The 288358-nt window shown below is 39.8% G+C and overlaps 1 protein-coding gene and 2 pseudogenes across 1 annotated transcript; all 3 read left to right on the top strand.

Annotated features, from left to right (window-relative positions):
• The first annotated feature begins 68461 nt into the window (after positions 1–68461).
• SH3BGRL2 (SH3 domain binding glutamate rich protein like 2) lies at positions 68462–126887 on the top strand. Its single transcript, XM_047101961.1, has 4 exons — positions 68462–68753; positions 103532–103717; positions 120829–120909; positions 123862–126887. Exons 1-4 carry the CDS (start codon positions 68709–68711, stop codon positions 123871–123873), a joined length of 324 nt encoding a protein of 107 aa, XP_046957917.1. The 5' UTR covers positions 68462–68708; the 3' UTR covers positions 123874–126887.
• Positions 123890–157031, top strand: LOC124529137 (striatin-4-like; annotated as a pseudogene).
• A 623-nt stretch (positions 157032–157654) lies between these two features.
• LOC124529136 (parafibromin-like) lies at positions 157655–272676 on the top strand (annotated as a pseudogene).
• Positions 272677–288358: the final 15682 nt, after the last annotated feature.

The raw sequence follows: 288358 nt of genomic DNA, 5'->3' as shown, positions 1-288358 counted from the left end.
TGTGTGTTGGAGCCACATCTGGCTGGCTCTCTGCTGTCAGCACAGAGCCTGCTTCAGATCCTCTGTCCTCCTCTTTCTCTGCCCCTCCCCTGCTTGTGCCTGTGCGCTGGCGCTTGGGGGCGCTCTCTTTTTCTCTCTCAAAAATAATAAATAAAAACATTTAAAATGAAAAGAATGTTCAAACATATGCAAAAATAGACTAATACAATGACTCTCAATGTAGCTATCACCAAGTAAAAACAATTTTGGTGGCATAGACTTTGATTAGAATTACAAGTGCAGGGGGTATCTGTCTCTTTCACTCTATTATCTGGAATACCAACCACAGCCACAAACACACATATAAATGAATGATTTAATGAAGAAAGCTCAAATTAAAGAAAATAAAAAGATTTAGTCCAGAACGTTGTAACAGGAAAAAAGCACTAAGGGAACTGCTGGGAGAATATTATATTCTAACTGGTAGACCAATCTGATGCAAGAACTATTAAAATGAAAGCATAAAATAAAAGTAGCAATCCAACAATACACTCACACACCTACAAAAAGGTATACTGAATTTCCAGGGCACAGAATGAAAGAAGAAAAAAAATAAGTCAACATGTATCTATTTGGATCTGTGAAAGAAGGGCAAATCAAGAATGAGGGTTGATGGGTAGAATGAGTATATTGCAGATGCAAAAAGGAGGCAAACAGGCTGAAAGACACAGAAGCAGCTAGAGATGACTGAGATAAATAGAAGACAGGCACTCTGGAGGAAAAGAAAAAGGAAGAGCTCTGCCCAGTGAAAAAGCCTGGAAACAAAACGTTCTAGTAACCGCAAGTAAACCCAGTGCCCACATCTTGGTCTCTAATGTCATGCCCTGTTGAAAGGAACCAGGGCTTCCAAAAGGATTCGTGGATTTCAGGGCTGGCATGTGGCTACCATACTATGTAGTGTGGGATTAGTCTATTTCCCTTGTTTCCTGGGACGCAGGAAAGTTATGCAACTTTGCTAAAGTCACAGAGTTTAGAGGCAAAAATCAAAATCTACTTTAATGTTTTATATTTAGAATAATTCATATTCATATTTTATTTATTTATTTATTTATTTATTTAAAAAGAAATACAGTTTTAAATGAATCCTTTAAGTTCCATGGGAACAGGAATTTTTTTTCTGATCCACTAACACTTTCCCAGTGCCTAGAAAAGTGATGACCTAATATTAAGTGCTTATGAAATATTTGTTGAATGAATTAATGCAGGAACAAACAGTTACAAAATGTCATAATCATCAGCTATGTGATTATTTTAACCAGGCTGTAAGCTAGATAATGGTGGTGTTATGTTTTGCTCACCATTCTATCTTAAGTACCTAGAACTTGGTCTTATATCAATAGTTAAGTAATTTTTTGAAATATTTATGAACTATGATTTATTTGAACCACAAATTTAATTTTTTTAAGTTTATTTATTTTGAGAGAGAGAGAGAGAGAGCACAAGCAGGGAGGGGCAGAGAGAATCCCCAAGCAGGGGATTCTCGATGTGGGACTCCATCCACAACGATCATGACCTGAGCAGAAATCAAAGAGTCAGATGTTTAACCAACTGAGCCACCCAGGTGCCCACAAATTTGATTTTGATCAGAAATATCATGGTGTGGGAGAAAGAACACTAGACCAAGACAAGTAGTCTGGGTAAGGTTCTCCATTCTGCAGTTAATTGGCTGTGTAGCTTTGGATAACTTCTTTCAGTTCTCTGGGCAGTGCTAAAATGAAAGGTTAAACCATATTCCCAATCTCCAGTTCAGTTCTTTTTTTTTTCTTTCTTTCTTTGAGAGAGATAGACCAAGCAGAAGAGAGGCAGAGGAGGAAGAGAGAGAACCTTAAACAAACTCCACTCCCAGCACAGAGCCCCACTCAGGGCTCAATCTCACAACCATAAGATAATGACCTGAGTGGAAATCAAGAGTCAGGTGCTAAACCAACGGAGCTACCCAGGCACCCCTCTCTAATTCAGTTCTAATACTCTAAGATTAATCTTCCCACCCTTTTATCAAAAGAATTAATAATTTTGCAAGACTCTAGATGCAAAAGCTTAGTAACTCACTGATTTCCAAATGTATGGCATTCATCTGAAAACTCACTAGATAACATAGGTCATGAGGGAGTCAAGACATAAACTTGGGTTACAACTGTTCTGAGCAACAATTTCCAACATCTAGATCACAGAGGTAAAATGCTAAAAAGCAGACAGATGCTTTGGCAGTGGCATAAAAGAGATTTGGTGACAAAATATTCTGGCTCCTGTGGTTAAATGTGAAATGTACCTCAATGCAGATATTTCTTTCAATTCAGAGTGTTAGAATATGGAGAATGTCACTTAAGCACACAGTAGGATGAATGGACATCATTGCAGAAAGTTGAAGTAGGAAGAAGAAAATTAGCTGCTATCACGTGGGAGTGGAGAGGACTATTTCATGAGTACAAGTAAGATTTCCCCTAGAGATTCCATAATTAGTTGAAAGAAATTTAGACGGGGGAAAAGAGAGAGTTTTAGATTTCTCAAATTTGTCTATACCAATGAATCCCACTCAGTTAGGGACAATACCATTCCCCACCTCCCCAGAGTATTTGTAAATGTGTGTAGGCAGTTTTGTTTATCATAATGACTCTGGGGCCCTACAGGCATTCAGTATGTCGGGACCAGGGGTGGTAAGCTAATGCAATGCTCAGAAGAATCTCGTACAAGGAATTATTTTTCTGCCCCAAGTGCCAATAAATAGTGCCTCTATTGAGAAAACATGCCTTGTAATGATACCAAATAATATGATAAACTGTGAGGTTGTATTCTAATTCTCTTTCTTCTACAATATTTCAGATACTTGATAAATGACAAAACATCGACTACATTTAATGAACGTGAATTTTTTTTTAATAAAACAACATGAAACAAGTAGTAAAAGGCATAATTTGCGAAGTCAAGGAAAATACAAACTAATGTTGAACTAAAAAATTTAATATTTTATAATATACAGTGCATTATATATATATAACTTTAATGTTAATTTATTTTTGGGAGAGAGAGACAGAGTGTGAACAGGGGAGGGGCAGAGAATGAGGGAGTCACAGAATCCAAGTCAGGCTCCAGGCTCTGAGCTGTCAGCACACAGCCTGATGAGGAGCTTGAACTCATGAGCTGTGAGATCATGATCGGAGCCAAAATTGGACACTTAACTGAGCCACCCAGACCTCCCAGTGCAGTTTTATATTCTTAAAGTTTCTTCTGCCACACATAATGGCCATTGTAGGAGGCTTAATTATTATTGCATTCATGTTTTAAATAGAGAATTTTCTCTTTTCCAAATTCCAAGAGAATGAAGATTATGAGGAAATTCAGAGAATGAAGGACTTAAATTTATTACCTGTGTTCTCTGATTCTAGGGAAAATAACATATAAGTTGTTCCAAGAATAGAGTTCTCTTTCCTTTGTGGATGGGAAAAAGAAAGAGCAATTATCCTAACTGAATGTATTCCTCCCTTCCTAAGTAGGTTTAATATTATATCCTCCTGTTGTTGAAAATCCATTTCTTCCTTGTTCTCCTGCCAAGAAAAATTCCATTTCATTAATCTAAATGGGAATTTTCCAAATAAAAAAGGAGAAAAAGCTTATCCAGAAAAAGAGGAAGACGCTAAGCCAGAAGCAGCAGGAGACAGACGAAGAGAGCATTACGGGTCACATATCAAAGAGAGTCCACCTTCAACAGCATAAACTGCGGGCACACCATAATTTCTTCTATTATAATTACAAAAGTGGAAAGCATATTCTAGCCCTTCATACATAATGTATCATTCTATCACCCATCTTGAATATTAAAAGGATTCACTTCTGTGAAACTTGTGTATTTTTTGAGAACCCTTATAAATGATAATATAGTATACATTTTATCTTAAGTTAAATAACTTGAACAATGGAAGGTTCTTCTTTTCGAAAGAATTTGGAAAACAGGGAAGAAGAAAAGATGTCCTGAAAAGAATGCTAATTTAGAATCCAGATAGCTCGAGATCAAATCCCAGCCTTACTACTTGCTGTGCAGTTGGGCAAATTGCTTTGCTTTGATTACTTCATTTGTAGCCTCAGAAATTCACATTTTCTGATAAACCATCATGGCAGAATTAGCAAAAACACAAAATTTTCAAACTCAAGAAAAGTACAAATTAACATTGGATTTAAAAGTCTAAAAGTTAAGGGGTGCCTGACTGGCTCTGTCAGAGGGATGTGCGGCTCTGATCTCAGAGTCGTGAATTCAAGCCCCACGTTGGGTGTAGAGATTATTTAAAAATAAAATCTTTATTTTAAAAAAACCCTAAAAATTGAATAAAGTATAGTAAAGTTTTCTATTCTTAAGGTTTCTCCTTAAGGTAATTATCTTCTAAATCTTATTTACAAACGGAATGGTTTCTGCTTGAGCTCTTTTATTATACTTTCTGATATATAGCGACCGGAAACTAGTTGGCACTGTCGGGAAATCTCTTTAGTCAGATACACAGGCTTATAATACGTATTTTCTATCTTCCAAGGTACTCCAGGTGGCAGTTGTAAAAACTTTTTCACTAATATATAACATGGGTCAGCATTTTTTCAGCCTGCCATAGCAGTTTACTTATTGTCATTCCAGCCTTTACTCATAGTCTGCTCAACATTTTTCCAGCCTTTGCTAATGCTTTCCTTGTTACTATTCCTGTCTTTACTACCAGCCTTGGTCCACAGCTTCCTCAGCTTCCACTTGCTGCTACTGTCATATATTTTAGATATTTGTTTTGGCAACACCCCACTTCTAGACACAAATTTTTATATCAGTTCATTTTTGCTTATAACAAGCCACTCCAAAAAATAGTCCTTTGAAAACATAATTCTTTATTAGCTCACAGATCTGTAAATTGGTAATATTGGATAGATATATCTGGATGCTCATTTCTGAACAGGCTCTCCTGGATTCATTCATGTGTCTACACTCACCTGGTGTGTCATTGGGATCTAGTTGTTTATGAATGGCCTCACTCACATATATGGTCGATGGCTGAAGCAATGGGCAATTGAGCCACATGTCTCCAACATGGAGCAAGCTAGCCCATGTTTTAACATGGTTTCTGAGTTCCAAAAGCAGCAAGAGAAAGTAAGTTTTAATGTGTAATCACTTTTTAAGTCTCTGTGTCATGTTTGCCATTTTCTTTGGACAAACAAGTCACTTGGCCAAGTCAAAAGTCAGTGGTCAGTGTGGGACTTCTTATCCAAGGTCATGGGGATAAGGGAAGAAATTTTAAAAATAATCTATAACAGGGGCGCCTGGGTGGCTCATTCAGTTGAGCATCTGACTTCGGCTCAGGTCATGATCTTGCGGATCGTGAGTTCGAGCCCCAAGTCAGGCTCTGTGCTGACAGCTCAGAGCCTGGAGTCTGCTTTGGATTCTGTGTCTCCCTCTCTCTCTGCCTCTCCCCTGCTCATGCTCTGTCTGTCTCTCTCTTTCAAAAATAAATGAACATTTAAAAAACAAAAACAAATCTGTAACAGGTAGTGATACGTGAGTTCGGTTTTAAAGGACACTTAAGGTTTTACAGATAGACAGGTGGGAAGGAAATTCATTGCAAGAAGAGGGAAAATTATATTGAAAGCCATGGAGGAAAAAACATCATAATCTTTTCTGAAAATATGTGTTTCTATGCTTTCTTCATTTGGCCACCATTCAACCTTGCATATTTCAAGCTTCAATAAAAGACCCTAGATTATTTATTTAATGTTAAATTTTAATTCCAACCAAGAAAGCTTAAAACTCACAGAGAAAACAATAAAAAAATGCAATACGTAGAGCCGAACCGACTTGCCTACCAAACTTCAAATTGTCACCATTTTCTAAAATATAATAAAATTTCAAGTTAGCTCACTAACAACAAATAATGAGTAATTAATATTTCTTCCATTCAAAGACAAGTCAAAATTGGGAATGGTGATGGGCAGTGTGTGAAAACAAGAAGCAAACCAGGGAAATTCCTTGAAAAAAATAGACTGTTGGCTATGATGGATTATACAGCTAGAACTAGGTGGAAGGGGAACCAATGACTAAGTAAAGTTTATTAGTGATGGTCAGTTTTATGCAGAAAATGATTTAGCCAGTTATAATGCTTGCTCTTCCCTTCCTTCTTATTTTAACAACATCCTACTTACTTAGTATGACATTTATCCTGATTACTTCAATCTGTACTGTTCCTTCCTTTCTCTGAACTTACTCCGTAATAGCTCATGGTCAGAACTAAAGTTCGGCATTTTATTTTTTATCAATTCTTTCCACAATAAATTATAAATCCCTAGAAGATCTAAATCATATTTTACTCCATTTACATATTTTCTATAGTATCTAGAACAGGGCTGTGTACATTATAATTGCTTATGAATAAACACTTGTTCACTGATTTTATTGAAAGCTGAAATTTTCCCAAGATAGGCCTAATTCAAAAGTGAGCTAGCTGAGATAGAATACATATCTCCATTCATTGATCTCAGCTGGTTTCCTATAGGCTGTGATGTTCCATGTTTTTTAAACAAAATAAAATCTTGCTAATTAAATGTTTTAGGACTGATGCTACTGAGTTAAGGAATGATGCTCATTCCTTAATCTCTCCGCATTCCTTTGAAATGATTTAACACTAATTTGTGCAAACTCAGGCTATGTTATAGAAAAATCATAAGGAAAGAGAGTAAACCTGAAAAAAGTTTATTGAACTGTTTTTGTGAAATCTGATAAACTGATAGCAAAATTTATACAAAAGAGCAAAAGACCAAGAATAACCAAGGGGGAAAAAGGATAGCCAATATACTGTCAAAGAAAAAAATGTGCATCTGGGGATGGAGAGAATTTGTCCACCAGGTTTCCAGGATTATTTAAAGTTTCAGTAGTGTGTTACTGGGGCAGAGATAGACAAACATACCAATAAAACAAAAATTGGAATCTCAGAGGTAGACCCTCACATATATGAAAGAAGTCAGAGCTGCAATTTTAGAGAAGTGTGGAAGGAATGGACACCTTAATAATGCCTGGACAATCTTTTAGGGTTTTTTTAAGTTTATTTATTTATTTGTTTGTCTGTTTATTTATTTTTGAGAGAGAGAAAGTGTGAGTGTATGTGCATGAGTAGGGGAGGGACGGAGAGAGAAGGAGAGAGAGAATCTCAAGCAGGCTCCACTCTGTCAGTGCAGAGCCTAAAGCAGGGCTTGATCTCACAAACCGTGAGATCATCACCTGAGCCAAAATCAAGAGTCAGATATTTAACCAACTGAGCCACCCACGCACCCCTGGACAATCTTTTTCTATATGGACCACATCACAACAAAAAAATAAATTCCTGGTGAATTAAGTACATATAAAATTTTTAACTTTAAGTCTGTTAAAATGAGAACTACTGTTTATTGAAAGACACCGTTTTAAACATGTGAAAAGACAATACATAAGTCAGGGGAATGTATTTCCAACACATATTAGTTAGAACAAATTATTCATATTTATACATACATATATATGTATATATACATACACACACACACACACACACACACTCCAACACACACACACACACACACACACACACTCAAACTAATAGAAAAATGGGCAAAAAAGATGCCCATTTTATAGAAGAGGGAAAACCAATTATTAATAAATATATAAAGATGTCCAATTTAACTCATAATCAAGAAAAGGCTGAAATACTTTTACACCCAAAATATTGGCAAAAATTTTAAACCCTGAGCAATCAACGTGTTTGAGAAGATGAGGGACAACAGGAACTCTTCTATATGGCTAACGAGAGAGTCAATTTGTTAAACCCCCTTTAAGAAGAATTTGACATTATCTAGTAACGTTGAAGCTACATCTGCCTCTTACCCAGCAATTCAACCCTAAATATCTACCCTAATCTAAAGAAACTCTCATGTACATGCAAGAGGGTACAGGTACTAAAATATTCAACACAGCACTGTTTTTACCAGTAAAAAACTGGAGCCAACCCAAAGGACAATTGACAGGAGACTGTATAAGTAAATTGTGATAGATACATATGATGGGATATTTAGTATATAGCAGTGAAGACAAATGGGCTATAGTTTCTTGCACCTACATGAATGAAACATAATGCTAATGAAAAAGAAAGTGACGGAATACTTAGATTGCAGTTCCATTTGTATAAAATCCAAACGCATGCAAAACCGAACAAACATGTTATTTAGGGAGACATCATTTTTTTTAACAACAAAGAAAAACAAAGACAATAACCCATAATTCAAGATAATGGTTACCTTGGAAGCAAGGAGTGGAATAAGGTGAGAGGGATGGTGATGCAAGGCAGGGTTAGTTTTCATTCTTAAGCTGAGTGGTGGGCATGTTTATTTTTCTTATTTATACTATACATATGTGTAGTATATATTCTTTGCATATATGGAAATAATTCAAAAGGAATTTTTGGTTACCATGTAATAGGTGTTCAGCTAAATAACTGTGCTTCTGGTTGTATTCTGATTCTAAAGTGGATTTGTTTGCCTAGTCTGATGTGTACATACAATGGTCACTTTATGCATAATTTCTGCTTTGTATGTATGGTTCCAGTAACTATGTGAACAGAATTCACTCTTTATAGCTCTATCTTCCCCTAGAGAATTTATACCCAAACTCTACAGAGTAAGACTATCAATGGGAACATGCAGAAAGGGTAATTTTGCTGAAATTGAGGGTTGCAATTATTTGTATTAGTTCTGCATATGAATAAATTGGGAGATTTCTACTTTGCCCTATGCTGAGTAGTAATGGTCTATATGTCTACAATTTTAAAATAACATTTTCAAAAATAATTCCCTTCCTCCCTCCTTTTTTACAACTCTCCCCACACTAAGTATCTTTAGGAACATATGGTAGTTCCCAGAAAAAGCCAAATGAATATCTGAAACATTAATGCACTGTGCCGCTATCATCACAAGGATAAAGAAAACTGGGAATCCAGCAATCTCCTAACACAACCATTGTTGCCTGCCAGTTCTTATATCAAATAGAAATCATCACTTAGGGGAAGGATGGTTGCACAGTGACTAAGCAGACAGATGGCAGGTGTGAGTCAAAACACTCTGGGGTGCTAGCTCAAATCATTCTATATTACTCACTGCTGGAGAGAGGGAATCAAAAAACAAATCGCCCATTGGAGTAGGAGTAAAATGCTGAAAACTGATTAATAGACAGAAACATAAAAGGTGGGGGAGACAGTTTTAGGTGTTGTTTTGTAACTTCAATACCAAATCGGTTGATCTTTCTCTGCCTTTATCTGACTTAAGCCTTTCCCACCTTTCCTGGGTGACCAGCCCTGTGATGCACAAGGAGGTTATTGTTTCTCCACTTTACCGCTCTGCTTGGGCTGGGGTCACCTGTTACAAAGGTTAGCCGGCTGCATTCCTGGAGGGCAATGTTCCAAGGCCAGAGAGGAGATGTCAGCCACCACCTCGCCTGGCCAGCAGCCTGTGCTGGTTCACTGCCTTAGTGTTCTGTTCTTGGGAATGACCAAATACAATTTGTATGTGTTAGACACATGCTTAGAATAAAACAAAGGCTCAACCACTCTTTCTTATTTGCATAACTGTTTTCCATATTGCCGTCATAAAAGAGATTAGAGTTAATGAATATGAATGTAATTATAGAAAAGGGCCCTAGGTGGAGCCTCAGTACTGGAAGCAACAAATGGAAGAACAAATTGAAAATAAAATAAATCAAAGTCCTCCAAAAATACCAGAAGGAATTATAGCATTTTATAGTGTATGTTGCTGTTGTTGTTCTTCTAGCAGAGGAAACAGCTGAATACAGAAATATGTGTTCTGCTTAAGAATAATTCTCAAAAGAGCATGTTCCCTAATAAAGAATAAAAGCACATTAACGCCAGTGTTCTCTCTCTGTTGGGGTTTCTACAAGGCAATGATCGGGGGAGAAGTGTCCCTAACCCGCTAGCACATTCTCCTGAACATTTCTTTTTGCTCCTTATAGAATCACCATCACTAACTTATTTATTTTCACAGTAGGAAATCTCATAAGAGAAATAATCAGAATTACTTTAAATGATTTGCCTTTATTAGATTAAAAACAAAAAAACCATAAGATGTCAAAATTACTTTTTTCTGTTTTTTTAATCTTTGTCACCATTGCCAAAGAGTTAAGATAGACTTTTTAGCTTTTAAAACTTAATTTTAGTTTAAGGAATTTATGTAGCACCTAAACAGAAAAACCTATTTGTATTCATTGTCACATGCAAAGGTTATTAATGCAAAAGTGAGTTTTGCAAGATTTTGATGGATCTCCCCAAACAATATCAAATAAGTAGTAGAAAAGTGGGAAAAGCAAGAATTCCTGCCTACAATGCAGGAATTCTTAACCTGGGGTAGGAGTTCTTGTGTGGAATTCTTTGGGTCTGTGGATAGTATTCAGAGGATCTATACTGACCTCTCTTTATTTGGGAATCTCGGTACTTTGTTTATCATGATTTTTTTGTCTGAATTTTGAATTTTTTAAAGTGTTTATTCATTTATTTTGAGAGAGAGAGAGAGAGAAGAGGCGAGACAGAGAGAGAGAGAGAAAGAAAGAGAGAGAATCCCAAGCAGGTTCCACATGGTAGCACAGAACCTGACACTGAGCTCAATCTCACCAACCATGAGATCATGACCTGAGCCAAAATCGAGTCCGGTGCTTAACTGACTGAGACACTCAAGCGTCCCTTAATTTTGAATTTTTAAATATTGCTTTAAAATATCTTGATAGCTGATGTTTTTGGTGCTCAGAAGTGTGAATGTTTTGCTCACCTCATTCGAGTCCTGACCCTGATCTACAGACTATTATTGTTTTCACAAACTTCTAATTGAAACTTAGCATTTTCTTTAACTGTGAACTTGAGCAACAAACCATAATAGTGTAAACATTATCTGTGACTTTGATGCCACCACTTTCAAATTATGAATTATTACATCTGTGGTATGTATATCTTGTTATTCGATGCCTTAATAAAGAAGTAGACATTAATATGCCACAAATTCACTTACTTTAATAATCTGCAACTATATCTCAATAAAATGTGTTTCTTTTATAATCGTATGCAATTTGTTTTATTCATTTAAATACACTATCCTGGAAGAGGATCCACAACTTTACCAGACTCTCAAAGTGTCCATAGCACAAAAATGGTTAAAAACTTTGTATGAGATAACTATCTAGGTAGCTAATCTCTTGATCGATATCTCTGAATTGAGACCATTCATTAATTTAGGCAACCTATAACTCATATACACACATTCAGGCTCATATATATATATATATATATATATATATATGCAAATAAGAAATTTTTGGAATCAATGCATGCCTGAAATAAACCAAATCAGTTTACCTATACAGACATACTTTAAATGGTATGAGAACACGTAACAGTTTGATAAAAGTTCAAGTTCCTGGGTCCTACTTGAACTCAAATCTCTTGGGATCTTGGGCCTAGGAATTAAACTTTTATGCCAGCTTCCTTAAGATTCTGATTCAGATGGCTGTTGTCCTAAATGTGCTTCAAACTCCAATCCTTAAAGATTACTACAACAGGTTGTTAAAACCTCTTCTCAGTGAGACTTTCAAATCATTCAGAAAGCAGTATTTTTAAAATCTCCTTATATTTAGTACTGCTTTCTTCTTCTTTTTCCTTTCCTCCTGCCTTCCCTCCTTTCTACCTTCTCTCTCCTCCTCTCTTCATTTTAAAGAAACTGTTTTTTTTAATTATCAGATATTCCAGGTAATTTAAAGGGAGAATTTCGTGACAAAATTTGCTTATGTACACATCACCCAACTTAAGAAATTAAACCCTGCAAATAAAGTTTAATTCTGTCATTAACCTTCCTTATCATATGTTAGTCCTTCACCTTCAAGAAGTAATTAATATTCAGAATTGGTGTTTATCGTTCACATATGCATGCTTAAAATGATACTACACATATTTGTATCATTAAATAAGACATAATATTATATTGAATGCTTCTAAATTTATATAGTTGGTTATATACCACATGTGTCTTCTGCAGCTTGCTATTTTCTCAACATTGTGCTTGTGAGATTTATCCATAATGATACAAGTAGCTCTCTTTTTTTTTTAGATATACTTTTTCTTTTAAGATAGTCTTGTAGAAAAATTGCAGAGTACAGATAGCACCCATACATCATTCTCCCAATTTTCTTCAGTGTTAACATCCCACACAGCAGTGGTACTTTTGTCCAAATTGAGAAATTAACATTGGTACATTACAAATAACTAAATTCAGACTTTATTTGGATATCATCGGTTTTTCCATTAATACCCTTTTTCTGTTCCAAAATCTAATCTGGGAATGCATTTAGTATCCATTCATTTTTTTCCTACCATGTGATTATACTAAAATTTCTCCATCATTGTATTGACAGACATTTAGGTTGTTTCCAGTTTTCATTAATATATCTGATATCTTTGTGTACACATATGATGTTCTTGTGCACACACATGTAACATGTATGTTATACCTACATACAATTTCACAAATAAGCGGAAGTCCCCACTGTTCCAAATTCTTTCCAGCTTTTGGTATTGTCAGATGACATTTTTTACCAATTTTATGGATATAAAATAGCATCCATTTTTATTTTAATTTACATTTCCTAAGTTACTAATGAGATTGAGCATTTTTCATGTGTTTTCTATTTTGCAAAGTGCTTGTTCATATCCATTGCTTTTGAATTTTTTTGTATTGATTTGTAGACTTTTATATATATAGAGAGAGACACATACCCTATACTAAATCTTGGTTGACAATATGTATTTCAAATAACTTCTCTAGATAGTGGCCTGTCTTTACTCACTTTTAAATTAAAACAGGGTCTTCAGGTGCACATTAAATGTTAATGTGGTCTAATCGATTCATTGTCTTTTCTCTGAAGATTTGAATTTCTTTTTCTTGATAACACAATCTTTCCCGATCCTGAAAGCACAAAAATATTCTTCTATATTTTATTTTTTTATTTCTATTTTTGAACGAGAGAGACAGAGAATGAGCAGGGAGAAGGCAGACAGAAAGGGAGACACAGAATCTGAAGCAGGCTTCAGGCTCTCAGCTGTCAGCACAGAACATCAGGCAGGGCTCGAACCCATGAACCGTGAGATCATGACCTGAGCCGAAGTTGGCGTTCAACTGACTGAGCCACCCAGTCGCCTCTCCTGTATTTTCTTCTAAAAGTTTGAAAGGTTTGCCTTGTGTATTTTGGTCTTTACTCGACTTGATGTAGATTTTTGTGTATGGTGTGAGGTAGGAACCCGGTTTCACTTTTTACAGAGAGCTATCCATTATCGCAGCAGCATTTATTCAATGGCTTATCTTTCCCCACTGATCTGCAATGCCACCAATATTAAATATCAAGTTACTATATGTGTTTGGCTCTGTTTCTGGACTCTCTTCTTTCCATTGCTCTCTCTATGTTGTTTTGCTAATGCCATAGTATCTTAATTATCATATCTTTGTAAGTCTTAATATCTGGAAGAGCCCTCATTTTGTACTTTCTCTTCAAGAATGACTTGGCTATTCTTTGCCCTTTGATCTTCCATATCATTGGAAGGATTCTAATTAATTCTTTATTTTAGGATCAGCTTGTTAAGGTCCATAAACCAAAACAAAACAAGAAAAAACTTGGCATAATTCAACTGTGGTGAATTTGGAGTAAAATTGATATCTTTATGTTCTAAGTCTTTGTGTTCACACACATGACATATCAGTTTAGATTTATAATTTTCTTTCAAGAATGAGTGAAAAAAAGGCATTACTTCTGTAATTGTAAACTAGAGAATTAGCACCAACAGTTTCTCAATCTAAGAAATACTAAAAGATACAATCAGACAGAAAGTGATCCTAAATGGACTGTGTGAGAGGCAAGAAGGAATGGTGAGCAAAGGTATTAGCATAAATACAGGTAAATAATAACAATAATGTCTAATTTGTGAAAGGTAACCAGAATAAAGTCAAAATACTAAACATATAGTATGTGAGTTGATAAGTGGGTGATAGCAGCTAAATCATTCTAATGTCTTTATATTATCAGGAAGAATAATAAATATATTGATTATTTTAGACTTGAAGTAGGCATGTTAAATGGTAACAGTAATAATTATATTTTTAAAAAATTTTTAATATTTATTTTTGGGAAAGAGACAGAGAGCAAGCAGGGGAGGGGCAGAGAGAGGGAGACACAGAATATGAAGCAGGGTCCAGGCTCTGAGCTATCAGTATAGAGCCCGACACAGAGCTTGAACTCATGAACCATGAGATCATGACCTGAGCCAAAGTCAGACACTCAAACAACCGAGCTACCCAGGTGCTCCAGCAAGAGTAATAATTAAAAAAAAAAAAAAAGATATTGAGTATTATAACATTTCCAAAAAAATAGAGGGAGGGAAATAGAATAAGAAAAAGGAAGAAAAAAGAAGAAAAGGAGGAAACAAAAGATAAAAAAAGAAAAATAGCAAACATGAAATAAGATAGTAAAAAAAACCCAAATATATGACTAGTCAAACAAAAGTATTTTTAAAGTACTTACGTCTCTACTTAGAAAACAAAGCTTGTCAGGATGGATTTTTTTTTAATTCATCTATTTTTTGGTTTAAATTTTCTTATTTTCAATTTTTTTAATGTTTATTTTTGAGAGGGACAGAGTGTAAATGGGGGAGGGGTAGAGAGAGAGGGAGACACAGAATCTGAAACCGCTCTGTCTCTCTCTCTCTCTCTCAAAAAAAAAACAAAAACAAACAAAAAACAAAAAAACAAGTACATAAAAAAATGAAAAACAGGGCACAAAAACAGACACTCAGATCAATGGAACAGAATAGAGAACCCATAAGTAGACCCACAAGCGTATGGCCAACTAATCTTTGACAAAACAGGAAAGAATATCAAATGGAATAAAGACAGTCTCTTCAGCAAATGGTGCTGGAGAAACCGGACAGCGACCTGAAGAAAAATGAACCTGGACCACTTTCTTACAGCATATACAAAAATAAATTCAAGGTAGATGAAACACCTAAACATAAGACAGGCGAGGCCATCAAAATCCTAGATAAGAAAGCAGGCAACAACCTCTTTGACCTCGGCCACAGCAACTTCTTACTCAATATGTCTCCAGAAGCAAGGAAACAAAAGCAAAAATAAACTATTGGGACCTCATCAAAATAAAAAAGCTTCTGCACGGGAGAGGAAACAATCAGCAAAACTAAAAGGCAACTGATGGAATGGGAGAAGATATTTGCAAATGACATATCAGATAAAGGGTTAGTATTCAAAATCTGTAAGGAACTTATCAAACTCAACACCCAAAAAACAAATCATCCAGTGAAGAAATGGGCAAAAGACATGAAGAGACACTTCTCCAAAGAAGACATCCAGATGGCCAACTGACACATGAAAAAATACTCAACATCACTCATCATCAGGGAAATACAAATCAAAACCACAATGAGATACCACCTGACACCTGTCACAATGGCTAACGTTAACAACTCAGGCAACAACAGATGTTGGTGAGGATGCGGAGAAAGAGGATCTCTTTTGCATTGTTGGTGGGAATGCAAGCTGCTGCAGCCACTCTGGAAAACAGTATGGAGGCTCCTCAAAAAACTAAAAATAGAACTACCCTACGACCCAGCAATTGCACTACTAGGTATTTGCCTGAGGGATAGGATACAGGTGTGCTGTTTCAAAGGGGCACATGGACCCCAATGTTTATAGCAGTGCTATGAACAATAACCAAATATGGAAAGAGCCCAAATGTCCATCAATGGATGAATAGATAAAGAAGATGTGTTATATATATATACAATGGAGAATTAGTTGGCAATCAAGAAGAATGAAATCTTGCCATTTGCAACTACATGGATGGAACTGGAGGGTATTATGCTAAGCGAAATTAGTTAGAGAAAGACAAATATCATATGACTTCACTCACAAGAGGAATTTAAGATACAAAACAGATGAACATAAGGGAAGGAAAGCAAAACGAATATAAAAACAGGGAGGGGGACAAAACATAAGAGACTCTTAAATATAGAGAACAGAGGATTGCTGGAGGGGTTGTGGGGGGGGATAGGCTAAAAGGGTAAGAGGAATTAAGGAATCTACTCCTGAAATCATTGTTGCACTATATGCTAACTAACTTGGATGTAAATTAAACAATAAATAAATAAATAAATAAATAAATAAATAAAATAGGGGGAAAAAGGCAATAGGTCAAAAAGTATGTTACAGGAATACAGGGTAGTACAGAGAAGCAAATGATTCATATCATGAGAGTTTTTGATCTTGAAAAAATTTAACACTAAGTTATACATTAGCTGGAAGAAGAGCAGAATGAGAATAAATGAAGTAAGAGTGTGAGCAAATGTGTGAGGAAAGTGCATAAAACTGAATCTTGATGTTTTTATATCTTTTCAGCTCATATATAGATTTCTGGGTTTGATTGGAAGCATGTAAATGGTGGTAATAAATGAGTAAGTGAAAAAATTAAAAATAAAAAAATAAGTTTAAAGTGCAAATAGAATACACTCAAAAAGTAAACTAAAGACATAAACAAGAAAATAATTATAAGATATTAATAAAATAGAAAATATACAATAAATGGGAGTGAGAACATCAAAAGTTGGTTCTTTGAAAATGCTGATGAAATTGACAAACTTCTAGCAAGTTTAATCAAGAAAAATGAGAGGATTCAAAGTAAACACAATTAAAAATGAAAAAGGAAATAATACCAAATTTTGCAGATGTTGAACAGAAAATAAAAGGAAATTGTGAACTTTATATCAATAACTTGAAAATACAGCTTATCAAAACTGAAAAAATATAACTTACCAAAACTGATTCAAGTGTAAGTATATTAAGAAATAATCTCTAACCATGAAAGAAATTGAAGTGGTAATTCAAAATTTTTCCCAGAAAAAAATGTCAAGCCCCATAAAGTTGTCAGGTGACTTCTATCAAACAGCTAAGGACCATATTATTTCAACTTCATATAAACTCTTCTGCTCATGATAATGTGAATCCAGGTAAGTACTAAATTTTTAATATATTATGACCCTGAATCACCTGAAGATGAATGAGCTTTGGGGACATATGATCAAACTATAATAATAGTTAAAAATGTTTTTTAATGTTTATTTATTTTTGAGACAGAGATAGTGTGAGTGGATGAGGAGCAGAGAGAGAGGGAGACACAGAATCTGAAGCAGGCTCCAGGCTCCAAGCTGTTAGCACAGAGCCCAACACAGGGCTTGAACCCATGAACCGTGAGATCATGATCTGAGCCAAAGTTGGACATTTAACTGACTGAGCCACCCAGGTGCTCCTATAATAATAGTTTTTGAAAATGGGTGGTAGTGGCAAAGCTACACAAATAGATCAATGGAACAAAATATACACTTTTGAAACAGACACATTTAGGGAAACTTGATTTATGCTATAATAGGCATTGCAGGTAGGTGAGTAAATAAAAAACCAAGAAAATTTTCTTAGTCCTTTTTTTTTTTTTTTTTTTTTTTTAAGAAACTAGAGTCTGGGGTAAAGCTTAAGGGCTACTTCTTTACTGGGACATCTAATCCCAGGGCAACAAAAAGTGAAGAACAGTGAGGCTGGAAAGGAGGGTGAAACAAATACATTTCTGAGTCTCACAAAGAGACACAGCTGGGTGCTCACTGCTCAGTCATGCTGAACATTTGAAGACAGGCTGTTCAGAAACATCATGCTTCACAACAGTCTACCAGAGGGAGGATGAGAGGAGAATTAATCTGCTGGTTTTCACTTGTCTTCTATTCCTCACTGCTCAAAGTTTGTCTCAAAAAGCACTAACCCCACCACAATTCCAGGCTGTTATCACTCGGTCCCTTTGGTTCACCTATAGGACACTCATGCCAAGATCCCATGCCTTGTAGTGTTGGATTTTATCCAGAGGAGGCAGTGGCAGGAGGAGCCAGACACTCTATGAGTCCATCTGGGTTGGGCCTGGGTGCCAGATCCACTGGTACTCCCATGACAACAGACACGATGGGGCAATGCTGCAGCTGGCACGCAGGGGGGAAAGTTGAGACAAATGGCAGCACCGGTAGACGAGGCAACAGCTGCAGCAGCTGTAGAGTCACCAGGAGCTCACCAAGAGTAATCAGCTGAGGACTCTGGGCAAGGTGAATCTGAGTGAATTGGAGGAGTTGCATTAATTGTGTCCAAAACAACTGGCTATTAAAAAAAAATTGGATATTCACATAGAAAAATGAGATATCTGTTCCTACCTCACTCCTTTAAAAAAGTCAATTCCATGTGGAATAGAGATTTAACTGAATGGCAAGACAACTAAGGAGAATATAATTACCAGAAGAGGAAGATTTTTTTTAATTTTGTTATTAAAGAATTTGTTTAATGTTTATTTATTTTTGAGAGCAAGAGAAGCAGGAGCACAAGTGGGAGAGGGGCAGAGACAGAGGGAGACACAGAATCCAAAGCAGGCTCCAGGCTCTGAGCTGTCAGCACAGAGACCCATGCAGGGCTCAAAATCATGAACGTGAGATCATGACCTGAGCCAAAGTCAGATGCTTAACCAACTGGGCCACTCAGGTGCCCCTCTTTTTTTTTTTAAGTTTATTTATTTATTTTGAGACAGAGAGAACACACAAGCAGGGGAGAGGAGCAGAGAGAGGTAGAGAGAGAATCCCATGCAGTCTCCATGCTCAGTGCAGAGCCCAATGTGGGGCTCAATCCCAGGACCATGAGATCATGACCTGAGCCAAAATCAAGAGTTGGACACTTAACCAACTGAGCCATCTAGGTGCCCCAAGAAAGATTTCTTAGGTCTTCAAAAGTACAAACCATAAAGATTTAAAAATTTTATAACATTGAGGTTAAGGATCTAGTGTTCATCAAAAGACCTCACAACAAGAGGGTTATGAGACAAACCACAAATCTGGAGAAAATATTTCATTACTCACATAACTGATAAATATATTTAGGCTATATAAAAATTATTATACATCAGTAAGAAAAAGACAAGCAATCCAGTAGAAAAGGCCAAACAACATGAACAGTGTTTAACAGAAGAACACAAACGGTCTGTGAATATATTTTAAAATGATCAAACTTAACATGTAAAATCAATTAATGTAATGCATCATACAGTATGATAAGGGACAAAAACCATATGACCATCTCAATAGACACAGAAAAGGCAATTAACAAAATTCAACACTCTTCATGATATAAAAGCAATCAATGAACTAGAAATAGAAGGGAGATTCCTCAGTCTGATTAAGGGTATCTATGAAAAACTCACAGCTGCCATCATACTTTTTTTTTTATTTTAACTTGTTTTACTTTTTATTTTTTAAAATTTACATCCAAATTAGTTAGCATATAGTGCAACAATGATTTCAAGAGTAGATTCCTTAGTGCCCCTTACCCATTTAGCCCATCCCCCCTCCCACAACCCCTCCAGCAACCCTGTTTGCTCTCCATAATTATGAGTCTGTTTTGTCCCCCTCCCTGTTTTTATATTATTTTGGTTTCCCTTCCCTTATGTTCATCTGTTTTGTCTCTTAAAGTCCTCATATGAGTAAAGTCATATGATTTTTGTCTTCCTCTAATTTCACTTAGCATAATACCCTCCAGTTCTATCCATGTAGTTTCAAATGGCAAGATTTCATTCTTTTTGATTGTTGAGTAATACTCCACTGTATATATATACCACATCTTCTTTATTCATTCATCCATCAATGGACATTTGGGCTCTTTCCATACTTTGGCTATTGTTGATAGTGCTGCTATAAACATGGGGGTGCACTTGTCCCTTCGAAACAGCACACCTGTATCCCTTGGGTAAATGCCTAGAAGTGCAATTGCTGGGTTGTAGGGTAGTTCTATTTTTAGTTTTTTTGAGGAACCTCCATACTGTTTTTCACAGTGGCTGCACCAGCTTGCATTCCCACAGCTGCCATCATACTTAATGATGAAAGACTGGATGCTTTCCCCTTAAGATCAGAAAAATGAAAAAGATGTTGCTTTTGCCATTTCTATTCAACATTGCACTGGCTGTTTTAGCCAGGGCAATTAAGAAAGAAAAATAAACAAAAGGCATCCAGATTAGAAAAGAAGTAAAATTATCTCTACTTGCAGATGACATCATCTTTCTTCTGTAGAAAATCCTAAAGTGTCTGTTAAAAACCACTACACCAAAAAATAAGTTCAGCTAGGTTGCAGGACACAATACCTATACAATAACTATAAATACCTATAAATCAATTGTATTTCTACACAGTAGCAATGAACAAATCAAAAGTGAAATTAAAAAAAATCAATTTACAATAGAACCAAAAAGCACCACACACTTAAAAATAAATTTAACAGGGGCACTTGGGTGGCTCAGTCAGTTAAGTGTCTGACTTTGGCTCAGGTCAGGATCTTACGGTTCATGAATTCAAGAGCCACATCGGGCTCCATGCTGACGGCATGGAGCTTGCTTGAGATTCTCTCTCTATCCCTCTATCTCTCAAAATAAATAAACTATAAAAAATATAAAAAAAGAATGAACTTAACAGAAGTACAAAACTTATACTCTGAAAATTATAACATATTGTTGAAAGAAATTAAAGAAGACCTGAAATAAATGGAAAGACATTCAGTGTTCACAGTTTGGAAGACTTAATACTGTAAAGATGGCAATACTCTCCAAACTGATCTACACAAACAACGCAATCCCTATTAAAATCATACTTGGCTTCTTGGCAGAAATCAACACAATGAATTTAAAATTTACATGGAAATCTAAGGAACCCAGAATATACAAAACAATTTTGAAAAATAACAGATTTGGCTGGCTTATACTTCCCAATTACAAAATTTACAACAATGCTACAGTAATCAAGAAAATGTGGTACTAGTGTAACAAAAGACATAAAGATCATTAAAATAGAATTAGTTTTAACCCTCACATTTAGGGTCAATTGATTTTCAACAAGTATGCCAAGACAATTAAATGGGGAGAAAGAATAGTCTTTTCAAGAAATGGTGCTGGGACAACTGGATATCCACATGCAAAACAATGAAGTTAGACCCATAACTTACACGATATACAAAATTTAACCCAAAATTTATCAATCTAAATGTGAGAGCTAAAGCCATAAAACTCTAGAAGAAAGTACAGACAAAAATCTTTATGACTTGAACTAGTCAATGGATTCTTAGATATGATACCAAAAGCAAAAGCAACAATAAAAAAATGATAAAATAGACATTATTGAAATTGAAAATTTTCTGCTTCAGAGGACACTATCAAGAAAATAAAAAGATGGGGGAGGGGCCAAGATGGCAGAACAGAATAGAAGTTTTTTTTTGCATCTTTCATCCCTGAAATGCAGCCAGATCAACAGTAGACCATCTTGCACACCTAGAAAACTGATTTGAAGATTAACACAACAATCTGCACAACCTGAACCACAGAACTCGGCAGGTACACAGCATGGAGAGGTGAACTGGGGAGAGAGAAGCCGTGGAGGGCTGGGAGCTGTTTTTGCTTATGGAGAGAGAACAGAGCTGGGGGAGAGGGGGGAGCAAGTACAGGAAAAACACCCCCCCCCCCCGGAAAGCAGCTAGAGAGAAAAGGGAGAGTGGAAACAGCTGCAAGGGACTGGAAAAAAAAGGGAGAAAGGAGAAAGGAGAGGTTTTTAATTCCATTAAGACTCTATAAACAGTGGGAGCACAGATTCTGGAACTCTGCAGCTTGATAACTGGAGGAGTTCTGGTGGGAAGGGCAAATCCCCGGGAGCAGAGAGCAAGGTCCGAGGACCCCTTGGAGTTACATGGGCAGTGGTGGTTTCCCTGCTGGGAGGACATTTGGTAGAGGCTGGGCGGCCCTACCACAGGCAAAGGTCCTAGAGGACCTGGAAAACAACCACATTCGCTGGTATTGGAACAAAGACATTAAGGGTGAAGCCTGGCGCCAGATGTGTGTTGTGATTTACCATAATCCCTGAAACACTGCTGCTACAGGATCGTGTGAACTTTTTCTGGGATGGGCTGGCACCCAGCTGCAGTCTCTGGGCATCGGCAGCAGTGTGGTCTCCTAAACGTTCCTGGGGGCAGGCCAGCACCCAGCCATTGCTCAGCGAGATTCTCCCCCAGAAAATCTGAGTAGGTCAAAGCCGTAGTCCCTGAGAAGTGAAGGGTGGGTAATACAGCTGCATCTGAGATAAAACTCAGGAGGGAGGTGGCAGCCTGATGGCTTGGCCATGGATAGTGCAGAAGCAGGGAGTAGAAGCCAGGGACAAAGGAAAGGTGTGCCTGATTGCCTGTTTGGGAGAGCACAGAGCTCTGATAATAGAGACTGGGTAGCTGGGTGACACCATTTTCACCCCTACCACGCATGTGCATAGATGCCTACATGCACCACAGCAATCCACCCCAGTAAGCTAAGCAGTGCCATCTAGTGGAGAATGGAGCTGTTACACTAAGTCCCGCCAAACTGGGCCAAACTCGCTCTTCAGGAACAACACAAGTCGGCCTGACTGCTTAATTTACAGACTATAAAGTGCTTCATAGTTTTACTTCTAGGAGAAACCAGATGTAATTTCAATCGTACTTCATTCTGTTTGCTGGTCTATCTATTCAATTTTTTTAATTTTTCTTTTCTTATTCTTGAATACAAAAAGAAAAAAATTATTTTTATGTTCCATTTTTATTAAAAAGATTTTTCTTTAATTTTTTCTACTGTATTTTTTACTTTTTGTAATTTTTTAAAATTCACTTTCACTTTCATTATTTCATTTTATTCTATTTTATTGTATTCATTTTTTTCAAATTTTCAAACATTTTCCTTTTTTTTCTTTTCTTATCTTTCTCTTTTTTCTCTAATCTATCAATCTTCTTTCAACAACCAGACCAAAATACACCTAGGATCTAGCTTCATTTATTTGATTTTTTGTTGTGGTTTTAAATTTTTAAATTTTTATTGGTTTTACTTTATTAATTCCTTTTCCTCGTTCAAATGACAAAAGAATTCACCCCAAAAGAAAGAACAGGAAGAAATGACAGCCAGGGACTTAATCAAAACAGATGTCTGAACCAGAATTTAGAATCATGATAATAAGAATACTAGCTGGGGTTGAAAATAGATTAGAATCCATTTCTGCAGAGATATAAGAAGTGAAATCTAGTCAGAATGAAATAAAAAATGCTATAACTGAGCTGCAATCTCAAATAGATGCTACGGTGGCAAAGATGGATGAAGCAGAGCAGTGAATCAGTGATATAGAGGACAAACTAGGAGAATAATGAAGCAGGAAAAAAAAGAGGGAAACTAAGGCAAAAGAGTATGATATAAGAATTAGAGAACTGGGGCGCCTGGGTGGCGCAGTCGGTTAAGCGTCCGACTTCAGCCAGGTCACGATCTCGCGGTCCGTGAGTTCGAGCCCCGCGTCGGGCTCTGTGCTGACTGCTCAGAGCCTGGAGCCTGTTTCCGATTCTGTGTCTCCCTCTCTCTCTGCCCCTCCCCCGTTCATGCTCTGTCTCTCTCTGTCCCAAAAATAAAATAAAAAAACGTTGAAAAAAAATTTAAAAAAAAATAAAAAAAAAGAATTAGAGAACTTAGTGACTCATTAAAAAGGTATAACATCAGAATCATAGAAGTCCCAGAAGATGAAGAGAGAGAAACAGGGGTATAAGGGTTATATGAGCAAATCCTAGCAGAAAACTTCCCAACCTGGGAACAGACATCAAAATCCAGGAGCATAGAGAACTCTCATTAGATTAAACAAAAACCAACCATCAACAAGGCATATCATAGTCAAATTCACAAAATACTCAGGCAAGGAAAGAATGATGAAAGCAGCAAGGACAAAAAGTCCTTATCCTACAAGAGAAGACAGATCAGGTTCACAGCAGACTTATCCACAGAAACTCTGCAGGCCAGAAAGGAGTGGCAGGATATAATCAATGTGCTGAATCAGAAAAATATGCAGCTAAGAATTCCTTATCCACAAGCCTGTCATTCAAAATAGGAGAGATAAAAAGTTTCCCAGATAAACAAAAATTAAAGGAGTTTGTGACCACTAAACCAGCCCTGCAAGAAATTTAAGGGGGACTCTCTCAGAGGATAAAAGATGAAAAAAAAAAAAAAGACCAAAAGCAACAAAGACTAGAAAGGACCAGAGAACACCACCAGAAACTCCCAACTCTACAGGCAACACAATGGCAATAAATTCATATCTTTCAGTACTCATTCTAAACATCAATGGACTAAACGCTCCAATCAAAAGACATAGTGTATCAGAAAGGATAAGAAAACAAGATCCATCTCTATGCTGTTTACAAGAGACCCATTTTAGACCTAAAGACACCTTCATATTGAAATTAAATGGATGGAGAGCCATCAAACATGCTCATGGGCACCAAAAGAAAGCCGGAGTAGCCATACTTATCAGACAATCTAGATTTTTTTTAAATGTTTTATTTATTTTTGAGACAGAGATAGACAGAGAATGAGTACCAGAAGGTCACAGAGAGGGGGAGACACAGAATCTGAAGCAGACTATAGGCTCTGAACTGTCAGCATAGAGTCCAACACAGGGTTCGAACTCGTGAACCATGAGATCATGACCTGAGCCGAAGTCAGACATTTAAGTGACTAAGCCATGCAGACACCCCAGAAAATCAAGATTTTAAAATAAGGACTGTAACGAGAGATGAAGAAGGGTACTATATCATAACTAAGTGGTCTATCCACCAAGAAGATCTAAAAATTGTAAACATTTATGCTCCAAATATGGCACACCCAAATATATAAATCAATTAATCACAAACATAAGGAAACTCATTGATAATAATACCATAATAGTAGGGAACTTTAACACCCCACTTACAACAATGGACAAATCATGTAAACAGAAAATCAACGAGGGAACAATGGCTTTGAATGACACACTAGACTGGATGGACTTAACAGATATATTCAGAACATTTTGTACTAAAGCAGCAAAATGCACATTCTTCTCCAGTGCACATGGAACATTCTCCAGAGACACAAGTCAACCCTCAAAAAGTACAAAAAGATCAAGATCATACCTTGCATATATTCAGACCACAGCTCTATGAAACTCATAATTGACCACAAGAAAAAATTTGGAAAGCTAACAAATACTTGGAGACTAAAGAACACCCTACTAATGAATGAATGGGCTGACCAAGAAGTCAAAGAGGAAATTTAAAAGTACGTGAAAGCCAATGAAAATGATAACACCACAGCCCAAAACCTCTGGGACGCAGCTAAGGCAGTCATAAGAGGGAAGAATATAGCAATCCAGGCCTTCCTAAAGAAGGAAAAAGGTCTCAGATACACAACCTAACCTTACACCTAAAAGAGCTGGAAAAAGAACAGCAAATAAAACCCCAAACCAGTAGAATACAGGAAATAATAAAGATTAGAGCAGAAATCAATGCTATCAAAACCAAAAAAACAAAAAACAAAACAAAAAACAAAACAAAACAAAAAACAGTAGAACAGATCAATGAACCCAGGAGCTTGTTCTTTAAAAGAATTAACAAAATCTATAAACCTCTAGTCAGTTTGATCACAAGAAAAAGGAAAGGATCCAAATAAATAAAATCACAAATGAAAGAGGAGAGATTGCAACCAACACAGCAGAAGTACAAACAATAATAAGAGAATATTATGAGCAATTTTATGCCAACAAATTGGGCAATCTGGAAGAAATGGACAAATTCATAGAAACATATAAACTACCAAAACTGAAACAGGAAGAAATAGAAAATTTGAACAGACCCATAACCAGCAAAGAAATTGAATCAGTAATCAAAAATCTGCCAAAAAACAAGAGTCCAGGGCCAGATGGCTTTCCAGGGGGAATTCAACCAAACATTTGATGAAGAGTTAACACCTATTCTCTTGAAACTGTTCCCAAAAAAATAGAAATGGAAGAAAAACTTCCAAACTCATTCTAGGAGACCAGCACTACCTTGATTCCAAAGCCAGACAAAGACCCCACTAAAAAGAAGTACAGACCAATCTCCTAATGAACATGGGTACAAAAATTCTCAACAAGACACTAACCAACTGGATCCAACAATACATTAAAAGGATTATTCACCATGACCAAGTGGGATTTATTCCTGGAATGCAGGGCTGGTTTAATATCTGCAAATCAATCACTGTGATATATCACATTAATAAAAGAAAGAATAACAACCACATGATCCTCTCAATAGATGCAAACAAAGCATTTAACAAATTATAGCATCCTTTCTTGATAAAAACCCTCAAGAAAGTAGGGATAGAAGGAGCATACCTCAAAACCATAAAAGCTATATATGAAAGACCCACCACTAGTATCATCGTCAATGGGGAAAAACTGAGAGATTTCCCCCTAAGGTCAGGAACATGACAGGGATGTCCACTCTCACCACTGTTATTCAACATAGTATTGGAAGTCTTAGCCTCTGCAATCACACAACACAAATGAATGAAAGGCATCCAAATCAGCAAGGAGGAAGTCAAACTTTCACTCTTCATAGACCACACAATACTCTGTATGGAAAACCTGAAAGATTCTACCAAAAACTGCTAGAACTGATCCATGAATTCAGCAAAGTTGCAGGATATAAAATCACTGCACAGAAATTGGTTGTATTCCTATATACCAATAATGAAGCAACAGAAAGAGAAATCAAGGAATTGATCTCATTTATAATTGCACAAAAAACCCATAAAATATCTAGGAATAAACCCAACCAAAGAGGTGAAAAAGCTATACACTGAAAACTATAGAAAGCTAATGAGGAAATTGAAGAAGGCACAAAAAAAAAGGGAAAAAACTATAGAAAGCTAATGAGGATATTGAAGAAGGCACAAAAAAAAAAAGGGAAAAAATATTCCGTGCTCATGGGCTGGAAGAACAAATATTGTTAAAATGTTGACACTACCCAAAGCAATCTACATATTTAATGCAATCCCTATCAAAATAACACCAGCATTTTTCACAGAGCTAGAACAAACAATTCTAAAATTTGTATGGAACCAGAGAAGACCCCAAATAGCCAAAGCAATCCTGAAAAAGAAAACTGAAGCTGGAGGCATCACAATCCTGGACTTCAAGGTATGTTATAAAGCTGTAATCATGAAGAAAGTAAGGTACTGGCCCAAAAACAGACACTCAGATCAGTGGAACAGAATAGAGAACCCAGAAGTGGACCCACAAACATATGGCCAACTAATCTTTGACAAAACAGGAAAAAATATCCAATGGAATAAAGACAGTCTCTTCAGCAAATGGTGCTGGGGAAACTCGACAGCGACATGCAGAAGAATGAACCTGGACCACTTTCTTACACCATACACAAAAATAAACTCAAAATGGATGAAAGACCTAAACATAAGACAGGTGAAGCCATCAAAATCCTAGATGAGAAAGCAGGCAATAACCTCTTTGACCTCGGCCACAGCAACTGCTTACTCAACATGTCTCCGGAAGCAAGGGAAACAAAAGCAAAAATAAACTATTGGGACCTCATCAAAATAAAAAGCTTCTGCACAGCAGAGGAAACAATCAGCAAAACTAAAAGGCAACCTACAGAATGGGAGAAGATATTTGCAAATGATATATCAGATAAAGGGTTAGTATCCAAAATCTATAAAGACCTTATCAAACTCAACACCCAAAAAACAAATAGTCCAGTGAAGAAATGGGCAAGAGACATGAATAGACACTTCTCCAAAGAAGACATCCAGATGGCCAACCTACACATGGAAAAATGCTCAACATCATTCATCATTAGGGAAATACAAATCAAAACCACACCTGTCAGAATGGCTAACATTAACAACTCAGGCAACAACAGATGTTGGCGAGGATGTGGAGAAAGAGGATCTCTTTTTCACTGCTGGTAGGAATGCAAACTGGTACACCCACTCTGAAAAGCAGTATTGAGGCTCCTGAAAAAATTAAAAATAGAACTACTCTACGACCCAGCAATTGCACTACTAGGTATTTATCCAAGGGATACAGGTGTGCTGTTTTGAAGGGGCACATGGATCCCAATTTCTACAGCAGTGCTATAGACAATAGCCAAAGTATGGAAAGAGCCTAAACGTCCATCGATGGATTAATGGATAAAGAAGATGTGGTATATACACACACACACACACACACACACACACACACACACACACACACACAATGGAGTATTACTTGGCTATCAAAAAGAATGAAATCTTGCCATTTGCAACTACGTGGATTGAACTGGAAGGTATTATGCTAAGTGAAATTAGTCATTCAGAGAAAGACAAATATCATATGACTTCACTCACAAGAGGAATTTAAGATACAAAACTGATGAACATAAGGGAAGGGAAGCAAAACGAATATAAAAACAAGGAGGGAGACAAAACATAAGAGATTCTTAAATATAGAGAACAAACAGAGGGTTGCTGGATGGGTTGTGGGAGGGGGATAGGCTAAAAAGGTAAGGGGCATTAAGGACTCTACTCCTGAAATCATTGTTGCAGTATATGCTAACTTGGGTATAAATTTAAAACTAAAAACTAAAAATAAAAATAAATAAGAAAATGAAAATGAAAAGACACCCTAACAAATGGTAGAAGATTTTTGGTAATTCTATTATATAGTAAGGGACATTTTAAATAGAATATGTAACAAATTCTTACTATTCAATAATAAAAAGAGAAACCAATTTTTAAAATAGGCAAATGATCTGAATAAACATTTTTCCAAAGAAGACACATATACAAATGGTTTGTAAGCATATGAAGAGATGCTCAACATCACCAGCTATCAGGGAAATATAAATCAAAACCAAACTGAGATACCACTTGGCATACACTAGGATGACTACAATCAAGAGACAGATACTATATGGGTGAATATATGGAGAAACTGGAAACCTCCGACACTACTGATGGGAATGTAAAATGGCACAGCCACCATGGAACTGTAGCCACTGGCAGTTCCTCAAAAGGTTAACGATAAAATTAACCATATGAGCTAACAATTCCACTCCTAGTATATATGCAAGAGAAAGGAAAATATATATCCACATGAAAATTTGTACACAATGTTTATAAGTGGAAACAACTCTGGGAATACAAGCTAGTGCAGCCACTCTAGAAAACAGTATGGAGGTTCCTCAAAAAACTAAAAATAGAACTACCCTGCAACCCAGCAGTTGCACTACTAGGCATTTATCCATGGGATACAGGTGTGCTGTTTTGAAGGGACACATGCACCCCCATGTTTATAGCAGCACTATCAACAATAGCCAAAGTATGGAAAGAGCCCAAATGTCCATCGATGGATGAATGGATAAAGAAGATGTGGTGTGTGTGTGTGTGTGTGTGTGTGTGTATAAAGGAGTATTACTCAGTAATCAAAAAGAATGAAATCTTGCCATTTGCAACTACATGGATGGAACTAGAGGGTATTATGCTAAGCAAAATTAGTCAGAGAAAAACAAATATCATATAACTTCACTCATATGAGGACTTTAAGATACAAAACAGATGAACATAAGGGAAGGGAAACAAAAATAATATAAAAACAGGGAGGGGGACAAAACAGCAGAGATTCATAATTATGGAGAACAAACTGAGGGTTGCTGGAGGGGTGGTGGGAGGGGGGATGGGCTAAATGGGTAAGGGGCACGAAGGAATCTACCCCTGAAATCATTGTTTCACTATATGATAACTAATTTGGATGTAAATTAAAAAAAATAAAAAAGAAAACAAGTTTAAAAAAAAGTGGAAACGATGCATGTTGGATTTCTATACATCATTCAACTGATGAATGGATAATGTGTTGCATATCCACAGAACGGACTATTATTTGGCAATAAAAAGTAATGAAGTACTGATCATGGCACACTCTACAACATGGATGAAGCTTCGGGGCGCCTGGGTGGCTCAGTCGGTTAAGCGGCCGACTTCGGCTAAGGTCATGATCTCGCGGTCCGTGAGTTTGAGCCCCGCGTAGGGCTCTGTGCTGACAGCTCAGAGCCTGGAGCCTGTTTCAGATTCTGTGTCTCCCTCTCTCTGACCCTCCCCCGTTCATGCTCTGTCTCTCTCTGTCTCAAAAATAAATAAACGTTAAAAAAAATTAAAAAAAAAAACCGTGGATGAAGCTTAAAAGCATTGTGCTCAGTAGAAGAAGCTGCTCACAAAGAACCACATGTTACATGATTTCATTTATGGGAAATGTCCAGAGTAGATAAATCTATAGAGACAGAAAGTTACCAGGACTGATGGATTTGGGGTTGGGGCGGGGGAAGGGTGAGAAATGACTGCTAGTGTCTATAGGACTGCTCTGGGAGATGATGAAAATGTTCTGAAGTTGCTTGTGGTGATGGCCCTAGAACTCCGTAAATAAACAAAAAGGTTTTGAATTATACACTTTAAATAAGTGAATTGTAAGGTATATGAATTACATTTCAGTAGAGTTACAAAAAAAATAAAAAATGTTCAACCTCTTCAACATCAGATAGATGCAAATTAAACCACAATGATATATTATTTTATTCAAAACAAGTGGGGAAAATGTAAGTTTTGGAAAGTGTCAAGTGTTAGCATGGTCACAGAACAGTGAGAATTGTCATCTGCTACTTATGGGAGTGCAAATTAGAAGCACCACTTTGGAAAACACTTTGGCAATAACATGTACGTACCCTATGACCTAGCAAAGCCGCTCTTTTCACACAAACACCAGGAGACATGTGCAAGTATGTTTATAGCAGCTTCGGTCCTGAGAACAAAAGACTGGTGCGGCCCAAATGTGCGACTGTAGGGTGGATTCAACTGACCAGGACAGGGCAGGCAGTTTATCAATTGTCCCATGGGAACCGGCCACAGTGGAGGAGAGGACATTCTATACAAGGAAATTGGGTGCTACTAGGAATGGGAAATGGCCAAAAACCACAATCAACATCACAAAACAAATACTATCTACATGCCAGGGTTGTTTGGTTTTTTCCAGTTGGTTCAGAACCCCCAAGGAATGTGGGTGTGATCATATACCTCCCTCACACAACTGGAGAGCAACGCACCTTATTATTAGCCCAGCATGAATGTGGAATCCTAGAAGGAAATGATATGAGGGTTGAGAAAACAGGCGCTTGGCAACTAAATGTTTTCCCAGGTGCAAGATGGAACTCTGGGTGATGGACACTATTCCTAGCTATGCATAGAGGAAAAGTAACAGTAAGGAGAAGGCAAATCACTCTCCATTTGTCCCCTGGCTATATCCCCCCACCCCAGAAAATCAGGAACAGGAACTGAGGAAGCCAGTGGACCCTCCATTCCTTACTGGGTTCAAAACCTGCATTATCCAAGGCACCTGGGTGACTCGGTTGAAAGTCCGACTTTGGCTCAGATCATGATCTCACGGTTTGTGAGTTTGAACCCCACATGGGTCTCACACTTGGGGTCCTTTGTCTTCTCTCTCTGCCCCTCCCCAGCTCATGTGCTCTCTCCCCAAAATAAATAAAACATTAAAAAAAAACTGCATTATCCACATTACCCATTCCTTCACTCTCTACCCAGGGAGAAAACCAAACCTATCCTTGTTTTCATTCCTGCCCCCTCAAGCACAAAAGTAGATACTGTCTTGTTGCTGGGAAAAGTACTTCCTTCTTTCATCTGAAATGGGTTCCCCGCTTCTCTTGCCACTAATCATTTATTTTCTAAGTGTGACATTTTCCCATACTTGTCCTTTCTATTAATAAATCATCAGTTGTCATACCATCTTCCCAGGTGACACTGATGTCATTGATTTGCTCCCTCACCACTGCTTCTTCTTCTGGCCACAGATTATTAAAAGCATCACAAGAGTCCCTCCGAAGGCTCCCTCCCCCCTACCTCCGCCAGCTGTAAACAAATCTCAGTGTCAGCTGAAGGATTTCATGTCCTGAACTGCAAACCGGGATCAACTGCCAACACCATTTACCTAAGGTGGTAAAACCTGTGAATTATGTTTTTTAGACAGGATTTTTCTCTCTAGAAAAAGGCAGCAGGGCATCTTATAGGTCACAGAGGGAAGGAGTTTTAAGTGCGTCTGCAAGAACATATACATGTATATATACATTCTTGTGTGTATAGATATATAAAAAATATATATAAATATGATATATAAATAATGTAGTAATGTTCCAGCAATTCAAGTGGATTTTACCTTTCGAAAGTTTAACTATTTTCCTGATGAATATGATCAGTTTTATATGTAATGCTTACTTATTTTCACCTAATACCTTATAACTGAAGAGTAAAAAGGCCTTTTCAATTTAAAGTTTCTTTGGTTACTGTTCACATCATTATGTAATAGCCTTAACCATTCATAGCACACACTATTGTCTCCAGGAGGTTCTTGAAAAATCATTTTACTATAAAGTATCTTATATTTACTTTAACTATTATTATTATATGGTTCTTGCCTTCAAGAAATATTTGAGGTGGCTTATAATAAAAAACAAAAATAATATAACTATAATAGTAGAAAATAAAAGCCATGCAAAAGAAAGGAATCAACTATGCTCATTAGCAAATAAAGCTATACTGATTGAGCATTAACCTGAGCTTCCTTAGCAGCCAAAGTAAAAGGGGAAACAGAAACCATACCAACAATTTAAATTCAAAAACTGGGTTTGGTTTTGTTCTGCAATCAAATCTAAAAGGAGTTTATCAAATAGGAAATGTTCATTCATTGATTTGAAAATTATTTGTTTAATACTTACAAAGAAACAAATCCTGTATAACATACTGGGAATACAACGTTAAACATTTCAAAAATGGTCTCTGCCCTCACAGAGTTTAGAGTCTGTTGTGAGATACAGACAATAAACAACAAATCAAACAAATAAATATGTAAATCACAATTAAAGACACGTACAGAGACTAGGAAAATAACCAAATTTCAGGAAGGACTCCCTGAGGGGGTGACATTTAAAAAACAAAAAGAGATAAAATGTCATGTCTGCCTACAGATGTTTCAGGGAAGTTTAGAGTCCTGAAGTAATCCTACAAAAAAGTTGATTTTTGAGGTGCAGAAACTCAAAAATATCTGTCAGATATCCTGCTTAGCAATGTTACAGAGGGGAAATTGGAATACAGGCAGCAGATTTTTAATAAATGTACCTAAGAGTGAGGCCCTGGGGAAAGTGTCAAGCAAGACTTTTTTTTAAATTTTCTTTTGTTTAATTATTTATTTTTGAGAGAGAGAATGTGAGCAGGGGCCATGCAGACAGGACAGAGGATCCGAAGCAGGCTCCGTGCTGACAGAAGAGAGCCCAGTGTGGGGCTCGAACCTACAGACTGTGAGATCATGACCTGAGCCAAAGTCAGAACTTAACTGACTGAGCCACCCAGGTGCCCCATCAAGCAAGACTTTTAATGTGAGGGTGGAAGAGGTAGCAGAATCTGCCTTCAAGAGTCCTTAAGGATGCATGCTTACCTACTTGGGCTTATGGGATCCTGCCTAAATGCAAAGGTTTAAGAATGGCCTTATCTTGGGGCATCTGGGTGGCTCATTCAGTAATCATCTGACTCTTGATTTCGACTCAGGTCCTGATCTCACAGTTTGTGAGATGGAGCCCCATGTTAGTCAGCACGGAGCCTGCTTGGGATTCTGTCTCCCCGCCCCCCTCTCTGCCCCTCCCCCACTCGTGCTTGCTCTCTCAAAATAAATAAATAAACTTTTTTTTTAAAGAATGGCCTTAGTTTGGTAATCTGTAGCCATGTCATTGCTTTCTCTTCCATATCTCCTATTTAAGTAAAAGAAAGACAGGTAAGAAATGTTGTTTATGATAGAAACGTTATCGTATTTAAGGTTGAATGATTTAGAAACTGAAAAAAACAGGAGGAAGTTATATGAAACTTCTTTGTTCTTTTTTAGTCTGCTGAGAATGCAAGGAGAGAGGGGAGAAGGAGGAAGAAACAGGGCGAGAGACGAAGTGAGCATGAGTGCAAGAGAAAACCTCTGCTTTGAAAGGAATATGATGTTGAAAAAAGCTGACAGGCAGAAAACAAGTCAAAGTGTTGCTGCTGTGGTTACTGGACCGTCTGTGTTCTTGCCTACCAGACACCAAAGGGTGATAGAAGCTGGCAGCCAGCTAAATATTAAAATGGACCCAACAGGGACACCAGTTATTTTTGTCATTTTTTAAGAGAGTGATTCTAAATCAAACTGCAGCACCACACCACTGTTCTTAGGTCTCCTTCCACATGAAGCCCTCTAGGATGCCAGTACAATCCCCCTTGCGGGTATCAAGAAATATCGGAAGTACTGCAATGGCCCTGATTTTCAATCCTTGAGAGGCCGTTGTTTCTATTAAGCTTACAATTAGGCAATGGCTCAGCAGTTGAGGCATTTCTATGTTTTCAATTGCAATTGATTTACAAAGAAACCAAAGGTAGATTCAAACACAAGAACTATCCTCTACAAGGAAATGAGACTCTCTATTGACCAAAGAGCCAATATTCCTCCAATGTGGCACATGCAAAGAGTATACTCTCCCCAGCAAAGAAATGAATATTCTAAATCCGTCCCTCGCTAGAATTAGAGCTTTCTTGTGCAAGTTCAAGGGAACTGTGGCGAGAATTGTACTGCAGAAAAACCAGCCCTGAGTCACCCCACCTACCCATGGCCCACAGAATGATTTATGAGAAATGCCAGCCACAAATAAGCCACTTTTAACCAAGACAAGCTGAAATTGAGCAGGTCTTGGATTTTGCCAATTTCATCCCCAAATTGCTTTCCTTTCCAACTTCTTTATTTAAGTAAAAGAGAGACAAGTAAAAAATGCAGTTTTATGATGGAAACATTGTAATTCAGACTCATATTTAAGGTTTGAATAATTCAAAGACTGAAAAATCTCTAAAGAAGGCCAATCACTCCTGTGTATTTCTAGCCCTTAGTTCTTCCGCATAGATATCTTGCAGGTACCTCAAAATTCACACGTCCAAAGGTTAACTCAACTTTCCCACTTCTTATCACTTGTTCTATTTCCATATCCCAGTGAATATCCAAGAAAGTTCAAAGCTATTTTCAACTTTCCCAGCTCCAACTACGTTAGCCATGGGGCTTAGATGAATTAGTTCACTTATTGTGTCTGAGCCTGGGTTTTCCTCAGTTGCCAAATAGGTTCCTCTCTTCTCAAGTTAGCGATGAAGGTTAAATGAGAAAGTATGTGGAGAATGCTCAGAACACTGCCTGGCATAGTAAATGCTCAGGAAATGGTGGTGGTTCCATAATTATCCCTCACCGGATGACTTGAGGACTCCTAATCCATCTACCTGAGGATGGGAACTTCCCACTTTCTCCGTGCTTACTTTCTGCTCTCTTCAGGACCCCCACAGTGCACCACATATAATCATTTGTCTGTTGCAGTTTTCCTGTCCATGTGTCATCATTGCATGTTGGGTGTGTGGAGAGCACAAACTTACCTTTTGTTCACAAGTTTCCAGATGGAGAAAAGCACATCTGAGCAGCTGCACACAAGGGCATAGGGAAGTTATCCTTGTGCATTTGAATCTGAGACATTTGAGATGACTGAATCCCAAACTTGAAACAGGTGCCATAATGGGAGGAGCCAGGGGGTGGTAGTAATCAGTATCCTTTGCATGCAGAAGGAATGTGCATTGTTTTAGTTACATGGGGTGTAGTAATGGTTTGCAAAAATGGCTTGCGTCAGTATCTCCCATCCCACAAGCTTTTCACAATGTGGCTCTTCCACTTCTCTCCTGAAGAGGTGGAACCTATTTTCTCTTCTCTTGGATCTGTGCTGGCTTTGTGACTTGTTTTGACTGGTAAAATGTGGCAAAAGTAACACAGGTCTTACAGCTTTTGTTTAAAAGGTTTTCTAGTTCTCTCTTCACACTCTTCGAATGTTCCCCCTGAGAAGTCTGCTTTGAGACCAGCACACTGTAAGAAAGCTCAAGGTGGCTCTACAGAGAGCCTACATGTGGTAAGATCAAGGTGCTGTGGCCCACAGCCCCCAGCTGAGCCCACCCCCAGCCAATCTGCTGCATGGGTGCATTTCCACATGAATGATGCCAGGACAGATCAGCAGAACAGTCAATCAGGCAACCCACAGAATTGTGAGAAATAAATAAATTGTTGAACTACTAATCATATGAATGAATAACTTCATAATCTTGTTCCAGTCTTCTATTACAGTTTAATTTCCTACTCTCTGCCCTTGAAGTTGCATGAAGAATTCTCCAGACAAATATTAAGATCACAACTTCACAAACCACCTTGAATTCTTGATGTTGTGGTAAAGCTATAATATTCACAATTTTAAAATGTGGGAAATTAGTTCAATGAGTACCCCAGTTCAAGTGTTAAGTGCCAATATGAAATGTGTGGCACAGAAATTCAAGCAGCTGGACAAGCGTTATTACCCATTGATGGCTGTTGCAGCATTCAACACGTGAGAGTCAAAACGCAAGTTTTGTGAAGAGAACTTGGAACATGTGTGGTTATGATAGTCAGTTTGTTTAAACACATTCAAAAGAGAAATCATTCCAGCAGACTAAATCAGAAAATGAAAACAGTGTCTGCAAGCATGATGGCAGAGTTGGTCACTAGGAGGCAAATTTCATCTGGAAATAGAATCGTGGCGGACAATTTTTACCTCAGTTAGTTCTCCTGGACATAAGATTACCGTCTTAATCATATGAATCCCCAGTGGAAGAATCCAGAGGCTACTAATTTAAAATAACCAATAATGTAATGAAATTTTAAAGTGCTGTTGGATTCGTCATCCAAATTGGAAAACTGATGCCGAAGGCTACAAAGGGCCTTTCCAGGGGTCAGAAGTGGTCAGGGAGAGGGGCGGCTGCAGGAAACTCACACACCACCTGGTGTCCTTCTGATCCCAGTTGGGGATTGTGAGGCATCCTTCGGAGGAGTCTGCCCTGCTTACATCTCCGGACGTGCTTGAGGCCTTGGGACAATCCTTACACAAAATGTTTAGGTTTTAGGTGGTGGGGTGTGTATTTTGTTTTTCCTAATTCTTCCTAGTCATATACACATTTAGAGCTACCTTTGTATTCACAGGGCCCCGAAAACTTTTTTCCATGTTGGGCATTAGATACCCTTGCTGGAAGAGTTCAGACGTTTTTGCTCTCACAATTCTGGTTACATTGCATTTTCCCTACCATGCTGAGCACTGCTGCATGGCGATGACTGGAACTGTCACCGGTGTATCACAAAAACAGTCTGACCCTTAGTGCCTGGCTGGTTAGCAGACCCTTTAAAATTCTTTGTCCCCCCTTTTTTTCTTTTTTAGAGACAGAGAGAGACAGAGTGCGATCAGGGGAGAGGGGGCAGAATGAGAGAGAGAGAATCTTAAGCAGGCTCCATTCTCAGCATGGAGTGTGACATGGGGCTTGATCCCACGACCCTGGGATCATGACCTGAGCCAAAATCAAGGGTTGGACTTTAACCCACTAAGCCACCCAGGTGCTCCATTTTTCTTTTAATTCTTTTTTCTTTCTTTCTTTCTTTCTTTCTTTCTTTCTTTCTTTCTTTCTTTTTCTTGCAGAATTTTAGAAACCATTTGCTTTCTGGTTAAATTGTCACAGTTTATTATGGCAAGGAAATCACATTTTTGGCTTTTTAGATATCAGAAATCTATATTCCTCCTTCTTTTTACTAAATACTGTATTTTTTGTCATTTAAACTCAGGACAATTTCCTTATTCAGTTGATTTTATATAAATTAACAATTTTTATCATTTTTTAAATGTTATTTTTTGAGAGAGAAAGAGAGAGCGTGGGGTGGGGGACAGAGAGCAAGGGAGACACAGAATCCAAAGCAGGCTCCAGGCTCTGAACTGTCAGCACAGAACCCGATGTGGGGCTCGAACTCACAGACTGTGAGATCATGATCTGAGCTGAAGTCGGACACTTAACCAGTTTAGCCACCCAGGCGCCCCCTACAAGTTTTATCATTTATTCACACAATAAAATCTGGATGGAAAGTTCTGCCAGTAGTACACATTGTATGAGTAATGCTGCTGTCACCTACCACCACACTTTTTTTTTTTTTAAGAAAACTATTTTGGTTTTGGATGTTCATTATTTTCAAAATTAAACTTTGGGCTCCAGTACTGAGATAGACATAAATATTTTTTTCCTAGTTGTTTAAAAGGAAAACACACTTTGCTTCTTTATTGGACTACAGAGAGATAAACACCCCCTCTACAGTGTATATTTAGAATTTTTCAGACCTTTAAAAAGGACTTCACTGCTGACTTTACTACCAGAACTCCATCCACCGTTTCCCCCCCCCAGGACTCTTTTTATAAGAATGTAAATAACCTTGTTTCACAACACACCTTTTTGCACATAGGTCTTGATTGCTCCCAGCCTCATTGTGATCTCTGTTGATGATGTTTGGTTCAGCTGGTCTTAAAGCTTTCTGCAGCCTGGAGCTTCCTCTGCCCCGCCCCAACTCAGGCTGATTCCCTGTAGCTTCTGAATCACAGCAGGGGAACCGTAACCTTGCAAGAGAGCATGCGTAACTGAGAAAGCCTGCAGTCTGGTGAACCGATCCAGAGATGGAGCGCAGAGTACTGGAGTATTAGGGTCAGAATGCACAGCTGGACAAATAGCACATGCTGGGATCCCAATGCACACGGCAGAAGGCAGAGTTCCTGGCTCTACTTATCTCTTTTTCTCTTATTCCTCATCATTTCCCTCCCTTGTTTTTTTGAAAACTTTTTTTAATGTTTACTTATTTTTGAAAGAGAAAGAGAGACAGAGCACCAGCGGGGGAGGGGCAGAGAGCGAGGGAGACACAGAATCCGAAGAAAACTCCAGGCTTCACGCAGTCAGCACAGAGCCCAACGTGGGGCTCGAACTCACGAACCGTGAGATCATGACCTGAGCTGACATCAGATGTTCAATCGAGGGAGTCACCCAAGCGCCCCTCCCTCCCTCCCTTCTTTAAACCCACAGTCCTGTTGAGTACTTACCCCCCAGACCTGGCTATTCCAGCCTTTCTTCAATTCTTCCCTCAGAGCCTGGAGGTGCTCCTCTACTGCCTGAATCCTAAACCTACTACAGCTGTGCCAGCACAGAGGCACCGCAAACGTGGGTGATTCATCAATCACAAGAAAAGTAACGAGAGACTGGAAAAGGCTCCCTATGGCCTCCTAAGAGGCCAGTTTCCAACATCACCTGAATCAAGGTGTACCAGACTCATACCTTCAACATGTCTTGCTCTTCTAGTCTCTAGACTATCATCTGATTATTCCTGTATGAGAGACTTATTCTCCCCAGTCTAGATTGTGTTAGCTTCCTATAGGCCGGAAACACGTTTAACGTGTTTTGTTGCCCAAAGGTCTTGGCACATGGTAACTGTTTAAGAAGTTCTGACCTAATAGGATCCAGAGCCTCCTCCAAAAAATTATAATTCAAACCAAGGGCACTAACATAGTAACATGGGGCACTACGACAATGGTTTTATAAAGATTCTGACAGTGTCTTGCATAATCGAGCGTATTCAGTGGGAATATTCTGTCTACAACCTACAAAATCTCTCATCCAGCCCCAAATTCAACCTAGGAATCTGGCTTCCTATCTCAGCTATAGGAGCTGAGATCACCTATATCAGAGCCACCTGGAGTGCTTGCTGAAATTACAGATATCCTATCCACACCCCCACTCTCCTCAGCATTAATTTTGATTCATCAGATATGGATACAATTGGAAAATATGCATTTATTTTAAGTTGCCTAGGTGATTGTCTGATGCCTGGCAAGGTTTTGTTACACTACTCCCAGAGAATGCTGAAATGCAGAGCCCTGTGCTAAGACACTAATCTTCTACACCCTGCACAATTGCTGGGGAGATTGAGGGTGCAGCATTCCATGGTCCTAACACTCTGCTTCCTATTGGGGCTGGAACAGGGAGGGGTGGAGATTCAAGTTGATCATTTACACTAAACATACATTCAGTGTTGGTGCGAGAGATGGCTTCTTATTGGCAACCAATGGGATTTTCCCTTATGTGATAAGCTCCTTTGCAATTCAGGACTTTGTAAATTGGGATATATGTTTGAGTCTGGTGTGCTGATAGTAATGAGGTAGCACTGGCTGCCAAATGTAAGTTCTATAGGAGGAAAATGTATGTAAAGGGCGGAAAGTTTGCATTCTTTGAAGAATCTCTATTTGCCTACCAAGGACATTGCTTATACATACCCAGACAAGTTTGACTAGTTGGGAAGGAATGGCCATACCCGATACTGGCTTTGCTTCAAGAATGTGCCCTGCCTTTCCAGGTTCAGGGTTCCACCTGCAACACTCCTGCCTCCCATCACTGACAGACAGCTTTTCCAATAGAGGAGTCCCTTTCATTCCTCATTGCTTCCCAGCCCTCCAGCGTGGTTAAGTCAACAGAGCCATCTGAATTGGCACAATCCTTTTTTCTATGGCGATTATTAAAAATTTGTTCACACACGGTTGATCCAATAGCCATATTGATCCAGTCACCTAACTATGTTTCCATTAGTTTTCAGGATTCCAAAACATTGAATCAGTGATGTTTCAGCCTGTCTGCCTTTATAATAAAGTCAGTCTTATTTTCCACTAAGGCAGCAAATATGCCTGTGGACACAAAGTTAGAAGAGATTGGCTAGACTATTCTCATCCATTTATCCAAACAAAGAAGGCAAGCTATTCAAATCTCATTTCTCATGTATCCCAGTAGACGGAATTATTATTACATTTATGCACGTGGAAGGCACATCTTCAGTGTCAGATTGGAGAATTTTAGAAATGTCATTATGCCACCTGTTGCAGGTTAAGAGATATGCTGCCTGAGATAATGTCTGCCTTCCCATACATTGACTTTACATTTGCTTGTTCAAAGATTATGAGACATTTTGCTGACATTCTTATTCTGGAGCAAAGGAAGGCAGAATATTACCATTCTTTTTTTTTTTTTTTAATAGTGTTGAAAGATTCCAAAGAAGCAAATTGGGAGAGTGAAATACAAATTAGATGGAGGCTTCAAGTCCAAGATCGCTGTTAATTGGTTATATAACCTTGGATTGTCACTTAATTCATTGAGTTCACTTTTTTCAGTCATGCATTTTTTCATTCAACATACATTTCTTAAATTATATGTAAATATTATATGTAAATTATATGTAAATATGCATTCGTATGTAAATATTTATATGTAAATATGAAAGAGACTCACAAATAAAGTGCTTCAGGAGTTTATGCTTTCAGCTTAGAGAGACAGAGAAGATCTCATGACCTGGAAGCTAATGAAGAAGCTAAGCTCTGTATTGCCTTATGCATAGTAGAGGCACTCTTATCTTCATAAATGCGCCCACAGTTCACAAGCTGTGAACTTTATGAATATGGCCCTTTGTTACAGAAACAGATGTTTTTCATAATTCTTATTAACTGTGTTAAAAGAAATCATCCAGTGAGGATCTAATCAAAAGGCTTGGACTTAATTTTATGCAAGACAAATCATTCTGAAAGTAACTCAGAATGATATTTTTTTAATGTGTATTTATTTTTTAGAAAGAGAGAGAGAGAGAGAGCACATGTGCGAGGCAGTGGGGGAGGGGCATAGAGGGGGGACAGAGGATCCGAAGCAGGCTCTGAACTGACAGCAGCAAGCTTGATGTGGGGCTTGAACTCATGAACCATGAGATCATGACCTGAGCCAAAGTTGGAGGCTCAACCAACTGAGCCACCCAGGTGTCCCCAGAATGCTATTTTTTGATCTTCTCACTTAAGATCAAGCTGTGACTAATGCTTCAGCTCTGATCCCTCCCCTCTGGCTTCAGGGCAGGTTGAAAATTTTTCTCATTAATTGTTGTCATTCCCATGACTTAGATCTTATGTCTTGGGCACATGACCTTCTCTACAAGGTCTGACATGTCCTGCCTTCTAACAAGAGGCCTGACAGTGTTCAGGAATTTCATAGACACCTGTCATATTTCCCAGTTCAAGAAAAGAGTGGTGCCTGGCACACGAGCAGACACTCAATAGAGGTGTATTGTATGAATGGGCGACGAGTGAATGGATGGATACAACACCCTCTTCAAGCCCTGTCACACCTGTTTTCTTCACTCTTCAGGCCCCAGGCTTATCCTCTGCAGGAGTAGCTGCATGATTTCAGGCCCCGTCTTGCCTTCTACACAAAGTCTGACAGAAAAAGTCCTTGATCCGAGAGATAGGAGACCTGGTCATGAGAGGCACATAGTAAGCACTCAGATAAAAATTAAGTAACTGAATTGAGTCTGTTTACTAGTCTTTGATTTATAACTACGTGATGTGTGATTTTTTTTTTTTTTGCTAAAGTTTTAAACCTAGGTTTTCCCATATGAAAATAAAGGAGCTAGGGGAGTCTGGGTGACTCAGTCGGTTGTGCGTCAGACTTTGGCTCAATTCATGATCTCATGGTTCATGGGCTCAAGCCCTGTGTCAAGCTCTGTGCTGACAGCTCGGAGCCTGGAGCCTGCTTCAGATACTGTGTCTCCCTCTCTTTCTCTGTCCCTTTCCCACTTGTGCACGCTCTCTCTCTCTCTCTCTGAAAAGCAAATAAACATTCAAAAAATTAAAAAAAAGATAAAGGAGTTAGACTAAGTCACCTTGACTATCCTTTTCAGCTCTAAGAATCTACGATTTTATAATTTTATATCCTTGCTTTACCCACAGCTTGGATCCATAGCCTAATCCTCTTGTATGGAGCCTGAGAGCCTCTGAACTGATCCTTGAAAGCATGCTAGGTAACCCCTCTAAGTATCACTGTCCTCTGTAAAGTATTTATAAAGGTGAGCAACAATCCTAGGACTATTTTGTGGCTTAAATAAAATAAGAGATATGAGATGCCTGTAAATATTCCTGACACATAGAAGGTGCCCAACAAATGGTAGTTGTTGCTGTTTTGTTATCAAATAACAGCTTTTTTTCCTACTCTTTTAGCTAATAGAGCTTTGCTAAATCAATTGGCCTTAAATTAACTACAGTATATAATTCAAGTCTCTAGTTTTAAAATATTCAGTCATGGATTCGAGTGTTGGGCAAATTCAGTCTTTAATAATAGCTGAGCCAGTTACTAGCTGTGCAACCTCAGATTAGTCACTCAACCACTCAGAACCTTGGTCTTTTCATCTGTAAAATATGAATCATTTTGCCGCTTTTGCGGATTTTCTGGGAGGATTGTTTGTAAAGAATCTGGCATGAGCATGGCCCCCAAAATTCCGGCTGTCAGTAAGTCCGTGATGTTAAGCAAGGCTGGGCTCTGGATTTTTTATAACTTCACCATCCATGGAAGAGAACAGGTATGTGCAGTCGATTACAAGTTCCATTCTCCCAGGTGCAGCCTATGGTTCCTGCCAGCATTCCCCACGATTGTTTTGTTCCCCTAACCCCACTTTATCTAGGAACTTCCAGATTATCAAGGATCTGATAATAAGTGAGTGAAAAAAATGTAACTGGTTTCAACAATAAGGATAGTTCTACAACCTACTCTCTGTTTCAGTGCTGCTCAAGCACAATATCTAAGTAATCCAAACCACTGAATAATACAAAAATAATTTTGATTTGACTTTGAAATGAAGCTTGGGATGTTGCGGCAACAAACGTCCTCTCTAAGTTCTACCTAGGATAAAATCAATTCCCATTTCCTGAGCTCACATCAGCTGAAAGCAGGAAGAGGAGCTCAGAAACCTGCTTGGTTCCAGAGAAGCCCAACTTGCTCAATGTTCAATATTTGCTGCAGAACTCCTCTAGCAATCCACAAAACCCATAGAACCAAAAATTGCCTACTCATCAAGCTGGGAATGTGAGTGGATTCTATGAATTCAGTAGACATGAGCCAGTTCCACTCTCATGCATCTGTGTCCTTCCCAGCCATCTAAGGGCCTGGGGGCTGCCCACGAGGACATCCAACTGCTGACCCTACTCTCAGTGGCTTTGTCCAGGGGACCTCAGGCTGAGGAAAGACAGTCTTACTGAAACTTTTATTGCCTGAGTCTTTTTTTTATTTTTAATTTTTTTTAAGGTTTATTTATTTATTTGAGAGAGAGAGAGAGAAAGAGTGTGAGTAGGGGAGGTGCAGAGAGAGAGAGGGAGGCACAGAATCTGAAGCAGTCTCCAGGCTCATAGCTGTCAGTACAGAGCCTGATGCAGGGCTCGAACTCACCAACTGTGAGATCATGACATGAGCCAAAGTCGGATACCTAACCAACTGAGACACCCAGGCAAACCTATTACCTGAGTCTTATTGGGACTTTCATGACCTGAGGGGCAGGTGTGGAGATCCCTCTGGGGGACTCTATGAACCCCAAAGACAAATAGCACTCTGTTTAGACCACAGCTAATAAAAAATCAACCAGCCTGTCTTTTTCAGAATCAGAAATGAAAATAATCTGCAACCTAGGGAATGAAAGGGTGATATTCACTTAAGTGAGTGAAATAAACTAATTTTTGAACATTTTTTTCCAGTTTATAGTATACCATATTATAATCTATGGTTTCTGGAGACATTTTGGGAAAATAGTGTAGAGAAAGGGTTCTATTCTTTCTCAACACCTGATAACATTTGTACTTAGAGATAAGGCTCTCTGTAAATGTTGGAAACAGTAGATGAAATTTGGATCTCCTACCTGTCAGATAATTCACTGTTCAGAGGTAATAATAGATAGGACACTTCTCCATCTTTTGTGTTTTGCAAAAAAAAAAAAGTCACATTCATCTGGAGCCAGTGAAATAGGCACCAGAAAGACTGCTTTTCTGCTTTTTGTTCTGCCTTTAGAAAGACACAGATATGAGGGCAGGCAGTTTATTTAACCACCCTAACCTGCAGTTTTCAGCCGCAATATTGAGAAGGCGCTTACCAAATCCACAAGAGCTATTCACAAGACAAGGTATTGATACTCCATCTCTGACGGTTCCATCTTTGGTCTTCGTGGTTGTGTTGCGCATGCATTTGCATTTTTACCCATGTCTAGGCAATGCTGGGTGAACAGTGGGTACTGGGCAAACAAATGATGATGAAGAAACTGCACATTGATAATAATGTCCCTGGACACATGTGAAGTGTCTTATGGTTCACAAGGCAGCCCAAATATTTAATATGATTTGATACTTTCAGCAACTCTATGAAGTAGGTATTGTTATGCCCCTCTTGCAGATAAGGAAATCCAGAGAACTAAAAGACGAGGTCAAGGTGAAGGTGTCCAGCTCATTACCTGTCAAATGGCAGAAGCTCCATCCAAGTCTGGGTTGTTTCCAGGTTGACACAGAGCACATTTTAGCCCCTGTCTTCACACTCTAAGTCCTGACTCTTTCCTTGATGACAAAGCAACATTTTTAAATAAGAAAGTGAAAATATATCAGGGCTCCTTGGTGGCTCAGTCGGTTAAGTGCCTGACTTTGGCTCAGGTCATGATCTCACTGTTTGCGAATTTGAGCCCCATGTTGGGCTCTGTGCTGACAACTCAGAGCCCGGAGCCTGCTTCAGATTCTCTAACTCACTCTCTGTTCCTCCCCTGCTCGCATTCTATCTCTCTCTCTCTCTCTCTCTCTCTCTCTCAAAAATAAATAAACATTAAAAAAAAATTTTTTTTTAAATTGGAAGTGTATCATTTTCCTCATTTTGCCTTCTAACAGAAGCCATGTAATGTGTCTGGTTCCTCTAACTCTTTCACTAAGGTTAATGATAGAAAACACTAAAATGAAGAATATTTGTATTCAGGATCTCTAGACTTCCTTCTCAGTTCACTTGTTGCTTTTTGCCCAGTCTTCACACTTCCCTGTTCTCTTGTGCTGCTTCAGTGTCCTTTATTGCCCTCAGAGACATGTTGCTGTGGTTGTTCCAAGTGGGGACAGTAGAGCCACATGGCCTGGGTGATGGCACTGACACTTACTCGCTATGTGACCACGGCAAGTTCCTCAACTGAGACTTCTCACTTTCAAGTGTGGATAGCACTCACTTCATAATGTGACTGCAATTAAGTAAGAGTTCCCATAAGGAACCTAGCACAGTGCGTGGCTGTTAGAAAGTGCCCTGTAAGTCTTAGGTGCTACTGTGGTCACTCAGGAAAGCCATCTCATCAACTCTTCCTGAGTAAAGTGTGGTGTACTTTTTTGGGGAGTGTGGAGGGGGGTCCTAAGCTCTTTTACCTCTTTGTTCAATGCTGTGGTCCTCAAACTTTGGGACTAACCAGAATCACCTGAGAAGCTGTCCATCTTCTTATGCATCAGCAAGCCTGGGTAAGGCCAGGGCCACTGTCCCCAAACAGGCCTAAGAGGACCAGTGTTTAAAAACCACTAGTATAAAAGGCTCTAGAGGCAGAGACCATAGTTAGTTTCTAGTCACATGACTTGGGACCTGTCACTCAACTCTCCACACCACATCCAAAAACTAGGAATAGAAATCTGTCATGGGGTTATTGAAAGAAAAAAATAAAAAGTTTATAAATGTATCACAGTGGGATCTACTCAGTTGAGTGGTATATATGAAAGGCAACTTGGCGAAGTTCTAATCAATCCTCTTTGCTTTGAAAAATGAAAACAGACTTACGAGGCTAAATTAATAGGTGCTCAAAAAACACTCATTGAAAGCTGACCCAGACCTTAAACTTTAGAGCTGGGACTTGAACTTGTGTTCCCTGTGAATCAAACTCAGGACTTCAACAAAATTCACACTTCACTATAGAGCTCACTTCATATGTCACATTATTAGTGTGCAAACCTCTCACAATCTTTAGAAGGAATCATGATTAACACACATGCAGCACTAGATTGGTCATGGTGGAATTTTATGCATCAGGAGGGAAACACTACATAATTGTCCTATGATTTGGGAGAAGGAAGTGCTGTATTAACTTCTCTTCCTCTTCCTTTTCTTTTTGGCTCTTCCTTCTCCCTCGCATCCTTTGTCAGATACACGGTGTCAACCATGTTCAGCCAAAGGAGAGGCTGACTCTGAAGGCTCCAGAGAGCTCCCCCCACCCCTCACTGTGAAATTTTGAGCTAGATACTGTGTTACTCCAGAAACCTGGCACCTGTCATTGCACTATCATGAATAATTTCTTGAATTGAAGAAACGGGATAACTGCCTTGTCAGCACAACCTGAAGTTGCTGGCTGTTGGCATGAGTAATTCTTCCTAAAAAATACATTTTTTTTCTGCTCATTTCCACCCTTAAAGTTTCAAAGAAAAGTTGGAACTATTTTACACATCTTGAATTTTAGAGCCAGAATGAAGGGATATAAAGAGAAGAGTTTTCAATCTTTTCTGACCATGATCCATAGTAAGAAATATATTTACATATGACCCAGTACACACACACACACACACACACACACACACACACACACATTCTATCTAATATATATTCTATTTCATATTATTGTTTGTTATTTGTTCTATTTGATAGTTTGATGTTTGACTCACTAAATTAGTTTCTTGAGCCATTAGTAAGTTTTGAATTGAAGTTTTAAAAACATTTCCATAGAGGGGAGCCTGGGTGGCTCAGTTGGTTGGGCATCCAACTCGATTTCGGCTCAGTTCATGATCTCGCAGTTTGTGGGGTTGAGCCCTGCGTCAGGCTCTGCACTGACAGTGTGGAGCCTGCTTGAGATTCTCTCTCTTCCTCTCTCTGCCCCTCCCCTGCTCATGCTATCTCTCTCTCTCTCTCTCTCTCTCAACAAAATAAATAAACTAAAAAAAATACTGACATAGAAATTATAGTTCTACTTTTCCATGTTACATCAGAAAATGCAAAAAACCAGAAAGATGAAGTGACTTTTCCAAGGTCATGTAGCAAATACTTATATAGAACAGCAAATTCCAAGGCAAGGAGGACTGAAATAGGATATAGTTGAGGTAGGCAGAGATGGGGGAGTGAAGGTAGTGAGGTCAGTAACTCCAAAACACGAAGCTCTCTGTGTGCTAATACACATACACATGCTCACATGTACAAACTACAAGCTATGGAAGCCAGAGAACGATTCCAAATAGGCAGCTAACCAACAAAGTGTGTTTTCTTCATAAAGGATATAATGGGAGTGGAGAACAGGGGAGAAGCAATCTCTCCTTTTCTCAATGCCATATTTACTCTCCTCCTTTGCAGCAACATCTTCCAACTCTTGCACACATTCCCATCTGATGCAAGCATCTCATCCTTGGATTTCCTGTCTTCCCAGGATATCCCTAATTCCAACCTTGCTGATCTAAAAGCCTATCTGAATGATGCCTCTAACATCAGGATTCACAGGTCTATGCTTCCTTGTCTCTGATGACCTCCATCCTACCTTCATCACTTGAAACAAGGCTACGCCTTAGACCATGCATACTTAAGGATGGCAAGTGCTGGAGACTATTTTCTGGTCTTATTCTGTGAACCTGCCCATAGTCATTCCCCTCTCTACCCACCAACTCCCAATTCCAGCAAGTATATGTTAAATGCTACTATGTGCTAGAGAATGTATGAAGAGTGGAAGATACCCAGTTGTTTACAACATAGTCCTTGTGCTCAAGAAGATTTTGCCAAGGTGTCAAACAGACAAATAAGAATTCAATCCAGACTGATATGTGCTACGTGTTGGTGGTGGCACTAATAGCAGTAGTAACAGTAGTATCTTTTTGGTGCTTTCTATAACCAGACACCATTCTAACTACTTTGCAGGGATGAACTCAGCCCTCTTGACAAGTAAAGATAATTTAGCTGATAGATGTTGGATCCAGGATTCACAGCCAGACATTCTGGCTCCAGAAGTCTTGCCAATAACCACCCCATACCATCAAGGATAAAGACAGACACATGCTGCTATGAAAGTCCGTTAGGGGGTGCCTAATAGAGAGTATTTGGGAGAAGGTTACTCCTGGCATGAGTCTTGGGAAGTAATTCAGATTTAGCCAATTGGAGATGGTGGGTTGATTCAGGTAGAAAAGAGCTGAGTTGGAGGCAAAAAATGGTAAAGAACATTATGGGTATGATTATAAAGAAAAATGGTAAAGAATATCATGGGTATGTTGATGTTCCAACATAGATTCTGGTTGGAATCTAGAATGCATATTTGAGGATGGCAAGAGATAAGGTGGGGAAAATAGGAATTTGTTCATCTTTTTCCCTGGACACAATATTCAGGGCTCAAGAATGTTGTAAAATGCCATGGCCTCCTTGAAACCCTTCTTTATCCCTTACAACCAGAGATTATCCTTTTTTTAAACCCAAATAGCATTTTGTTTGCTATTATTCTGACAGCATTTGCATTGGGCCTCATACTGCAACCACCCTTGTCTTACCCTCTGCTGCAGCTTAGGCATCCCTCCCTCAAGAACAAAGCTTTGTACATAGCTGATACACATTTATTCACTTATCCGACTAGTTCCAGGAAGGATTCAGGAGTGCTTATGAGTACATATTTGGCACATTGTGTAGAAAAGGCTCTGATTTAAACAGACTAACCCTGAATCAGGTCTTTTGGTGGAAACAAAGTATGCATTTTGTGGGTCATGGAGGTCAGTGGCCCCAGGAGAGTAAAAGGGTAGTTTTAGGAAGCACTGGGACTATATAACCCAGGAGAGACACCAGCCAGTACACAGGGAGGGCTGAAAGCTACTTTCTGATTTGGTGGGACTCTGGGAATAGAAACAAAAAGAACCATAGATGTCGTAGACTCTGTGTCTAGAGTTCTTTCTTGTCTAGCAAGAAAGCACGACGCAGGATTAAAATGCAAGAGATGGCTAATGTCTGGGAGAGGACAAGAGTCCTGATTAAGGGTCCTTGCTCCATTTTCATTAGGATCAGAAGGCTTACAAGCATGGTGATGAACGTGTACAAAGGGACAATGATATGAACATTAACTCATGGACATGAGGGAAAGGACGTCTTGAAGATATCTGGGGTTAGGGGTTTGGGTTAATACAAAACAAAACTCTGGCACCAGGAGGCCAGGTAGAAGGTTGTTTACTGCAGACATGAGGCACCACCTCTGTTTACCTAAACTGATCTTGGGGACCAGAAAGACAGAGCAAGTAACCTCAGGGTCAACAAAGGCACCTTTCATTTGTTAATCAGCTCAGCTCTGGACAACTTCAAGCCAGCAGTCTATAGCCCTATTTACCTATTTACCTAATTTGGTCCTTCCTTCCTGTGAAAGCAGCTTTCTGCTATAGTACTAAATTGGGGGGCATTTTCACCCTGAATACCTAATCTTGCTTACCTCATATACCTTTGTATTGGGGACTTTGCCCCCCCCTCTATTCTGGGGGCCTTTGCCAGCACCTCTATCCAGGGGGCCTTTACCTCCCTTCTGTATCCTTATTTGCCTAATCTTGTTTACCCAAACTTGGGTGTGAGCATCCTATGGCTTTGTAATTCTTTACGCCTTGTTAACCCACTGGTGCAAGCTCAGGGAATTCCTAAGCTTATTCCCCACACACAGAAGTGGCCCAAAATGGCCTGAGAGGTTATTCCTTGGGAGGGGATTCTGCTCCAAGTAAGCCACTCCTGGGTCCCCTCTCAGGGCTCAGCCCATAGGCTGTTTCCATGAAGGACTGATGTAGGCATTTCCAGAGGCAGCTCTGAGGAGTCCTTATTAACATCTGCAGTGAACAGGGCCTCGGCACCAGCACTCTGACGCTCTTGCATTGGTTAGGGTCATTTCTCTGCTCCAGAGCCCATGAGGCCCCATGGTTGCTTTAAGTTTGGAAGCCCCACTGCAGGGATCACATGCTGCAGGAGTGAAAGCCAGGGGCTCAAAAGGAGCTTGGGTTTCAGCCAGTCAGCAGGCTACACTTTGACTGTACTCCCTGGCTGATGTGGATGGAAAAATAGCAGTTAGAGTCAGAATGAATAGACCCTTATTACCAAGTGACCTCTGTGAGACCACTTCTTTGCAGGTAACTTCACAGCCTGGTGCACTTTATGGGTTCATAAAAGTGCAGGCTTTAGAGTGAGACCCATATGCAAATATGGCTCTGTCACTTACTAGACAAATCCCTTCACCTCTCTGAGACTTGGCATCCTTGTCTGTGAAAGGGGAGGAGTAGCTCCTTCAAAGAGTTGCTGTGAAGATGGAGTATGATCGTGCCTGTAGAGTGCCTAATGCCGAACCTGATATTTATTTAACCCTCCACGGTTATGGTTATTTATCTTTCAGGAGCTGTTAGCTCCTCCTGTGTATATGAGTTGTAGCACACATTTAACTGTACCAATCTAAATGTCACATGACTTCTGTGTTTGTATTTTTATTAATATTTTGTATTTCTCCTTAAAAAAATCTGCTTTAAACCACCCCTGATTTCTTCGGGGTTTTAGCTTGTAAGAATGTCGGCTGAAATTACCTTCTTTTGTCCTGCTGGGGAGGCAGAAGGTCTTGGAGCAGCTGTGAAGGATGTTCCTTAGCATAATGACACAGCATGTCTCACATCAGATGGCCATCAGGTGGCCGGTGGAATACCCACAAGGAGAAGCAGGAGCTCATTTGCATTAGGATCCTGCACCCAGGCTTTCTCCTGAAAGCCCAGGTGAGCCAGCTGCTGAAGGGGGCAACCATGGGAAAACCTGGGGGAAGCAGAAAACTCCAGCATGGTGAAGAGCTGTAGGCAGGAGTAACAAGAACTAACATTTACAGGGATTCTTGGCTGTGTGGTAGTTCTGTGCTAGGCTCTTCATACACATTTTTCCCATTTCATTCTCATAATGACTATGTATGAGATGGCTTATTATCCTGTTAAGAGGATAGAGAGAGAAGATACATCTCAGCCGTGCTAAGTGACGTACCTGAGGTAACACAGGTGCTTTGTATGCCTGTCTTCCTGATTTCAGAGCACATTCTTTTCCTGGGAAAAACCACATAGCCTCAAGGAGGCTAGTTCTGAATCTGCTCCAACCACCATGTTCAGAGACCAGACGTCATCTTTCTATGGTTACATGAGGGGGGTGGACTGATGACCTCCATGGTCCTTTCCACCTCTCTCATGCTGTTGCTGTCACTTTGAGAAGCTCTGCTCAGTACAAATGCATGGAGTACCTATTTACTAAGTGCCAGATATTTTCTCTTACTCTATTTAGTTCACTTTTGAATTTTCAGCCAACTTTCTTTTTACGATTTTATTTTTAAGTAATCTCTATACCCAACGTGGGGCTCAAACTTATAACCCTGAGATCAAGAGTGGTATGCTCTACTGACTGAGCCAGCCAGGCAACCCTCAGCCAACTTTTGATTACGAAAAACACCAAAAACCTTGATTCAACAGTTACCAAAATGTTACCATATTTGATTCTTCCATGTCTTTCTCTGTATCTATCTTTATACCATCTATCTGAATTTTTGAAATTAAGTAGTGGTCATCTTGAGATTTCACCCCTAAATATTTAGCCTTGCATCTCCTAAGAATAAGGACATTTTCTTGCATAACCACAAACCATGATCATACTTAAGAAAATTAACAATAGTTCCCTATTTATACCTTAGATTAACAGCCAGTCCAGATTAAAATTTCCTTACCTCCAAAAGCTTTTATAGTTTTTGGGTTTTTTTTTTTTTTTTTTTTTGGAACCAAGATCCAATCAAGTTTCACTCATTGTATTTGGTTAAGCAAAGCAAACAAAAACAATCCCTTAAACTTTGGTATGTTTGTTTTATTTCATAACATTGATTTTAAGATGAGTCCAGACCAAAGTTTGGTGGAATAACCCATATTCTGGACTTGTCTGATTGTTTTCCTTGTGGTGTTATGTAACCCTCCTCCCCCATTTTTCCTGTAAACTAGAAGTTGGGTCTAAAGCCTGGATTGGAATTAGGCTAAACATTTTTAACCCAAATACTTCATAGGTGATTTGTATTTCATATCACTTCAATCAGGAGACACAGAATGCCAGGTCGTCCAACAATAGTGACACCAAAAACTGTCACTTGGCTAAAGTGACAGTCCACAGGTCCTTCCATTGCAAAGGTATGGGAATGCCTTGAAAATCTGTTTGACAAGCCATGGATATTATGTTCCACAACATCCTTGTACTTAAGGCATAAGCATCATTGATAGTTATTTAATTGTATATATTATTTAATTGATGGTTGCCACATGGTGATTTTCTAAATTATCATTTATTTTTCATTTATTTATAGGCATACCTTTGTAAACAAGAGCTTTTCTTTACCTATTAGAATGAATTATCATTCCTCTAAAAAGGCCGGGTAAGTGCCTCTTTTTTTTATTGCTGACTTTCAGAGTAAGGAATTGCTGCAAGTTGCTGTCAATGGTGGCAGATTAGTTTTTCCCTCTTCTTTGAGCAGTTCTGCGGATTTGCGACTTTTTATTTATTCAACTTTATAATCAGTTGCCGTCATTTTGGGTGCTCAAATTGCCTCAAACTTGGACAGAGGGAGCTCTTTCTTTTTTTTTTTTTTTCAATATATGAAATTTATTGTCAAATTGGTTTCCATACAACACCCAGTGCTCATCCCAAAAGGTGCCCTCCTCAATACCCATCACCCACCCTCCCCTCCCTCCCACCCCCCATCAACCCTCAGTTTGTTCTCAGTTTTTAACAGTCTCCTATGCTTTGGCTCTCTCCCACTCTAACCTCTTTTTTTTTTTTTTCCTTCCCCTCCCCCATGGGTTTCTGTTAAGTTTCTCAGGATCCACATAAGAGTGAAACCATATGGTATCTGTCTTTCTCTGTATGGCTTATTTCACTTAGCATCACACTCTCCAGTTCCATCCACGTTGCTACAAAGGGCCATATTTCATTCTTTCTCATTGCCACGTAGTATTCCATTGTGTATATAAACCACAATTTATCCATTCATCAGTTGATGGACATTTAGGCTCTTTCCACAATTTGGCTATTGTTGAGAGTGCTGCTATGAACATTGGGGTACAAGTGCCCCTATGCATCAGTACTCCTGTATCCCTTGGGTAAATTCCTAGCAGTGCTATTGCTGGGTCATAGGGTAGGTCTATTTTTAATTTTCTGAGGAACCTCCACACTGCTTTCCAGAGTGGTTGCACCAATTTGCATTCCCACCAACAGTGCAAGAGGGTTCCTGTTTCAGAGGGAGCTCTTTCAAGCTAGCTGGCTCCTGTGTCCTTTGAGATGTCCCCATCATTCTTTGAGCACTGCCCTGCACTATGGCACAAGAAAATGTTCTGGACTCCTCTTGTACTTTCCACGCTCCAGACCAAGAATCAGCCATTTCTCTAAGGAGCCCTGGAATCTTTTATTGGAGGAGAGCATTTAAAAACCAAGATTTCTCTACTTGGTGGGCTCATTGCCATTGGAGTGTCTTTGCTTCTAAACTGTTTCAATGGCTAAAGCTAAGAAATGTATTTATTTAAATATATCTATTTAATTCACATTGCTACTCCAATTCAAATTTAATATTACATGGTTTTTCTTAATTTTTTTGATTTTATAGTTGTACCTCTTTTCTCTTATATAGAAAATTTCAGTTACTAATAACCTATTTACTTATTTGCCATAGTCTATAATCTATATATAAAGTAGATTTAAAGTAGAAACACCAGAAAATTACTTGGTGAATTTTAGACATTTTTTGGAGGGGAATTTCTTTTTTGTCCTTAGAGTATATTCAATTACAGATAAACAGCAAGAGGTGTTCAAAAGCCACCTGAAAGAATTTCCTGTGTATGTCACTCATATGATATATAATTAATTTGTTTCAGTTTGATTTCAAATTTGGTTTGCTTTTATTTTTCTTTATAATTAAATTTTATTTTGGGGGTTCCTGAGTGGCTCAATCTGTTAAGCATCTGACTCTTGATCTCAGCTCAGGTCTTGATTTCAGGGTTGTGAATTCAAGCCCCATGCTGGGCTCCCCGCTGGCTATGAAGCCTACTTAAAAAAAAAAAAAAAAAATATATATATATATATATATATATGTTGTATGTAAGCCAATTTGACAATAAATTATATTAAAAATATTATATATTGTATAAATTATATATATATATTTAAACAGGTAAAACATGTTTGAGCACTTATATGGCTCAAATTAAAATTATATAAAACATAGAGAAATCACCTATATTCCTCCATATCCCTTTTACCTTGCCCCTTTCCTCCACACTGCCTGGCCTCTTTCGGTAACCAATTATTTTATTTCTGTTAGTCTGATATTTTATGTCTGGGTGTGTAATTTCCTCTCCCTTCTTATATAAAAGAAAGTAAATTATATTCACTGATCTGTGCTTTGTTTTTTCCTCCCTCACAATATTAACATGTATCCCGGAGAATCCATAGAAGTATGTAATGTCTTCCTCATTCTTTTTATGTTACTGCATGCTTTGTTCAGCAGTCCTATGCTGTTGTTGTTGCTATTTAGTCCAAAAACAAGCAGCTTAGTGTGTATTATCTTACTTGTGGCCCTTTTTGCCTTTGCTGTTTTTTTTTTTAATTTTTTTTCAACATTTTTATTTATTTTTGGGACACAGAGAGACAAAGCATGAACGGGGGAGGGGCAGAGAGAGAGGGAGACACAGAACGGGAAACAGGCTCCAGGCTCTGAGCCATCAGCCCAGAGCCCGACGCGGGGCTCGAACTCACGGACCGCGAGATCGTGACCTGGCTGAAGTCGGACGCTTAACCGACTGCGCCACCCAGGCGCCCCTTGCCTTTGTTTATACCCTTCCAGTCCTCATAGGCGTTTGAAGTTTTGACCTCTGCGAAGGCTTTCCAGCTGGGTGGAGGCAGGGAAGGCCAGGTACAGCAGATTCCCAGAAGATTCATCACCTCGATCCACTTGCTTTGCTGGAGATGAGGGTAAATAGGAACTGAACAGCTGCTATTTTCCCACAGATCCTGCCGCAGGCACCCTGGGCTTCATCCTGTTTAGATGGAGAGCTGGGGAGTGATGAATGAGGAAAAGGAGTGGCTTTAGCACAGTTTGGTTTTAACTTTCTCTTCTCTAGAAGGCACAAATGCCTCTAGGATCATCTCCCTCTTGTGCTAATTTAAAGGCAATTAAAAGCAAAGAAACACAGGATTTTACTAACATTCAGAAGTCATATCATTCAGTTGAAGAAACATTGTATTGCACAATGAAGCTGGAGCTCCCATTTTCAAAAATGAATGTTTCTGAGATCTCAGAACAGCCTCAAGTAGACAGCTTTATGCTGACTTTTCCCCCTGCTCATCTCCAAAGCTCATACCACATACATTTGCTAGTTTTCCTTTTCTACTCTGTATTATACTCATCAATCTCACAGGAATCAGGGTCTGCCTTTTTTTTTCTTTTTCTTTTCCTTCTTTCTTTCTTTCTTTTTTTTTTTTTTTTTTGGAATAAGAAACAAGCACTTTTCCTTGCTGGGTAATTCTTTTGCAAATGTATTCCTTGCAAGTTCACCTCTTAAGTTATTTGTCCTATTTCTGCCCTACTCTTTTAGAAAAAAAGGTGGGTAAACCAATTTGGTTAAATTAAAAAGGTTTTGCCTTTTCCTAAAATGATTTCCTTCTGGCCTGTATGAGTATGATATGACAAAAGGAAACCAATGCAATGAGGTGTGTTTATCTTTGAATACACCCATGCTAAGTGCATGACTATCCACTGGCCTGTGAGTTACTTATGCTTCAGCACATGCAGAATAAATTAACTTAGCTCTGAATACATCACCTATTAGTCTTTGGAGGATAACTGTCTCATAGGACTCACAAGAGTCCTGTGTGACGGCCAGCATTCTTTTTAGCCTTGAAGTCACAAGCAGGGTGAAGCAGTGATTATTTCCTGGTCTGAAAGGAAGGGGAGGGGATCATGAGAGAGAAAAGGAACATGTATGGGAAGAAGAGATGGAAGAGTAAACGTGAGAAAAAGGGAGGAAAGGGAGGGAAGAGAATGGAAGAAAGGGAGAAGAATGAGGGGATATTGCAGGGGAAGAATAGAAAGGGCCCAAATTATATCTTGTGGGGCACCTGGCCGGCTGAGTCGGAGGACTATGTGACTCTTGATCTCAGCGTTGTGAGTTCGGGCTCCACGTTGGGTATAGAGATTACTTAAAAAAACAATAAGATCTTAACAAACATAGGCTTGTGGAAAGAACTCTCCTCTGAGGGTTGAAAGTCATGTTTTCTAGTTCTATATCTTCTGCACACAGTGCCAGAGAATTTGAGGAATTTGGTTGAAAATCAAGCACCTTGGAAAATACGGTGCCTCTTTTTGTTAGTAACCAATACTTACGAGTGCTTACCATGTTCTGGGCACTTATTTAAAAGCACTAGAATGTATTATACTAAGCGAAATGAGTCCATCTGAGAAAGACAAATGTCATACGATTTCACTCATATGTGGAATTTAGCATATGGGAAGGGGGGGAAGAGAAGAAAGGGAGACTCTTAATGACAGAGAACAAACTGAGGGTTGATGGAGGGAGGTGGGTGAGATATGGGCTAGATGGGTGATGGGTACTAAGGAGGGCACTTGCTGTGATGAATAGTGGGTGTTGTATGTAAGTGAATCACTGAATTCTACTTCTGAAGCAAATTTGTTAACTACAATTTAAGTTAAAAAAGAAAAAAAAATCTTAAAAAAATAATAAAAGCACTTGGCATGGATTATGTCATTTAATCCCCACTGCAAGGCAAGGACTTAGGTTTTATCTCCATTTTACTGATGTGGAAACTGAGGCACGGATGCTAAATAATTTACTCAAGGTCACACTAAGCAAATGACTGTAGTAGTCACGTAGTCACTGCTTCATTCACCTCCCTCCCCCACCCAGTGCCTTCCTCGCTAGCAGAATCTCAGTAGTCTGGGTTGTGATATGCCTACCCTGCATCCTAGCCCCACTGGTTGAACGACAACAGACCTAAACCCATCTTGGCTCTCACATTCTCCTTACTGTTACACATTTTCCCAGCTTCCTTTGCAGGTGGCTATGCGATCAAGTTGTGACCAATGAGGTTTAAGAAGTCCACTAGGGGACTTCTGGGAAAGCTTTTCCTCTGTGATAAGAGGAAAGCATATTTTCTGTTTGCCTTCTTCTAACGACTTGATGAGGGTATGAAATGAAGATTCTATACTTGTGGCTGTAGCAGCCACCTGGCACCCACGAAGCAACAAACCCAAGGAAGAATGTCGTCATGCTAAGGATGGCAAAAGGAAAAGTGGGAAGTGTCGGGGACTTTGAGGACATTGTAGGATTGCTACAATAAACCTGGATTCAGCTACCTGCACTCTTCTCATTATGTGAAATAATCAAAGGTCACTATGGCTCCTGAAAATTTGTCAGGTTTGGCCAAACATGCAGCTGCATATATATCCACTGATACGGGAACAGAAGTACATTTCAGACACAGGACGCTTGTCTTTGTTTCAGGCTCATAGGTTGCTACTCAGTACTGCAGAGTTGTTTCTTCCAGCATCTTCCACCTTCAACCTTGACCCTGAGTATACAGTTGTTACTCTTAACCCAGGAACAAAGGCAAACTGTAACAAGTCGCAGGGAAATAGAAGCTGATGAGATTTTTAACTACCTAAAATATTAATCTACTAGCTAAAACAGAAACAATAAAGACACATACTGCAAGTAAACTTCAGATCCACTACAAAGATTCCTTTCAAAGGACCCATATCCCATGGGGATTCTCTGCATTGTTCTCACACAACCACTCACTCACTGACCTTTGTGCTTCTACCCAGGACTTTACTTTGGGCAAAAACATTTCACCCCACCCCCAACACACAGTTTTCTGAATCTTGATATTCTCCACATCCAGTAGAGTGCCTACTGCCTAGTAGGAACTTGATAAACGGTCATGGTATGGAATTAAAATTGCTTAATATCCCTCCTATTGAACAGCTATCAAAATCATAAGCTTTCAAAAATTATGAGGACATATTAATACTTTTCTGATCTTGACAGATGATTTCTTAATCACTATTAAATTTTAAAGATATGCAAATTGCTGAAGAGAGGAAGTTTAATAAGTTACTCATAGAGAGCAGGTGTTCAACAAATACATTGAATTGAATGGATTGGGCTTTTAAAAAGCTGTATGTTATTCTCTCTCTCTCCCTCTGACCCTCCCCCCCAATTTAAATAAACAAATAAGTAAGTAAAATTCTTTTTTTTTTTTGATGTTTATTTATTTTGAGAGAGAGAACACAAGATGGGGAGATGAGCAGAGAGAGAGCACGAGAGAATCCCAAGCAGGTTCCACACTGTCAACACAGAGCCTGATGCAGGGCTCGAGCCCATGAACCATGAGGCCATGACCTGAGCCCAAATCAAGAGTCGGATGCTTACCCGACTGAGCCACCCAGGCACCCCTAAAATTCTCTTTAAAAAAAGGGAGCACCTGGGTGGTTCAGCAAGTTAGGTGTCTGACACCTGATTTCAGCTCAAGTCATGATCTCACAGTTATCTCACGGTTGAGATTGAGTCCTGCAACCTGCTTGGGATTCTCTCTCTCTTTCCCTCTGCCTCTCCTCTGCTTTTTCTCTCTGTCTCTCTCTCTTTCTCAAATTAAAATAAATAAATAAATAAAACTCTCTTAAAAAGCTGTATGTTTTGGGGAAATGTAAACTGCGGTTAAAGTAAAATAAGACTTTTCCACTACACTGTTCTTGGGGCAAGAAAAATTTAATGAATTCTTCAAATATGTCTGGTTTACAACTAGGGGGCAAAGAAGGACTAGAATTCCATTATTAAGTGCTTCATTTTGTTATAAACTTAGTGATTATCTGGCCAGATCATGGCTTCTGGGTCTGGTGAGTTGGATTAATAGGGAAGTCTCGCTCCCTGACATCAGTGTTTTGTTTTTTTTTTTTAGATTTTTTTAAACGTTTAAATTTGAAAAGGAGAGAGAGAGAGAAGGAGGGAAAGAGAACAAGAGGGGGAGGGGTAGAGTGAGAGGGAGATGGAGGTTCTGAAGTGGGCTAAGTGCCTACAGCAGAGAGCCCAATGTCGGGCTTGAACTCACAAACTGTGAGATCATGGCCTGAGCCAAAGTCGGACGCTCAACCTACTGAGCCACCCAGGAGCCCCTCTGACATCACTGTTAAATGGAATTCCACTTAATGCAAAAATGACTTCCCTCTGGAAAGACTGTATTTAAACCTAAAGGCACTTACTGCAGTGGAGACTGAAGTAGAGTGCTTTCCACAATGAAAGTTGCCCCAAATGAATTGGAAAGGGATGGATGCAAAGAACTGAGGAAAAGAAGTGATAACCTAATGTTAAAGTGTTCTATATTTTTTTCTCATCCTTTGTTTTTTTTTTTTTTAAGGAAAGAGTCAAGAAATAAACATAAAGACCTCATTGTTCTTGTTGAAATCATTATGGTTCAAGGTACTAAAATATACTAAAAGCAAATGTTCACAATTTCCATTCAGTAAGCCCTTGAAAATCACAGGAAAAAATAATAAAAATAATTGTTACAACAATAATAACACTTTGTTTGTTTAACCTTAGTTTTCCATTTTCTTTAATTGTAGCTATATATAAACATTTTCTTATACTTCCTCCGTTGCAATTATTCTAAATGGCCTTTATGCCTAGCATAATAGGAAATTATACCGAACTGAAAACTCATTAGCAATGTATTCATGAGGAATCAAAATAATTTCAGATTCAACAATAACCTAAATGTAAATTTTTGTTTATTACAATATGGTAATCACTTATAAAGGCAGTGAACTAATAACCAAAACACTGTAGAGTACTGGAAGTTCTCCTAACTTGTGTTGCCTACAACTTTGTAAGTAATATCAACTTTTAATCTTTATTTTGTTATGGTGATATCATCTTCTGACCTGGAATGTAATCTTGGGGGGGGGGGAGAATTTTATATATCGCTGTCTCCAAAAATAGTTGATTAGGAGAGTCCTTCCAGATTAAGAAAATTTAAAAACCACCACAATCTAGTCATTTCCTTCAAGCATATTGTTCACGTTTCATCCTCCAGTTTAGCCATAATCTCTGTGAGGACAGGGACTGTGTTTGATTTACTGCTGAATTCCCAGCACTTAGCATAGCATCTGGCACATACTGAATGAATATAGCTGAAAGAAATCAACTGCACACAAGGTTTTTAGTCCTCCAAGCGGACCAGCAGATCTCAAAACCTCCTTGTTATAGTTCCAAGATGGTGGCTTATGCCATCCAATTTTCTTCCCGTATACCTTTTTTCAGTTTCTGGGGGGAATAAGGCATGGAAGAAATGAAAGTGTTTTCTCTTGTCAGAGAGGATAGGAAGCCCTCTGGGTTAGGTTGAATATGTACAGATTCAAAAATATGTCCTGAATATTGGTTTCAAGGCTTATTCCCTACTTTATGATTTCCCTTCATTTCTTAAACATGAGCGCTGAAAGTTCCATCCAGTTCAGGGACTATTAGCGTGTTCCTGTTAACTAAGCTTTTATTTTATTAAAAATAGAATGAGCCTGATGAAGCAACATAAAAGCATCAGATGAATTCTCTTATGGAATTCAAGCTGCCATTATTTGACTTCATTACTGCTTCATTTCACTGATATTCCTTTTATCTTAAGTATGGCCTTCTCTAAACTTCATTAACATCAAAAAGTTTTTGTTAAGTACTTTAACTGAACATGGCACTGTACAAAGACGCTTATACAAACCAGATCCTTGTTATTTAAAAAGTTAAACTCACAGACATGAAACAGAAATATTTATGAAATTTATGTGCTTTATGCAAATGAAGGCCATTCTCTGATTTACTTTATGTGATTAGTAGTAGCTAATACTCATTGAGTCCTAACTACATTTACGGCACTGTGTAAAAAAGCACCTTACACGCATCTTCTCCATAAAGCCCCCAACAACGAGGAAGGTGGGGTGTCCCAGGCTAAGTGAATTGCCTAAGGAAGGTCATACATCTGTGACATTAATTCAGGTCTGGCTCAGAGATCTGTCCCTTAACCACTCTGACCTACCCCTGCCCTCTAGCTTATAACCTCCTCTCCCACAAATCCTTCACCCATCAGCAGCCAAATGTGCCAACTCAGCTCTCAGAGGAACAACTGCCTGGAGCCGGGCAGGGATTTGTGACAGGCATGGTGTAGTGAGTGACTGGAGTGCCTCAAGTTAAATCCTTGGGGAGCTGGATAGTATTGGATTAAATGCTGTTAAAAACAGGACAGCTTTGACAGAACAGAATTATCAATCAGATTCAATTCCATTCTAAAAATACAATCTGGACAGTTGAGACTCCAGACTGTTTAGAAGAGCTCTTTAATCTGTAGATAAACCTTACTGAAGAATGTCCCTGATTCCCCTTCAAGTTTCTGTCCTTGCTTGTCCCCTCTCATCAGTCCCCAACTTCCAATTAGAAAAGACGATACCCTGGTTTCTATTGGCTCATCAGTCCTCAAGCTGCTGCAGTCTGGCTAATGCTTCCATTTTTCCACTGGCAGTGCTCTCGCAAAGGTCAGCAATAATAACAAATGATTATTATAGTAACACCTAGTGCTTCTTGTGGATTTATTGGGCACCAAACACTGGGCTCAAGGTTTTATTTACATTGGAGGGAGAAACCTGGAGAACAGGAGGATTGCACAGGTCTTGGGAAGATTTTGGCTTAGTTAACTCAGTTTTTTAAAAATTAACTTGACATGGAAATATCAGAATACTTCAGACAAAAATCCAGTTTTGAGATGTGCTGTGCTGTTTGCTACAATCCGTATGATGAATCTTTTGCACTTGGACCCTCCTCAGGCAAATTATTATTATTATTATCTTGATGTTTTTATTTTTGAGAGAGAGAGAGAGAGAGTTGGGGGAGAGGCAGAGAGAGAGGGAGACACAGAACCTGAAGCAGGCTCCAGGCTCCGAGCTGTCAGCACAGAGCCTGAGGCGGGGCTTGAACTCTTGAACTGTGACATCATGACCTGAGCCAAAGTCAGATGCTTCACCGATTGATTCCCCCAAGCGCCCCTCAGGCAAGTGATTTACTGTCCATACTTTACATGGATATTCTGGTTAGGATTTACAGTAGTCAGGAAAAGACCCCTCCACTTAAACTAGCTCAAGATAAAAGATGGAGGTTATAAAACAGCAATCCAAGGGCAGGAACTGTGGTACACCTGGATTCATGGAAGCTGAGACTAGAAGACAGTGGCCAGCTCTTCATTAGTGTTTCTACTTTTCATTCCACAGGGGCTCCATTCTCCTGTTACAGACCACCTTCCTCTTATTCTTCATTCTGTTCCCTCATTCCTTAACTTGCTCAAAGCTCCTTATCCCCACTCCACCCCCTTGCAGCATTCTCCTTTATGTTCCTACTACCAATTGCCTTAGTCTTTTGATTTTCCAACTGTAAATTCCTGGAAAATCCCCATTATGTATTTGCAAGCCTGGTCACATATGTCATAAATTACTTTCAAGCTGCAATATAGGTCACACTGAGGGAAGTACACAGATATGGTCCAAACATCAGTAACCAGGTAGAGTGGGAATACCCTTCAAACAGATACCATAGGCCATCATTTGGAGAATATCCTGAGCATAATTAACCTTCATAAAAATATTGAATAAAAGCCATTACTTATGCTTATTTTATAGACATGAAAATTGAAGCTTAGAGAGGTACAAAATAATTTGTCCAAGAAATTAAGTGGCAAAGCTGAAATGTGAACACAGGCTGCCCAGCTAACAAACTCAAAGCCTCTATTTTTATTTTCTTTCTTGACTTTCAGGCTGAGTAACATTCTTGCTATTCTCTACTTCCTTAAACTTAGAACTCTACTGTTAGGTTTACTGTATTCTTTCAGTTTTGTGTTTTTCTGATGGCTCCTCCACTCCCTTTAATTCCTTGTTCTCCTTCCAGTTCTTACATGTAGGAGTTCTCCAAAGGACTCTTCATGGCTCCTTCTTGTTTCTTTCTGTATGTGCTTTTTAGGCAAATTCATAGGTTTTTACAGATTTGAATACACTTAGACACTATGGTTTCCTCAACTGGGGTTCTTAGACACACATGTCCCCCACCCCACCCAAGAGACTTGTGGATAGAATTTAGGGAGTTCATGAACTTGAATGAGAAAAAAAATAACATCTTTATATTTTCACCAGACTCCAACAGAAATTTACTAATCCCTTCAATTATGAATGTATCAACAAACCACTGTAATAGCAGCAAACATCTGTGACTTTGTTACCAACAGAAATCATAGATATTTTAATATTTTCCAACTGTTGCAAATATCTTAAAATTTTATTTCTTCTCATTATACTTCAAAATCACAGTGGTTCACCTCACACCTATTAGAATGTTTAAAATAAAAAACACAAGAAACAACAAGTGTTGGTAAGGATGTGGAGAAAAAGGAACCCTTTTGCACTATTGGTGGGAATGCCACTGGTGTTTTCAAGCTGTGGAAAACACTATGAAGGTTCCTCAAAAAGTTAAAAATAGAACTACTCTATTGATCCAGTAATCACGCTCCTTGGTATTTACCCCCAAAATACAAAAACACTAATTCAAAGGCATGTGCAACCCTATGTTTATAGCAGTGTTATTTACAATAGCCAGGTATGGAAGCGGCCCAAGTGTCCATCGACAGATGAATTGATAAAGAAGATGTGGTATATACACACGATGGAATATTATTTAACCATAAAAAGAAAGAAATCTTGCCATTTGCAATGACATGGATGGAGCTAGAGAGTATAATGCTAAGTGAAATGTCAGAGAAAGACAAATACCATATGACTTCACTCATATATGAAATTTAAGAAATGAAACAAATGAGCCAGGGGAAAAAGAGGAAAGAGAGAAAGAGAAAAAGAGAGAGAGACAATCCAAGAAACAGACCCTTAACTATTGACAACAAACTGATGCTTACCAGAGGGGAGGTGGGTGGGGGAGATGGATGAAACAGGTGATGGGGATTAAGGAGTGCACTTGTTATGAGGAGCACTGGGTGATGTATGGAAGTGTTGAATCACTATATTGTACACCTGAAACTAATACAGCACCGTACGTTAAAACAAATTAAACTGAAATAAATTCAAAAAATAACAAAAATACCGCACTCCTTTATTTTGATAACTGTTTTTGCGATATCACTAATCCTGTCCCCTTTATTTTCTGTATTTAGAAACTTATTTTTTTTGACAAAGGGTTCATAGACTTTGCCAGACTACTAAAGGTTAAAAACTCCTGTTTTAAAACACTCTAGGCTGTTAACAAACCTTATTACGGTGATAATTTCACAATGTAAATGTATGTCAAATCATCACGTTGTACACCTTGAATTTACACAACATTATATGTCAATAAAGCGAAGAAAAAACCCACGCTAGCCAGATGTCCTATCATGACTTATAAACAGGTTCAAGTCTTAGGCAATGCAGAGGCAGCTTCCTTAAAGCCTAATGACCTACTCAGTTTTCTGAGTTCTGTCTTTAAGCTTTGGCTGCCTGCTTTATCTGCAGACTTTACTTGTCAGATGGGCACCTAATCCTCCCTGTGGTATGATACCCTTGTGTTGACCTTGGGCCTCTAGTTTATATCCCAGATTGCTTTCTACTCTCACTCATTCTTACATTTTGTTTACTAACTCCGGGTCTCAACTCCACACTAGCTGTGGTGGATCCCTGGACTGCTAACACTTTGTCCTGCATATAAACTTTTTCACCAGTGTGGAATAAACCAGAACTATTACCAGAGTAATCTTCTTGAAGTATAGCTCTGATCATATCCTTTCCTTCCTCTGAATGCTTACAAGTTCAGTATAAACTTCTCAGTGAGGGTAATTTTGATTGCCCAAAACTGAAACCTATTTGAGGTGGCTTAAGTAAGATGAGAAATATATGATATGGATACAGGGATATTATGCAGACATTATGAGTAGGGGTGTAGGAACAAGTTGAGCCATAAACAAGGACTGGCAAACTTTTTCTGTAAAGGGCCAAATAGTAAATGTATTAGGCTTTGCAGGCCATATGGTTTCTGTCACTGTGGCATAGGCAATATGAAAAGAAATGAGTTCCAATAAAACTTTATTTATAAAACACACAATTTGCCACACAGCTCATAATTTTAGGACCCCTGGACTAAAACATTATCAGGACTCGCTGAAACTCATTTCCATCACTATCCACAAGTCTGCTTTGTTCTCTTCCTACTGACTAGCTTCTTCAGCTTCTCTGGTTCCCATGTTAGAACGTGGCTTCTGAAAGCTGAGCTTCTGTGTCACAAGTTAAAGTTTAAGCTCTCTCTTTCTTTGCCGGTGCTAATTCCAAGTCCTTAGGGTAGGGATATTGTCTGGCCTGGTTTGGGGCCTAGACCAATTAGCTGTGGCCAGCGGTCTGGGTCTTGCTGTATGAACAGGGCTTTGGGAGCCACCCCTACGATGTCTTAGGTCAGAGCTGAGGGACAGGTTTCAGAAAAGAGCAAGGAGCTGGGAAGACAACCCAGTGAGAGCGTCTGTTGCATTCATTCAAACCTACATTTTCAACATTATCCCTACTAGACCTCTCCTATCCCTTTCTGAAGTACAACCAACTCCTTGTCGATCTCATAAATTCTGCATATTCTCACCCTGCATTCCCCCTATCTGCCAGTAGATATTCTTCTACTCGTCTTCAAAGTCTCTTCTAAAAAGCCACCCTTTCCTTTAAATCCACACAACAATCTATTGGTCTTGTTCTGCTGCTATTTCTGTACCTTTTTGTTTTGCAGACAATAGGTGCTCTGCTGGGGAAATGACTTATTTAACTTTTTATCCACTTTGGTACCTTTCAGAGAATAGCCTCTGAGTTCCTATTGGTTGAGTTTAACTATACCTTCAAAGCTGAATAATTCCAAACTAAAGAAAATGCTGACTTTCAAGAGTGGCAGTTATACAGGAAACATAGTATCTACTTTTAAGGAAATTATTTAAAAATTTAAAAGTATCCATTTCCAAATTTATGGTAGCTAAATTAAAGTACATATGCAGAGAGATATTAATTACAGCAAAACTTACATTGAATGTTATTATATACTAAGAAGAAATCAAGTCCCATTAGGATTGTATCATCTGTTAATGTACTAAATTAAAAAGGAATACTGTAGGGGCACCTGGGTGGCTCAGAGCTTTAAGCTCAGATTTCAGCTCAGGTCATGATCTTGTGGTCCCTGAGTTCCAGCCCCGTGTTGGGCTCTGTGCTGACAGCTCAGGGCCTGGAGCCTGCTTCAGATTCTGTCTCTCTCTCTCCGAACCTCCTTCGCTTGCACTCTCTCTCTCAAAAATAAATAAATATTAAAAAAAAATACTACAGAAATAACGTAAGAGAATAGGAAAGGTTATAAACTTGAAATATTAAAAACTGCTCTAAAACGCAAATGCTCCAAAATGATTAGTACTCGTGCAAGACATTTACCAAAGAGCCAGAGATCTCATCATCTGATTTCTTTCTTTCTAGAACTATTAATTAACATTGTTCCCAGAACTGTGCTAAAATCCCCTGCTGAAAGAATAAAGTAAATACAGTAACTGCAGGGAAAACTGGTTCACATCCACGAAACGGTTGCAAGGCTTGCGCTTTTCTGAAACAGAAAACACTTGTTAAATAACTATTCCTAAACTATTAGCAAACTACATAAAAGCTTTTTATTTAACACCATCCTCCTGGGAGACTGCGTTGGAATGTGCAGCGGGTCTGAAAACGGCACAGATTTGGCTCAATTGTAAATATTAGGTGCAAAGAGGCGAAGCCATTGTGCAGAGTAGGGGGTGGGGAGGGTGGGGTCCTGATTCCCAGTGTTGATAGAAGGACTCCAATTTCGCTTGGTATTCATTTTTCTACCACAATTACAGTTTTGCTAAGAAAAATAAAATATCAGTTGTGCTCTCATCAGGCTTCTAATTTGCAGTGCCTACAGAAAAAGAAAACGTCTCATTTAGCTAAAAGAATCACCTTTCCGCAATCTCCAGAGGCTCGGGGAAAACGGAGGAGCGCCCAGCCCCACCCCACCGCCCCCACCGCGGCCACCTCCTGAAAGCCCAGCCCGCTCCACCCGCCGCCGCAGGTCGTCTGGGCTTGCCCAGCGCGCTAGCCGCCCTAAGACCATGGGTCTCCGCGGCTCGAACCAGTCTGTCGGGCGGTTCTGCGTGGGGATGCTCCAAATCACTAAACCACAACACAGAACCCAAGCTTGGACTCTGAACCAAGCCCTTTTGCCTAGTTTTCTCTTTCCCCGTTTCGCCAGAATCCTCACCACCCCTCGTCACAGCCTCGTCACAGCCTCGCCCCAGCCTCGGGGTCCTCTGCAGCCACCTGCGCGTGTACGCTATTGTCACGCAGTAAGGAGGGGCTGCGAGGCGCTCAGCCCACCAGGCACTCCAGGGAGAGACCGAAACTACAACTCCCATCACGCCCCACAGCCTGTTCCCTCCTCCTCCTTCCCTCCCCCCTCCTCCCTCGGCCAGCGGCCGGGAGGCTCTGGGCTTTTATCTGCGGACCGGCGGGAGGGAGTCAGGTCCCCCGCGATCTTCCCCGACCCGAGCGATCTGCCCAGCGGCGGCGGCGGCGGCTCTTAGCCGGGTTTTGCCTCCGCGTCCCCGCCAGCCCCGAACCCGCGGGGGCAGACGGTCCGTCCGCGCGTGCGAGAGGATGGTGATCCGCGTGTTCATTGCCTCCTCCTCGGGTTTCGTGGCGGTGAGCACCGTGGGGACTGGCAGAGGGCGGGGGTCGGGTCTGGGGGCTCTTGGGCGCAGAGCGCGGGTCCTGCGGGAGGTGCGCGGCGCACTCCCCTGCGCGTCTCGGTGCGCTGCGCGTCCGGACGCGGGAGCCCGCGCCGGGCAGGTGATCCATCACACTTGCACAACAATGAAAAGGGCGGGGAGCAAAGGTGGGTGGGGGACCCCAGCTCGCCCACAGGCCCACTCAACTCGGCCTGAGAGGGAGACAGCGCAGCGGGGAAAATGGAGTCTGCGGGAAACCCCCACCTCCAGTCGTGTGATTTGGGAATTTGGGGAAGGGGTACTCTGAGAGCTTCGGGGGTCTCGCTTCCCTTCGTGTTAGTTCTTCCCGATGTGGGACCTTCGGCCTGGTTATATTTTATATAACCAGCTTTTATGTAGGCTGCTTGGTTTGCTAACCTAGCTCCTGAATGAAACAAGTTTAAGTAGTAATTGCTCTTCACCCTCCCTTCCTTTCCACCCAGTTCATTAGTTTAAACCTGAGCAAAGAGAACTGTAAACTAGGTTTGTCCTGTCGTGCCAGGGTTTTCTTACTTGTTTTGTCTTTTTTTTTTTTTCCTTAGGATGCTATGAATATTTTCTTTATGTAAATGTGTGTGCTTGGTTTCTTTCCCCTTGTAGTGCAGTGGTCAATTTCATCTTGAGGATGTATAAAGTGTAGTTTCTCTAATTATTTTAAGTTGTGTTTGGTCGATATTTTGGCTTTTTAATTTTTTTAGGAAGAAGTTTTTGGGAAGAAGAGAAAAATAGCTAGATGTCAGACTGTAAAGAAAAAATGCAGTAGTATACTTGATAGAGCTCACTGGGTAATAACACATGTAGCAGGATGTTTTACATGATTATTAAAACTTGGTTTCCTTAGTAAGAGTTAAGCTGTTACGAGGTTCCTTGGTGAGATATATAATCAAAAACATCAAAACTGCAATATTGGTTGCTTAAAATTTGGTCAGTTGTCTGCCCAGCAACAACCAGATTGTCCTAAAATTTGTTTCTGAAGCAGGTGGGATGGAGGATGGAATAAAATATTGTTTGTAAATCCTTATAAACGACGGAGACTTTTTATTTAAAAAGAAAGCAACACTGTAGTACCAAAAAAGACCCCTTTTCATTAGGAATAGATGGGAAACTCCAACTTATCTTTACATGCAGGCATGTGGTGGTCCCCATACTCCTGATAGTTTTGGTATTTCTAGTTATTTGTGGTTGCTTAGTCATTCCTGTCTTTTACAGATTTCTCTACTGAACTATACACTTCATGTGTTTGGAAACCCATATTGTTTTGTGCATAGATTTTGTTTTTCAAATGCACTTCTTCATAAGAATGCTATAGACTTTTTGGTTTCACCACCAACTAGCATGCTCAGTAATTGTTCCAGTAGCATTTTTTGATTATGGAAATGCTGATCTATAGTATTAAGAAGCCTACGTTAGTTTGGACAAGTCAAAGTCAAAACTTCAGGCAGTTACCTGGCTTAGCCTATCAGCAGGTAATATACAAGATAGCTCTGGAATTTTGCATCTCTGTTTCCTCAAATCCATTAACATTTATTGCCTGCCTGCTATGCCCTTTTTTAATTTTATATTTACTGTTATGTGTTTTGTCCATGAAGCTAGATTTAAGAGACCTAAGTTTTAATGCAGAATCTGGCTGGTGGTGTAAGCTTGGATAAGGTGCTTCATCTCTTCCTGAGTTAGAATGAAGGATGGTGATGAATTGCTCAGAATTACATTCTAGCTTTAAATGCTTCGACTTCATCAGTTGGGTAAATGTGGATAAACCCATGTAACAGTGTCTTTTATTTTAAATGCACTTTAAATGCCTCAAAGTGAGTTTATTCTTTTTGTTTTCCTTTTTTAAAATTTTAATGTATTGTCAAATTGGCTAACTGTGTAAAGCGTGCTCTTAGTTTTTGGGGTAGATTCCCGTGGTTCATCGCCGATGTACAACACCCAGTGCTCATCTCAACAAGTGCCCTCCTCAATGCCCGTCACCCATTTTCCCCTCCCCCCACCCCAAAGTGAGTCTGTTCTTTTCCTTTGGTGTTCTACTGGGATGTCTCAGGTCCCCTCACTGCCCCGCCTAGTAGTATGTGTTCTGACATGATTTGATTTGAGCTAGAAGACATAATCTGTTATATATACAGCCCATAAACAGTAATTCTCTATCTCAATGGACCTAACTTTTTTAGGTCTCAGACGATCCTTAGTCATTGAGTAATTCCCAATTATAATATCATCTCCTATATTAATACAGCTTTTTTGTAATTATGTAATATTTATACTTTTGGTGATGATAAGTTTATGCTTCTATGCAAGAATAATGATTTCTAAGAGATAATGAAATTGTTTAGGTTAACTGTTGGCCTGGGGAGGCTAATAGGGCTTATGGCATTAAGCTATATTAAGCTTTGATGGCATAGCCGTAATGTTTTCCTTCCAGCGGTGTTATGTTGACCATTGGCCCTGTTTATTTGGTGACCAACTGTGACTAGCAAGTGCATGGGAGAACAAATAATTTGACTTCCAAGTCAGTTTAGTTCTAGCTGAAGTTTATTAAACCACAAGGAAGGAATGTAACTAGAAGTTGACTTTGCTAAGTGGGTTCCTGTTATTTCCAAAAAGGTTCTCTGCCCCAATCAGCAATAGATTTAAACAATCTATTTAGAAAATATCCTCATCTTGTTCTGACTTCTCTGAATTCTCCAGCGTCAACGCGTAACAGTGGTATTTGTAATAATTAACACCAATGGGTGGTTGCCCTTTTATCCTCCCCAGCTCCAGGTAAAACATGCTTTTTCTAGGAAATAAAAGAGATGCCACATTATTATGCCATGAATACCTAAAAATCAGATTTCATATGCAGGTGATAACGTTGCTGTCATTCATATTGTTGTGAAGGGCATTTAATTAGTCCTAAGAAAACAGTATATTCTAAAAGTGCCATTTTAAAATTTAATTTATTCTGGTTGTGTACCCAAAAGGTGGGGGTGGGGGGGGGGGTCCTGGTAACTTTATTCAGGAAATACATTGATATGGCTTTTTAATTTAAAAATACTGGCATCAGTCAATTATTTTCATTCATTCATTCATTATTTTATTCATTCAACAAGTATTTTCTAAGGGTCTGCTACTTGCCTCTCTCTGTCCTTGGTCTTGTGGGCAATTGGAAGAGAATAGAGGATGTAGTCTTTGTCCTCAAGGAATTTAGGTGGGGACTGGGTGGGGAGATAGGATAGCTAAAACCACCAGTAATAAAGTACAGCCCAAGGACACTTGCCTCTTTCAGAACACATTATCAGAGATAGAAATAATATAGGGGCTGAGGGATACATTGCAGGATGTCAGATAAGGAGGAAATGTGCCAGAAATCATAAAATATGCATGTGGGAGCCTTAGGCAGATGGCAGGGAGAGGAATTGAGTTAGATTTGGAGCCAGGGAGAGAGTGCAGGGTCCACCTTGTTCAGGCTGGAAAGGGAGGAGCTTTTGGTAGAAGAAGGCAGACAGCAGATGTCCCTGTGGACTTCTTTTGAGGACAGGGTAGACTTTAAGTTCCTGCAGGAAGCCCTTGATAACAAACTCTGTAGTGCTGGGCATCTCAGAGACGTCTTCAGTATCTGCAGCTTGTGTGTTGTCCCACGTCTTTTGTCCCCAGGTAACAAGGGGCTCTCTGGCAAGGAGGGACCTCTGGTATGTGATTTTTAATTTTTTTTTTTAACATGTATTCATTTTTGAGACAGGGAGAGACAGAGCATGAATGGGGGGGGGGTCAGAGAGAGGGAGACACAAAATCTGAAACAGGCTCCAGGCTCTGAGCTGTCAGCACAGAGCCTGATGCGGGACTGGAACTCACGGGCTGCAAGATCATGACCTGAGCTGAAGTCGGCCGCTTAACCGACTGAGCCACCCAGGCGCCCCTGGTATGTGATTTAAAAAAAATCTTTACCCCTCTGCTTGTCTTGAGTAAAATGTCTCTAAAAAAGAAATAAAATCTTTCACTCTTCGTTAAAGTTTCTGGGCTCAGTTGTTAGAGCTGGAAGAAAACCTAAAGGAATTTTCTAGTGAAGTCCAACCACCTAAAATCACAGAGAAGGAAATTTGGGCTTGGAAATTCAGTGGCTTATCCTGAGGTCATTTGTGTCACTCAACGCAGATCCAAGGGTTAAACGGAAACTAGGTCTCCTGACTCCTGAATGTATTCATTCTTGTGTTCATTCAGCAATGCATTCATTGATGCATCCATTGACCCTTGAATTCATCAAATAATCATTGAAAACCTACCAAGTACCAGGCTCTGTGTAAGGTGCTGTTAGGTGCTAGGTGTATGTGAAGTCAGAAGAACAGACTTAAACTCTGGCCTCAGGGCCCAAGTCAATGCTCACTTTTCAGCCTCAGAGCCTTGGGATGCAAACCATTTAAACAAGGAGATTAATGCAGGCTTGGGCAGTGTTTCTGAGAAGCTGGGTGAAATGAACAGTATATGCATGGATGTTGGAGAGGGACCATCACTGGGAGCAAAAGATATAAAGAAATTGGAAACAAAGTTGGAAAATACAGCGCTTTGCCCAGGGCTGCCATTATATTTTCAAGTAGGATTGAGAGTGGCGGTGGGGAACACATAGAAACTATGCTCAGAGTTGTTTTGATCTTTGCAGCTGTAGAAGGCATACCCTTTGGTTTGTATGACTTAACAACTTTTAAGCATGCAGTAAGCAGTGAAGCACTGAATGTATTCAGTGAAGCTTTACTGTGAGGAGGCCCCGCAAAGGAGTTCCAAGCAGTTAAAGTCAGGATATGACCATGTAGAACAGCCTAAGACTGGGCAGTAATTCCTAAGTGATTCTAAGCCAGAAGAAGCTAGTGAGGGTAAGCCTGGGCTCATTAGCCTCTTTAACTCATTGAATCCTCAGAGTCACAGGGCAAGATAGTTATTTATTCTCATTTTACAGATGAAGAAGCTGAAGGTAAATGCCCTGATGAGATCATACACACAGTAGATGGTGGGATCCTGAGTTGAACTCCACCTGGCAGGTAGTTCTGAAGTTTCTAGAGCAGTTCTCCCGTGTGGGCACGGTGGCACCCTGGGGCAATGAGAGTACCAGGGATGCCTGACATCCTACAGTGGGCTGGATAGTCCCCCATAAGAACTGCCCATGCAGAATGCCAGGGGTATCCTTGATGAGAAAACAGTGCCAAAGAGCATTGGTGAGTGAGGGTGTGGAGTGAGGTTAGGGAGATGGGAGCATATGAGAAATGACCAGGAGAAGCAGGAATGAGTTGGGGGAGCAAGGACCAGGATGTGATTTAAGGGAAGGTCAGGCTGGGAAGGCAAGTGTGTTAATTTCCTAAGGGCTGCCATTAACAAAGTATCAAAATCAAGGATTTAAACAACAGAAATTTGTCTCCCAGTTCTGGAAGCTAGATCAGGGTATGGGCAGGGGTGCCTCCTTGTTAGGGCTGTGAGGGAAACTGCCCCATGCCTCTCTCCTAACTTCTCATGGTTTGCTGACAATCTCTGACATTCTTTGGCTTGTAGATGTATCTTTTTGGTATCTGCCTTCACATGGTCTCCGTGTGTGTGTGTGTGTGTGTGTGTGTGTGTGTGTGTGTGTCTGTCATGATGTACAACTTTCTCCTTTTTATAAGGACACGTTCATATTGAATAGAGCCTGCCCTAATGACTTCATCTTTATTGATCATTTGCAAAGGTACTGTTTCCAAATAAAGTTACATTCACAGGCACCGGTGGTTAGGATTTCAACATTTTTCAGGGAACACAATTCAACCCATAACAGCATGGAATATGAGTGTTGAAATAGACTAATTAATGGAATTTTCTCCCTTTAATTGGAAAGACTGAAGGCAAATTTCTTGAATCTTCATGTTAGCAGCTGGATGTGGAATTGTATGGAATTGTAGTCATGTGTAAGGTCTCTTGCTAAAAAGGGAGGTTTATCAATATCCCGGATGAAGACCTGACCTCAGGTTTTCTAGTACATTTTACTCTTTCTCAAATTTGATATGTTCCCATTCTACAATAATATTTTAAACTTGGAAATAGAAGTATAATCAAGGGCATGGACTCTTATGAAATTAGGGGCTTTTTATCCATTTGTATTGGAATACTTTCAGAAAACATTTCTATTTATTTGAGGAAATGAAATTTTGACAAATATTTATAATATGAAATTTGAGGTGGTTTCCATATTGTGGGAATTTAAGAACATTTGAGTCTTGTCTTTTGTGTGTTTTTCAGTTTTTTGGTCAAAAACAGAAAAGGAAAGGGGCACCTGTGTGCCTCAGTCAGTTAAGCATCTGACTTCAGCTCAGGTCATGATCTCTTGGTCTGTGGGTTCGAGCCCCATGTCTGGCTCTGTGCCAGCAGCCCAGAGCCTGGATCCTGCTTCAGACTCTGTGTCGCCCTCTTTCTGTACCCCTCCCCTGCAGGTGCTCTCTCTCTTTCTCTCAAAAATAAATAAATAATTAAAAAATAAAAAATAAAAAAACAGGAAAGGAAAACAACTGTAGTGGGGGGGAAAAGCCAGTTCCAAAGAAGCAGTGTGAGATACCAAATTAAGAAATATTTCTTCTTTAGATGTTTTTCATGTTTAATTTATAAAAATGTTGAAATGAATCATGTTCCCCCCCAGTACAGTTAGAAATGGGTGACAGAATAGAAAAGGTCTAGATTCTTAGTGAATGTTTCATTTTTCCCAAAATAGAAATTAGCATGACTATGGATCATTATATATGAAAGTTTAAAATACTTTGTTTTGAAATGCAGATTTAAAAAATGGGAGCAATAAATTATTGCTTTAATTGCTGAATGTCCATTTTTTTTAAAAAGTCACCCTCCAAACTCTAAACTTAAAAGGAGACCCAAATTTTCAGTAGGAGCTGCTTTAGTGGCTGCTACCTTGCTGCAGAGTGAGTTAGAAACGTGTTATTCTCATTTAAATTACATTCCTAGGTACATTATTTTTCTGTGATTAGCTTTGTTACACTGCTACAAAGAAAAAGGACCTAGCTTTCTAAATGAGAAATTTAGTGAAAACAACTTTTTTCCCTGTGAACTGGCAAACGCTTATTAATATTTGAGGGAGATTTTCCACTTCTAATCATATACAGTTGTCTTCTTTGGGTCCTCTTTTTAGTGGTAGTTTAAAAACATGTCATGGAACCTTTCTGTTGAGTGATTGTTTAGACCAGCAATGACCAGTACAGACTGTTGCCTGGCATGGAGGTGGCTAGGGCGGCTGCGAGAGGTGGCGCTTGGGGACTGGGAGCCTTGGAGCGGCTGTAACCCAGCTGTGTGGTCTGAGCCACTGCAGCTTCCCTTCTGTCCTCTTTCAAAAATAGGCTTATCTGAGTTTTATCTGCCAGCACGGACTAATTGCTTAGGAACTATGGCAACTAAAAGTTAGTGTTGTTCTTTCTTTCATGTTTGATTAATTTTTCCAGACTCTAAACAATCAGCCGACCTAGAAAAAGCACCTTCTGGGCTCCTGACTGCTTTGCTGTAGGACTCGAAGCTCTGCTAGATGCTTGCTGCCAGATAGGGGTCCCCCTACCAACAAGCCCAGGTCCTTTTAGGCTGGTGCAGCCCCTGGAAACTAGAACTGGGTCTGGTTCCCTTTGTTACCGTTGACAGCTTATTCATTCCTAAAAGGTACTGAACTCTTTTGGGCTGGGTCAGTGCCTGGAACAACCCCAAAGGGGGTTTCCTGGAACTGACCCCTGAAACTAGAAGGGCAGGGCGCGGTGTACATCAGGGTGTGTCTCTTGTTGTGGGACCCTTGTGGCTCTCTGCCAGCATTGCTTCAGCACTCCTGAAGCCGGAAATGGAATGTTGGCTGGGACTGAGGGCAGAGGGTTTTAGGTGCTTCAGGATGTGCTTCCATATCCTACCAGCGATGACTCAGATCTGGAATTGGATTTTTGTCATCTTGGACCTAGTGGCTTTGGGAGTGGAGGGCTGTGAAGAAGAGAGACCCAATTAAGTGACTTGCTGACAGATCAGTTCAATGGTGTTTGGTAAATGCAAATACAGTTAAAGTCAGCAGACCAATCCTGTATAAAAAACAAAACAAAGCAAAACAAAACAAAAAAAACCCCTAAAGCAACACAACCAATGTAGCTTTTGAGCTTTTTTTGAGTTTGTTTTCTTTTTGGAGTTACACAAGGAGTGGGAGTATGGTCTTCATTCATGGCATTCCTATGTGATTTGAAGCTTACTAGTTCTCTTCTTTCCTAATTATATTCGTTATGATAGTTCCTTGAATGGGAATTGGCCACTCCATCAGCCTGGGTCCCCAGCTGACAGAAGTTTTGGGTTGTGCTGACCTTTTATGGTAAATAAACTACTTACTAGTCAAAGTAACTATTTGGATTGAATATTTGCTGATTTATTTAATTCTGGAGTTAGTTAGCTAATATTCAAGCCAAGCACCTCCTTCTGCCCCATCCAAGGATTAGCTATCATTGGGAGTCAGTATAGTTTCATGGGTAAGGCAGGGCTTAATAAAAAAAAAAAAAAATTAATTAATATAATAAAATAAAAAAATTTTAAATTATAACCTTGGATCTTTAATCATCAAATAATTATATATAGTACATAGTACCTACTAAGCCAAGGATGCATGCTGCTATAATTTTAGAGTATTTACTTATTTTTGATTCTTATTTTTTTATTATTTTTAATTTACATCCAAGTTAGTTAACATATAGTATAATAATGATTTCAGGAATAGAATTTAATGATTCATCACTTACATATAACACCCAGTGCTCATCCCAACAAGTGTCCTCCTTAATGCCCCTTGCCCATTTAGCCCATCCCCCTACCCAACATGCCACCAACAACCCTCAATTTGTTCTCTGTCTTTAGTAAGAGTTTCTTATGGTTTGTCTCCCTCCCTGTTTTTATATTCTTTTTCTTCCCTTCCTTTATGTTCATGTGTTTTGTATCTTAAATTCCACATTTGAGTGAAATATTTGTCTTTCTCTGACTGGCTTATTTCACGTAGCATAATACATTCCAATTCCATCCACGTTGTTGCAAATGGCAAGATTTCATTCTTTTTAATCACTGGTAATATTCCATTGATATATATCACATCTTCTTTATCCATTCATTAGTCAGTAGACATTTGGGCTCTTTACGTACTTTGGCTATTGTCAATAGCACTGCTATAAACATTGGGGTGCATGTGCCTGCCCCTTTGAAATAGCACTCCTGTATCCCAGTAGTGCAATTGCTGGGTCGTAGGGCAGTTCTATTTTTAATTTTTTGAGGAACCTCCATACTGTTTTCCAGAGTGGCTCCACTAGTTTGCATTTCCATAATTTTAGAGTTTTTAGTAAATTTAAATATAAAAGAGTTATAATTTGAGGTCATTCCCCAAACAAATCACCCTATTAGAGTTCTTCTGTAATTTTTGAACATTTTATAGGTACATGGCAGGTTGTGCATAAGTCACTAGAACATATTTATTCATTGCCTACAGAGTGCTTACTACTGTGCAGTTGGTCACTATTTGCTGTACCTAATACATGAATATAGAGTCCTGGTTTGACTTAAGTCTTCCTATACTTAGCAAGTAGATCTTATCTCAACTGACAGCTTTGACTGATGGATGGTGGCTGCCTGGAGAGCTGGGAGAGGGGTTTTGGAGCTTTGTCTGGGATCAGCTGGAAAACAGTGTGATTGATTGTTGATGTCTGATCTGGCACCAGAGGAGGGAGGACCAGGGCTTATGCCACGTATTTGCCAGTGCTATCTTCGGCTCTTCCATGCATAACTGAATGGAGAGTGTTTTGAGTCTGTGAGTAAAAGGGAAAAGAAATATGAGACACCAAGTTGAATTGATGGATAGATAATATTCTCTGCAAACATCTCACCCCAAATCTAGGGGGAGGGTGGTAGAGAAGGGCCAGGATCTCTCCGTTTAATAAAAGTAAGTGAAGACAGTGATTATCATGACTGTGAAACTGAACACTGAATCTTGATGCTAGTGAAATGTTTGTGGGGAGCTTCCCTCTGTGGCAGATGGGCAGGTAGGTGGCGGTAAAAGAGGTGGGGGGGGTTTGTGAGAACAGTTGGTGGAGACAGAAAGGGAGAAAGACACTGGATAGGTGGACCCTTAGATATGCCTGTCCACCTTGCTGAGCCTTGGAGCACTGGAAGGTCAGGTGAACACGTTAGTGTTTACCTGTGCCCAGAATGTGGTAGGATTTTTCCTACAGGTAATTTAATCCTTATAATGGCCCTACAAACTGTGTTTACTATACCCATTTTTCAGCTGAGAATATTGAGGGCGATTAACATGCCTAGGATCCTTTGGTTCAGTGAATCCAGATTTGAACCCCTCCCTGTCATAAGAGTTTTTGTCCAGTACTTTTATCCCACATTACCCACAAGAAAAGCGCTTGCTTGGAGGCCACTGAGAACCTGTGCCTTGGACACCCAGAAACAGGCTAGGATAACGGTGCGTAAGCTCAAGCTAAAGAAAGGGGAAAGGGCAGGACTGCTAAGGAGCAGTTCCAGGGGTACCCACTCAGCTGTTGAGCAGGTAAATGTAGCCATAGTGTCCTCGGCACGTGAAAGCAATGGCTTTGCTTCTGCAGAGACTGATAAAAGCTATAAGGAATATAGGGGCGCCTGGGTGGCTCAGTCAGTTGGGCGTCTGACTTCGGCTCAGGTCATGATCTCACCGTCCATGGGTTCAAGCCCCACATTGGGCTCTGTGCAGACAGCTTGGAGCCTGGAACCTGCTTCGGATTCTGTGTCTCCCTCTCTCTCTGCCCCTCCCCCACTCAAGCTCTGTCTCTGTCTCTCTCAAAAATAAATAAATATTAAAAAAAAAGATATAAGGAATATGGTTGGAATGGAAAGCTAATATTTCATAATTAAAAAATTTTTTTGAATGTTTATTTTTGAGAGAGAGAGAGACAGAGCATGAGCGGGGGAGGGGTAGAGAGAGAGAGAAACACCAGAATCCGAAGCAGGCTCCAGGGTCTGAGCTGTTCAGCACAGAGCTCGACACGGAGCCCAAACTCACAAGCCGTGAGATCATGACCTGAGCCGATGTCAGACTCTCAATCGACTGAGCCACCCAGGCACCCCCATAATAATTTTAATAGTAACAAGAACAACAACTACCATTCACACCATGTGCAGGAAGTACTCAAGGCTTTATGTTTGTTAATTTGTATTCCTCAAAGTAACTTGGTATTGGTAGCCATTCATATTCATCCCCTAGCCCCCTTCACTCTCTCTAGTAGAATAGGAAACTGAAGCTCAGAAATTTCAAATAACTTGCCTTGTCATAGAATCCAGAAAGTCCAGACACTAGATTTGTGCCATCCATTTTCCTAATGGTCATGTCCCAGAGGAAGGAGTCAGAGGTTAAAGAGAAATTGGAACAGACAGTGCTCCGAAGACACAGTTGAATATTTCACTGAATGTCCTGAAACCAACTGCATGATTTACCTCAAATGCAGTTCTCTTGCTTTGTGTGATTGAGTTGAGCTGACTTGATGTGTTGAGCTGGAGGGAGCAGGATGGGTGGGAAGGTAATGGGCTGATGTGGGAGAAGGAAAGGTTGGCCGGGATGGGGTCGAGGGCAGAGATATTTAATCTCTTGGGACCTTTTGGGCAACATGAGATCTACTGGAACAAATGGTGGTGGTGCAAGTGTGTGCTCTCATTCTTTCTGCTTGGGATTCTCGGTTCTTGGGAGACATTTTCTCCACAGGCTGATCATTCCTTGTTTTCTTCCCTGTAAATAATTGGGTGGAAAGAATTTATCAGTATATTGCAGCCTACGGTCGGAGTTCAAGGCAAAGAGTGGGTAGAAAGCAGGAGGCCAAAGGCAGGGCTGTTGGTGGTTATAGGGGAGGGAAGGAGGGCCTGTGGGGATGCAGTCACCATGCATGGGAAGGCAGGAGGGGCCCACGGGAGTGGGAGTACATTCATACACCTCATCTGCCCAGTTTAATAATTCTAATCTTTGTGCTTTGCTTATTATCAGCCATCCCTCTTTCTAAGATCAGATTCTGTACATGCAGTTTACTGAGGGAACCTCATAAGCATAGTTGGTAGAAGAAATTTGTGTGATACAAGCAAGATGATAAGTGGTAAGAATGTGAATTTTAGAAGTAGAAAGACCTGGGTTCAGATAACGGCTCCTAAGTGGCAAAGTGGCTTAGCAGGTCTTTTAACTTCTCTGGATCTCAGTATCCCCACTTGTAAAGTTGTCGGAGCTTAATGACCAGGCAGCCGTTAATAATATTATGGATTTCATTTACATTTAAGTCTATAGTAATTCTCTGGTCTTTTGTGAGTCTTCAACTCTGAATAAGCTATTAAGATTTAATTAAGGAAAAAGATTATTGTTATAGTTAGACAATAGGTTCTGAGTTAGATGGAACACATCTGTAGGAAGACCTGAAACTGACATTGTTTATTAGGGTTAGTGTAGGCTAGAGGTCACAGTCTAGTTGCAGAGGCTAGAACCCCTTCTTTTTTGAGTTAACACAGTATTTTAAAGTGGTTTTGAGCCAAAGATTTTAAATACTGGGTGATGTCTTTCTTCCACATACACAATCTAGAATTCCTACTCTTCTTGAGACATCTGAAGATTTCTTCACCTATTGCCTCACTCCATCATGGCATGGATCCATCAAAGTTGCCCCTTCATCATGACGTGCCCTTGGGGTTCTCCACACCCCCTACCATTCTCCCTCTCCTCCCAACTCTGAGCCATTTGTTATTGAGCTTGTGCTGTTCTTTTGCCTGTAGTAGGAAGTATTTTTTGGCATGTATGTTTATCAAAAGTGGGAAACCACAAGATTATATTGAGAGGGTTATTTGTTTCATGAAGAATGGAAGTCAGTGAAAGGTTTTTGTTTTTGCTTTCTTTTTTTTTTTTCTTTTGTGGAAAAAAGGAAATAATAGTCCTAAATGGTTATTTGGTGCTTGTTGACTTTATTCCTTTATGTTGACTACCTGACTACTGTGGCATTTGAATGTTTGACTCTATGTAACCTAATTATTCCAGGAAGTAAAAAGTGTCTATTTCCTGTCTGTACTTGGTGATGACCTCTCAGTCACTCTAATCTCAGAACTGCTGCTTGAAGTCATTAATCTCTAGGACAGAACTTCCTGGAAAAGCTTAAAAATGAAGTTGATCACACCCTATGCCATGTTTTATCACCGGTGTCCCTGTTGACATTTAGGTCTAGGTAATTCTTTATTGTGGGGTCATCCTGTGCCTTGCAGACACAGAACAGCATGCCTGGTCTCTACCCGCTGGGTGCTAGGAGTATCCTCTATCTGCAGTTGTGACAATGAAAAATGTCTCCATGTATTCCCAAATATCTCCTGGGGGCAAAATCATACCTGGTTGAGAACCTCTGCTCTAATCTATAGTAGCAGAGAGGAAATGCTTACAAAGAGAAGACTCACATTGCTTTAAAACTAGAAGGAACTGAAGAGGTCATTTCATTCATCTTTCTCTTCTGATGTGGTATGAGCCATTAAATTACTTGTTCAAGTCTCCACTGCTTGTCCTAATATTTCTAGACCAGTGCAACATGGACCTAGAATACTGCACTGGGAGTTGGGAGACTGAATCTGGTTCTGGTGATGGCATGTTTGTTTGTTTGTTTGTTTGTTTTATATAGTTGTGTGTGTTTTTGTTTTTTGTTTTTTTGTTTTTGTGAGCTCTGTGTCCAACATGGAGCTTGAACTCACAACCCCGAGGTCAAGAATCACATGCTCTACCGACTGAGCCAGCCAGGTTTCTTTTTTTTTTTTTTCTTTTTTTTACCCCCCCCCCCCCCCAGTGATGCCATTTAATCAGCTTTGTGTTTTTAGACAAGAAACTTAGCTTCTCTGGGCTTCAGGTTTCTCATCAGGCTGTTATTGTTGTTTTTAATTGAGATATAATTCACATACCATAAAATTCACCCTTTTCAATTCTACGTTTCAGTGGGTTTTAGTATATTTCCTATGTTATCACCACTGTCTAATTCCAGAACCTTTCCTCACCCCAGAAAGAAACCCATGACCATTAGCAGTCACTCCATTCCTTCCTTCCCCCAGCCCCTGGCAGCTGCTAATCTCCTTTCTGTCTCTGTGGATTTTCTTATTATGGACATTTCATATAAATGGAATCTCACAATATGTTGCCTTTTATGCCTAGCTTCTTTCACTTAATGTTTTCAAAGTCCATGTATGTCATACTATGTATCAATACTTCATTTCCTTTTATGGCTGAATAATATTCCATTGTCTGAATATACCACATTTTGTTCATTCATTCATCAGTTGATGGACATTTGGGTTGTTTCCACTTTTGGCCTATTATGAATAATGCTGCTGTGAACATTTGTGTAATCATGTTTTTAATTCTGTTGGACATATACCTAGGAGAAGAATTGGTGGTTCATATGGTAACTCTATGTTTAACCTTGTGAGGAATTGCAAAGCTGTTTTCCCAAGTAGCTATTCATCTTGTATTCCTACTAGCAATGTATGAGGGTTCCAGTTTCTCTGCATCCTCACCGACACTTGTTATTGTCTGCATTTTTTATTATAACCATTTTAGTGGGTGTGTGGTGTTATCTCAGTGTGGTTTTGATTTGCATCTCTCTAATAACTAATGTTGATAGTTATTAAGAACTGGTTTAGATCCTTCTGTTGAAGAGCTCTTCTAGCTTTGAATTTTTAATTTTTTCTTGTATTCCACATATGAACCAATATGAATTATATGGAATTGAGCCTTTAAGGATATATATTTTAGAAATTAATTTGGTTAATCAGTTCCCATATATTTATGAGTACCTTATATTGCACAGTGTTTGATCATATTCAGGATGCAGAATGAGTATATGGCATGGTCCTTTCCCATCCCAGATAACAACTAATCTGACTGGGGAGATAAGATGGACATGGAAAACAGGGGCAACACAGAGTCATATGGAATATAATGCTGAAATTATCTATCTTGTAGGTAAGTCTCAAGGGCAGGTATATTTATTTGGATGAGGACAAAGAAAGTCATATCAGTGCTAGACAGAAAAATGGCATCTTCTTTTGAGCTGGGAAGGTGGCTGTTTTTAAGATTCTAGAAAATTTCACTTAAATAAAAAGAAATAAAATTCATTTATTTTTATTCACTAAAATAAAATTTCACTTAAATAAAGTGGAAAACTAAGTTTTTTTCCCCTAAAATATTTTGTATAAGCTTGTGAACTGGAATAGATGTTACCCTCTCTGTTCTTTTTTGTCAAAAGAGTGAATTTGATTTGTATATCTGTGCTGCCCTTTGTTTTAGACTAGATGACTCCTTTTCCACCTGTATGTATTTCCTATAGTGTGAGATCAAGACAAACGGAAGCACTGTACTTAATTCCACAGAACTGTTTTATTAGCAAGCTTGGTTTTAAGAAATAATTAACAGGGGTGAGATGATTAATAATTCACTTTTTGAATTCCTTTTCCATTAAAGGGGAGAAATAGGCTTCATCCTTTTAACAAGATTAAGTCTGTGTGTTAGGTGCAGAGAGCTTCTAAAAATCTTCTTGGCTCCTTTCAGCTTACAGCTTTAAGGCTTAGCTTTTTGGCCTGGTGTTTTGGGCCCTCTGTGATGTGATTCTCACCTACCTTTGCAGCATTTTCTCTCTCTGTTCCTTTGACTACTATATAAATACACTAGGCTTTTTTACCTTCTGCCTTCTGTGCCTTTTTTCATAACATTTGCTCTGCCTGTGCTCACCCTGCATTGTGACCAGATCCCCCTCCTTTCTTTGAAGCCCTCCCATTTCCCCGTGAAGTCTTCCCCTGGCCTCCCTTTCTCCTCCCTCCAGTTTGGCTGTAGAAGCAGCCCTCCACGGTGCAGCCTGTGGAACTGCTGTCCTGGGGCCTCAACACGTTCCCACCCTTGGTTAGAATTATCTTGTACCCAGGTTCTTTGAACTACAAGTTCTAAGTTCTTGGAGGTCAGGGCTGTTCTATTCATCTTTTTATACCTCAATGGTTTCCTATTAGAAAACTTGGCATGTAGCATTTATTGAATGAATGAAAAAGAAATATTGTTTCTGTAGCTTCTGCATCAAATATCAAGCTTATCAAGAGTTCAGGACCATGTGGGAGTGGGATTGGTATGGAACATGTACTTGGAAGTCTGCTTTGGAAAACAAAAGGCTGTGAGGGACAGGGTTTATAGGTTTCTCCCGCTCTCCCAAAGTAGAGCATTCCTATGAAATTTTTCATAAGCTGAAATGGCATACAGCGAAGAAGCAATTAATTAATTACCATTAAGTTATGTGAAAAAACTTTGAGTGTTCCCAAACCCTAAAAAGTAACCTCTCTTAGGCTTTTTTGATACCTTATGACACATCTTGCTAACAGATGCACAAAATAAATAGAGATTAAAGCACAGATGCTCACGGTTCAAAGCTGTGGCGGCCTGATGCTGAGCTGTTGAGTGTATGTAGTTCCGGGGAAGGAGCTTGGGGGTGCTGGTCTCGCTGCTGGGGTGCCTTCTGCTTCTGTAAAGGCTTCCTGCAAAACAACTGCTGAATGCTGTTTTCGCCTTTTGCCTTTTTCATAAAGGTGAAAATCGTCTTTGGATTCCTTTCAGTTAGTGAAAAGAGGTACTAATGTAGGTCTTTCATAGAAGTGAAGTGGCATAGTGTGAACTTTCAAAAACTGGGGATACCTGTATTTCACTGCTTCTTAAATATGTGGCATGAAGAATCGATGTTATTAGAGATAATTTTATTATAGTATTACTTCCCTTATGCACGTATCAGAATTCTAGAACCCCCATGTGGAATGAAGCTGGAGCCCTGGCAGGAAGCAGAGGGGCCTCTTCCACATACTCTGGGGCTGGGGCTGGGCTGTGGGCCCCGGGGTCTGCCCTTCAGAGCCTCACCTCAGACAAGTGAGTGACAGAGGCCACAGCAGTGTTCTCAGCTCCATTGAGGAGTCACCAAGGGAAGCTCTGAGAAGTGACAGCTGCCTCCTGGAGGCAGAACTGGAGAATTCCAGAAGCATAGTTGCAGGCTCTAGTTGGTATAGAGTAAAATAACACTTTTACACATAAGTGGGCCCTGAGAATGTCAGTGCACCACATCAAAGTACGAAAAATGGATTATAATGATGATTCTTCATCCAGAACAGATTAAATCAGGTTTGGCATGTTTTGCTTTGATGTATTCTGCTAAACAATGCAGGAACCCATGTGGTGCCTTTTAGAAAGATTTCTAAACTAAAAATAGTTTAAAATAAAGCCAAAATTAATTTGTGTTTGAAGGGATGAGCTTTCAATTATCCAGAAAACCACAGTCTCTAATTCCAGGAGAAAGTAGCTTATTTGCTCCTACCTCTGTCCCCTTGTTGCCCCCATCTTTTGCCTTCCATTTCCTTTCTCTCTACCTTCCCAAAGAATACCCACCTGGAGGCTCCTTCCCCCTATCATCCTAGGAGCCATTTAATTTATAGTCCTTTTTATTGTTTGTTATTTATTTTATTTTTTAAGTCTTTTTAAATTTGTTTTTTAATGTTTATCTGAGAGAGAACATGCGTGCGTGAACAAGTGGGGGAGGGGCAGAGAGAGAGGGAGACAGAGAGTCCGACACAGGCTCCAGGCTCTGAGCTGTCAGCACAGAGCCGGACGCAGGGCTCCAACTCACGAACTGTGAGATCATGACCTGAGCTGAAGTTGGACGCTGAACCGACTGAGCCACCCAGGCGCCCCGTGTATTCCTCCTTTTTAGATTTCTGATACTGGGCTTTTGTTCTGTGCATACGTATCCCTGAGCTTCATGGCCTTGCCCCCTACATTTCCCACATAGTACTGCCCTGGCTCTTTAGGCACCCCTCCATGACTGCCAGTTTTGTATGAAAGTTAGTTATTAACAAGCCCTATCTTCCTCCACCCCCCCCCCCATTAGACTATGCACTGCAGCAAATTAGAGACCTGGTTTTGTCACCTATATTCCTTTAGTTCCTAGGGCAGCCTAGCACATTGCAAGGTCTCCACAAGGTCTCATAAACATCTGTGAGTTAACAAAGACTCTTTTACCTTTTAAGGAGACTTTGGTTTTTCTTTTTTCTGGCTCTCTGTGGATGGCGCGCTCCTTCTCTGTTTCTCCCCCACCCCCCAAGATTCTCTTTCTCTCTTATTCTCCTTTGTTAATTTCACCACTTACTCTCTTGAGTCAAGATGGAATGGAGAATTACATGGCTGAAGATACAGAGAAATTTGAGGTGGAAACACCACAATTTGGAAGTACTCTTTAAGACTTCATCTTACCTGATGCAGGACTTAGGGTCATCTGTGGGAAAGGTGCATGCCTGTGGAGATCTGAGAAAGCTATAAGAGCTCCCAGTGGCAGTTGTGTGGGACTGAAACTGAATCAAATGTGTGGCTGAAGCTAGATGGTTGGAGTTTTTAGCAGAAATGGCACATAGCTTTCCTCGGTAGCCCAAAGAGGGAGGATTGAGCTGATGACATGGTCAACCCAACATAGGACAGGTGCACAGAATGTAGGTAAGAGCATCCAGACTTTCTCATAGAGGTATGAGTTTGTGCCTACAAAGGAAATGTGGACTAATTATATGATGCCGTATAAAATGTAATTGTGAAAACGATCTGGTGTCCCCCAAATTGCTTTTCAAACCTAAGTGGCAGTAGTTTCTTGATCATCTCTTAGGATCACTTTCTACACAATTGAGGATTAACTGATGTGGAAACAAGAATAACATATCCAAAAACACAGTGTGGGGGCACCTGGGTGGCTCAGTCGGTTAAGCGTCTGACTTCAGGTCATGATCTCGTGGTTCATGAGTTCGAGCCCCACCTTAGGCTCTGTGCTGACAGCTCAGAGCCTGGAGCCTGCTTCTGATTCTGTGTCTCCCTCTTTCTCTGCCCCTCCCCTACTTGTGCGTGCACGCTCTCTCTCTCTCTCTCTCTCTCAAAACTAAATAAAAACATTAAAAAAAACAACAACACAGTGTGTATGGAGTAGTATCTCCGGCCATCGATAACAGCATGGCTTTTGGCTGAAGGCCGGTGATTCTTGCCTGTGGAAAATACTGTCCTCAGCAGGATTTCCTCCTTACTACAGAGGATTTTGACTATTATAGCAAGTTTTGCTAGACTAGCTCTTCTATGTAGTATCCTCTAATTAATAGGAGGCACGTGTATGAGCAATTGTGTGTAATTTTTATAGATAGTCTTATAAAATAGTGGCATTCTGAATTCATATTTTATACTTGACTGACTTTTTTCTTTAAGGAACTAAACATGTAATCTTGATAGAGAATGTAAAAACAATAAAATCAAACCAACCACATCTTTCATTCCATTTGATAATGTTTTATTATGGCCTCACCTTGCTAAGTAATACAAGTTTTTTTTTTCTAATTTTTTAATGTGTATTTATTTTTGACAGACAGAGAAAGACAGCATGAGACAGGGAGGGGTAGAGAAAGAGAGGGAGATGCAGAATCCGAAGCAGGCTCCAGGCTTTGAACTGTCGCACAGACAGAGAGCCCAGTGTAGGGCTCAAACCCACAAACCGCGAGATCATGACCTGAGCCGAAGTCAGACGCTTAACCGACTGATCCACGCAGGAACCCCCACAATCTGTTTTGACAAGCGCTCCAGGTGATCTAGATGTACCTATGGGTCGAGAGCCATTGCTGCGGGGGGAGGGAGGAGGGGCATGAGGCCAGAGAGGTGGGCCTTGTGGGCCTGGGCATGGAAGTTTCCTTTCATCTCAAGGTTAATGGGAAGTTACTGAGAGGTTTTTAAACAGAGATATGAAACCATTAGGTTTATACTTTAATAAAAATACTAGCTTCTTTGTGAAAAGCGGTTTGGCTAAGGAAATCTGGCTACGAGAAGACACAGGAAGCTGTAGATGAGAGACGATGACTTGGTATGAGCTAGTAGGAGTGAAAATGGAGAAGTGTGGATGGGTTCAAGAAAAAATTTGAAAGAAGAAAGGCCATGACTTGATTAATTGCATCATCAGGGAGAATCAAAGATGAAGTCCAGGTTTCTGTGTTGGGCAGGTAAGTGGGTAGTGGTACCATCACTAAGATCTTCTGAATTTTCTGGTTTTCTGAAATGTGAGTAAATCTTAAGCACCCAGTCCTCCCCTTAGAATCTGTTCTTTCCCACAAGCCCCAGAGACAACATATCAGATGATATTTGAGTATATGCTATGTGGATAATTCTCTTGGGAGATGTGCTACACACAGCTAATACCGTAAGTGACATCAATATGTGTTAATATGTGTGTAGCTCTACAAAAAGTATAAAATGTCTGAGAAGGTAGAAAATAAAGATGTAAGCAAGGTGTTTGGACTCAGATGTGTGTAAAAGTCTTGCCAAACAAGGTAAACTTGCCTAATTTAGGGAAAAGAGATGGTAAGAGAAGAGATTACAGGCTGTATTCAGTTCTCAAAGGGTCTAGGGTGTGAGCTGAGGTTCTCTGGCTGGAAGGCATCATGTGTGATCCAGTATACTTCAAGATTCCAGGATTCTGAAGGTGAGAGGCCTGGAAATCTAAGAGTGTGACGCTGTGTAGCTGTCTTTCTACAGTGTTTATCAAGAGCCAATGAGGAATTCTAAAGTTCTGAAAAGACAGTGATATGTGCTTGAGAAGAACACTCTTGTCTGCCTTTAGAAGGGTAGGAGTGGGTAGGACAGTAAATTTCTGGGAGACTCCCATAATTTTACTGGCTGGCCAGCAGCAGAATAGGCCTTTAGAAATGGGGAGAAATAGGAAAGATAGGAGGAGGAGGAGAATTTGAAGGACTTAGCAGCTGAAGGAAAGAAGGGAGGTGATGACTTCATGGTTAGTAGGAAACTGGCTGTTGGAGCTCCTGATGGAGCAGTCATAGAGAGGGAGGGGGGCTGGGAAAGATACTGGTTTAGTTTCTTAACATGAACAAGTAATCGTGTGGGATTAAACATGTAAGCATGGTTTTGAAAAATGAAACGACTAAGCTTAAGGTGGCAGATTTTACAGACTTCATCTTTTAAATTTTCATTCAGTCCTAGTAGTGTCCTACTCAGCTATCTTTTAAAATTATGCCAAGAATTAGAAGCAAATAATGTCTCACCAGCCCATGATCCGGAATGTGAAAGGAGTTGACTAAGCTATTCTGAAAATATTTGTTCCCAGTCAGGAAATACGTACGGGTGACGTTTTCGTTAATGGTGGTTAGAGCCAAGTTCGTGGAAACAATTGTTCTGCCAGTGGCAGGGCAGTGGCAACCTCTCTCTCATCTGTTCTGAATTATTTCAACTCAAGGACAGTAGACCATACACTCTGACACCCTTCCTAAGTTTCAGTTAGGGAACTAAATGAAGTGATTGGATTTAATTTCACATAAACTTCTTGATCTTAATCTGTGATTCCAAAAGAGAGACAACTATGACTCACAATAAAAAGGTGTTTAAATTGACATTGACCACCAGTTTAAAAATAAATACACCGGTACTGACTTTAAGTCTGAGAGTATAGCGTGGGGACATCTGTCAATTCTTACCTTGGCTGATATCTCCTGTTCTCCCTGTCCACTTTGTCATTTTAACTTTCCCATTCCTCCTCTCAGTTCCTGTATGCAGCAGAGATGGGAAAATCAAAAAGGTTACTCTTGTGAGCACACAACAATGAATAGCATCTATTTGTGGAACTCTTTTCTGCTCACCACAAGCCCCTGTGCGAGGGTTTCCTCTGTGCTCATCCCTCTCAGTCCGCTGTAGCCTGCTGCCCAGGCAAGGATGGGCGCATGTGCATGAACATGAACCTGTGTGGAAAATAAACCCTCAAAGAGCATGTTCTACTGGTGAGAAAGCATGTTCATATTTAAAGGGAAACCCATTCTTACTAAAATGTACAATCCTAAAGAGTGGATCGTCCATTTGAATCAAGTTTTATAGTCTGGGTATTGACTTCCTGTAACTCACAGCTCACTTGCAAATGAGCTGAAGTAAGGCAGAGGCAGGCCTGGTACAGGCCTGACACCTCCTAGACCTTCAAAATATCCCTGAGGAATGAACACAAGTGAATCAAGGAACGAATGGAGAAAGAGAAGCCAGGTGGCTGTGGAGTTGTACTGGGTCCAGGTATCCCCAGTTGACTAGCAGAATATACTTGCTAAAGAACAGAATAGAGAATGAGGTTTGTGGCCCTAGAATAAAAGTCATAATAATAACTAAAACATGTACTGAGTTCTTTCAGTGGGTCGTGTACAACTCTGTGAGCATTATGCCATTTAATTTTCATCGCTATCCTCTGAGCTGAATTACGATCTGCATTTCACAGATGAGGAAACTAAGGCTTTGATAGAATAAGGAACTTGTCCAAGGTGATACCGATCCATCCATTTCTGTCTGTCCAGGACTAGCTCATGACTCAGTTAAGTGGCCCAAATGAGGATTAGGCCACTGCCCTTGGCATCTTTATCACAGTGTTCTAAGCATCATGAGCAAAGTCCCAGATGGACCAGGGCCCCTCACAGACCTCAGAGCCAAGCTTGCTTTGGCCGTACTTACCACCCACCTTCTTTATTCTTTACACTGTCCCATTTTTAGTGCTACCCAACTGAGCACAAGAGAGGCTCCCTTCATCTCGTTTAATAACAGAGTGTGTGGTTTTCATTTAGGTAGGTTATTTTTGTAGTGGACTTGTATAGGCAGTTCTCCTGTCAGGATGAGTCATCAACAAAGTGTTGTTTTGTTGATAGAAACAGGAAAGTTCAGGGAAAAGGGTGGATTGGTGGGTTGACTTTGTGACAACATTGTTTTTGTTCTGTTTTAGCCATCAAGTTTGAGGTGATGGTGGGACATTTAAGCATACATTTCCAGAAAGGCTCTGGAACTGGGGGATTGACCCTTGTGAAAGATGCCAATTTTGAAATGCAAGTTTTAGATATAGTTTAGATCTATATTTCTAAGTCTTACAGGTGATTTGAAGTCATGGAAGTATGTGATGTCTTCAAGGGCAAAAGGACTAGTATGAAGAAAAAACAGATTATAAAGGATATTGCCCAGATGTTAAGATTTCTCTCCCTTGCCTGATTCAATTGTATATGCTTATATTCCTGTCTTTTCTGAGTCTAGATTTAGCACCATGTCTTATTTATGTTAACCCATAGAAAATATATTAGCAGTATAGTGTGCTGCCATATTTACAGTGAAGCTCAGGTTAGATTTTTACAATTTCTTTATCAGTCTGGTAACTTTCAAGAGTCAGACGCTTAACCGACTGAGCCACCCAGGCGCCTCCCCCCGCCAACGGTTTTTTTTAAGTGAAGTAGTCCGTAAAGATTTTTGATCACATACCCCAATAATAATTTAAAAATTCTTTGAGGGGCACCTACGTGGCTCAGTCAGTTGAGTGTCTGACTTTGGCTCAGGTCACGATCTTACGGTTCGTGAGTTCAAGACCCACGTTGGGCTGTGTGCTGACAGCTCAGAGCCTGGAGCCTGCTTCGGAATCTGTGTGTTTCTCTGTCCCTCCCCCACTTGTGCTCGCTCCCTCTTGCTCTCTCCCTCTCAAAAGTAAACATTAAAAAAAATTTAAAAATTCTTTGAGTACATATCCCCATATGTGTGTATTTTAAATGCATGCTGTGTATATGCTCCTATGCCAATAAAAGATGTAAATCATAAAATGTCCACAAAATAGCAATAAATGTCATGGGCACAGTTCAAACAATATTATTAATTTTATTTTTTAATGATAAAAAATTATTTTTCTCCCATCAGAAACAGTTTTTCTTACTGAGAACAATGTGAGCTAACAATCAATACTACAATTTGCAAGTCTGCTGTAACAGTTGTCATTGTTGAAAAGGTAACTACCCAAAAATACATAGATGCAGATGGAGGACGAGCACCATTATAATTAAAGAACAGCGGTAATCATTTTTCTGATTCCATTCATCGGTCATGCAAAAGTTGTTAATTGTTTTTAAGTTTATTTATTTATTTTGAGAGAGAGAGAGAGAGCACAAACAGGGGAGGGGCAGAAAGAGAGAGGGAGAGAGGATCCCCAGCAGGCTCTGTGCTGATGCAGGGCTTGAACCCATGAACCATGAGATTGTGACCTGATCTGAAACTAAGAGTCAGATGTGTAACCGACAGAGCCACCCAGGTGCCCCAAGTTTTCTTCTTTAATTAAAAAAAAAATCCTTGGAACACACTTAAATTTCCAATGGTAGGATAATGTTCTAAACATTAAAGTACTTAATAGAATGTATGCACGCAATAAGATAACTATGGAGATTATAAAAACAAAATATTTGTAATAAAACTGAAACATCCTACCCCAAATGTGTATGTTATTATGGCAACTATATAAAGTATATTTCTTTTTTTTTTTTTTAATGTTTAGTTTTGAGAGAGAAAGAGGGCATGAGTGGAGGAAGGGCAGAGAGAGAGGGAGACACAGAATCCGAAGCAGGCTCCAGGCTCTGAGCTGTCAGCACAGGGCCCCACGTGGGGCTCGAACTCATGAGCTGTGAGATCACGACCTGAGGCGAAGTTGGACGCTCAACCGACTGAGCCACCCGGGCGCCCCTATGAAGTATATTTCTAAATGTTGTGTCCTTGGAAGGTACTATAAGAAATAATTACTTCAGGATGATGAGATTATGGTGGTTTTTTTTTTTAAATAAAAAAATACTTATATTGCAAAGATGACTTACAAAAACAGGAAAAAGAAACTAATGCAAATTGGTTAAGAAAACAGCACGGAAAATGTTGACTGATTCAAAAGCAAATATGTTAAAGGTATTTATTCAAACTCAGTAATGTTTCTGTGTTTAATATAAACACACTGAGTGCCTGTTGAGTAGCATGGATTGTGCTAATGGTACATAGGTGAAAAAGTACAAGTTTTTCCATCATTAAAATTTTATTGCCTTAAAATACAACATATAATACTGGTTGTTTCAAAAATTGTCCTGTGTTGCATAATCCATCTCTTTCTGACACTCTGATTCCTTAAAACTCCGGTTTCAATCTCTTGCTAGACAGCCTCTCGCACTGCTATCTTTGGCTTGGTAACCTGGTATTTGCTTTCTAGTAAGATAAACTGCAATAGACACCAGACACACAGTACTTTATGTGTAACTTCCTGTTTAGTTAAACAGTGTTAGAATGTTGACGGTTAGCAGATGGCTTATTGGGGTTTATTCTACATCCTGCCCTACTCCCCAACAATGAAACCTTAGCCGTGAGCGTTCTCGTTAGGAATGTGTTCACCTGCAGGTAAGGGAGAACATGGCCAATGAGATCTCAAAAGAACGGAAGTTTTCTCTGTTTGTAATTCTGGAGGCTGATTTGTTCAGGGCTTGTGTTTCTAGCATTCTCTTGGCCTTTTCCTGATGCTTACTGGCTCATGGCGGAAAAGCTGCCTGCACGTCTCTAGCCCTCACACTGAGGTTCCAAGCAGAAAGGAGGTGGAAGGGCAGGGACAAAGGGCCTAACACCTGAATCCATATGCTTGAGCAGGAGAGCAAAGCCTTGACCAGAAGCTTTACCCAGCAGACTTTGGCTCACACCTCAGGGGCTAGATCTGGGTCACAGAGCTGCCCAGCTACAAGAGTGGCTGGGGGGGCACCTGGGTGGCTCAGTCGGTTGAGTGTCCAACTTCGGCTCAGGCCATGATCTCGCGGTCCATGAGTTCGAGCCCCGCGTTGGGCTCTGTGCTGACAGCTCAGAGCTTGGAGCCTGTTTCAGATTCTGTGTCTCCCTCTGGAATTTGGCCTTCACAGAAAAGGGGTAACTGGTCCAGTGTCTGCCATAATACTTTCTGCCATTTGCATCCTCTTTATGACAGTAGAATGCCTAGTGAGTCCAACAGCGAACTGTTAAAGAATTTGCCATGAAATTATGTATCTTTGAGATACTCTGCTTAATTGCTAGAAGTAGCAAGGGTCTTCTTACAAGGGAAAGGTCATCAGTCCTTTTCTCCCTCCGTAGTGGAAAGGGGTTGTCTTAGAGCCCTCCCTCTACTTCCCCTTAGTCCAGTCTCTCCATTGTAAGTTGTGTTGTTCTAAGAAAATTTTTACTTTTTGGTTTTCTTCCTCTGCCTTCGACTTTTTCCATGTGAGATACATAAAAGGTCCTAATGAGTCCTACATCTGCTGTAAGTCAGAAAAAAGAAAAATGTGTATTTGAAGTGTGAAAGTAAGTGAAATAAAGAACTGTTACATTGAATACCTAAAACCTTTGAAAGTACCCAGAAGTCATTTCATGTTTTTGGCAGAGGGCCCCATCTAGGGCCACGAAAGAAAAGCTCGTGTGTTTGAATGAATGGAACAATTGAGCAAGTGCCTGCGATTGCTTAGCTCTTTTTGTATCTGATGCTCCCAATGAACCTATGCAAAAAGATACTGGGTCCATTTCACAGATTTGGCAACTAATGCTGAGAGAAGCTTTGTAATTTCTCCAAGGCTACCCAACAGATAGGGCCAGGATTAAAACCCAGACAGTCTAACTCAAAAATACACACTCCTCTCTCGCCCCCAGTTTTCCTTGCTGTCATCCGCCTGTACTTCAGTTGTCTTTAAACTTGATTTCCCACAATTAGTTGTCTTTAAACTTGATTTCCCACAATTGTGCACATTAAATCTCAATTAAAACAACTATCTTATTCAAATTGATTATTTCTCGTTATTGGCTAGTGACTCTCAAGGTCCCAAGGTGCAGCAACAGCTGTGTATACCCCAGAATTCAAACATGACCAGGCATGCCTAGAAGCATATGGAAGGATTCTTCTGGAAGGGCTACTTAATTACATAAATTGTCAGCCGTCTGGGAAAGAACTAATCCGACAAGAAGAGAGAGTGAAGGAGTGCAAGTTTACTTAAAAGTGCCACAGAGTAGGGGTAAATCTAACTGAAGCACAATGTAATTTATTTAGCCTGGCCGCAGATCCAGTCCCTAGGGATTCCTGGAGCCAGGAGGTTGTCAGTGAAAGAGCTACAAACATCTTCACTAAGATTTTCACGGGTCACTGAGTGTTCATGCCAGGTCAGCCAATTCAGCAGCACCAGCCCAGACAGTTTATCACCCAGGCGCCTGTGGGGGTAGGTTACCAAGGCGTGGGTGCAGGCTTTGGGGTCCTCAGCAGGCCCAGGATTTGGAGTTGAAAGGGTAAAGGTTCATTGTCTTTGTTTGGGCTGCTGTAACAAAATTGATTGGGTAGCTTACAAGCAACATAAACTTATTTCTTACAGTTCTGGAGGCTGGAAGTCCAAGATCAGGTTGCCAGCACAGTTGGGTTCTGGTGAAAGCCCTCTTCGGGTTGCAGACTGCGGATTCCTTGCTGTGTCCTCAATGGCAGAAAGTGGCAGGGATGTTCTCGGGTCTCTTTTATAAGGACACTAACCCCATTCATGAGGGTCCTGTCCTAGTAAACTAATCACCTTCCATAGCCCCCACCTTGTAATACTATCACCTTGGAGGTTAGGTTTCAACATACAAATTTTGAGGGGAACACATTCAGACCATTTATTGAAGCAGCTGGACCAAGATGGCTGCCTCGAAGCTTGCTTCAGAGCTGCTGGAGATACTGGGGGAAGTGGGTGGGGGTGATAGAATCCTGTCGTGGCAGTTGGAAGCAGAGTCAGGGAAATACTGACCTATTTGCTTAGTTCGCAATTGCCGTCAATTTGCAAATATATCAGCAGTTTAATTAAAACATTTGGGCCAAACAAAACACTACATTATGCACTTGCAATTTTTGAAATGAACTGACAACAGCATTTATTTAAACGTATAGTCCATACAACTTTCTTCTTCAATATCATTGTCAATGTTAAAGGAAAGCTTTTTCACATTCAGGGTCTATAGATTGTTCTGAATTATTTAGGCAATTTACAGTTACATGTAGCGTCCTAGAGACACTGCTTTTTAAAATCATACAGCTTTAGCATTAATTGAGAAATACTGGCATTTGATCTACATTCCTTTTTGGCTAAACTTCAGTTACATTTGTTCCTAAATTAAATTACCAACTCAGTTTGATCTCTTGAACATCACCTGGAAATCTTTGATGTCAGGGCTGGGGTGATAATTCTTTAATCATCCATTCAGTTAATATTTACTGAACGCCTCTTGCGTTACCAGTCTCTTGCTTACAGAAGTGACATTGTGGGGAGAGAGATGAGCATAAAATCAAGTACACAGATAAGTAAATAAAATTGTAATAGATTTAGACAATAAAACTTCAGGTAAGGTGGTTGGAGAGGACTCTCCAAGGAGGTGATATGTAAGGTAAACGATGAGAGAACCAACATTGCTGAGTCAGGATGAAGCCTTCCTGTCACGCCAGCCCTTCCATGTGTGAAGTTCCTGTGTATTAACAACTGTTTGGTGAGTGTTTGCTATATGCTAGACACCATCCTAGGCCCTGGAGGTACAGCAATGAACAAAACAGCAGACAACATCCCTCACCCTATGGAATTTATATTCTATTAGGGCAGGTAGAGAAGGAAATACTGAAAAGAAAGAAAACACTGAAAACACCACTAGTATACCAGATACTAAGTGCTATGGTGAAAAATGAAGCCTTGAAGGGAAGTAGGGAGTTGGAGAGGGGGTGTGTGTGTATGGAGTGCCACTGGTAAAAATGTAAAATCTGGTTGTCGGGGAAGGCCTCACTAAGGAATTAAACTTTGAGCCGGAAATGGAGATCTGTGGTCTAGCCCAGGGTTGGCACACTTTGTAAAGGACAGACTTTTTCTTTAGGCTTTGGGAACCATGAGGCCTCTGTCGCAGCACTCAACCCTGCCATTGTCAGGGCCAAAGCAGCCACAGTTAGTATGGAAATGAGTGGGTGTGGCTATCTTCAGATACAGGTTTATCTATGGACACTGAAATTTGCATTTAATGTATTTTTTACATGTCATGTGATACTGTTATTTTTATTTTCTTTTCAGCCACATTTAAAAGTATCCCATTTGGGGCCATGGTCCATACAAAACCTGTTGTGAGCTAGATTTAGCCCGTGGGCCATAGTTTGCCTTCCCATGATCTAGCCTAAGAGATTTTGAAGCACTTGTTCCCTTTAGTTGCTTTGGATGATGTGTAATGGTGTGTGTGTGTGAATAACATAATAAATCTAACTCTAATGCTTTTGTAGATATCTTCCTGTTTTGGGTCCAACGACTTCTTTTCTTTTTTCTTTTTTTTTTCCTGTGGTTGTTTTATGAAGAAAATAATGAAAATTCATGTTTATTCAGTGACAAATATTCATTTCACTTAAATTTATGTCTTACAGCATTTATTTCTAGGCTCTGCTAGGCAGTAATAGCTTTTATTTTCAATCCATCATACTATAGTATTTCTGAAGACATTTTAAGTAGCAGTTAAGAATTTCTTCAGGTAGCATTGTGTTTGAGTGCAGGCTATAGAAAAACTTTGATCGAGTGGCTTAAACAATTAAATGTTTATTTGTCTAATACAGAAAGGTTTAGAGTGGGCTGCGCAAGACTGGTGTGGCAGCTATAAAATATCAAGGACCCAAGCTCCTGTCTTTCTGCTTGACCATCCTTAGCATATGGCGTTTGTTTTCACATTTGCACAATGGTTTCTGCACCTCCAGGCACTACTTCTGCATTTCTGCAAGAGGAGAGAGGACAAATTGGGCTTTGTGGTTTTATTCATCAAGTAGAGCCTTCCCGAGAACATCTGCCTTCTGTCTCATTCTGTGTCATGACCCCTGGCTGCAGAGGAGTCTGGGTAAAACAAGTTTTTGTAGGAGAGCACATTGCTTTCCTAAACAATACCAGCCTTCTATTATTAACAACGAAAGGGAGATTGGGTCTCCTGGGTGGCTCAGTTGGTTAAGCGCCTACTTCTGCTCAGGTCACGATCTCACAGTTTGTGGGTTCGAGCCCCGCACTGGGCTCTGTGCTGACAGCTCAGGGCCTGGAGCCTGCTTCAGATTCTGTGTCTCCCTCTTTCTTTGCCCCTGCCACACTCGTGCTCTGTCTCTGTCTCTCAAAAAATAAATAAAAACGTTAAAAAAAAAAAAGAAAGGGAAATTGGCTACTGGGTAAAAACCTAGCATTATCTTCCATGGCTTCTAAGTGTGTTTAAAAAAAAAAAGAAAAAGAAAGAAACAACAACAAACACCCCCTGAGTTATAGGTACTTTGCACTCATAGCTAAATTGACATGGGTGAAGGCAGCTACTGTTGCCCCACAATTAACTTCTTTCCCATTTGCTCCTTAGATGGCTTTTGATATTGATTTAAGGTACATTTTGTTTCAGGATACTTGAAATGTGGGGAGGAAAAGCCCTTGGAGTCAAGGAAATGATGGTATATGTTATTGCTACTTGAACTCTGGGTTTATGCCAGCACATGCAGCATCCCTGCCACATGGGAAGCCTATTACCTGGGGTCCCACCCAGCAGTCCCATCTCTTCACCCAAGTCCCTGCCACCTGAGGTGGCCTGTCCCCCTGCCACGGACGCCTGGGCTCCCACAGTTCCAGGCCACGTTCACCTCCACAGATCTCAAAATAGCTCGTGGTATCTGCTCATGACTCTTCTTCCTTCCTCATGCTAATGCCACAGATATCCACTTGAAAACTTCCTTCCCTGGGTTAAATTTTGTCCTTTGTTTATTTCAGTGATTTGCTGTAGTATTGGTTAGTTTTCTATGGCCTTAGCTCTTTTTAAAAAAAAAAAAATGATTTTTCATCATCTGGCCTTTCTTAGAAGAAGTGTGAGTAAACATGAAGGCCCACGAGTAACAATGTGCTCTGAGTTGTGGGGCTTCCATGTCCTGTTGGAAAACCCAATTTATATAAAATACTACATCTCTATGGCTACATACTCCTGTTCCCTTCTATGTGAAGCTCTCTTTCTCTACGTAATTTTCTTGTATTTAATCTTTTGAATACTAACATATTCACACTGTGCAAAAAAGTTTAGTTTACACATGTAGAGAGCTAAGACTTTTGCTCCCATTTTTTTCTCCGTCCCCCCCAGTCCCTACTTTCCTAGCTCCCAGACAACTATTTCTGTTGGTTTTTTATATAACCTTCCAGAGCTTATTTTAACGTAAGTACAAATGTGTTCTTTTATTTTCTCTATTTTTAAAAAATGTTCCTAGTCTATGCACAGTTCTGTTCCTTGTGTTTTCACTTACTAATCTGTCTTGGAGATCTTTTCATAGCAGTGTTAAGAGTATGTACAGAACTCCTCCTTTTTTCTTTTTAAGTTGCATAGTATTAAAGTGATCTCTTTGAAGCCCAAACCTGGTGGTGCCTCCCCTGCTTTCCTCTTTTATTTTTTTTTTTTTTAATTTTTTTTTTTCAACGTTTATTTATTTTTGGGACAGAGAGAGACAGAGCATGAATGGGGGAGGGGCAGAGAGAGAGGGAGACACAGAACCGGAAACAGGCTCCAGGCTCTGAGCCATCAGCCCAGAGCCCGACGCGGGGCTCGAACTCACGGACCGCGAGATCGTGACCTGGCTGAAGTCGGACGCTTAACCGACTGCGCCACCCAGGCGCCCCCCTGCTTTCCTCTTTTAAAACAGAGATATAATTATTTACATTTTACTCCATATGCTGCTGTCAATTCTCACCTTTGTTAGTAACTGTCCTTTGCTTCTTGAGCAGTGTTAGTGTGTAATGATGCATTTTTTTTTTTTTTTTTTTTTTACTTTAGAGAGAGAGAAAGTGCAGGAGCCCATGTATGAGTCAGGGAGGGGCAGAAAGAGAGAGAGAGAGAGAGAGAGACAGAGAGAGAGAATCCTAAGGAGGCTCCATGTGCAGTGCAGAGCCCGACATGGGGCTCAATCCTGTGACCCTGCGATCCTGCCCTGAGCTGAAATCAAGAGCACGACGACGCTCCACTGCCTGAGCTGCACAGGAGCCCCTTGAATTTTTTTTTTTAACAGCAACCAATTTGTTTTCCGCCACCTCAATTTTTTGGAGATATAATTGACATATAATACTCTATAAGTATAAGGTATATAACATAATGATTCGATATTTGTATATATTGTGAAATGATTACCACAGTTTAATTAACACGTCTGTCACCTCCCATTGTTTGGATTTTAATATTCTGTGATACATCTTTCAGATATTGGCTGTAAGGAGGGAGGAGTGTTGAGACATGGACACTTTCATACATTGCTAATGGGAACATATTGACAAGGACTTGTTGAAAAGCAGGTTAGCATGGGTCCACCAGGAGCCTGAAAAACGTCTCTGCCCTTTGATCTGAGTTTCATTCATAGGGTTTTGTCCTAAAATAGTATTGAGAGATACTGTCAAAGATTTTTAAGTAAAGATGTTCACTACATGATATTTCTGGTGCTGAAAGTTACAAATATGCTAAATACCAATAATTGAATAGTAGTTGACTGAAAACATCTACATGATAGGTTGCTAGGCAGATATAAAAATTCATGCTTTTGAAAAAAAACAATGTTCATTTTGACAGAGAGTGAGTGTGTATGTGAGCTGGGGAGGGGTAGAAAGAGGGACAGAGAGTGTGCTCAGGGGCTCAATCCCAGGAACCGTGAGACATGACATGAGTTGAAATCAAGAGTTGGAGGCTTAACTGACTGAGCCACCTAAGTGCCCTTGAAAAATTTGTAATGACACGACAGTACACAGGGTACATTCTTGAATGAAAGGGGCAAGACCCAGCTCTTTTTATCGAGTGTGATCCTATGAAAGGAATGACCAGTGAGCAGTAGGGGATTATAGTTAAGCAATAAATGCTGTGTGTGTGTGTGTGTGTGTGTGTGTGTGTGTGTGTGTGTGTGTAGGGCTAGGGGGCTGGGATGTAGAGAAACTGTGTGTCTTTGATATAGCCTAGTATTAAGAGTATGTGAATTTTAGGGTATTCACCTTTCGAGGTAGATGTGGAGGTGGGGTGGATATTATGTGTACATACATCATATGGAAAACTAAGGTTTGACTGTGTCAGGTTCACTTTTGATCACTCATGAACATTTGAAATATGTTGGATATGTAAAGCTCTACCTATGGACATTAAATCCAAACCCTTTCCTCTAATTAATTTTTGATCCTTTCCTCTAATTAAATGTTGACAGTTTGCTTGTTTTACAATTTCTAGACTTTTAAAAATGCAAATACATTTGCTCTTATCATCAAAGGAGGTGGATCATGAAGGACATTGTGCTATGCTAAGAAATGTATGTATTCTTCCAAGGGCAATGCGGACTCATTAAAGAAGGATTTTAAATAGGAGAATGACATGATTATCTTGACAAGAATACGTACTAAGACCTCCATCAAAATAGGTGACCAGTTTTGACCTCAGCATCAACCTTGTTTATCTGCCTTGTAGGGTTGTAAGGGGAAACTAAGTAGTATGGATAATACTTTTTCTGCAAGCCAAAGTTTCGAAATAACATAACTACATTTCTGAAAATTGTGTATCAGGGGAAAAAAGTTAACTTTTTCAGAAATGAGAAATAGCTTGGTTCAAGAAACAAGATAATGTATCCATTTTGATTTATAACCATACGCTAGGTCTCTTGTTTTCTCATATCATCGAGGGTAAAGATACTCTATTTTGCTAGCTTTGTATTTCTGTCCATGCTAACTGTACAATCTTGTTACTCATTCATAGACTTCAACCCAGTGATCAGAATCTCTTTGCTCATGACCCACAACAAATTTCCATCTCAGAAGCACATGTCATTGAGGCTTTTGAGAGGAAGTTGGAGGAAATTGGTGGAGGCAATCAGTATGTGAAAGTTTGTTCTTCAAGCATTTCATTTTCTAGATGAGAAATCTAGAAATTTCTAGATTTGCCCTCTCAAAATGATTCTTTTCTTTGGCCCTTATAAAATTTACTTCACTACTTAGGTTGTGTTAAGTCTCTGTGTACATTTCCTAGAATCATTTAGAAAAAGCAGACGTGTGGTCTCCTGTTTTACATGCTGTGTTTAAGATATTGAATATTGTTGCCCCATCTGAATTATTTAATATGTACCCTGAAATAAAACCGATAAGATTTTGAAAACCTACAGATGTGTTTGCAGCTCTTCAGGAGCACACCTGACCCCTAGTGACTGAAGAAGGAAACATGAAGGTGAGAGGAACAAAGAGAGTTAAGGAATACAGAGTTCAAAGTCAGCTGATGCTTGTTGTTTACTCTCACCTTAGAAGTGGAGAACATTTTTCTCTTTTGAATTGATGAAAGGATGCTTTCATGACAGTGGCTACCGCTGTGGAATACCTGAAAGAGACTGCTGAGGGGAATAGAAATGTTGCTGCTCCCGGGAATCAGTGAAATGTCGACATCTCATATGGGCTCTCCCTGGTTTTCAAATGGTTTCTGCAGAGGGAGTTTTCATGACTGTAAATGTCAGCTTCTGTAACTGGGAGGGGCAGTGGTTGTGTACCTCTGAGAACGAAGTCCCTCACCTCATGCATAATCTGATCCTTCCAGGTGATCAGGGCTGTGCCCCAGTGTTCTGGGGAGTCTAGGTGAAGAAATCATTGTGTCAGGACTTGTCTAGACTTCTGCTGGATACCCAGTGAGTGGACGGTGCCTGGTGCCTGTGAAAATTGCCTCTTGGTTTTGCATTGGTGACCTCTGACCATGAGAAATCAAGTCTAGTTCAATTTGGAAATATCTGCATATTGTTTCAGATAAGCATTTCTCATTTGTCTGTCTTCTCTCTTTAGATAAAGAAGAAACAGCAGGATGTGGTTAGATTTCTGGAAGCCAACAAGATAGAGTTTGAGGAGGTGGATATCACAATGTCAGAAGAACAAAGACAATGGATGTACAAAAACATCCCCCCAGAAAAGAAGCCTGCTCAGGGCAATCCTCTGCCACCTCAGATATTTAATGGTGACCGATACTGTGGAGTAAGTAGCTGGATTGTTACCACACTATTTCTTTGCTTGATTGAAAACACGGTTAACCAGAGTGAAGTTGGGTTTTCTCAGTGAGGACTGTGCTTTCTTCACCCTGGGCCATTCAGGCCTACAGTCTAATAGAAGGGTATATGAGTCCAAGGTTGCAGACTGTGTGTGAATGTGAATACATACATGTCTTAGTGTTCCTGTCTGTTTGGGGAAAGTGGTAAAGTGGTGAGAAGGGAAGGGGTGTGTGTGTGTGTGTGTGTGTGTGTGTGTGTGTGTTTATTGTGCTCTAAATTTTAAAGCATGTAGATTTTTTAGGTTTATTTTTGAAAGAGAGAGACAGAGTGGCAGGGAAGGGGCAAAGAGAGAGGGAGAGAGAGGATCCCAAGCAGGCTTTGCACTGTCAATGCAGAGCCATATACAGGGCTCGAACTCTTAAACCGTGAGATCATGACTTGAGCCAAAATCAAGAGTCGCACGCTTAACTGACTGAGCCACCCAGGTGCCCCTTGAAGCATATTTCTTGATTAATACATTTTGGGAGCAGAGTGGACGGGATAATTATCCTTGAATCTTTATCCCTCTATGGTATAAAAAACTGTTAATAACTGATTATAAACCGGAGTTTCTTTTTTTTTTATGATAATGAGCCAGATGGATCATTATGAACATCAAAAATACATTATTAGGTGCCTTTTTCCTGTATGTAGCATATGAGAAGATGAAGTCACTTTTGTCTGATTATCTCTTTTCCTTCTCACTGGGTTAAGAAAAAAAGTTGAGAAATTTCTTTCTAATGAGTAGTTAAGGTTTGCCTTTTGTTATACTCTCAGTACATACGTAAGTATTTACTTTGGGACTTGTACTCCAGTTCTTTAAGGATGGCCTGGAGAAGGGGAAGGGCCAACAGTGCTGAGGTGCTTACGGTGAAATAAATAGCTGGGTTGTAGAAGAGTGGAGAAAAGGGACAATAGTGCTTATCATACCTTGAGATGAAACCATTCCCATGTACATAAGAGAGAAGGAGATAAAGATTGTGCACAGAGTTCCTACATTCATGTCAGAGGAGAATCCCAAACATGGCACTAGACTTAGATTTGAGTTCTAGTGCTTTATGTTGGCTTTGACACCTTTGAAAAGTCATTTTTCTCTTAAAGAATCAATTTTCTCATCTTTTTTTTTTTTTTTGAAATTTTAATTTGAGAGAGAGAGACTGAGTAGGTGAGGCGGCAGAGAAAGAGGGAGAGAGAGAATCCATGCTGTCAGCGCAGAGGCTGACGTGGGGCTCGATCCCACGAACCGTGAGATCATGACCTGAGCCAAAATTAAGAGTTGGATGCCCAACTGACTGAGCCACCCAGGAGTCCCTCAGTTTTCTCATCTTGAAGCAAAGGATGATAATATCTATTTTACTTCACATGATATTTGTGGCTATAAAATACTTTTTAAGTACATTATATAAGAATAAAGATTACTATTTTTATGGAATTTTTTAGTATTGTGATCTCATATTTTATTAGGGGAAGTATGTGGTAACTGAGGGTGCATCCCATTCATGATTACAAGACCTAGAAAATGTACTCTTGTACCTGCAAACCAGAATGAGGCATAGTTGAGAATGTGTGTGAACTGTACAGTTCAAAACAACGCAAAACTGTGAGTCAAATAGGGCTAGAAGGCTTAAAACAAAAATCTCACAGCTTTATTTTCCTCAGCCTTCGCAGGTGTGAGAATTCCTTTATTGTGGTCTTGTAGGTGAGTGGTAATTTGGCTCATTACAGAATTTTAGGTTGGAAAGAATTTTGGTGGTTTTGCATCATTATCATCTGGTTTCTAGTGCTGCAGTCGAGAAGTCTGGTGACATTTTTCTTGATCATTTGTATGTTTTTAAACACTTTTTTTTTTTTTCAACGTTTATTTATTTTTGGGACAGAGAGAGACAGAGCATGAACGGGGGAGGGGCAGAGAGAGAGGGAGACACAGAATCGGAAACAGGCTCCAGGCTCTGAGCCATCAGCCCAGAGCCCGACGCGGGGCTCAAACTCACGGAGCGCGAGATCGTGACCTGGCTGAAGTCGGATGCTTAACTGACTGCGCCACCCAGGCGCCCCCATTTGTATGTTTTTGCCAGTTTCTTCTATGCAGATTTTTAATCTCTTATCATATGTGTATCCTAAAATTTTATTATCTATTTTTCATTCACAGTGCTGAGTGCTCAGTAGGTCCTTCTCCAAGAACTACATGATTATTAAATGTTTTTGTAGCATTTTTTTTGAAAAAATTTCCCCTGCTTTTTCTCCTTGTTCTCTTTATCTGGAATACACATTAATTTAAATAGTGGACTTCTTACAGTGAATTTCTAATATATATATATTTTTTATTGTCCTCTTGTTTCTACTTCTGGGAGATTTCTTTAGCTTACCTCTGAATTTTTTCATTGAATTTTTATGTCATCTTTTTTTTTCCCCTTCCTTACATTCTGGTTTTCTCTTTTTAATAATGCACCTTTATGAGATGAATACCAGATCTTAGTGAGATATTAAATATGATTTCTTTGCGGTCTTCTCTTACCAGTACTGTCCCTGTCCTACTAATTCCCTTGTTTTCACTTTATTTTGGTCTTTTCTCTCAAGTGTGGTAGGCTTTCCTCAGATCTCTGGTGATCTTGGTCTTTTGTTTATTTAAGAGGTGAGGCACTAGAAAGCTAGTTAGAAGCTGCAGGTGTCCTTATATACCCATGTGGGCTTGTTTCTCCCTTCCCCCACTTCCCTGTAGGGATGACTGGGTAGCCTGTTAGCATTCTCATTGCAGATACTGATAATAAAATCTGTGGGTCTTTTCTCAGATGATAGATTAGCTTTTCCAGAGAATGGCCCTTCAGTCTCTTGCTTTGGGGATATCAGCCTGGCTACTGGAGTTCTGGACCTGTAGGTAAGACATTGGAGGCTCTCCCTCTCTGCCATGCACAGTTTCTCTTCATATCCCTGTTGAAACCCCACTGTCTTCCATTCTGGCGTTTCTAAGTTTGTTGCTTCCAGAAGCCATGTTTATTAAGGGTGCACCTTCTAGCTCCTTTGGGGGAGAGTGAGGCACCCTGGAATCTAACTGCTGCTTATGTAGACTTTCAAACCATCTCCCTGTTTTCTTGTCTTTGCCCACTCACCCCACCCTCACAGTAGCTGATGCCTCCAGCTCCTGATGTCTTTGGGGCCCTGCAGCTTGTGTCTTGTTGATGCTGCTTTGCAAACACTGAGGTTTGACCCATCTTCTGCTCTCTGATGCCCCTCACTGTCTCTCTCCCCACTTCCTGTGTATGTTGTGGTTCAGAGCTATAAGATGTCTCCTGTTTTATTTTTTAAAAATTGTGTTTCTGGTTTTTAAAAAAACTCTTGTTGATTTTTCAAGATAAAGGAAGAGACATCTTTGCTCTATCATTGTGAAAGTAGAAGTCTTGAGAGCCCTTTGGATAGAGGAATGTATGAATGAATAAAAGACTGTAGTGTGAAGTAAAGTTAATTGCTTAACCTTGCTTTCACTTCTCTACGACTTTCTAAATCTCTGTGTATCTTTGCTCTACAGAGTCTATGGAAATTTTTTCAGATAGACTGGGAGCCGACTAGAGGCTTACACATTGATTAAACTGTGCTGGATAAATGGCATCTTCTCTGCTTGAGCAATGTTAGTCCTATGGTGACAGTGACAGCAACGCCAGTCCACGCTCTGTCTTTATAGTCTGTTCTAGCAGGAGTTTTGAAGACAGTGTCTGCTCTTATCACGGTCAAGTAAATTCGACTTTGACAAAAGCAAAAGCATTAGAGAGCAACTAACCATGGTCACATTCATCCTACCCGCCCCTGTGCACCTTGCCTTACCCAGTGATAGTTTATGAGTGGTCTGATCTGGTTGGATAACTCGTGGAAACCTGCCGCATTGCAAGTGACAGGATCCAGTGAGCATGAAGATTCTCCTATTTCCTGGAATTGGCTGGAAATTTACTACTTTGTAGTATGTTAAACTGGGTGAGCTAGGCATATGAGACATAAACATTTGCTAAGCTACTTGGTAATCAGTGTAGGTAATTTCCTTTTCTCTGCCCTTTAGTATTTGAATATCTGTCTGTTGTAAGAATTCCCCACTGAATGGAAGCTCGTGGGCATGCCCAGTCAGTTCTTCCTACCCCAGAATTTGAACATTGAGGGTATAATGTAGAAACACAGGATCAGTTGGACAGGGGTCTTGGGGTCAGTGATAGCCATGGCTGGTGTGCTAATGGGGCCGACCCTGGGGTGTGGCCTGGGTGTGTTCTTGGCTACCCAGACATAGAAATTCTTCTTATAAACTGGTTCTCCAGCTTTAATGTGGGTTTAGAACTTCCCACTGTACTGCCATAAATTCTTTTCCTGTTAAGTTGCTAATGTCCATTTCGGTTGTTTGTGGTCAGGAATCCAAATTGCACAGACTGGTTGTTCTTGCTATTTTCTGGGAGTAGCCGTACCATGAGCAAGAGTCTTCTCTGGAAATGGGTAACCTAAAGGTAAACATCCTAGCACCTAGACTTTTCTGATGGGGTTTAGTGTCTGATTTGGATTTTGGAAAGTTCAGGTCCTCATGTCTAGGGTTTAAACTTTGTTCTCTCTCTGTGGAACTTGCCTGTGTGGAGTGCACCAGAAATGAAATACATACATCTGCACGGAAGGAAAATGTTTACTACCTGTTCATTTCTTTTCTTCCTTCCTATTCAGGAAAAAAAAAAGTTTTGGATTTTTAAAATATATTTTTATTTTATTTTTTATTAATAATGTTTATTGTGGAAAAACATATATTGTAATACTTAGTGTCTTACTTTTAGGTGTCCAGTTTAGTAGTGTTAAATATATTCATTGTTGTAAAACAGATATCCAGAACTTTTTCATTTGGCAGAACTGAAACTCTATACCCATTAAATAACTCCTGTTTGTCCCCTCCCCCCAAGACCTTGATAACAATCATTCTGCTTTCTATCTGTGAATTTGACTACATTAGGTACCTCACAGAAGTGAAATCATACAGGGGTGCCAGGATGGCTCAGTAGGTTAAGCATCCGACTTTGGCTCAGGTCATGATCTCGAGATTCATGACCTCAAGCCCCATGTTGGGCTCTGTGCTGACAGCTCAGAGACTGGAGCCTGCTTTTGATTCTGTGTCTCCCTCTCTCTCTGACCATCCTCCACTCATGCTTTGTCTCTTTCTCAAAAATAAACATTAAAAAAAAATTTTTTTATAATAAAAAAGAAGTGAAATCATGCAATATTTGTCCTTTTGTGACTAGTCACTTCACTTAGCATAATGTCTTCAAGGTTCATCCATGTTGTATGTCTTAGTCCATTAAGGCTGCTCTAACAAAAATTGGGTTATATATACAGATTGGGTATCTTGCAAATAAGAAATGTAGTCCTCATGGTTCTGGAAGCTGCAAGTCTAAGATCAGGGTGACAGAAGGGTTGGGTTCTGGCAAAGACACTCTTCCGGATTGTAGACTGCCAACTTCCTGCCAACTTCCTTCCATGGTGAAAGGGGACAAGGGAGCTCTTTTATAGGGCATTACTCCTATCCTTGAAGGCTCCACCCTCATGACCTGATCACCTCCTAAAGGCCTTTGGGCATGAAGATTTCAACATGTGAATTTCGGGGGAAGATACAAACATTTCTCCTATAGCATTGAAGCATGTGAGAAGATTTCAATTCTTTTTAAGTCTTCCATTGTGTGTATATTCCATATTTTTTTGTCCATTCATTTGTTGATGAATTGGGTTACTTCTGTCTCCTGGCTATTGTGAGTAGTACTGCTTTGAACATAGGTTTGGAAATAACTCCTTGACATTCTGCTTTCAGGTGTGTGTGTGTGTGTGTGTGTGTGTGTATAAAATGCAACAATCCCAATGTATATGTGTGTAGATATACACAATCTATATCCCAGTATATATGTGTGTACACATACACAATATATACGTGTATATATATGCATCATATGGTAGTTCTACTTTTAATTTTTTGAAGAACTATCATACTGTTTTCCCTAGTGGTTGTGCCATTTTACAGTCCCGTCAGCAGTGCACAAGGATTCTGACTTCTCTATATCCCCACCAATACTTGTTATTTTGTTTGTTTCGTCATGTTTTAGGTGTGAGGTGATACCTCATTGTGATTTTGGTTTGCATTTCTCTGATGATTAGTGATGTTGAGCATTTCATACACTTATTGCCCACTTGTATATCATTTTTGAAGAAATATTTATTCAGGTTCTTTGCCCATTTTTTAATTAGGCTATTTGATTTTTTGTTGTTGAGGGTTTTTTTTTTTAATGTTTATTTATTTTGAGAGAGCATGTGAAAATGCATATGCACTCACAGTGGAGGGGCAGAGAGAAGAGACAGAATACCAAGCAGTCTCCATGTTACAGCACGAAATGTGACATCCTGACCTGCGCCGAAATCCAGAGTTGGATGCTTAACTGATTGAGCCACCCAGGCACCCCAGTGGAAGAATATTTTTATAGAAAAATAACCATTTTGATCATTTTCCATGGGGCAACTTATAAGATTGTTTCTATTTTAAAACTATTGAATTACTCTTTTGGTACTTTTAGATGATACTTGTAAGATGTTAAATTTTGTACCTAAGCATTGGGTCTACTGCTAATCAAATAACGTTTACATTAAAGCTGTTGACTAGTTTGGTTAAGTAATGATTTACAGGCCAACTCTGACTGCCTTTCCTCATATTACCTTGGTTAATTGGAGCCTGAAAGTAGACTAGAGATGGGTTAGATTACTCTTAAGGAGTTTCAGAAAGGCTAAATGACCAGCAGTGGTTCCTTGTGGCATCTTTTTCTTTCCCGTGAAAGGAGACAAGGAGATGTGTTAGTGGCTTCTTACCATTGGTGGAAGCTTAAAAGAACCACAGAGCACCTAAATGTATGTAGTTGTATTGTTTCCAAATGCAATGTTATGTAAGACTTCTGAGAAGATTGTCTTGGGATAACATATTTTAAGTGTGTTTGGACATCTTTTTGAAGCATGCAGAACCAAGTCCCTTAATTGTCAGTTTTCAAATCCCTGATTCATACATATGATTATATTTTTTTAAATATTTGAATTTGAATATATTGAATTTGAACACACATATATGTCTATATCTGAATATATTGATTTTGAACACATGCACACACACACACACATCTCCACACATAAATATAAGAAATGACTTTCAGCAAAAGTCTCCTAAGAAGTTGTTGGAAAGAGATATTTAAAGAGATTTTCATATTGAGTTGGTTATCCAACGTTATTGTTTTTTCTTTTTTTCTTAGCACTAAAATGAGTATGGAAGTAGAGAAAATTGGGAAAATGAGAATAAGGAAGGGGGGACAATGAATACTGCCTTTTGAATACAACTGCAAACATTTGGTCAATGCAACTTCTCTTTTCTTACAAATTGATTAAAATTTTTAAAATCCTATTTTTGATCATACTATATATACCATTTTGTGCCCTGCTTTGTTCTCTAAAAAAAATAGTTTCCCTGTCATTGTAAGCATATATTTAGAGGTTACATATTATTCTCTGGGTTGGATAATTATAATTAACTTAATCATTCCCTCACTGTGGACTATTTAGTTGTTTCCAGTCACTTGAAATAATTGTTTGCAACTGGCAAGCTGTTCTGAAGAATGTTATTTTATAAAGTACATTCTCATTTAAGCTATTCTACTCTTTTTCCTTTCCTTAGAGTCACTTTTCTCTCTTCCCTTAGAGTCATCAAATAGCAAAAATATTTGGGGGTATACTATTATCAAGATGTAAAGGGTTATTATTGAACCCAGAAGCTGGGTTCAAAGTAAAGAAAAAGTCACTTGGTGAAATGAAAACTAGTAAAAGTCAAAACGAGATGATTATTATATGTATTGCTAGTAAAACCAAAGTTAAGTTTCTTAGGGGTGCCCAAGGTTCTAGAGTAAAGATTGCCTATCTGCCCAGAGCAACATTTGGCTTGAAGATTTTGAGTACTTTGCCAAAGCATATTTTTTAAAGAATGTTTATTTATTTTGAGAGAGAGTGTGTGTGTGAGCGAGCATGAGCAGGGGAGGTGCAGAGAGAGAGAGAGTGAGAGAGAGAATCCCAAGCAGGCTCTACACTGTCAGTGGCTCGAACTCACAAACTATGAGATTGACCTGAGCGGAAATCAAGAGTCAGATGTATAACCTACTGAGCCACCCGGGAACTTCCCAAAAGCATATTTTTTAATAGAAGAAACACTGATATATTATGGGGCAGGATGCTGGGTTTCCATGAATTTTAAGATGGAACAAGACTTCAAAGAATTTCGCTTTCATAGAAGCTGCCTCAAAATATATTCTCCAATATTCTAGATCAGGGATTGGCCCCCTGGTAAATATGTTAGGCTTTTCAGGCCACCAGTTCTATGCTGCATCTTCTTTTTTGGTTTGGTTGTCTTTGTTTTATTTTCTAACCATTTAAAAATGTCAAACCACACTCAGCACAGAAGCCCCTCCATAGTTTACCCCTGTTCTAGATGGTCCCTTCATAGTTCCTCCACCTCCTGGGGTTCTTTAGTGGTCACATTTGAGAAACACAGGATTAGCTGTTTTCCAAATCTCCTCCGTGAAAATCAAGTATATTATCTGGCAGGATGGATATATGGAGTGGAACATAGTGAGAATTTTGGCCTATGTGGAAGCCTGACTGGCAGTGACTTGTGTTACTAGAACTCTGCTTGGAATTAATAAGGAAAAGAAAAAAAAAAAAAAAAGCTAAAGTTTAAAATTTTCATTGTTATTCACAGGAGATTGTGCTCTGTTTCTAAAATATGGATGTTTTGGGGTGCCTGGGTGGCTCAGTCAGTTAAACGTCCAACTTTGGCTCAGGTCATGATCTTGCAGTTTGTGAGTTCAAGCCCCCATTGGGCTGTCTGCTGTTAGCACAGAGCCCGCTTCAGATCCTCTGTCTCCCTGTCTCTGTCTCTTCCCCGCACTCTCTGTCTCTTTCTCTCTCAAAAATAAACATTTAAAATGTGAATGCTATTTATGTAGGCTTAATGACTACATCATCTACATGATATTTAAGGGAAGGCCCTGAAAGTTACCCCAAACTCACTTTTCTTTGCCTCAATACCCACTTGGTTACTAAATCCTGTGACTTTTATTTCCTATCTAATTCTGCCCTATTTCTCTCTCAGAACTCAATTCAAATGGGCCTTCTTATTGAGATTTGTCTAATTAACTAGGGCTCTGGTTATCACTGCTCCTCCCCCAGGTCCAGCAAACCTGTGCCTCATTCCTATTATGACCTTTATGTCATAAATTTTTTTTTTTCATGTCTGTCCCCTCAGCCAGTCTCCAAGCTTCCTTGTGCTCACCTCAGCAGGCATGTCTATCTTAGTATCTTCATAGTGTTAGGAACCCAGAACATACTTACCAGAATTAGTCATGTGAATGGGTGAATGGCTGCACAGATGTTTTCAGCGGAGCAGGTAGCTAACCTGTTCTGTTCAGCCCCGCCTTGTCAGTTCTGAGCATTTGCATTCCCATTTTATTAATAAAAGTCAAAGGCAAATGTCTCAAAGGGAAGCTTATTGAACCTTCTTCTAAATTTTACAATGAAATTTATTTGGAAAATCACCTCAATTAGAAACTCACCTATCTCACAGGTAGAATTTTCTTAGGAACTTAATCTGAGGGGTGCCTGGGTGGCTCAGTCAGTTAAGTGTAAGGTCATGATCTCACAGTTCGTGAGTTTGAGCCCCATGTGGGGCTCTGTGCTGTCAGTGCAGAGCCTGCTTCTGATCCTCTGTTCCCCTCTTTCTCTGCCTCTCCCCTGCTATTTCTCTCTCTCTCTCTCTCTCTGTCTCTCTCTGTCTCTCTCTCTCAAAAATAAACAGTAAAAAAAAAAAAAAAGAAATTTAATCTGAATTTGAAGATCTCTATTCAAAGCCTTCTTTCTAAAAGATAACTTATCTAATCAAGGAGAATCTTCAAATGTTTTACTGTAAATAATCTTTTATGACATCCTCACAGATACTAGGAAAGGAAGAAGGTTGGGTGGTGGGGAAAGGGGTGATATAAATTCCTCTTTATCACTTGCTGATCAGCTGTATGCCCAGAAGCATAACAATTTAATTAGATATTCTTTGCGGTTTTATCTCTTTTATATAGCTGTAGTTTTTATTCTTCTGTCTATAAATGTTTAATCTCCCATTTTCACCTCACTGAGATGTTTGCCGCAGTATTCTACAGTGATGAATCCCTGGGACACGTCTTTCATGAAAATGATGGCTTGTGCTGTGAATATTGAAGACCTTCATCCAGACAGGTTGAGGCTGCCCCAGTTGCATGTTTAATAGGAGATCTTAAATAGTGTCCACATGGGCGGTTTTCTCTCTGTTAAAATGTTTCTCTTTCTGAGTGTATGCAGTTAGACTTAATGAAAAGAAAACAAAACTATTAAGACACCAAGGGCATGTTAATACTCTCAGTGTTACAACAGTAAAGAGGGTCAAAAGTGCAAAGACACTTTTTCCTCTGCCCTTTCTTTATATGCGCCCTCCCGTGATTCCCATGAGATATAGCCTCTCTTGTGAGGTTCTTCTTTGTAGTTCTCTGAGTTACCACCACTCTGTGTGAATACACATTGTACCTATATTCCTTGATGTAAAAATTAGACTGCATTTGTTTCCTTGAAAGATGAAGAGAAATTTGCATTCTTACAGCTTCTTCATTTCTCCCCCATGCAAAGATTATAGCAGCCACATTCTCCTCTGTGACCATAATAACTATTATAAAATATATAAACATACTTAATATTTATTTTGTTTTAAAGATATTAGTAACTCTATTGAGCTGTTTAGTTGTGTGAGCATAGAGGAGGGTATGTATCTACTTTACCAAATCCCTGTGGCTTAAAGGAGAATGACATAAATGTCAATAGCCAAGAGATTCTCTTAATTAATTTTAGCCTTTTCACTTAACTCCTCTGGGTATTTTTTTAAATGTTATTGCTGGTTCCTTTTCCTATGTTTAGTACAAAGTTTTTTCCCCATCCAGTTTCAGTTGGTGCCTGGGTAGATGTATCCTCTTGCCCTGCTATCTTGTACTAGTATGGTCAGAAATGTTAAACATCGGGGGCACCTGGTGGCTCAGTCGGTTGGGCGTCTGACTTCTGCTCAGGCCGTGATCTCTCAGTTCGTGGGTTTGAGCCCCTTGTCAGGCTCTGTGCTGACAGCTCAGAGCCTGGAGCCTGCTTTGGATTCTGTGTCTCCCTCTTTTTCTGTACCTTCCCTGCTTGCACTCTGTCTCTCTCAAAAATAAATAAACGTTAAAAAAAATTAAAAAGGAAATAAAAGAAATGTTAAACATGATTAGAAATTTAAAATCCTTGGGGCGCCTGGGTGGCTCAGTCAGTTGAGCGTCTGACTTCGGCTCAGGTCATGATCTCACAGCTCGTGAGTTCAAGCCCTGTGTTGGGCTCTGTGCTGACAGCTCAGAGCCTGGAGCCTGCTTCTGCGTCTCCCTGTCTCTCTGCCCCTAACCCACGCACATTCTGTCTCTGTCTCTCTCAAAAATAAATAAACATTAAAAAAAAAAAAAAGAAATTTAAAATCCTCTGCTTTGGGCTTACCCATATTTGGTGTTTGGCACAGAAATTGCTGAATGAAGCTGTTTCAGACAATACATCTTACATACTGTACCAGGATTGCAACTGTCAACTATTCTTTCCTTCTATGTCAAGATTTTATAAAATAGAACATAGCATTAATAGTCCTTACCCACTAAATCAAGACATTCTGCTCAGAGGCTACCCTCAGGCTTGAAACAAATTTTAGGAAGAATGAGCCCCTCTGCCCATTTTTAGCAGCAGCAGCAGTAATTCTTGTAGTCTTAAAAAAAAATTAAAAATTTTTTTTCTTCTTTTGGGTAAACCAGATTTGCTTTCGCTCATTTAGAACTGATTGCTGCCGTTTCCTTGTAGGCCTTGTATTGTTTTTATTCCCCACAGCCTCCTGTTTGGATATGCCCTTGGCATGTGGAAATAATATGAGTCTGTCACTTGTCATTGACTAAGCGTGGGAAGCAGTACAGCTTTACAGCGTGGCCGCTGTGGGTTTCCTCACTGTTCTCTTAGGGAACACTAAAAGGGCAAAGAACTTTAAGGTCTTTGTCTCAAATGCTTGTCTAGTCCATAATAGTCTAATCATGGTGTACGGGTAATGTACTTAAGTAAGCTCTGTGGAAGAATGAGACCATTGTGCATTTTACCTGTTGTAAATTTTATCGTGAGCTCATAAATTCTCTTAACATTGGTTTTTCCTGGAATGCAAACAGAAGTATAGGTAACAGAAACTCCCCCCGCCTTCCACTTCTTAACAGCTGTTTAGCTTGCCGTATTTTTCTTAAAATTGCAGCATTTAGATAGATGGTCTGTTAGTACCAGTGCTCAGTTATGTTGATAACATACCTATATAGTCCAGAAATTTCTCTTTTCATAGGCAGTTAGCACTAAAAACAACGTGAGTTTTTCATCTTTTGTCTTATGTGTGATAAAAATGTTCCAGCTTCTAAAACTGGGCGATTTTATCTTGAATATGCTTTGTATGTTTGTACCCTTTTCCAAAGATGATTTTAACTGATCATTATATTTTATAGTTATAGAAGGTTGATTGTGTAATTTGCAGGTGTATTTACAAACACTTTAGAGAAAGCATCTTTAACTATAAGGAATTCAGCAAGCCTATTTAGAAACTTTATATTGGGTTTTTAAAATACAATGCTTTTAACTTTGCAGTACAGAGTCTTAATATATTTTTTAAAAATAGAAGCCTGATAAGTGAAATGGATTTGATAAGAAAGTGGATCTTTCTCTTATATTGGGGAATGCCTAAGGGTATAAGAACTTACAACTTTAATAGGACATGATTTTAAAATTTCTAATACTATTTTACTCTTAAATTATTTCAGTCATACTGTTTAATGTATTGTCTCTGAAAGGAGGTATTAACAATTAAAAAATACTAGATTTTAAATTATCCATCACCTACTCTGCCTAAATATGACAAAAAAATAATTTATTAAACCTTTTACACTTTGAGATTCATCAGACTTTTAAATATCAGAAAACAAATTTACATAATTTTTAAAAACCCATAATAGAGTAGAAATAGGGTTTACTCAAATTATGTTACTCATATGAGATTACCTAAAACATGTAACATCAGTCATTAATTAGCAAACACAACTCATTCATCTGCTTAACCTGGTGTGTGTCAGGCACTGTCCCAACATTCACTCTAAAAATTACTTCCTTTCGGGGAGCCTGGGTGGCTCAGTCGGTTAAGCGTCCGTCTTCAGCTCAGGTCATGATCTCGCAGTTTGTGAGTTCAAGCCCCGGGTCAGGCTCTATGCTTCAGAGTCTGTGTCTCCTCCTCTCTCTGCCCCTCCCCTGCTCATGCTCTGGCTCTGTCTCTTAATAATAAATAAATGTTAATAAAATTTTTTTTTAAATAAAGAAAAATTACTTCCTTTCAATTATTCTGCTTTTATTTTATTTTTTTAAAAAAATTTTAAGTTTATTTATTTTTGAGAGAGAGACAGAGTGAGCAGGGGAGGGGCAGAGAGAGGGGCAGGGAGAGAGAGGGAATCCCAGGCAGGCTCCACACTGTCAGCATGGAGCCCAATGTGGGGCTTGAACTCACAAACCAAGAGATCATGACCTGAGCTGAGACAAATAGATGCTTAACTGACTGAGCTACCCAGGCACCCCTCAGTTTTTCTGCTTTTAAAGTTAATTACCAAATCTTATATTTGTGTCTTTGGAAGGAGTTAATTACCTTAATGACAATTTGTAAACTGTTGGGAGGATCCAATTCAATATTCAGGTAAGAAACCTGCTTGCCATCGTGATGTTAAAGGCAGAGAAAGGATGCACCAAACAGGATAATTTCTTGAACCCCGATCAGTGAAATGGTACTCAACTGTTCGAAAATACCATTGTTGCAAAGAATGCTTATAACATTTTTGGTTCATAGGATTTTGCAGAAGTTCTGCTAGACCTGTATTAACTGTGACGTGGTTTTTCTTACAAAAAATTGTAAAATTTTCTGTAAAATTCTATGAAATCTGTAATATCCTAGAGCCACTAGAAACTCTCATAACCTCCAACTGCCCCGTTGGTGTCTTCTTTACTTGATTGTCTGTCTCATATAGTTTCTCAAACTTAACATTTTGAAACTCCACTTCAACCTTACTCTTACATCTGGTTTCTCTCTGGTCTTTCCCATCAAGTTACAAAACTCAGAGCTGCTCCAAGTCTTAATTCTCCCTAGCTCTGTCCCCCAATTCCAGAGTCGAGTATGATCAATTCTTCCTCCTTCTGCTTGCTTCAGCAGCACATAAACGAAAAATTTTTCCTCCAGAATATAGAATATGTCTCCAGTCTGTCTGCATTTCTCTCTCTCTCTCTCTTCACCATCATTGGTCTGGTTCAGGCTGCCACCATCTTACCTGGATTACCACAGTACTCTTCTGACTTTTCCCCGTTTTCCTTCTTGCTGGCCTGTCTGAGCCATTCTCCACACAGTTAAAATCGCTATTTTCTTAATTTTTTTAAAATATTTATTTATTTTTGAGAGAGAGAGACAGGGTGAGAGCAGGGGAGGGGCAAAGAGAGAGGGAGACACAGAATCCAAAGCAGGCTCCAGGCTCTGAGCTGTCAGCACAGAGCCTAATGTGGGGCTCACACTCATGAACTGTGAGATCATGCCTGAGCCAAAGTTGGATGCTTAACCGACTGAGCCACCCAGGCACCCCAAATTCTCTATTTTCTTTCTTCCTTCCTTTCTTTCTTTCTTTCTTTCTTTCTTTCTTTCTTTCTTTCTTTCTTTCTTTCTTTCTCTTTCTTTCTTTCTTTCTTTCTTTCTTTCTTTCTTTCTTTCTTTCTAATGTTTATTTATTATTGAGAGACAGAGAGAGACAGAGCATGAGCATGGGAGGAGCAAAGACAGAGGGAGACACAGAGTCCGAAGCAGGCTTCAGGCTCTGAGCTGTCAGCACAGACCCCAACGCGGGGCTTGAACTCACAAACCGTGAGATCATGACCTGAGCTGAAGTCAGACGCTCAACTGACTGAGCCACCCATGCGCCCCTAAATTCTCTATTTTCTTAAAGGAAACTAGATCATTCTGCTCCCTTACTTGGAACCCACACGTGATTTCCTTTTATACTTAAGATAAAATTCAAAATCTTTTTCTTGGTTTTACATAGTCTGACCTGTGCTTATTCCTGTCAGACCTGCCAGCTTTGCTCTTCATCAGTGCTGTTCCCTGTCCTGAATCCCCTGTTCCAGTGCTTTACTTGGTCACCTCTACGTATCCTTCAGATTCAACTTAAAATGCCATTTTTTTTTTTAATTTTTTTTCAACGTTTATTTATTTTTGGGACAGAGAGAGACAGAGCATGAACGGGGGAAGGGCAGAGAGAGAGGGAGACACAGAATCGGAAACAGGCTCCAGGCTCTGAGCCATCAGCCCAGAGCCCGACGCGGGGCTCGAACTCACGGACCGCGAGATCGTGACCTGGCTGAAGTCGGACGCTTAACCGACTGCGCCACCCAGGCGCCCCTTAAAATGCCATTTTTGAAGTAGGTTTTTGCTGAGCCTCCCTCTTCAGATGGATTGCTCCTTCTTAGCATGTCAAGGAAGGCCTGTCTTTAGAGGTGAACTGTATTGGGCCAGATCCTAAATGGCAGAGGGAGCTACCACCTGAAGATCTTCAGAAGGAACATCGAGTGTAAGGCCCGAGGTTGAGATGATCATGAATGAAAATGAAGCTACCTTCAAAACCACATGAGACTCAACCTGCTAAAGCATTTGAACAAGAGAGCCTCTATACAGAGTGAAATAATTAAAAGATTGTTCACCACTGAGGCATCCTTTGCAAGAAGCAAATCTTTATTCTGTAAGTCATGGTCTCTCGTTTAGATTGCTAGACAGATTTCAGGAGTACTTGTGATGCCATTGGCTTGGCTCAGCAGTGGATTCATTAGGGCTTAGTGACTCTGGTATACAGGGTGCCCCATAGCTGGCTTCCTCTTGGCCAAGAAGCATCACAGAAGACAAAAAGCATCGATTTCAGTGTCAGGGAGAATTGGCTCCAAATCTCAGCTTTTTCACAGATTGCCTATCAAACTTGGGTACAATATTTCTTTGCTTTGAGCCAGCCTCCAACCTGGTGGTCTGTGGTGGGATTAAATGAAGTATTGATTGTAAGGCACCTGTTATACAGCAGATGGCTAAAAATGATTCTGATCATTGTCTGCTTGCAATATTTATCCTTAGGGTCAAGTTATCAAAGGGACTTTTACAGATTTTAAGACTGCTTTACACTAACTCAGAAACCATACAATAACACATATGCAAACTTTTGAAAAGAAACAATTCATGAACATATTGGTCAGAATTTCTTGATGGCTTCTCTTGTGAAAATAGAAAGATAAAAATGATTCCAGGTCTGAGGCAAAGATAAATGTTATAGAGAATCTGCTTTCCTTTAGTTTTTATTTGATCTTTTTATTCTCTCTGAAGACATAGTCTGAAAGAATGTGGCAGACTTCAAAAGCAGAATAGAAGCACTTGCATTGACACATGGAGACCTTTATGGCTTTGTGTTTACCCAGTGATTTTTTTTAAAGCCCTAGATAACAAAATATCAAGAATGGAATTGGGAGTCAGCCTTTCCTATTGATGCACTAGAGTAAAATCTTAGAGTGATTTTACACAAATGTTAGTTTGGCACATGAGAGAAAGGGAACATGTTCCGGTTTCCCTTGTGTTGTCAGTGTTTTACATTTCAGTCCTATCACAGGCCTTGCATTAACAACATGCTTACCTCATCATCATACTCAGAGAGATTTTTATGCTCAAGCAGAGCAAATCCAGTAGATTTATGTAGCTCTTCCCTGGCCTGGATGAAGCACTGGTACATTTTTTTTGTTTCCATAAAGAATTTTTCAAAAGCACCACATCCCAATAATTATTTGCTTTTGTTTGTTGTCTCTTCCTCTTTTTTCTAGGATTATGACAGTTTTTTTGAATCAAAGGAAAGCAACACAGTCTATTCGTTCTTAGGCCTGAAATCACGATTGGCATCAAAGGTAGGTAAAATCTTCTCTTGTTTTAAAATTCATCTCTCTTGAATTGTCCTTAGGGGTTGAGACTGAAGGTGTTAGGGGAATGCACGTGTAGTCTCCTAAAGTTGTAGGTTTCACTTTCTGAAATGCACATTAGGGACTGCCCAGTGTAAACACGCACGAAGAAGCCCAGGTTTTTTGTTTTTTTCCTCCAATTTTCAACTGTTGTTGTACATTAGAGTTTATTTTTGTTTATAATTTATTTTATTTATAATCTATACCCCTTTTTTCCAAGAAGAATTTAAGGGAGTAAGTGCTTTCTGTTTCAAAGTGCAGATTTACATTTTGTGAAACAACAGAATCAAAGCCATATTTTTAAGGTTTTCTGCACATTTAACTCATTTACACTGGAAAGGAGATGGTCTGTAATAACAAATGGTCAACTTGAAAAAAAAACGCTACAGTTCCTAAACTAATCAACATGTTTTTTAAAGCTACTTTATTATGTCCTGTGTCTTTTATGGAACATAAAAGGCTCAAGCTTTTCTAATGTTTAGACCAGAAGTTATTTATATGTATTATTACAACTTTGTGAAGCACAGAGATTCACTTTCAAAATAAGAAATAGCATTTCTTTATGAAATAAGATAATATTTTGATTATTCCCCCCTTTAAAAAATACTGGTTTTTTTTTCTGATCATGAAAGTAGCCTAGGTTCATTTAGAAAGATTAGGAAAATATACAAGTCTAGAGTAGAAAATAAAAATCACCCATTATTCCGTCACCCAGAGATCAGCATGTTAACTTTTTGTGTGTGTTTTTCCTTGCAATCTTTATATACAAAGCAGTTGAGGTTTTGACTGTATTTCAAGTGAGACTGAATTCTAAAATGTCTATTTTTAACACTGAATTGAAATGAGAGTGCATTACTGGGTACTTTGATGTCTGTAAGTAATAGGTCTTTTGAGGCTACCCAGGATTTGTACCCTTTCTAGAACACCTATGGAAGGAAAGCAGAGACCATGAATAATATAAATTATACACCAGCACCTGCAGTTCAGAGCCAATGTGAAATCTTGCTTTGTTTTTACATTAGTAAGTCCACAGATGGTTGTGGGTGGTTTCCATGCATATGTTTTAAACAGTGGCAAAACCCACACATGTAATATTTAAAGGTTCTTAAAACTATTTTTATAAAGATGGAACATTGGAATACTTGTTAGGAAAATTGTAGTATTTTTATAACATATCTCATCCAAAGATATTAAACAATCCAGATTTATCTTCAAAGAACTGGAAAAAACTGGGGTGGGAGTAATCTAATGGACACATAAATCTAGTGGACATTATTATCTATGCAAAAACCTTTAAAAAAAATACTGTGTGCTTGCCATCTTTGTTCTCATTTTTCCTGAAGATGTAAATTCCTTGGAGACTTGAGGGCTGACTTTTTTACTCTTTAAAAATATTTATTCCCTCATGAATTTCTCAGAAAGCCCATGATCTATAAAACATGCGTTTTCACATGACTTGTGGTCATAGTATTAAACTTGGTCTTGATGCCATTGACATTTACTTGATTTCAGTAGACCATTCCAAAGGCCCTGGGCAACTCCACCCATTCAGCCCACCTATTCAGGCCCCCTAATCAGTCCTATGAGCAGGAGCACATGGAAGTAGAGTACAAGTCCATGGTGCATTGTTTGTACCACCCTGTCTTGTGAATCGTTCAGGGCCTTAATGGTTAATAGCAACTCACACTTTATCTGCAGAGGGGAGAAAGAAAAATATCTTTAAGAGTAATTCAACCTTTTCCCCCTTCCTACTTATTTAAAAAAATTTTTTTTAATGTTTATTTATTTTTGACAGAGAGACAGAGACAGAGTGTGAGCAGGGGAGGGGCAGAGAGAGAGGGAGACACAGAATCCGAAGCAGGCTCCAGGCTCTGAGCTGTCAGCACAGAGCCCGACGTGGGGCTCGAACTCACGAGCTGCAAAATCATGATATGAGCCTAAGTCTGACACTTAAGCCACCCAGGTGCCCCCCTTTTTTTTTTCCTTGATAGTAGTACACACTCAGTCCACAATCCACACTCAAAGGCCTAGACAGAGCATTCACAGGTAGAATGTACTAAAAGGTGGAAGCCCTCTTTTCTCCTTTCCTTCCCTACCCTCTCTGCAGTATATGTACATAAACAATAGGGCTAGAAAGCCTGCCAAGGAACGTATAAAAACACCGTTAGCATCTGTGATTGCTCTTACACAGTGACAGAGAAGAGAGATGATAGGAAAAGAACATCACAACTTCTTAAGATGGTACCTAGGAGAAAAGGAGGCCATTTCACCAATAATTTTCAGGTAGAACACCATCAGGTTTCTTGTTTAAATAGACTCAAGGCAGAGCCTGGAGAAGTTTCTGCTTTGGGATCCCTGCTATTCAGGGGTGATCCTCAAAATATGTCATAACTACTAAATCCTGGGCACTGAGCAGCCCCAGCTCCCTAGAGCAGGTCTCAGAAGCCGCCTTATGCCAGGTGTCTGTGTTGTGGTTGAAACATGGAGCTGTCACGGGGGGAGGGCCAGAGGTGGCACTTGGGGAGTTGGGCGGCAGCATATTTTGGCCATGCTGGTGCTGTTCTTCAGCTATGGTCGCCCTCTGCAGGCCCCCTGAGTGGAGGACCCATGCACGCCCCACTCACCTGGGTACGAGTGGAACAGTGCCTCTGAGAGCAGTCTCGGCAGTCTCTGGAAACATGTGGCTTCTTTCCACTTTTATATGTGGGAGGTCGGTGGGATATCATAAATCTTTGCTGATCCTGAATCCTAGGATTTTCATTCCTCAATCACATGGGGGTGATTATTATGATTTCCAACATCGCCATTCCTGACATTTAAAATGTCATTGCCAGAGTTAATTTTCTTGTCAACCCAATGCAATAACTGACTTTTTTCTTTCTTTTTTTTTTTAATAAATAGACAGAATCTTAGAGAAGACAAGTGGAAGATGACGGAGATGCATTTTGGAGCACCCCCTGGTACTCAGCACACACCTGCTTACCTAATGCATCACTGTGACTAAAGCCACATGCATCATCAGTAACTTTGCTTGCCATGGAGAGGTGTTTTAGGAAGACATGGGTATAATGGGGGATTGCATGATTGCTTAAAACCAAATCAGGACTGTGGTGGGTTTTTTGTTATTTTCAGAATTGCCTGCAGCTGCCTCATTCACCTGGAGGTACTAGATTTTACCTGTTACAGGTGTGCTTCCTTAATGACTGAAAAATAAGTGGGTGGGACCACTGGAGAGAAAATGTTGAATCTGCCCCGGGCTGTATTTGATGCCAGTATTGTTCAGACTGGCCTCTCTTTAAGCTGCCTGGATTGTATCCTGGAAATTAGTTTGCCAGGCTATTAGAAATCTTTTGATCAGAAAGAAAGATTTGCTGGTTGACAAAGAGCTGAGAAATTTGCTGCAAAATCACAAATGTCACGATTCTGGTGCTTTGTAATAGCACCTATAGAAAAAGTTAGATGTTCTGGCCGCCTTTGGTGATGGACACTCTTATTTCCATAAATCCTCCAAATTCCTACAGATGTTTCCAAAAATCACTGCTGTAACTATGTGTGATCGGGACCAAGTTACAGGGATAAAAATAGTTGCTATTTTGTAAAAAGATAGGCTTCTTTATCTCTTGCAAGAGAAAAATTTCATTTAAATATATAAGACAGCTTAAAAGGTATATTTTAGAAGGTGTACAAATTAATTAGATAGTAAATTTATAGGGAAATTACCTGACTCCTATCTGAAGGGATTTTCAGCTCTAGCAACTTATTTATGCATAAATAGCATATTTTTAAATGCAGCTTCCCTAACTAATAGCTGCTTATTCTATTTTGTGAATGGATTATATTTTTTTGAGAAAAGGAAGATCTTGGTTGGATATATTTTGTGAACCCTTGATGAGGTTTACTAAAAGATACTAATATTGTGGTACAATTTAATTTTTTTCCTGTGTTGCTTTTCATTGAACCTCTAGCTTTGCTCACATATCTGACCAATGTACGGTCCCAGATTTTTCAGAGTAGTGTAGATACATGTTCTCATTCCATATATGGCTTCCAGTGGGCTTTCAGAGCAGTGTATATGAGAAGGAGGCTGTCAGAGAGTAGCTCTGAATTGTACTTGGCATGTAAAATCTCTACTCCCTTTGGAGTGGATGCTGAACATGTCTACTCCGTTAGGGCAGAGGCTGCTTTTCTCCATCCTTATCCCTGCTTACAGTCTTTAGAGTTTTTAATTGCCAAACATGAGCAGTCTTAAATAGGATAAATTCCAAGAGGGCTGCCTAAAATATCCTGCTGTTCTAAGCATCCCAATGCAGGACTTGTTGGTCAGATTCTGAGCAGGATGTAAGAAATTGAAAGAATAGAAGAAAGCCCTGTCACATGTGTTGTTTCATCCTCCAACTAACTAAATGTGGACTACTCTAAAGGACTTGTTGAATGCTAAAGCTGAAATCCCAGCCTGAGATTTGCAGCCCAGGACTACAACCAGAAGAAAAGCATGCCACAGATTTCTACTTGACTAGAACAAATACACGATCCACGATTTTCTCTCCAAGGAAAGCTGTTGTGAAATTATGGGTATTACTGTTTAGTTGGCATTATTAAATAAGTTCCAGGTCATATTCCGTTTGCTAAATCCCAGGGACTATCCAGGAAACTTTTTTTTCAACTGGATACTGTGTTTGAGTAAATGAGTCTTCTGATAAGACCTAGACTTTCATTTTCAGATATCAACAATTTTCAAAGTTTAATGCTACAGTGAGCTAACTTACATTAGTCTTCTCTTCCCAGTGAGTGCTAAAAACCAACTTGGTAAGATTGAGGGAAATTCTGGGGTTGTGGGGTCAACATGATATTTGCTAGACTAAGACAGCTACTCACGTTTGTTCATCTTAAAACTTTTGAATTACTGTGGTCACAGTAGGACCAGAATGGCTCTCCTGAACGGACTAGATGGATAGTAGTGCTAAATTGCTACCAGTTACACATTGTCTAACGCTCACCCCACCTTTTTTTTTTTTTCTTTTTTTTTTAATCAGCACAGAACTAGGAGAGACCAGTCCTGGCTGGTATTGTACTTGTTATGAGTGAGGTAAAAGCACACGGTATGGCATTTACCGCAATACTTGGGCTCTGCAGAGTAATGACGTATTGTCCTCTGGGACCACATTGTATTCAGAGAATATTGTTTCTTTACTTGTACTGTTTTACCAGCTAAATTCCAAACATGTAATGATTCTTGTTCCCTTCTTTAACTAACTGCCTTTAGATTTGAATATTCACAGTCTTGAAAACCTAGGAAAGAACTAGGTGGGAATATTGGAGACATAGATGTAGTATCAAAGGCATTTCAAGACAATTTTTATTTCCTGTAGTAGGCTTATTGGGACAAAGGAAATGTGCTGCTAAAAATAAAATGCCATTTTAAAATTAGATCAAATACAGAGTGCCATCCTGCTAGGTATATGCAGACCAAAAGAAAATTTAGTTGGGAAAATAAATTCTTCCAAATTCTGGTGTTCTATTAAAATCAAAGAGGATAAAAGGAAGATTTTTTTTTTTTTGTCTCTCAGGCTCTGATACACTTTAGATTTGTTTCTGTTTTATAGATTCCTTCAAACACCTAGATGTTTTTATATTACATGAATTTAATAATGAACTAAACTTATTTTTGTCCTCTGTTATTTAAAGGTACCAAAGCCTCTTTCTGTTTTTTTATTTTAATTTGATTTTGCTACATAGCATTTTGCTTTTTCTAGAAATGCTTTTCATTTAACAGCTTTTCTTAAGTGTCAGGGCCTACTTTGATCTGCATAATTATTGTTTTTAGATTTCAATGTGTATATGTTTGTCTCTAAAGGCATTGGTGAAATCTCAGATTTTCTATTCAGCATTAAAAAGGAATAAATTCCAGGAAACATGTATTCTGAAAATGGAGTGTTTATTCCCTACCATTTTTTTAATGTTTATTCATTTTTTGAGAGAGAGAGAGAGTGCGAGTGGGGGAAGGGCAGAGAGAGAGGGAGACACAGAAGCAGGCTCCAGGCTCTGAGCTGTCAGCACAGAGCCTGACGTGATGCAGAGCTTGAACTCATGAACCACGAGTTCATGACCTGAGCCAAAGTTGGACGCTCCACCGACTGAGCCACCCAGGCACCCCTTCCCTACCATTTCTTATACCTTTTCTAATTTTAGTTCTGTATTTGGTTGAAGACTTCCTGTTTAGTTGGGATGCTATATTTCTACCCCCATTTGTGAATCTCATACCTGAATGCTGTGGGTTACTTGGGAAAATGCAGATGGATCATCTGACCATTCGAGGAGACATTCATGTTTGTGGTCCTCTGTGTGTTTGTGTTGGGAGGTGATCACAGAATCATCTCCGACAGTGACCCAGGACAGCATTAAATCTCTTGCTCCCTTGGTTGGTTCCAACAGATGACTGTGGTTTCCTTAATACACTGAAGCTGGATTGGTGGATTTGTTCCCTTAATTGGGTGCAAAAAACCAAGTACAGTGTTGCTGCAACCCTTAAATAGCACGGCCCCCTCTGATACAGCCCTCTCTGAAAGCAGAAGAAAGCATTCTGAAGGCAGAGTCTGAGGCTGATCTCATCTCTGAGCTATTTCAAACCTTAAACACCAAGACAGAAGGAGGGTGAAGGAGAAGATAAAAGAGAACAGGCTGTCAGTTTGCAGGAAATGTGCTAAATTGTGAAAACAAATAAGCCAAAGTAATCACTGCCCACTTGTAGCCCACATTTCAGTTTCCCTGGTCTTTCTAGAAATGCAGGTCAGGTTAGTTTGGTCATTCTTTCAGTCAGCATTTGCTGAGCCCCTGGAATGTAATGGGCACTATCTGGGTGGCACTATCTGTCTCCATCCTGAAGGAGGAGAGAAACAGAGAAGCAAGAGCAGCAGTTACTACAAGTGGTGAATGATAGAGTCAAGGACAGTTTATGGCGCTCCAGATGACAGTTTGTCTTCTGAAACATTACGTGCAATTTTTTTTGTTTGTTAGAATGCTTTCCGGTTTAAAAATTGTTTCCTGCGATAGAATACACACACACACACACACACACACACACACACACACACACAAACATAAAGAGTAATAAAAAAACCCATGTGTGCCTGCCACCAGCTCATTGCCTCTCCTTTGAGGCACTGTGTGCTCTTCTCTGGCCCTATCCCATCCCTGTTTTGAGAGTGGGTCCCCTGTCCCGAGCTCTGTTGATCATAGCCTTTCTGTCCTTTATCATTTTACCTACATGTATATACCTTTAAATAATAATAAATGGCATTAAACTGTATTCTTCTGTCATTTGTATGTTCATTGCAATTGGGCATTATCATTTTGTAACAAGTATCCTGTTTATTTTCACTGCTATGTATTACTTCATTGTATGACTATATCAAAATTTTTCCCTTCTCCTGTTGCTGGATATTGAACTACATCTTTCTTTGAAAAAGAAAAAGGCAGTGGAGCATTCTTTTTTATGACTTCTGGTGCACATACCCAAGAGTGAATGTATTACCTTGAGTAGAATTGCTGTGTCGTACAATAAAGCACATTATCAACTCTAATAGATAAGGCCAAATTGTTTGCCAAGGTCATGGTACCAACTTACACTTTCACTGGTATCCTAGAATTTTCAGTATTCGAGATTATTGCCAGTGTTTGGGATCATCAGAATCAAATTTTTGACAAGCCGAAAAGTGTAAAATGGTATCTCATTGTGGTTTCATTTTGCACATATTTGATTACTAATAAGCTGAACATGTTTTATTATGGTAATTCCTAAGTAGGAATTTGGAAATTCTTCTTCATGTCTCTTACCCTTTTTCCTATTGTGTTCTGTTTTTAATTGTTTTTAAAAGTTCTTTATACTTACCTTTTATCAGTTAACACTTACTTAACTATTAAAGTAAAGAGAAACTATATTTAGAGTAGAAAAATCTTCTGAAGCTATTTACAGAAGTATGAAAAGCATGTGAAATTTTATTCTATTTGGAAAAAATAAAGCTAAATGTATATATTGTGTGTTCTGATTGTGTGCTAATTTTCAGCTTGTCAACATATTAGCCAAGAGAAGACATACCTTGGAAACCACTATTATGCTCTAGCAGGGTTCTTTCTCTGAAGCTATTTTAAGGCTCATCAATTCTAGTTATTTGGTAGGAAATTAATGTCATATTTGGTTTTCTGCTACAAGATTTTATCAAAAGGAAATCTTTATATAGACTGCATATTTATATATGCACAGTTCCTTGGTATACCAACATATAGAGACTTAACACTAGGCCAAAATGATGTTATACTTAAAAGGACATTAGAAAGGTTTATTTAAGTCACAGGAGATTGTTTTCGAACCTGTACTCATAATTAAATAATCCTTAAGCTGAATGAGATAGATCTGTATCCTGTGAATATAACCCAGTGTGTTGTCTGTATATCTTGTTTTTGTGTGTATAAACTGGTGGGTATTAAGAACAAGAAATTACAATGTAGTCTTGTCTTCTGAGGCTTCTGCTGACCAGTAGATAGCATTTTTAATAGACTAAGGACCTGGGCATACTAGAAGACTTAGTATGAAAAAAGGAATGTAAACTATCATATTTTTAGATTGATTACATTTTTAAATGATAATATTTTGGATATTTTGGGTTAAATTAAATATTAAAATTAATTTCACTTTTTCTTAAGGTGGCCACTATAAAATGTTCAATTACATGTATGGCTTGCATCATAGTTCTATTGGACAGTACTGTTCTGTACCAGCCTCTTTACCTGAATTTACAATAGAATTTACAAAATCTGCAAAATATCTCCTTCCTTCGTTTGTAAAATGAAAGAAAATGTGAACATCTTTTGGAATAGAATTTTCTAATCCTTCTGCCAAGAGAAATGTTTTTCTCATTTTGCTTTTTTGCCCTTCTAGCTTAAAGCACTTTTGTAGTGAAGAGGAGTAATCTGTGTGTGTTGTAATATGGGGGCATCTCTCTGTGTATCCAACCTCCGTTTATTGTCTTACAAAGTTGGTGTCTCATATTGAATTGGTTCACATCTGTGAACAAAGGCATGGTGGTTTGTGTGTGTGTGTGTTTTCTTTTTCTTAAGAGGGAATTTAATGAACCATACAGATGCATCTATAATCTGCAAAACAGTGATGAATATCAGTAGGATTTTATCCTAGTTTACCTAAAATGTTAACTGTCTGTATCTGTAAAACTCATTTGAGCTCATAAGAATATATGGATAATCTGCTTTTTGAAAGTTTCTTTCTGGGCTCATTGCCAAATGTTAAAACAGAATGGGAGTATTAAGGAAAAAGATCTGCCTTTCTTTGCCCAGGGTTTGAAACCATTTTCTTGTTTCTACTCTTAGCAAGATAATTTTTGGAGAAAACCTGTATTATTTGTTATTGAAATAATTGATGGTGACAGTTGTTAAGTAGGAGAATTTGCAAGTCAAGAGATGCCAACTGTGTTTCATGTAGCTGCTTTGTGTGTTGCCTTGGGGCTCATTATTTGTCATTCTCCTGAACTACTATACCTATGTAGGATTTATCCTTTGAGGATGGATGGAATAACTCCATAATTTGTCTGAGATGCATTATAGATGAACATTTTTCATGTTAATTTGACTTAGCTTATTGATGTTATTATCCCAAGTCTGTTAAATTGGGATAGTATTTTTCTCCATTATCAGTCCATTTCATTCCATGTACTGATCACATCACTAGGTTGAAATACAGATTCTGGGCTCTGGGACAGCCTATAACTAGATTCAAAGATGACTCTGAGATCAATAGCTGGGGCAAAAAGACCAGTAATTTGGCATTGATTCTGTTATCCTAGACCAGACTTACCGTTTTTTCTCTCCCTGCCTATCTTTAGTGGTAAACCACTCTTAAACAATCTGCTCCTGGCCACAGATACGGCCAACTGGTATGGGTAGCAGAAGTGATGACGACAGCAATATTTTTACTCCCCAGGAGGGACTCCAGCTGCAGCTTCCCTCACTGTACTATGCTACACACCTAGTAAGCGTTTATTATTATACTATGGCAATCATAAATGATAAACTGAATATTGACAGATTTCCCAGCCTCGTCATGAGGTGACTGGGCAAACAGAATTTTAACAGTTACATATGTGGCAGGTGAAATGACTACAGCATCCAGACTTGTGGGTGGTTGCTGAATGACAACTGGAAACTTGTTCCCTATCATTAACTCATTTGGGGACCAGGGTACCTCTGAGATGATTCCATAAGGACTCAGTCCTCTAGAACCCCAAAACGTAAACATCTACAGGGAGGGTGGACAGAGGTACTACTGGAATTAGATGGATATGCAGGCAAAATGACAAGTTGTGATAGCGGAATTTGGGTGGAAGTGGTATCTACCTAAAGAATTGGCTGTCTTCCTGAAAATGGGTAATTTTAGCAGAAAATAGATTTCAAATGTTGGTGAAGGTCTGTTTTTCCCCAATGTTTTCACCATTGCTGAAAACTGTTTATTGCATTCTCATTGCAAATAACCTTTTATTGGGTAATATTTTCGGTATAGTTCTAATTTACATTCTAATTTTTTGCTGATTGGAAGAGTACCCTTTGCATGATTTGTGTTGAACTAAGAGTCACCAAATAAGCTGTCCAGCCAAAGCCCAAGAATTCTGTGTGCTAGGAAGTCATTTTTTTGTTGTTGTTGTTTTAATTGGTATGTCAGCTTGTATCTTTCGCCTGGTAAACATCTGAGTTAGGAGAGAATAGCACTTTCCTGTTTCAGTGAGGGTATCTCACTGATATAACCACCAGTCACCAGTTAAGCCCAAATACGATGTTATAAAAACCAGATCCGTTGTCTCTAATCCTGTATTAAGACCAGTGTGTGAGTTTGATGAGACTCAGTGTTTACGTTTGCATGATGATGAAAGTGTGGTACTCTTTGTAACTCTTTGTAAATGTTCACTGTTTAGTATCTCGGAAGTTGCTTTTCTTGGTGTTTTTATTTATTTTTATTTTTATATTTATTTTTTTAATGTTTATTTTTCAGAGAGAGAGAAAGAGAGCATGAGTGGGGGAGGGGCAGAGAGAGGAGACAGAGGATCCAAAGCAGGCTCTGCACTGACCAGCAGAGTCTGATGCTGGGCTGGAACTCACGAACTGTGAGATCGTGACCTGAGCTGAAGTCGGACGCTTAACCCACTGAGCCATCCAGACGCCCCAGTGTTTTTTTACTGTATACCATTTGATTTGGGTCAGGTTTATTAAGAGAGAGGAATTATAAAAAGAGAGAGAGGAATTAGTGTATGTCCTTTATTAACTTGTATAAATAAATTTGTTATATAAAACCTGTCCTTTCAGTCAATTAAAATACATGGCTTATTAGTATGTGTTTTAGTCTATTTTAGTATGTGTTTAGTCTATTTGGTAATTAAAAACATGGCCATGAACTGAAGAGTCTAGTTTTCTTATTGTATCACTAGTAACTTCTATTCCTTGTGTCCTTTCTGCTGACAGTTACCAGTTGCTAAGTAAAATGTGTTTTATCAGTCCGTTACCAACCAGGAGATAAACACCACATGGTTATTTAAACAGTAAGTTAAATATAAAGAATCACCAAACAGTGATAAAGGAGTGACTATCAGATACAAGGAAAGCATATCGTACCCTGTGGCTTAGGGAGAATACCCAAGGAAGGACAAACTCGGAAGAGAAGCTGGGCCTCAGAGCTCCTTGGAGAAGTTATATTTGCAGCTCACTAGAGGGCACAGAGGTTCACTGGTTTCCCCAAGTCTACAGTCCCCACGCAACAGGAAGCTACCTCGAGTTATGGCCAGGCATGTGTGCTTGCAGAGGGAGTGGAGATGCCACTGCAGACAGAAGACCTGGAGCGTGTCCATGTCAGGGGGCTGCAGGGAGGTTATTGCCAGGCCAGAGCTCAGGGTCGATGTGGGGCCATGTGCTCTGGGGCCACGTGCCTTGAGTTAAGGCAGCACTATCAGACCCACACCAGTGACCCACTATGCAGCAACCGCACAGGAGAGCCGCCTTCCTCCTGTGGTGTCCCTCCCTCACCCTCCAACTGAGAAAGCTTCACGTCCTACTCGTGAGCGACACCTGCTTAAAGGAATTCTGTCCACTATTAGCATGTGGTGGAGGGTGAATTTGGAGGTAAGGCATGATAAGCTGATACCTGGCACGTATCATAGAAGAATTCTCGTAGTGCCTCCCCATCTGGAATTAGCCATGTTCAGTAAGAGCAAAAGGATTATCAGTGTTTTGTGAAGTTTAGGCAGTTTAAGTGAAAATTTGCATTACAAGCAATACTGATGGCTTGCTGTCAAGTATCCAAAACTTCATTGTGGGAAGTTGGCTACTCAGTTGTTAAGTAAGGTGCTGTCATGTCACAAATATAAATGTTACAGGAAGATGCAGATCTCAGGATGTAACCATGACTTCTAGTCATCCTTACTTTGTGGCTCTCAGTTTTATAAAGGTGCTGAAAATGAAATATTATTTAAAGAAAAAAGCATAAAGCTGAAATATGTGCTTAAACGTTCTAGAAAGGACTCTTGATGTAACCAGTTATCAGAGGATATGCACCAATCTGTGTTTAGAACATTGGTCTTAGCCTCGAAGTAGAATTTCTCTTTAATTCCTCAACAATAAATACCCAGAACCCAGTACTCCCCTAAAGCACATAGCTAGCTATTGGCTCTTTCTCTTTTTGCTTTTAATTTACTCCTGTGGCAAACAGAAAATTGAAAAACTTTTCTGGAAGGTCTGACCTATTCACTCACCCTAAAAGATCTCACTTCTAATGGGAGACAAGGCAGAAGGTTATTAGGAAATAGTACATGCCAGGTCCAATTAAATCCAATGGTTATGTACATTCCCAGACTCATTTCATGGTGGCTAGTGATTAAGCGGGTGGGTAGATGGAGAGATAGATGATCCTGCCAGATATCCTTCCTTTATTAACTTTTACGTGAGCTGGAAGTGAAAGAAAAATTAATTTTTCTGAGAAAGTAATTGGCTTCAAAAGACAGCTGGTCCAGGACACTGTTCCTCACCTGCATCTCCAGTCTTGCTACTGGAATGTTGGCTGGCCCCTGTTTTCTGTGTTGATTTTCTCATCAGTATTTGAGGGATTTGTGTGTCGAGACATATATACTAAATCAAGAATAATGAATAGGTATTCAGAGTACCAACACCGTTCTGGACTTGGCTGGGAATATAAAAGCAGCTTCCAGTGTGGCTCTGTCATATTAGGAGCTTACAGTGTTGATGTCATTGTATTGCCACCAAGCCCACCTGTAGAAAGAATTTCTGCAGCGATCAGGAGCCACACTAGAGAGACTCTAAACCCTTTTAATTATTGGGTTGTATGGTACAGAATTTACAAATGTCTGTAAATCATTAGTAACATTGGTCTTAGTTCTAGGAAGTAATTACACTCACCCCACAAACCCGATGTTGTCATTCATGAATACATATGCCAGAGAGGTTTGGGACTATTATTTTACAAAAGCATTAGTTAACAAAACATTCTAATCTCTCTAATAGGCAAATGGAAGGGTCACTGCTGGCTTGCAATAAAAACATACCAAAAACACACTTTTATTATAACTACCCATTTTTCCAATGTGATTGATGTTCTTTTATATACATACTTTTTTTTTTTTTTTAAATCCCTAACTAGCACAGCAAATTCAGTCACTAACATAACCTTTGGGTTGTTTCTCTGTTCAAGAAAAAACCCTGGCCTTCCTGGGCTCCTTATTAATTTTAGCCCTAAAGTCAGAAATCAATACGAATTGCTTTTAGAAGCCTGGCAGAAGTCTGCCAGTTTAGCAGTAACTAGATATAGCCCTTGAAATGAGCTAACTGCTGTTCAGTATTTTTCTTGGGGAGAGCAAGTGGGTGGATGATAAAAACAGCATGTTCTCTTGTCTTACAATAACGTTCATTATAGTCAAAGTTCTTTGCCTAACCGGTAGCTTCGGTTAGATTCAAAGCTTTCAGAAAATGCCTATATAAATATTAAATGCAAGATTTGGAAACCTCTCCTTTTCTTTGTGTGTGTGTGTGTGTGTGTGGTTTTTTTATATGTATACACATCCATCCATATATATCTCAGTGCAGACTTGTCTCAATTTTTAGTCCTACTAAATCTTAGCCTAAAGAAACAAGAGGCAAGAAGTATCTTTAGACAGAATGTTCTTTCCAGTGATTCGATTTAAGTCTTGGCCTAGCCTATGAACTGTGACCTCTAGCAGGCATCAAAAGTAAGCTGCAATCATTACAAAGTCAGGAACAAGAATTGTAGGGAGAGAGCCACAAATAGAATAGCAGAAGTGGTGGCAGTACCATGGCACAAATAAGGGCACATGAACAGAGGAGGTGATTCTGGCATAAGGAGGAAATGTGGGGGGCCCCTGGGTGGCTCAGTCGGTTAACCGTCTGACTTCAGCTCATGTAATGGTGTCGCGGTCCATGGGTTCGAGCCCCACATTGGGCTCTGTGCTGACAGCTGAGAGCCTGGAGCTTGCTTCAGATTCTGTGTCTCCCCCTCTCTCTGCCTCTCCCCTGCTCACATTCTGTCTCTCTCAAAAATAAAAAAAAAAAAAAAAAAAGAAAACACAGAACTGAACGGACAATTTCTGTAAAAGTCTGTCAAGACAGATAAATCTGGATTCTGGCAATATGGGGGGAAAAAAACTATAAAATCAGAAAGAAACAGTACTGGAGGGCAGGGTTTCAATCTTTCTGAACCCTTCTAAATTCTCCTTCCCAGAATTGTTATTTCAAATTTAAAATACCATACATTTACATTTATAAGTTGCAAAATTTCAGAATGGGGAAGAACCGAGTATTAGTGACTAGTGAACTTTCAGAGTATTTCCAGAACTCTAAATGCATCCACTCTTCCATGTGCTTTCTGCCTTCCACTCACTTTGAAAGTCAAATCAAGTCACAGGAGTCTCCAAAACTGTATGCAAATCTAAAGGAAGGGAAAACATTAAAACAATGTTGTACAAGAAAAACAATTTCTTTGTATGTTTATGGAACTGGGTGCACCTGTAATAAATATCCTGAGATTCAGACAAAATCCAGCATGTTCCAGTGCTGCTGTGGCAAATAGAGCAAAAGAATAAAATTAAAAAGTAGCCACATGTATCATTTATTCTCTTAGTTTGAATTCTGCACAGAAAACTAGAGCTAGAATGAAATATACATACATACACACAGACACAGACACACACACACACAGACACACACACACACACACATACACACACACACATACACACATGTTTTGTGGGTTTTTTCCCCTAGATCATCTTGAAAAACTACTACATGCTTAGTATGTATATATACAGGGCCAGGCACCTTTCAGCAGGACTTGGGTGGTGGCGACACCTAGAGGCCTCACAGCTGAGTACAAGTTACAGAGTAGACTTGAATTTTACCATAGTGAGAGTAGTCACCATAGTGGTTTACAAAGACCTGTGAGCTGGGTGTTATACATAGGGGATGAATCACTGGAATCTGCTCCTGAAATCATTGTTGTACTATATGCTAACTAACTTGGCTGTAAAAAAAAAAAAAAAAAAAAAAAAGACCTGTGAGGATAATGGTGAAAAGGAAATTTACCTTTTAAAAAGCCTTTTTCAGGGGCGCCTGGGTGGCGCAGTCGGTTAAGCGTCCGACTTCAGCCAGGTCACGATCTCGCGGTCCGGGAGTTCGAGCCCCGCGTCAGGCTCTGGGCTGATGGCTCAGAGCCTGGAGCCTGTTTCCGATTCTGTGTCTCCCTCTCTCTCTGCTCCTCCCCCGTTCATGCTCTGTCTCTCTCTGTCCCAAAAATAAATAAAAACGTTGAGAAAAAAAAAAAATTAAAAAGCCTTTTTCAGCATATGTTTACATATGTTAAATTGGAAATGAAGGCCTGGGGAAGGGGAAACTGCAATATTTTGGAAAGTTACCTAAGTGGGTCAGGAAACATGCTATCTCAAAGGAGGTAGGCATTCCTGCACCTTCAGGGCAGGCAGGGAGCATGGGGAGACCTGGGGAAGGGCAGAAGCGGATAACCAGAGGTGTTGTGTTTGAATTTACCTTATAGCAGTATTCATTGTCCAAGGGTTCTAGGGAATTTAAAAGTAAGTAAGCTATAGACCAAGTAAGATTTTGCATAGCACCAACCACAGGATCTTGCACCAATAGGTGGTAGAAAGTAATTAAGCATGACTTTGCATTTTGGTGGAGTGATATAGCAGGGAGCCCCTGACCCAGCTGGGCCAGCACAAGTCCTGGGTGTAAAAAGGACCCTTGGTTAGTTCCTAGGGGCCATTACCTGCAGCCTTCTCAGGGAGAAAGAGCAGATGGAAAGAATGCAAGGACAGAGAAGACCCTGAGGCACTTTCTAATTCATGCATTCTGTAAAAGAACATTAATAGAGCACCGTATTAGTTTCCTACTGCTGCTGTTACTGCAAATTACCCAAACTTAGTGTCTTAAAAGAGGACAAATGTACCTTGGGGTTTAGGAGGTCGGAAGTCCAAAATGGGTTATCATAGGCTAAAATCAAGCTGTTGGTAGGAGTGCATTCCTTTCTGTTGTTGGCTGTAGGCGAAAATCCATTTCCTTGCCTTTTCCAGCTTCTAGAAGCTGCCTGCATGCCTTAGCTCAGGGCTACATTACTTGGCCTCTGCTTTCACTTGACATCTCCTTTGATTCTGACCCTTCTTCCTTCTTAAAAGGATCCATGTGATTACATTGGGCCCACTCATAATAATCTAAAACAAATTCTCCATTTAATGATCAATAATTTCATTTGCAAATTCCCCTTTGCCAATATAAAGCAACGCATTCACAGGTTCAGGGGATTGGGACGTGGACATCTTTGAGAGGAGGAGGGCATTATTCTGCCTACCACAAGCATCTTCTAGGTGAACATGTGCCAGCCAGGTACAGGAGATATAAGGACCCCATCTCTAATGGGGTGGGGATGGGGGTTGCACAAATAAATCAGAGTTTTCAGCAGGACAAACAAGTGGTTATTGTAAGTAAGTCAATGAGAAGCTAGCTCAGCTGAGGTAATCAGTTCAGGCTTCCTAATCCAGGTGCCATTTGACCTAATTCTGAAAGGAAGATTTAGCTATGGGAGTGAGAAAGGGAGTTTTAAGCGAAGCAAATAGCATATGCAAAAGTATAGAAACGAAATAGCTCAGCAGTTTCCATGATTAATAAGATGTCGGTCTGTGCTGCTGGAAGCGGCAGGAGATGAGGCTGAACCTAATGGCTCAACCACATTATGAGAGATTCTTCTTCCTACGATAATACCTTTTCTGGGCTCTAAGAAAGAGGAGGTTGATCTTCTCTCACACAAACATTACTTCCCCGTGTCTGTGGTGTAGGAAATTATGTTCAACCCTGATCAAATAGCCAAATGTATTTTAATCTACCTTTTTATTAGCCACTACTAATGATAAAAGAAAAAGCTATAAAGCTAGAATGAAGATAAGCAATTGATAATCTGATGAAAATATTAAAAGACAATATCTAGAGTAAGATGTATAATATATTTTTCATAAGACTCTTAATATAGTTCTGTTCTCTCACAGCTGGCTTCATGAAAATTTTAGTGAGATTTTCATTAAGAAAAAAAGATTACCATGGTAAAGACCCAAAGGTGAATTGTTAAGAAATGTGAAACAAATGTGATGTTATTGAACCATTTCACACTAAAGAGCTTGTAAAACATGTATTTCCCTGCTATTATGGAAATTTTATTTGATTTTTATCTTTTGAATATTGACTAATCCCCAGCTGGTGCTTATTTCATTGGCCTACAAAAGAAATGAGAAATGTGGCTAGAAAACCGTGAGGGTCAGTGGATCAAGGTGGAATGAAGGTTTGGAGTGACTGTAGCATCATGGGTGTTTCCTGGCAATGTCAGGAATTATAGGTGTGATGGTAAACAGGGACCAGACTATCAGGGGCTATGGGATTTGGACACGAATGTAGAACTCTTGCTACTCAAAGTGTGATCCAAGGAGCAGCAGCAACACATGGAGCCTGCCGCACCCCAACCCCAGTCCAAATCCCATTTGAACAAACTCCTGCATGATTCAGAGCTACACTGCAGTTGGAGAAGCACTGCTGTAGATACTAGAAGGCACTGAAAGATTTAAAGCAAGAATGTCAAAGAGTCGTGTTTGCATTTTTAAAATCACAGAGTTGGCAGTGAGACGGGCTGTGGGGAAGGGTGATCTGGGGAGTAGAGGCGGAGACCAATTAGAAAGTTAATTCAGGGTTGATAAGGGCTAGAACCAGGGTCATGGCCATGGAGAGGCCTCATTAGCTGTTGAGGAGAGGAAGCGAAGGGTAACACCCACATTTTCTGGTTTTGTTGGTGGATGCAATTAACTGAAATAGGGAAAATAATGAGGCTGCTTTTGGACACTGGGTTTGAGGTGGTGAAACACCCAGGTGATTAAATTCACCATGGGACAGCACAGTAGCTGGGATGAGATGGCTCAGGAAGTCCTGGAGAACAGAAAATGAATGACCACCCAAAGAAATAGGAACAACAGTGGAAAACATTATATAGAAAGCTGAGAGGGAGAGTAGTCTCAAAGAAAGGTCAAACAAACACTAAAACACATCCTTTGGCTCTGACATTCTGGAAGTTTGGGGTGAGCTCTTTAAGTAATCTATATGCCAAAAAAATGTGGGCAAAAATAGCTGAAATTGAGAGATAGTAGAAATGGAATAGGACCAGTGAATGAGTATAGAGAGTTACTAAAGAAAAAAATCGTAAGTTGGGGCAAGTGGACTTGTAGCAGTAGGTATGATTTTAAGGACTCTTACGGGAGCAGGCAAGCCACTTGAAAAGGAGAATACTTCAGCAGAAATCTTATAAAAACCAATTGAAGCACAGGGAGCCCAAAAAGAAGAAATAAAATTGAGAAAATGGAGATCAGAGGTGTTAGAGGCTCTATGGAGATTTTTACAGAAGGAAAACAGAGAAGAAAGTTGGAAATAAGTGATGGAGACAGGGGTGACTATTTTAAACTGTGGTCAATGAAAGCATGTGCAATTTTGTGCTCTCTCATTAAGTGTATGGAGTTAAGCCTGTTTATTGTCTTGCATCACTAATAACTTCTCAGCTGGCCAGGTATGCTATACAACATTCTGGAAGCTCTCCATACGTGAGGCCCCCTATTGCTCTTCTGTATTTCACTCTAGGGGTAATTTTTTAGTGCACTAGAAGTGGGGTGGGTTTCATCAAGTTATTGTACTTTCTTAATGTTTCAAAGTCCATGAGCTACAGAGATGTTTTTTATCATGGTAATTTATTTAGTGTTGTCAAAAAATATATGCTTCTGGGGATCTGTTCTATTCAGGAATCAAAGCCCACAGGAAGACATGTACGTAGGTGAATGGCAGATCCTTACAGACACATGGGTGACTACTGTATGTAATTTTACCTTCTATTCAAGAATAGCTCACTAAAACTTGATTTTGAAACTACACTTTTGTTTCCATAATTTTCGTGGGTTTTTTTTTAGAAGTAATTAAATCTAAAAATGAGAGTAATTAAAGGAGTCTTTATTTTTACTCAATTATTACAACAATTTCCTCCTATAACCAAAACATCATAAATCTGAAAGATTTTTAATGTGCCGGTTCGTTTCAGTTGGTTCGGTCCAGTTGTTAGCTGTGCAGGAGGACCTCCCATACATGGTCTTCATTCGTTTAACACTATTTGTTTATGGTCATCTTCCCCAGTTTACATGTCTCCTTTCCACTTGCATAGTGTACATAATTGAATTCACTCTGTACTGAATCCAGATTCCATCATCTTTCCTTAAACCTATGTTTATCGTCACACCAGTGCTCCTCGTTGGGTAACCTGGTGTTTATTATCAGCGCATGTAACCAGTGCTTGTAGCCAACTATAGCCCAAGGATAACCTGGATGTGAAGCAAATAGGACCAGCCCATCTTGCTAAAGTCAAGCAGTGATAACAGAATACTGATTGAAGAACTGAAGTTAACATGTTAGGCATGGCTGGGTCTTGGGACTCCAGCCATGATGGTAGGGCTCTTTCTCTCCAACTCTCTGCTTGAGTCTGTGTCTGGCTTCATTTCACAGAGTGTCTTCCCTGGTGAAGGAGAAACAACTCTGGGTCCCCATAATGCTTACAACTAAAAACCATATGTCAAATATCAGGGAAGACCTTGGCCAGTCTGGGTCACATATCCACCCTACAGAACAGCCCATCAGAACCACGTGGAGTATGGAGAGATGGTTCCCCAAAAGAAAAGTTGGGGGCCTACTGCCACTTGTCAATAGCCATGCTGGTCAGATGAAAAAAACAGATGTCTGATATACCCCAAATAATGAGTGAAATTAGCCATTTGGAGATGTTCTGAAAAAGATCAGAAGCCACACAAATCAAGAAGCAATAACACCTTGTGAAGAGCAGTGATTTAAGGTAGACTTAGGGGATGTGACAGCGTGAAAGATCATAGCCTAAGTGATCACAACACGATACCAGAAGAAAAGAAAGAGACAAGTCCTCACAGAAAAAGAAAGACAAAGAGCAGAAATATCAGTGAGTCCCAAATAGGACCCTGGTAGGATGATACAAGTTATTGCTTAGCAAACACACTGAGTACCTAACTATATTCTAAGGCAGTAGCTCCCAAACTTTTTGACCATGTGCTACATTGAGAAATACATATCAACCCACAACCCCCCACACCATATAATTATAATAAAACTATATTAAACAATATTCACTCTTTCAATATACAGTGCTCCCTGACACTTTCCATTCAGTCTATTGCATATTTCTAAAATTCCTGTGCATTAGTTTGCCAGGGCTGCCATAACAAAGTATCACAGACTTGGTGGCTAGAACAGCAGAAATTTGTTTTCTCACAGCTCTGAAGGCTAAAAGTCTCAGATGGAGGCATCAGCAGGGCTGATTTCCTCTGAGGCCTTTCTCCTGGCTTGTAGATGACTATCTTCTCCCTGTGTCTTCACACGGTCTTTCCTCTGTATGTGTCTGTATCCAAATTTCCTCTTATAAGGACCCTGACCATATTGGGTTGGGACCAACCCTACTGGTCTCATACTAACTTAATTACCTCTTTAAAAGTCCTGACTCCAAATATAATCACATTGTGAGGTACTGGGGGTTAGGACTTTAGCAAATGAATTTTAGAGTACACAATTCAGCCCACAACATACAGATTTCTACCCAGTAACTTAGTTTCACAGCCCCATATTGGACTGTGTCATGCATTTTGTAAACACTATTCTAGGAGAAATAGAGACTACCTTCTGCCAAGTAATTCACTATCTAGCTCAAGGCTCAGTATGCTTTTTCTGTAAAAGGCCAGATAGTAAATATCTTAAGCTTTGCTGGTCACATATGGTCTCTGTTGTGTATTTCTTTGTTTTTCTTTATGACACTTTCATTCTTAGCTCAAAGGTTGTGCATAAACAGATTACAGATTTGATTTAGCCAGGGGACCAGCATTCTAGCTAACTGCCCACTTAGCAGGCATTTCCTTCAAGCCTCATAGAAGAGGACACTATATTGAGATAATCTAACTCCTCCATTCTGATTCTAATCAGAATGCAACCTCCGGAAATGATTTGGCTTTCCAAGGACATTGTCCAACTTCTAGGAAAAAATGTACAGATCAGAAGACACAATATTCTGTAATACTTAGCAGCTATTTCCAATTTCAAATCAATAAACTAACAATCCGATTGTCACATGTACGTGTATTTGTGTGTAATGTGTTTGTTTCAGTGAATCAGCTCAGCTCAGCATATGCTGAAAAACTTTAGTGTGGGGACTTGTACTATGAAAGCTAGATCTTAGAACATGGTCCCCACAGGCTGCTCCATCCTGAGTTCCCAGTCTAAGAAAGCATGGAGCATCCCTCTTCCCAGCAGTATCAGTTTTCTATGGGGTCAAGTGATTAAATGGGTGAAGTGACTGAATAGACAGACTGGCTGAAACCTGACAGAGGCATTGCGTTCTATGTGCCAAAAGAGAAAACGCCTGAGTTCCTACTCCATCCTACTCTTTTGTCCTTTTAGGAGTCATCTTACTTCTCTATCCATCTCTTTGCATGTAGACTGTCTACAAAAATGGCTACCAACACATTTTCTATCCCTCTACCTCCAGACCACTTGTCCTGTCAAGAGGTAGAATCTGTTTCCGCTGCCTTTACATCTGCGCTGGCCTAGTGACTTCCTGTGCCCAGCACAATGTGGGGGGAACAAGGCTGGACTGGCTCCAGGCATAGGCTCTATGAGGCCTGGAAATTTCTGCTTTGCTCTGATGGGATCTAGATACTATATAAAAGAAACTTAGGCTACAGTACTGAATAATGACAGAACACCTGGTGAGACCCAGCCAGCGCTCGGCTGAGATGTGGGACACTTAGTGAAGGCATCTTGGGTGTTCCTGGGTGTTCCAGCCCCAGCTGAGTACCCAGCTCATGCAGCCACCCCTGTAATCCCAAATGACACTGTGTGGACAGAACCTCCCAGCTGAGCCGATCCATCCCATAGAATCACTGGAAATAATAAATTGTTTATTACTAAATTATTAAGCAAATTGTCCTGCACTGGAAGACAGCAGAACGGAGGAAGGAATAACTCAGGAAATCTCTCTAGGTAATCCTGATACTACCTTGTCTCCGTTAAGAATAGTCTGAGCTAGCACGGCTCCAGTGGCACAATCAGTTAGTGTGTGGTACTTATAAGAATAGTTTGGGCTGCAACTACTAGATGAAGCCCTAGTTACAGTGGCTTAAACAACATGAAAGTTTATTTCTCTGTCATGTGAAAGGCTAGAGACACTAAAATAACTGGTCAGAAAATGCATAGAGTGCAACAACTTTTTCTACTTTGGTCAAGAACAGTAATGCTCTAACTTTATCTGCCCTCCCCCCAGTTGGCATTCTCAATTTCAGGTTACTAAAATGATGTTTACTCTTTCAGGGTTGGTCCCACACTAACTCTGAATAGAAGTACAAGTGGATGTTAGCTTAGAACACCTTAGGAGAAAGCTCTTCAGATTTAGGCTCAACTTCACTCAGGCTTGAAGAGAGACTGACTAATAAGTCTCTTTCTAGAGAACCAAGAGGGCTCTGGTTGGATCGTCCAATAATTGCAGAGGCAAATTTAGTCACAAGGGTTAAGCTTCAGGGCCTTTCATTTGCACACCCCTCTTTCAAGGCGATGGGTAGGAGCCATAGCAATGTGCTACCATATCATATATTTGTATAAAAATAACCATATGGCTGGCCAAGACTGCTGTCTCTTTCTCTTCTGACATACTCTCTGTCACTCTTTCTCTTGTGTCAAATTTATCAGGTGGGCAAGGGGCTAAAATATGGCTAAGGGGAAGCTGAATTGGGGATACATTTAGTTTGAGAAATATTTGTGTGGTTGGCAGTCACTTCTTTGTGTGGGGAAGTTACTGCTAGCCGGCTTGGTGTGGGATGGGCCCCGAAAACACTCCTACTTCCCACCGTGCTGATTCACTGCATCACAGCACAATGATGCAGGACCAGAGGTGGAATCATGCTATAAACATGTCCTACTGCAGATGCCATTGAATCAGATGGGCACAGAATCAAAAATTAACAAGGTTTGTGATATACAGAGCCATAAGCTACTCTGGAAAATTTTTCCTATCATCACTGTGTAACAGGGCATACAGAGGATTCAGTTCTCACTGATACCTTGCCAAAAAAGTTCTTTCTGTTCAGGAATGTAGGCAACAAATAGCACATATAGTTATAAAAGCAACACACACTTTTTTTCATTTTTTTGATGAGAATTATACAAAATAAAAGGTAATGGAATTCCTATGTTCGAAAGTACAAACCTAAGCAGATTAGTGAGGATATCTGTACATGAATTACATATTTTACTCATCCTGACATATCAGATGTAGTCTTAGCAATTTTGATACAGGCTGTCCTGACATAGTCTGGTGGTTCCAGACAAAATGACCCAAATAACTGAGTGTTATCAGTTCAAATAATATTTAAGATTGTCACTCACTGCATAAAAAAATTTGAAATGCCCTGAAATCCCACAGCACATATATGGAAGAAATTTGCTAGAAATTTTCTACAAATATATAGGCCGTTAACAATGGGTTGTATAGTTAGAAAAAGCTTTTCTAAACTATAATTTTTTTAAAGGTTCAAAGAATGATGCCAGAATAAAGAGTGAATTATTTCTAATTTTTCTACAGAAAGTTGAATTAAAAAAATAATTTTCATATAAAGAAGTGATCAAAGAACATACAACCAAAAATGTAGGAAAAGGTATTACAGGTGTTACACATTTAATGATAAGAAATATGCTTTTCTTTTGGATTTGGGAATGTTGGTATTAATTTTTTAAAATTTGTGTTTTATGTGGTATTTTCCCTTACTCGAAGCAATGTTTACTTTCAAACCTAATTTTGTATGAGCTCTTGGCTCCATAATATTTGATTCAGCCCCTGAACAGTAGAAGAAAATCTCAATTAGTTCAACTAAATAAAAATAACTTGTTCCCCCAAAAGAACAAAGCTTTATGTTAGGGTGTATAACTGTCATACTGATGCTCAAAGATGGCGCCTTCTGGGTTTACAGACACAGCTCTCCCAGAGCCGTAGGAGGGGAGGCTCCCAGGCTGTGCAGAAGGCCATCACACTGGCTGGCCAGATCACTACATTGTCCTATGCAGATCTAGAGTGTGTTCGGCAATTGTGCCACATGTGTTCAAAACACTTGTTACTTGAAAGGAAAGATGGTGCTCCTTTTTTCTTTTTTAGTTTTTCCTGGCCAAAGTGAGCATTAAATACGTTTTAGGTTAAAATTCCACCTACAAGTATATCTTCACCCCACAAACAGTGGACTTTACTGTCTTTACCTTCATTTTCCTGATTTTCTGCTTTAAAAGAGCATTTGTCTCAGAGTAATTCAATTTTAAGCAGAGAAGGGAGAGGCATTTAATTATCAAAAATAATCATTACCCAAAATAAGTTCTTTTCACTTGAATGTATATTCCCTGGACAGTATCTCAACTCCAAGTATGTTAGGTTAGTTAACAAAAAATGTTTTATGCATCACCCTCTAATTAAGGTTCAGGAAGTGGTGCTCCCAGTAGACGAGTAAAATATTCCTTTATTTTGACATTGCACCATTGTTGAATTTATGGAGTTGGATTAAGCACCAGAAAAACTATTCACCACTTATTAGTATTCACTGCAGGAACTGCCTTGAACTTCATGATTTTAAAATAACCTTTTAAATAAACTGGATATTTAAATGTGTTTTATTTTCATCAGAAAGATGCACAGATAATTTTTTCTGAGCTAGCAATTTGTGGTTTCTTTTGAAGTTTTGTTTTTTATTTATTTTTGGGAGAGTTTCCTAGAGTTTTTATAATCTAATTCTAATTGCCTAAGAATTACATCAAAATGTAGTGGGAAAAATTTAATCCAGAAGTTATTTTTTTTATGGAAAATGGAAGAGTTTTTACAAGAAACCAGTTGCATGGTTACATTTTATTTTTAAGTTTATCCATCCACCTTCCCTCACTTTTGGCAGAAATAAATCATGTGAAATTAGATAATTATACCCTTATTCTTTATAGAATTTAGTTTATTTAGTAGTGCAACCACTCTATTCTACAGAAGTTAGTCTAGGAACACGTTTCAATTTCAGTGCCATCAATTCCTGTTTATTCTTGTCACTCATGTAGTTGTGACTTAACTAACAACAGATTTAGATTTTTGGGATATCCATACTATATTGGATATGTGTAAATATAAAACCATGTAGTCTATGTCTTCTCACCGTCCACACTAAATTCACTTATACATAGAAACAATGAATTCTGTTTACCAAGAAATAGTGGTTTGAAGTGTTTGTTAACTTTTTGTTTTTTAACAAGACCCTTTCTCAAGTGTGCAAGGTCAATCTGGTAATGAGGTATGTTCAATTTCACATCTACAAGAAGCCATCTTAATCATGCAATAGTTTTTACTTATTTATTTTTTTTCCAGTCAGTTTATTCTCATGCAAACAATAAGTATGTTTATGTTCACTGTTGACAAGAACCTCCAGGTTAGATACACCTTGCCTTTCAGTTATTCATTCTAAGCCCATCTAATCTGCTCAGATCAGGGCTCACTGATGTGGCAGTAAAAGTCTTCTTCAATGCATCACCACTGGGAATCAGTGACTCCTAGTAAAAAAACATACACAATGCTACAGCTACCTGTAAAACTAACAAAATTGTTATTGTTCAGTTTATTAAAAATAATTTTATTTTATTGTAAGAGTCAAGATTTTTAGGGTTGGTCACCAATCAAAATTATAAAAATCTTGGTACTTACGGGCAATATAAAGATAGTAGCAACTGCCAGTAGCCATTTTAGTGCAGTCTCTGCAATGGAAGTCCTTTGGTTCCTTTTATCATCAGCACAGACAAGGGGTCATGGACTTTCATATGTGCACTGAGCATCCCTTATGATGGTATTCTCCAAGATCGGTGGCTCTGTTCATTGTTTCTCAGCATTATCAAGGGGGATATGCTCACTATTAGCTGCAGAGGTCACTGTTGTGACCACTAGTTCACTCTCATTGTTGCCACACTGAAATGGTCAAGAAAGAAGTTTGAAAAAAAAAAGATGGGGGCACCTGGGTGGCTCAGTCAGTTAAGCATCCAACTTCAGCTCAGGTCATGATCTCATAGTTAGTGAGTTTGAGCCCCACATAGGGCTCTGTGCTGACAGCTCACAGCCTGGAGCCTGCTTTGGATTCTGTGTTTCCCCCTCACTCTCTGCCCCTCCTCCACTCATGCTCTGTCTCTGTCTCTCTCTCTCAAAAAGAAATAAACATTAAAAAAGAAAAAAAAAAGATGGTAACTATGTGGTGTATTTTCAGCAGTGTCACCAATAGTAAAGACATTTTATTTGATTCACTATGGATCATTACACTTTTTCTACTGCCTTCTCTCCAGGAATTTGGAGAGAAGTTCTGGAAAGGCTGTGTCAGGAGATAATAACATTACTCAGGGCTCTACTCAAAATGTCTCTCTTCCCCCATTCAGGCTTTATAGCGTTAGCAAATGTTCTCTGAATCTCTCACCTCTTGAACGACTTTCTTTTTTTTATTCTGATTCTTTGTTCAGAAAAGCAAGGGACATCTGTGTTTCCTCAGTTGTTTAGGGCACTTTTTAAGGAGCCAGTTGTCTGCGCCAATGCTTATTGCCTTTTCAAAGATCTTTTCAAAGAAGTTCACCAGATCTTTGTGCAAATAAAGCCATTAGCTGTATGGCCAGCAGTTGGTTACTCCATAATGTGCCTAAATTCACAGAGCTGGTTGCACAATTTCCAACTTTATTCTTGGACTCTTGTTATATTTTGTCCTTGGAAGCTCTAGATGATGTGTCTGTTAGGATAATATCTTTCCTATCTTGTAAGGTCTAAGGTGTACACTTTTTCTTACTGCTCTTCTCTTTCTTACTGGAATGTCATCCAACTTGTCTGATTTCTTTGTGCTCACATAACTTTTTCCTGTGCTGTTGCTTTGACAAATACCAAATTCTTACCCCTTTTCTTTATACAAACACACTGTGTTTCTCATTGTCAATCTGGGAAACCCCTTATCCTGGCTTTCAAAAACCTCCCAGATCCCTGTCCTTTCCCTACTCTCTTTATCTCCAGCTTCTCATCATATTCACCTGCTTCGGCCTAGCTGATCTCTTCTCTTTTGGAGAAATCAAAAGAGGTCATCTTTCTCCCACCTAATGCCCAGCCATGGCTTATCCATTTCCCTATCTGGAAATCCCTTTCTTCCCTCCCCTCCCCCTCAGCCTTCAAGCTCCAACCCAATTCCTTCCTTCCTTCTTAGGGTGTCTTTCTTGACTTCTGATGATTTTAGCTCATCTCTTTCTGAATGGTTCTAAAACTTATTTCCAAAATTTCTCATTTGCCACATTTATAACCAATGATCCAATATCTTTCCTTATCTCCCCTAGGATATTATGTATTTTTTGGAGAATAAGGGCCAAAATTTAGGGTTCCCATCCTTACTCCACATTTACTTTAGCACAGGGTCTTCCTATAGGAGGCACTAAATAGGCATTTGTTGAACCATCTGGTGCTGGACTATTCTGTATCACAGATGGACACTTGCCTGATGGTGAACTGATCCTCAGAAAGGTTAGATGACTGATTGCCTTAGGTCGAACAGTTTTCTTTTTATCTGCCCAATTTCCTGCTATCATCAGCAATAAAAATGTAGCGGTTTATATTTGATGTAGAGGTTTTCTTCCTGTTAAGTAATTCTCTACTCCTCTCATTATCCCTAATTTTCTAAAACCTCTTTTGTTATGGTTCCCCATGAGGCAGCCATGTTTCAGTGAAACCCATTCCTGGCCTGAATGTTTTGTAATATCTGATATGTAGATCCCTTCTTTCACTATACTGATGATATAGTACAGGGATTGGCAAACTTTTTCTATAAAAAGCCAGAGCATAAATATTTTTAGCTTTGCAGACCATTTGGTATCTGTTGCAAACACTCAACTCTGCCATTGTAGCACAAGATCAGCAATAGACGATACGTAAATGAATGAGGTGGCTGTGTTCTAACAAAATTTTTCATGAATGCTGAAATTTGAATTAGATACAATTTTCATGTGTCATGTGTTCGTATTATTGTTTTGATTTTTTTTTTTAACAATCACTGAAAAGTGTACAAACCATTCTTAGCTGGTAGGCTTTACAAATACAGATGGTAGGCCAGAGTTGGCCTGCCAACTCCTGACACAGTATCGGTATATTAAAGTGCAACCTAGACATCATCAGCCAGGTTACTTTAATTAGAGGTAAAATTGACTTGAGCCTGGTTTCCTGGCCTATAGAATTTCAGATCTGTCCCTAAGGGTCCTGTCTGTTCTTGATGGACATATGATATCCTCTACTTCTTGTTCCTTCTTCCTTATGTCTGGTCTCTGTTGTATACCATGCTGACCTCCCTAGGAAATAAAGCCCCTTTGCTGAGCTCCTCAAAAATCTCCACCCACACAAGTCTTCATGAACAAAATAGACTTTACTGAAGGTTTTAGAGGAGGAGTTTGTCACAGAAATCTAAGTTATGCCAATGGAATTGGACATTGCAATTCTTAAAAGGTCATTCTATCCCTTTATCACTCCCCACTATCCCCAAATAAATACTATGTCTTTTTTCTTAAAGCCTTATGCTTTATAAAAAATACTTATTTTTGAGAGACAGAGAGAGTCTGCATAAGGGAGGGGGAGGGAGAAGAGGAGGGAAAGGGGAAGACAGAAGATCCAAAGTGCTGACAGAAGAGAGCTGGATGTGGAGCTCGAACTCACAAACAGTGAGATCATGACCTGAGCCCAAGCTGGATGCTTAATCGACTGAGGCACCTAGGTGCCCCATATCATGTCTTCTTTAAAGAGGACTGGTTCAACTTTTTACAAGAGCAGTATATTTTCTCCCCTTTCAAATTTTGGCCATTCATTCGTTCATTCATTCAACATGTATTTATTGAACGTGTACTACAGTGTTGTCTAAAGAAACTTTCTGCAACAATGGAAATGTTCTATATCTGCACTATTCAATACAGTGGCAACTAATCACACGTGACTACTGTGCTCTTGAAATGTGCCTAGTGAGACCAGGAACTGAATATGAAACTGTATTTTATTGAAATTAATTTAAATTTAAATAGTCATGAATGGCTAGTGCTACCATCTTGGATAGCACAGATCTAATATGTGCAGGCCACTTAGATACCCTAAGAGGTTCTACTAATACTCAGTTCCTAAAATTTAGCACATAGTTGGGACTGGGCCTTCACTGCCAGCATGCAGGATTTAATTAAAATGCTATGTTTTATCATAGCTGTCTTATAATCAATAATGTTTAAAGCTTTCGCTCTTCACTCATGTAATGTCACTGAAGATAGTCCCTGGCTTTCAAGGTTCTCCCCTATTTTCCACTTCAGTTGCACACAAATGCAAAGGTTCATTTCCCTCAAGGGCACATTCCTCACACAAAACACATCTTCAGCCATGTGTCCAAATGCTATATTGATTCCAGCTGTTTTTTTTTTTTTTTTTTTTTTTTTTACCAAGTACATAGACACAACAGCTGGTCTTTGTTTTTAATGCCTCTCCATTTAGGCTAAATATTTCATCCTAAATACTGTTTTAATATGTTAACATGGGAACGATCCATATGGAAACTATCCTATGGAAATACTGATGGTTTGTACAAAAGAGGATTAATCTAGCTAGATTAGGAAGGCTCAAAATAGTGCTGGAGCATTTCTCAGAAATGTAGATGGATACTTAATTTAATCACCAGAGATAAACAATCCCTTGGGCAATGAAGCCACACTTTTGGCATGGTCACAAAGATATAATTAACCTGTGCATTATAGCAAAGCTGGAGTCATAGTTATGAGGTCACTTGCAACATTCTGCCAGAGAGTATAATATTCAGATACATGTAGATCTTGAAGAAGCTTGGATCTACAGCCCCAAAGACTGAGTTAGTATTAGAATTCACTCTAAAAGTATGGCTCAAAATAAGACATAATCTAAGAGGGCTAGCATATTCAGGAGACCAGTTATATTTAGCCTTCCCTAGTTGTTTGAGTCACTTAGCAATTGGTAGGGCTCAAGATACAAGATATTGATAACTACTTTCCACATTAAAGGATAGAGTAGATATACAATACACAGTTAGGATGTTGTCTTATAATAAGCACCTGACAAATCTTAGTTCCCCTTTCCCCTACTTTGCTCCCTGGCCTTTGAGACTTTAGTTCTCAGGGAGGTGATTATCTAAAGGAGCCCTCTCCCAAGGCTGCTGTGACCAGAAATTTCACCTCCCTGGAGTAGAGGTGCCCTGGAGGGATTGTGAGACAGGACAGAGATGAGAAATGGCTCTAACCAAACTGTTTCAAACAACGTCACAAGCAATAGGAAATGGTATTCCTCTCTACCACAAGTATTATAAACCCAGAACACAAAAATTCTTATAGGAAAGGTTCTAGGAAACATGACCTTAAATTAAAAACCAAGCTCAAATAAAGCCTTAAAGAGCAATGGATAGTGTGGTAGAAAAAATACTGCCTGGTAATCAGGAGAACTGGGTTCTAGCTCCAACTCTGGATCCAAACTGAACACTTGGACACTGAGTCTTAATTTTCATTTATGAACAATGGGTCTTTAAGCAGGTGGTCTCAAGGCGGTATGACACTTTGTCATTCTATAATATTTCACTACAAGAATGGTTTTAGTAATAGCTTTATCAACCCTATTAACAAAACAGCTGTAGCCCTATCTTTAGCTGCATTTGAGGAAACAGTATCACTGGGATTCCTTGACTTTCACTGTGGTCTGAGTCCACAGTTAAATCAGGGCTGACTCATCTTTTACACATAATAGACACTAGGGTTCATAACACCTTCAGGGCTCATGAAAATGTTTTAAACTAAAATGTTTCAGCTTTAATTTCTTTTAAAATCAGAATAAAACATGAACAAAATAATGATGAATTATAATAATAACTTGTTTGATTTGTTTTTGGATTATAGTTTTCATACCAATTCTGTCATAAAATATAATTTTAATTTTTTTGTTTAAAAGAATTGAAAGGGCTCATGGTTGTAATGCAGCCCTGTCCATTATAGATTCTGATGTATAGGAATTTATAATACTTCCAAATAGGTAAAACTTAGGAAAGTCTATAAGGGCCTTTTCATTCTAGGTTCAGTAGTTGGTACTTAGTGGTGACACATAGAAATAAAGTTACAATTGAGAGTTAAACTAGTAAATCAACACAGTGAATGAGAACAATAATTTATAGAAGTTACTTAAAATGCAGGAAGCTTCCAGGAAGAGACAAGTTAGGATATCTGTGATAGTAATTATAACCATTATTGACCATTTATGATGTATCAGGTGTTGTAGTAAGTGCATTATATGCACTATTTCATTTATCCTCACAACAACCTTATAAGGTATTATTATGAACTCACTTTATGGAGGAATAAACAGGCTTACGGAGATTAAGTTAACTTGGTGAATGTCAGACATTTGGTAAATAGCAGAAATGGAATTGGAATATGGAGTTTGACTTGGGAGAACACAATAATGTTCCAACAAAAGCCTGTCACACTGTGAAAGCACACTCAACCCTCCACATACTAGCACAGCTCAGCACAGGTGGAGTGAGTCTACATGGATCATAGGGAAGCAGATCATACAAGGTAGACTCCAAGGGGATTAATCCTAAAGATGAAAGGTAAAACTTGAAGGCTAATCGAAGAAAATGTTATTTATTTCATGACCAAGTATTAGATAAAAAAATTCTTAGAACACAAACCAGAGGGATTCTGTCACTCTGCCTTTCAGCAAGATTCTCAGGTAGGAAATTGTTAATGGGATTTTTCACACACACACAAAAAAAAACAACTTTTGAAATTAAAAAAAAGTTAATAGATTACCTTCTACAAAGGTGTAGAAGTACAATTGGAGAACACATGTTTTCCTAAAATCTAAGTTTCCAATGGTTATAGATCAAGAGAATTAAAAAATTTGAAATTAGTTATAAGAAATATAATGGAATGGCCATTCCAACAGATTGAAAGGAATCCTAAAAGAGAGGGCCAGCAGATGAGGAGATATCAGGACTGAAGTAGAGAAGACCAAACCCAAAAGCTTCCTTTCGCCATGCTGCTAAGGGTTCTAGGGATTCCCAGTGAGATAACAGTGGAAATTAGTATAAATACCACAGAACATAGTGTTCATAGTTTGTAGTGAAGAACTATGTCCAAGCTAATTTAGAGTAATTTGTTTACAGTTCTTATTTAATATGGTCTTCATTAAGTTATTCTCAATTTCTTTTTTTTTTTTTTTTAACAATGCCTTTAATGATCATTACCATCTCTTCTTTTTTGGCAGGAAGAACGTAAGGGGGGGAGGGGCAGATAGAGGGAGACAGATGATCTGAAGCGGGCTCTGCCCTGACAGGCTGACAGCAACGAGCCGATGTGGGGCTTGAACTCACAAACTGCGAGATCATGATCTGAGCCGAAGTCAGATGCTCAACCAACTGGACCACCCAGGTTCCCCTCAGTTACTTCTTTTGTGGTCTTTATTAAGGGTTGGATTAATGGACTCCTCTAATTAATACTCTAGGAGTATTAATGTCTGTATCAGATTGACCTCACTCAGTTGGCATATTAACCATGCTGTCTATTTTCTGATAGTTTGACATCTTGGGACCTTGCTGACCCCAGAGGGAGATAATTCCTAGAGATAGCAAACAACTTGCCTGTGAGCAAACACTTCACATGCAAACCAGCCAATTTAGTGCCCACAGCCCTCAACCATACCTTTTACTGGGCTCTCACACTTGGGGCCACTATCCTCTGCCCTAATCACCCCACAGTCAAATAACAGACAACCAGGAACACCCCTCTATGCACCCCCTAGAGCCTGATAATTTTAAAACTTGTCAACCCTAAAGCTATTTATCCTGTTTCCTTTCCATGGAAATCACAACAAAGTCTACTCCCCACATTTTCCCCTTGACCCCTTCACCTTCTGACCAAATCTGGTGCCTCCCTACGTGGCCCCCCATGGCATGGTATGCCCCCTCCTCTTGGGAACTGTGAGTATACAAACTTTTTTCTATGGCACTTTTCCCCTGATCTTTTGGTTTTGCCATACCTGAATAATAACAAAATCTTTATTTTAAAATGATCGGTGATTATGTTTAAGAAGAGACCTTAGCCAGGTTTCTTCTTATCTGTGTTGGGATGCACATTACAAAGGAACTTATGAGTGTTTTCCCATACTGTCCATACTGTCCCATACTGTTAGAAGAAAAACATGTTTTTATGCAAATATTAATATTCTGGCCACTAGATAAAGAATTTCTGTAATAGGGTAAAATGGATGAAACAGAATTGTATCGAAGCCTCTTCTATAGCCATGAAAGAAAGAAAAGGAGAAGTGGGCCATGATTTGGGCATGATCCCCTCACTGCTAGTCAATGAGAGAATGCTTAAGAATGCATCACAGAGAAGGGAAGGTGTGAATGCACTCAATAAATTGAAGTCAGGAGTATTAGTTGGCACATAATAAGGGTAACAATATTTAAATACAAGGAATATGAATCACATTCATGGGCCAGATGGAGATCTGGAGAGTGGCGCAGGAATAAATTATATCTCACAGTGTGATGTGTTTCAGTTTACATAGTTTAGGAGACAAGGAGCCCCAAGCTAAATTGGAATACTCCACTGATCCTCCTTGCTCTGTGTCACAGAACCAGACCCCACTGCCCCTCAAGGGTCAATGGATCCAGAGAACAGCTTACTCACTTCTCTGCAAGTCAAGAGAAACCTGGAGAAGTAAAACCCTTCACCGTGAAACTGGATGGCAACAAGATATCAGGGCGGAGACGACCCTTCACCGTTTCTGTAGGGGCAACAGTGCCTCTGTTTCCTCATCTGCGGCATTGTAATGGAAATAGCACTCAGCTCGGAGGACTATTGTCAGTTGAGAGAGGTCTGTAGAGCACTGGGCACACAGCCTGGTCCATGTGGCTGTTCATTAAGAGTTAGCTAATGCCGACAGCAGGCGTGCGGGCGGTCCACGCCTCCGTGACTCAGCAGGGATTGGTCCCACTGTGGCGGCTGCCAGCTCCTGCCACTGGCTTGGCTCTGGCGCAGGCTGGTCTGATGGGGTGGCTCTGGCCTCCTGCCCCTGTCCTGGGGCCCAGCTGGTAAGGGAGGCGGAGGCGGAGGCAGCCCGGGCCCACCGCGGCGGCCAGAGACCCCTGTGCTTGCGCTGGATCCCGCCCTTTATGCAGCAAGAGTCCACGCGCTTGGAGCAGAGAAGGCCCGCTCGCACGTAGAAAGTGCCCCCTTGCAGACTCAGGTGACCTTCTTCCGGAGGAAGGGAAAGGACAAAGGAATGTCCAGACCTGGTGCAGTGGATCAAGACTTTAAATGTGCACTGAAGCAGGAGAGGCCAAATATGATGAAGTTCAGTGCAGACCTAAACCGCGGGGAGAAGAAACCAGAACTGTCAGAACAAGTGTCCAATGGCCCTTTGGAGTCAGTCGCACTGGAGAATGGCCCGCTGGTGCAGTAGGACGGTCAGCGCCTTCTCCGACAGTATTTGGAATAGGTGCGCTACACAGACATCATCCTGGACATGTGGTTCAGGCGAGTGCAGTCCCTACTGGGCCACTTGTTGGAGCTCAGCAGGGCCACGGAGTCCAGCGAAGGGGGCTGCAGGGCCACGCTGGCCCCTGGAGGGCTCCGTGGTGGCAACTTACTGATGGTGAAAGAGAAGCACGAATAGACCAAGAGGAATGTGACAGGCAAAGATGGCAAAGAGCGCTTGGGTGGCTGGGTGCTGGAGCAGATTCCCTTTCTGTAGAATTGTGAGGAGGAGGATGGGCATGAGGACCATGAGGAGGACCACAGCCATGAGGACAACCGTGAGCTGGACAGTGTGCAGCACAAGAAGCAGCACCTGAAGCTGCCCTCCAAAGCCTGATGAGGATGAGGATGAAGAGGAAGTATGACTCCCAGGATGCCGTCCATGAGTTCGATTTTCCGGGCTCAGGAGAGGATTGGGAGCTCTCTCCGGACCCTTAACAATGCACTGGAGAGGGACCCACCATGAGTCGGAAAACCAAGGAGCCCAGCTCCAGGGAATTTTGGCCAACCTTTGGGATGTGGATGGGGTGTCCCCCAAAGGAACTGGTTCGCCTCTTGGCACACCCCAGTCCCCAGCCACATGAAGACGTTTTCATCATGAATAGGATCAGGGGCAGGGAGGTAGCTTGGGGAACTTGGCGGATCTTACCGTCACCAATGACAATGACCTCAGCTGTGATCTCTCTGACAGCAAAGACGTCTTTAAGAGGATGTGGAACCCCAAAACACCACTTTTATGACCTGGAGGTTGGTAGTGTCTTCCTCATACTGGAATTGAGGAGAAGCAGCAGCCCAACCCAGATCAACCAGGTGGTGAGTCACTCAAAGCAACCCCTCATCATCATTGCCATGACAACAGAGACATCTGCTTTCTGGACAACCAGACAGGGCAATCTATGTACTCCATGGTCTCCCACTTGGACATGATCACTAGCCATGGACCCTAATGGCATATTTCTTTTTTTATTTTTTTAATGTTTATTTATTTTTGAGACAGAGAGAGACAGAGCATGAACGGGGGAGGGTCAGAGAGAGGGAGACACAGAATCTGAAACAGGCTCCAGGCTCTGAGCTGTCAGCACAGAGCCCGATGCGAGGCTTGAACTCATGGACCACGAGATCATGACCTGAGCCGAAGTTGGCCGCTTAACCGACTGAGCCACCCAGGCGCCCCTAATGGCATATTTCTGATGCTGGGAAGTCATAACCAATCGCTGTGGAGCCTGGACAACAAAACATGCGAGCAGGAGATCATGGCCTATCACAAGAAGCATGAGGAGGCTATCCAGTCTGTCACCAGCCACCCCAACAAGGCCTTCATTGACAGTGTGGACACTGACACCCCGGCCAAGATCTTCGTATAATGCCTACTTGGCCCAGCCCTGACTGCCATGCTGACTGGGGAGCAGGCCAGGCAGGTGGAACTAAGATGACTCCCAGCCTCAGTCTGGAGGCCCAGAGGCCCAGCCTCTTCCCACCTGCCTCAGAGCCTGGTGGTACTTCCCCCAGGAGACCATTCCCCATGGCCTACCCTTCCCCAAGCATCCTGGGGAGTGGCCTCCTTTGGGAATCACCCTCCAGAATGGCCTCTGGGAGTTTCCTCTCTGGGCCCTGGTGCCCAGTCCTGGTATCTGAGCTGCCTTCTTGGGCACAGCACAATTGGGGCTGGGTGTCCTTGGGGGTCAGCTTTTCCAAGATGCCAGAAGATGCCAGGTTCTCTCTTTAACCCCCAACTCCTCTTTTCCATCTCCTCAGACCTGGGTGGGAGCTGTGCTGTGAGGAGCCCCAGGCACCCCTGCTCTGGGTCTCCCCAGATGCCATGAAGCCAGTTGGATCCTGGACTGTACTCAGTGGGCGTACCAGGCCTGGTCCACCCAGGAAGCTTGCCCAGACCAAAACCCTCCCCTCAAGTTCCCTCAACACAGCTTTCTAGAAACTACCCAATGCCTCTAGGCCAGTAACTGCCTAGGGAGCAGGTGATGCCCTCACAGGAGATGCTCACCCCTACCTCCCCCAGGACTTCTCCACGGGCAACTCCCATGGGGCCAACAATGGGGAGAGATGGCTTTCTCTTGTCTCCTCCTAGGACATGGAGGGTGGAGAAGGGTCCCCCATAGCTCTTTATGAATAAATCTGTATAAATAAATAGGATTTTAATGTAGCCCACCTTCACCCATGTTGTTGTCACCCTAAATTCTTGGGCTCTCTTCCAGGTTTGTAAGCCCCATCCCCTCTGCCCTGGAGTTGGATGTGAAATTTGTCTCTATAAATCCATTGAAGAAAAAAAAAAGTTAGCTTTTGCTCTTATCTACATAACATTTTACAGATAAAGAAACTGAAGCTGTAAGAGAGACCACCAGAGGTTGACCAGGCTGAGCTGAAACCCAGATCTGATTGACCCCCAAATCCACACACTCAACACTATGCTGCTGCTTTTTTTTTTTTTTAATGTTTACTTATTTTTGAGAGAATGCAATTGGGGGAGGGGCAGAGAGAGGGGGACAGAGAATCCAAAGCAGGCTCTGCACTGACAGCAGTGAGCCCCATGTGAACTCAGGAACTGAAAGATCATGACCTAGGCAGAAGTTGGATGCTCAACCTACTGAGCCACCCAGGTGCCCCCTATGCTGCCGCTTCTTTTGCAGCAAAGGGCATTTTTGTGGGACTTCAGTGAGACTCTCATGATTTACCTTTATGACTGCCCCTTCCTTTGTTCTAATTCCAAGCTTGCTGTGCAGGCTTCTAATGCATTCCTGGGATCCTGGTGTGAGAAGGGGTGCTCTGGGTAGCAGAAATATGTGACCTGACTATTAAGCCCACGATTAATGAATTGACATTGTGCCTAATACATAAGGCACATTGTGCCTTTTTATCTTTTGTATCACTCAATCCTGAGAACTCTGGGAGCACTGGCAAAATTCAGTTCCTGACCCTGGCAAGCTGGTGCACAGACCTTAGCTGTGGTGACCATAACAAGGAATCTCCACATTATGCATTGCCCTTTGGCCTGCTCAGTCTTCCTACCTCATCCCTCTTGACCTGTCTCACACACCACAAAATTCTTCTGACAAGGCCCCGATTTATTTTTCTATCTGTCATCATATGACCTTAATGTGGGTCAGTGTTAATATTCTTCTTGACACTGACATAATTTCCCATCTCCACAGCTGTTTTCACTCCAATGAAGAGTTTTAAATGTGGTCATGATTCCAGATTTTTCACAATTTAGAATTCCTAGATAGCATTCATAGGAAAGGAAGGATTCATTTCTGAGTGTGGGGAAGTGGAAATAAGGAGAGACCTCTATGGAAATCCTTCAACTGCTGGGGAAGAAATGCTGGTATTAAGTCAATGAGATTTATTTGCTTTATTCCAAGTTTGTGAGAATACTGGGAATTCTTATCTATAATTGGTGGCATCACGATGACTGGTTTTCTGGTGACTCAAGTTCAGGAACTTTGCTGCGATGTGTTAGTAAAAGGAATACAGCAGGCCTCACCCAGGGCAGAAGCTTCTCTCTCAGATCATCCCAACATCTGAGACAGACCTTGGCCTTCCCCTGAGGCTCAGAGAAGCAAGACTGTTTGGATAAAACTGGTCTTAGTGCCTTTTTTCAGAGAAGGTTTTCTATCTTATTTTTGGAGTATGGAGGCAATCTTTACCAGTTGTTTCCAGCCAGTGGTAGACACGTATGTGAAAATCAGCAAAATCCTTCTGTGAGTAAATGAGGGGAAAAATGCTCACCCAATCTATTATAAAAGGTGATCATATATAGTTATGCCCCAATCTAAAAGAATTTAAAATCCAATCTTTTTTGCAGATAAATGGGGAAATTATTTTCACTTTCATAAGGTTAATTCTTCACAGGAAGATTCCTTTAAAGGCTGGACATTGGTTTATCTAAAATAACATGGAAAAAACCATACATAAGCACAACTTCTGATACATCTTCTTCCTTCTTCCCTGTAACTATGTTCCAGCCACATGACATGGTTTCTTGTTCTTAAATGCACCATGCCAGTTCATGCCTCTGTGCCTTTGCACAGGCTGATCCCTTCACCTGAAAAGTTCTCACACACATCTCACCTGTTGGAATTCTACTTGGATTTCTAGGCCCTTTCCAAGAATTAACACTCACACGGCACTTTTACTAGTTAGAATTGATCTTTCCTTCATGTCTTTCTACATCTTCTGTTTGTGTTCATTGTGAACACATTTTCTGCTTCCTAACAATAAGCCCCGAGTAAAAGGACTAGGGTTAGACTCTGTGTACATCCCACTGCTACGTGCCTAATAACTTGTCCTGCCTAGAATGTTTTCACATTTTTCCCCCTAGGTACCACTTATAGCAGAAGAGTATATGTCTTCAGACTGCTTTAAGATGGAATTTCTTTGAAGCTGTGATTTCTCTTAAAAATTCATGTAAATGTTACATTCAAATCTATCATGTAGTATTGGTAATTTTAATATAAAAATGTTTAAATTGACTCCCGCATAAAATTTAGACTCCAGAAACCATCTCACAGTTTATGCTTTATCCAGTTAGACCTTCTAGCACATGGCCCTTGGGATACACTTTTCTCAGTTGAAAAGAGTATTAAGTAGAAGCTTTAAAATGTTTATTGAATTGAATTAAACAAGTGAAATGTAATGTAAAATGAAGCATTTGTTCCAAATGCCGAATAATTGAGCAAATATTGTCAAGACAGAGGCTGCTTGTCATTATTAAGCTTAGAATAACATTTCAGAGAATTATTTAAAACAGCATAAGCTATCCAAAATGCATCATACTTACATTTGCTAATGCTCCCCACAACTCCCCCAGTTCTCATGTTCAACTTGTGAAGTGATTATATTAACCTGCTTGCAGCTAGTTGCTCTGAAAACCTTTGACAAATACAGAGCCCCACAAGAGGCAACTGCCCCCCCCATTTCCTTTTGGTAGATATTTTAGCCTATGATCTTCTGGACCCATGTTTCTTTTCATGCTTATGATAGAATCAAAGCTGAAAAAGCTTTATAAATAAGTGACACCTGGTCACTTATCTGCCTGCTGAAGAAGTATAATTCAGTTTTAAAGGACATGTCTAAAAAAGATTTCTAAAATAGCCTGGGAGAATACCAGATTACCTTAGGAAATAATTGCTGAATTTGAACACACAGTATAAATAAATAAAACACCCCTAACTCTTACCTTCTGCTGAAATAGCTACTCATGCTCAGGCATTTGAAGAAATCATTTCTTAAACAACATTCCTATGGCCCAAAATATGCTAAATGACTCCCAAAGTAAATATTTTTATGACAACATAATAATAATGAAATCCAGTGTCATATAAAATTCTCTGATTCTGTTGGGAAATGTGTTCATGCAAGAACCAGACGCTCTTCATCATAATCTCCAACTACAGTCAACATAATCATGGCAAAGGGCATTTTTTAACTGAACAAGGTTACCTGAGCACAGATGTGACCTATTCCCTTTGCATTCTTTACATATCTCAGCAAGATCCTTATTAATAACTGCTGAATGGAGAAGGGAAGTAGACCAGCACAAACAGCTACACGATGGAATTTTCTATCTCTGCAGTAGTGCCTCCCCCGACTACTCTTAGATTCCTCTTCTAATCTAGCATGATGTACGTGGGTCAAGTGTGGAACGAGTGCCTTTACATTTTCCTCTTCTTGAATATTTGCTTGTAGTTTTCCTTCCTTGCATGCTTACGAAACCAGCAGAGACGTGATCTTCTTAGTCTGGCTTTGACAGTGTAATAAAATGCCTGACGCCCATTGCTCCTTTCTTAACGCTTATCAGGCTGCCTTGTTCCTTGCATCAGGGCTCTCTGGAACAGCCATTCTATCATTTACGGCTTGGCTGTCTTTCTGGTGCTACCCTTATTCTAACTATTTTCTGTAGCACTTGGCTGAAATTGTATATATGCAGTAAAATCACTGAACTGAGGAAGATCTGCCTGCCTGTTTCTCCCGCAAGGCACACAGCATCCGCAGGAGCAACTCATCACAGATCCAGTGATATTTCAGTCACACTGCGACTGCACAGGCAGGTTTAATCAACTTCGCCACACACGTAATTCACAGTGGATCCCTTTTGTTTCACTTATCATCTGAACGAATGCACACAGGAAGCTCATTTAACCCCCCCCACATTTGTCATCAGCTGCTATATTAAATATTGATTTTATTTTCCCAGGTCAGGAATGATGAAATCAATATCTAACATGGCAAGTTTATATTTGCTCATACTTTTCATTTGGGTTCCCTGACAAATTTTAAAACATTTTACATTGCACAAATGTTTATAGATTTAAATGTCAGTAAAGGTTAAGAGTTAATTGCACATGAAACTGACTGCATTAAATTTAAAAGTGAGAGTGGTTATTATTAAACACATATGGGGGTATTATATTATTTTATTATTATGATACACTAACTCACTCATTAAATAATTTGTTCATTATTCATTTGATACATGTTAATGCAGCATTTGGTATTTTTCAGAGTGCTTGAAAGTAAAAAGTTAAGCATTGACATATAAAAGTGTTTTCAAACTATAAATCTTCATAGAAATATTATACCTGAAAGTCCTTTTTGTGTTTCGATTTATTCATTCATTCACAAAATGTTAGGCATTCACTGTGTACAGCCCAAGCCCTGTGGTAAGAAGTGTGAATTCACAGACAAATAAGAACAACACCCCCAGCCCCCACCACCCTTTCAGGAGCCCACAGTTTAGTGGGAAAGAAGCAGGCACAGAAGAGGACAGATTTGGTAAAGAAGTCATAGATGAGGTTCTCTCTGGTAGCCTCATGGGTAGTCTCCCCCAGGGCTCCACAGATGGGCAGAGGAGGTAGAAACCAGAGAGAAGAGAAATGTCAGCTCTGAAATGGCTTGAGGTATTTAGGAATGTTGAAAAATTATAGTGCCTGGAGCAGATAAGAAAAGTGACTTGAGAAATGGGAGGAGGAGCCAAGATGTGAAAGTCTATCTGTGGTGCCTCTGCTACACACTTTAGTCATGGGTCCAGTCGTGGGTCCATTACCATGTGGTAATGATACTATACTCCCAAACCATCTTATGGAACTGTGGTAAGAATTAGGTTAAATAATGTTATATAAATCATTTTTAAGACAGTGGAGCATGACACATAAAAGTATTATCATTAACATTATGATTATGATTATCATTTAAAAGCTGAGGTAAACCTTAAGTACTTGGCAACTAGTTCAGAAACAATCTTCTTTCCTAGAGCACCAGATAGTAATAGCTAATTTACAAACATATGGTAGAAATGTCTGTATTTAAACATCAATTCTTTGACTGAAAATTGACAAAAATCTCTCTAGGTGAATTGACTGAAAGTAAGTTGAAAATAAACAGCTCAAAGCCTCTGGTGTGAATGGTGCTAGATTTGTGCTGTGTGTTACCCATACAACCATACACTAGTGCCTTTGCCAACACAGGGGTTTGATAAGGATTAGAGAATAGTGGAAAATCAGTATTTGAAGAGGTTTGAGTCAAGCATTTTCCAGAGTTGAAAGACATGATTTACTGACCCAAGAGCACACTCAGAGTACTGAGCATGATAAAGATAAAAATACACACTTCCAGCTGTATCACTAATTGGCTGTGGACACGGACAGTGATACGTCAACTCTAGGTGCTCTGGTTTCCTTATATATACCACAAAATATTAACAATATTTTCTTCGTAAATTTGTTGTGAAGTACAAGTGAGTTCATATTTGTATTTAGCCCACTGGCACACAGCAAAAAATGGTAGCTATTATTAACAAGGAATGGCAACTAGTTGACAGCTTTTTTGCCACTGGCAGCAATGAGTGACAGAGAATAATATACTAATATCCTTAAAGTGCTAAAGAGGCAATAAGTATCAACCTAGAATTTTATTAAGCCTAGGTAAATTATTAACATTGAGATAAAAAGTCAAGATATTTTCAGACCCAAACTAAGAACGTGTACAGCCCATAAGCCCTCACCAGGGAATTATTAAAGGATATACTATGCAAAAAAGACATGAATTCATAAGGCCTGAGTTACAAGAAAGAAAATTTACCATACAAATGCATTAAGATAATTCTGAAATAGTTATTCAATAGACAGCATCTACTAATTTTTGTTGAAAAAATTAAAAATGCAAGTCAGATAAAAATAATAGGAGAAAGGAGTTGTCCAATGAATAGCTAAAGCATGCTAAGATATATATCTGAAATACACCAAGAGTTGGGCCCTGAGAGAAGGAGACCCCTTAATTCTCTGTGTGTACAAGTCACAGGCTGCCTCCACAAGCTGTGCACATGTAGACCAGACTCAGAGAAGCTTAGCAGAATATTTGAGAGCTAAACTATGATCTATAATTGCTGCCCTAGTCTCAGACTGACTCTTCAGTGTTCATGCACATAGGCTTTAAAAAACAAATATTGGGCCTACTATCCACAGACTGAGACAAAACTTGCCATCAGGTCCTATCTGGGTTGTTTACCTGCTAAAACAAACAAACAAAATCAACACTATCCAAAGGATTTTAACATGACCTAGATAGAGTCTCATAATATTCAAAATGTCCAGGATACACAGATGTCCTAGAAAATTATTCAACATGTAAAAAGCCAAGAAAACCAGAATAATTCTTAAGGGAAATAATAATCAACAGACACTAACCCCAAAAAGATAAAAAGGTGGGAATTATTAGAGAGTTAAAAACAGCTACTATAGCCACTGTGTACTGTGAAGTAAAGGTGAGCATTTTTGAAATAAATAGAAAAATGTAAATTATCAGCAGAGAAAGAAACAATAAAAAAGATGAAAATTTTAAAACTGAAAAATACAATATCTGAAGTAAAAAAAATTATTAAAGGACAGAACTGAGAGAAAAAACAAAAGATTTTAAAACACTTAACAAATCCTCACAAAATGTGTGAGACAATATCAAATGGTCTAATTTATTGCCAATGGAGTGACAGAAGGAAAGGAAAAAGAGATGGGTACAGAAAATATATGTGAAAAAAAATTGACTGGAAACTTCCCAAATCTGGTGAAAGACATAAATTTATATATTTAAGAAGTTCAGTGAACTCCAAACCAAATAAAACCACAGAAAACTGCACCTAACACATCATAATCAAATTGCTAAAAACCAAAGATGAAGAAAAATAATCTTGAAAGGAGCCAGAAAAAAATTACACATTCATAGAGAAACATTTATAGTTCATTTGGACTATTTGAATAATCCAAATGAACTATAGATTTTTCATTGAAAAATGCCAAAAAAATGCAACTATCAAACCAGAATTCTATACCCTGTGAAATATTTTTATAGTCAACAATATGATACACTTTCTTCTCAAGTGCATGTGAAACCTTCACCAAGATAGACCATATCTTTGGCCAAAAATAAGTAAATACATAAAAATAACAAATTGAAAATAATTGAAATCATACTAAATATGTACTCTGACCATAATGGAATTAAACTAGAAATCACTAATAAGAAGACACAGATAATCTCCAAATATTTGGAAATTAAGAAAAAAACACTTCTCAATAACACATGGATCAAAAAAGAAATCTCAAAGGAAGTTAGATAATATTTTGAACTGAATGCAAAGATACCATGTCAAACTTTTTGACTGCAACAAAAGTAACACATACAGAGAAATTTATAGCATTGAATCTTATATTAGAAGAGAAATTTCAAATCAATGCTCTATAATTTCTCCTGAAGAAACTAAAAAGAACAAATGCAAAGCATATATAAGGAAGGGATAATAAAGAGCAGAAATCTGTGATATTGAAAAGAGATAAAACAAAGAAAAAAAATCAATGCAGTGAAAAGCTAGGTTTTTAGAAAAAATGAATAAAATTGATAAGCCTCTAATATAAAGATTGCCAGTATAAAGAGAAGGATATATCTCTGCAGACCCTGGAGACATTAACAAAATAATAAAAGTTATGTCAACAACTTTATTCCCATAAATTCTATAACTTCAATGAAGCAGACCAATGGCTCAAAAGACACAAGCTACACAAACTTATTGAAGAAGAATAAGTAGCTGGAATGGCACCATATCTTTTGAACAGTTGGATTTGTCTTGCAAAGTTTCCAACAAAGAAAATTCCAGGTCCAAATTGTTTCACTGGAAAATTCTACCAAATATTAAAGAGGAAATTATACCAATTCTACAATTTGCTTCCAGAAAATAGAAGATACAGTTCCCAGCACATTTTACAAGGCCAGTGTTATCCTGATACCAAACCAGACAAAGACATTATAAGAACATAAGACTACAGAATGATATCTCTCATAACCAAGATGTAAAAAATCTTCAACAAAGTATTAGCAAATAAGATCCAGCATTATATAAAAAGGATGACTCATTATGACACAAAGCTGTTTCAACATCAGAAAATCAATCAATGTAATTAACTGTATTAACAAATGATTCATAAAAAAAATTCTCATAAAACTGGGAGTAAAGGGGGAACTTCAACCTGGTAAAGAGCATCTACAAAAAACCCTACAGCAAAATTATACTTAATGACATGAGACTGGACGCTTCCTCCCTAAGATCAGGAACAATGCAAGGATGTTTTTTCTCACCATATTTACTCGTAGTATCATCCTGTAAGTTTTAAACAGTGTAATAAAGCAAGAAACATAAAAGACATACAGATTGGAAAGGCAATAATAAAACTCTCTCTATACAAAGATAACAATTGTTTTGTGCAAAACTTCAAGGAATCTACAAAAGATATTTTAGAATGAACAAGTAAGTTTAACAATGTCATAGGATGCAAAGTTAATATAGAAAAATCAATTGTATTTCTATATACTAGTAATGAACAATAGAAAATCGAAATTACAGAAAACTGACCTTTACCAAAAAATAAAACACTAGGTATAAATCGAACAAAATATACACAGATTCTCTATGCTGAAAACTACAAGACACTAATAAATAAAATTAGAGTAGACCTAAGTAAATAGAGAGAGGTGTCATGTTCATGGAAGACTCAGTATTGTTAAGAAGTTAATGGGGCTCCTGGGTGGTTTAGTCAGTTACGCGTCCAACTTTGGCTGAAGTCATGATCTCGCGGTTCGAGATTTCAAGCCCTATGTTGGGCTCTGTGCTGTCAGCTCTGAGCCTGGAGCCTGCTTCGGATTCTGTGCTCTCTCTCTCTGCCTCTCTCCCACTCCCACTCTGTCTCTCAAAAATAAATAAACATTGGGGCGCCTGGGTGGCGCAGTCGGTTAAGCGTCCGACTTCAGCCAGGTCACGATCTCGCAGTCCGTGAGTTTGAGCCCCGCGTCAGGCTCTGGGCTGAGGGCTCAGAGCCTGGAGCCTGTTTCCGATTCTGTGTCTCCCTCTCTCTCTGCCCCTCCCCCGTTCATGCTCTGTCTCTGTCCCAAAAATAAAATAAAAATAAATAAACATTAAAAAAAAATTTTTTTTTAAAAAGAAGTTAGTTCTCTCCAAACTGATATATAGATTTAACAAAATCCTAAACAAAACTCTGACAGGAGTTTTTTAAGATAGAAAAAAATTTCTAAAATTTATATAGAATGGCAAAGAAACTAGAAAAGCCAAAACAATTTTGTCAAAGAAGAACAAAGTTGGAAGATGCATACTACCTGATTTCAAGGTTCCTATAAAGCTTCAATAATCAACACAGTATGATATTGGCAAGAGGATAGACCTGTAGATCCGTGGAACAGAATCGAGATGCCAGGTATAGACCCACTGAAATATAGTCAACTGATTTTTGGCAATGATGCAAAGGCAATTCAACAAAGAAAGAATAGTCATTCAGCCATATGCAAAAAAAAGAACCAGGACATTATACACATAATACAAAAAGTAACCCCAAATAGATTATAAACCTAATGTAAAATATGACACTATGAAACTTTTAGAAGAAATCATAGGAGAAAATCTTTGTGACCTTGAATCAGGGAAAGATATCTTAGATACACCCCCAAGAACATGACTACAAAAGAAAAAATCTTTAATCAGATCTCATCAAAACTTAAAAAACTTTTGCCCTCTGAAAGACAATGTTAAGAAACTGAAAATACAAGCCACAGACTGATAGAAAATGTTCATTAAGTGCACATATGACAAATAACTTGTATCCAGAATATATAAAAAAATCTTAAAATTTGACAAAAAGAAAACAAATAACCCAGTAAAAAATTGGCAAAAGATTTGAGTAGACACTTCACCAAAGGATAGATAGGCACCTGAAAAGATACTTTAACATCATTATTCTTTAGGGAATTCAAATTGAAAGAGATACCATTATACTTCTATTAAGGTGGCAAAAAACAAAACCAAAAAGAACCCCTAACAGTATCAAGTACTAGCAAAGAAAAGGAGAGAGTGGAATTGTCATATATTGATGGTGGGCATGCAAAATGGTACGGCCACTCTGTAAAATAATTTGGCAATTTCTTATAAAACTACACATGCAAGAGCCATTCAGCCCAGCTGAGTATTTTTTACCTAAGAAAATGAAACAAGTTCATACAAACACCTGTACACAAACATTGATAGTTTTATTCATAATCACCAACAACTGGAAACAACACATATCTTTCAGTTGAATGGATAACTGTTGATACTATTAATACGATTAATACAGTCAGTAAGATGGATGAACCTCAAATATATTATGCTAAGAGTCAACAAACTATTTGGTCTCTAGGTCAAATTCAGCCACATTTATTCATTTGTGTATTGTTTCTCTGTGTTACTATGGCAGATTTGAATAGTTGCAACAAAGACCATATGGCCCACAAAGCAAAAAATATTTACTATCTGGCCCTTACAGAAAATGCTTACCAATCCGTGTGCTAAGTGAAGGAAGATAGACCCAAAAGGTTACATGTAATATGGTTCCATTTATACAAAGTTCTGGAAAAGTCAAAATTATTGGGTTGGAGAACAGATCACTGATTCCCAGGGGTTGGGCCCAGTTACAGGGATTGACTATATAATAAGTCAGCATTTTTGGATGTGATGGAACTATTCTGTATCTTATTATGGTAGTTGTTACACAACTGTCTGCATTTGCTAAAGTTAACGTAACTGATATAACTGCACATCCAAAAAAAGAAAAAAAGCGAGTTTTCCTGTATGTAAACTAAAAACTAAATTTAAAAAAAAAGAGGCAAAAATAAGTGCTGTAAAAATGGCACATATATTAGTCTGGATTTTTTGGCTTCAAGTTGCAGGAACTCAAATGATTTTTAAGTAGAAAAGGAAAGAGATGATTCATTGCTCAGCTGGAAGAGCTACTTTGGTGAATGACAAACCCAGAGGCTGGCCTTCAGAAACCAGAGCTGAGAGATGAGACCCACAGATCATTGCAGCCAGGATTCTTTCTCTTGCCTTGCTCTCGGGTCTTACATTCTTGGTTTCTCTCTCCTATCGATCTCCTTGTGGCAGGAAACCTGTCCCTTGGCAGTCCCAATTTAGTAACTCAGAGAATGAGAGAACTTTTTCCCCCCTCTAAGTGTTTATTTATCAACTGCAGGGAAAGACGATGACCTTTGTGGCCATAGGCTCACACCTTGATCAATCACTGTAGCCAAGAAGGAAGAAGCACGAGGATAGCTAACCCCAGCTCTGTGGTCAAAGGACTAGGGTCTGTTTGGAGAAGAATGGGATTGGAAAGCTCTTTGGGCAGGCAAAATCCAGTTGCAGGCTTAACTATAAATTAATAAATCATTAATTAAATTATTAAGATTATTAATAAAATTAACACAATATCTAGCGAACATCTCTTTTCACAACTGTTTCCTTACACAAGGCAAACTTGGATTTGAAAGGAAGGTCAAAGGCATTAAAACAAGGTTTTGAGGCACTTCACCCATGAGGTCTGTAGGACTGGTAGCCTATCTTAATTAAGTGTGAAAATATTTATTTCAGGTCCCAGTGGATTTCACTGAAGTATTGATATTTCAAAAAAACGATAAAAGGGAAATAGCCTAATGCTGTTTGTGTAGCTCAAATTAAAAGACCTTATTATGTAAATCAAGCCCTATAGAATCACCTTTGTAATCAAGCTTTTTTCCTTTGAAGTACCAATCTTTAAACATTTTGGAATTCTTTTTAAAAAATCAAATCTAGATAGCCTCTCTTGTTAGAAGATAAAAGATGTTTAATTTTAAAGATTTTCCCAGGAAGCCATTAATCAGCTTTATCATTAATTAATGATGATTGAACTCAGTTTACTAATTTTCCTGCCCCTGTGTCAGTGAATTAGAACCATTCTCTTTAAATAGAAGACAGATATTCAAAAGTGTTAATTTTTCTATTTTCTTGCAGTGAATGTTATAAAGAAATCATAAAACAAGGTATAAATCCTCTTCCAAAGCAAGACACATAAGCTTCGTTATCTCATCTTTCTCTTTCCCATTCTGCAATATTACTGCAAGGGCTCCACCTGAAGGGGTTAGCTTGCACAGAGTAGACCACAAACACGCTGATCGCAAGTGCCTAAATTACCAACCTTATCAGGAGGGAAAGAAAAACAAAAGCTGGCTTCCATTTGCCCAGCCTTCTGGCTCATCGACCAAGAAACACAGCCTCGGCTGCTCATTTGCGGTCTTGCATTGATGACTTCTTCCCAGGAGGGAACCACAAAGAGAATCATTCACCCTCAAATTCTCATACTTCCCAGCCTGGGGAAGCAGAAACAGATGAAGAAATTGGAATATGACTTGCCTGAGAGCAACTCTGAACAATTTCAGAGAGGATTTATGTCATGTACTCTCAAGTTTTTAAACCTAATTTAATAAGTATACGTCTTCTTTGCAGAATAACACTGTGCATATCAGAACCGTTTTTATCTTTTCCAACTGGAAACGGAAACAAAGTTTCCCATTACTGGCAAATCCTGTCAGTATTACAACAGCTGTGTAGAAGTTAATCCCCATCTTATTTTTTTCTCCTGTACAATAAAGTTATATTATCACATATTTTAAATTTCTCTACTAGTCTATTTTGAAGCTACAAGTTTAAGGGATGTAGAATATTTAAAGTTAAAGCTGAAAACTTTAAAAAATGTTATTAGGAAAAGTCATTTTGTATTCACAGTAAGCAATGCCAATCTGGTATGATCATGTTTAATAGAAGTGATTCAAGAACTGGTTCTAAAATGTGTGGCCATTGTGAGGGGGTGATCAAAATCCTTTTTCTTTTTCAGAATTGAAGACAAAGGCCAATTCTGAGAACAAACGCTATTAAGTACCTCCACATTCTAGTTCAAGGAATAATTAGAGGTGTATCTAAGGGTTCACTGATTGACTTTACTGATACAAAATCTCCATTTAACCTTGGCCTCCGGATTGAGGTGAGATGAGTTGGCCCAGAGGGAAGTGGGAGAGGCTGGGCGGAAGGCAAGTTTGTGAGGAGAGGCTGAGGAGGAGGGGGCTCAAGCAGTGGTGTACCTGGAGGCCCACCTAGGGTATTTGACACCCAGAATGAATAGTTCACGCCCCCCTCCTCGCTATCACAAAATTATTTCAGTAATCATCATAAACTGGAATTAGTAATAATAACAGAAAGGAGATGTAAACAATGAAAGACGCTTTATTGATTTTTGTAAATATAATCATGCCAGTAAAAAATAATAAAAAAATTAACAAAAATATTGCAAAAAAAGGGAAAAGTAATGGGTTAATATATTTTTAATTATAATAATGCATTTTTTTCAAAAAGGGAAAAATTTATTCCTTCATGTTGATCTGGCACAGTAAAGAATAACATTACAGTTTCTGTTTTCAAACCTTAATTTTGTCGAAACAGATCTTCACATATTCATGATTGTTGACCTATCTTCCCTCATGGTTGGATGAAGAACTACTTTTTTGTTGATTTTAATTTCAAAAGCTTTTTTCACATGAAACAATACATATACAAATAGCAGTGAAAGGTCTTAAGCATAAGGATAAGTTCAGTAGAGATTCATAAAAATCCCATTTCACAATAAATTTCCAGCAATTGCAATACTAAATAAACATGTCATTGTTTCTTTGGGATCTATTCTAGCAGCTTTATTTTTTTTTTTTAAACGTTTTTTATTTATTTTTGGGACAGAGCGAGACAGAGCATGAACGGGGGAGGGGCAGAGAGAGAGGGAGACACAGAATCGGAAACAGGCTCCAGGCTCTGGGCCATCAGCCCAGAGCCCGACGCGGGGCTCGAACCCACGGACCGTGAGATCGTGACCTGGCTGAAGTCGGACGCTTAACCGACTGCGCCACCCAGGCGCCCCTCTAGCAGCTTTTAAATGTCTCCAATCAAAAAAAATTTCACTTGTCTTTACTGGTAAATTCAACAAGAATTTATATCATATTCCATAAAACTTACGAAGTTTTCCATCTGCAAAAATCAGGGACATTATTTTATCCCTTGCTCTACAGCAAATGTCCGGGTCTTGGAAAGAATAATGAAGTGGTTCAATCCCAGCCTCTTTATATCTCCTGGCAATGTAAGATCAACATGTTTTGTTATTTCTCCTGATATTCTTTAAAATTTGACTTTTTTCTAGGTAAATATCCATATATTTTTGTGTTTGTTATTGGGAGAAAAACCTTTTTCTCTACCAGCTTAGGTCTGAATGGTCAGAAATTAATTGACAATAGACAGATGAATAGGACAAAAATGTATTGTGCTCTACAGAGACATCTAGGGATAAAGATTTACCTACCAGCTTAATAAGGGGAGGGGGACTGAGAGCTTTAAAGAGTGGAAGGTTCTGATGAGGGCTGTTTACACAATGTTTTGGACTATTCCAAAGGACAATTCCAAAAGCAACTGTGCCAAACGAGAGTTGCCTCTGTGACAAATGATTCTCATAAAGCTCTGCTTTAGTCAGATAAGGGAAATTCAGTTAAGATTTCTTTCTGCATCTCTGTAGCTCAGATGTTTTCACTTCAGTAACATTTGGGTAGGTCTTTGGTCCTTTCAGTGTTATGTGGCATAACACAGCCTTCTTCAGAATTTCTGTGTGCTGACCTTCAAGCAACAATTTTAAAGCCTGCTATTTCCCTGTACATTGTTCAAGGCTGATTTTGGCTGCTTACAAATATTTTGGAGTCCGATTAACCTCATCTAAAACTTCACAACCAGAAAAAAGATAACTCAAGGAAGAAAAATGGCATGCAACACAAATATATTTTAAACTAATCCTCTTGGGTCCACATTTTCTTTTGGATTACATGGTACTTTGAGGATTGAAATGAACTTTCAAACTCCTTTTGATTGTGTAGCTCCATGATGAATATGCCATCTAATCTGGAATATCTTTTCACTGTTATACACACATTCTGCTCTGTTTTCAATCAGTGAGGTGAGAATTTAATGAATGAATACTTTTTTTTTTTTTCAAAGCTCCAAAAGATTCACACATAAAGCACTCATTTCAAAAGAAGTGAACTCTAAAGAGTTTCAAGGAGTGCTTTACACAAGACATACATAAGGATCGGGAGTAATTTCTTTGATTGGTGCCTGACATCACTGTGAGTATGTGTCATAGTTTCAGCTTTGTCGTATCATCGACTATGACAGATTGACCATGATGATGCCCATCTGTCACCATTTAGTTGTTTCAGCAACGCTTCTGTGGGCTCAGCAACAGTGTTCCAGAAATAGCAAAGAAGCCCAAGAATTATTCCTTTATTTAAACTTTATCATCTTCAGTATGGATGTATCTGACCACTTTACACATTTGATCAGTGTGTGAAACATGGGGACTGCTAGCAAAATTAATTCCTAAGTATTGTGGTTTTTACATATCTGCTTCTACTGAAAGGTACAACTGATTGAATGCTTTGTTTTCCTGATTCATTCTTTTTTTTTTTTTTTAATTTTTTTTTCAACGTTTTTTTTTATTTATTTTTGGGACAGAGAGAGACAGAGCATGAATGGGGGAGGGGCAGAGAGAGAGGGAGACACAGAATGGGAAACAGGCTCCAGGCTCCGAGCCATCAGCCCAGAGCCTGACGCGGGGCTCGAACTCACGGACTGCGAGATCGTGACCTGGCTGAAGTCGGACGCTTAACCGACTGCGCCACCCAGGCGCCCCTGATTCATTCTTTACTTAACAATTTAAAAGGGAATTTATTTCAATTCTGTCAAGATAGTATTCAAACTCAGTAAATTATTGCACGTACCCACTAAGATGTGCACATACCAACAGCTACATCACACCTCACACTTTGCAGTTTCACTGTTTTACATTTTAAGAAAACAAAAACTCCAAGTGGCAGCATGGAGTAACAGAGTTGAAGTTCTCCAATTCTATTTCCTTCCCTTTACAGTCTCTGTGCTATCATTATTCAACTTTGAGTCACTGGTTAAAAGTAGGAATGTGGAGTAGCATAGTGGTTGTCTCTAAATTGAACCATTACAACCTTATTCCCAAAAGGAATGCATGTTACAAAATCCCTGTGTGTTGGCAGCTAGCTGACCAGTGGAGAGTTCTCCCAATTAACTTCCATATAGAATAAATATTTATTAAAGGATAAGCAATAAAAATGTATCAATTTGAAGTATGCATGTGCATGCGCACACACACACACACACACACACACACACACCAGTAATTGTTTAGAATTTATACAAACAAGAGATATTTACAAGGAGAAATATTTTATCATTGATATTATTTAGAATTGCCAGTGTGAGGTGATGATAAAAAGCATACTGACTTACAGTTGGTTTTATTATTGCTTTCAAATTCTCTATGGTTAATGTATTCTTTATTTCCTGCACTGGAGGTGACCCCTCCCACGATTTTATTCTTGGAACAGCATTGGTCTCTAAAGATTCTCTAGCCAAGAGAATCATTTTAAAGTCCTGTAGTCTTACTTAAAAAGGCAGAACTGGTTTGTTGTTTCCTGTTTGCGTGTTGGCTTGACCAACATGCTTTGGTGTTTCCAAATGCGAGAAAGAAAGTTGCCATAGTGGCATGCCTGCTGGAGAAAGGACAGGACTGTCCCCATACTTTCAGGTGTGTGCCTGTGACTGAGGCCTCAGAGTTGGGTTATGGTGTCTAGGGAAGTTGTTTGGAATAAGTCTAGATAATGCAACTATATTAGCAAAAGAATAGGAAGAGCAACCTCACTACCATGGACAAAGGGCTGCCCCCTTGTAGCAAAAAAAGGAAACCAACTAGCTCATGTAGCATCATAAGGATGGAACAGCTTTCCCATGCCCTCCCATCTAAGCCTTTGGAGCCTCAAGCTGGTCTATGCTAGGTAATGGGGGTGAGAAGGGGGAGGGGTGGAAAGAGGCTTTTAAATTGAACAGAAGATTGAAATTTTAAGTGGGGAAGGATTAACTTTTAACAAAGAAAATGACCCTGTCTTAATAACCAAGAATGCTTGACAAGTTATGGAATCAGTCTAAGATGTCTTTGAGGGAGTCTATTACCTACTGGGAAAAGTATATGCAAGCAAGCCAGATGTCAATAGAGCTGAATTAGTAGAAGTTTTTCAGAAAAAATTTTTTGTACTTGGATAAGATTCCTCACTGGGCCATTTAATAACAATTATATTCTGTTGTGCTGACACACTTCTGTCCCTTTGCCACTGCTTGGTGCGAACCTAGAGAATGTTTTCCTGACTGGGTTCCTGTTCTAACTGTCTTTTGTTTCTAGGACATGGCCCATGACTCTCTTTCAGAGATTTGCTCTGCTCCCTTTGACATTAACTTTCAAGCTTTGAGTTTATCCCCACATCACCTAAGGTTTCAAGAATCCCAGTGGAGAACCATTTAGTTCAGGAGCTGTTTCCAAAGATATGTGCATGGGTCCAACAGGCACAAAAATCTCTCAAAAAGTAGCCAGAAGCTATTGCATGAATCATGGCAATTCATCCTTCTTCAAATAACATGATTTCCCCTTTTTGTTTTCCAAATTTCTGTTATATTCTGTTTCTTTTTCTTATTTGTTCTGCTCTGTATTTCCCAGAGGAGTGCCCCATAATTTTCTTGTGAACTGGATAATTATAAAGTCTAAATGAGTTCTTTTCATGTGAACATCTCCTAAATTGTTAACATACTCAAGTTTCTCATTTGAATAATGGCTAGAAATTGTTAAATTTGAGTTATGTATGCATAAAGTATTCCATCATTGGAGCACTGGAAAATCTTTTGAGGCTATTGATTGTATTGGGCTAAGAAGTTGTTTTTCTTGTATGTGTTTACAGAAAAAAAAAAAAAGAACTATGCTATTTCAAAGTGTTTTATCTTTGGGCTTATTTCTCTCTAAATGTGTAGCTGTTGAGCACTGTATCTTTTGTGGCAAAGATTGTAAGGCTATTCTAAAAGAGATGTTAGGCAAATTTTATCACAGCCATTATTAGTTTGGAAGACTTTGAAAATTATTTTTTAGATACTTATGACAATGTACTTGCTCCAATTAGGAATGATAGAGGAGGATCCAAGGAAGGCAGAGTTTGTCATTCCTCATTTGGCATAAGGGCTTTTAAGGCTTGGGTGTGTATGTATTTCTCAGTTGAAATGCCCATCTGAGTTCCCCTCCTGGATTCCGTCAAGGATCATATTTCCCTAATGGTCAGACCTCTGTAAAACTAGATCACAAAATACGCTCTTTAGGAATGAGACTCCTCTCACAAATAAGAGACAAGGTGACTGTCTACAGGATAAGACTTAAGATAGATTGGGCCAATCGAGCTTTTGGCACCTTTTCATAAGTTTAGGGAATGACACAATTTCTAGGAAATATATTATCTATATCTTCTAGATCTGCAAATATAATGATGATTGTCTCGTGCTTGTAAAGTCCTTCATAGTTTACATCATATTTTCATGTCTTAACATTTATTCGTCTTCACAGTAATCCTTTGAAGTAGGTATTATTATCCTTACTTTATGAGATACTCATTTAGTTTCCTAATATGGTATCCCTCAAAATCTTATCCTAGGTCAGTCAGTGCTTTTCTGATCATCCACAACAACTTTGGCTTTACTTCTGGTGGATAGATCTCTCCCTGAGAAGCTTTAGGACAACCTCCTGGAATACTCCTCAGCCCCAGCACACAGAAACCTCAGCATGGCTGATGGTATTGCTACAGTGACCATATTGGCATATGAAAAGGGAGATTTTGTCCCCAAAAGTTCCACGATCTCCCATATGATCCACTGTGACATTTAGGTAGTCAACCATTTTAAAGTTGATAAACTTAAAAAAGTTCAAAGTATAAACCATTAAGAGGTAGAGTAAGTTTCACATCTTCTTTCAACTTGATCCCAGTTAAAAGAAGCCAATATCCTCTTCTACTCACTCATGGTTATATCCTTCTTCCAGATGCCCTGTATAGTCCAGATTGTGATTCTTCTGACTCATCATACTGATCCTCAGCTGAAGTCAAGTTCCCCAAGTCCCAAGAAAAATGGGGACCTTTTCTGTTTTGGCATTAGGGCTCCCGCTAAGGCCGTTGGGGTAACTATTCTCTTATAGGTCATCTGGTCTCTGACTTAGCACCTGTGAATCTGTCCAGGGAAATACCCAGAACTGACAGCCTCTGTAGGTTGTCACTCTGCCTATTTCTAGCCTTCAGTGGCTAGACTCTTAAAATGTCAGGCAGCCTTTTTTGTGAGGCTAAGAATTCCATCTTGTTTACCTTTGTATTTCTAGTAGTGAAATTTCTAGCAGTGCCTGGCACCTACTAGAAGTTCTATCAGTATTTACTAAATGAATGAATGAGAAATCTGTATGTTCTCATTTTATGGAGGGAAACTATTACAATGAGTCTTGAGTGAATTGTTAAAACATGTGGTTGTTAGTGAATGAACCAGGACTTGAAATCTGATTTCTTTATTTTGATTCTAATGTGTTTCCTCTGACTTCTCATTCCATTGTGTTGGTGGTCCTTAAGGTCATCTTCTCTGTTCCTATTCAGTGCATTTCCAGATGGCATATTTCCTTCACTTTTCCTAAACCCTTTGAGCTACACGTCTTCTTCTGTGTAACCTCTCAGCCTCCTATCCCCTAAAACCTGTAACTTTTATAAAAGTTCATCATAATGCATGACATCAGTACAGTCCCATTTCACCTGGGCAATATAGTGTGTCAAACGGGAAAAATCGTTTAACCCACACAAGCTGCCATGGTATGTTTGTATCCCTTGCCACATGAACAGGATAAATTTTACATCTCTAAACTATTTATTCATTACAAAATAACAACTTTAGTAAAATTTCAAACACTTTTGAAAGGGCATAAAATGAAAAGTAAAAATCCTACTTCCCTCCATTGATTCCCAGTGTTCCTTTCTTTGTCTCATGTGTATCTCTAGGAAGCTATCTTGCAAAAACAAGCATAGGCATGTACCTTTTCAACAAGAGAAACAAGGGGAATTCACACTCAAAAGTGATGTTGAGTGAAGAGAACAATCTTCAGAGTGATAGAGGAATAAGAAAGCAAGTTGATGGGGTGCCTGGGTGGCGCAGTCGGCTAAGCGTCCTACTTCAGCCAGGTCACGATCTCGCGGTCCGGGAGTTCGAGCCCCGCGTCGGGCTCTGGGCTGATGGCTCAGAGCCTGGAGCCTGTTTCCGATTCTGTGTCTCCCTCTCTCTCTCTGCCCCTCCCCCGTTCATGCTCTGTCTCTCTCTGTCCCAAAAATAAATAAACGTTGAAAAAAAAATTAAAAAAAAAAAAAAAAGAAAGCAAGTTGATGAGGTCATAACATTTAGGCAAATTTAAAAGGTCACAAAAAATAATAATACTGAATTCATGTTACCTATGTATGCATGAAAAAGTATAAAAATAAATTAATCAGATACACACTAAATTCATGTAATTCCCAAGAGATGAATAAGGTTCAAGGGATAAAGGATGAAAGACAAAGGGAATTTGGAATTTTTTTACGTACAGACACATTGAAGGAAATATGACCAATGTTACGAATTACCAGTTTCAGGGATATGTTCATGGGTGAAATTTATTCTTTGTACATTACTTATTTTTTTAATGTTTATTTATTTTGAGAGAGAAAGCACACAAGCACAGGTGGGGTAGAGAGAGAGGGAGAATGAGAGAGAAGCCCAAGCAAGCTCCACACTGTCTGCTCAGAGTCTAATGGGGATTTGATCTTATGAACCGTGAGATCATAACCTGAGCCAAAATCAAGAGTCAGACATTTAACTGAGCCACCCAGGTGCCATTACTTATTTTTAAATACATTTCAAAAAAGATTTTTTTTTTTTTTTTAAATTTTTTTTTTTCGACGTTTATTTATTTTTTGGGGACACAGAGAGACAGAGCATGAACGGGGGAGGGGCAGAGAGAGAGGGAGACACAGAATCGGAAACAGGCTCCAGGCTCCGAGCCATCAGCCCAGAGCCCGACGCGGGGCTCGAACTCACGGACCGCGAGATCGTGACCTGGCTGAAGTCGGACGCCCAACCGACTGCGCCACCCAGGCGCCCCTCAAAAAAGATTTTAAAGCAAAGTAGATTCATTCTATACATTCTGCTCTGCACTGTACTTTTTTCCCCCCCATTTAACCATATATCTTGGAGAGTTTTAATCATTTTAGCATATATAAATCAACCTGAGTTTTAACTATATGCATATCATTGGACCATATACTTAAGAATGATTAAAGTAGGGAGTGCCTGGGTGGCTCAGTTGGTTAACCATCTGACTTCCGCTCAGGTCATGATCTTGCAATTTGTGGATTGGAGCCCTGTGGTGGGTTCTATGCTGATAGAACTGGGGACTGCTTTGGGTTCTGTGTCTCCCTCTCTCTCTGCCCCTCCCTGACTTGTGCTCTGTCTCTGTCTCTCTGTCTCTCTCAAAAAAAAAAAAAATGATTAAAATGGGAAATTTATGTTATGTATATTTTACCTCAATTTTTTAAATCCCAAAAAAATGGTTTCATGGCATTTCTTTCTTTTTTTAATATTTATTTATTTTTGAGAGAGAGAGAGAGAGCACGTGCATAAGTGGGGGAGGGGAAGAGAGAGAGAGGGAGACACAGAATCTGAAGCAGGCTCCAGGTTTTGAGCTGTCAGCACAGAGCCTGACACAGGGCTCAAACCCACAAACCGTGAGATCATGACCTGAGCCAAAGTTGGACATTTAACCAACTGACCCACCCAGGTGCTCTGCATGGTATTTCTTTATATTTTGATCATTTTACCATTTTTCTATGGATGGACATTTATGTTGTTAGCAGGTTTTTTTTTTTTTTTTTTTTGCTGTTACAAATACTGCTGTAATGAATCTAAACATACGTTTATATGTTACTACATGCATCTGACTGAGGATAGAGATAATTTTCTAAAATGGCTTTGGCTCACTATGGAATTTTGATATGAATTTTAAATGACCAGTCCTAGCTAATATGAATTTTAGATGACATTCATTTATCATTATAGAATTTAGCCAAGGTATTTCATTCATGTACATTATTTATACTTTGGGGCAAAACTGTCATTCTTTAATATTTTTAAATTTAAATTCTGGTTGTTATCATGATTTTGGTTAAAATTCCACTATCAGAATTATTATTATTTTTTTTTAGTGTTGGGGTAAATCTCCAGTTGTTTATACCTTACCGTGATGGAATTTATCAGCTCCTTTTCTAAGATTTATTAATAAATAAACTTGAAAACAGAAGACATTATAGACCTACAGAGAAAAAGTCCCCAAAAGAAGAAGCTGGGGCCCCCAAAGGTAAACTTAACTCCTACAAAATTTTGTGTAATGCAGACACAAATATTTCGGAAGTGTTTAGTATATTGACACCAACCTGTCACTCCACTATCAAAGGATATTTTTTTTTTTTTAAAGTTTTTCAACGTTTATTTATTTTTGGGACAGAGAGAGACAGAGCATGAACGGGGGAGGGGCAGAGAGAGAGGGAGACACAGAATCGGAAACAGGCTCCAGGCTCTGAGCCATCAGCCCAGAGCCTGACGCGGGGCTCGAACCCACGGACCGCGAGATCGTGACCTGGCTGAAGTCGGACGCTTAACCGACTGCGCCACCCAGGCGCCCCTCAAAGGATATTTTTAAATGATAACAGTGAAGACTGTGAAGTCAGAGTCAGCTGAATATAGATCTTTGAGAATTCAGGTTGTTCCTAAAATTGCCCTATACATTTTTGTTCTAATTTCCACCCCCTACCCCGACCCAGGCTTTCTCATTAGAGGCATTACATTAAATATTTCTATTCACTCTCACTTTTAGGCTTTCACATTTCAAAGATATTGTAAATTATGGGAATAAATATTTGCCTGTACATCTGGGTGGATACACATTGTATCCAATCATGTGGCCAATCATGTGGCAATGCCCATAAAGGAAGCACATGATTGATATTGCAACTGCACAGATTTCTCTCTCTATAGATAGATAGATGATAGCTAGCTAGCTCTCTCCCTGGAGGAAGAAGCACTGACCAGCATTTCCCCCCACTCCCATTTATAGTCATTTTAAAATTGTTTTAAAAATATGGTGAGGAGAGGGAGTTGTATGCATTTTTAAGCAGAGGGGAATGGAAACCAACCGACAAACAAATAAACAAAAACATCCATTTCTGAGAGGTTTCAATCTTGATTTGGGGGACTCTGATCTTAACGTCAGCGTGCCGAATTGTTCCAATTTTCCCGTGAAGGGACCCAGCCTTCCCGTCCCGACCAAAGAAATTGCAGTCTACTTTTTAAATTTATGCTTTTGTTTTCGTCTGAGTCATTGGGAGTCTACAAATTCTGTCATGTGGCTGTGCTCAGTGGCCCTAATAGTCGTGATGGAAGCTGTGTGTCAGCGCTGATGAAGGAAAATGGAAAAAGAATAGAACACGTTAATACTCTTCGGTGGAGGGGTGGGGTGGCGTTCTCTTGCTATTTGGAGGTAGATGTAAGCTTGGGATCAAAAACACAGATATGATTCAATTATGTGAAAGTCGTGTTATTTTTGCATCACACGTCACTTCAAGGATTTGCATGCTACTGTCACTAGGCTATCGAAAAAATAGCTTTAAATTCAGGCTCTGATATTTTTAAAAGTACAAGAAGACAAATTTTAGTCTGCAGCGAAGAACTGCTTTTTAGAAAAACTGGATCTATGTGCTACTTGCATGTAGATAACTCACCCTGCATGCAGGTATGTATACATCCGTGTATAATTTTAAATGACAGGCACCAATTTAATGCAGAAGCCAGGGCTCATTAGTTCCCTGAGAAGGATTGATTCTCCATAGCCGGAATGGCGCATACAGCAACTAGATAATTTGTAATGAATTGAATTTTCCTTCAGCGTACCTAATTAGTGACTCTTTCTTTTGCTACTTTAAAGGATATAGACATTTAAATAGATAAACGTTTGGAAGTCTGTTAAAATGCCAGAAAGGTATTAAGCCTTCATGTGCATGGGCTCTGTGCAAACAAAAACAAAAACAAAAACAAAAAAAACAAAACCATGAGAAAAGCACTTCATTCTGGAAAAATTAAGTTGTCAGGGTTTTGCTTTAAGAGCGTCATACATTTCTGGCTATTTGCAGAATTACTTGGCAAATTTTACGTGAGGTACGTCAGCCTTCAACCACGTCTTCTCGTTCCCTCTTGATCGGCTACCTGGATGACTGGCTCCTCAGCGCCCCTTGAGGTAAAGCGTAGGAATCCCTGGAAGGCATTTCTCTCCTCAGAGGTTTGCACGCAGAGAGGTTTGCTTTTCTCTACAGTGACATGTAGACAGGACCAGTCCAAAGAGAGACACGGGATCATGTTTTGGGAAGTAGACTGATGGGCCTTAAATAAGTTTCTCTATTCATAAATGTGTTGCACCCATGGACCCAAGACCTGAAATTGTAATTTCTGGCAGCCCTGAAAATGAATGCTGTAGTAATTCAGACTTCTATCTCAGATTTTCTTGGAATTATCGATTGTTTCAAAACCCCACATGGCATAGATTAGACATGTAAAAAAATGATGTAGTAATTTTAATTACATTAATCTTGAGGTAAATTATAACTCTGTCCTGTTTCTTATCATCAAAAGCACCATATGTATTGAATTGTGCCAAACATTAAGAAATAATAAGTCCCTTCCCGGGGAATGTAGAGGAAGTCAAGAAAATAGAGATAATTCAGTGGTGGTGTGATGGTGTTTATGAATAGAGAAAAGCTCAGCGTCTATTCTCTCAGAGAATAATGCATCCCAACACATATTATCGTGTCGGATGGAGATTAAATGCTGTGGCCAAGGATGAGGAGATGGAGGCTTCTTCACTGAGTGGCTACAGAAGAGACTTGTTTTTCCACCTTCAAATGATTTGGATCAGTAGGTAGCAAGTCTAGCAGCGCTGGGATAGAATAGGAATTGATCACCTTTGAAGTCAAGATATTTAAGAAAAGAAATTTTACATTCTGAACCGAGATGGCACTGACTTTGTCTCTAAATCTTTGGGTGCCATTTCGACCAAAAAAAAAAAAAAGAGTTAGCCTTCACATATACAACATATAAGGTTGGTTCATAGCCTATAAATTAGAACAGCAACAAGAAATATACACATATACAACACATAAGGTTGGTTCATATACAACATATACAACATATAAGGTTGTATACATACATATACACATATACAACATATAAGGTTGGTTCATAGCCTATAAATTAGAACAGCAACAAGAAATGCATAGTCCTTACTTAAGAGAGTGGAGTTCCACGTTCGTTTAGTAGTTTCATTGAAAAACATTTTTCTTGCTTTCTTTTTTAGATATTTTATATGTCACAGTCTGTGTTTTCAAATATGCAAGACTTAAAGGACATATATAGTTATTGTTGATAGAACTAATCATTAAGCGATGCAGGATTCCAACAAACGTAAGTTCTTGAAAGAATGAAACACTCGAAGCCAATAGAGAGAAATCAGTACAGATAAAAGTGGAACTGACCAAGCAGACTGACCCGGTACACACTTTCCCAGCCTCCCTTTATGAGAATAGGACAGCTGTCCCAAAACATTTGAAGGGTTCTCATGTGGAAGAGTCAGAGCAGATCAGTGTTTTTCAAACTTTTTTTCATAACCACCTCCCTTTTTTTCATAACCGCCTTTTTAAAGATTTTTATACTAACTGCTTCACCCTCACCATGAAATCTTTGTACCACATATACACGATGCATGTGTTTATGTACTCTATGTATTTCTGTGCTTGATACATAAAAAGAACAAGACTTCTTTTGCTGTCTCTCCCTAAGAACTACTTTTCCTCTCCTTGGAGGCCATATGACCCCCACTGAGAGGTAGGGATAGGCTGAGGTGATTAGAGTCACTCTCTCAAGGAAAAGCAAATCCAGACTTAGAAAGCAGAGGTTATTCCTAAGAATTGTTGCAAAGGGGAGAAGGGAACTGATTTCTAGGGGCACAGGCCTCAGGTAAAATTCAACATCATCTGTCCCTCAGAGGGACAGGTTTTTAGCTCAAGGTTAAGTTGCTAAGAGCCAGAATTTTCTGAAGGTGAATCGGCTGATGTTCCTGGACACTGGGTTTGTTCAAACAACTACTGACTGACCCCTCAACCTGTATGCTATAAATCATGTGTCACAAGGTGTAGACAGACTGAAAGGCCCATTTAAATCTGGGTTTCTGTGATAACTATAAAGCACAAGACACTGAAAATATAGCCATTCCCTTTGGAAACTACCTCGGGCATTAGCTCACAAATAGATTTCCTCACCAAGTTTAATCTCAAATATGAGCTGCAGCACTGTGTTTGAACTTCTAATTCCCCATGCCCTGTAAGGTCTGATTCTGTCCATAAGTTCAGAGGAGGAAGCAGATAATTCACATCCAAAGCATCTAGGAACCCTAAATGCCAAGGGAGAAAACAGAGTTAAAACATAAACAGGTAAGCTGAGTCCTACAGTGAGGAGGTGTGGGAGTCTCTGTAAAGCTGGGGTAGGCCCAGGAATCTGAAGGAGGGAGGAAAGAGGAGCTACAGATGAGTTAAGAGCCAATGGCTGGTTGGTGGGGAAGTTGTGGACACCTGCCTACAACATTGTCTCCCAAAGGAGCCATCCTAGGTGGACCAGAGGGCTCACAGGGCAGGACTGGAAGGTGTACATTGATACCCCTCAAATAGCTCTCGCTCCATGCCTCTGGGGAATGCACTTAATTTACCTTCCTGGGTCTCTATGTCTTATGTGCCAAATGCCCTAGAAAGGACCAAACAGACTTAAGGTCCCTTTCTGGTTTGAAAGTGCTAAAGTTTTGGATTCTCTCTAATCCGCTTCATTTCTTTCAGATTCATATTATCATAGAACATCAGCTATTGTTGATTTTTAAGAAAAGCCTCACGTATACAATATAATTTACATGCTCCATTTCTTAACTTCTTTTGTGAAGTGTTTTTCTACTTGGATTACCCAAAATTTTGAAATATTGTAGTTTTTTTTTTTTAACTTTTCTTGATCAAAAAAAAAAATCTTATGGGCTACACAGATTCTGTTTTGCAATTTAATTATGTTTGGATCTAATGTCAGTAAAATAGTTAAATATTGAACACAGAAATTTAATTTTTGTCACTAAGTAAATTTAAACATGTTCTATTTAGTTTCCAAAGAAAGAAGTCATGAAGAAAATACCTCCTGTATTCTCATAAAGGTGTTGAATTTTAATTAAATATAGAGTTTGGCTTCATATCATGCATAAAGGAATAAAAGCACATTGTAGAAAATTAAAGGAGCAATTTAGAAAAAAAAAATCTCGCTTGAAGTATTTTACTTAAAATCTTCAGCTCTGAGCTAAATAACCGCTTAATTTCTTTAGATAACCAAAGAACACTTAAATAGAAATTAAGAAAATTGGTCTTAGGAGTTTGCAGTTTGAGGAACGCATTAAACAGATTTTATTGACATTCTCTTGAGTATACACAGGCTATTTTAAATCTTATACCTTAACTAGTTAATCCAACAGTTAGGTCCCTATTATTTTCCAGGCGAGGCGCTAAGCATACAACAGTGAGAGTACAGCTGGTCTCTGCTCTCAAGGCCTTAAATTCTCTTCTGTTCCAAGGAGGCAACAGGGCAAGGGGTTCACCTGGTTGGTTGTACAGTCTGATTACCTGGGTCCAACTTCAGTTCCACCTTTTACTGGTGCAAAATGTTAGGCAAGCTGTTAATTCCTTCACAGTTTTAATTCTCTCATCTGCAAAAGTGGGGTCACCATAGAACTTCAAAAGAACTTTCTAGCTAAAATATTTAGAACAATGTTTAGAGTATGTTAAATATTCAAAACACGTGGGGCACCTGGGTGGCTCAGTTGGCTGAGCACCTGACCTCAGCTCGGGTCATGATCTCACAGTTCATGGGTTCAAGGCCTGTGTCAGGGCTCAGTGCTGACAGCTCATGGCCTGCTTTGGATTCTGTGTCTCTCCCTCTCTCCCTTCCCCTCCCCTGCTCATGCTCTCTCTCTTTCTCTCGAAAATAAATAAACATTTTTAAATATTAAATATTAAATATTTAGAACATGCGTGTGATGATCTTTTTGATGCAGTAACTTGGTTAGGCTACGGCCCATTATTCAACCAAACACTCATCTAGGTGTTATAATGAAGGTATTCTGTATGTGATTAAAGCTACAATCAGTTGACTCTAAAGAAGAGAGAAAATCCTACAGCATCTGAATGGGCCTGATTCAGTCCGTTGAAAGCCTTCAACTCTGGGCTGAGACTCCCCTGCAACAAGAAGAAATCCTGCATATGGACAGCAGTTTCAGCCTGTGCAGGGGAGTTCCAGGCTGCCCTGTGGGTGAGCACTTTTAGAAGAAGAGACATCTCCCTTATACAAGAGAGGGAGAGCGCTTATTTCCTCTTTTTCTCTCCTCTGTGTGAGCAAGCAGGGAGAGAGCTCTCACTAGAACCCTGATCCTGCCCCGCGTCAGGCTCGGAGCTGATGGCTCGGAGCCTGGACCCTGTTTCCGATTCTGTGTCTCCCTCTCTCTCTGCACCTCCCCCGTTCATGCTCTGTCTCTCTCTGTCCCAAAAATAAATAAAAAAAAAAAAAACCATTGAAAAAAAAATTAAAAAAGGGGCGCCTGGGTGGCGCAGTCGGTTAAGCGTCCGACTTCAGCCAGGTCACGATCTCGCGGTCTGTGAGTTTGAGCCCCGCGTCAGGCTCAGAGCTGATGGCTCGGAGCCTGGACCCTGTTTCCGATTCTGTGTCTCCCTCTCTCTCTGCACCTCCCCCGTTCATGCTCTGTCTCTCTCTGTCCCAAAAAAAAAAAAAAAAAAAAAAAAAACATTGAGAACCCTGATCCTGGACTTCTCAGCCTTCAGAACCGTGAGAAATAAAGGTTTCTTATTTCAGCCACCAGTCTCTGATATTCCTGTGTAGCAGCCCGACCTAACAAAGCCAGCAGGCCTCAGATTCTACCCTGGGACCCCAAAATGCCCTTCTTTCTTGTCCTCCTCGAGGGCTACTTATTCAGTTATTTGTTCCATGACCTACTCAGCATGCATCCAATGAGCTCTTTTGTTTTCTATTGCTTACATTTATTAGATTGGGTTTTCTATTCCTTACGGCTGAAGAACTCTAATTGATACTTTGGGATTTTGCCCTGAGGTCTTTCCTCATTGCACGCAGACAACCCGTCAATTCCCATGGCCTCAGCCACTCCTGTATGTCCTGTACGCCTCCTGTGTGTCTTCAGCCTGGAGCTCCCTCATGAACTCCCCACCTGCATGGATGATTACCTAACTGCTTCTCTTGGATGGCTCCCAGGAACCCAGAACCCAACACATCCCAAGTGAACTTGGAGACTTTCTCCCCTAATCTACTCCCTCCGCTCCTCTACTCTCTACTTCAGTGATTGACACCATCCACTCAGTCACTCAAACCCCACCTCCTCCTCTCCCCCGTCGTCACCAGACTAGCATTTGCCTGATTCTGTTGATTTCTCCTCTTACTACCTCTTTTATGCATTTACTTCTCCCTGCCTCCAGCCCGCTCATAGCCTGGTCCACTACGGTAGCCTCCCCACTTTCCCCCATTCTCACATTCCTCTCCCTCCCTATCCACTTTTGCCAACCCATACACCTGAGACTTATTCCTAAAGCAATATCTGATCAGTTCTCTCTCCTGTTTAAAATCCTTCTTCCCTATGGCCTAGGTAAAAAGGAGACTCTGCATGGCAAACAAAGCCTCCCAGGTCTTACCTCTGCCTGATTACCCCATCCCTCTTTCCCCACTGTAATCCCCTAGACTTTAATCTCCTGGATCAAATTGCACTTTACTTAAAATGTCACCCTACTCTCCCTGTTCCTCCAGTCCATCTGTGCTTCTGCCAATCCCTTTGCCTGGAGTGCCCTCCCCCACCTGTCCCCAGCCATCTGCCTGGTAAACACCTACCCATCTCTTTTTTCCAAAGACCATCATGCTTTTCCTATTACAAAAATAGCAAAAAAAGTTGTTGCAAAAAAATTCAAAATGTACAGAGAAGTGTAATAAAGAAATAAAGATCACCTAAACCCACCACCCAGAAACAAACCTAGAACCGGGTGAGCAAATTCTCCCATCCTAGCTTTGCAGCAAAGCCATGGCAGGTGAGTAGACTGCCCTGGGAGAGGGACAGGGACCAGCCTTCCGGAGCAGGACCTGCATGGGAGGGGGCAGGGAAAGTGAGTCACAGAATGACTTCAGGTAAGGATCAGGTAATCTGGACCCTCACTCCTCTCACCCCACTTTTAACCTTTAGCTACTGCACACCTGTGAGTATTTATATTCTAATCGATATCCTTCTCTACCATTTTCTCTGTAAACACACTCATGCCACATATTCCCTCTCTTAACAAAATGCTGTTTGATAACCTGTTTCAAAAAATAACCATTTTAAGGTGTAGGGGAGGAGCCAAGATGGCAGAACAGCATGGAAGGTTTTTGTGTGTCTTGCATCCATGAAATACAGCCAGACCAACACTAAACCATCCTACACACCTAGAAAACTGGAGGATTAACACAACAATCTGCACAACCTGAACCACAGAATTCAGCAGGTACATGGCGCGGACAACTGAACTTGAGGAGCAAGAAGCCGCAAAAGGTAGGGAACCGCTTTTGTGGGCAGAGAGAGGATGGAGACTGGGGAGGAGGAGAGAATACAGGAAAAGCACCTCTCCCCAAAAGCAGCTGGAGAGAAAGTGGAAAATTGGAAACAGCAGCAGGGACTAAACTAAAAAGGGAGAAAGGAGAAAAGAGAGGGTTTAAATTCCATGAAGACTGTAAACAAGGGAAGTGCAAAGGCTGCAACTCCGCAGCTCCATACCTGGTGGTGCTCTGGTGGGAAAGGTGAATCCCCAGGAACAGATTGGGGTCCGGGACGTTCTCGGGCCACACGGGGAAAAGCGGTTTCACTGCTGGAGGGGCTTTGGTAGAGACTGTTGAAGCCACCTGGTCCCAGCAGACCCCGGAAGGTGGCCACATTCGCTGGTGCTGGGGCAAGGTCCTTGAGGGTGAAGCCTGGTGCCAGATGTGTGTTGTGATTTTCCATGGTCCCTGAAACGCTGCTGCTACACTATCTCACGAACTTTTTCTGGGGCGGGCTGGCACTTGGCCACAGTCTCAGGGCACCGGCAGTAGCAGGGTCCAGCAGGCATTCCTGGGTGCAGCCGGCATTCGGCCATTGCTCAGCGAGACCCTCCTGCAGGGGGGCGGAACGGGTCAAAGCCGCAGTCCTTCAGAAGTAAGGGGCCAGGGAAAACAGCCGCATCTAAGACAAAACTCAGGAGAGAGGTACTGCCTGGGGCCTGGTCACGGAGAGTGACAAAGCGGGGAGTGAACGAGAGTGAAGACAGAGGACAGGTGCGCGATTGCTGATCTGGGAGAACAGATTGGGTAGGTGGCGCCATTTTTTACCACTCCCGCACATGCACTTACGCACCTACAAGCGCTGCAACAATCCACCCCAGTTGGCTTGCGGTGCCATCTAGTGGAGAACGGAGCCATTACACTGAGCCCCGCCCAGCTGGGCCAACCTTGCTCTTCCACAAGTCTCACCACCTGCTTAGTTTATGGACTATAAAGAACTACATAGACTGACTTCTAGGGGAAAACGAAATAATTTCAGCCCTACTTCAATCTGTTAGCAGGTTCATCTATTCAATTTTCTTTCTTTTTTTTTTCTTTTTCTCTTTTACAATTCTTTTTCTTGAATACAGAAAGGGAAAAAATTCATTTTTATTTTCAATTTTTCTTAAAAATATTTTCTTTAATTTTCATTACTATATTTTTTACTTTTGTGTAAATTTTTTCAAATTCTATTTTACTTCCATCATTTTATTTTAGTCTACTTCAGTGTATTCACCTTTTCAAATTTTCAATTTCCTTTTTTTCTTTCTTTTTCCTTTTTTCTGTTTTCTTTTCTTTTTCTTGAATGCAGAAAGAGAAAAACTTCATTTTTACTTTCAATTTCTATTAAAAATATTTTTAATTTTTATTACTATATTTTTTGCTTTTTGGAAACTTTTTCAAAATCTATTTTACTTCCATCATTTTATTTTAGTCTACTACAGTGTATTCACTTTTTCAAATTTTCAAACGATTTCTTTTTTTTCTCTTTTTTCTTTTTTATCTTTTTTAATCTGTTTTGTTTCTTTTCTTTTTTCTTAAATACAGAAAAAGAAAAAATTCATATTTATTTCTAATTTTTATTAAAAATATTTATCTTTAATTTTTTCTACTATATTCTTTACTTTTGTATATATTTTTTCAAATTCTATTTTACCCCCATCATCTCACTTTAGTCTACTTCAGTGTATTCATATTTTTCAAATTCTCAAACGATTTTCTTTCTTTTTTTATTCTTCCTCCCCCGCTATTTTTTCTCTAATCTGTCAAACCACTTTCAACACCCAGACCAAAACACACCTAGGATCTAGCATCATCTATTTAATTTGTGTTTTTAATTTTTTATTTTAATATTTTTTTAATTTTAATTTTTTATTTCAATTTTTCTACCTAATTAATTCCTTTTTTCCCTTCAAAATGACAAAATGAAGAAATTCACCCCAAAAGAAAGAGCACAAAGAAACGACAGCCAGGGATTTAACCAACACAGTTACAACCAAGATGTCTGAACCACAATTTTGAATCACGATAATAAGAATACTAGCTGGAGTTGAAAATAGATTGGAGTCCTTTCTACAGAGATAAAAGCAGTAAAAAAAGAGCCAGGATGAAATAAAAAATGCTATAACTGAACTGCAATCACGGATGGATGCAGAGACGTCCATCCTTGCAGCAGCAGCAAGAATGGATGAGGCAGAACAGAGAATCAGCAATATAGAGGACAAACTTACAGAGAATAATGAAGCAGAAAAAAAGAGGGAGATGAAGGCAAAAGAGTATGACTTAAGAATTAGAGAAATAAGTGACTCATTAAAAAGGAACAACATCAAAATCATAGGGGTCCCAGAAGAGGAAGAGAGAGAAATAGGGGTAGAAGGGTTATGTGAGCAAATCATAGTGGAAAACTTTCCTAACCTGGGGAAAGACACATCAAAATCCAGGAAGCACAGAGGACCCCCAGTAGATTCAACAAAAACCGACCATCAACGAGGCATATCATAATCATATCACAAAATACTCAGGCAAGGAGAGAATCATGAAAGGAGCAAGGGAAAAAAGTCCCTAATCTACAAGGGAAGACAGATCAGGTTTGCAGAAACTATCTGCAGAAACTTGGCAGACCAGAAAGGATACATTCAGTGTGCTGAATCAGAAAAATATGCAGCCAGGGTGCCTGCGTGGCTCAGTCAGTTGGGCGTCCGACATCGGCTCAGGTTATGATCTCATGGTCCATGAGTTTGAGCCCCACATCGGGCTCTGTGCTGACAGCTCGGAGCCTGGAGCCTGTTTCAGATTCTGTGTCTCCCTCTCCCTGACCCTCCCCCGTTCATGCTCTGTCTCTCTCTGTCTCAAAAATAAATAAACGTTAAACAAAAAAAAGAAAAATATGCAGCCAAGAATTCTCTATCCAGCAAGGCTGTCATTCAAAATAGAAGGAGAAGTAAAAAAGTTTCCCAGACAAACAAAAATTAAAGGAGTTTGTGACCACTAAACCAGCCCTGCCAAGAAATTTTAAGGGGGACTTTCTGAGGGGAGAAAGATGGAAAAAAATATATATATATAAATACCAAAAGCAACAAAAATTAGAAAGGACCAGAGAACACCACCAGAAACTCCAACTCTACAAGCATCATAATGGCAATAAATTCATATCTTTTAGTACTCCAAACGTCAATGGACTCAATGCTCCAATCAAAAGACATAGGGTAACAGAATGGATAGGAAAACAAGATCCATCTGTATGCTGTTTAGAAGAGACCCACTTTAGACCTAAAGACACCTTCAGATTGAAAATAAGGGGATGGAGAACCATCTATCATGCTAATGGTCAACAGAAGAAAGCCAGAGTAGCCATACTTACATCAGACAATCTAGGGCATTATATCATAATCAAGGGGTCTATCCACCAAGAAGGCCTAACAATTGTAAACATTTATGCACCAAATGTGGGAGAACCCAAATATATCAATCAATTAATCACAAACATAAACTCATTGATAGAAATACCATAATAGTAGGAGACTTCAACACCCCACTCACAACAATGGACAGATCATCTAATCAAAAAATCAACAAGGAAACAATGGCTTTGAAGGACACACTGGACCAGATGGACTTAACAGACATATTCAGAACATTTCATCCTAAAGCAGACCAATACACATTCTTCTCCAGTGCACATGGAACATTCTCCAGAACAGACCATGTACTGGGACACAAATCAGCCCTAAGTAAGTACAAAAAGATCAAGATCATACCGTGCATATTTTCAGACCACAACACTATGAAACTCGAAATCAACCACAAGAAAAAATTTGGAAAGGTAACAAATACTTGGAGAATACTGAAGGACATCCTACTAAAGAATGAATGGGCTAACCAAGCAGTTAAAGAGGAAATTAAAAAGTATATGGAAGTCAAATGAAAATGATAACACCACAATCCAACACCTCTGGGACACAGCAAAGGCAGTCATAAGAGGAAAGTATATAGGAATCCAAGCCTTCCTAAAGAAGGAAGAAAGATCTCAGATACACAACCTAACCTTACGCCTTAAAGAACTGGAAAAAGAACAGCAAATAAAACACAAAACCAGCAGAAGGCAGGAAATAATAAAGATTAGAGCAGAAATTAATGCTATGGAAACCAAAAATAACAAAAAACAAACAAACAAACAAACAAAAACAGTAGAACAGATCAATGAAACCAGAAGCTGGTTCTTTGAAAGAATTAACAAAATTGATAAACCACCAGCCAGTTTGATCAAGAAGAAAAAGGAAAAGACCCAAATAAATAAAATCAAGAATGAAAGAGGAGAGATCACAACCAACACAACAGAAACAAAAACAATAATAAGAGAATATTATAAGCAATTATCTGCCAATAAAATGGGTAATCTGGAGGAAATGGACAAATTCCTAGAAACATATACACTACCAAAACTGAAACAGGAAGAAATAGAAAATTTGAACAGACCCATAACCAGTAAGAAAATCAAATTAGTAATCAAAAATCTGCCAAAAAACAAGAGTCCAGGGCCAGATGGCTTTCCAGGAGAATTCTACCAAACATTTAAGGAAGAGTTAACACCTATTCTCTTGAAACTGTTCCAAAAAATAAAAATGAAAGGAAAACTTCCAAACTCTTTCTATAAAGCCAGCATTACCTTAACTCCAAAACCAGACAGAGACCACACTAAAAAGGAGAACTATAGACCAATTTCCCTGATGAACATGGATGCAAAAATCCTCAAAAAGATATTAGCCAACCAGATCCAACAATACATTAAAAAAATTATTCACCACGACCAAGTGGGATTTATACCTGGGATGCAGGGCTGGTTCACTATCCGCAAAACAATTAACGTGATTCATCACATCAATAAAAGAAAGGACAAGAACCATATAATCCTCTCAATAGATGCAGATAAAGCATTTGACAGAATACAGGAACATACCTCAAGATCATAAAAGCCATATATGAACAACCCAACACTTATATCATCCTCAATGGGGAAAAACTGAGAGCTTTCCCACTAAGGTCAGGAACAAGACAGGGATGTCCATTCTTGCCACTGTTATTCAACATAGTATTGGAAGCTTTAGCCTCTGCAATCAGACAACACAAAGAAATACAAGGCGGGGCGCCTGGGTGGCGCAGTCGGTTAAGCGTCCGACTTCAGCCAGGTCACGATCTCGCGGTCCGTGAGTTCGAGCCCCGCGTCGGGCTCTGGGCTGATGGCTCGGAGCCTGGAGCCTGTTTCCGATTCTGCGTCTCCCTCTCTCTGCCCCTCCCCCGTTCATGCTCTGTCTCTCTCTGTCCCAAAAATAAATAAACGTTGAAAAAAAAAATTAAAAAAAAAAAAAAAAGAAATACAAGGCATCCAAATCGGCCAGGAGGATGTCAAACTTTCACTCTTCGCAGATGACATGATACTCTATACGGGAAACCCACAAGATTCCACCAAAAAACTGCTAGAATTGATTCATGAATTCAGCAAAGTTGCAGGATATAAAATCAACATACAGAAATCGGTTGCATTCCTATACACCAACAATGAAGTGACAGAAAGAGAAATCAAGGAATTGATCCCATTTACAGTTGCACCAAAAACCATAAAATACCTAGGAATAAATCTAACCAAAGAGGTGAAAAATCTATACACTGAAAACTATAGAAAGCTTATGAAAGAAATTGAAGAAGACACAAAAGAATCGAAAAAGATTCCATGCTCCTGTATAGGAGGAGCAAATATTATTAAAATGTCGATACTACCCAAAGCAATCTACATATTCAATGCAGATGCAATCTGCATATTCAATGTAGATGCAATCCCTATCAAAGTAACACCAGCATTCTTCACAGAGCTAGAACAAATAACCCTAAAATTTGTATGGAACCAGAAAAGACCCCGAATAGCCAAAGCAATCTTGAAAAAGAAAACCAAAGCAGGAGGCATCACAATCCCAGACTTCAAGCTATACTACAAAGCTGTAATCATCAAGACAGTATGGTACTGGCATAAGAACAGACACTCAGATCAATGGAACAGAATAGAGAACCCAGAAATGGACCCACAAACGAATGGCCAACTAATCTTTGACAAAACAGGAAAGAATATCCGATGGAATAAAGACAGTCTCTTCAGCAAGTGGTGCTGGGAAAACTGAACAGTGACCATGCAGAAGAAGGAACCTGGACTACTTTCTTACACCGTACACAAAAATAAACTCAAAATGATGAAAGACCTCATTGTAAGACAGGAAGCCATCAAAATCCTTGAGGAGAAAGCAGGCAAAAACCTCTTTGATCTTGACCGCAGCAACTTCTTAACAGTCTCTGGAGGCAAGAGAAACAAAAGCAAAAATGAACTACTGGGACCTCATCAAAATAAAAAGCTTCTGCACAGTGAATGAAACAATCAGCAAAACTAAAAGGCAACCAACAGAATGGGAGAAGATATTTGCAAATGACATATCAAAGGGTTAGTATCCAAAATCTGTAAAGAACTTATCAAACTCAACACCCAAAAAACAAATCATCCAGTGAAGAAATGGGCAAAAGACATGAATAGACACTTCTCCAAGGAAGACATCTGGATGGCCAACCAACACATGAAGAAATGCTCAACATCACTCATCATCAGGGAAATACAAATCAAAACCACAATGAGATACACCTGACACTTGTCAGAATGGCTAACATTAACAACCCAGGCAACAACAGATGTTGGCGAGGATGCAGAGAAAGAGGATCTCTTTTGCATTTTTGGTGGGAATGCAAGCTGGTGCAGCCACTCTGGAAAACAGTATGGAGGTTCCTCAAAAAACTAAAAATAGAACTACCATACGACCCAGCAATTGCACTACTAGGCATTTATCCAAGGGATACAGGTGTGCTGTTTCGAAGGGACAAGTGCACCCCCATATTTATAGCAGTACTATGAACAATAGCCAAAGTATGGAAAGAGCCCAAATGTCCATCAATGGATGAATGAATAAAGAAGATGTGGTATATATATACAATGGAGTATTACTCAGCAATCAAAAAGAATGAAATCTTGCCATTTGCAACTACATGGATGGAACTGGAGGGTATTATGCTAAGTGAAATTAGTCAGAGAAAGACAAAAATCATATGACTTCACTCATATGAGGACGTTAAGAGACAAAACAGATGAACATAATGGAAGGAAACAAAAATAATATAAAAACAGGGAGGGGGACAAAACTTAAGGGACTCATAAGTATGGAGAACAAACTGAGGGTTACTGGAGGGGTTGTGGAAGAGGGGATGGGCTAAATGGGTAAGGGGCATTAAGGAATCTACTCCTGAAATCATTGTTTCACTATATGATAACTAATTTGGATGTAAATTTTAAAAAAATTTAAAAAAAATAACCATTTTAAGTAGGTTCCAATTTTTCACTTGCTTCATAAAACTCCACTGTAGTGGATAGACTTGTACACATTCTTTTGAACATTTGTTTATTTAATTAATTTAAATTTTCAGAAGTGACATTTCTGGTTGAAGGGCAGATATGTGCTCATTTAAAATTAAAAATTTTTAAATTTGTTTCCACACTGTCCTTCACAATGATCAAAGCAATCTTTATTCTCTCCTCAGTGTATGAGAGTTCTTATTTTATCCTAGCTTATCATTAGTTGGTATCAACATTCTTTTTAATCTTCACTAATCCAATAGGTTAAAAAAAGATCTCTCATGTTCTTTTTAATGGAAATATGTTTTAAGATTATAAAAGTAATGCTACTCGTTACTGTAAAAAACACCAAACCATACAGGCTGTTATCAGTTGAATTGTGTTGTCCCTCTAAAATCTACATTAAAATCCTAACTACTGGAATCTGTGAATGTGATATTATTTGAAGATAGGGGATCTCTGCAGATATAATCAGTTAATATGAAGTCATAATGGAGTAGGGTGGGCCCTAAATCCAGAGGCTGGTGTCTTTACAAAGAGAGAATAATCTACAGACACAGACACAAACAGGGCAGAAGGCCAAGTGAAGACCGTGGTAGATACTGAAATGATGCACCTATAAGCCAAGGAATGCTGAAGATTGCCAGCAACCACCAGAAGTCAAGAAAGGAACCTCCCCGAGAGCCTGAAGACTGAGCTTGGCTCTTCTTGATTTCAGACTTCTAACCTCCAGAACTGTAAGATGATAAATTTTAAATCACCCATTGGTGGAAGCCACCCAGTTTATGGTATGCTGTTAAGGCAGCCCTGGAAATGAATACAAAGGCCTCAAGGAATAACCACATTGACAGTGTGACAACTATTTCAAGAAGTTCCCTGAATCTTGTTCAAGATCAGCCTAGGTACTGACCCCTCCAGGAAACATTTCCTGAACATACTAGGTAGAATTTACCTCTATGGGTCCACTGGACACAGTGTGGCCTTTGTAACTAAAACCATGCCACATGAATGTGTATGTATATCTGCCTTCCTATGCTAGGCTTCTTGAAAGAAAACACTATATATTTTTTTCATCAGTGTGTCTTCAACATTTAAAATACAACCTGCCATGCAGCTGGCACCCAATAGTTGTTTCAATATTTGAACGATCAAAGGCCAAATGGCCACCATGTCATGCAGCATATAAGCTTTGGAATCAGGCCAACTTGAGGTTGACTTTCAGCTCTTTGTTATAAGTGACCTTGGGCACTTCTCTGTGCATCACTTCCTTCCTTGACCTCAGCTTTACCTTTCTACCTTCAAAAGCTCTACTCCAGCCACCCTGGCCCTGATGAACATGACAAGCATCCTTGTGCCACACAAACCTTGGCTCTTGCTGTTCCCTCTGCCTGGAACACTCTGGCCCCAGAATCTGTGTGCACTGTTCCTGCTTCTCCTTCAGCCTTATCAGGGAGCCTCTCTCCCTCTACAAAATAGCAACATTCCCACACTGGCACCCTGCTTTTTCTTTTTCCTCCATAGCACTTCTCAGCATCTGTTGCACTCTGTGTTTATTTGTTTATTTTCTAGCTGTCCCTCCACCCCTATTATAGTGCAAGCCAGTTGAGGACAAATGCTTCACCTGTCTCCTAATGGCAGGACCTAGAACATGCTTAACATATAGTATCACTCATAAGCTTGTTAAATTAATAAATCCATTTCTGTATCAAGGATAATTATGACTACCACAGGGGAAACTTTTAATAACTCTCAGACACCCCAGGAAACCTTGGAAGATTAGGCAATATTGATGAATAAGAGCTCATGAGATGGAGAAGGGAAGATAAATATTCTAGACATAGTGATGAACAGGAGCAAAGGGGCAGAGTCACAGTAACCATGGCAAGCTGGGGGGAACATGGTAGGTTGGTACAGCTGAGATGTGGGCTGCAGGGAGTGGAGTAACTAGAAATGAGGTGAGAAAGTAGAGCCAGATTGTCAATAGCTGTGGGTGCCTTGCCACCTTCTGCCAGGAAGGAATTGAAGAAGGATTTTTAAGCAATGAAATTGTGGGATTCTTCTATATAGATACCTCTTGCAGCAGGTAGATAAACATAGTGAAATAAGATTGGACACGTGGAGATGATTCGAGAGGTTTGAGCGTAATCAAGACGGACTCAAGGAAATTTGGATGAGCCCACTTACTTTGCAAATAGGGAGAAAGGTTCTGATTTCAAAAGCATTTTGTGGATAGAAGCCAGTCGTCTTGATGAGCAACTGAATATGGATGGCAGTTTCTAGTTTGGAAGGGTAGTTGGATAGTGAAGCCAAAGCTAATGAGTAAGGGAATCTAGAGAAAGAAGTTTACAGGGGTGGGAGTGAGGAATAAACTGAAAAATGGTACTGTATTAGGTATTGCAGGAGCCAAGGGAAGAATTTTAATGGAGAGAGTGATCAAAACTGCCAAACCAGTAGAGGTCAGGTAAGAGAGAACTGAAAAGAAACCAGAGACTGATGTTATCCAAGTGCTAGATGGTTTTAGGGACAGGAGGATGGGGCACAGTAGTAAGGGCAGAGTCCAGACTACAGTAAGTGAATGGCAAGGAGGGGGTGTAGATAATTCATGTAGATTGCATTTTGAAGTTTCAGCTTTAAAGTATAAAAGAGGGCAGTACTACTTCATACCTGTAGGGTGGCTATTATTGAAAAAAAAAAAAAAGAAAATAGCAAGTGTTGTCATGGATGTGGACAAATGGAAGCCCTTGTGAGCTCCTGGTGGGAATGCTAAACAGCGCAGCCACTGCAGAAAAGAGTATGACAGGTCCCTAAAAAATTAAACGTAGATTTATCATGTTTCTAACTCTATGATTTCCATTTTTGAGTATACACCTTAAAGAATTGACCTTGGTGCCTTGAACAGATATTTGTACACCCATGTTCATAGCAGCATTTTTCATAATAATCAAAAGGTAGAAACAATCCAAATGTCCAGCAATGGATGATCAAATGTGGTATCTACATGAAACGGAGGTTTTGTTCAGCCTTAAAAAGGGATGAAATTTAAAAACATGCTACACATGAATCAATCTTGAAGACATTATGCTAAGTGAAATAATCCAGTCATAAAAGAAAAAACTGCATGATTCCATTCACACGAGGTACCTAGAGTAGTCAAGTTCATAGAGACAAAATGTAGAATGGAGGTTGCCAGGGCCTGGGAGGAGGAAGGACTGGGGAGTTAGTGTTTAATGGGTACTGAGTTTCAGTTTGGGAGGATAAAAAGTTTTGGAGCTGGATGGTGGTGATGGTCGCACAACAGTGTGAACGTACTTAATGCCATGGAACTCTACTTAAACATGGTTAGATAGTAAATTTTATGTTATGTATATTTTACCATATATATATTTTTTTTAATTTTTTTTTTCAACGTTTATTTATTTTTGGGACAGAGAGAGACAGAGCATGAACGGGGGAGGGGCAGAGAGAGAGGGAGACACAGAATCGGAAACAGGCTCCAGGCTCCGAGCCATCAGCCCAGAGCCTGACGCGGGGCTCGAACCCACGGACCGTGAGATCGTGACCTGGCTGAAGTCGGACGCTTAACCGACTGCGCGACCCAGGCGCCCCTACCATATATATTTTTTAAAGAAGACCAGACAGTTTTAAGTGGTAGCCATCTGAGTCTGGTTTTTTCCCTCTTTTTTTAGAGTGGAGGGAATTGGCTTATGTTCCTGGTAGGCGGGATGGGAGGAACTGGTGGAAAGGAGAAACTGCAGATTGAGAGAAAGATGGAACTATAAATTATTCCATTTGTTACCAGAGCAACTGGTACAAAATGTCACTGCTCCTTCAATATTCAAAATGGCTGAAGTCTCCATTTGGCTACTGCCTTTCTTCCTTTCCAGGTTCTCCCCTTTCCTCCTGCACCTCCAGTGATCAAACTAAACTCTCTAGGGGTTACTCAAACTTGGGGTTACCAAGCCTGGGTACAGTGGCAGGAAGCAAAGGGAACAAAGGAGCAGCCAGCTGTCTGCAGGGCCATCCTGGGCTCTGTGGCTGTTGCTGTTGTGGCCACAAGGTGGCACTGATTCTCCGGCGGCCAACGCTATCCCTGACCTTGGGGGGTGGGGCGGAAGTGGGGCTGGGTAGGAGCAGCACACTCCTGGGAGGCTGCTGGTAGGTTCCACCTCTGCCCCCACTCTTGTGCAGCCGCCACTGTAGGAAGAAAGGATGTCTGAAGATCTGGGTCCTGCTTCTTCTTTTCTCTGGAGGCTCTCCTGACTCGCTGCATTCAGGGAGTCTCTCTCTCAGACTTGCGCCATTGTGGTTGAGCAGCCTGCTCTCAGCAATCCTACTATGAAACCTCCAGGCTTGTGCTTGCCCCCAGGAGCACTTCCCAATCCTAGCGGGGTTCAGGGAGCCTATCTCAGTCGCATAAACTCTGAGCCCCATAGCGCTGCCCCCTTCTTATTTAGAGCTTTACTTCCTAACCCCAGAGTACAGGAAATCCTCCCTCCACCCCCCCTTTTTTTTTTTTTTTTCAGTTCTACTCACAGAGGGAAGGTGTTTTTTCAGGGTGCCAACTCCAGTTTGTCAGAACGTTGACTGCGCAAGCCCTTCCCTAAAAAATTTGGAGGGCAGAAGATAGTCTGGATAGAAGGGTCAAACTTTGAAAGAAGGAAGGACACATAGCTCTCCTTCTGAGAAAAGAGATAAGGAAGTTAGGTGGGCAAGAGAAAGGGAATTGAGGAGACCTGGGACCAGTTTCCCTCCATATTTTCATTATGAAATGGACATAGATGTCATGTCCAAAAATGAGGAGGAGAATAGTAAGAATGAGGCACATTTGCAGAAAAGGAAAACTGCAGAGGGAGAGGCCAGTTGGCTGAGTCTTGCACAAGGGCCCGTGTGATCTTGGAAACCAATTTGTTCACTCATTTACATAGATAAGAACTACTTATTGAACATCTATTGTGATACTGTTTCAAGAGGTGGGGATATATTAGTGAACAAAGTAGAAAATACTCTCTGTCCTTGGGAAATATTCTTAGTTGGGAGGGGTACTAAAAATAAAGAGTGAACATAATTCATTAATAAGTGGAAAGGAAAGGTGATGTGTGTTATGAAAATAATAGATCAAGGTAAGGGACATCAGATGTTGGGGAGGTGGTGAGGGAGTTATGACTTAAAATTCAAAATCAGATGTTCAGGAAGTCCTCATTGTTTTCACAGACCTGAAGGAGGTGATGGAGTTTGCCATATTGCTACTTGGGATGGGGTGTGGGTTGGGGGCGGTGCTGGAGCATGGGTGGCAAGCAGTCCAGCAGAGAGAGCAGCCAGTTAACTGCCTGGCATGTTACTGTCACTCCTAGGGAATATGGGATGCTTCAGTAAGAAAAGAGAGAAAAGATGAGATGGTTGGGCAGGGTAGTATAGTGCAGGGGTGAAGAGGGGTAATGTGGGAAGAAATTGAAGGAAATTGATGTGTGAGTCAAGGAACTGATGATAGGGAGTGATCCTGTGTTCCAAGTACACAAGGAGGGCAGAAGGAACCAGGAGGTCTTGACAAGAGGGAAAGGAAGCTTAGTAGAAGTTGTCAGAGTGGGAAAGGGGAGAGGATTCAGTGGATATGCAATAGGTACCTGGGTTAGAATTTGAGATGCCATTAGTGGAATAGTTCAAAGTGACGACAAAGTCAAGAGTGTGCCCTTGGGGGCACCTGGGTGGTTTAGTCAGTTAAACATCTGGGACTCTTGGTTTCCACGCAGGTCATGATCTCACTGTTTGTGAGTTCGAGCCCCACATTGGGCTCTGAGCTGACAGCACGGAGTCTACTTGGGATTCTTTCTCTCTCCCTCTCTCTCTGACCCTCCCCTGCTCTCTCTCTCTCTTTCAAAATAAATAAATAAACTTAAAAAAAAAAAGAGTGTGCCCTTGGGAGTGAATTTCTAAAGATGGCCTGATGTGGGCTGACACACGGTGCATGCCCAAGCAAATCACAACTACCACTGCATTCTTCTGAAAGGAGTTTCAGATTATATTGAATAGTACAGGAAATTTCTCTCAAGCTTTACCAACAAATGCACAATAGAATTTAGCATGCTCCCTAAAGCAGTTGGGAATGCATGATGCCTGACGACCAATATTATAGAATAAATAAAATTATACTCACAAATGGTAGGGACCTTAAATTCACCACCAATCTATCCATTTCTCTTAATAATAGGTGGATTATTTTGTTCTCTCCTAAAAGGATGATGCCTGTCTATATTTATGTAAATCTTGGTGAGAGGCTATGTGGAGGTGTTGAAGTCACAGAGAAGTGTAGCAGAAGGTTTGTGAGCTAGCAACTTCCATTTCTCTTTTGCCAACTCCTGACTCTAAGGAAGGAAGTATTGCTGGGAGGGGCAAGGTGGAGTAGAGAAATCTCAATCCAGAACTGTGTATAGGGAGGCCTGGGTCTAGTTTTCTTTACCTGGGAATGGTTTCCCTATTGCTATTCCCTTATCTTTCACCACTAAATATGCTGGCACGTCCTCTGCTATTTTGTGAAAAAAGTTGATCTTTGGAGGCTGATGATACATGAGTATAAAAGAATGTGGCTGGGTGGAAGGGAAATGCAGAACAGTGATGACTCATGCATTCATTTGCTACTTCAACAAATATGTATTAAATGACTGCTAGTAATGTGGAGACATGTTGCAGATGGGGTGGGGGGAACACATCACTGAACAAAACAAAGGTCCTGCTTTTTGAGACTTATGTTCTATTAAAAGAAGATAGAAAATACATAAAGGTAGTAGGCTGTAGGGGTTGAATTAGAGGAATCTGGGGGCTGATCAAGGAAAAAGATGACTGTGAGCAAGGCAGTAACATACAACAAGCTCTACTGGGTGGCACTTAGACGGGTTTGCATGAGAAGGAGGTTCCTCACAGTGTGAGACCATCCAGAGATTTGTGGTGAGGGGAGTAGTACCCAGATGGAAAGGAGGGCAAAGGAAGCTCCAGGGATGGAGTGGGGGTTGGGAGGTGGGCAGGGTGGAGGGAACAGGAGTTTAGGGGGTTTATGTGGCTGGGTGATATCGTTCAGCAGCATGGCGAAAAGTCTCTGGGTCAGAGAGCTCTGAAGGGCCTTCTAACTACAGTCCCCTATCTTATTGATGAGTAACAAATTTTAGGTACAGTTTTAAGGGGTATACAAAGCAAGCATGCTCTAAATGAATGGAAATCTGCATGACTGGGCTATTTTTTCAATAATTGGATGTATACAAATTTGAGTTTGGTTCATGCAGGTTTTTGAGCTAATGGGACTCAGCCTGCAGTGAAGATACTGTGTAGACAACGTAGAGGCTAACACACAGAGAACATCTTTCGCTCATTTATAAATGTATGTGCTAAGGAGAAAAATAGGGCAAGGTAAGGAGACATAGTGTCACAGGGGAAGGATTATATTCTAGACAAGTTGTCAGAGAAGACCTTTGTGGTAAGGGGACATCTGCACAGAGACATGCGAGAAGTAAGCGATTGAGTGTGCCATGTGGAGACCTGGGGCAGGAAAGTTTTGGTAGTTTTGTTTGGTTCTGAGGAACAACTTAGAGTCCAGTGAGACTGGAGCAGAATAAGCAAGGAAGACAGTGGTGGGAGATGAAACCACAGTACTTAGGCCACACACAGGAAGGATTTTGTTCTGCGGCAGATGGGAGCCCACTGGACATAGGGGCAATGTGATCTCATTCGCATTTTAAATATGCTCTGATATTCCACAGAAACACACGTTATCCAGGAAAGGAATGGCAACAGCTTGGACCAGGTACTGGATACTGGGGAAGGCCGTGAGACACCAAACTCTGGAATTTAAAACCTAGAACTCATAGATGTTGATAAACTGAGTGTGAGGTATGAGAAGGAGAAAAAAAGGAGTCAAGAATGACCAATATCTTTGGCCCATGAAGTTGTCCTGCACTTGCCATATTTAAATGCTAGACAACATGGTGTCTGAAATAAGCATTTTACACATTTAGGTCTCCGCGGAGCTGTTAGTGGAGACAGCACAGTATGGACAGGAGCAGAGGCCATGGAAGCGGATGGCAGGCAACTGAATGCTGGCTTCCCCACGTAATAGATTATGTGACCCTGGGCACATTTCTTAACTATTCCCACATCTGTAAAATGGACATGGTAATAGAACTCTTATTGAGATGCTGTAAATATGAACATATATAATGGGGAGAAAGTACCTAGTGCCTGATACATGCCAAATGCCCAGAAGGTGTACCTATATTTATTACTAGCAGTGTTCAGGTAAGAACTTCAGAGATAGGAATGCTTACCACTGGGCAACAGAGAGAGGGACAATTTCAAGTGAAGTGAAGGATATTCTTTTGGTTTGCAACTATTCTTGAGGAAACATTCTTCATCATCAGACTGGCTACACCATTTGCAGGGCCCAGTGCAAAATGAAAATGCAAGGACTCCTGTTACAAAAGTGTGAGTTTCAAGACGGTGGTCACCGAGCATTACACCAAGCAAAGGGCCCTTCAGAGCCAAGCTGTCGCACACCCATGAAGCCAGCCCTGTTCATCAGAGAGTCCTTCAACTCTATTTTCCTCTAAGTATTGCCAAAGGCCTCTCAGTGTCTGTGGACCACCAGTTCTGAGTCAAACTAAATGCGATTGGTGGCACAATTCAATTGTGCACTAGAATCACAACAGCCCATCCCACCAAGCTGTTCTGTCTCACAAGCCTTTCTCTCTGACTCCTATAACCATTTTTAAAAGTGCCTTGCTTTTCTGTATGCTCTTGAATAAAACTAGAGCCTTCCAAATATATATGCCGAGCTAATAAAAAGATAAAAATAAGTAAATAAAACTGTCATTGCCTTGAAAAAATAATCCTGAGTGTATACTATAGTTACACATGTCCTACCATTTGGATAGTACCTTATACACTTGAAAATGCTTCCATGAACGGTGGTCCTGGAAGATTAATGATATTTCAGATGACACAGCAGGGCAAAATGTTTACATTATTTTCTCAAAGTCACTGTTAGTGGAATTACTACCATTGGACACCTGCTCACCCACTTCTTGTCCTGCATTTTTTAACCAATTTACAAAGTCAGTAGAATCTAGAAATGATCTTGGTCTCCCAACTTGGGTTCATGTGAAAGATATTAATTTAAGATTTATCTTTCTTTTAAATAAAGAAGAGTTGAAAGCTGATCTTAGTTTTCTTTCTAATGTGAAATGCAATTCCATAATATCAAGCATTTTGTGTATTTTTATGCCTTTGCAGTGTCTTGTTTGAAATATGAGTACCTTGACAGATTGGCCTAGGTTGCTCTTTCTTTCTTCCTTCCTTTCTGCTTTCCTCCCTTCCTCCCTTCCTTTTCTCTTTCTTTCTTTCTTTCTTTCTTTCTTTCTTTCTTTCTTATTTCTTTTTTTTATTAAAAAAATTTTTTTAATGTTTGTTTATTTTTGAGAGACAGAGTGTGAGCAGGGGAGGGGCAGAGAGAGAGGGAGACACAGAATCCAAAGCAGGCTCCAGGCTCTGAGCTGTCAGCACAGAGCCCAACTTGAACTCATGAATTGTGAGATCATGACCTGAGCTGAAGCTGAAGTCAGACGGTTAACCAAATTAGCTACCCAGGTGTCCCTCCTTTCCTTTCCTTCCTTCCTTCCTTCCTTCCTTCCTTCCTTCCTTCCTTCCTTCCTTCTTTCCTTTTTCTTTCTTCTTTCTTTCTTTCTTCTTTCTTTCTTTCTTCTTTCTTACTCTCTCTCTTTCTCCCTTTCTCTTTCTTTCTTTCTTTCTTTCTTTCTTTCTTTCTTTCTTTCTTTTCTTCCTGCTTTCCCTTCTTCCTTCTTCCCTTCCTTCCTTCTTTCCTTCCTCCCTCCCTTCCTTTCCTCCTTCCTACCTTCCTTACTTCTTTCCTTCATCCCTCCCTTCCCTTCCTTTGTTTCTTCCTTTTTTAATTTTTATTTATTTATTTTTTTAAGAATGCTTAGGGGGCACCTGGGTGGCTCAGTCAGTTAAGTGTCTGACTCTTGGTTTCTGCTCAGGTCATGATCTCATGGTTCATGAGTTGGAGCCCTACGTTGGGCTCTGTGCTGACAGCATGGAGCCTGCTTTGAATTCTCTCTCTCTCTCTCTCTCTCTTTCTCTCTCTCTCAAAATAAATAAATAAACTTAAAAAAAAGAATGCCTAGAATATGCTTTGTATATACATGTCTTCAGCCAGTCGCTTTGTGTACACAGCCACGGTTCTTAACTGGGGATAATTTTCCTAACAGGGGACATTTAGTGATGCCTGGAGACATTTTGGTTGTCACATTGGGGTATGCTACTGGAAACTAGTGTACTCCCAATTAGAATAATCTTTAGAGTGGTGGGGGGATATATTTTAGCTGCCCAAAACTTAATGGGTTAAAGCAATAAACATCTGTTATCTCACCAGTTCTGTGAGTTAGGAATCTGGGTGCAGCTTAATTGGGTCTTCTAGCTCAGGATCTCTCCAAAGACTACAATTAAGGGGTTGAGTTGGGGCACAGATTTCAAGGCTCAATCAGGGGAAAATTCACTCCCTGCTGGAAACAGGTCTCCAGTCCTCTCTGATTGTTGATCAGGGACATCAGTCTAGCACACAATCAAGCTTACACATTTGAGGGCATAAAAACAGAAGTGCAGATTACTGGGTCCATTTTAGAGACTGCTCACCCCAGGACACAATTTAGCAGTATGCGTCAAAAGCATTAAAAAAATATGCATTTTGTTGGCACATCAGTTCTAATTCTCAGATTTATCTTAAGGAAATAATCAAATGAGTGCACAAAGATATGAATGCAAGAATGTTTTTTATGGAATAGCATTTAATAGAATAAAATGGGAACAACTGTTTAAATAAGTTATGTTATAACTACACGACAGAATAGCACGCAGCAGTTAAAAGTTATGTAGATGCATGCATAGTAACATGGAAAGAAGTTGTTGAACTATTACTGAGTTTAAAAATCAAATTGGAAATAACCTTTAAAATGCAGACTTTTTATAAAATGTTAAATATATACACAGGAAAAAATCTGGAAAGACAGACTCTAACATTTGACAGTTATTATTTCTTTGAAATGATAGGAATACACTTTAGAATTTTTTCTTTAGTCTGCTTAATTCAAATGATTTACATTTTCTCCAGTGAAGGTATAGTATTTTATAGCAAAAATGAGCCAATATTTATAATAAGTAATGAAACCAACTTTGCTTGCTAACTGTCCTACTGTACATTTAGACTCTGTCTTAGTCCATTTGGGCTTCCATAACAAAAATACCATAGACTGGGTGACTTAAACAACACACATGTATTTCTTGAAGTTCTGGAGCATGTGAAGTCCAAGATCAAGGTGCTGGCAGATTTAGTGTCAGATCAGAACTTGCTCTTTGGTTCAGAGACAATAGCTTCACCCTGTGTCCTCACTTGGTAGAACAGAGCAGGGGAGCTCTCTGGGGTCTCTTTTCCTAATCCCATTCATGAGAGCTTCACCCTCACGACCTAATCACCTTCCAAAGGTCCCTTCTACTAACAACTATTGCATTGGGGATTAGGTTTCAACATATGAATTTCAGGGGGACTCAACCATTCGCGATTCAGTCCTGCTCATGCTCTCAGCACACTAGACAATCCCCCCTCCCTGACTGTCAGCCCCCACTATCCTGAGGCCCTGCCCAGACATCTGAACATAGCAGGAAACTCCAAGAATCAGACCCAGATCATTCTTCCTTTCTCTGGGAAAGGTTCTGCACAAACCTCTTCCAGAGCCTTCCTCACAGCCGTGGCTGCCCCACCCCACATCCTTGGGGAGGGAGGTTGTCACTGTTTTCCAGGTATAGATGAATGGCACCATGACGCATGTTGCTAACAACCATGGAAGGCCATAGTTGGAGACATGGACTGCCATACTCCAGATTCTTCCTCGGACTCCTCAGATTTTTGTGTGATGTTGACACTTTCTTGTCTGTGAAAGAGAGATAGCAGTAATTTTTCACTTTTTAACACTCCTTTGAAATTTAAAACACATCATTTGTGTCTTTGGAGCACAAAGCTCTTATTTTCCATTAACAAATGAGAAGTAAAAGAAATTACATTAAGCTGTGCTGTCAAGTCTTCATTTCGACGAGATTATTTCTACTGAAACATTTAATTGGGCATGGTTTATGCATTGACAATAACCAGTATATTCATTCCCCAGTGAACTGGGAATCAACTCCCTCTGTTTGAAGGAATCGTTTATATGTATGTTACAGGTTCATTAAGTAAAACAAGTGACACCCATAGCTGCACAATATTACCAAAATAGTTTGCAGAATGCATTTTGATTCCTTTATTGCCTGATGTTGTAATTAAATTCATGTGCTATAAAGCAATACAGAAAACTGTTCCATTCCTTTTTGAATGAAATACATTCCTTTCAGTTTTAGAAATTAAAACTGGAAAATGCCTATATTTAAGGGAAAGTGCTTTCAGAACTAATCCCAAGGAGGAGAATTCTTAATATGGCAAATCGTTAGAAATGTGAGTTATTTCCTACCAGGCCTTTCTTAAGCTCCAGCCCCCAACCCTTTTATCTGATTCTGAAACTGCCTCAGACATAATTGGGTTTCCTAAGACCTGTTTCTCTCACTGGACACAATTGTGAACAAAGAGGACTGAACTGGGAAAATAATTAAATTTAATGAGAGAGACACTGGGGGAGTGTGAGTGGTTTCCTCTGTTTTCTTTGATCTAAAATAATGAATGTTCATGTAGCAAATAGAGCAGAAAGATTACAAACATCTCGTCCTAAACAGGGGTGGCACTTTTATGCAATCTAATGAAATCTCCTTCAACAAAACCATGTTCACAACTGGGTTTGTTCAACCATGACGGAACATCCTGGAGCTCTGTATTTTTAATCTCCGTTTGTACCAACAAAATTGTACAAAATATGCTCTGTTCAAGGTACACAAAAGTTGTGTCCAGTCATTTCTATCCCTTCAGGTTTTGGATGTAGAATTTTCTCCTTTAGTTGTTTAGGACCTTATTTAATTTAATTTAATTTAATTTAATTTAATTTAATTTAATTTAATTTTTTCACCCTTTGTACAAAGACTGTCTTAGCTGCACTTCCTTCTGACACATGGCAGCACTGTGAGCTTGCTCAACTAAAGACAATTCCGTGTTTGTCACTGAACCCCAGCACCTCTCACAGGGCTGTTGCACAGGTTTTAGTAAACTTTGTTGAAATGAATGAATATATCACTGGTAAGTCCACCACTGAAATGTAGCCACTGTTTACATTTTGCTTTCTATCTTTCCAGTCTTTTATAAACAAATATTTGTTTGTACTTTTGGAGAGAGTTTATTCAAGACTGACAAACGAACTCTGGCATCTTAGTGGCTCAAACTTTTCTTTCTTGATAAAGGAAAATGCTGCTGTAGGCTGGGTGACTCTCCAGGACGTTGTCCTCCAACCAGTGGCTCAGGGACCCAGGATGCTTCTTTTCTGTGGCCCTGTCACTTCAGCACATAGCTTCCATGTTTACTGTCAAAGGAGAAGAGAAAGACGGAGGAGGAAGACTGACTTTTAACTGCCTTGGCCTAGATATCACACACTTCCCCCTGCTCCATTATCCATGGCCTTCTTGGCCACCTGGCCTCCACCTAACTGTCAGGGAGGCTGGAAATGTAGGCCATCAGTGCTGAACATTCTGAGAGTGAATGTGCCTTTGCCATGTAATTTCCCAAAGTACTCCATCATATGGCTGTGCCATAAGTATTTTTAACGAATTCTTTATTGCTGGACATTATGGCAATTTTCAGTTTTTATATGTTGTAAATAATGCTGAAGGGGAAAGAAGAACCCCAACAGTTTATGCACATTTCTGGTTGCTTCAGGATAATTTTCTGGAAATAAATTACCTTTCCAAAGGAGGCCTCTTGACTTTTGCAGTAGTGATTGTCAACCTGGGAAGATTTGCCATCCTTTCCTCCCCATCCCCCAAGGGATATTTGGCAATGGATGGAAACATTTTTGTTGTCACAACTTGGGATAGGTTGGGGGGTAGGTGCTACTGACATCTAGTGAGAAGAGGCCAGAGATGTTGCTAAGCACACTACAATGTGCAGGACAACCTTCATGATGAATAATTCCCCAGCCTAAAATGTCAGTATGGCTGAGGTTGAGAAACTGGTTTTAAGTTACAAACATGCCCTAAATGAATATGCAAACTTTAGTAGCGTATGTGTATTTTATACCTCCTCATAGTGTTAATCCTTAATATTTTTATGGTACTTTTCAGCTTATAAGGGGCTTTCATACACTGTGTCTCATTTTTCTACTTACCAATGTCATAAAGGTGGACCAGAGAAAATAATCTTTGGTTAGCACTACTCTGGCCTGAGAACACTGAATTGAGCACTTAAGGGACTTCTCTCTGCTCCCATAGTAAGATCTAAAGCCAGTTTTCTGACTCTGAGTTCAGTATGTATCATGCAATAACTAGAAGCTTCTCCCTGAGCTAGTAGGTTCCTTCCCTATATGCATCAGTGAGGTGAGGGTAGCCTTGGTTAGAGAGAGAGACCCCCATCCCCAGGTAGAGAGTCAGGTTTGGGAACTGGATCAAAGGAAATAAATGAGCAATAGAGACAGGAGGAGAAAGCCTACCTTATTTTAAAATATTGCCTGGGGACAACTGTGTCCTTAAAAACTGGGTTCAGAGAATGTTTTGAATTCCAGAAGATAGCATTTCCTTACAAGCCACTGAGGAAGAAGAAAGAGGTAGAGGTGTGTTTGAAATGTGCCCCCTCACGTAAAACCTGATTAACAAATGACTGTCTGGCTACAGTTTCCCAGACTGTTGGCATGTCTGCTGACTTTAAGGAGAGGTAGCTGAGATTTGGGGTTGAGGTAGGAATGCAGCACAGAGGAAGTTGAATGGTTCTGGCCCTTCATCCATTAGTGAGTGGCACCTGGAACTCTTTTACAAATACTTCCTGAAACCATATTTCATTAAACAAAGCCTCTTACAACAATTGGATTGGAAATTAATGCTCAAATAGTCCCTTATGTCCTTTCTAGTTCTGTAAGCATTGGTAGGGTCTTTCTGAACTTGCTAGCAGTAACTAAAAAATCCAATCATTTCACTGACCTAGAAACTCATTTTCATCCTAACCTAAATGAAATCTAACCAAATGGTGCCTTTTATGAATGACTGCTTATACTTTTAATCCCAAGGGGAAACTGCATTTCAGATGTACATTTTTTTGTAAACATGGATTAGATTTATTATTCCAGTTTTTTATTGTTTTATTTAATTTTCAGGTTAAAAAAAGTATGTAATAATATTTGGGGGCAACTTGAGTATTTATTTTTATCTTTGCATTCTCTTTATGGCAAGCTATCTTTTTTTTCCAGTTTATTTATTTTGAGAGAAATAGTGGAGGAGGAGGAGCAGAGAGAGAGGGAAAGAGAGGGAATCCTAAGCAGGCTGTGCTCTATCAGCATGCAGCCCGATGTGGGGCTTCGTCTCATGAACCCATGAGATCATGACCTGAGCCTATATCAAGAGTTGGACGCTTAACCAACTGAGCCACCCAGGGGCCCTCTTTATGGCAAGCCATCTTGATTTTCCACACAAAGCAGTAATGCATTCTTTTAAACAATTCTTTTTAAAATAAAGTTAAGTAAAACAGGGTCAATTGGAAGAAAAATATTTAATAATAAGTGTAGATGGCACATAGATGTCATGAAAATTTGTGAGGTTGTAGTTTGAATGAATGATGTCTGAGAAGAAGTGATTTAGTCACCATCATAGAGCCCATGTTTCGGGTCTTGGAAGCTGGATGTATACCTTTCACTGTCAAGGTGACAGAAAGTGGTTCTGCATCCTGGCTGCACATTAGAACTACCCAGGGAACTTCTAAAAAATGGTGATATGCCTAGACACTCCCTCAGACCAATTAAGTTGTAATTTCTGGGTGTGGGTCCCAAGAATGAGTATTGTTTAAAGCTCCCTTTGTACTATGTAGCTAGAATTAGGGACCACTTATACAAGATCTCCTCCCTTCTCTTCATGATGATTTCCAAGATGAACTTTTGAAACCTACATTCTAAGTATACAGCTTAGCTAATAGATGAGGGAGAGTAAATTCAGTTTTTAGCCATTTGATTTTGAGAACTATACTCAGTTTTGACATCGGGCCCTGGGCCACCCAAACCCCCAACCCCCAACACTGACAGCCTGCTCAGGCCAAGCTATCCCCCCCACCCAATGAGGATGACCTCCTTAGCCCACTGGGCTCCGTAATCTTGGCTACAGGCTGTGTAACAAAGGACCACAGCAGTAACAAAAACAAGCTTCCTTTTATCGAGTCCTTACTATATACTATCCTTTGCTACAATACATCAATGACTATTATTGTACATAGACAACATTTTGCACATATGAAAGTATATGTCCGTAAGACAAAAACCTACATATATAACTTCCTTATAAAAGTGGAATTCACATGTACATTCTTTCACTTTTTATTTGGAAACAAGCTCAGAAAAGTTGCAAGAACAGTTCAAGGAATTTCTTGAGCCATAGGGTAGTTGCTGACATCACTCCTCTGCTCCCAAACACTTTATTATGTATTTTCTACAAACAATGACATTCTCTTATGTGACTGCAATATAACCATCAAAATCAGGAAGTTAGCACTGATACATTATTCATCCTAGGTTCCATTCAAATTTCACCAATTTTCCCAAATGTCCTTCATAGCAAAAGGATTCAGTCTAGAATCATAGGTTGCATTTAGTTTTCTCAGTTTTCTTTCCTCTGGAAGAGTTCCTCAAACTTTCCTTGACCCTCATGACCTTAGTGCTTTTGAATATTACAGGTTGGTTATTTTTTTTTTAATTTTTTTTAATGTTTATTTATTTTTGAGAGAGACGGAGACAGAATGTGAGTGGGTTAGGGGCAGAGAGAGAGGGAGACACAGAAGCAGAAGCAGGCTCCAGGCTCTGGGCTGTCAGCACAGAGGCCGATGCGGGGCTCGAACTCACGAGCTGTGAGATCATGACCTGAGCCGAAGTCGGACGCTCAACCGACTGAGCCACCCAGGCGCCCCTAAAAAAATTTTTTTAATGTTTATTTATTTTTGAGACACAAAGAGAGACAAAGCACAAGTGGAGAAGGGGCAGAGAGAGACACCAAAGCTGAACTAGGCTCCAGGCTCTGAGCTGTCAGCACAGAGTCCAATTTGGGGCTCAAACTCACAAACCATGAGATCATGACCTGGGCCGATGTCTGAGGCTTAACCGACTGAGCCACGCAGGCACCCCTGTTATGGGTCAATTATTAGCAGAATGTCTGTCAGTTGAGATTAGTCTGATGTTCCCTTAAGATTAGATTCAGGTGTGCACCTTTATGGCCTCATGGAAGTTTTGCTGCAGTGTTACCTTTTCATGCTACCAGGTGCTGCATCATGTCAGTTTGTGCTATGCCTGGTGTTGCGAATTTTGCTTCATTAAGGAGATGTTGACCAGCCCTCTAAAGCGACTCTTTGTCCTTGTAATTAATAAGTGTTTTGTGGGAAGCTGTTTTGAAAGCATGTATTTATCCCATTCCTCTTCAAACTTTCAATTCATTCATTCATGCATCTATATGATCATGAACTCACAGATTTCTAGTTATTCAATGGGTTATAATCCATCTGTGTCACTACTTATTTTGATATTAAAATTATTTCAGACTTGATCAGTGAGAACCCACCCCACCCCCCAAGCGGGCATTGTATTTCATATATCATTCTTTGATCACCTCCTTGTTTTCTTGCATAGCAAGATGTTCGGGCTCAGCCTTTGCCTTCTCTGGTCCCAGCCATGGTATCATCCATTTATCCAAGGACATTTGGATTTTTTTCATACAGACAAGTATTTACAAATGAAATCTAGGCACCAGATTTATGTATCTTATTGTAACTTAACCTGTATTTAAAGAAAAACAGGGCCCCTGGGTGGCTCAGTTTGCTGGGCATCCAGTTTCAGCTCGGGTCATGATCTCACGGTTTGTGGGTTTGGGCCTCACATCGGGCTCTGTGCTGACGGCTCGGAGCCTGGATCCTGCTTTGGATTCTGTGGTCTCCCTCTCTCTCCGCCCTTCCCCTGCTCATGCTTTGTCTCTCTCAAATATAAATAAACATTAAAAAAAAAAAGTACTTCTACAAAAGAATTAAAACTCATATTCTCACTAAAACTCAAAATTATGATTCCATTAGCATTCCTTTAAAATTTTTTTTAATGTTTATTTATTTTTGAGAGAGAGAGACAGAGCGGGGGAGGGGCAGAGAGAGATGGAGACACAGAATCTGAAGCAGGCTCCAGGCTCTGAGCTGTCAGCACTGAGCCCCAAGTGGGGCTCAAACACTGACCTGAGCCAAAGTGTGCCACTCAACTGACTGAGCCATCCACGTGCCCCTCCATTAGCATTCTTAATCTTTAATAGTAAACATCAAACTTTGTAAAAGACTGAAATTTCCTCAGTTATGTAATAGCATATTTGCCTCTGTTTAATAACTAAATTGAGATCCAGAAACATGTTGGTAAAGATTTAATTGAAAGGAATAGCAAATTTTAATGTCTAATGGGACAAGAAAAATAGCACATCAACAGTCTGTTTTGACTAGAAGAGTTGTCAAATCAATGACTAATTGTACTTATGTCACTTTATCTGGGGAAAAAAATGAATTTAGAAAGGAAAAAGGCCTCATCATATGATAATAATGGAAGGCCCAGGTCATTTGATTTGTGTCAAGGTTTTGGAGAAAGTCAGAGTGCCACAGCATGACCTTGATCTCACAGGAGCTCCCAGCCCACATTTCCTTCTAATTGGCAGTGGTCTTTATCGTGCATTGACAGTTCATTAGAAGCACCATTGTTCACAATAAAGCCCTTCGTACACAAGGCACCTAATGGGAATTGTATTCCATTTGCACTTACCCAGTAAGCAGCACTAAAATATCTATTTACATTTCCCATTAGATGGCCCATGGCCAGATCAGAGCAGGCTGATGCAATTACTAGGCCACTATTTTCCTCTTTCAGTGTGCAGTGGAGGTAGACATGTGAATTTTAACAACCTCTAGAAATGAAACATAATATATCCTAAAAAATTATGCCACTTATATTTAGTTAACAGAGCCTTAAGAAAAAACAAAACAAAACAATGATAGCTTAAGTTTTGTATAATTTCTTAGATTTCGTCAGGTAACCAGAAATTGTCCAAGACTTTCCATTTTGAGAACCAAGAGGGCATTCTTCAGTCATAATCCTGCAATTCAGAGCTCAATGTATGCCTGGGATTTTACAAATATTCACTTGGTGCACTCCATGGGAAGAGGGCATTCCAAAGGTTAAATTCATTTTGCCAGCTACACTTATGAGAATGAGGACCATCATCACAGCAACATCTCACTTATCCAGCATTACTGGGCAGAACAAGGTTTTCTCTGTGAATACATTTCTGGGATAACAGAGCTTTCAAGATAATTGAGGTGATTTAATTTTAAATATCTTTGCTAATATTTTTTTTTCTAAGTGTCATCATTCAAGGGATTCTAGAACCAGAAAGTAGAATAAAGATTATCCTGTTTAAAGTTCTTATTTTTCAAGTGAGGAAGCTAAGACATAGTAAGGTTAAGAAATATGCCCAAGGTCCCACAGTGTCCTGTCTGGAGCAAATTGAAGTAGGAGGGGCATTACCAGCTTTCATCAAGTAGGTTATAGCTTCATCCACCATGATGCAAGAAGTAGGGTTGCAGGGGTCATGAGGTTAATGATGGGAGGGGTCATTAGGCGGCACCATCAAGACTCAAGGGAGTAAGGGAGAGATAGAGTTGGAAAACAGCGGCATTTATTGGAGAATTTCTGCTTATCTTTGAGGCCTCTGTTTGAATGTTACCTCTTTGTGAAATCATACATGTGTGGCCTAAAAGAGGATGCAATGGTGAACTAAATATTTGTGTGCTGAGTACATCCAGCATTGTCTGACATATGATAGTTACAAAAGATAGGTTAGTGGAGTAGTTCAATAAATGCATGAGTGAATGATAAATGAAAAATGAACACAAACTGTGTCATGATTTAGGGTCATGGACAACAGGGGACTAGCTGAGGATGGATAGGCCTTCAGGATGACCTCTTCCTTTGTCACCCAGGTTTCCTGAACCTTTCTGGGTGCTTTGACTTGTCTTATGTCTTACTCTCAGCTTAAACTCTCAGAAAGCTAAGCTTATTAAATCACTAATCATAATACCTGGAATAAGCAACAACAGGATTCATTGATTCCCAGGGGGAAAAAATTATTGATTACCAAATATTTATTGAGGGCCTACCATGTACCTGATGCTGTTAGAGAGTCTGTGAATCCAACAAAGTTTTCACCCTTGTGGATCTTACATTAGAGCAAGGACCAGACAATAAATAGATGGGTGTATAATAATCTATAAGCTAGTGATGAGAAAGATTAAGACAAAGCAAGGTAAGGGGCTTAAGAGACAGGGACGGACTAACATTTTAGACAGCCCAGAGAAGAATGTTTCTCAGAGCAAGTGACTTTTAAGCAGAAATCTGTTTTGTCCCTTGTATGTCAGACCTGTAGCTTCTGAGAATGTCAGTGCCACAGTAGACATGACGGGGTCAGGTGATTGGTTGGATCACCTGATGAGTGGGAATGAAGAACACTCCATTCAGAAAGCTTTGTCTTCCTCTTCCCCATTATCTCAGCTTTGAAAAGAATAGCATGTCCTGGCTCATGAACTTCAGTTTACATGACTTCGTTGGAATTTTTATTAACCAACAAACAACTTCCAATTCTATCCTATCCATTAAGCAATGAATTTTAAATTGAAAGAGAAGAGTTTCAGAGGCCAGTTTCACATCACTGCTTTAATTTCTTGTTTGTCAAATTGTATAGATTTCCAATGCTACAGAAAGGGAGGGCAATTGGGCAAAGGAACACAGGGACTCCTGTGATTCCCTCTAGGCCTTTAAATGAATGTTTTCACTGGCACATAATAAACTGCTTTTCTTTACCTACACAATAGATGGAAATGAGAAATTAAGATTCTGAGTGTTGCTGCCCCATCCTCTGTCCTCCGGCTCCCCCCGCCTCACCCCTGTCTGTATACTCTGTATACTTCTCTGAAAGGCAACTATGTCTAAGGTAAAAACTATTTTATGTGCCAGACCAAAAAAAAAAAATGCAATTTAAAATATCTGGAATTATTTCAGAAGCAGAAGTCCCTTGAATGAATTTAGACTTGTCTCTGTGTTTTTAGCATCAACCCAGTAATTCAATAAGGTAAATTAAGGAATCAGTAATGTAATTGATGTGTTTTATCACTTACGTTTTGAAATTAAGTGTGCAGAAGTGCTAAGAGTAGATGTTAGAGCTCCTTCCTGAAGGAAGTCACATGATCTTCTCTACCTCCCACAAATGCTCCTTTTTATATCCAACAGCCATTTGTTTGCTCTTAACAGCAAATAGCACACTCCATCCTCCAAATGGCCACCTGCTCAAGTCTAGTGTTTAATAAAGACTAAAAAGCTATAGTAGCCAGTGAAAATGCAAAGGCCTTCATGAGGCTGACGGATTGGGATTGTCTCAGAAAAACCATCACCAGAGTGTCAATTTCTTAAGTGGATTAGATGAGGTTGAAGGCTGTATTAGAGGCTTCTCCTATTCTGGAAAAATCTGAATCATTACAATGTCTCCTATGATAAAGTTTTCTATATAGACCCTTGAAAGGAAATGAAGCACTTATTCACTGCAATGCACCAGGCATCAGCCAAAATTCTTCACCTGGCAGTTCACTGCCCAAGATCCACTTTACAAGATGCTGAAGAGTCTAGTCCCTCCCAGATGTCAGTGTCAGGTTCTGGGACAAGATGTTTGAAAGTCACCTGAGATGTGAGGGACCTGTCCTCTATTTTCATTGTCCATCCCTTGTGTTTTTTTCTTTTAGGCTGAAGAAAATGTGTTTAAAGTGTGGACCCCAACAAGTCTGTGCTGGGGCTGTCCATGGGAGGGACACCTGCTTGAGAGGAAAGGTGGGGGGGGGGATGGGAACAGAGGCAAGAAGGCAGTGGTCCTCAGATTTTATTGTGTATCAGAATCACCTGGAGGTCCCACCTCCCAGTTCTGATTCAGTGGGTCTCTAGGTGGGGGTGGTGGGGAGGTGAGAATTTTCATGTCTAACAGATTTCCAGAAGATGCTGATGCTGCTGGTCTGGGACCACCCTTGGAGAACCACAGCCATACAGCATCCTTTCAGAACCCCTTCGGAGGAGGCTGGTGGTTAGCTGGGTATAGCACCCTGGTGTCGGTTTCTCCACCCCCTTGGGTATCACGTATTCTAATTCTCACCCTGCACTGGCTGGCTCTCTCACCACCTGCTGTCCTCAATACAGTCATTATTATCTCTAGGCCTCAGCTTCCTCCTGCCCCTGTCGGAACACCTTTCCTTCTCTTTCCCATCTCTTCACCTTCCTCCCATTCTCTAAAGCTCGTATCATATGCCACTTTCCACAAAGACAACCCTAACCAGCTCATGTCCTCATTTTTCTCTCCTTTTCTACCATGAGTAAGGCATTGTGTCAAGCGTTTTACTTGTATTAACCCATGAGGTACCCCTTTCACAAGTGGGGAGAACTGAAGAACAGAGAGAGTGAACAACTTGTTTAAAGTAACACACACAAGTAGTACTTGCTGGGGCCAGGATTCATGCCTGGCTGCCTCACTACCCAGCTTGTTGTGAGGGACCTTTAGGCACCTCATGAAAATCACTCAGCATAGCACCTGGCCTGCAGCATCGTGAGCATTCTGTAAGTGGCAGCCACAGTCCCAGAGGGTGGGGCTGATTCCCAAGTGGTCGCTGATGGGCAGAGCGGACATACAGCCTGGCTTTCCTCATGATCATTTTATCTCAGCCAATGCCTTTTGCATTGTTCTGAGCCCACAGAGGTGATGCTCACAGACCAGGCATGCAGAGTTGCTTTACAAATAGTCAGTTGTCTTTGCACCGTGCTATTCACCGTCCATTATTCTTCTCTTGGATGGTGGCCCGTATCTGATGGCTGGGATAGAGTTGTGAGGGTGTCCCATGCTCACTAAACAATCTTTATGCTGTAAGGTTCATTGCTCATTTGGCCTCTTAATAACCCTGGACTTAGCACAGCAGGGCATGGCAACATAAACCAATTGCCAGATGTGAAAACAGAAAATAAAATATTATGCAAAGATACATATTCATGACCATTTTCATAGCAGTATCTTTATTTTTTTATAACAGTATCTTTAAAAATTAAACTAATAATGGCAACGCAAAGCATAGATAATCCTTATGAAAATATTTGCTTTGAAAACTCTACAATATGGCAGTTATTGTCTTGCTGTTCTTTTGCTCAAAAGCAAATCTTTTTTTTTTCTTTTGGCTGATCTCTTAATTCCCCCCAAAGGAACATGTTAGTCAGTGCCCAAGAGCCTAGAGCATTATTTAGATAGCGTGCTCTCTTTTAGGGTAAGAAGCCCTAACATTTGTGGTTCAAAGAATGATACACACAGTCTATCACATATCAAAATTTCAAATATACTGTGTAGTCGTGCTTGTCAATACACTAATTTTTCTGTACAGGGAATCCACTTACCTAATTCAGGCTTTCCACTCATTAAGCACTGCAGTATATGTTTCCATGTACTCCTGTCTTCTTCATGTAAAAGATAGAAAATAATCTCATGAGCAAAAAGCACTTAACCTGAAACCATGTAGAACCCACCTCACTCTGCGTCACCTTGCTGTCACGGTGAGTACCAACATGCTGATGTAAACGAATGGGCTTTGCTGAGGGGGGTGGCATTGGCCGCACAGGCCGTGTGCTCAGCTCCACTTGGCCGGGTACATGGACACCGGTATAAGCGATGCCGAGTCACCGTGTGAGCAACATTAGCAGCATGGCACCTCTCAAGAGAACAGGTAGAAAGGCAGGAGGTAGTTTGCCCCCAGTCCTGGGACAGGGCAGCAGAGAAATCATGCTGGCTGCAGCAATCCAGACCTGGGTAGAAGGTACTGATTCAAGCAGATTTTTTTTTTTTAAGTTTATTTATTTTGAGTTAGAGAGAGAGCAGGACAGAGAATCCGAAGCGTGATCTGTGTTGACAACAGAGAGCCCGACGCGGGGCTCAAACTTATGAACTGTGAGATCATGACCTGAGCTGAAGTCAGACACTTAACTGACTGAGCCACCCAGGCTACCCCTGAGCAGAAGTTCTTGCTCAAAGGCACAGTGAGGTGTGTGTTACAAAGGCCGAGCCCTGAGAACCAGGGCTCCAGTCTGAGAACTGGCTGAGGGGCAGTCAAAGTTGTTGCTTGCAGGACCATGTTTTTGGCGTCATTTACTAAGTAGAATATCATAAGCAGCCTTTGAACCTAGCCTACCACAATCCACACACACATACACGGATGGTCCTTTTTCAGTGACCTATGCTAATGTGTGAGAGGAATGGGGAAAATAATGAGTAATTGACCCCCAACTTCATTTCTTTTAACTCTCTCCCTGTCATCTCCACACTCATTTTACCAGACTTCCAGCACAGTCATGACCTTGTGGATATATCCATATCAGCTTTTCTGGGCCTCTCACTTCCCGATGCTTTTTTGTGTTGGCAGGAAATGCAAGAACATAGGACGTTCCTTCCTGCACTGAAGGGATTGCAGATTTCTCTCTGGAGGCTTCCTGGAGGCTGGGACCCTAACTGAGCCTTTCTCTTAACCAAAGCATCAGGCTTCCTCCAGAAACACCACAGTCTTTGGTGCATAATACAAAGGCTTTTGTCTTCCTGCATGTAGTTTCTGGTCAATTAGCTGTTCTTTCTCCCACATCCCAGGCTCATCTTAGAAAAGCAGGTTAGCTCTAAATGTGATGATCATGAGGAGGAAAGTGTGTAGGTGTGAACGCCTGTGTAAATTTAGAAGCATTGCTACTTTCCCCCAAGCTATTTCTTCCTTCTTAAATCAAGAGGAGAAAGTTTGCTAATTTCTTAGTTGAAATTGCTTCTGTCATTTTACTATGTACTTAAGGCTGCTGCAAGCAAATGTGTAGCCTTTTCACTGAATTGTATCAGCTTTTAGCGCTGCAGATTTCAGAAAGCTGCTCCAGATCTCAAGCTTCTAAAGAAAGTGCCAGTGAGATGGATGCTGCTATATCTGGCTCTAGCGTCATACCCCAGGCGCCTGATACCCCAATTAACTGAATATCAAAAGCTTTTTGCCAGAGTTCTCATGTCCTTGGTATAATTTAAAGACAGTTGTTCATCAATTGCTCTTTGCTTTTGTTTTGATTTTACTTCCTATTAATGTATGGGTGGGGATGGCTCGGTGGTCTGTTGACAACTTAGCTTCATTGTGATACATATGCCCTCTTTCCCAACTCTCCTCTGTGTCTCCGCGGAAAACCAGGAACCTCATTCCCCAGAAGTTCTCTCCCTGTGTTCCTCCAGTTTGGATTTGGCCAGTGAGAGGCACCCCCATGAGACAACCAAGGCAGTAAAGATGGAGAAGCCAGTTTCCTTTGGTGCCAGCTACAGGCAGGAAGTGCCTCAGATCCTTGGTGTCTGGGGAATGTGTGTGTGTGTGTATGTGGGGGGGCTCCTGAGAAACATTTGCCAGGGGCAGCTTAATCACTTCAGCAGACCGAATTTCCCTTGAGATCCCTGCACTCCCAGATGTCCCCAGAGCCTCTGCCCCTTGCCTACCTACCTACCCTTACCTACCTAGCCCTTCTAATGGTGTGTAAGCCTTAACTCCTTTCTCATGTCTCAGTGAAAAACCTAGTGTGGTTTCTGTTTTCCTGATTGAACCCTGACTGATACAGAGGCCAAGGGTTCATTTTCTCATGAAGATCTGTCCTTATAATACAAACATGTGGGAATTCAAGTGTTTCTTGAATGCCCATCACGTACATCTCAGTGTCTTAAATACTGAGGACACATACCAAAGATGAAGTCTTCACCTTCCAATAGTTCCAGATAAAAGAGGGATATAGTGATGGCATTCCATGCATACGTGAAAATGTGTGTGTAAGCACAATAACTAAAAGTGTGTGCCAAGGGAAGATTTGGTCAGGGGATCTGTTGGAAGCATGGAAATTACGTGAGTTTGTCTTTCTTTCCAAAATCTTCTGCCAGAAATGCTCAGTGGATGTCCTTCCCAGACAAGTGCTGTCCTCCCTGACCGCATTCCTGAGCTGCTGTGACAGACCATTCTGCCAGGGGCAGTGCCACGGCACACTGTCACTGTGTGCCTGGGGCACTGGGGGAGGGAGGCCTGTGAACACAGAAATGCGGTGTTTAAGTTTCTGCTGCTTCCTGCACATTCGCAAGGGGCTCTTGGGAAGAATTTGAGGGTAAAAATAATGGCCATGAATAGTTCCATAAAAAGGGCATCTGTCAGAAACTTCTGAGCTTGAAGAGACAGAAGAGGCTGGCTAAAACTACCAGGAATGGAATGTATGCACAGAGGTGGTAACGGACCCACCAAGTTCCTCCCACAGCCTGCTCTGCTCTTCTCAGCATCCATTTCCAGGATATCTTCCTCGTGGAAGTAAGATGGCTGAAGTCTTCCCACGTGAGACATCTAGAAATGAAGCATCATTGGGTGGCAAAAAGGGAGCAGGCTTCTGGTGTATGTTTTCTTAGGAACAAGACAACTTTCCCCAAAGTCCATTCAACACACCATTCCTCTTACATGTCCCTCTAGCCACAGGTGGGTCACAAGCCCACTCTGAAACCTATCATTGGAAAGAGAATTGGACCAGACAAACTGGCTTAGTTCAATCCAGATTTAACCCTCGGCCTGGGGATAGGTCCCCACCTTTGTGTCACATTGGTGTCACTGGGGCTTTGGCAATAAGAAATAAGTTGCTGTTTCCAGAAAGGAGTCAAGAGGGTAACCAGTTATTGCAAAAGGAAGCCAGGAGAAACCCTAAGATTGGCCAGGAGTCCATGTCGTTCATGACAACTACAGACCTCTGAGGAGTTTCTGTAGGACTCAAACCTTGTTTTGCACCACCACATTCAACTGTACTTGGATTCCATTGTACTTCATATACATTTGCATTCAGCTATTTCAGGAATTCCACTTTCAATCCTGATTGTAATGAGAGGAATACCTATTTACCACGATAAAGTCGCCGTCAGAAGAGAAGCTCAACAAGGTACAGAGGTCACAGAGGTAGAAGTCCATCTTCAGTAACCTCCACAAGTTGGCTTTGGTGCATTTTCCACTTATACCTCCTTATCCAGGTGCCAGCTGGGAGGATGGGGATGAATGGAAGTGGAAGGAGTCCCTAGGTGGACCTGCTGGAGTGATTTCATCCTCTCACAGATTTCTTGAACATTCTAGAGTGAGGCTGGAACTAGGTGTTCACCATTACTGTGGTTGAAGCAAGCTAAGCCCAGTGGGTAAGAGTGTTTTAGATTTCAAAATAGAGGGACAACCAGAAAATATTCCTACCATTAATATTGTGCATACAGAGACCTTTCCATATAATGAGACAATGGCAGTCCTGGCAGACCTGGAGATGACCTGGTCCCGTTTTACTAGATGCTATTAGATGTTCTGTAAAAGCAGTGGTTCACAGTTAATTGCATTATGGAGGGAAACCTGGCTGGCTCAGTCAGTAGAGCATGCGACTCTTTATCTTGGGGTCATGAGTTCAAGTTACATGTAGCTTAAAGTTTAATTAAAATTATATGTGTGTGTGTGTGTGTGTGTGTGTGTGTGTGTGTATAGTGGCTATCCAAAAGGGACATTATATTCAGTGTTTCCCAAACATACTTGATCACAGAATACAAACTGGAATATATGACACTTATGTGCGGAAACCCCTGTGGGAACTGCTGCGCAGGCTTTTTATTTTGCAGATAAATCAAGAGGACCTGCCAGCTGTGGGCACTTGTCTAAAGTCACCCTATTAGCCAGACCCCTCAGGAAACAGAATAATCAAAAGAGTTTAAAATAAAAAACATAAAGTAATGGATTGAATGTGGGCAGAATTAGGGAAGCCAACAGATGTGGTGAGACACCCAGGGACTAAGAGCAGCAAGAAACCATTGCCACCCCAACTCTGAAGGGAAGGAATTTTAGGAAGGAATCCCTAAGAGCTGGGGCCACCGCAGAGGGGTTGCCTGTCAAAACGGCCATGTAGCAGGGATGAGACATAAATGCATGCCCTCAACCTCGCTCTCCTCCTACACTCCCACTGGCCAAGCCCGTCTGGAAGCCAGAGGGCCAGGAGACTTTATGCAGTCTGTAGAAGTCAGCCTCCAGGCACAGAGCTGAGCAGAGAAGAGCCGATGATATATCTACGTGACATGAGAGGAATAACCAACACAATCACACAGCTAGGTTTTTCATTGTTTTCATTTTTAAAAATGTTAACCTCAAAAAATAAATAAATAAATAAATAAATAAATAAATAAATAAATAAAAATGTTAACCTCATATATTTCATAAACTTAGTTGAGTTTGCTTAATACAATTTAATGCAATAGGATATGTCAGTTATATCTCAATGGAAGTGGGGACAATTTAATGCAATGTAAACCAGAACAAAGGTAAAACTGAAAATATAAAGCAGGGGTTCTCAAATTGCAGCTTGGGGATCTCTGGGGATCCCCAAGACCCTTTTAGTTCCACAAGGTCAAGTTGTAATAATACTCTGATGTTATTTAGCTTTTTGTTCTCAGTCTCTCACAAGTGAACAGTGGGGTTTTCCAGAGGCTTCCTAATGAGCGATGATGTCATTGCTCTGGTAGCTTCATGGAATGTGTGCTTGTGTATTCTCATGTTTAAAAATTGCTCCATTTTAATTTCAATTATAGTAGATGATAAACATTACTCACATAAAAAAAATTGCTTTGAGGCCTTTGGTAATTTGGGATGAAAGGGGTCCTAAAAATGAAATGTTCGAGAATTGCTGAAGTAGAGGTAGCAAAGGGACCGTGTGTGTCCGGGTACTTGAAAGGAACTATTCCTAAGGTTAATCACCGAATATGCTCTCAGGTTCTCTGGTGGCAAAGCCTGTAGGAGACAAGAGTTACATATAAGTCATCTCTCGAGCCTGGGGTGTGACTCGATACATTTTCTAGCAACAAAGTGCAAGAAGATTTTGTATATAGTCCATGTACAAAGATAAACGTATGTAAATAGTGATAGGAGGAATACCGGGTAATAAAAACAACGAAATATTTTTATTACAAGGGTGTATTAGTTTTCTATTGCTGCATAACAAATTACCTCACTCTTAGCAGCCTCAAACAACACCCATTTATTATCTCACACCTTCTGTGAGTCAGGGATCGGGGCGTGGCCTAACGAGGTTTTCTGCTCGGAGCCTCACAAAGGCTGGAATCAGTGTCGGCTGGGCTGTATTCTCATCTGGAGACCCAGTTAGGAAAGGATGTGCTTCTAAGCTCCTGCAGGGTGTTGGCGGAATTCACTTCCTGATGGCTGTAGAATTCATAGCTTCTTGCCTCATCAAAGCAAACAATGGAGAGACGCTACTTCAAGTCTCTAACTTGAGAGAAGACCCAAAGGGTTTGCTTGATTAAGCCAGGCCCACCCAGGAGAACTTCACTTTTGTTTAACTTTTAAAGTCCACTAATAACACTACATGTTAGTTATACTGGAATTAAAATAAAAAATAAAAACAAAAATAAATAAAAAATAAAGTCAACTGATGACCTTAAGTCAACCTTAATTATATCTGCAAAATCCCTTTACCTTTGCCATATAAAATAGTATAATCACGAGAGTGATATCCAACACTTTCGCCATATCCTATTGAGTAGAAGCATATCACAGGTTTCACCTATGCTCATGATAAGGGAGTTAACCACTCATGAGTGGTTATCCTATGGTGTGTCCGCCATGGGTGAGGAACAGATCATAAGTGTTTTAATAATCGGATACCTGGGAGTTACTCAAGGGTTAGTCAAGGCCTGACCCCTGAGCAAAGACCTTGGGAAAAATATCTTTTCCAGCAAGATCCCACATATATGAGCAGACTTTGAAGCAAAACACTGGGATGAAAATTCGGAATCACAATGATATAGAAGCAGCACACCCATGGGCACCTGGGTGACTCAATTGGTAAAGTGTCCAACTCTTGATTTTGGCTCAAGTGGTGATCTCACAGTTGTGAGATTGAGCCCCACATTGGGCTCCGCACTGACAACACGGAGCCTGCTTGGGATTCTCTCTCTGCCCCTCCCTTGCATGCTCTCTCTCTAAATAAATAAATAAATAAATAAACATTAAAAAAAGAAGCATCACTTCCCCAGGTGAATGAAACAGTAACAAAGAAGATGATATAAAAGATGATGACTCAGAATCAAAATAAAGCTGTACCAGCATCCTACAATTCTGCTACTCTAGTCTAATCATCATTGGCTAATACAAACCACACTGTGAAAGCTAACTAGAATCAAGGAGCCTTTGAAGGGCAAGGAGATGTGTATGTGTATGTGTTTTTCAATCCCTAATATATTTTTGAATTCGTTAGACAATTTCGTTATTTTCCAAAACTCTCTTCCTGGAAATTGTTGAGAGAAAAAGCTGACATGATTTTTAAAGGAATAGCCTACAGATGGGATGAACTATTAAAGAAATTTTATTTTTTTTAATGTTTATTTAGTTTTGAGACAGAGAGAGACAGAGCATGAACGGGGGAGGGTCAGAGAGAGAGGGAGACACAGAATCCGAAACAGGCTCCAGGCTCTGAGCTGTCAGCACAGAGCCCAACGCAGGGCTCGAACTCACGGACCGTGAGATCATGACCTGAGCCGAAGTCGGACGCTTAACCGACTGAGCCAACCAGGCACCCCTAAAGAAATTTTCTAGAAATAGACTCGCCTGTGACTTGGGGGGTGATACAGACAAAAGGATGAGGCTACCCTTTATGCCTGTGATGCAGAAACAAAACCTGTAGAATTCAGGGAGCTAGTCCATCAAGAAGGGGAAGGTCACCATTTGTGATGATGTAACTTCTCAAGGCTCCCCATGCTCTGTACAGTCTGCTCAAAAATCTTGACTGAAGATGATGGTGAAGATGAAGAGGCGAACCTTCTGAAAGCATCAAAATCCTAAACCTTATCATTGTCTTAGCTAATATCTTGTTACTAACCAGGGCCATCTGAGATGTTATGCAGGACTGGCCCCCAGAAGGGGAAGGAGAGGAGAGAGCGCTGGGGAGGGTACTGCTGGGCAAGCCTCCTTGGAAGGAAGGCAGAGAGCTTCTGAGGCAGACTGTACCCAATTTAAATGTTTCCCAGAGTGGTTGTTCATTTTTGTTCTAAATAATTCGCTGATGGCAAAGTGGATATTTTCTCAACAGTGTTCAAGAAATAGAAAGCACAAAATTCTGTCTGATTTCCAATATATCCTGTACTTTAAATCAGTCCGGATGCATTTGTATTCTCTTTCTCCTCCACTTTTTCTGGTATGGCTTAAATGTAATCAAGCAAATCAGTACATAGGTACTTACCAGATATTAACAGAGCCATTTATTAACAAGCTCAGTTATAAGATGAAACCAAACTCTGGCAAAGATTTTAAAGCCTGTAATAAAATCTATTAATGACAATAGTCATTGTTTAGAATCTGAATTCATAGGCACAATATCATGATACCTTGAAAGAAATTTACGGTAATTAGTTATTTTTAAAATTAAGAAAATGTAAAAAATGCAATAGTAAGTGGGAATATGGCACAATTTTGTAAAAGAACAAATCAAAACTTAAGAATAAAACAAAAGATGGGGAGCCTAAGTGGTTCAGTCAGTTAAGTGTTGGACTCTTGGTTTCAGCTCAGGTCATGATCTCACAGTTCGTGAGTTTGAGCCCCACATCGGGCTCTGTACTGACAGTGCAGAGACTGATTGGGATTCTTTCTCTCCCTCTCTCTGCCCCTCCACCACTCGGGCTGTCTCTGTCTCTCTCAAAATAAATAAATTTTAAAAAAGAATAAAATAAAAGAATAAATAGAATGATGTTTTTCTAGCATATCTATAGAGTTGAAGATAATCTGTTAATCTGTATTTGCATCCATGCCTATCAAAAATTTCTAACAACTACTCTAAGGTTGGTTACCTTAGTGATTTTTCCCTCTCTCCACTTAAATGTGTTTTTTCAAAACAGCAGCTACGGGGCTAAAGTTAGGTGAATTAGTTATAATAAGGCAGCTGCAGAAATTAAATTATTCTGCCTCCACCCCTAGAGCTGTGATTTAAAAGGATGAAAGCTTAATTTTTCCATCAACAAAGTCAGGTTCATCCAAGCTGCTCTTCGGAGTGCCATATGCATTTAAAAATTACATGTTTAAATTAATCAGAAGAAAATGGAATTTAAACCCCTCATCACAATAACGTGGATGGCTTGTAAATTTATGGAGCATTTTCACCATAGAAAACATACCTAGCAGTCTTCAGGCAAACAGAGCAGGATAGATGTAAAATACCCACTGTGTGAGTGTAAAGCAAAATGGTCTCTAATAAATTAGCACAAATAGCAGCTGAACTGTCCTCACCGTGGCTTATCTGTTCAACCTACCAAGGAAAGAAAGTTAGCATTAATTGGTACCCTCAACGCTCTCTCAAAGGAACAGGCACTTAGAGCAATTAAGTCAGATGTGGAAAAACAGCCCTGCATTGCAAGCTGACAGCAGGACTCGGGCACAATATACATAATGAGCGGCTGAGGATTTTAATGGATGGAGGCTTGGAGACTAATGGACAATTAATGTAAAACAGATGACTTCCCTCGGAGATGACAGTCTTTTGAAAGGCGCTTCACCTGCTGCTCAAACAAATGCTGCTAAAATGAAATGATAAAAGGAACACAGTCTTATTTAGCTAGGCTACAGGGCGAGACTGCGTGTCCCTGCTTTGTCCTTGAATATTCTCAAAAACCAGGTCAGGAATTTAACAGTTCCTGCAGCTGGCAGTGCGACCCCCTCCCACCGCCTTGCGACAGCCAGGGTGGCCAGAGATTGCCGGCTGTGTTTTCCGCAGAGCTGCCCCAGAGAAAAAAGACAGGGCACATAATAATGTTAACAGCCTCGCTTTGAAAATGACAACAAACCACCCCAACACAAGAATTGCAGTAAACACATATTGCAGCATCTCTCAGAAATTTTCAAACAGGGTTTCCTCTCAGCTAAGCCATTTTAATTGTGCTTACTGAAGTCAGATAGCCAGGGTCCTTCGAGTTTGAGCTTTGTAACCATAGATGGCATCCTCCTGATAAGCCGCCAGGGACCGAAAGCATATACTTAAATCAATCGTTTGGAAAAAGAAATCCATTTCCTATAGAAATAATGCTGCGATGATATTTAAATGCCCATGTCATCCCCTGCAAAGTCTATTTAACCCAGAAGGAGGCTTAACACACATCACCTGCGCCCTGGGTCGCAGGGAGAAGAAAGTGGGTGTTTTTCCCTCTTTCTTAGCAGGAAATGGGATTGGGCTGAGCTATAATTTTGAGATACAGGCTAATCCTTGACAATTTTCTATCTTCTAACATCCCTTCTCTGTGCTCACCCCCTCAAGAAATCAGTGCCTTTATGTAACATAAGCCACCAGGCATATCACCCCAATCTTCACTCCAAATGTACCTATTTTAAGCATAATCCTCCTCTGCTTTTTCTTCCATTTGCTGAGGACAGTATATCTCAACTGGAAGTTAGAGGAGAGCCATATGTGTGGACTAATTTATACCCCTGCATGAAGGCCCGAACACTAACAAGTCTTTGTTAAAAAAAGAAAATAGCAGCACCTGGGTGGCTCAGTGGGTTAAGCGTCTGACTTTGGCTCAGGTCATGATCTTGCAGCTTGTGGGTTTGAGCCCTGTGCTGGGCTCTGTGCTGACAGCTCAGGGCCTGGAACCTGCTTCAGATTCTGTGTGTGTGTGTGTGTGTGTGTGTGTGTGTGTGTGTCTGCCCCTCCCCCATTCATGCTCTGTCTCTCCTTCAAAAATAAATAAAAATTAAAAAAAATTTTTTTTTAGCGAAAACAAATAGCTTCTAATACTCCCTGTATCTCTAATTGGCAGAATTTCCGTGAGGAAAGTGCTCAGGTAGCTGAGCACTTCCCTTGCTAAATATCTAATTTAAAAGTATCTCCATGGGCAGGAGAAATGTGCAAGGCTATTTGTTAGGACAGTGAAAAGCAGAAACCACATGAAAGTCGACAAGAAAATGCCCAAGGGGTAGCATACTCCCAGGGTGTAATAACGTTATACAGGACCTGTGCATGTCCACTTGAAAACTAGACAAAGTCATTCTTTGCTCACAGCCTGGCTGGATTTCAGCCGCCAGGTGTTAGGCAGGGCAAGAATCACACAGCTGTGCCAAGAAGGTCCCTCCCCCCACCCCCAAGTGACCATAGAGTTCAAACCATAGCAGGGTCTGAACTTGGTTTGAAGCCTCAAATACTTAACATGTGGATTATCTTGTTGCAAGTCAGAAATCCGTGTGGTGGGTGTGGCATTTTCTCAAAGTTGGGATGGCAAGAAATAACTATTCTCTTCAAATCAAATTCAATCTGTGCCAAAGCATTGGCAAGAAATTCAGTTATTTGTGTCCTCTCCTCTCAGGGTTAACATAAAAATCTGGAAGGTCTATTTGATGCCCAGAAAATTAGTCTCTCTGTGTTCCACGTGGTTCATATCGTCACTGTCCAAGGTCCATCTGAGGAGTGAACTTGCATGGTTCTTGGCCAAGCAGCTTTCCTTCAAGCCCCATTGTCACCTGAGCTCAGCCCAGCCCCGGGGCCTGGGTAAAGACTGGCCCTGATCCTCTAGAAGTTCAAGATCTACAGACTTCCATGTTTTTCCTGGGCTTTGGGAATGTCCTTTCCCTCCATTTCAAGAGCTTCCTTGTTCCCTCAACAGACACATTTGCCATCCCTTCCCCACAATTTGACACACTCCCTGGCATGACCTTCTCAATAAGCTCAGGCTTCTGAAACAGAAGGGACAGATATCCTAAAGATAGACTTAGGATTTGAAATGCCAGTCCCTGAACTCTGCCCCAGACTTGCTGCATTAGAAACCCTGGGAGCAGGGCTCAGCATGCTGTATAGTAAGCATTACTGGGGCCTTAAAGCAGCTTGGGCTTTCTGCTTAGACCCCCAGCAATCACCCAGAGGCAAAAGATCTTCAGGTCTTGGCTACCTCCTTTAAATAGGGAGGAAAAAAAGAGAGGTAAAACCAAAACAGCTCTTATTCTTTCCGTGCTTCTACAACAGTAAAATAACAACAACAACAAAAATACCCCTTTTATAAGGCACTGTGTAAAGCACAGACTGGATTTACAAAGAATGAAGGAAACCTGAAAACTTATTGGATCCACACCTCTCCAACAAATCCTCACCACACCTTCCAGGTTTAAAAATTCAGGAGGCTTTATCCTGAGGAAAAAAAAAAAAAAAGAGCATGCTGAGAAATAAAGGTCAAGTGTTCAGACTAGGCTGTTCCACATCTCCATGGAATGTAGAAACGTGTGAGCAGCCTCAGAATTTCAATTGGGTCTCCTTTGCAAGGATTTTTATACTAACCAAGGTGGGGCCAGCATATAACTTCCTGTAGTAAAGAATTCCATATTAAAGAATACAATACCCTACCCCAATATTTTATACCAGACAAATGGTAACTTTTATCACATCATCTTATTTCAACTTTGTTATAAGGTTTGATTGAAAGTAGAGAGTCATTCTCATTCGTAAGCCCAATTAAATCACTATTTCCTGATTCATCCTCAGGCTGCCCCAGATACTTCCAACACATTTCAGACCTGAAATTTTCTGAACTGCTTCTTCTTTTCCAAGTCACTTTAAGAACCTAGCATTAAAACATAATTACATGACTGAAAATACTTTTGAAGCCTGCTCAGTGAGACTTTTTTTTAACAGTGAGGTTTCCGAATTGCATGCCTCAGAGGACAATTTTCTGAGCTGTGTATAACTCCAGAGCATCTCCCTGAGCCCATTAATCACCTTACAAAATTACATGAACTCTTCCAGCCCTCTTGGGGTAGCAACGATTTAGCAATAAATGAATGGATTATGCTTCATACAGTCATATTTTAAAACAAGCGTATATTAACAACCAAGACTGTTGGAGCATTTTTTTTGGCTTCCGAGATTATAGTCACAGTTTTTACTATGAAACACAAGATTTACTTTTTATAGAATTAAAAAAAAAAAAAAGGTAAAAGCCAAATGGAGAATTGGTCTCTGAGTTTTACTTGAGGAAATTCAGGCCAGAGATCAATTCAGTCCTTGATCAAGGTCACACAGTCGGCTTTCCGTGAAGCAGGAATTGGACGCACGCTTTCCTCCAACTGCCAATCCTCATTTCAGCCAATTCTTAATTTTCCACTAACCAAAAAGCCAGCCCATTACTTTCCAGCACACGACTGCCACCTAGTGGTGATAATGGTCATTGCTGCTTATGCTTATAGACTCAAAAGCCAGGAAGGAGATAGAGTAAGAATTAATTCCCCTTTAAAATTTATTGAGTCGACTGTTCTGTTATTTATGTTTTATTTACGTTATCTTAGTTAACGGTTTTAATACTATGAAATAGGCATTTTTATCCATGAAGAAACGAGGCTCAGATCAAGAAATTTACACAAGTTCACAAAGCCTTGCTCCCAAGAGCTTCATCACATTATTCTTCCTTGGGGCTATAACTTCCCTCCTGTAACTCTGACCCGCGCAAGGCTGGCTTCTCTTAGCTCTTAGCAGTCCTCTTTGACCTGTGCTATTATTTCCTGGACTGCAATGATTGGTTCAGGGAGAGCCAATAAGACCCACTGACACTGTTGGTGGAACAGGAGAGGGAGACGCAAATGCCATTTTCCACTCACACAGGCTAGTATTAAAACCAGTGGGAAGCTGGAAGCTAGCTGCCCATGCTGTCTGCCAGGTGGAGCTGAGAATCAAGTCACCGCAGTGCAGGAAAAACTAAGAGATAAGGAGAAACTGAACCCCGTGACATCCCTTATGCCCCTAATTCCAGCTGTGTTTAAAATGCTCTACAGCTGGGATTTCAGTGCTGAGAGCCAATAAATGCCTCGGTAAGGGTTAAGTCAGTCTGAGGTTGGTTTTTGGTATCTTGTGCTGAAAAGTCTGGGTTTGTTCTTTCTCAGTTTCTTCTCTTTTCCTACTTTCAACAGTCAACAAATCAATATTTGTATTGTCCCTATGCTTACAAGGCATGGGTCTGTATCCCAATACTTGTCACTCTACTCTTGCTGGTACAGTACTTAAATAAGTGTAATTTGGAATTAGTTAAGCATAATTTTTAAATGACGTTTCCCAAAAATTTAAAGTACAAAATTCCTTGGAAATCTTTTATTTTTCATCCTAAATATTAGCTTCTCAAGAGCAACCAGGAAGTCTGCGATCTAAAGTAATTAGTTCTTTCATTAAAGCAGGAGCTGAATAGAGCTTTGGGGCTTGTGAGGGAGTCTCACCATCTGTGCAGGATTTCTGTGTCATGATGGCTTAAAGAAGTGTAGGGTTTTTGTCAGAAAAAACATATTCCCATGAGAATATCATTCATTTATTTCAGGTAAGGTCAAGACGTATAAATGCCTTGGGAAAAGTAGCCCTACAAATCAATATTTTTTTAAATGTTGGCAATTTATTTTTGGATGATAGGAGAAATTAACTCCTTTTCTTATAATTATACATCTCATTTATTAAAATCACATATCCCATTCTTAATAATTATAATCTCTTTATTAATGTTCAGATAAGAAGTGTATTACATGTAATTTTCTAAATCAGAGTACTTCTTGGGAGGTGAATTGTTTACAATTTCAGTGGTAAACAACTTGATCCCAAATGACAATACCGTGTGTATAATTTGTTTTCCCAATGTTACTGACTGTCAATTTTGGGGACTGTTTGCTGATTAGTTTGAAGGCTGGTGGCCTGGCTGATGGCTGCCCTAAGCAATGTTTAAACGCTTACCACGGAACTATCCAACGAATATGTTTTGGCTGCAGCAAGGGGAGTTTTTGTGTTTTGCTCTTTACTAATTGAGGCCACTGTATCAATGGGAGATATACATTTTGCAAGTCATATACGGAGCTATGAATAAACACTGGAGTTAAGTGCTACTATTTTTACTGAGTCATTTTAGTGATATTTTAAAACTCTTTTTAAAATAGTTGACCAAGACAGCTCCAGATTGCTGGCTCCTCCCCTCCCCACACCTTCCCTGGTTTTCACACTCTTCTCTAAGGAGTTTCAAGAACAACTAGAAGAGAAAGTCAAGTAGGGGTCAATCTACATCACCACCACTCATTCCCACCCTCAGCTCTATTCAACCAGAGCAACTTTGCTCTGAGGTTTGTTGTTGTTGTTGTTTGTTTTTTGTTTTGTTTTGTTTATGTATTGGGACTTCTTGATTTTCTTTCACTCATGTAACCACTGTCTCTTGAAAACCCAACTATCTTTCAAGCATTATGCTAAGGTATTGTGATATTCCCCAAACAAGAAAGTCAAACTACCCTACCTTTATGTTCTAGTGGAGAACAGACAATACACAAATACACAACAGACTAAAAATAATACTAGCAGAATTGAGTATAATAAAGAGAATAAAGTGGTAGTATGATAAAGGGCCACCAAAGGGGTCAGGCATCATTACAAAAGGTGGTGAGGACATACCTTACTGAGAAAGTGATATTTGAGTGATACATTTGAGCCATTAGAAGATTTTAAACAGAGGTTTGATATGATCTAATTTTTAAAAAGTTGTTTTTGTGTGTTTGGTGAAAGGAGGCAAGAGAGAGTAACAAGAGGGCCAATGGGAGGCAACTGGGATCATTCCAGCGAGCTATCATTTGGGTGGGATTAAGATAGTATAACACTGGCCATTAAGAAAGCAGAGAGAAATAGACACACTGGGCATTTTATGGAGGCTGACAGAACTTGCTGTTGGTTTACATATGATAGATGAAATAAAGAAAGAAATGAAGGACAACTCCTAGTTGGTTGTTTATTTATTTATTTTTTTTTTTTAACAATTGGATAAATGGTGATGCCTTTCACTAAGATAGGAAAGTCAGAGAAGAGAAACAAGTGTGACTTGAGAATGTAGAAATAAAGTTTTGTTTTGGATAGTTCTGATTTATAATGCCTCTTAGATACTCAAGCTGAGTTGTAAAGTAAGCAGTTTTATATGCAGTCAGAAGCTCAGACAGGAGGCCCTAGAGACCTAATTTTGAGAGTCAAAGATATAAAGCATGGGGGTGAAAGAGTTTGCCAGGAAGGGGACCCAAGACAATGTTCTAGCACTCAAGCAATTAAAATTTGAGCAGAAGGGGAAAGAGCAAGATCGAGAGAAAGCCTGAAAAAGGCAGTGGATTTTGCTGCAAAACAAACTCCCACATCCCCCCAAAAGACAAAAGAAATCTGCGGCAATTGCAATGCATATTCCCAGAATTAAGCTGCAGGGACACTTCAAAATTCCTGATTGGGCAGAAGCAGGAAATCTTGGCCAGTGATTCAGGAAGGAAAGTAGGAAAATTTAATGAATTCCGCTGCTTTAAAAAGTCCAAAAATTTTATAATATGTAATTTAGGGAGAACAATCCCATTCCTTAAATGCTTTACTCCAGGTAGTGGGAGGATGCCCTAATCTTGGGTGCCACAGTTAGGACTCTATTGTTATATTCACATGTTTTTTGCTCCCAAAGGATTCCCCAATACTTGGGTGGCTAGATAAGAAGGAGCCATTTTCAACTACTCTTCAAAACCGACCCTCTTCCATGCCAAACTGGAATTTCTATATTGAACATAGATTACCCATCCAGAAGACCGTACAGTGAGTTCCCCTTCAAGAGTCCCTGTTGGGGCGCCTGAGTGGTTTCGTCAGTTAAGTGTCCGACTTCAGCTCAGGTCATGATCTCGTGGTTCGTGGGTTCAAGCCCCGTGTTGGGCTCTGTGCTGACAGCCCAGAGTCTGGAGCCTGCTTCAGATTCTGTGTCTCCCTCTCTCTGTCCCTCCCCCACTCGTGCTCTGCCTCTCTCTCTCAACAATAAATAAATATTCAAAAAAAATTTTTAAGCTACATTTTTATCATTTAACATCTCAAATAACTAACATTTCTTTAAACTTCCCAAAGCCTGAGTGAAATGCAACAAGTTATAGTCAGGTCTCCATTCTTCCAATAATGAACGGCAACGTGAACAAGCCTGTGCAGATAATACAGAAGCTTTTTTTGGCTTGGAAATACAATGCAGTTTTCATGCAGAAAATATATCTTTCCAATGCTGAATGTCAAATGAGCCTGTCTTCCTGGTGTACCTTCCCTCTGGCAGTGGGAAGAGGCTATCTGGTTTCCAAGTGACACGGGAATGCTGGGAATAACTTGCAAAGTAGATAACCTTCTTAGCATATATCATAAATCATGCTATACATTGAAAGGAATGAAGAATAAGCAAATATCTTTAGAGAAAACGGTCTAGACCCATTGGTGTGAAGAAAAATACATGCATCCAGTTACATAATATCTCAGTACCCAGAGCACACCCAGCAGCAAACTGCCTTCAGCAGTTGTATGACTGATGTAAATAGGCTAAACAATGTTATTTTTTTAAAATTTTTTTTTAACGTTTATTTATTTTTGAGACAGACAGAGACAGAGCATGAACGGGGAAGGGGCAGAGAGAGAGGGAGACACAGAATCGGAAGCAGGCTCCAGGCTCTGAGCCATCAGCTCAGAGCCCGACGTGGGGGCTCGAACTCACGGACTGCGAGATCGTGACCTGAGCTGAAGTCGGAGGCTTAACCGACTGAGCCACCCAGGCGTCCCTAAACAATGTTATTTTTAATGGTGTATATTTTGTCATCTGTTTGGAACTCAGAGGTGAGCCTCATGTAGAGCACTCAAAAGAATTCATTGTGAATACTAAGCTCTTGTTTTTATATTAATCATTAAATCCATTAATTTGTAATGGATATTTAGTATTAATCTCTTAAACTATATACTTTAAGATGCTCTGGGTTCATTTTGAAGTTTTTAGAGTAAAAATTTTTAAAAACTGGGCTAATTTTCTCTTGCTCTTTATATATATATATATATATATATATATATATATATATAAAACCCAACTCATCTACGAGTTGTAAACCCATCAATTGTTGGCTATTTACTTTTATTTTTCTGCTACCGTTTGTTCCTATATGTGCTCTCTGTTTTTGTTTGAGTTGGTGGTCTCCAGGTGTTGTACTGGTTTTCCCCCTCAGGGCTAGTTAAGCCTGAGGGACATCCCAGAGAAAACTGACTCAACAAGCCTCTCCTACTCTATGGGGTTGCAGAAGGTATATGATTGGCTACCCTCATAGCCTCTGAAGACAGGTGTATTGTGAAACTTTAAGGTGACCTTGGCAGTAGCCAGCATCAACTGGAAGTGGGATCATCAGGGCAGAGAACACAGAACTGGTCGCGCAACTTCAGGCTGTGACCAGAGACCTAAACTACCTCTAACATGGCTCTTTTCTTTCTTCCACAGTTGCAGGCTTTATCTAAGATCAAGGATCAAGGGCAAAAGACTAGGTATTACTGGACTCGATCAATTCTTTCCCCTATATTCATTTTCTACCTTTTTTGGAAAAGGTGATTGTCTTCTAGAACTCTTTCCGTGAGTGAATAGCCATAGAAATGAGTCTCCCAGTTGGCAGTTCCAGGGCTGACCGTGTGGGATCTATTGGTTGGGTGACAAACATCAGCCTGTGTCCTGATGTCTAGGGTGCTAGACAGAGGAGAGGAGACTCATGCATTCTTTAACCAGCCCAGTTCCTCCCTGTATCCAGCCTTTGACTGCTGAATAATCTGGAATGGGGCACCTGGCTGGCTCAGTCAGTAGGATATCTGACTTGATCTCAGGGTTGTGAGTTCGAGCCCCACATTGGGTACAGAGGTTACTTGAAAATAAAATCCTTAAGTAAAATAAACAATCTGGAGATAAGGTGAATGATTTCCCTGGGGAACTGAGAGAAGTAGTACTTACAATACCAGCGAGGCAGAAGACAACTGGTCAGTAAGGTGCCGTAAATGTTCAGCTTTGCTTGGAAAAACTTTTACAAACTTATATAAATGTCCACATGGACCTAAGTTTCTTCTAAGTTAAAGGTTGACCTCTAAAGTTTTTTTTTTCTTTCTTTTCATTTTATTTTTAAATTTTCTGGTGCTTTCTATGTTCTTCATGTTTAATTATGAGTCTTTAGAATTACTCTTAAAATAAAATCTGTTCAGATTTCAAATACTGGCACAATAATGCCACTTGCTTCATTAAGTCTTGGGCATTTTAACCTCACAGCAAATCTGGTAGAAAACCACTGCGTTTACTACAACGACATGCAGTCTCTGCTGAGGTGACAAATGATACCTTTTTATATTTGAAGAGCCATTGATCACACAGGTCCTAGCAAAAGGGAAAAGGGAAAAAGTCATGGTTACTTTTGAAGGAATGAAGTAATGGTGTAAAAGACTGCTCAAGGAAAGAAATATATTTTATAATGTGGGGTTACTGCAGGGTTTTGTTGAATGCCAGGAGCTTCAGAACTGGCAAACCATGTTTACTTCTTCCTAAAACATGCTCTGGGAAAAAGATAGACATTTTGTGGGAAAGCTGCAGGCCAGTTTGATTAACTTTCTTTTCTGGGACAAAGGCTACCATTTAATGCAGAATCCTCAGGAGCTTACCCAAAATTGAGTGATTCAGGCAGTAATATTTATTCCATTTGAATTCCATTTGACTTTATTGATTCCTTCATCTGGGAAATAAACAATCAAGAAGAAACAGGGGGCAGTTGTAGAGGCAGTAACCCGGGTCTTCCAGGTCTTGGCTGGAAATCATAGGAAGGGATATGGTCTAAATTGCTCCCATTTGTAAATGTTTCTAGACCATTTCTTATGTGAAAAATTACTTATCTTCTAACTCCTTACTCTGTCTTTCATTAAGCTACAACAGCCTGGTGGCTAGCAATAAAGAAAATTGTACTAAACAATTGGGACAAAAAATTTTCCCAGGAGACTAGCTAAATGAAAATATGTTGGGCTTTGTAACCAACATGAGCTGAGAATGGTGTTATTATCTGAGAGGTGGTCTCGTGGACTATGCAGACCTCGGATGCCAGCACTTGCTGGGAACCCAGAGCTGTAGGGAAGACGGCTGTGATTAATGATTCCTAGCACCCCAGGTATATGGAACAAGAAGTTCACTTGCATTTCCGTTTACAAAACAAAATACATCTGGCAATAAATAATGCCTTCCACCTTGATTTTTTTCCCAGGCTAATCCGATTCATTAATCAAACTAAGCCATTATTCTAAATCCCAAGGCTTAATATGCTAGAAAAAAAAGTTCCCCGTTAACAGTGAGGGAGGATTGATTTGTGATTGGGGTGCGGAAAAGAAAGATGGTCTTTTGTTTCCTTTATTTCTCCAAAGCTTGCTGCTGAAAACACATAACAAATTTCTATTTTAAAACCTTCAGTTTCTTAAGCTAATAACACCTGATTGTTATTCAAATAGCTACTGATATACAAAGGGCACACCCATGAACTGAATGTTTGTGTCCCCTTTCCCCTAAATTCATTCATAGAAATCCTAACCCCTAAAGTGGTCATATTAGGAGGTGAGACCTTTGGGTGATTAGGTCATCATTAGGTCATAAGAGCTCTGCTCTCAGGAATGGGGTTGGTGCCCTTATAAAAGGGGCTCCAGAGAGTTTTCTTGCTTCCTTCTACCATGTGAGGAAACAAGGAGAAGTCTGCATCCCAGCAAAAGAAAGGCTCTCACTCAACCGTGCTGTCACCCTGATCTGAGACTTCAGCCTCCAGAACTCTGAGAAATAAGTTTTTTTGTTCATAAGCCAGCCAATCTATGGTATTTTGTTATAAATGCCTGAACAGATTAATAAGACAGCTACTCTCAGAGAACTGCACTCAGAGAAACTGTAGAGGAAGCCAGTGTTTTCATTTATAATCATGTGAAGATAGATGATAGAATAGAACAACCTAACATAGGGCACATGGGGAATCTCACTCTGGTTAGTGAAAAAGACTCTTCGTAATCTTTATATTTCTTGGCTGAATCAAACATTGTAGTGTGTTGCCATCGTGTTACATAGTTTTACTCTCTAAAATTTTAATTTCATCCCTTTACCCTAGGAACTGCTTCTTGTGGTATAAGGAATTTCTAATAACCAAATTGTTTCAAGAATCATTAAATTTGGCAAAATCTATAAACAATCAACTATTTTTGTAACTCGGTCAGTAATTCCACTTCTAGTGATCTGTACTAAAAAAATAAACAAACATAAGTTTGAATAAGTTTGTGTGTGTGTGTGTGTGTGTGTGTATGTGTGCATCTCAAGATGTTTATCACAGCATTATATATTACACACACACAAAATAAAATACAATAATAGAGAAATTTTTAGATTTTTCAAATCAATTTTAAATATGATTTTTTAAAACTATACGATAGAAAAAAATAAAATAAAATAAAAAAGAAAACTATATGATAGAATATTAAACACTTACAAAAATTTTGTTTTAGAAGCTATTTAGAAAAAGTTTGGCTCCTTTAACTGTAAAAATCCATAGTGTAAAGCCATGTGTAACAAAATTACCTATATGTGAATTTTAATATATTTGTAATATATTTGCAAATATTATGTATTTTTTTTAAAAAATCAGAGGAATTAGACCAAAGTGTTAAACTTGATGATCTCTGGGTGGTGAGGTTCTGAATAATTTTAAATTTTTTCTTCTTTTCACTATTTTCAAAGTTTTGTCTTTTATTTAATAATCAGAAAAAGTATACAAAATAAGTTAAGCCAGTGAGTACAATTATAGAATGTGAATGCTTTTTACATAATTATCATACACCTCAGGCAGTCTATTACTTATATGTGGAATTTTAGAAACAAAACAAATTAGCAAAGGGGAAAAAGAGAGAGAGAAACAGACCCTTAACTATAGAGAACAAACTGATGGTTACCAGCAGGGAGGTGGGCGGATGGATTAAAATAGATGATGGGAAATAAGAAGTGCACTTGTGATAAGCACCGGGTGTTGTATGCAAGTGTTGAATCACTATATTGTACACTTGAAACTAATATTACACTGTAAGTTAACTAACTAGAATTTCAATAAAAGCTTTAAAAAAGAAGAACAAGATAAGGATGTCACCTCTCACCACTCCTTTTCAACATTATATTGGAAGTCCTTGATAATGCAAGAAGACAAGAAAAGGAAAGAAAAGATCCATAGTTTGGAGAAAAGAAACTAAATTTCCTTTAAAAAAAAGATTGTTTACTTAAAAAATCCAAAAGACTCAACAAGAAGTCCTTGAGCTAATAAGAGATTACAGCAAGGCTGCAAGACACAAGGTCAATATACAAAATAAATCACTGTCCTATGTATCAGCAATGAATAGACAGAATATGAAATTAAAAACACAATGCCATTTACACTACCCCCCTCAAAATGAAATATTTAGATATAAATCTAACAAAATATACACAAGATCTATATGAGGAAAACTACGAAACTGATGAAAGAAATAAAAGAACTAAATACATGGAGAGATATTTCATGTTCATAGATAGGAACATTCAAATTTGTCAAAATACCACTTCTTCCCAATTTGATCTGTAGATTCAATACAATCCCAATTGAAATCCCAGCAAATTATTTTGTGGATATATACAAACTGACTTTAAGGTTTATATGAAGAGACATAAGACCCAGAATAGCCAATGCAATATTGAAGAAGAACAAAGCTGAAGGATTGACACCGTCCAACTCCAAAATTGAATATAAAGCTACCATAATCAAATGTGGTATTAGCAAAAGAATAGACAAATATACCATAAAACACAATAGAGGAACCAGAAATAGATCCATATAAATATTGTCAACTGATCTTTGACAAAGGAGCAAAGGCAATACAACAGAGAAAAATAGTCATTTCAGCAAATGGTTCTGGAACCACTGGATATGCACATCTGAAAAATCGAATCTATGTACAGACTTCTAGCCTTCACAAGTATTAACTCATAATGGGTAATAGACCTAAATATAAAACACAAAAGTATAAAAATCCTAGAAGATAACATAGAAGAAAATCTAGATGACCTTGGATTTCTTGACGACTTTTTAGGTACATTACCATGAAAGAAATCATTGATAAGCTGGACTTCACTAAAATTTAAAACTTCTCTGTAAAAGACTCTTCTTCTCTACAAAAGAATGAGAAGACAAGCTACAGACTAGGAGAAAATATTTTCAAAAGACATATTTGATAAAGGACTGCTATCTAAAATATAAAATTAAGGGGCGCCTGGGTGGCTCAGTTGGTTGAGCGTCCGACTTCAGCTCGGGTCATGATCTCACGATTCATGAGTTTGAGCACCACATCAGGCCTGTGCTGACAGCTTGGAACCTGGAGCCTGCTTCATGTTCTGTGTCTCCCTCTCTCTCTGCTCCTCCCCTGCTCACATGCTGTCTCTCTCGAAAATAAAGATTTTTAAAAAATAAATAAAATATAAAATTAATTCTTAAAACTTAATAAGAAAATGAACAACCCAATTTTTAAAATGAGCAAAAGAACTGATAGATATCACCAAGGAAGATACACAGATGGCAAATAAATAATGAAAAGATACTCATATGTCGTTAAAGAATTGCACATTAAAACAATAAGATACCAGGAAACAACAAAACTAAAAGACAGCCTACAGAATGGGAGAAGGTATTTTCAAATGACATATCTGATAAAAGGTTAGTATCAAAAATCTATAAAGAACTTATCAAACTCAACACTCAAGAAAACAAATAACCCAGTTAAGAAATGGGCAGAGAAAAAAGAAAGAAAGAAAGAAAGAAAGAAAGAAAGAAAGAAAGAAAGAAAGAAAGAAGAAAGAAAGAAAGAAAGAAAGAAAGAAAGAAAGGCAGAAGACATGAGTAGACACTTTTCCAAAGAAGACATCCAGATGGCTAACAGACACAAGAAAAGATGCTCAACATCATTCATCATCAGGGAAATATAAATCAGTCATGAGGAGATACCACCTCACACCTGTCAGAAATGGCTAAAATTAACAACATAAGAAACAACAGGTATTGGCAAGGATGCAGAGAAAGGGGAACCCTCTTGCACTGCTAGTGGGAATGCAAACTGGTGCAGCCACTCTGGAGAACTATTGGAGGTTCCTCAAGAAACTAAAAATAGAACTACCCTATGATCCAGCAATTACACTATTAAGTATTTATCCAAAGGATACAAAAATACAGATTTGAAGGGGTACATGTACCCCAATGTTTATAGCAGCATTATCAGCAATAGCTAAACTATGGGGAGAGTCCAAATGTCCATCTACTGATGAATGAATAAAGAAGATATGGTATGTATATACAATGGAATACTACTCAGCCATCAAAAAGAATGAAATCTGTTGGGGTGCCTGGGTGGCTCTGTTGGTTAACTGTCTGACTTGGCTCAGGTCATGATCTCATGGTTTGTGAGTTCAAGCCCCATATTGGGCTCTCTGCTCTCAGCACAGAGCCTGCTTCTGATCCTCTGTCTCCCTCTCTGTCTGTTCTGCCCCTGTTCACACTCTCTCTCTCAAAAATAAGTAAACATAAAAAAAGAGAATGAAATCTTGCCATTTGCCATGTTGTGGATGGAGCCCTAGAATATATTGTGCTAAGTGAAATAAATCAATCAGAGAAAGACAAATACCATATGATTTCACTAATACGTGGAATTTAAGAAAAGAAAAAGATGAAAATATAGGAAGGGAGGCAGAGGAGAAGAGAGGGAAACAAACCACAAGAGACTCCTAACGATAGAGGACAAACTATGGGTTGATGGAGGAAGGTGGATGGGAGATGGGCTAGATGGGTGATAGGTACAAAGGAGGGTACTTGTGATGAGTACTGGGTATTATATGTAAGTGATGAATCACTGAATTCTACTCCTAAAAGCAATATTGCACTGTATGTTAACTAAAATTTAAATAATAATAAAAAACCCCAATGAGATATCACTACATACCTTTTAGAATGGCCAAAATCTCTAACACTTACAACACTAAATATTGGCCAAGATGTGGAACAACAAGAACCCTCATTCGTTGGTAGTGGGAATGCAAAATGATACAGCCTCTTTAGAAGAGATTTTGGTCATTTTTTATAAATGAGTTGAAAACTTATAGTCACACAAAAGCCTGCACACAGATGTGTACAGCCACTTTTATTCATAATTGCCAAAACTTGAGAGCAACCAATGTGTTCTTCAGTAGGTGAATTGGATAAATAAACTGTGGTTCATTTGCTAATATATTATTAGAGATCTTTGTGTCAGTATTCATCAAGGATATTGGCCTGTAGTTTTCCGTTCTTTTGTTTTTTTTGTCTGACTTTGGTATCAGGGTAATGCTGGCCTTGTAAGATGAATTTGGAAGTGTTTCTTCTTCTTCAATTTTTTGGAAGAGTTTGAGAAGGATAGGTGTTTATACTTCTAAATATTTGGTAGAATGCATCAGTGAAGCCACCTGGTCCTAAACTTCTCTTTGCTGGAAGATTTTTTGATTACCTACTCAATCTCCATACTAGTTATGAGTCTGTTTAGGCTTCCCATTTCTTCATGATTCAGTTTTGGTAGGTTATATGTTTCTAAGAATTTATTCATTTCTTCTTGGTCATCCAATTTGTCGGTGTATAATTGTTCATAGTAGTCTCTTATGATAGTATTTATTTCTGTATCGTTAGTCATAATGACTCTTCTTTCATTTCTCATTTTATTTATTTGAATCTTTTTTTCTCTTTTTCTTAAGAAATTAAGAGTTTGTCAGTTTTGTTTATCTTTAAAAAAAACAACTCTTAGTTTTATTGATTTTTCTCTACTTTCAACTTTATTTCTGCTCTAATCTTTGTTGTTTCCTTTCTTCTGCCAACTTTGGGCTTGGTTTGTTCTTCTTTCTCTAGCTCTTTGAGAAGTAAAGTTAGCCAAGAGAAAGCCACTAGAATTGCCCCCACTACCAAACTGTAAACTTGAAGTAATTCTGCATTACTGGAAGAGTAAAAATTCAGAGTGTTATCACCAAAGACTTGAAAGCTTCCCTTGAAGGATGGTGATTTCCAGAATATTCCCATTGCATTCATCTATTTTGCCTTTGCAGAAAGCAGATGAAATTCAGGAAGTGATAGTAGATTATTGTAATCAGGTGGTGACTCCAATTGCACCTGGTTTTTTAGTATGTTTCATTGTTGGAGCAAATCAACACATCCCCTGGCATATGGTATGCAGCTATTGAACTTGTTACTGCATTTTTTAAAAAAAAATCTGTAACTATTAATAAATATCAACAGGGACTCTTTACTTTTGGATGGCAGGGCCAATAGCACAACTTCAAAGTCCTAGCTCAGAGCTCTGTCAGGTCTCTAGTGGTATGTCATAATCTAGTCTTCAGGGACCCCAGTCACTTCATAGAACATCTTATCACATAGTTTCATTATATTCATGATACCATGCCAATTGGTGAGCAGGAAGTAGCAACTATCCTAGGAAAATTGTTAATACACATGCATGCCCAAGAGTGTAAAATAAATCCCTGAAAACATAGGGGCTTGCCACCTCTGTGAGATTTCTAGAGGTCCACTAGTCTAGGACATGTTGACACATCTTTTCCAAAGTGAAGGAAAGTTGCTGCATCTGGGCCTCCTAAGAAATTGACACAGTGCTCAGTGGGTCTCTTTGGGTTTTGGAAACAAAATATGCATCATTTGGGTGTACCAATATCACCCAATTAACTTAAAAAATTAGAAATTTTTAGTGGAGTTGAGAAAGGAATAGGTTTTGCTACAGATCTAAGTCGCTGTGTAAGCTACCCTGGTCAGGGTTCAATCAGAGAAGCAGAATACTAATATTCACATACATACATACCTGTATATATTTTTCAATATAAATTTATATATACACCTCAGGGGTAAAACTCTAAAGTTTCCAGAAAAAAAAAAAACATAGACAATCCTTGTGATCTTAGAGATGACAAATATTTAATAGACAGACAAAAAGTAATAATCATAAAATATATTCCATCAGAATTCAAAGCTTCTGTATCAAAAGATCACTAATATGATGTAAAGGCAAGCCACAATTGGGAGAAAATATTTGCATACAAATATCTCACTAAAGATTCATATCCAAAATATATGAAGAATTCCTACTACTACTCAGTAACAGAAAAACAAGTCATTTTTTAACTGCAAAAATTGAAAAAGATGCTTTACAAAATGAATTATATGATTGTAATCATACAAGTGGCCAATACACACATGAAAAGATGCTAAACATTGTTAGTCATCAGGGAAATGCAAATTAAAACCAAAGCAAGATACCAATTTACACTAACTGGAATAGCTAAAATTAAAACGATGGACAACATTGTGACAAATGTCACTCTTCTACTTTGCTGCTGGGAATACATAAAGATAAAACTTCTTTGGAGAAAATTTGGTAGTTTAAACATATACTTATGGGGTGTAACTTAGCAATTCAACTCCTAGGTATTTGCTCTAGGGAAATGAAAATATATTCGTAAAAAAATCTGTTCAAGAATTCTCAAAGCAACTCTTCCAGAATAGTCAAAACCAAAGCCAAAACAACAACAACAAAAAAAGACAAACAAACAAAAAACAATTAAGGAAGTTAATGGCTAAATTATATTGTGGTATATCCATACGATGAAATTCTACTCAACAATAAATATGAACAAACTACTGTGTGTCAGTTATCTGGTGCCGTGTAACAAATCACTTTGAAATGTAGTAGTGACTTATGTTGTATGTAAGTGATGAACCACTGAATTCTACTCCTGAAATCAATATTGCACTTCAGGTTAGCTAACTAGATTTTAAATAAAAATTTGAAGAAAAACAATGTAGTGATTTAAAACAACAAAAATTTATTGTTTCTCATAGTTTTGTAGGTTTGCCGAGGCTCACTCTTGCGTCTGTATTCAACTATTGCCTAAACTGGGCTGAAAAGATCCAAGATGATCTTACCCACATTGTCTGAGGCCTTGATGCTGGCTGTGGGCTAAAGCCACTTTAGACCTATTCCATAAGGCCACTTTATCTAGATGGTCTTCTCATCCTCTAGGCTTTCTCTCTCTCTTTATGTAGACTCTCTCTCTGTCTCATTAGGACAGCCTGGACTTCTTTATATGGATGCTGTGTTCCAAAATTTAAAATGGAAGCTACCGTCTTTCTTAAGGCTTGGAGTCAGAGGTCTGAAGTCAAAAGTCAGAAGTCAAGAGACATCACTTCCAATCAAGTCACAAAAGCAGCCCAGTTTCATGGGGTTGGAAATAGACCCTATCTCTTGATGGGAAGAGTAGCAATGTTACTTTGCAAAGAGTCAATGTAACAGAAAAAGGTGATTCTTTGACAGGCTATCTTTACCAATATAACATCACAATACATACGACATGGATTAATCTCAAAAACAATTCTTTGACTGAAAGAAGACATTCAGAAAAGAGTAAATGGTATATAATTCCATTTATATAAAATTCCAGAAGAGGGAAATTTAAGCTATGGGGCAGAAATCAAAATACCAGTTGCATCTGGTCATGGGGGTAAGGGTGTGAGGGTTGATTCAAAACTGGGACAGGGAAGCTTTCTGTAGTGACTCAAATGTGCTATAAATTTGAGTTTATTTTCATTGATTTTAGTATTTCATGTGAAATCAACATATATATACATATATATGTATATATATGTATCTTTCTTCTTTGTTCATATAATTCCTCCTTCTTCATTAATTAGATGAGCAAATAATTGAATATCCTATATATTACTTCTATCAAAATTCGTCTCTTAGTGAATTACTGTGCTCTGAAAAGTTTTTGTTACAATTCGCCTCTTAGTGCCTAAAAAATATCTATTTATTTCACTGTTCTTCTTCATTACTTTTCTTATGGCCATCAACTTTTGAGCCTAATGTCAATATAAGAAAATGGGAAATTACTTAGAGTTTTCCCCCCAAATTTTGATGTCGCTAGAGGAAGTAAGTTAATAGGTAAATCTGTGTTTGTACATAATTTGAATGAACAGAAAATCGGTTTTTTTCCCTTCTACCACCAAGCAAAAAAAAAAAAAAAAAGAACTTTTTTAATGGAGAATTTTTAAATATACATGAAAGTAGATAAACCAGTATAATGAATCCATTGCCCAACCCTAGCAAACATAAACAGGCCAGTCTTGCCCCATCTGTACCCCTAGGCCCAGTGCTATTAGGGATGGGCCATCTTGTTACACTTACTCTTCAAAAATTATCTAAGACAGTGTGTGTGTTTAATTTATTACATCACCTAGATGAACCTGAAAAGAAAACAAAACTGTTGCTAAAATACCAAAGTAATTAATAACTTCTGGTCCTGAGAGGCAACTTTTTATCTAATGAGTTGAAGAGAAGGAGCAACACATATTACATACTCATTTTTTTCAAGAGTTCACACAGCTCTTGGTCCTCAACTCTGACCGCTGTGTTGTCATACAGCTGATGGCAACTGTTTTTCCATGACAGGTTACAATTGTCCAGAACATATTTTCTTGGTAGAAGAAACTCACAAATAGAAGATTTCCATGGGGGGGGGGGAGGGGAGCTTAAAACTGCTCATAAAATTTCTTTTTGTATCCCTTTTGCATCATTATTACCAAGTGATCAGAATGTGTTGCATCCAGTGTAGGTTCTATGTTAGTGGAGTAGTATGTAGTGTCTGGTTTACTGAACAATTCATTTTGTACATGTTCTTTCATCATTTCAATTATTATTATTATTATTTTGGTAAAATGTTTGGATAAAAATAGTCACTTTTTTTCATTTTGACGTTTTTTCAAGTCCTTGTGCAACAATGAATTAAACTTAATAATTAGGTAATTTCCAGGGCTCCTGAGTGGCTTAGCTGGTTAAGCGTCTGACTTCGGCTCAGGTCATGATCTTGCAGTTTGTGAGTTTGAGCCCCGTACCCGGCTCTGTGCTGACAGCTCAGAACCTGGAGCCTGCTTCGGAGTCTGTGTCTCCCTCTATCTCTGCCCCTCCCCTACTCGTGCTCTGTCTCTCTCTCTCTCTCTCTCTCTCTCTCGTTCTCTCTCTCAAAAATACATAAACATTAAATTAAAAAAAAAATAATTAGGTGCTTTCCATCAAGTTTCCGTTATTTGAGAACTTCATTTTTCACTGTGACCTCTGTGTGACAAAACTTTTTCACTTAAAATTTAACAACTATAACCACTTGTTAGCACTCTAGAAATAATATTGACGTGTCTTTGTTCTTACAGACACTGGTGCTGTGTGTTTTGTTTGATTTGCATGTAAAATGAATAAACACGGCTTCCTTATACTCTATGCAGTCTTCACGACTTGAGCGTTCTCAATATGGTCATTCAGCTTGAGCACTTGTTTTATATAAGTTGTGTCTGTCTGATTGAAAACAGTCTACAAACCATTAATGCAACCTTCAGTGTTGGTCTAGGCTAGCCAGGATCTCAAAATAAGTTAGCCATTTACTTTCTCTCTTCTCAAAATATTTTTGTTTGAGACTCTTTTTGTTTATTTTATACTCTGTTCAGTTCTCAATACCTATTAGGAACACAGTTTTGAAAAGCAGTCATTAACAATGTGAAATTTGTCTTGCCTTTTGTAACATGATGAGAGAAGACATGATTCTTTATGAAACCAACTTCTTCATCAAAATGCATCTGCTGTTGACCATCTGGAGTGTTGTGTTGAGCTTACAGTTTCTCTTCTTTTACTTTCTGTCATCCTTTTCTTCTTCTTCTAAAAGTAGTCTAGTTCTCATAAACATATTCATCTTTTCTGTTATCATTTTTTATTACATTTGTTTGCTTGTTTGGGCTATTTTGGCCCTTTTCCTTATCTTCATGATTTTGTTCATGAGAGATTTCAGTTGCTCTGTGAGGTATTAAGAGAAATTGGACATTTTAAAGCTACTGCAGTCTTCTTTTCCCAGAATAGGCTTTTGGCTCCTAGTAGGATAATTCTTTCCACTTTATTTAAATTTTGATATATTCAATAATTCAGAAAAAATGTCCAAAATTAATCTGAATTTAAGATATGCAAAAGTACAATTAAAATGCATATTTAAAATTGCTCCTACATTATATAGGGCTATATAAATTGGTAGGCAAATTACTCTTACTCTGAACATTGACTTGTTGATGGACGTGTGCAGGAATTTTTATCACTGGAACACTATTTTCTTCAGGTCATTTTACTACATTTGGGGCAATTTTGTATGTGGTCTCACTATATCAGTGCCAATGTTCTATGTTTTTTCATCTGGAACTACTGTCAGGACAAGATGCATTGGACAGTCTAATATATGATCGCATACATTGGGATGCAAAAAACATGCAGCTTCACACCCAGATATTCTGGATGCACATGGCACTGTTACAGTTTTGCTCTATAAACACAGGAATTCTTATAGACTCTTTCTGGCATGATTCCCATCAAAAACCTGTAAACTATTTAAAATGGTATATTTTGAATTATTTAGATTATTCCTAATAAAAATTCCATTTTATGTAGGTATTGTAGAGAACCAGCTTTTTCCACTAACAATTTTGCATGTCTGATGGTTGGAAGAAATGTCAGCAGACTAGCTCCAGGCCTATACATTCCAGACCTTGCTTCTCCTGCACCGCCCTCGTATCTGGGGCATGTTCATATTGTAGCACAATCTGTGGCCCTACACTTCTGTTACATGTGGATGAGTCAGCACGGGGGAAGATAGTGGTATCCCTGGAAGTCATTCCTATATCTGGACACCTAGCAATAAATAACAATACGTAGTTCTGTTGAGTTATAGAAATATGCCTCCAAAATCAACATTTCCTTATTTGTCTCTCCCTTTGTCTCTCAACACCCATACCATTCTATTTTTTTTTTTTAATTTTCACTTATTTTTGAGAGAGAGAGTGTGTGTACAAGCAGGGAAGGGGCAGAGAGAGAGGAGGACAAAGGATCCAAAGCGCACTCCATGCTGACAGCAGAGAGCCCAAGGCAGGGCTCAAAGTCACGAACCACGAAATCATGACCTGAGCCAAATTTGGACGTTTAGCCAACTGAGCCCCCTGTCATCCCAACCCATACCATTCTAAAACCCTGATACCCTAGGGCAAGTCTAACAAGGAAAAACATGGAGTGGAAAGAGACAATTGTCTTAACTGGTGAAAATATCTTACTTTGGCAAATTTTACAAAAACATAGGACTATGTGGACATGTTTCTAATGTCTCTCCTATGCCTTATACACGGTCCAGGAACCATTTTGGGATTTTGACATTTCATTAATTTTATAGTGAATCTGCTTCTGATCACTACCAGCAAGATACATAACAGTAAATTATAGCGTATAGATTACTCAACATATTGCTAATAATATACAACAAAGAAAAATCAGGTAGAATTAATAAACTAACTATTATATAATTCAATGGTTATATACTATCATATATAATATATAATATATTAACAATTAATTAATTATATAAGATTTACTTAATGATAAAATTACAACAGTAGCTCATACTCATATAGCACTTATTCTGTAGCAGGTACTTTTCCAGGGTTGTTTGATCTCCACTCCAACACTATGAAGTACTATTGTGTTAGAGGATCTAAGACAACCGTTATGCAGAATTCCAAGACAGAGATCCACATGTCTCTTTGTGGCCAGACAAGTAGGATGAATGGGGGAAGCTGTGGGTGTAATGGCACCAGGCATCTATTTACTCCCTAGAGACTGGGGAGGCTTGAATTGGACAGCTCAAATGCCATATAAGGATCACTATTCAGATCCAGGGGCTTGTGGCCCTGCAAAAATACTGGCCCAGATTTTCTGATTTTTTTTAAAGAGAAATAGAAATATGAAGTGTGTGTGTGTGTGTATGATCTCCTAATTTTAAGATACTGAGTTTATTTATTTTTTATTTTTTATTTTTTTAAATTTTTTTTTCAACGTTTTATTTATTTTTGGGACAGAGAGAGACAGAGCATGAACGGGGGAGGGGCAGAGAGAGAGGGAGACACAGAATCGGAAACAGGCTCCAGGCTCTGAGCCGTCAGCCCAGAGCCTGACGCGGGGCTCGAACTCACGGACCGCGAGATCGTGACCTGGCTGAAGTTGGACGCTTAACCGACTGCGCCACCCAGGCGCCCCTTGAGTTTATTTTTTAAAAGAACAGCAAAAGAATTTGTGGTTCTAGCCCTGCTGTTTTTTAATATTAAAAATAATTTATTGTCAAATTGGCTTACGTACAACACCCAGTGCTCTCCCAACAGGTACCCTCCTCAATGCCCATCACCCACATTCCCCTCTCCCCCACCCCCTGTCAACCCTCAGTTTGTTCTCAGTATTTTAGAGTCTCTTATGGTTTGCCTCGTTCCCTCTCTGTAACTTTTTCCCCCTTCCCTTCCCCCATGGTCTTCTGTTACATTTCCCAGGATCCACATATGAGTGAAAACATATGGTATCTGTCTTTCTCTGCCTGACTTTTTTCATTTAGCATGATACTCTCCAGTTCCATCCACGTTGCCACAAATGGCCAGTAGACCTGCTTTATGGCCAGGACTGTTTAGCCACAATGTTCTTTTCAAAATCTCAGCATATAAGTTGTATTTCTATACTCTCTTTCCCATGTTCATTCAAAGTTTTGGTAATTTGCTTCTCTAGCTGATAGCACATTGCCTAGCATTATGCTGGTCCCAGAGGAGCTGCTTAGTAAATATCTGAATCCATGAAGTCAGGTTTGTAATAGTTCCTGAGTTAGAAGCAAACCTTGAGCTCTATAATCAGGATGCTTTGGGGGGCTGACATGAGAAAAGGTAACCACATAGCAAAATTGAACTGTTTACTGCAGATGATAATTTAGGTGGGGTAATCTAGCTTTAAAAGTATATTAATTTTCTCTCTGGCTATTCTTTGTTGGTCAAGTATCAGATTAACCTACGAGTAAGGAAATATAGAGATAGACATAAAATGATGATCAAAATCTGTACATTAATTGTCACAAACATTTCAATCTCCCAATGCACGTGTCCCACTTCGATCTCAGCTGTATGAAATTTGCAACTTCTCTCTAAAAGCATAGTCAGCTAATTCAACAACTTTTGCCCCAGTTATCTTGCAGCCCCCAAATCTGCACTGTTAGTGGGAAACCTCAGAAATGTAACTATAGTACTCATGCTATAGACAATGTAAATTCCTATAAGCCCAGTAAACTCTTTCATTTGTTGGTTTCCATCAACTTCATTTTACCTATTTTATTTTTCTTTTAAATTGTTGTTTATATGTTTCATACTCCCCGTGATCAAAGGCTCGTGTTGAATGATTGAAATTGTTATTTCCAGAAATTCCAGTAAGTTGGCTTTACTAACATCTGCCTGTTCTGATTTTTGAGCCCTGTGGCTCTAACTGTGCACATCACTGGAATTCATAAATATCATGCCTAAATCTGGCCTTTTAGACATGGGAGACAGAGCGAGGCTCACCTCCTTTCCATCCCCTCTCTCCTGTGCCCAGTGGCCTCGGTCATTGCTGTTGTCATTTGCATTTCAGCCTGTTTTATTTCTTCAGTCCAAGCATGCATGTGATTAGGCCCTCTGGAGCTTTGCCAGACAACTCAGGAGTTTCTGGCCTCCAGTGTCTAACCCCTAAGGCAGCAAACTCAATCTATTTAGAGAGCTGTTAATTAAGTGAATTATGTTTGGTCAGGTATTTATGAGCGAATAAAATCCGAATGGAAATGATAAGTGTGCCCTTACAAAAAGACTGAGTAAGCTATATGTAAATTAAAAAAAAAAAAAAAAAAGAAGAAGAAGCAACCCAACCAAAAGAGTCTCTCTAGAAGGGTTTTGCCTCTAGTCTGGTTTAGTTTTTCTCCTTAACCATTTGAGAGAACACACTTGCTCTTTAGTGACATCATTCTCATCCCAAATATGCTTGCGAACTTGGGCAAAATGCAAAGAACTGAGAGGAATGTAAATACTGTATGTTCTGTCTACAGAATTGTTCAGGGAAATGCTGTTTACTTAGAAATAGAGTTCTAGGAAGTATGTCTGCCATCTGTGGTCCAGATGATGATGATTATGGTGATGAATTAAACATTTAGAAATAAGCCCTAATGGTTGTTACTGTTTTCAAGGCTAAGGCAACTGAAATATTGTTTCATTACTCATAATGCATATAATAACTAGAATTTGTTTATGTGTCATGTATTCATAGCTTAGAAAATATATTTAAAAAGACACAGTGATTGTGGATTTTTGAGGTGTCTTGGCACAATCTCTGTGTAGGCTATGGTGCATGCATAATGTGCTAGGACATGGGGACAATGCCAGAAGCTCGAAAGCATTGTTATCATCATCATTACTTCTCTTTAATGAGGAACGGTGCTCTAAGATTCATTGTTTCATATATTGCCGTGCACAAGCATGATTCTACACCTATCAACCGGTTCATCATGAATACCCCCATTCCTGCAGCTATGAAGACACTTAAGCTGCTTATGATTTTTCACTAAGTAAGATGCATAGAAAACTAAATGCATATGATTCCTGAGCACTATTCATCAAGAACAGGCCGTGTAAAATGGACATAGAAAAGGGCAATGAAAATATTCAATATATTCACAAGATATTCACAAAATCAAGACCCATAGAAGTTTTTCTTTTGATGTTATTAAAAAAAAAAAGTACAGTTGATTTGGTTGCTGAAGCAACAGGAGTAAGTAATGGTGGTGGAATCATCACCTTTCCTCCAAAAGTCAAGACACAACTCCAGTGGGATTTTAAAGGTTATTTGTACAATCTAGAAGGTTGAAAAGGAGATATACAGTCCAGGAAATACAGCTGGATAGAAAATAAGTGGCTGAAATCAAGTAGAACTTGGGAGGTGGTGAGGCATAGAAATGCCATGTGTTGCCAAATACAAAAATATTAAGCTGAAGCAGGCTATTTACTTACAACTTAAGGTATTTAGTAAAAGGCTCTAGGTTTTGAAAAGTTAAAGAATGTCCCAATCTTCTTCCCAGTCTATCTTTTCTTTTTTACAAATCTTTGTACTTCTCTGCCACTAACCAAAGCAACTAGTAGTTTCAATCAAACAACAGATAGTTTTGGTTGAAAATGCTAGCAAGGAAGTAGGTGAAGTGATCTTAAGTGGGTTCAGGGTTGGATAGGGAACGTCTGGGTACTGGACGCAGGTTGAGAAGAGTCCTACGCAGTGGCTTCTGAAACCAGCTCCTACAGTATCGTGAAAGAGAAGTATTAAATTGGTGTGCCGGGGGGGGGGGGGTGGGGGGGGGGCTCAGCTGGTTAAGCATCCGACTGTATTTTGGCTCAGGTCATGGTCTTGTGTGTTCGTGAGTTTGAGCCCCACATCAGGCTCTGCACTGACAGGAGCCTGTTTGGGATTCTGTCTCTCCTTCTCTCTCTGCCCCTCCCCCATTTTGCAAGCCTGTTGTTACATATGGAAATTATTAAAAATTATATTAAACTCACAATTAAATAGGTTATATTAAAGACGAAGATGATAAACACTCAAACCCCTCTGCTTCCTGATTATTTTACAACATCTTACTATTATCTGTGCTTTTGAAGTAATTTTGTTACATAGTAGCTATAGGACAGAAATACTCCAGAAGATGTGCTGCTGGAAACTTCTCCTTAATGCTGCACTCAGTGATAACACTGAGTAACTTGAAATCTGCTACACTGGAAAACATTTACCAGGACATTCACCGGTCCTCACTATAGCATACCGTCTCCGAGACTGGGCCTGCTCTTTATATCAGAACTGATTTTAGAGGCAAAATAGAATCCCATTAGCAAGTAAACACAAGAAATTGGGGCACTCAGGTGGTTCGGTCGGTTAAGACTCCGACTTTGGCTCAGGTCATGATCTCCCCGTTGGTGCGTTCAAGCCCCGCATTGGGCTCTGTGCTGACAGCTCAGAGCTTGGAGTCTGCTTCAGATTCTGTCTCTCTCTCTCTCTCTCTCTCTCTCTGCCCCTCCCCCACTCACTGTCTCTCAAAAATGAATAAATGTTTAAAAAAATTAAAAAAAAAAAGAAAGTAGATGCAAGAAATCTGTACCCAAGCCAACATTTCCTCTGATCTTGCTGTCTGTAACTTTTGACCATTCAGCCATTCATGGAATGGTATTCATTGAGCACCTTCTGTCACTATACTAGGCTTTCTGGATATAATGAAGCAGAAGATGTGATACCTTCCCTCAGGGAGCCCATGGCCTAATATGCCACCAAAGGGGCATACAGATGATTATGACAGAGGTCGGTATGGGAGGGAAACACAAGGTTCATGGAATTACAGAAAAAGGAAACCTGTTAGTGCATGTGTGGGACTAACACCATAAACAAAGCAACACTTGGTGCCGACTAAAGTAGGTTCTTGGGGAATCTTACAGGAAGAGAGCATTACGGTGCACACAGTCTTACCATGGCTCCAAGAAGCATGGGGTGTCCTTTGGAAGAGAGGCTGGGTGAAGTTGGAAGGGAGCAGGTAGCACCTACCAAAGGCATAACAGTGGAACTGGAAGGCTTTCCAGCTGAGCAATGGCCTTGTTAATGAGAAGAGCAGCCTGGTAACGGAAGTTTGCCCATTCCAGGTGATAGTTTTGCATACATTCCTACTTACAGCTCCATGCAGCTTGGCTATATGAGAACATTTGTTTCTTTTCATTCACCCAGACTGACGGTATTTGAGAGAAGAGGGAGGGAATTTTTAGAAAAAGGAGGCCTGATCTGAATCTTTTTAAATTTTAATTTAATTTTTATTTAAATTATTTTAATTTTAATTAACTTTACTTAAATTTTTTATGTATTTAAAATATGAATATTTTATTTTATTTTTAATTTTAGAGAGAGAGAGAGAAAGCAAGCAAGGGAAGGAGAGAGAGAGAGAGAGAAAGCAAGCAGGGGAAGGGGAGAGAGAGAGAGAGAGAGAGAGAGAGAATCTCAAGCAGGCTCCACGCTCAGCACAGAGCCTGACGCAGGCCTTGATCCCACAACCCTGGGATCATGACCTGAGCTGAAATCAAGAGATGGACAACCAATTACCTGAGCCACCCAGGTGCCCCATTGAAGGGAATAAGGATGGAAGGAGGGACTAGACATAAAGCCATATCAGGTGATAACCACCCTGGCATCATGGTTAATTCCCATCTGAAAGAGGGCTATTTCTAGGATAGTTAAAAATAGACTTGGAAGGTAAAAAGAGAGAGGAGGTAAGAGTGCAGGAAAGGGATGAGAAGCATTGCCACTCAGGTGCTGATAACATTTTCAGTTGGTCCCTGAGATTGGGCCTGAAGCTCTAAAATAATGATTAAATTCTCATCCAATTCCTGAACAAATACTTCTAATATCAAGCAACTGAGAAGTAAATTGAAATGACATTATTAGAAGTAAGTGTCTATGTATAATAATTTTCAGTCTCTTTGCCTGAAAGAAGAGATTTCATCATCTGTATTCATTGCTTTTGAAACTGCTAAACTGAATCCTATATTTCTTCATGTTAAATTGAAGCCTGTAGTTATCAAAATGCTGACAAGTTGAGTTATTGGTTATTTTCAGGGCCCATGCAAAGACTTTTCCATTAATAACATTCACTGTGTATACTGGTAGAAGAGAATTATTTAAAGCTACCAAATGTGTTATTACAACTTATCCTGTATGCCCTAAAAGAAGTCATTTTTTACTTATAGGGGGTAAAAAGGATATTTTCAGGGGGTTGACAAATGACAAAATACCTTTGCTAATAAAAGAGAGGAAAATGTAGTAATGCAATTCTACAATAACAGCTAAAATCTCTCACTCTTTTTTGTTTTTTCAGCAAAGTTTACCATGCTCATCTCAAAAATAAATAAATAAATAAATAAGAGGTGAAACCAGAAAAGGAGAACTTAGATGAAGAAATATGTTTTAAATGCTGATTTATCATGTAGACTTAAAAATCCCTGTCAAAAAAAATTAGCCATCTATTTCCTTTATTTCATACTAAAAATGTCTCAGGCTACCAGCTTAAGTATACAAGACTGTTTCATGTGCCTTTAAGGGATAAAACAAATGTGTTTTAAAAAGTTCTAATTTAAACTAAAAGAGAGTGGCTCAGGGGTAAATATGGGGTAACTACTGTGGGATATGGGAAGCCTTATTTGGTAAATAAGAACTTCAAGCTTCCTTTGTAGGATGTGGTTGTCTACATAAGTAGTTTTCAAACTCATATATACATCAATCCATGAACTGTATCGAGAGGTTTGATGTGCACCATTTTGAACACATCCCTTTAGACATGATACTACACAGATATAACTATATCCCACAGCCCACAACACATAAACATATACACATGATCCAAGAACAGGGACATGATGACAACTTGAATTTCACTTCTCCACGGAGTTGATTTATATTGCCTGGTTATTGCTCTCAAGTACTCTGCCAGGCAGTGTAATAGACACAGAAAAATACCTAATTGCTGTCCTCAAGAAGGTATCTTCTAGGAAATGAAGAGAGGCAAAAAAAAAAAAAAAAAAGAAAAGAAAAAGAAAAAAAAAAGAAAGAGAAAGACAAATCAGAATATAATAAGGTAAATAATTTTGTCATAAAGGCATGGAGGGCAGTGCTGAAGAATTATCCAGAATGGAGGAATTCACTTTGCCTAGACTCAGGGAAGGCTTCACAGAAAAACCGGCACTTAAAGTAATAGGATTTTGCAAGTCAAGGTGTGGATAAGTCTGAAATTAATACATTCCAATTAGTTCTAAAAAATAAACACTATAGAAACATGATCAAAAGTTTCCTGAATACCAGTACACTGACCACATAAGACCTTTCTGCACTGTGAGCCACTTTCTGAGGTCTTGGGTTGTTTGTTGCTACAGTAGAGCCAGTTTTATCCTTTCTAATACAATCATGTGATTGTCTTGTTGGGGCCATAGGGTCAGATCATGGTACATAAAGGTGGGGATACAGTTTCCTTGAAAAGAGCAGATGATCTCAGTGATTGGGCCAGAGATAAGAAAGAAGGATTTTGTAAGCAAGTTGGGAGAGGGAAAATGTTCCTTTCCACTGGGGTCTTCGGTCTAAGGCAGGGAGATTCCAGGGGCATTTCTGATGCTGGAAGTCATGTAAGGGGTGGTGAGTGTAACAGGCACAGAAGCTTCCATCTTGTCAGGAGAGATGGGGAAAGCCAGGAGATCCTACCAATAGGCTTGTGCCTGGTCAGCAATGTAGGCTTTCTTGGTGTTGCATTTCCCTTCCATTTTCCTTAAACCATCAATAAAGCCTTGCTTTGAGTAACAGCTTGGTTTCAGCTATGCTATGGGCATTTAGGGAAGGATGTGCCTTGTTTCCAACACACCAACATAGGAGGAAACAGTGCTCTTATCCCCGGAAGTTGCAGGCAAAGAACCACTGCCCAGCTGAGGACCAGAGAGCAGGGAGTAAGTCGAAGACAACACACACAGCGCAGTAATTCATTTCATATGGTCCTTTTCCTGTCTGAAGCACAAGTAAAACTAAGGTGCTAAGCACCAAAAATAGTCTCTGTCACTGGCCTACCTTCCCAATCTCAGTGAATTGCAAGAGGCAATTTCATGGTGCAAATGGAAATTTTCCACGAGGGTTACTCGGTAGGAAACATGTCATTCTGTCTTCCTTGTTATCAGCTCCTGTGCTGTATTTATACTGCAGTAACAAACAGCCCAAGAATCTCAATGGCATAAAATAAGAAAGATTTGTTCCTTGTTTATCTAGGTGCTGAAAGCAGGTCAGCTTGTAGCCTCTGCTCAAAGTCATGTGCTTTCCAGGACTCAGGCTGAGGGGTATCCACCTTCTGAAACATGGCCGGTCATTGTGGCAGAGGGAAAGAGAGCACAGAATAGTGGGCACTGGCCTTAAAGCTTCCACCCTGAAGTGACATATGTCCCCTGGAAGTGACACATGTTACTTCTGCTTACCCAACGCAAGTCCCACACCCAGGGAAAGGCAGCAGGGTCAGGATGTGGAGTTAGAGCCTGATGGTTCTCACACACTCTGCACCTTTCTCAGGAAATCCCTGGAGCACCTTGCTGAAGAGTGTGTTGTTTTAATTCAGCAAACAACAATCAGATTTTAAATGTACTGAGTAGGCTGTTATCTTTGCTGACAAGAGAAATTGTGTAAGGAGGGCTAGGTTCATAGAGAAGATGAAAAAAGGAGAGACAAAAGTGTAGTGAGGAGTAGATGATGAGTGACGTATAAGAAGAGGAGCAATAAGAGAAATGAAGGCGAGATGGCGCATCAAGACAGTGAGCACCCCCCGTTCTTCCCCTGACTGGCTTTGCTACAACCTTCTCTTTCTCCAGTTCTCCACTGTGGTTCACTTTTTGAGGTCCTAACTAGTTCATCTGACGAAGAAAAACCCCTAAGAAAAAGGAAGCAGCAAAGAAGAGCAGGAGGGTGTGGGCAAATCCAAGACACATGATGAGTGTGGGCTACCAAAGAAGGATAAACTGAGGGGGGGGGGGGGGAAACCAGGGCAAAAAAGGAGCTAAAAAAACATGGTGGCCACCCATGTAGAGTCTACTTAAGCTGGGAGAGATGCTGCGCACGATGAAATGATACAATTTGTTATTGAGGCCCTTGAAATACCAGATATTTCCCTTGCTGCATTCCTCCTGATCATGTTTGCAAAGCTCGCACTCTTGAGATAGTGTGTGTGACCCCGGGAAGACGATTGCCAGCTGGGAATTGGTTATCTCAGAAGAAATACACTGGGCCCTTTGTGTCATGGCTTGAGGGCTGGCCTGCACTGAAATAGGGCCTGGCTGGTCACACTCCTAGGTCCAGCCTTTTCCTGCCCATCTTTAAACACGCTCTGTCCTCCCACGTCCACGCAGCGGCGGTTTCAGAGAAGAAGTTGAGCCTACTCGGTAAGGGTGGTATGACTGCATTCCAGAGAAAACCTTGCTTGTTCTGACCCATGAGAATTAGTTTTTTTTTCTTTCTTAAAGTTTTAAATTTTTGCAGCTCCACAAACCTGGTGCTAAAAATATCACTTCCATGTAACCAAAGCTGCTTTCAGTAGTGCTTTGCTCCTAGATGATCAGACCATCAGGCGTCTCGATTAAATGTCAGACTGTCTTTTCAATAAAAACCATGAAATCGTTTAGTCGAATCCACCATGAGAGAGCTTCTGCATCCTCAAAGAGAGGATGTGTAATGCCCGGGAGGAGCAAGCTGCTTCCCAACGTGCTATTAAACCTTGAAATGGCAGTGGGTTTTGTTCACCTCACAGCCTCTATTTATCATTTTTTCATGCCTTGATTGTGGAATTGTTTTTTTTTTTTTAATTTACCTGAAGTAGAAACAGTTTTCTACAGAGAATCCACTCACTGTGTGTTACTAAGCAAGAAAACTTTGAGCGCTGCAAGCGGCTCAAATTCCCTTTCAGTGTTCTGTTGCTCATCTCCTCTTTCTCTGAAATTAGCACTTCCCTTTTCTTCCTCCATCTACGTTCCTCGGAAGCTGTCATATTTTACACAGGGTAACCGCAAACCTAATCAGTGCCTCCATGTGGAAAAAAAGTTGTGTGTGTGGGTGTTCATTCATAGATACAAAGAACAGATTGGCGATTGCCAGAAATGGAGGGTTGGGAGGTGAAATGAGTGAAGGGTGTCAAAGGCACAAATTTCTAATTATAAAATAAATAAGTTGTGGAGCACCTGGGTGGCTCATCCGGTTGAGCATCTGACTCTTGATGTTGACCCAGGTCATGATTCCAGGGTGGTGGGGTCAAGCCCCATGTTGGGCTCTGCACTGAGCATGGAGCCTGCTTAAGATTCTCTCCCCATCTCTCTCTTTCTCTCTCTCTCTCTCTCTGTCTCTCTTTCTCTTTCTCGCTCCCTCTGCCCCTCTCCCCCACTTGTGTGCTCTCTAAGATAAAAAAATAATAAATAAATAAATAAATAAATAAATAAGTGATGAGGATATAATATACAGCATGGTGACTATAGTTAATAATACTGTATTGTATATTTGAAAGTTGCTAAGAGAGTAGATCTTAAAAGTTCTTATCACAAGAAAGAATTATTGTCATAACTATGTATAGTGACAGAATTATTGGGGTGATCATTTCACAGTATTACAAATATCATATCATTACAACATCTGAAACTAGTATAATGTTATATGTCAATTATACCTCCATTTATAAAAGTGCTGAGCCCAGTGGGTACCCAGCTTGGCAAAACCCATTGTCTGAAGGAAGCAAAAGGCATTTTTTCTTCTAGGAAGATGCCTATCCCAGACTACTGTCTTGGTGAGCAGAGAATGGGCTTTGTTTCAATCCCTACATGCCCCTTGGGTAGGCACCTTTGTAAAGCACACACACTGCCCAGCTGCACGTGTCAACTCTTACAGGTTCATACATGATATGAATGGTCCACATGTGGCTTCTTATATATGCCAGACCAATCAGAGCCCTTCTGTGGAGTTTTTTCCAACTAGACCGAATAGAGTCAGACTCTGTTGGTGAAAGTCAAAAGATGAATTTCATGCGGTATCTGTGACTGGGATTTCTACCATTTGAAAAAAAGCTATTGGTAGTAAGAAAGAATGATGCCAACATGCACAAAGAAATAAGAGAAAAAGAGGGCAAGCATTCAACCAGCCCTGAAGTTACTGTTTCCAGAAACGCCCGCGACCAGCAGCATCCTGCCCTTATCATGGGTGGGTGGTTTGCTTGTTCAGCCCTCCCTTGGATTCTATGAGTCAATAGACAACCCTTTTGCTTAACTTCTTTGAGCTGGGTTTGCATCATGGCAGCTTAAGGGTCATGAAAAAAATGCAAGAGTACTGCAAAGAGCAGCCATATATCATGGCAGCCGATGCTTCCAAAGGTGGCTCCGTCTTGCAGAGATCAGTCTCTGGCCAGCCATGGAGGAGGTAACTACAACCTAGACACAGAGAGGTGTGTGCTTGTTAAATGATTAAGAAGTGACAATTCCCTATTTCTATCTGGATGACCTTATGTAAGTCTTGAGACCTCTGTTTCTACATCTGTAAAAAGGGAGTTTTAATAGTTTCTATTTCATAGAGTTGTTGACAAGATTAAAGGCAACAACACGTGTAAGTATTTGGGATAGTGCCTGGCACTCGATAAATGTTAGATATGATTGTTATTCTTTTATTATTTCCAGTGTCAGAATGGTTCTTGACATAGGATAGGCACTAGTAAGAGTTGCAATGGATAGAAAACCTCATTTTAACCCTAACTCCACAGCTAACATTCTTTGACCTTAGGTAAGGTATTTTTTTGACCCCCAATCTCCTCGTATATAAATGGGAAAAATAATATTTGTTTGCAGGTTAATTGAAAGATAACATGAAATAGTGTGTATGAACAAATTTTATAAACTCTAAACTCTACCCAACTATAAAAGATGAATGATTAGAAAGATGAATCTGTTTGCTTCTTTTCAAAGATGTTAAGATACCAGTATTTTAATAACTAAAAAAGAAGTGAGATTTTGAAAACTAACATTCATATTAGATGCAATAGGTACTATATGTTCTAAAAATAGAAAGTTTTTGCTACATTAGAATCAGTAAAACTATTTTTTAATGTTTGTTTATTTATTTATTTAGAGAGGGAGAGAGGGAGCCAGCGAGGAAGGGGCAGAGAGAGAGAGGGAGAGAGAGAATCCCAAGCGGGCTCCACTCCCACTGCCAGAGCCCAAAGCAGAGCCCAACGGAGGGCTTGATCTCAGGACTGTGAGATCATGACCTGACCTGAAATCAAGAGTCAGACACTTAACTGACTGAGCCACCCAGGTACCCCTCAATAAAACTATTTTAATTTTCATTTGAAAAAAATGTGTCCTTTAAACATTTGTCCTTTTCTTGAATTTGCCCACATGCAAAAATCTTGCTTTCCCTTCATGAGACACTGTTGGAGAAATTTGAAGATATTCCAAGCTTAGCCTGGGAAAATAGCAATTTTAAAATTACAAGTCAAATTTTGACATGATGTTTAAAACATTAGCCTGCATACAACAAAAGAAGCTTCAAATCATACCATCTGTTTGTTGTTGTTGTTGTTGTTGTTTTTTGCACACTGGTATTTGATAAGTGGAGATTTAAAAAATAAAAGTGAATACAATCATTTCTGGACTGTTTCAGTGAAAGAGCAGCCTGACCAAAAAAAAAAAAAAAAAAATCTATTGTTTTTATAGCAAGTTTGCAGAAGATGTTCAGCAGAATAAATTCAAGTTAAAGAAGAAAATTGTGTGACAAAAAATTTTGAGAATAGACAAGTTGAACACAGCACTACAACATCCCATTTCTCTTTTAATTTAGAACATCACCATCTGTTTCCATCACACACCCCTCCCCTCTTAACCTGAACATTTGCAAGGAAGGAACTATAAGGTGGAAGGGACTAGAGAAAGCCCGGGTTTCTGACTCAGCCATTTTCAAGCATGGTCACATATCTGCTCAGAGTAGCTCCTTGGTGATGTGGTCCCAAGGTTGCGGCAGACACTATTGACTGCCTTCCAGCAACACTTTCCTTTGCTTCCTTGCTAACAAAATCTCAATTTGTTCCAGTTCTCGATATGCCTAGCCCTGGGGAAAACCTGTGATTGGTCTGTCAACTCCTTGCTACTACAGGTGGTGGAAATGACCCAGTTCCGGCCAATGTGCTATAAGAGGAGTCTGCTGGGGAGCTTTGAGACAGTCTCCCATCAGACAAAGGAGAAAAGGCCCATGAGGACAACCCTTCTGTCTTTGAACACTTAGGTGAAGATAAGATGCTTGGAGCTGCTGCAGACCTTTGGGAAGGTATGATGGGAAGACAAGTCCATCAGAGACACTGACTCAGTCGCTTAGCCATGTTGAGCTGCTGACCCACTCCGGAAACACATCTCTGGACTTCTTGTTACATGGGTAATTAAATGACTTTATTGGATAAAATGCTGTTAGGTGTTTTGTTACTTGTAAGGAAAATCACCCTAACTGATAATAGGGTCTTCCACAAAAAAAAAATTTCACCCCATGCTTTTCCTCCCTTCTGCCCCATAATATCCACACAAATACTAAGCTGTGCATTTAGAAGTAAAGAATGTCAGAATTGAAAGGTACTCTACATCTCCAATTAACATGATAAAGTAAGAAGTTCAGAAGTGATTCCCCTTGTTTAAAGAGTTGAGCCATGATAGGGCAAATGCCTTAGGGGAAGGAGAAACATACCTAAATCACCTGAACTTTGGTGTGAGTCACAGTTTCAAAATGATTTCCTAGGAGCAGATTTGTCTGTGGACAGAGAATATTAAACACTAGGAAAGTGTGAGGAGATTATCTTTAAGAAACAGAATCTGGAGGCTTCAAGATCAATGTCTTCTTCAATTTTTGTATGGCCAGAACTTAAGAAAGGTTTTCCACATGTGAGATGAAGAACGCATTTTTCCAAGTTGCTTTCCAGAAATATACAATGAGAATTTCCTCCAGAAGGCATGAGCGCTCTGGCCTCACCACACCCGTGGTGTGCTAGACCCCTATCTGGTCCTTAGCAACACAGAGGTTATTAAGTTCATATAACCCTTTGAAAGAGGTTTTAAACAAACAAACAAACAGCCAAAATAAATACTACTAGGAGCATCAGAGACCAGTTTCCAAAGCTGCAAACATTTCTGAACTCATGCAATCCAATTCTACAATAGCCCTGTAGATGCAACCCGACCAATCTAGTCATCTGAGTTGTTGGCTTATAAGATTTTCCTTGAGAAAAAAAAAAAAAAAAAAAAAAAAGAGGTTAGAGTGGGAGAGAGCCAAAGCATAAGAGACTCTTAAAAACTGAGAACAAACTGAGGGTTGATGGGGGGTGGGAGGGCGGGGAGGGTGGGTGATGGGTATTGAGGAGGGCACCTTTTGGGATGAGCACTGGGTGTTGTATGGAAACCAATTTGACAATAAATTTCATATATTGAAAAAAAATTTTAAAAATGAATAAACAATAAGATTTTCCTTGAAATTTTGACAATTCTTTCTTCCATTTTTTGCCTCAAACTTTTATGAAAACAGATTATTTTGATCAGAGAGAATATATTCTTTTAACTTAATTATAAAAACAATACATGTTTACATGCATGCCTGTCCTTTACAGTGCACATCCCTAGCTCTGTTTAACAAGGTACGCAGATCATAGTAGGCGCTCAGTAAATATGTGCGGCATATGCCTGAAGAAATGCAGAAAACTTACAAAAAGCATAGAAACAGAACTTTAGAGAAACTCCTTATTCTATACATTTATTTGTAGACAGTCAATTCTTGTTCCACAAATATGTGGGGTTTTTTTCATGTTTTTACTTGTCTTTGAAGAGAGATAGCATGAGTGAAGGAGGGGCAGAGAGAGGGCAGGGACAGAGGATCAGAAGCAGGCTCTGTGCTGACAGCAGCGAGAGACTGATGTAGGGCTTGAACTCACAAACTGTGAGATCGTGACCTGAGCCAGAGCTGGTCACTCAACCGACCGAGCCACCCAGGTGCCCCCACAAACATTTTTTCTCCATATATTTTAAATTGTCTTATTTCTTTTTTCAATAAAGGGGAATCCTATTATAGTTGTTGTTTTCTGAAAATGCTGGGCTTTCTGGAAAATTTCAACTGTACTATCCTCTACTATTATAAGGAACAGAAGGAATGTAAACTGCTCCCACAAGCTTACACATGTGATGGAGACAAATCTAAGTTTTCTGGCTGCCACTATAAGTTTCCCCACTCCACTAGGTAGGTCAGTCAAGACATTTGGTAGAGTTTTATAGTTCAACTAGAACCCTTTCAAAAGCTGATGTAACCAGAGTAAGTAAATAATAAATGTTCTCCTTCATTTGCTGTTACATGGGGTAAACGGAAGTCATAGCATATTTACTTTGCTCACTTGAAGAGTGAGTTATGCACTGATGTTAGCAACCTTGTTTCAGGGGCTGATAGCATTATACATGCAGCTCAGGAAGTAAATGAGGAGCCTGTCATTGAAACTCCCCAAAACTGTCCTCATTAGCAACATGAGTTAGCAAATACGATATTGATGCTGCTATACCAATTCCAGCTTGGGCACACACTATTCTAGTACATCGTCTCCTGCAGACCCTCTGTGTGGTCAGGGCAGAAACACTAGGAGGAAATCATTTAGAATTTAATTTTAAGATTCTTTGGGCAGACCATTATAAAATTTTATTGCAGCCATCAACAGGGAGCCACAAAGGGATACAACAGGACTTGAGTTCAAATTACGGTCCATTTCTGATCATGTATGCCCACATTACTTGCACAGTGGATTGTCCTTACCCTTGGCAAAATTGTCCTGGAAAAAACAGGAAAATAAGGATACTTTGTCTTAAGTTCCAGTTTCCCCATCTGGCATTCATTCAACAAATATGTATCCTTTTAGGTGAGGGGGACCCTGCAGACCACAAAGCAGACTGCCTGTGCTCAGGGGTCTTTGTTTGTTAGGCAGGTACCATAAACAAATCAATAAGAAATACATAATATGATACTGAATAACCATAAATGCTACAATGAAAAATAAAGGAGGGTGAGGGGATGAGAGTGATATTTCAGATAGGGTTCTCAAGGGGAGAGGTGACTCTGAGCGGGAAAGCAGATAAACTGAGGAAGTAGCTGCCTAGAGGAAGCGTTCCAGGCTAAGGGAACAGCAAGAACAAAGGACCTGAGGCAGGTCCTCAGTTGGCATATAAGAACCAGCAAAGAAGCAGTGTGATAAGCAGAGTGAGCCAGGGGTCAGGTCTGTGAACTAGGTTCAGAGAGATAGCCAGGGACACAATCATGCAGGGCTTGGAGGTCCCAGAGAAAACTCTGGGTTGGTTCTAAACGCCAGTGATGTGACTGGAGGGTTATTGCAAGACAGTGACACGATCCAATGTGCCCTTTAAAAGAATGCTCTGGGTGCAGTTTGGAGACTAGATGGAGGTGTGGGGTGCAAGGAGGAGGAGGAGGCTGAAACTAGAAATAGGAAAACCAGTTAGGGGATTATTACAGAAATCTTCCAGAGACAGGATTTCTGGTTGGGTTAGATATGGAGTGGAAATGAAAGAGAAAAATGCAGAATGACTGGTTAAAAGCCTCACCAACTGAGTAGTACTATCAGTAAAGAAAAAAAAAAACAGGGGGCCAATTTTGAACATAAGTGTGAAACTGTAAGAAAATCCCTCTTGATGGGGATGCGTATTGTAGATGTGCACGCTGGACCCAGCTATTACCAAAAAAAGACATTAAGGGTGGAAAGGCCCGATTAAGATGATCTCATATGCCCTTATGAGGCCTTATAGTGTGGGGTCCTCAGAGATTTGAGGGGCCGATGCCACATTTGCTATCAGAGATGGCAGAGAGGTGGGGGACACATGTACCCACCATCGTACAACAGTACAGCACCCAGAAAAGGAGATTGTTGTGAAGGAAGACAAAGTGACTGTCAGGCATTCTAGTAACCCCAGAACATCTAGATCAGTTACGTAGTCTGGGAGACCGGAAAGGAAGGCAAACCAGAGAACATCACACGCTGGATTCTACCTTATTCGTACTGAACAATGTGTGCTTTTCGCATCCTACTGTTGATGCCCTACTGAGGCTACTGAAACCATTGCTGTGGTTAGAGGCCCTGACTGAGGAGATGTTCTCGGATAACTCACGGTGAAACATTAACTTCAGCAAGGATGGACAGAAGGGCACCCCTAGAAATAGGTCCTCACGGATGTGCTCATGTTAAAATGAGGGGATGTTGTAGGAGGAGCAAAGAAACCATGAACTGAAGATGAAGAATGTGTGGACCTTGATAAAGAGAGATTGGCTGCTGGTTTGGAGGGGCCAAAAGGAGGGATTGTACAAGCTGAACAGATCAGTCTTTGTCTGAAGCTGTGTCAGTGGGAAAAAAAATTGCTGCAAAGTTAAGGCTAAGAAAAGATCTGTAATCGAGATTGATGTAGATGATGATACGACTGCTCTGGGGGGATGTTGAGGAAACTATGGCCCAAGATATATCATCAGCAGAATTGGGGGTAGGATCAGAAATACAGTAAACTGTTTCCAAGAATACTTTTGCAATTCTTCAATCTGTAAAGGCTAGAGAAGAATGAAATATACCTGATCCCAAATATAGTATCTGTAGATCCCGTGTTGTATACCAAATAGCCTGTCCCAGCTGCCTATAACAGATATGACCAGGAGACGTTCAAAGGAAAAGAAGAAATGGAAGTCTTCCAAAATGATGTTATGGTACCTACCAGGGAAGGCCACTGAAATCTGTAACAGAGGATGATGCATCTGCCCATAAGACCCAGACTCCTGAACACAGCCAGTTCTGAGACCGGTTTCTCAAATCAGGCTTCCACCAAACGAGACAAAAGAATCTTTAGCACCTGTGATCATAAATTAAGCACCTACTACCTCTTTAAACACCATGCTTAATGCAAAAGACCTTCTACAGTCTCTGAATTTGTCACATCAGGTGAAAAGGAAAACAAGGCTGCCAATGAGAAAATGAAACTATGATTCCGAGTAGAAAAGAGCAGATGCAGCCAGAGGGCTGAGTTCCTTATAGAGTAGCAGTTCACTTAAGTGAACCCTTAAGCAGCCGGCCCCTTAAGCACATGCCTCAAGAGTTGAGGGCACTAGGTTGTACCATTTGTCATACAGGATCCTGTCTGGCGGTCCAAAGATTGGCCATGGCTTTTGCCTGACGGATCACCAGTTGAAATATTTGTCAAATTTAAAGAATTTTGTCTCAACTATGATGAAATTTGTCTAGATCTAAATGTCCAGCAATAGAATGAAACAGTGTTAGAACTCAGTTATCACAGTGGCACCTGGATAGCTCAGCCGGTTAAGCGTCTGAATTCATCTCAGGTCATGAACTCGTGGTTCATGAGTTCAAGCTCCACATCTGGCTCTGTGCTAACAGCTCAGAGCCTGGAACCTGCTTTGGATTTTGTGTCTCCCTCTGTCTCTGTTCCTCCCCCGTTTGCACTCTGTCTCTCTCCCTCTCAAAAATAAATAAAGATTTAAAAAAAACTTAAAAAAAAGAACTCAGTTATCACAAAATTTCTTTGGATAGATCAGTTTTCTTAGAGTTCTAAGAAACATTGATAGCTACATGGTAAAACATATAGCCCACTTGAGATTCTGAATTTTCTCCTGTTTCTGGAATTTGGATCAAGACACATGGATATATCTTGACCTAAAGGCTGAGTGAGGCTCAAGCTTTATGAATTTACCAAAACTTACAAATGAAGGTCACAGATTGATCTTTTAACAAGACCTTATTTAATGCTTTGAGGAGAACCCTGATTAATATACTTATGTTCTGTGGTTTTTATCTTTTCCTGTGGTGTCCTCCCAACTCCTGCATTTCTTCTCTATTTCTTCATCTGCCAGAAGGCCCTCCTCTCCCTCCCACTCCTGTGTTCAGGGAGCGACATATAGCAGAACCCCCTGCCACGCTTCCAGGTATGTGATGCTACTGCTAATCGAAGTGCAGGTTGTAAAACAAGATATTATTTGTTATTTCTCATTGTAAGTTTTGTAATTACCACGACTGCTGTTTAGAACACGTTGGAATTACCACTAGTCTGAAGCCCAACCTCTGAATGATGTGTGTCTAATCACAGAATGGAGTGGCAGTGTTGTAAATGTCACCCCACTCTACTGCTCTGATATATGCCCTCATTAAAGTTGAGGAGAAGAAATTTAAATACCAGGGTTGAGCTCCTGAGCAATCATGCCATTTCTGTTGATCACCTAATGAAAATTTATGGCATTTAACAGCGAAGAGATAAGTTTACCTGGGAATGCTAGCTTCCACAGCCGTGCTAACCCCATTTCCAGAAAAGGCCTTCCACCACACTTGCCCTTACAGTGTGTTTTAAGATTCTCCTAATTGCAGAAAGCACTGTAGGACCGAGGAGAGGTTGGGCACTTTAGTTCTGCAATTTTATTACCAATGATACACATAAAATTTAGATACTGGTAATCATCATGAGAACCCTGAAAGTTGAAACGTAGAGGCCAAAGTAAAGGCAAACTTTGCTTGATCTGTTTTAGACTATGCCTATACTATTTTCCTAGGGTCCCACAGATATGATGTTTAATAACAACTACTAAAAAAAGCAAATATGGAGTATAAATATGAGCATAGAAACAGCCACACAGTGAAAAACCATTAACACCTTAAAAAGAAGCAGAGAGAAACATGTATCACATATTTGAAGTGGGTGAGAATTATGTCATCCCCAGAATCCAATTTGTGAGAGGAAATAAATATTCCCAGGAAGCCACAGCAACTCTTTCTGGTGGGGTGATTGTGGACTGCAACAGCACCTACTGCCTGTGCTGCACATCGCTTGGCCCTTCTGGTTTGGCATGGGCCCGTGGGACAGGGGGTGCAGGTGGCTGATGCCACGCTGCTCTTGTTTATGCTCTTTGTTCAATAGACTGGGTCTGTGGTCTTCTTCTCGGCTGAATCTGTAGAAGTGTGGCAAGCCAACCTGGTAGTGTTGTAAGTGGCCACGCTGCCCCTTAGTGACTGTTTGCTTCAAGGAAAGCCTGACCAACAATAGATTAAGAAAAGGAGAATGTTCAGGGTGCCTGGGTGTCTCAGTCACTTGAGCATCTGACTCTTGATTTCCTCTCTGGTCATGATCTCACAGTTTGTTGAGTTCAAGCCCTGAGTTCGGGTCTTCACTGAGTGCAGAGCCTGCTTGGGATTCTCTTTCTCTCCCGCTCTCTCTGCCCCTCCTATTCTCTCTGTCTTTCTCGCTCTTTCAAAAGAAAGAAAAGAAAAGAAAAGAAGAGAAAAGAAAAAAAGAAAAGAAAAGAAAAGAAAGAAAAGTTTATTTTCCTCCACTGGACATAGGCAACTGCCACGTTAAGTCAGCAACATGTCTGTGCAAAAATTCTTCAGTCTTCTTGGCCAAAGGATGGCTGCTGTGGTTCTAGGCATCACATCTGATTTCAAGGCAGGTTGAAGCAGTGAAAGCAGATCAACTATCTGCCTGGTTTTATTTTTTCAGGAAAGCAAAGCTTTCTCAAAACTTGCCCCCCCCTTTCCTCTGTGTATTATTGACCCTAACAGGGTCACACCACCCTGGGCTTAAGGGAGACCAGATATCCAGTTTTGAAAGAAAAGAACTAGATTGGTATGATTGGTCCAGACTAGACCAGATTAGTCACAATACACTCCTGAGCTGTCTCCCTGCCTCTCTGCACTGGACAGGAGTTCCATTGGGGAGACACAAAGGGAGGATAGTTTGGGTGGACAACAGTTGTGCCTGCCACTTGAACTAATGTAGCGAGTCCTAGCTTCCCAGCTCCCAAAGACCAGTCAGTAACTGACCCCATTCTTCCCTTGTTTGCATGTCAATTGTATCTCATACTTGAACTGGCAAATGAAGAGATGATTGGGGGTATTACGAAAACAACTTCCAGTTCTGCAGAAACCGTTAAGACTAACCTAAAAGAAAAAACTATTAGAGTTGTCACAATCAAGAACTTAAGATACACCAGTTTCTGAAATCCTTCTCTTTTCTTTATTCTAGAGGTGAAATACCAGACTTAACATCAAATGCTTAGAAGAGAATGACATTAGGTGGACATCTAGAGTCTGAAGCCACCATAAACTTAACTTTGCAGAAAATCAAACATAATAAGTTTCCTTCATGTAAGAGTACTATATCCTCTCTTAAGAAATAGTTGGGATTATTACTTGTATTTTGGCAAATTGGTACAAGGAAAGGCAACCCATCTGGTCTGGAGGGGAAAGAGTTTTCCAAATGCTAACATTGGACCTACTCCCTCAGGAGCTAGGGTATAGGTATATAAGCCTTGCATTCTCTTTCACCTGTCAAACCCCTACAGATCCCTCAAGACCCTGCTTACCAATAACTTTCTTTACAAAATCTTTCATAGAATTCTCAAAGCTAGTCAAACCATCTGTAGTCTTACAGCCCTTTTCCATATTTCTGATTTAACTCTTACCACTGACACGCTGGAATTATTTACTTAGCCCTGACTCACCAACTAGGTTAGGAACTTATCCAGGGGAGTAGTTTTGTTCCAAACACTTCGGACAAATTGGGAAGCACAGTAGTAAGTTCTCAACATATTTTTACTGAATAAAATTATAAACTTGAATAATTAACAACCTACAACACTGAAGCCCCATATCTTCATTGAAACTCTCAAAAAATTAAAAATGCATTCATGGTCTCCAAAAAGAGATTAGCAAAGTAAAAAGCAAATGTAAACCAAATAAACTATTTGCAACTCCTATCATGTAAAAATGGTTTATTTTTCTAACATTAAAAACTCCTAAAAAAATTGAGATGAAAAAGATCAACAAGACAAAACATAACCAGGCAAGGACATGGACAGACAGATCACGTAAAAAGAAGTATAAAGGAAACCTTAGGGGAGCTTGGGGGGCCCAGTCGGTCGAGCATCCAACTCTTGATTTGGGCTCAGGTCATGATGTCACTGTTCACGTCGTGAGATGGAGCCCACAAGGAGAATCCCTGCATGGGATTCTCTCTCTCCCTCTCTCTCTGCCCCTCCCCTGCTCCCAACATGAGTACCTGCACGTGCACCCTCTCTCGCTCTCTCAAAATAAATAAATTTAAAAAAAATAATAAAGGAAACCTTAAACCAATGGAAAGATGTTCAATCTTATTCATAACTTTTTAAATGCTAATGAAAACTATACTGGGATGCCATCCTCACCCATCATACTGGCAAACATTCAGAAGTCCAACAATACCCTCTCTGTTAGTAAAGCTGTAGGGAAATAGGCATTTCTGGTAGAATGCAAGTGGCACGGTCCCTAGAAGGGCCATGTGGTGGTAACTATGCAACATTAGAAATGTTTCCTCACTCTAACGCAGATCTCATACTTCTGGAAACTGATCCTACAGAAGTGCCTGCACAGCTACAAGGTGGCATATGCACAAGTGCTATGTTGTGGTATTGACTGTAAGAGCATAAGAAGAGAAGCAGCCCGTTTCCATAAATGGAGGATTGGTGACGTCAACCATGGAATGTCTCACAACAGAATCCATACAGCTGGGAAAGAGTGAGGTTCCCTTCTCTGTTGTGCTAGAGGAAGGCATCCAGGACAGATGGTTGAGTGGAAAGGCAAAATTCACAATAGTGAACACACTGGGATGCCTGTGGTGTCATAAAAGGGAGGGTAAATTTATTTTTGTTTATTTTTTTAAATGTTTACTTTTGAGACAGAAAGAGAGAGTGCGTGTGCACATGAATGGGGGAGGGGCACAGAAAATGAGAGAGAGAGAGAGAGAGAGAGAATCCCAAGCAGGTTCAGTTCTGCACTATCAGCACAGAGCCCAACGTGGGGCTCTATCCTACAAGTTGTGAGATCATGACCAGAGCTGAAATCAAGAGTCAGACACTCAACCGAGTGAGCCACTTAGGCACTCTGTTTTATTTTTGTTTATAATTGCATAAAGTACTGAAGGTGTATACTTCGAGGGGAGGGAGAAGATCAGAGAACAGGGCGGGTAGAGTGGAAGCAGAACTTCTCATCGCATGCCATTCTCATTTTTAAAACCTGTGAATTATTACTTATTCCAAAAATTAAGTCATAATTTTAAAATCTTACATTTTGCACACAGGTTTTGGAGCCAGATTCTATGTCTTTTTATCTCTGCCTCACCTCTTACTACATCAGTGAATTTGGGTAAGCTTCTTAACCTCTCTGAAGAAGATTTTGAGGAGTTGATAAATGCAAGGAAACAAAGCCTAAAACAGAGTAAGTTTTGTGTAAGTTTTGGCTGTTATTAATACTGTATTTAATAATAATAATGTTGAAGAACTCTGGGTAATGCTTTTGTGATAAGATTTCCGGAATCTTCCTAATATTCCCGTGTGACTATGGAGTACTACGTGGCAATGAGAAAGAATGAAATATGGCCCTTTGTAGCAACGTGGATGGAACTGGAGAGTGTGATGCTAAGTGAAATAAGCCATACAGAGAAAGACAGATACCATATGTTTTCGCTTTTATGTGGATCCTGAGAAACTTAACAGAAACCCATGGGGGAGGGGAAGGAAAAAAAAAAAAAAAGAGGTTAGAGTGGGAGAGAGCCAAAGCATAAGAGACTCTTAAAAACTGAGAACAAACTGAGGGTTGATGGGGGGTGGGAGGGAGGGGAGGGTGGGTGATGGGTATTGAGGAGGGCACCTTTTGGGATGAGCACTGGGTGTGGTATGGAAACCAATTTGACAATTAATTTCATATAATAAAAAAAAATATTCCCGTGTGATAGGTATACTCTGTTTCTCTTTTCAAAGATAATAAAATGAATGCCAGGAGAAATAAAGCGATTAATCCAAGAGGGCACTGAGTCAGAGCCAAGTACCAATGCAGGAGCTGACACCTGGGTACTGCCATCTCGTTCCACGTCACACATACGGGAACACTATGAGACCAGTGCATTGATTTCTATTCCTTTCTACCAAGTCAGAGAATATAATACATCTGATTTTGAGGTATTAGGAATGTGCAAACCATTTCAAGATGAGCAAGACATCTGCAAAACACAGCCCCTGAAAGTAACTGCTACAATTCTTGATGAAATCTTCCTACTAATTTTCTAGTTGCCCAGAAAACAGGGGTTACCATGAGGCTGGGAGTTTCTAAGGAGAAACTTTAACTACAGGCAACAGGTTCAGCTGTAATGCTTGTGTTTACAGTGCTGAACATGCCCACCCTCTGATTGTCTATTTTTAAAAATAAGAATTGCTAATGCCAAAACGATAGAATTAGCTGGGCACTGTCAGATCATTTGTCAGTCCCCTTTGGATGGCTCAGTTTGCCTTCTTCTGTGGAAAATGAATACGTACATGACATTTTGCTATTTGAATTATCAGATATATCAGATAACACCGATTCAAAACAGTACAAAGAAACATTTCAGGTTTTCTTTCTAATCAAAAAACGAAGCCTAACACATGGTGAAGAAATTGTGCCCCCTGCTGATTTAATTTGATATCAATGTCATCAGCTTAAAAAAAATTTTTTTGAAACCTCCAGGACTGCAGGAGAATGCTTGTGTCTTCAAGGTCAGTAATTTTAGTGTCCTCTCGGATTCTAAGGCAGCCTCTGTCAGCAATTAAGAGCTCTTTGCTTGATATCGACCTTGGAGAAAAAGGAATCAAAAGAGGAATACTTCCTTTTGTGAGCCATATAAGAACCTTCTCAGTATTCCTCATACCTTTGTCGCCTCTGAATGGGAGAAGCAGGCAAGACAAAAAGCTTAGGGAGACGTGTGGGCTGATGGTGAGCACAGCCCCTTGTGATTACTTTCACTTTTATTAGGACACAAAGGATGCTAGAACTCCGTTCCAACTATCAGGAGAAATAAAAATGCTCCTTGTGATTGATTGAGTTTATTCAGTCTGAGAATACTATTATTGCCATGAATAGCAATCATGGTCATACATTCAAGGCGACTGGAAGTCATTTTTTTAATTTGGTATGAACGACCTCTTCAGATTCTAAATGTGTCCTTTGAAAGGGCTCCAGCCCTGGACAAAATAGTGAACTATAAACGTAGCAACTGCAGCCCAACCCTCTCCTCTTCTGGGATCTTCATATTTGTCTTGATGTCTTGGGCCCTTCCTTGCCTATTACCTTTCAGCCTGAACTTTTGATCTATTTCCTTTTCTGGTCTGGTACTAATTTCCAAAAGTGGCCAAGCAATCCTTCAGGAAGTTTTCACTGACAGAGCTTATACTCTTCTATGCAATGAACGGAATGTTTATGGCCTCCCCAAATCCATAGGATGAAGCCCTAACCCCACTGCTATGGTATTTGGAGGTGAGGCCTTTGGAAGTTTAATTAGGTTTAGATAAGATCATGAGAAGGGAGATCACATGATGTGACTGATGCCTTTACAAGGGCACATGGAGAACAGAAAGCTTTCCCTCCACCATTTTAGGATACAGTAGGGTGGCCTTCTGCAAATCAGGGAGAAGGCCCTCACCAAGAACCCAACCATTCTGCCACTCTGATCTTGGATTTCCAGCCTCCTGAACTGTGAGAAATAATTGACTATGGTTTGAACCGCCCCCCCCCCCCAACGCCCCCCGGGTACTATTTTGTTATGGCGGCCTGAGCTAAGACATTCTCTCAAAGGAACACATCTTTAGGAGAAAGTCCTGAACTTAGAAAGGACTTCAATGGCGCATCCACCCTTGGAGAAGACAATGGAGGAGGTGTTTGGAGTAGAGGGCAGCTCCTCATGCCTCTCCCAGCAGAGGCCATGGGCCACATCACTGCTTTTCTGCAACTGTGAAGAAAGCAACATTTTCCAGTCCAAAGGATGTAAAATTTTGTTCTAGATTCAAGTAACAGGTAAGTAGGAAAAATTGTCTCCCTCCCCCCGCTCCCATCCCTTAGAAGGACTTTCAGTCTTCCCAGGATCCCTTTGTTCTTTAATTACGGTTGCCAGATTTAGCGAAGAAAAAGTACAGGACACTCAGTTAAATCTCCATTTAAGACAATAATTTATCATTTACATTTATTGTTTATCTGAAATTCAAATTTAACTGGAGTCCAGCATTTCATGTGACGACCCGTCTTTGATGTCACTGCTTTGTTTTCCAGGGCATTCTAAATCCCCCCTGAGCTACTACTAAGCCAGAAGGGAAAAGAGGCCCAGGTCACCGCCGCCGCTGTGTCGGGCGCTGGCTCCCTCTAGCGGCCGTCAGGGACCTCTCACCCGCCGAGGAGGTGCCCTCTGAGCAGCGGCTACCGGGCGCCGGGGCCTGGGAGAAGACGCTCAGACACCACACCCTCAGGGGCGTTCTCCAAGCAGTGGAGAAAGCGCCCGACGAGTTCAAAGCAGGCTAAACTTAGATCCATTACACACCGCCCCCCACCACCCGGGCTACAGGAAAGTAGCCCTGTTCCCATTAGCAAAAATGGAGTTTCTTTTGTTTCCATTCAAAGTACAATAGAAAAATCTCTCTAGAACAACCTAAGCTGTTGGTGAATGTCTAACCCAGCGCTGCACTCCATCACTAATGACCGACTGATAGCTGTCACTGCGTCCTGAAGGGAAGTCTAAGCCCTTCTCCCCACTGACCCCAAATGCTTTATCAGGAGTATTTATTGAGACAGCAAGCTCCAAGAAGGTGGAGACACTTAACCGGTCTTCTGTAATGTGCCTAACACCCAGTAAATATGTTTCATTGAAATATGTTTCACATTGTAGCACACTAGTGGCTTTGAATTAAAAGTAAAGAAGAAACCCATTCTTATCCTCAGATAATGACTACTTCATGAGGAGAGGGGGTGGTAGCTGAAGTACTTAACTCTCAGCAATGACTGTGGAATTGGGTCTCGGAATTCCACTTCCGCTCCCGCTCTTACCATAGTGGACTTACCTCACTTACCATTGGCTGAAGTGAGGGGTTGAGAAAGAAGTGTGAGATTGTTTTACAGTACACGACTCACAATGTAAGTGAAACGTCTATGATAGTGGAATGGAGCCTGAGCATGGGTTCTAGAATCCAGAGGTGACTCCCAGATTCACATTTTGAGTTCCTTGAAGGACAGACAGTTCCTTCAGTAGAGGTGTTCCATGGTTGCTTGTTGAATGAATGAATGAATGAATGAATGAAACTATCACAGCTGTCTCCACACCAGAATTTACCTATTATGAAACATACTCACTGACATTATTGGGATTAAGGCAAGACAAGTAGAGACTTTAATGACCAACTTTGGTGTTAGGAGCTACGCGCCCCCCCCCCATCAGTGGCAGTACTAAGGATGATTAGGGGCAAGGGTGGACTTTAGTCTCCCTCAGTCTCCCTCAAGCACAGAGGGCGAGAATCTAAGCAAAAGCAAACATCTTGCTTTGCATTTTCAAGGCAAATTGCCAAGAAGTTGCCCCTTTTAACCAGATTGTCTCTTAACACCTACTACACAGATATGCTGGCCCTCCATCCCCTTGTACACCTGTCTTAGCCCTGATCTGTCATCTCACACGCTAGGGTGGTAGGTATTTGCACAGGAAATTGAGACATCAGGTAGTCACCCATTTTTAAATTACTCATAAGGAAGGAAATAATAATATGCATCTAATGTGTGGCAGGTACCATCTCTTGTTACCCTATGTGATCTTCATGGTATGTTAGCACAGGCTGCTACAACAAAACATCATGGACTGGTGGCTGAAACAGTGGACATTTATTTCTCATAGTTTTGGAAGCTGGAAGTCTGAGGTCAGGGTGCCATCATGGTTGGGTCCTTGGTGAGGGTCTTTCTCCTGGACCAGGAGAGAGAAAGAGCTTAGTCACCTGGTTAGGCTTACGATTAGAACCAGAAAAGAACACTTTTAAGTCCTTTAACTAAATATCCCCCTCTTTCCTCTTACCACTTTTTGTTTTTCCAAATAACTTAATTCTTGGGCTACTCAATGGCTCCCTCCTTGGCTATTTGCACTGTTCATACTCTTAGATAATTACTATTTCCTTCTTTAAGTCATCACCCACAGTCCATACATTTCATTATCATTATCTTATCTTGGTGTAAGAAACACACCTAAACATACCTATGGACTTCCCTTTGAAGATAATATCATAACAGTAATAATTTGTCTCTCTTTTTTTATTGAATAAGTTACATAGAAAATGATTTCTATACCTTATTTCTACTTGTTTCCTTGTAAAACCTCTGTCTACATTGCTGACATGTCACCTGCTCAAATATCTAAGATTAAATCTACTGGGTGGGCAGGCAAGTAGTTGATATATGATTAACAGGCAATTCTCTTTCAGGAAACTCAAGGTTGTGTAAGTACACCTGATTCATACCTCTGCAACTGCAGTGTGTAATAATAGAGCAACAACAAAGAGCGGCGATGATGCCAGCCCAGCCATGGCAACTGGTTCTCTAGCTCCATAAGCCAACAGGGAAATTATGGCCCGGTGAAACAAACAGCTCCCAAAATCATTCCAGAAATTCCAGGGGGTGATGGGATTTTTCTTCTCATGCTTGCAGTGAAGAGACTATGTTGTTTGATGCTTTTCTTCACATTTGTTCCATTGTTTCTATAGTTGCTTATAAGGCTCTTCACTCTCATTCAATTCGATCTCTGCTCAACAAAGATTTCTTAAGGCTCTTTCACATGCTAGACACTGAGCTCAGAGCTGGGAATGCAGCCATAGGTATCATCAAGTGGACACAGACACTTGTCTCTTCTGTTACATTCTTCTATTCACTTAATCAGGTTCATCTATCTTTAAATATTTTTTAATATTTATTTTTTTAAGTTCATTTATTTTGAGACAGAGGGAGAGAGAGCAGGGGAGGGGCAGAGAGAGAGAGAGAGAGAATCTCAAGCAGGTTCTGCACTGTCAGCACGGAGCCTGACACGGGGCTCGAACTCACAAACTGCGAGATCATCACCTGAGCCGAAATCAAGAGCCAAACACTTAACAGACTGGGCCACCCAGGCGCCCCTATCTCTAGATATTTTGATAATGAGTCAAACTATAAGAGTATGAGGCTAAAATCATGGGCGCTAGTCAGAGAGACTTGAATATGAGACTTAACCTCGTCATTGCTACCTGTGTGTTCACGGACATGCATGTACTACTGAGCCTTCATATTCCCATTTGCAAAACAGAGATCACATCAGTGCCTTCTCCCCAGGGTAGGTGTGAGGACTAGATGAGACACTACTTATAAAAGTACTTGTTCCAGTGCTTTAAATTACGCAAGCACACAATAAGAGGAAGCTCTTATCACTTCATAATATGATTTTCCCAGGCATGTATACACAGACTCGACTGGTTTTCTGCCAGAAGGTGAGGGCCTCCTGGAACCATAAGCTGGACTAAGCTTAAGAAAAGACTTCAATAAGGGATGAAAATGATGTGTGACTCATTTCATAAATGGCCTGTGGTTGAATAGTGAACCAGGGGAATGTTCAAGTTCAGATTTCTCCTGGCAAGTGAAATTAATAGAACAAGAACTAGAGCTGTGGTCTAGAGTTCCCTCCATCCAGCATGACGTTTCCTCAGATTTATTCCAGAGAAAACAAATCCTGGGAGAGGCTGTCAAGCACTGGTTCTCTGGTCAAACACCTTTGGAAAATGCTATATAACATATATTGTGCCTTGTATATTGGGAAGGCACATTAGTGTTTTAAAGATTCAAATACTAGCAGAAAAAAACTTTAAGGTTTCTATCATTTTCCAAATTCATATCTGTATAGAATTCTTTTTTTAAAATAGCATCAATTAACATCTCAAGAAACATACTTTGGGAAATGTTGCTAAAAGAAGCTGAAATGAATTTACCTCACAGTCATCAAGCGATGAAAAAGATGTATACTTGGGAAACAGGGAAATTCTTTTTCTGACCTCGACCCTTACCGGTAGCATAATCTTGATTTCTCCACATATCAAATGAAATGATAACACATCCTCCTCAGATAGCCATAGATAGAAGATTCATTATGAAAATGCATGTAAGGGAGGAATAGAAGTTGCCAAATAAAAGTTAATATTGTTACAGTGTGCGTGCTATCTTTTACCAGAATAAACGCCAGGAAGCATTTCTTAGGGGTGAAGCGTTTTGACAGTAGATGGCTGGGAGGAGGTTGGCGTGTGTTCAGGACATAGCTATTAACTAAAGCATCAGGTAAGTGTCAGAAAGGAGTAGGAATTGATCAGGGGAAGGTGGACAAAGAAGGAAGATAATTCAGTGCTGGCATGCTGAGACCACCGGCAGAAATGATGAAAAAAAAACAAAAAACAAAAAACCCCAGAGTGGTAGAGGGGCAAAGTTAGACTTTTTTATAGAGTGCCAGTTTTGAGGCCAACAAACCACCGAGTTTCATCTCTCTGATCTTAGAAAAATGATCAGAGCTTGAAAAACTGGGGAATCTTTAGCACATTATTTTTTTTATTAAAACAATTTTAATGCTTATTTTTGAGAAAGAGAGAGAGAGAGAGAGAGAACACGAGCAGGGGAGGGGCAGAGAGAGAGACACACACACAGAATCTGAACAGGCTTCAGGCTCTGAGCTGTCAGCACAGAGCTCAACTCAGGGCTTGAACCCATGAACCGTGAGATCATGACCTGAGCGGAAGTTGGACACTGAACCAACTGAGCCAACTGGGTGCCCCTAGCACATTCTTAAACACATTAAAATTATTATTTTATTTTAGCACATGAATGTTTTAAGAAAATGATCATGTCTTATTCAGCTCTTTATCTTCTGTGTTCAACCTAGTGTCTGGTCCAGGGTAGAAGCTTTGAAATGTTTGGAAAATAAGTGAACAAATTAATATGCTACAAATCTAAAGAAGTAGATTCGATATCAAATGGCTAGAATAGGGTAAAATAGCAAATGGATAAAGAAAACGATAGTTGAAACAATGGAATTAGGAAGATCAACAGCTAAAGGTGTGTTAAGAGAGAGGAGACCAAGGACGAAAACAAGAACTACCCACCAGAGAAAACAGAGGGAGTCCGAGAGGCTGACAGAGAAATGAGTGTTTTCTAATATGACAGAAAAGTGGGCAGTCAGTGACATCTAATGGTCTGGGAGGTCAAATAGGATACAAATTCACTCTTTCCGTCATGCTTTGGGAAGAGCAACAATACAATAACCCCAAACCCTGACATCTGGGATATGGTGATGCAGCCTGGGTAGAAGTCTCTCTACATACACACATTTTTAGAATGTGAACATATCATGAGCTCACTGATAGGTGGAAAACAGAAATTTAACTTTTTTTGTTGTTGTTTCTCACACAGGTTAATTCTTTTTTAAACTTTTAACTATGGAAAATTTTAAACATGCAAAAGTAGAGAAAAAAGTATAATGAACTCCCAGACGCCCAGCGCTCAGTTTGAAGCCCTATCAACTTTATCAACTTTGTTGTCTACACCTCCACCCACTCTCAGACACACATACTGGATTATTGCAAAGTGAGCACCGAACACCATATTTCAATCATAAATACTTTGAGATTGAAAGGTATATGGGCAGGAAGTGAAAAAAACAGAAATTTGGTGTGATAGGCCTCCTTCTGGAGTAGATGAACACAACAAGCAAAAACCCAGTAGCAAGGAGGAACTTCCCCTTCCTCTCCCAGAGCACGTGGCTGTAACCAGCAGGAAGCCATCATAGTGGGGCTTATCTCTGAATGAGAAAATAGAGAAAAACTACTAGACTTACTAAAGGAGAGAATGCCTTTGGATGAAGTTGAAATGCCTTTCTTCTAGGTGGATTTACTCAAGAAAAAAGACAAGTTAGAACATTTCTAATTTGAGACAAAATTGTATCTATGAAAATAAGGTGAACAATCTTGAAGATTGTTGAAAAAAATCTTGATCTTGTAAAAACAATCTGAAATCAAGGTGTCAATTGACATTTTCATAAATTTGATCTATAGAGTCAACACAATCCCAATGAAAACCATAGCAGGATTGTTCATAGTAACTGATTCTAAAGTTTATATGGGCAAATCAAAGGACCTAGAATAGCCAAGAGAATTTTGAAAAAGAACAGAGTTGGGGGTTAATACTACCTGATTTCAAGACTTGCTATAAAGATACAGTAATTGGGGCACCTGAGTGGCTCACTCGGTTAAGCCTCTGATTCTTGATTTTGGCTCAGGTCATGATTTCACAGTTTGCAGATTCAAGCTCCGCATTGTGCTGTGCGCTGATGGTGCAAAGCCTACTTGGGATTCTCTGTCTCCCTCTCTCTCTCTGCTCCCCCGCACTCTCTCTCTTTCTCTCTCTCAAAAATAAATAAATAAACATTAAAAAAAATAAAGTAATCAAGGCAATGTGGTGTTGGTGTAAAAAAAATTTAGATTCTTAGAATAAAATAAAGAATCCAGTAATAAATCTAGGCATATATATTCAATAAATGTGTATCATTGGTGCCAAGGTAGTTAAAAGAAGAATGGAAGAAGAAAGCAGATACTATTAAAATAGTCTTATGTGTGTTTCCTGCAATATTATCATCTTAAAAAAAATACCCATGTTAAGACTGCAAAAGAGACACACATCTCTTCTTTTAAATTTTGGAGAAAATACGAGCCATTCGGCACAGGAGTATAGATCCTAACACTTCCCTTCAAATGGGGTGGACCCACCCTTTCCAGGAATGAAGAGTAGTGGCTACTAATCTGTAACAAAACAATCCACGTAGGATTCCTAATATTTTCACAAGGAGTAGCTAGGCTTTAGGAAATTTGACATTGCTAATGTGATGTAGTAATTTTGCTGGAGGCTTAGCATAATTATTTCAAACAGGTCACTAGAATTTGTCTTTTGGGTGGAGTCCAGCAGAAGCAAGCTAAGTGTTTACACTAACCAAAAAACAGTTTCAGTGCTTCTCATCATGTTATAAATGTCCGACTTCCAAGAGACAATGAGATTTTGGGAATGACTTTGAGAAGATGCGGATAATTTTGTTCCCTCAAAAATCATTGCTCTCAATAGAGTTATGATGCCATTTATCTTTCGTTTTGAGCCAGTTACTTGTGTGCTGTGAGTCATGATAATTAAACCAAATTTAGATTCTCTTACTCTTACCCTTCATAATTTTTTTTTTTCCATTTGAGACTAATGACAATAAAAAGTCTCTCGCTTGGTATGCCATTAGACCACATACTGTACTATGTAAAAGCTAATGATTAAGTTGATGAGTCAGGTACAGCAATGAAGAATTGGGTGGAGCTTAACAAAATTTTTAATTTCATGGGAAGAAATTTTGTTTATTACCAAAAAAGATCCTTTTCCAGGTGCTCTTCTTTGGTTTATAAGGTAGATGACTAGTATATAAGAGCCATATCATTTTAACATACATGTTTTTTCAAAGATAGTTTATTTGCAAACACAAATGACTAATTCTTACATCATGGTTTTCCTGTTTTCATCTTTGCCTCTTTGTTAAGCTGGTGTCTGTGTACCACAGGCAAAACCAACCAGAACTAAAAAACCTGGTTGCTGTAACTCATTGTGGTTTGTCTGTGTGGCCACACCTCAGGATAGGAGCCTGGAAACACCAGCTTTGCTTGTCCCAGTCAAAAATTATCCACACCTCAGAAACTGATCCTCTCAATTTCCCGTCTCTTCCCTCTCTCCCTATGCACCTATTATTTCCCTCTCACTAAGTACATGAATCTGCCTCTCTTTTTCTAGAAGGACCTATCCTGATTCTATTCTGAATCTGATGTCATTGAGATCATAATTAAATAAGAGAAAGAGTCCAGGACCTGGCTCACACCCAGGAGGCCTGTGTCCTGTTCCATCACTGCCAGTATTTCTGTCTGAAGTGTGTGAGAGGCACAAACTCCCCTGTCCTCACTTCCCTTGCCATCAGGATGACAGGGCTGGCCTGGATTATGGCCTAAATTCTGTGATTCCTGTTCTTTAGTGATTCCCTTTTACACTGTCCCCAGCTGACCTCCTCAAAAAGTGCTTTACAGTTTAAAAAGCTTCTTCATATCTTTACAGTTTAAAAAGCCTTTCACACACCTGATCTCATTAGATCTTTATAGCAACTCTGGAGAATAGGCAAAGCAGACTTTATTACCTTCATTTAGGGGTGAGGAAACTGAGGCCAACAGAGGATTTGTGACAGGCTCAATAGCTCGTGGACTCTAAAGAGTGAAGCCAGGACAAGAGTCATACTCTTAGTAATCAGTCCCCTATTCCCTGTAGCTACATCTCATGACGTGTCTGTACATAACAACGTCAAGGTTGGATCCTTCTAGTCTCATTTCCAATAGTTGAAAACACAAACGCCAATTCATTCGTTTTTTGTTCCTGAAATATCTTCCCTCATCTTAAGCTTCAGAAAATTCAAAAGTAATTCAAAAGATAGTTTCACAAACTAATCAATGTAAATGTGTTGAACAAGGATTGTTATAGTAATTGGAACAGGCAGGGACAAGATTAGGGTAAATCAAGACAGACCTTTGCTTTAGTCACAAAATTTAAGAGGATATAAAAAGTCAATAATCCACATTAAGGTTGTAATGCAATATTTTTAAAAAATCAGAATCAATGCAAAAAATACATGACAAAATATCAACATCTTAAAGTTGGGATCAGTAAAGAAAAAAGATAAAAATTATTTGAAGTCAAATATATTCCTAACTAAATCAGTAGTTGTTGTTTTTTTAAATGTTTTTAATGTTTATTCATTTTTGAGAGAAAGAGAGAGACAGAGACAGAGTGTGAGCCAGGGAGGGGCAGAGAGAGAGGGAGACACAGAATCCGAAGCAGGCTCCAGGCTCTGAGCTGTCAGCACAGAGCCCAGCGTGGGGCTTGAACTCATGAACTGCAAGATCATGACCTGAGCTGAAGTCTGACGCTTAACTGACTGAGCCACCTGAGCACCCCACTAAATCAGTAGTTTTGAGTCTTCACTGGCCGAACACACACCTCTTCTCTAGGACAGCATCTTATACCAAGGAGATGCACAACAGGTATTTATTGACCTGAGGTAAATTTGTATTTAATTGAGCATATTTATAAAATAAAATGATAACAGGTTTGGGGGGTGATTTGAAATTGCTGGGATAGACAGAGTAAAGAGGCAGTGTCGAGCGGGTCATAGCAGGCATTTAATCAATAGAAGTAATAATAGTGATATTTACTATGTATTATGTTTTAGGAAATGTCGATTTTATTTCTAAGATCTAAAGCTTTCTAAAAATGTGATACTTATCTCATTCAGTTCATGGATGTTGTCCAAGTTATCGCTTTACTCCTGAGATATATTATGTATTAATACTGATGTTAGCCAGTACTAGACAAATCACAGTAGCCATTTTTAAAAAGCTATTTTGCCAAACCCTAAGGCCTGAAACATCTATTCAAAGGCAAATAAGATATTGCCTTGGCCCTCAAACAACTCACCACTTGATAGGAAGTTCCCCATTGACCTGTTTCCTCTGTCCCACTGTCCCCCCTCTACCCAGACCTTGACCTTCGGTGGTCCTGCTCTGAGCCATTAGAGCTGCCAGCAACGCCATATAGCTCAATGTATTCCTGCTTCAAGTGTGATAGGGATGTCAGCTATGGAAAGGCACCTCAGAGCTCTGAAAGCTTTTCCCCAGATAAATACTGCTGATTTACTTGATGGTAAGTTTCAAGTACATCTTTTCATTCCGCATGAC

Source organism: Lynx rufus, unplaced genomic scaffold (genome assembly GCF_022079265.1).
Source record: "Lynx rufus isolate CCGP_SWC_20201006 ecotype Redwood Valley unplaced genomic scaffold, mLynRuf1.p SCAF_6, whole genome shotgun sequence".
Lineage (NCBI taxonomy): Eukaryota > Metazoa > Chordata > Mammalia > Carnivora > Felidae > Lynx > Lynx rufus.
This window is presented reverse-complemented; position numbering and strand designations above follow the sequence as displayed.

What these genes read in the sequence shown, in the direction of transcription:
- SH3BGRL2 (XM_047101961.1), top strand. Translation starts at nt 68,709, where the DNA reads ATGGTGATCCGCGTGTTCATTGCCTCCTCCTCGGGTTTCGTGGCG. An exon ending in CCTCCTCGGGTTTCGTGGCG is followed by an intron (nt 68,754 to 103,531) that starts GTGAGCACCGTG and finishes TTCTCTCTTTAG; the next exon opens with ATAAAGAAGAAACAGCAGGA. An exon ending in ATGGTGACCGATACTGTGGA is followed by an intron (nt 103,718 to 120,828) that starts GTAAGTAGCTGG and finishes TCTTTTTTCTAG; the next exon opens with GATTATGACAGTTTTTTTGA.